The sequence below is a fragment of the Pelmatolapia mariae genome, linkage group LG7 (assembly GCF_036321145.2).
Source record: "Pelmatolapia mariae isolate MD_Pm_ZW linkage group LG7, Pm_UMD_F_2, whole genome shotgun sequence".
In the NCBI taxonomy this organism is placed as follows: Eukaryota; Metazoa; Chordata; class Actinopteri; order Cichliformes; family Cichlidae; genus Pelmatolapia; species Pelmatolapia mariae.
The window spans coordinates 44450784-44739141 of NC_086233.1; the positions used below are offsets into that span (position 1 = coordinate 44450784).

General features: G+C 39.9%; 5 protein-coding genes and 2 long non-coding RNA genes across 11 annotated transcripts; 6 read left to right on the forward strand and 1 right to left on the reverse strand.

Annotated features, from left to right (window-relative positions):
- The first annotated feature begins 32241 nt into the window (after positions 1 to 32241).
- hmg20a (high mobility group 20A) lies at positions 32242 to 41107 on the forward strand. 2 transcript variants are annotated; one of them, XM_063479235.1, is made up of 9 exons: positions 32242 to 32323; positions 34301 to 34390; positions 34554 to 34763; positions 35890 to 36022; positions 37302 to 37339; positions 38391 to 38466; positions 38742 to 38957; positions 40275 to 40407; positions 40594 to 41107. In XM_063479235.1, the coding sequence occupies exons 2-9, from the start codon at positions 34325 to 34327 to the stop codon at positions 40595 to 40597; spliced, it is 876 nt and encodes a 291-aa protein (XP_063335305.1). In that variant the 5' UTR covers positions 32242 to 32323; positions 34301 to 34324; the 3' UTR covers positions 40598 to 41107. The 2 variants fall into 2 exon arrangements, with proteins under 2 accessions (XP_063335305.1, XP_063335306.1); XM_063479236.1 differs by lacking the exon at positions 40594 to 41107 and having other exon boundaries at positions 40275 to 40411.
- Positions 41108 to 46498: 5391 nt separating this feature from the next.
- On the forward strand, positions 46499 to 153199 carry peak1 (pseudopodium-enriched atypical kinase 1). 3 transcript variants are annotated; one of them, XM_063479237.1, is made up of 7 exons: positions 46499 to 46846; positions 65244 to 65342; positions 98632 to 98708; positions 122680 to 126211; positions 137181 to 137425; positions 144404 to 145221; positions 148376 to 153199. In XM_063479237.1, exons 4-7 carry the CDS (start codon positions 122808 to 122810, stop codon positions 149729 to 149731), a joined length of 5823 nt encoding a protein of 1940 aa, XP_063335307.1. In that variant the 5' UTR covers positions 46499 to 46846; positions 65244 to 65342; positions 98632 to 98708; positions 122680 to 122807; the 3' UTR covers positions 149732 to 153199. The 3 variants fall into 3 exon arrangements, with proteins under 3 accessions (XP_063335307.1, XP_063335308.1, XP_063335309.1); XM_063479238.1 differs by lacking the exon at positions 46499 to 46846 and adding an exon at positions 48609 to 48705; XM_063479239.1 differs by lacking the exons at positions 46499 to 46846; positions 65244 to 65342 and adding an exon at positions 91723 to 91790.
- Positions 153200 to 157896: 4697 nt separating this feature from the next.
- On the forward strand, positions 157897 to 188513 carry syt12 (synaptotagmin XII). Its single transcript, XM_063480988.1, has 8 exons — positions 157897 to 158420; positions 171091 to 171151; positions 171702 to 171895; positions 173301 to 173705; positions 178498 to 178713; positions 180795 to 180915; positions 181441 to 181574; positions 186775 to 188513. Exons 2-8 carry the CDS (start codon positions 171106 to 171108, stop codon positions 186946 to 186948), a joined length of 1290 nt encoding a protein of 429 aa, XP_063337058.1. The 5' UTR covers positions 157897 to 158420; positions 171091 to 171105; the 3' UTR covers positions 186949 to 188513.
- A 9450-nt stretch (positions 188514 to 197963) lies between these two features.
- LOC134631177 (catalase-like) lies at positions 197964 to 207966 on the forward strand. The gene is made up of 13 exons (XM_063479240.1): positions 197964 to 198127; positions 198769 to 198940; positions 199871 to 199981; positions 201078 to 201208; positions 201590 to 201694; positions 201921 to 202046; positions 202131 to 202322; positions 202509 to 202661; positions 202750 to 202888; positions 203363 to 203493; positions 205136 to 205243; positions 205429 to 205512; positions 207418 to 207966. Exons 1-13 carry the CDS (start codon positions 198062 to 198064, stop codon positions 207481 to 207483), a joined length of 1584 nt encoding a protein of 527 aa, XP_063335310.1. The 5' UTR covers positions 197964 to 198061; the 3' UTR covers positions 207484 to 207966.
- A 9581-nt stretch (positions 207967 to 217547) lies between these two features.
- On the forward strand, positions 217548 to 249555 carry LOC134631178 (catalase). Of its 2 annotated transcripts, XM_063479242.1 has the most exons (14): positions 217548 to 217705; positions 218604 to 218775; positions 220086 to 220196; positions 222783 to 222913; positions 223228 to 223332; positions 223559 to 223684; positions 223778 to 223969; positions 224148 to 224300; positions 224389 to 224527; positions 239245 to 239280; positions 247283 to 247413; positions 247829 to 247936; positions 248165 to 248248; positions 248666 to 249555. In XM_063479242.1, the coding sequence occupies exons 1-14, from the start codon at positions 217640 to 217642 to the stop codon at positions 248729 to 248731; spliced, it is 1620 nt and encodes a 539-aa protein (XP_063335312.1). In that variant the 5' UTR covers positions 217548 to 217639; the 3' UTR covers positions 248732 to 249555. The 2 variants fall into 2 exon arrangements, with proteins under 2 accessions (XP_063335312.1, XP_063335313.1); XM_063479243.1 differs by lacking the exon at positions 239245 to 239280.
- A 4439-nt stretch (positions 249556 to 253994) lies between these two features.
- LOC135933259 (uncharacterized) lies at positions 253995 to 255522 on the forward strand. Its single transcript, XR_010573710.1, has 2 exons — positions 253995 to 254369; positions 255187 to 255522. It is a non-coding gene; the product is annotated as an uncharacterized LOC135933259 (long non-coding RNA).
- A 108-nt stretch (positions 255523 to 255630) lies between these two features.
- Positions 255631 to 257743, reverse strand: LOC134631181 (uncharacterized). Its single transcript, XR_010094373.1, has 3 exons — positions 257484 to 257743; positions 256515 to 256677; positions 255631 to 256173 (listed from the first exon to the last, which is right to left on the reverse strand). It is a non-coding gene; the product is annotated as an uncharacterized LOC134631181 (long non-coding RNA).
- Between the last annotated feature and the right edge of the window lie 30615 nt (positions 257744 to 288358).

Here is a 288358-nt window from a genome sequence, read left to right on the forward strand (position 1 = left end):
TTTTGTTTGACAGCTATGTTCTGTTGTTCCAGGCGGCAGCGTTACGGTTGCCATGGTTACAGGGTGACATGCGCGCTCTCTCTGCAACTGTGTGTTTCCTGGGTGAGAGAGCGCCTCTTTCTTGTTGTTGTTGTGCTAAGCTAATAGGCAGAATGCTACAGGCATAGCCCTAAAGAATGTAGCCTCATGGGCAGTGTAGTCCGTGCTGCAGGGAGAATGGACTGCCATACCCGTTATGTGTCTGTGAGCGGGAGGAGGGAGAAAAAGGACAGTGGAAAAGTACGAGTTGTCATTGAGCAGAAACGGGAGCTGGAAGCATGTAAATATAATAATAACCACTGCAGCCAAGAAGAGTGCCTGACGAGCCCAGTTGTAAGTAAGCTATTAAGACTCGACTGTACACCATGTTCGTGTTTTCCTCAGAAACAATAAGTTCCGTTGGAGCAGCCTTTCAACGCCTCTCCCTGTCTCTCGCTAGCAAACTTGACCCAGACAACAAAGTAAAGCTATTTTTCGGCTACGAGCCCGACACGGAACCCGACGTATTAGCCAGAGGTCCCTTTACTACGGTTCGGAGCCGCGGACCTTCAGTAATAGTAATAAATCACATTCATGTAGTTGTAAAAAGCATGATAATATATTAAGTAATCCAAAGTATTCAGAATACGTTACTCTCATTGAGTAACGTAACGGAATACGTTACAAAATACATTTTGGGGCATGTATTCTGTAATCTATAGTGGAATACATTTTAAAAGTAACCTTCCCAACACTGACTATAAACAGTAAGTAGCTTGCTAACACAGTAGCAATACATTTCATTACAATTTCAGAGTGTGGCGTGTGGTTAACTGCTGTGTTCTCTGGTGTGTGTATTGTGGTGTTATTTGGTCCTAGAGCACAAAGAGTATTTCTGTTGGTTTTTGTGCTCTAGGACGCAACTTCCAGGTCTAAAAAAGCGAAGCTAAAGTCTTTAAACTTCATTTTTTTTAATAACCAGCAGGGGGCGACTCCTTTGATTACAAGACTTTAAGTTCCATAGAAGTCTCCTTTTGGCTCCCACACTCTGTGACCTCAGTCAACACTTTCCTAAAGACTGTATGGTCTCACTTAAAGGTCTTAATAAATAACACGATGCTCATTTTATAAACTATTACAAAGGAAAATTATTATTATTATTATTATTAGTTATTCTCATTGACTTGACTTACGATCGCTGAAGCTGTTAATCAGTGAGCGTGTGGCGTCCTCAGCGTCAAAACACTGACATGACCAAGGGTCTCACCAAGGAGGCTGTGGCCTTTTCAAATATACGGTCTACTGGCTCTTATTAAATCATATTATATTTATGGTGCAATTTTATTTTCAGAAAATAAGTTTGTCTGCAGATAATATTGCATAAAATTGCTTTTTCCCTCAACTTTATCCAAAATATACCAAAAAATATCTTTTAGTTTAGAAGTTTTGCGAGCTGAAAGAAACCATATATATGTAAAGGTTTAACAGCTTTGCAAAGGGTTAAATGTTATTAGAAGAGGGAGAAGAAAAAAAGAGGAATTAGAGTGTTGTGAAGGAAAAGAGCAATCTGATTTTGGTCAGAATGCTGCAGTCAGATATTAATGTCAGGTCCAAGGGTAATCTGGATAAATCACATCCAGACACAATCAAGATAAGGGATGCATGGTAATGCCAGGTATATAGGGAGACGCACCGGTCTCCCTGACAACCGTGGCAGATGGTGTGTTGGGATCAACCGTGTGAGTAGCTGAACAACTGTAACAGCATGATGAGTAAGCCATGCTGAGCGTTGGAAATTTTGTTTAGCATTCAGTAACCTTCAGTGGATATCACCCCCATTCAGTAATATGTCAGCCTGACATTCAGACGCACCCTGTTGCTGAAAGAATCTCATTACCACAGTTGGATTATGCTGCCGTCTACATAATATTGTATGAAGGAGTGTGGTATTTTCTCTTATTGTCTCACGCAGCTGAACTCCTGAATTCCATATTCTTAATGTAAGACTTTTAGGTCATCTAACAGTTTTTTTCCAATATTGGAGCCCAGCTTAATTAAAGGTTCAACAATTCAACATTTCAGTCAGTAAACAGTATGTGCACAGGGACTCATGTCAAAACCTTTTAAACAACAGTAAAGAAGTCTTTATTCTCAAAGCTTGGTCGTGTTTAACATAAACATGATGGAGTTAACCAAATTTAATAGGGACAGTGGCTCCTATCCAGTGGGATTCCAGCATGCAAATGTCATGTTTCTGTTTTTCTAATTTTTCTTACCAGTATCTTTGTTTTCTATCTATCTGTGGTTTTTTTTAATGCAGGCTATAGATGACAAATGAGATTTTACCCTTGACCAAGTGATTTTTAGTAAACTTGTTTTGAAAAGACAAATCAATATGTCTTGTCCTGGTCTGCTCAAACTCCATTTACCTCCACTGGGTTGATGTGTATGTTGTGAGCCTTTGCACAGATGGACCTACCCAGAAAGCTGATAAAGGGAGGCTTTATTAGAGTCCCAAATCACCTTGGTTTGTTCCTTTTAACACACAAGTGCAAAGGTTTTAGTCTGAGGTAGCATGTCAAAGATAATCAGGATGTTTTTAAGGTTGAGCCTGAGCAAAGTAAGAAAGATTCACACAGGTCCCTCAGACTAGACAAAATGTGCTCTAAAAGAGCAAACAGAAACCTTGTGTGATTTGACGCAACCTTCAAGAAGAAGGTGTTGCTTCTCTGCGCTTCCAAAAGTGTTATAACCATTTTATAATCTGACAACATTCTGAATAAGCTTTGACTGGTATAGGCACAAACAGAACTTTATTTGTTTCACATATTAAGAATATCTGGTCATCTTTCTAGATATTTCTAAGGACTTCCTTATCATATTATAATACTACCCTACAGTCCCAGCAGGTCAGCTGAATCTCTTCTCTACTGATTTTACAATCTTAATAGTACATTTTAAAGCATTAGATGGCTTTGCTTCAATGTGCATCAACAACTTAGTAATATTTTATTTGCCTTGGCATTTATTTAGACTGGTAAATGTTAATCTGTTGGCTATTCAAGGGTCTCAACTACTAAATGAAGTGCTGAGTTTTTGCCTTCAGAGCTCCCAAACTGTAGAACAGTCTGCACATTGAGATCAGAACAGCAACTTCCAACTTCAATTTCAGAACAGTTGGGATTCTGTGTATAATGTAAATAAAAGTAGAATGCAATGGTTTCCAAATCCTAAAGATTTTTAAATATCAAATATTCAAACTGAAGCATTTTCATAATGTGGGATGGGGTGACTAAAGGCTGGGGAAGGAAACGGTACTAAAAAAAGAAAGGTTGGAGGAATATTTAGCAACTAATTAGATTAAATAGCAACAGGTCAGTAACATGATTGAGTATAAAAAGAATATCTCAGTGCGTCAGAGTTTCTCAGAGGTAAAGAATAATGTTCATCAGTGCAAAATTGTGACAATTCTGAACATCTCATCGTCTTTAATAGTATCGTCAAACAGTTCTGAGAATTTATGGAAATCTCTGTATCCATGGGACCAGGATGAAAATCACTATCAGATGTCAGTGTTAAAAGAATAGTGATAAACACAGCTGTCTCTGGACCAAAGGCCACCAAAAGTCTCCAGTTTTGGTGAGTGAAATTTTGATGTCTTAATGAGCTGGGCTTCTATTTAGGTCTTTTTGTGTTCTTGTGTTAGATTTTTTCTTTCATTCTTATATTTTACAGGTTTGATTCCTGTTGTAATGCAATTCCATTCTCGTAATGAAATACTGATGAGTTTAGATGGTCTACTGTTCTAGTCTGTTTTGGGTCCTCTGTCTTTATCCAGTTCCAGCTTCTATTTTGATTTAGTTATTTCCTGTGTGATTAATTCCCTCCGTATTACCCCATCTGTTCCTTCCTGTCTCATTTTTCTGTGTTTATGCTGTCGTCATCAAGTGTACCTCTCTCTTTGTCGTTTCTACTGAGAGTCTTGTCTGTGGTTACTGGTTGTCTGTAGGTTGTTTCCTGTTTTAAATTGAAGGCTGTTTTTCTGTCATGACTTCTTTCATTTTTACATCCTTATTTGTGATCGTCCTGATTTTTTTCACCTGTGTGTTGCTGCCTTCCCTAATCAGCCCTCTGTGTATAAATATTCATGTCTTCCTCTTTGTCGTTATGAGTCCATCTGTTATACTCCATAGTCATCCTCTGTGTCTGTGCTTCTCATGTCTGTTTGTGCTTTGGTCTTGTTTTTGTCTTTTCCACTTTGGTAATGGTTCAGGTTTATCATCAGCTTTAAATAAAGGGCTCATTGTTTGTTACTCAGTCTGCTTGTGTCCGGTATTTGGGTCCTGACTGTTGTAACAACCCTTATTATGGTATAGCACCACTAGGGGTTGTTGTCCTAATATTGTAGTAGTTGGAGAGTCTCCTACTGTAAGTGCAGCAGCAGCCATTACAGCTGTGAATGCTGCTCACCGTGCATCTGTTTAGAGAGACCGTACCATTGTAACAGGCTGGTGCCGGCAACTACACTAACCCCGGAACATGTATGTACTAATAGGATAGAGCTTTGGAGACCTGGCTTGTATGATCTTGTTCTGTTAACGCTAAATAAACATCTGTTGTTCTATTTAACTGACTGGCCTCCGAGTTGTCTGGCTTACCTCCACACCACATGCCCGCTGGACCTACTGGCTGCTCCTTCCTCGCCAGACAGAGGGCCCGTTGTACACTGTACAAACTGTGGCATCAGCGTTTTAAACTATTTTTAGTATTTCTCTTTTTTTCTCTGGAATACGTTGTCATTTTGTTATCGAAGTCCTATTTAAATAAATGCTTGCGATAAATCTTTTTGCTTGTTTAGCTTAGCTGTGCCTAGCTAACTTAGCATAGCTAACACATTGAGTGAGGAAACTGGTTTTTTTTTTGTTTGTTTTTTTTGTTTTTTTGTGGGTAGTCTCCTTTAAAGGGTGAACATGTGGTAAAACTTGCAGTTCTCCTATGCCGCTGTACCGTGGGTGACTTTTTCCTTCCTAGACACAAATTATGCAGCTACTGTGACAACAAGGGCATTGTTTATTCTCCTTGCATGTGATAAAATTTTAAAAAATAAATAAATAAATTTTTAAAAAAGCTTCAATTTTCTTCCTTTGCTTGCCTCGTCTCGTCAGAGGTCAAACACAGCTGCACTCGTACGAAGGCTCTAATCTTTACCCACCACTAGACCTCATATATCATATTTTTATTTACTTTTTCTTTTATACAAAATAAAACAAAAAAAAGCAAAAACTAAAAGACAAACAAACACAATAAGCAGTCTGAGACATGTAAACAGAAAACCAATACAGTATATATAATTCGGTCTACCACTCCTTTACACATTTGTCCTGACAAACTCAACCCGCCATTGGAGTGGGGCTGCCCCTCTCACTATGGTTTTTTTCAGATCATCAGGTAAGTAATCCAATAGTGGGCGCCATATATCCAAAAAAATATCATCATTGCCACTTAATTTTGCACTCAGTCTTTCCATTGGTAAAACTCTAAAGATTTCTTTATACCACTGAGTTATTGTTGGTGGTTTTTCATTAATCCAATTGAAAAGAATACATTTTCTTGCCAAAAACAATAATTTACATAGTAGTATATATTTGTTTTTATCTGGAAATTTGTTCAGAGCTGGCAGCCCCAATAAATACTGAGCTGGATCTTTTTGTATTCTGCTTTTAAATATACCTTTTAATTCTTTTGTTACACAGAGCCAGAATTTTGAGATTTTTGAGCAAGTCCAAAGACAGTGCAAGTAGGACCCCGCCACAGATTTACATTTAATACATTGTGCAGACCTGCTCGGATCAATTTTATTCAGAAAAATAGGCGTTCTATACTGTCTATGTAAAATTTTATATTGTATTTCTTTAAATCTGTTACTAAGAAATAAAGAATGCACAGATTGTATGCACTCACTCTAGGCATGATCATCACAATGACACTGGAGGTCACCCTTCCAACTCCTAATCAGTTTTCCAATATTATGTTTGTTATAACCTTGTAGTGTATTGTAAAACTGTCTTATAGTACTATTATCTGCATTTAAGTGTAAAAAGAAATTTTCCGTGGGTCCTAGTTGCATTGTATTGTGCAAAGTATCAAAACTTGAAGTAATTAGGTGATGAGCCTGTAAAAATGCAAAAAAATCCATTTGATGTATTCCATATTTCTTTTGGACCTGCTCAAAATACATACAAACATTCCCATCAAACAGCTCACCCACCACACGTATTCCTGCACCAAACCATCTCTGAAATATTATGCTTTTCATTCCTGGTGTAAAGTGCCGATTATTTATAAAAGGTGTTAGATAACTCAGTATAGGATTACTTTCAGTGTATTTATTCATATCACGCCATGTTTTTAAGTAAGTATCAATCATTACTTTGTTATGTTTTTTAATATATTTACTCACTAGTTCGCTTAGGAGATTAAATGGCGAACATGTCCAGGCTTCAAGGGGATTCTCTGTCTCTTTTAGATATCCGTGGATCCATTCATGTATAACTTTACTATGGCATGACCAGTTATACAGCAAAATGTTAGGAAAGGCAAGACCCCCTTTATCTTTGGGCAGCTGTAACGTTTTCATACTTAATCTGGGTTTCTTACCCCTCCAAATAAACTTTGACAGATCTTTTTCAATTTCTTTTACAATTTTTTTGGTAAGAGTTATTGGAAGCATTTGTAAGTGATATAAAAGCCGTGCAACGCATTCATTTTAATTAAATTTATTCTTCCCATCCAGGATACCGGGAGATCCATCCATCTAGAAAGATCTTTTTTGACACTTTTATGAACTATGTCTATGTTCTGTTTCAATATACTTCTTATATTAGGTGAAATGTGTATCCCCAAGTACTTAAATCCCGAACCCGACCAGGTAAATGGGATATTGCATGTCATAGGCAGATTTCCCAGTGGCATAGCAATAGTTTTGTTCATATTAACCTTATACCCGGACAAATATCCAAAAGTTTCTATAATAGATAATACAGAGGGTATGGAATCCTGGGGATTGGTGACAAACAGCAGAACATCGTCTGCGTATAGTAAAATTTTAAATTCAAATCCTTGAATTTGGTATCCAGATATACTTTGATTATTTCTAATGGCCTCTGCCAGTGGTTCAATTACTAAAGCAAAAATTAATGGGGAAATCGGGTCCCCCTGTCTTGTTGATCTCTGTAAACAGAATTCTGATGATTTAATACCATTTACTAAAACACATGCTCTTGGGGTGACATATAACAATCTGATCATGTCTATAAAGCCCCTGCCCAAGCCAAATTTCTCCATCACAGCAAACATATAAGTCCACTCAACGCGGTCAAAAGCTTTTTCCGCATCAAGTGATACAATAAGTCCTTGTGTTTTGGTTACATTGGAGTGTTCTATAATATTCAGTAATTTTCTCATGTTTGTAATTGATTCTCTATTCTTGATAAAGCCTGTCTGATCTGCCTTAATAAGCTTAGGTATATAATTCTCTAGTCTGCTAGACAATATTTTGGACAAAATTTTGCTGTCAACATTTATTAAACTAATTGGGCGATAGGAAGCACATTGATCAGCTGGTTTGTCCTTCTTATGGAATAGCGATATGTTCGCAGAGTACAATGTATTGGGAAGACTTCCCCTTTTAATAGAGTGCAGATACATATTTAAGAGGGGTATAGCTACTTGATCCTGGAAAACTTTATAGAAGTCTGGACCAAAACCATCTGGGCCAGGGGCTGTCCCTCCTTGAAGAGATTTAATTGCTGTCAGCACCTCTTCTTGTGTTATTTGTTCACCAAGATGAGCTCAATCGCCTTCAGACAAAGTTGGTAAATTGAGTTTATGTAAAAAAAATTTGGGTATCACTTAATGTGGCTGTATTTTCACATGTGTATAATTGTTTGTAGAAATTTTCCATTAATTTAACCAGTTTATTATTTTCATATTGATTCTGTCCTCTTTCATCTTTTAGTGATGTTATAGCATGGGATTCTAGTTTCCCAGCAACCAAACGTGCCAATAACCACCCTGGTTTATCTGCCAACTCAAACAGCCTATGCTTAGCATAGAATATACTGGCCTCTGCTTTTTCAGTCAGAAATTGATTCAGAGCTGATCTAGTGGCTTCTATTTTTTTCAGTACGTCAGGTGAAAAATGTATTTTGAGGGAGTGTTCTAGATCGGCTAATTTTTTTTCCAGGTCCATTTGATGTTTTAAAGATTTCTTTTTCGCTATACTGTATGAAATTATAGCACCACGTAAGTATGCCTTCATTGTCTCCCAAAGGACAGAAGGATTTGTGTTTTCATTATCATTTGTCCGTAAAAAAAGATCAACTTGTTCTTTTATATAACTCCGAGACATAGAATTATTTAAAATTGATGGATTTAATCGCCAACTACGTAGAATTGGGTGAGCTTCAGGAGGTGAAATATTTAAATGAACATCTGCATGATCAGAGAGTATGCGCGTGCCAATATCACAAATACTAACTCTGTTGAGGACTTCCCTCGAGACAAGGAAATAATCAATACGGGAAAGACTCTTATGTGGATTAGAATAAAAAGTATAATCTTTTTCACCTGGATGAAGAGTTCTCCAAACGTCTATCAGCTGCAAGTCAGAACACAGTCCCTTGATAGCTTCTCGCTTTTTGGATACTGAATTGTTGGGTGGTGGATTTTGATCCATTTCTGGTTCTATGCTACAATTAAAATCTCCTGCCAGAACAGTAAATGTTGTCAAATTGACAGATATTTCTTTTATAAGTTCTGAGTAAAAGTTTTCCAGATATACATTCGGGGCATAAATACAGCCTATCAGAACAGATTCCCCATATAAACTTGCAACCCCTCTCTTACTTGATGAAAAGGAAGAAAAGTACACCTGCCCCACCCATTCTCTCTTTAGTTTTAGGTGTTCCACATCTAAGAGGTGAGTTTCTTGCAGGAGAGCAATGTTAGTTTTCTCCTTCTTAAACCAAGTCAAAATTTTCTTACGTTTAATAACATTGTTTATCCCTTTAACATTCAGGGAAACATACTTTAGATCACTCATTGCAGGATCAGGTTATTTAGATTATGTATTGTGGTAGCGACAACAGAAGTATCAGCCTCGTAGTTTAACTTATAAAACAGATTATGCTCAGATCTGCTCAAACAGCAACAAAATATAGACAAAAACAAGAATCTGGGTACTGAAAAATAATATTCCTGCAATAAACATTTATATCGTCCCAAAAACAGGGTTAGACCAGTCCCAGAAAATGTTCCTTGCTCCTGAAGATTGGGAGGAAACTTCACCCGTTGCGGGCGCACCTTGAAGAGAGATGATACACCTCGCATCCACGTATGCGTCTAGCAAACCACCAACAAGACTTCCAATGTACCACTAGGTGTTGCCACATTTCTTCTACTTCTTTTCTTCCCAGAATATCATAATACAACATAGTCACTGAGTGTAATGGTCAACTGTTCGTCAAACCACTTGAAACAAAGGACAGTTATTATTTTCTGGGTAGACCACATGATTACTCACGTAATGCTCCTGTTGCTGATGCCACTTTCAATGCCTCTTCTGCAGAGTCAAAGGAAAATCTTCTGTTTTCATATGTGAAACGCAGGGTTGCAGGAAACAGCATCCTAAATCGTATTCCTTTGGTAATCAGCATCTGGCAGACCTCGTTAAAGCTTCTCCTCTGCTGTCGCACATTTTGTGGAACATCCTGACGAATGGTTATCAGTGCTCCTTCAAAGAAAATCTGTTTGTTCTTGCCACTTAAGGCTAACACCTCCCTTTTATCGGTCGGGTAATGGAGTTTCATTATAACAGCTCTTGGGGAACCTGATGTTGGTTCCCCTAAGCTTCTGTGGCAGCGGTCCAGTCGGATCCTCCCGTTCTTTGTCTTCATATTAAGAAGAGAGGGAAGCCACCAAAATATGTAATAGCATTCGCCCCTTCCACACCTTCCTTGACACCAAATATGCGGAGATTATCTCTTCTACTCCGAGCTTCTTGGTCATCTAGCCGGTTCGTGAACGTGCACATCTTACTTTCTACACGAGTCAGCCTGGCTTCCATGTCGGCGATTATATCCTCTGCCTTCGATATGCGTGTCTCAGCTTCATCAAGGTGTCTTGTGTTGCCATCAAGGGTTGCCTGAATAGCATCAAGTTTATTGTTAATAACATCCATCTTCCCTTCTACAATCGCACCAACCACGTCTGTTATTTTTGCAGTTAACATATCATAGTCGAAGGGATAGCTTGGGTTAGCTTCAGCCATATTTCCGTCATTAGCTTCAAGGTTAGCCTCCGGGCTGACCTGACTTCGGAGTTGCAAATTAGACTTCGGAGATCTCTTATCGGCGTTCTCTGTTTTATCTTTTTTATTTGGCATAATTTCCGTTAGTCAGTCACCTGTTTTATGCGCAATGGCAACACAATTTATAAGCAAAATATTAAAGTTCTGAAAAGTCTTATCGGGAGCTCACGAGCCTCTGATCCTCTTAGTGTGACATCATCCCGGAAGTGCGGAAACTGTTTAACCTCCTTTAGCTTGTCCAATGTTTCTCTGCAAGTGCAAACCACTTTGCAACCCGCCTCTTCCCCGACTCCACTGTTGTCAGAGATGCCTGTTCTCTGACCTGTAATGTGGTCTTGCCATATCTAATCTAATTTAATCTAATCTAAATCACATACACATATGAAATGGTGGCGAAGTCCCAGCAGAGCATACCTAATTGGAGATTAAACAAAGCTAGAAATAATAATCTTCTGTTGATTATAGTGGTTCAGAGTGAACTTAAGGCATCATTTTCTTATTTTAGAGGAGAAAATGAAAAAAACATGATTAATTTAATTAAACTAGATTTCTCTGAAATGAGCTGAATATGACTGAGTTCTTCATTTAAGAACATCTTAATTGCAAGGCGTATTTAAAAACATCTTGTGATGAAATGCCAAGAAAGTTCTGCCATAATTTTTTAAGTATTTAAATATTTTAACTACTTTGGATGGCTGCTCGTGAGATTTCTACTACATGCTAAATAGTTGTTTTCTGTCTAGTATTGCAAATCTGCCATTTTTGCATCAAACAAGTTTACTTCCTGATGGATACTGCCAATATGGTTCATCCTGCTCTGAAGGACAAAAGTGACAACCACAAACAGTCATTTCAGACGCCACAGTACGCCAAGAAACAATGCAACTTCACCCAGTACTAGGAGCAATCAGTTAGTAATATCCCCACTGTTTAGAGGTATGTGTATATAATGTTGGACGTGAGGGAGAAGTTGATATAACACTCTATCAAAGATAAATAAAAGAGCCCTGGGCAAATATGCTAATGCCATTAGAAGGCAGGTTAGGGAAAGGTCTGTCTGTGCTCCCCCTTTCATCTGCATAAAAATCAGCATTCCCTTCTCATCGTCTCGTGTAGAAAACATGTTGTTGCCTCCAGCCATGCCCAGAGATGAGGTGTAACATTAACGCGCGAGGAGGCCAATCTTAGTCCCATGTTCTTCCTTACTCATGCTGGGAGAGAAGACTCAAAGGTGATTTGATTGCTACATAAAGAGGATGAAGCAACACAAAGGCTCAGAGCAGAATTTTATCGATGTATATCACAGTGAACCGGAACCAGCTGAACAGCAGTAATCACTGTATGCCACAGTTGTGCATCCACTTCCAGTATAATTAGAATATGCGTGACTTTGACTTTACTTTTTCTTGTCACCTTTGAGGAGGTTGTTATAACTCCTACTGAGAAGAAATAAACACTTGTGTGTATTATTGCATAAGAAAAAGTAAGGAGTGAGTGAGTCAGGCTCTGGTTTGTGACACGAGAACAGTGTTTATCCTAATTACTCATCGGCTAGGTTGCTCGATCCCTTCGCAAACAACTGCAAACATATGCTGAATTGTTCCGTTTAATACTTTTTAAAAATGTATAATCCTGAGCCCAAAAATATATAAAACATGAATTAATACAGAGTTTTAGAAGCACTGAGAGTGCACTGAGTTTCATTTCTGCTTTGGAAGCATAAATATTCTTTTTTAGATGTGTCCGCACACACACACACTTTTTCCGCTTGCTGTTTGGTTTAAAGTGCTGAGAGCAGATGATGACAGTTGGGTGCATTACACCGTGGGATGATTGTGGAAAAAAAAAAGGACAAAAAAAAAAAGTGACAAGGCAACAGCCGACAGTAACATTTGTCCTCTGCAAATGTTATACTCCCCCACTGAAGAAATCAGCAGCAAATAAGTCACTTTCTTTTGACCTGTAATTGCAGCACCAGTTGTTGGTCAAGAAGTGTAATTTTGGAACTGCCTGAAAAGTCCACAAAGTTTTGTCAAATAGCAGTCAGTGAGGCCTGAGATACTGCATCTAAAGGATAAAGAGAGGACAAAATTCACATGTATATATGTGCCAGAAAATAAACTGGACACATGATTTAATGAAGAAGATGAAATGTAATCAGTGCAACTGTAGTGAGTTTGGATAATTAGTCTCCACTAGCATGTAGTATCTCTCTACTAGGGTTGAGATGCTGTAACAGAAAGACAGAGGATGGAAAAATCTATAAGTCTCATTTATTGAAAAATCATTCAACAGATTATTCAGTAGCCGTGTAATACATCTGCTATGGAGGTTCTGTTCTTGGTAGGGTTTTTGTGCATTTGTGCGTGTCATTCAGTCTGCAAACACAACAGATGAAAATTTTTTAAATGTATCCCTCAAAGTTTTCAAGGTCAACTTAATGATTTATTTCTCAAAAACTGACAAAAAAAAAAAAGTATTTTAACTTAGAAACCATGATTCTTCCAAATGTATTGTGTATAGTCAACATACAGAAAGTACCATAAAAAGATTTAAATTGCATCACATCTGACCTCTAAATTCTCCTTTAAAGTCAATCTGAGTGTTAAAGTACTAATAATGCTATACAGAGCCATTTAAAACTATGCTTCCTACTGCCATTGCTTGTATAGACAACATATAGGCACATAAGGAATGATATACAGAGATTCTCAATATCACATTACATTGAACCCCTGACCTCTTCTTCAAGGTTAAATGAGGTCAAAGTTTCATAAAACGCCAGTGGAACCAGCTCCCAAACTGGGAGCTGGTTCCACTGGCTGATTTGGGAGACAGACACCCTCTGTACTATTATTAGGCTCAAAACTTTCCTTGTTGGCAAAGCTTATAGCTGGATGAGGTGACCCTGAACCTGCACATAGTTACCCTGCATTAGACTTAGGCTGCTGGAGGCTTCAAATGACGCATTGCGTATTTCTTCTTCATTCTGCTTTTTTACACTGTCTCTGTGTTTATGAACCACTCTGCATTTCCACAGTGTCTCTTTTGTCTCCTCATCACCAACCAGTCGTGGCAGATGACCGCCCCTCTCTGAGTCTGGTTCTGCCTGAGATCTTCTTCCTGTTAAAAGGGAGTTTTTCCTTTCCGCTCTCACCAAAGGCTTGGTTATGGGGGGTCATCTGATTGTTGGGGTTTTCTCAGTATTATTGTAGAGTCTAGGGTGGAACAGTGCAATGGTAGTGTGGTGGTTGACACTGTTGCAAGAAGGTCCCATTTGGCCAGGGCCTTTCTATGTGGAGTTTGCATGCTCTACCCATATTTGCAACTGAGAACTGTGTTCTCTTGAGGTACTCTGGGTTCCTCCCACAGTCCAAAGGCTTGTAGTTAATAGCATTATGTTAACAGGTGATTCTAAATTGCCCATAGATGATGTGGATGTGAATGTCTCACTCTGTTAGCACTGGATCGATGGATGGATGGATGGATGGATGGATGGATATACCATGTGCAAAAGGGCAAAAAGTAGCAGAAATGAAATGTATAATTCTGACAGCTCGGTTTGTTTGGTGCAGTTGATCTCAGCGTCAGTTCATTCTCTCAGTTTCTATTCTTTGTTTGTTCACTTCCAAACAAATGTGTGAAAAAGAGGAAGCCACACGTGTCCCAAAAAAACTAATATTAATAATAATCTGAGCTAGAATAAATGGCAGTGTCATCCCTGCAAGGTCCAGTTTTGATGTCAGTTTGTAATCCTCTGGACCAACTGTCACACCCTTTTCCCACAGAGTGCACAAACAATGCATTAAAAGGAGACGGGCCGCATGCATCTCTCTCCACAGAGGCAGTAGACATGAGTGATATTAATGGAAGCCATTAAAGAAATCTTACACAGAAACACGACCCTTGGACAAGACACTGCGACTCGCACCGAGCAACCAAGCAGTTTTGTCTGTCGGGGAGAGAGAGGGTGGGGGAATGAGCACAACAAATTCTTGTGCCACACTAAATGTCGCCTCTCGGCTTTGCCAGGATGACCTCTGTGGCCAATTATAGGGGAGGCTAATGCTTTGGCTGACATATCTATTTGAATGGATGAGATGTTTTTCTCATTCGCTGACACAGGAGATCACATGCTTATTATCATCACAATGGTCGTATACACAAGCTTATGTAAATGCCTCCACGCGCTGTAGTGACTGTCAGGCCCGCCTCATATTAGCTTTGTGCTCGGAAGAATGGTGAGTGCCGAGAAAATAGAAGGGATAAATTCAGGGTTGCGTGGATATCAATGCCTGAGCTGTGAAGGCCACTCACCCAGATAACAAAGCCTTTTTTTCAGTATGTGTGCAATTTATTTTTTTTAATTAGGTCATCCAAAATGATTTTGAGGTCGCGCTGAGGTGCAAAGGACATTCCAGCTCTAAGGGGAGTCAACAAAGCTATCGCTTTCACATTTGTTGCTCGAGCATCAAAAGACAGCAAAGCCCTGAACTGACAATGAACTGCTGCTAATGCATTCAATTCTACTATAATAAAATCAATTCCCAAAGTCCAAAATGCTAAATTCGAACACGCTCCCAATGTCATGCGGAAGGAGAGTCTCCCTGTCCCTCTCCCAGCTCGTGTCCTCCAGGCTTGCCCATCCACTTTAACCAGACTGGGAGCACCTTGTGGAGTGAAGTAGGGCAAGCACGTAGGCCCGAGGCACAGAAAGGAATGGAAATGAAGCCGCCTGGCTGCATGTTGAACTGGGTAAAGAATAAAACTGACTCGCCCACCCCCACACAATCACCAGCCCCCCCTGCAGGAAATGACCCTTAATTAGAGCCCTTCATGTTCATCTGTGCCAGCACCTGAAGAAAAGGCTCCTGTGGGGTTTCAGAGGCTCTGGCGGAGATTTCATCTGTAGGGCCATTCTTTGACTCCGTTTGTGTTGGCTGGCGGTATCCTCAGCTGCCGATTCATTGTTTCCTCAGATGAAGTGGGCTTCTTCATCGGGCCCCAATTAGCCGCACGGTGCACGGAAATGCGCATGTCACTCTGTGCGTCTGCCCCGGCGTGGTCCTTCATTGTGAGTGTTTTGCATGGAGGCTGTGAGCTGCTGTCACTAGTCATCCCGTCTGGGGGGGTAGGGTGGGTGGTGTATGGGGAGGGAGAAGTCAACTGATTTGCCTCCTGCTCTCCTCTGTTTGATCCCACTGCTTGCTCAGCCGTGAGCTTGTTTGGTAACCTTTGACATGCAGATGATGAGACCGTATTGACGGGAGCGCACGCCATGGCAGGTGTTTACCGAGTTTGAATGTAAACAGAACACCCACACACGCACTCACAAAAAAAAGCCTCATTTATATCCATATAATTATATACAGAAGGCTGCGGTGCTTATTTGTGTGTTATTATTTTTTTCTTCCTTGCTTATAGTGGAAGCTCAGGCTGTTCCTGCTTTTGCAGAGACCTGAACACAGTGTCCTTGTGTCCAAATAATCCAAATACTCCTCTGCAGGCCGCCACTTTGATTAAAGCACAATCCAAGAGCCTGCAGAGAGGCTGGAGAGAAGGGGGGTGGGGGGCAGCACAGGGTTGTCAAAAGACTCGCTGCTATGCTTGCATACTCAGGCATCTATCTGTCTCTCTCTCCCACTCTTCTTGTGTGCCACTAAAGAGCCCTCAATGTCCAGCGTGCACGAGCCCGTTCCTGTTTGCCACCTTTCATTCTGTCAAGTGGCGGCCCCTCTTTTTAATGACCCTCACGCTGTGTCTCTACTTCTTTGAAAAGTTCAATCCGGCTCCCCTCATACAGTGTCAGCCAGTCTCTAACTGTGATAATTGAAGCCCCTCATCTTTGGAGATGGGCTAATTTGCTGTCTTTGTACCGTTTTGTTCTCTTCCCCTTTCATTGTATTATTCGCTCCACCTGCCATACTTCAGAATTCCTTGATGTTTCACAGCCCTCGCTGCCCTTCAGCTGGACAGCGCTGACAGTCAATTGCCACCACCACCACCACTGTCACCTACTGTCCCCCACTGGACTCACAAAGTACTGCATCAGCTCGCAGCCCCACTGGTATGGAGCACTTTCAATGAGAAGGAGATTAAACGTAATGGTTGATTAAGCAGTAATAGTTTGGCTTTCACTTGGTTGTAATCTTTCATGCAGTCATCTCATAAGTTTGTCAGTACTTCCCGACTGACTACCCCGTGAGCAATTTGACTTCTCAAGGGTCCAATGCCCTCGCCGTGTAACAGGTGTCATTCTCGCAACGCTTGTGATGTGTCCTAGCATCCTGGATCAACATATTCGTATGTACTCAGCAGTTTTTGCGAGTCACGGTGGACGAGGAAGAACGCTAAATATTGAACGAGTTTGCCTTTTCACCCTTAAAAAAAAGAAATCTCTGCAGTGACTACAAAGCAGAGCTGAGATTTGTGGCCGTTTTCAGTTTTTTTTTATGCTCTCCAAAATTTCAGATCACAATGCACTCATTTGAATGTAACAATCTGCAGATGGCTGTGTTTGAGTTACCCACAACCACAGCGGTAATTTCTGTGTCACCACATTGAAAACGAGTGGCTCAAAATAGCTCTGACTATTTTGGATTCGGTTACCGTCAGTGAAGGGGAGGATGTGCTGCAGCTGGCAAAAAGGTTTCCGACAGTGACTACTGAGCCTCCCCGGATACGTGTTTGCACACATACACACTTGTACCGCAACACACGTACACAGACACACTTATCCTCACAACTTGGCAGGCCTGCCCACAGAGCCGGCCAGGGAACGCAGGCCAGAGAATGACTTTGCTTCTCTGTGTCAGCAGCGCCCCCCTCCTCCACCCGCAGAACAGAGGTGGGGGATGAAGGAGGGTCTGCTACAATCCTTTCCTTGAGTGTTGCTAATAAGAACAGGAAGCCCAGATAAAGGGCTCTCTTTCATGGTGTACCCACAGCCATAATGAGCCCTGGCATCTGATGGATTACCCAGACTTATTTCGTAAAGGCTGCCTCATTTTTCCAGTCGCCCTCCGCTACCCTCAGCTCTCCCACTCTGTTGAACAAAGCCCAGTCTTTTTAGTGCCTTATTTCTTTCATCGCGCAGCCGTCACGTGTGCCTGGACGCTGTATCTCCCGCTCATTAATTGTTCAGCGATAAGTCTGACATGATTTCCTCGGAGCTACAGAAGAAAGTGTGAGAACACCGGTCATGATACTCGACATAATGGCGGCCCTTTAGTCAAACTCATAATGACTGGCTATATTTTCCGCAAATCTCCATCTAAAGCAAATGCTCGCAATTGGGAGATGATTTAAATAGCTACTGGCCATATATGAGATGACAGATGTTGAGTCTTAAGGCCTCCATTCAATACAGCATTGTGAAGCACTACAGAGCGCTAAAGTGCTGATCTCAGTTCTGTGTTGGCTCTTCTCCTGCGTTCTTTGACTTTGTGTAAGCACCAAGGAGTCCTTTTAGAAAAATGTTTATTTGATTTTGTGTTCAAAATCAGTGATATGCCTCCCACTATAACGCTTCATTACAATTAGAGGTCGGATCTCTGTAGTTAACAATTAATTACAATAATAGTACCGTTCCCGTGAAACTTTACCATCTCTTGTCTTAACTTAGAGTCCGGTGAAAAAATTAAGTAAGTAAACCTTTACTGCATTCCTTAGATAGAGGTGCTCACACTTGCATGGCTAATTGAATACACAATCTATAAGCAGAAGCTTGGATGTTTTCAGGAGTTTTCAGGTGTGTGTTGGCACAATGCCACAATTTTCCAAGGACAGGACAGCCCAACAATGTCACCCCAAGGTCAGATCACACAATGCTCAGGCAAACTGCAAACTCTTTGAGCTATATCTCAAACTCTACAGGCCTCAGTTAGCATGTTAAAAGTTAAGTTTGTGACAGTACAATTAGAAAAAGACTGAACAAGTAGAACTTGTTTGGAAGGGCTGCCTGAAGAAAACTTCTTCTTCTTTCTAAAAAGAACATGGCAGCACAGCTTAGATTTTCAAAGTTACATCTGAACAAACCACACAATTGGGATTGGGATATTTGGGGATAATGCACAACCAGACATAGCATATTAGGACAAAGACACATATAAGCCATTAAGCACAGTGTTGGAGACTTCTAGATTCAAATGGCCGTCTGTCTGACAGCTACAGCTTGGCCAAAACTATGCAAATCTACAGCAGAATGGCTGAAAAAGACAAGAGGCAAGGTGGTCCAGCGAAAGGCCAGAGCTCTACTTGATTAAAAGGCTGTAGTGGTACCTTAAAAGAGACTTGCATAAACAAATGCTCCCCAAACCTCAATGATCAGAAAGAAGGCTAGCACAAAATTCCTCCAAAACATCTGAAAAATGACAAATTCATACAGAAAACACTTACGTCATGTTATTTCTGTATGAAGGTGATTCTGCAAGCTACTCAATCATAGGGTGTACTTAGTTAATCTAAGGACTGCATCATGTGAAAAGACTGACTTTTCCAAAACTGCGATATCCAGCAACACTCTAATGTAATCTCAAGTCTCACAACTATGAACATTTCGTTTTACCCATCTGTCTGAAATAACTACTCATTTCATAGGGATTGCTTTACCATAATGCTGATGTTCAGCTTGTGGTTATCCTGGGCTCATGAGATAATAAACTGTATTTTCTTTACTACGCTGACCTTTTTATGGATTTGATTAAAGATGCTATTGGTAGTAAGTACTTTTCTTCCTCAACAACTTACAAGAAAAAATAAATACCATTCAAATGTGCAGACCTATAATGCTGAAGGCAAGTCTAACTTGCTTTTTTTCTTACAGTATACAGTACAGTATACTAACATTTAAAGATGTAGAAATCACTCAGTACTTAAAATTACTTTTATTTTAAAGATTTGTTACCCCTTAGTGTAGTGTACTCACCTTTAAGTATTTGTAGGTAAATATAATTACTTTGTGGTTTCAAATACAATACACTGAAATTCCTTTGTATTATAGGGGAGATATATCCTTAATCACAAACTGTATTTTAAAGTGTTACGGCCTTAAAAAAGACATTAAAATTTAATTATGCACTGCTGTCCAGAAAAAATGCTTCAAGAATAACATAATGACATCAGAGGATTGGCAAAAAGAAGTATTAGTAGTGTAGTAAATGAAAATCAAGGAATTCATCCATCAGCCGAATAAAACTGAAGGGAATTTACTAGAATTTACTAGATGTTTTGCATATGGCTAAGACTATTCCAGGGCTGGATTTCGTTTTGTTATTGAACCCATTAATCAACTTAAGCCTTCCTTCCTGTCTAGTCCTGACAGTTTGGTTCGTTGGTTAAAAAGAGCAACAAGTTATTAGCCAGCGGTTATCTTTTCGGTCGGGTGGGAGAAACAGAAATAAGTTGACAAGAAAATATTACCATGTCATGACCTTTTAAGTTAGTCTGACAAACTTCTTGGAAAACGGTCACATATTTAAACATCCAGCAATTATTTAGTCAAGTCAGCGGCCACCTGACATGGCTTCAGCCCAGCTTTCATTTTTCCCCCGAGCTCTCTTTTTTGGTCTGTGCCAACTCCTGAGTGAAATAGCTGGCTCTTTAGTTTCTGAATGCTACACTGTGTTCACCACTTTGTTACTGTCTGTGTCTGCTTGCCACTTAGTCCTGGACAGGTAGTCTACAGTGGCGTTTTTTGTTTTTTTGATGAAAACAGCACCTTGCTATGGTCCCAAATTACCTTACAAGAGAAGTGAAAGCCAAACAGAGCCGTACGGTGGCTGTCTGGACAGCTAAACAACAAGCTAAAACTGTTTAGGAAGCTCAGTAAAGCTGAGTGGGAGTGTCATGTTTGTGTGTTAACTCTCTGGGTTCAACAAATCTGACCCCGTTAACACCGACACTGGTTTTATATTGTCACTTGATACATCATTATAAAAATTAGAGCTTCTTTAAGCAGGTTCAATGACTGAATTAAGGAACCCTGGCATTGATCTCGGTGTTCATTAGTCATTTGTTGGATCTGTCTACACAGAGAACCTCTCAGTACCTGGCAGCTTTGAACTGACTAATCTTAAAGCAAACGTCTTTTAGTCTCTGCTGAGGTTTAGACAAAGGTACTTTGGTTTAAGAGAAGTATTAATGCAGTATTCATGAAGCAAATTTCACAGGAAATAATTCTATGTTTTGCAGTTGGTTTCAAAAGGAGTGCTTGGAGCATGAATCATCATCATTATTAATTCACAAGAAGCATTCTAAAAGAAACAATTGTTTGAGATCCACTCAGCAGTCTTCTCAAAGTACCTACTTCATAGACAAAAGGCCTGTGAAGAACTGTTGACCTTTGAAAGTCTTCTCTGATCAGCAGAAAGTAAAAGACCAAGGATCTTTGGACTGCTTTGCATCGATGTGTATTCTGTGAGTTTCTACATGAACATTTCTTTTGTGTGTGTGTGTGTGTGTGTGTGTGTGTGTGTGTGTGTGTGTGTGTGTGTGTGTGTGTGTGTGTGTGTGTGTGTGTGTGTGTGTGTGTGTGGGCTATTGAAGTCAACTCTGTGTTCTCTCCCTGGTGCTTCCTGGGCCTCAGCCAAAGCCAGGGCTCTGTAATACAAGATAAAGCTCGTCTGTTACCAAGACAGGAGGAAATGGAGCTTGGCTCTTTGGAGAAGGCCACTCACAACTGTATTTACATCATCTTGGAGAAGCGCTCGGCCACACTAAACCCGCGTGTGTGCTCATCAGTGAAGTGTCGTGTCTGCACACAGAGAGCCGTGGTTTGTTTAGAGAGCTCTCCCTATAGGCATAAACAAAAAAAGAGGGTCTGCCTTTTAATTGCAGAGGTAATTTATCGCCTGACTTGCTAATTAAATTGCATCTTCAACCAGCCAGCCTAACACGTAACTGCACAAAGCCTTGAGCGAGGCGTGGAGTGAAAGACTTTGCTGCAGGCAAGAGGAGACGGGGGAAAGAAAGAAGAGGGGATGATGCAGAGAAAGGTTGAGAAAGAGACAAAAGTGAGCCTGGTAGTGAGGTCAAAGAGATGGAGAGGGAAAAGAGAAAGAGATTAAAGCGGGGAAGAAACACATGCCCAGCCACACAGTGTTACTGATCCCACCCCCGTTGTAAATCCACAAGTTACAGAAGTTGAGTGTTCTCATGCACATGTAACATCCAATTAGTTTAACTGAAGTCATGTTCTCTGAAAAGAACTGAAACTGACTTTAGGTCAGACATTTCTGTGTGCATCTTTTATTTTTCTGATTTTAAGGTTTGTGTGCTCAAATGCCTTGCAAAGAATATGCATTTTTTTGGTAACACTTTATAACACAGCCGACAGCTAAGGACACAATTCACCTACAATAAAATGTAATTTATTTAAAATTATTATTTAATTATATTTACATATAAATACTCCAAGGTAGGTATAGTAGAATAAGGGGGTAACAACCCAGACTTTTACAGGAAACAAAGAAATATTTACACTTTAAGTGAATTTAAGTAGTCTGTAAGTCATTTTAAGTAGTGCACATAGTAGCAGTAGTAGTAACTAAGTGTTGCATAATGTCAGATATTTTAAAAGAAATTAGAGAAATTATTCTGTAAGTCATTTTAAGTACTATAAAAATCATTTTAATTGCTGCATAATTTCATGGTCATTTTTGCATGGTAAGTACACAGTGTGGGCTATATTGTGGAGTAGCTTAACTTTGGCTACGTCATTTTAAGGTCACTTATGCCTGGGCATTTTGATGGTATTTATCATACTTGTTATTAATCTCTGGCTCTCTTCCACAGCATGTCTTTTATCCTGTTTTCCTTCTCTCACCCTAACCGGTCGCGGCAGATGGCCGCCCCTCCCTGAGCCTGGTTCTGCTGTTAAAAAGTTTTTCCTTCCCACTGTCGCCGAAATGAATCTTTCGTGAAATTAAAAAAATTGGGCACTTGAATAATAAAACATCCAACATGTACATCAAAAAAAAAAAAAAGATGTGTGAAAGATCCACACCAGACCCAACTACATTTCAATGCTTTTCAGCACACTTTGTTTGGTTGCTGTTCTCACACTCACGGCTGTTGCTTTTAAGCAGTCACACACACTAACAGCAACAACTACAGCAGGACCCAGTACAGACTTTAAGCCGGCGAGGCGTGATTGCGGATGCCCCTCAGGTGGTTCTGCCTCCCCCGCAGCGGCACCGCAGACCACACCCTGCCACAAGATGCAAAAAGGCAAGATTAATCCACCTGATTACTTCACATGTCTCACACCCCAAAAAGTATACTTACAAAGTATGATGGGGAAATGTTGTTTGTTCTTCTCCAAAATTATATGCACATGCTTATTACTTACAATACTTAAATTTACTTGCGGTTTGATTATTTCTTTGTTTCTTGTAAACACTTGACTTGTCACCCCCGTATGCTAGTATTCTAGCTTACTTTGAGTATTAATATGTAAATATAATTACATTATAATCTCAAATAAAATACATTTAAATTCCTTAGAGGAATTGCACTCCTAGTTTGAGTGCCTAGTTGCTCCTATTATTGTTATGACATTATAATCATGAAATGAAGCATGAGGAATCCCTTACAGTAACTATAGACTCTATAAATATAAATAGTCAACATGATGCAAACTGGTGTTTGCCACAACCATAACTACAGTTTTGGCTGCCATCTTTTCTTTTCTTTTTTTCATTTTGATGAGCAGGTGGAGTGCTAATGCTAAGTTAGCAGCTATGCTGCAAACTGCAATCATAAATTCTATAGGTTCAACACAACCATGCTAATCAGTGCAAACTATTAGAGTAAGAAAATACTTCTACAAACGTTTGTAACTTGATTTAATGGAGTGGCATGACAGGAATCAGCTACTAGCTATACACCTGTGTATGCATACCACTGTCAGTCTAACTTGAAAAAATCACCCACCATACCGTTGTTAAGAAAGGCTAAAACCATTTTTGTACCAGGCCTTTAACATGCTTTTCAGTACTGTTAAGCTGGGCATTTTAACATGGAAATCTTTGGAGCCAGCCTTAAGTGGCCCTGCCAGGAAACTACAGTTTCTGGCTCTTTGCACTGGCTTCATTTTTGTTTTTCAGGACTGGAAGCTAGTACTTGTCATTCACACACAGAGACTCATTACCTGATTCTGCAGCTTTTTAAACAGCCACATTTTATCCCATGTTAAGGTGCTGTTTCAAACACACATTATTGTTACCTTGCGCATCACGATCCCCAAACGGACGAACTGTGCATTCATCCATGCAGACCTGATTCCATGTCAGTGCACTGGATGTACATCAAACACTGTCACAGGCATCTCAGCAGGAGTGTGTTTAGCCACGTCAGGTGCTAAGAAGACCTGTGTTCCATGTCCATCGTGTACATTAAAGGATGTGATGAATATGTGCAGCTGATCCCAAAAGACTCCAGTATGTTATGTCTGTGCTGTTTGAGTACAAATGCCTGTAACACAGCAAAGTGCAGGAACATGTATGACAAAAGTACACAGCTGCTGACCTTCCTCATCACAACCTGTCCATCACTGTCACACAAGGGAGGGAAGTGAGTGAGGGCCACACATTTTGGAACAGCTGTGTCAATAAAAACTGAACTATGAGAGTTCAGATTATGCAGCGAATGCAGAATGGTACACATACCAATGCTCTATGAATGTAATCATGTCTTTGATCCAATGTGACACCCGTGACTGGAAACTGTCACAGTCACAATACGCAGCTTGGTGCTGAACATATGGACAAAAAAAACCTGTTTCTCTAAGAATGTTACGCATTTATTGAACTAACACGTTTCACGCTAGTCCTTTTCAAAGGTCTCTCATATAATTAAGCTGAAAAACAATAATCAAAGGTAACGCGCTGACTGAATTTTAGTAGCGGTACTACTTCGTATTTTTTTCCAGCCTGCGTTCTTTTTTTAATGAAATGAATAAAACAAAGCACGGTGACGTGTCTTTTGCCAGTTCTTCGTTTCATGTACATTGTGTTCCAGGCAGAAGGAAAAAATAAATAAACGGTACCTCACCACCAAGCTTTTCTCTCTCTCGTACAAGATTGAAAAGCACTTCACCGTTACATGTCAGTCAGGGGAGCAGCAGTGTTCTTGTTGTAATTAAAGGCTAAGACTCTTGTTTGAATATAGTGCCTTTCACATTAACACTGCAAAAGCTTACTTGTAAAGAACGGCATGCCCTCTTTCAAAATGACAATCATACACTTAGCTTTTCACACCTTCTTTTATGTTTAAATGAAGATTTTGGGCAGTTTTTTCACATCTTGCACGAGAGGTTGTACATCTAAGTAAAGAGTATTGTATTCTTTTGTGCATAACATCCTTTTTTTCCTAATCCAATGAGCAGCAATGCATTTAATGTTGCACATGCTCTGTGAATAGGGCTGTGAAAAAGGCAAAAGACCCCCCCAAGGTCTCTACAGTATGTGTGAGAGCAAAATGCATTCATCAGTGTTCATTCAATAACATTTTTTTACTTATTGATTTTCTTTTGTCCATTATCTGCCAGGTGGCGCAACGAAAATGATAAACGCGACATGGCCGGGGAGAAGCATTGTGTATGAATTTAGATAAGACATTTAAAGCTCGCAGCAGAAGCGTCATACATCAAGTTATTATCCACTGTCACCTCTTCTCCCCTCTTTAGCTCTTTACAAAGGGCAGTCTAGTCGCTTTGAAGCCATCATTTGAATTCTGGGTTGCTTCGCAGCAAAGGTCTTATCTGGCTTATTTCATTTGCTTCTGTGTATTTCTATGAAATGCGTGGTGCTTGGAATGCACGCGATTAAGCGAGCTGGAATAAATTTCTTATAAGTAAAGTGCAGAGATCATCTTTGTGTTAATCATCAAGGCGTGATAATTTGACATGTGTGCGTTTCAAATTTGCATGCAGATGGTTTTTACAAGATAGGTTCTGTTTATATTTCCTTTATTGTGATTTTAAAAAAAGCCAATTAAATTCTCTCCAAGAAGCCCTTTTCCCCTTCCTTTCTCAGAAATGCGCTGAAGTATTGTACTGTAGCCCTTCTTATGTAGTATCTCTGCTGAACTTGTGCACTTGTTTGAAATGCAAATTGATTGCAGTGGTGATTTGCAGGGCAGCAGATTCAAATGTAAATGTTAAGAAGTGTTCTGAGCATTCAAAAGAAGATGCTAAATCATAATAAAAATGTGTGTTTCTATCAGGAATATCATCATAACGTCAGGTAGGTGTACAGTTAAGAAAGAGATTGGTGGATTCCAGTGTAAGACTTTTATTTAAGTGGAAAGTGAAGGGTTTTTTTAACTGCATGGACTTCTAGCTTTTTCTTTTTAAGCGGTATCCTCAAAACAGCTGAAAGATCTTATTATAAAAGAGAAAATGTAGAAGAGGTCAAAGTATAAGCTGACCTGTTGCTAAAAAGCTGTTTTTTAACGTAATAGTTTCACACTTTAAGGAATAAAAAAAGGTTGTGTGCTGAGTACAGAGGGTTAGTATAGCAAACGCTAACCTCACAGTCTCAAAGGTTAAAAACAGGTCTGTCTATCTAAAACTTACTGGTTAACATCTAATTTTTTTAAAGACAAGAAAATGATTATTTATGGCTTAATGTTAGAATTTATAAGCTGGAACTTTCTTCATAAACAGGACTAAATGGGTCCACAGGGTACTTCTGTGAAGTGTCTCCACTGGACTAAGCTAATCACTGTCAGCTTCAGTTGACACACGGCCATGAAAGTGGCATTGATCTCATCTCACTCTTGGGAAGAAAATAAATAAGCATCCCAAAAATGTTGAGCTCTTCCTATGAGAGCGACTGCCCACCACTCTATGAAAGCATACTACTGTGAAGTCCATCATTTGCATCCTTTTAATAACCTTCCTGGCTCAGGTAAAATTAGCATTCCTGTAAAATGTTTTCAGAAGTTGTGAAAATAGTTCCAAGGGGAGAAAGTAAACTTTTTCTACCTTCTCTTCACGAAGGCCAGGAAATACGTCCTGAAAGAGGAACAAACACGTTCTGATGAAGAGGGGTCTAGGGATGATGATAATGACAGTTTGGAGATACCTTTGTGATCATGATTGGTGCTCATGATTGCATATGATTTTTTCTTATAAGGATCTAGGCCTTTTTTCAGGTAGTTTCCCTGATTAGCTTAACGAGGGGGGAGGGATGGAGGTGCTAATCACTGATCACCCGGTGCACCCGTTCGGCTGCTATGAAATCCTGCCCAGCTCGCCAGCAGTGAAAGCGATAAGAAACCTCCCCATGCTCTGTTCTCAGAGTGAGGTCAACACGGGCCCACTCCCTTCCATATAAGCCATTCTTATTTTCAACATTATACCACTTTGATTCTTCAGGATAGCTACCTAAGGCTAATTAGACGGTTGCATAGCAACAGGACGATGCAACAGCCCCAATGTCCTTTGAGCACTTGGTTTCTTTCATATTAGCGATGCTCGCAGCTGTGCTTTGTGTTTGTGCATAAGAGGCAAGTGGCACTTGAGCTGCCCAATATCCTGCCACACTCGCCATCACACTGAAGCATAACCAGTTATGCTGATGAGGTCATTAACTAAGCTAATGAATGCATTACTTAGCATATGTTGGCACACTTGTTTTCAAACAACACACGGCAGCATCAATATTAACTGCATATCTTAAAGCGTGAAGGCATGAAGGAACCGCAGCACATTTATTCTCATTAATATCCAAATGTATGCAGCAAGTGGCTGAAAAATCGAAGCCAATTATCTGCCCGATGGGGCCGGCTGTGGTGCAGGGATCAACGTTATTCCGCGTGCTGTTTGTGTCCGTGTTCAAATCAATGCGCCACTCGCGCGTCTACATCTAGGCACACTTGACAGCACTGTGACTACACAGTGTTATCAGTCTGTAATGCTGGGTAACTTGCTGGGTTCCTTCATTTTATTATTCATTACCATTAAACATTAGGAAGCAAAATGCTTTTTTTTCAGTTTGGATGCTGTTTTTTTATTATTTCATTTAAGGCTGATTCAAAACAGAGATAAACAAAAGGAATTACACATTCTCTCCAGCATACAGACAGATGTCTTTTAATAGTACAGTGTCTCACGGTTTAGCGAGGACTCGTGTACTGGGGAAATTGCCATATGGGTTAAGTACACTGGTTACACTCATTGCAGATTAATGCGCTTTAGAATTGCGGCTATTTATGGCCTCGCTGTTTAGTCATGCATACATTTTTAGATGTTTGATCCATGGAGTTACCAGCTTGGCCAGTTATTTTCACATCACTGGCACATCATGTGTCACTACCATCCTTGACATCCTGAGGGTTAAGAGGGGCTTTGTTCATGCAATGTGGGCGCCAAAGCGTTGTCACTTTCCAGGCCGGCTGGGAAGAGCATATGACCGGCACACAGATGGGCCAGTGGCTGCCGGAAACCTTTCCTTTGCTTGAAATGTCTCAGGCTGGGACCAGATGATTCGGCATGGCATGACAAGTGAATAACAGCGCAGGGGACAGCTGTGATGTTGTGCCCCGAGGCCTGCTGGGATCTGAAGAGTCTTCACTTGAGAACTGATTGAACCTAGCTTGCCATTTCCCAAGCATTGTTTGCTGTGCCGCTGCCCACGATGCAGTGGCCGCAGATGTTTAATTATTTGAAAAAAGAAAGAAAAAAGAAAAGAAATGAAAGAAATGGAGAAAATAACACAACAATGAAGCAGACACTGCTTGGAGCCGAACAGTCAGAAAGCAACACTTTTGTGTTCCAAGTCAGCCAATTAGTGACAAACACGATTCTACATAGCAAGGCTACCTCTTATAAAATTCATGACTGTTAGAGACCTAGAATACGAAATATCTGCTGGTAGAGTTGCCATTTCTATTGCCGGATGCTTTTGCCAACCTCGCCAATATCAGGTTCTTTTTGTGTGCCCGTTGTCATTATTATTTTAAATCCCAGAGTGGACAGAAAAAAATACAGCCTCATATCGTAAACAACTTTTCTGGCCGTGTTGCATCGACCACTTTAGTGTAGCTTGTCAGAGTTTGGTTTGAGATGCATGGACTTTGAGTTTTTGCACTAGTGTTCAATATTTTCCTGCAGGGAAAAATTCCACTGCAGAAAAACCCAAAAATGTCAGTTTTGCCACAGGCAGCAGACTCTGAATGAGATGTACCCACAAGACACTTGACTTAGGGCTGTTACTCCCCTTTTTACCTGCCAGGACAAGCTCACTTCCTCAGTGTAACTGCTGCTACAGCACCTCTATGGGTACCAACAGGATAACCAACAGCTACACTACAAATCAAGGCAGCTCTGTTTAATATGAAAACTTCTTTTTGAAATAATACCAGCAAATAGATTCTAAACGTCATAGTGTTTAAATGTTAGAGATCTCATATTGCCTGGAATTTGAAATTGTGATTGTGTGAACAAGATATTGTAAAATAAATACATAAATAAATAAAGACTCTCTTTTCTAAACTCTAACGGGTGGCTTGATGCACCCAATCTGTGCCAAAGAACTGGGTTGGATTACCTCAGGATAATTGCAGTGAGATTACAATCAAAGTTTTAATTAGACTGCAGCTACAGTTGGTTTACTCCTGCCTGGGTGTCGATTTACGATCTGTTAATTAAGAATTAGCGCATTAGCCTTCCCTGTCTCGCTCTCCCTCTCGGAAACACACGCTTTTATCTTGCATCTTAGCGAAGGTTTTAGTTCTGTTTCTCACACCAAAACTGTTTGAACACCCCACATTAACCCACAGAGAGAGTTGTGATTTTATCTACACCTACGTGGATGTGTACTCAAATCCACCATTAGTTACAAAGAAGAAACACAACCTTGTTATGCTTTTCAAAGGTATTTTTAATAATCTTGAACAGGTATTTTTACATGATCTATACAGTAATTATATCAGCAGTTAGTGTAGTGTAATGTAACAACTTTACATGCAACTTTTTTCAAGTCTAAGACTCAAAAGTCAAAGTCACAATGCCATAAAACCTGAATAAACCCTCTAAATTTTGGAATCAGATAAAATTACTGTCATGTTGCCAGTTCTACTCCAGTCCTGCCTGAATATATATTAATTAACTGAGTTGAGATTAAGAGTAAAGCTGATATTGTTGGACATTTTAATGAACAGCTAGTTCTGTTTTTAATACAAATGTGACAAAGTGTCTGTGTTCTGATTTGAATGTCATCTTGCCTTTTCAAAGAACCTTTTTGTCTTTAGACCTGTTTTGACTGTGGTGACTTGCAAAGCTTTGAAATCCACTGATCCAAAAAAGGTTATCTAGACCTGACAGTCTAAATACTTATCTTTTCAAGCATGCAGCCTATTTTATTATTGAGCCTGTTACGGCTGTTTTTAATCTGAGTACCTAGAATAATATGATCCCTAATACCTGGATAGCAGCCTGTGTTTGCCCCTTATTAAAATTTGGGGGGCCTCGTGGATTTAAACAATTATCCCCCTGCATCCACACTTTCAATGTGGATCCAACTCTCAGTTGAAAGAGTGCTTGGTTGACAATAAGATTGTAGGTGAAACCCAGTCTGGCTTTAGACTAGGTCATAGTACCGTAACAACAAATAGGTCGGTGACAAATTATATTAATATCATTAATTCCTTGGACAGGAAGCATCTGTGCCACCTCGGTTGCTAATCTATCAAAGGCATTTGATTCTGTAGACCAAGCTGTTGTTAGGCTCAGTGATGTTGCTTTCAGTGACAGGGCTATTGCACAGCTCAGGAGCTACTTGAACCAGCCATCTGTATTAACACTATGTTTATACAGATGGATACATGTCAAAATTTTAAAAGGAATTCCCTAAAGTTCAGTTTTAGTTTGTTTTGATAATAGCTCTGTTTAATTTTCTGTTTTTTATTAATAACATTGGGAAGCTAAAGTGGAACTTTATGCAGGTGACACAATACTTTACTCAGCTGGCTTCAGTCTGGATCAGATGGTAAACGGAATGATTCTTATATTGCGCTTTTCTACTCTCTTGGAGTACTCAAAGCGCTCTATACAATATGTCACATTCACCCAATCACACAAGCACTTTCTTCTAAACTACATTCATACTTCGATGGATGAATCGGAGAGCAACGTGGGGTTAATATCTTGATAGTATCCTTCAGAACAAGGATAAAGCAAGGATACTTGACATCCAGGAGTCAGGAAACCACTAACCTTCCGATCAGTAGGTGACCTGTTCTACCTCATGAGCTACAGCCACCCACAGTTATCATTGCATCATTGCATAATGCTGCTTTCCAGAAAGCACGTCCAGATCTCTTACAAAATGTTTGTTTTTATTTGCTAGGCATAGACTTTATTGAAAGAGTATCAACCAACAAATATTTAGGTATTTATGCACCTAGTAAGAGAGCACCTAGTGCATTCTTAAATTCTCTTGATTATGCTCACCTTTACCTTTCACATATTTACATACATGCTGCCTTCTCTACAATTTACATTTCATAATAACATCATTTTATAATCTGGTTTCTTGTCCCTCATTAAGCTGTGCTGTTGTAAGGAGACAACAGCACTGGTATATTTGTACACCCTTTCTTATCTGTGTAAACTCCTAAAACAGCAGCTACTAATTTGCACTCCTCTGTAGGATTTCTTCTGAACTTGGTAGTGCAGACTTCTCTTTTTTTGAATGTGTTAGTCTCCCTTGGAGAGTTCAGAGCTATTATAAAGTCTTCTGCATTTGAAGAGTGCAAGTGTTATTCATAAGCTGGACTCTATGTATTTATTCATTCTATTTTTATATTATGTTCCTGTTATGTTAACTTTGACCTGCTTTGTCTGTGAAGGTTCTCAGTCATCCAGGTCATCGTAGTCAAAGGAGTTTGCAAAGAAAAGCGTCTGGACTTCTTAAAGTTGCTTGAAGACGTTTCACCTCTCATCCGAGAAGCCGAGAACTGAAGAAGCTTCTCGGATGAGAGGTGAAACGCCTTCAAGCAACTTTAAGAAGTCCAGACGCTTTTCTTTGCAAACTCCTTTGACTTTGACCTGCTTTATTTCCTCTTATGTGTACTGAGTTATAATTCATTTATAATTTGTAATTTTGCAATCTTGGACAGGCCTCCCTTGCAAAAGAGAGAATAATCTTGAGGGATTTCCCAGTTAAATAAAGGCTAAATAAAATAAATAACAGTGGTACTTGAATTAATGTGGATTGTCTTATAAATTACAAAAGGACTAAAGACTCCTAACTGAAACCCAAATCAGAAGAAAGATTTTCATCTCATCCATTAAATACTTCTAACAAGCTCTGGTTTGTAGCTTGTTCCCGTGTTTGATTAGTAAGGCTTAAGGCTTGAAATTTCTCAAGAGATTTGACTTTGAAAAACGTATCAATTTAAGACATGTAATGCTTATGCTCAACAGTAGGGGGAGGTAGCGCTCTAAATGAGGGTGGTCTGTTGGGTACACGAAGAAAAATGAGACCAAGAATTAGAAAGCATAGAGCAGTTCGCTGTATAGAATCAAAGAAAATCAGATTTTGTGGGTTTTAAAGACATCACGTAGAAAATATTTTCTAATTTTCGTTTCTTATGCTGTTTTTTTCTCGTGCTTGTTTTGCATGGGTGGAATCAGAGACCACCCAGTTACAGTCAAATTTATAAATGTATTGCCTATTATATATATATATTCAGAAAGGTCGCATTGCGCTATAAATACATTGCTTTTCTCATAACTGCCAAAAAAGCATTGATAATATGAAACATCAAATCATACGCGTAGGGAAAACCGTTTGTAGTAGGACTAAGTACATCAGGAGCCCCCATGCTTTCTGTCTATCCGGTGCGATTCTATCTGAGTGGACATTTTTATTGTTTTGATTAGGAAAATATTCTGGGCAGCTCCAGCTAGAGGGTGCGTTATCTAAGGTTAGTTTTCACACAGTGGCTTCCGTTATATCCATATAAAATATTTCGATTCCTGATGTATCAAATCACATGTCAAGGTTAAATGAAAACAAAGGCTTTCGATGACCCATCTTCATGCTAATGGATTGCTAACGCTAGCTAGGAGCACACTTCGCAATCAGCTAAGAAGTTTAATGTATTAGTGTTAGCTTTTTACTTCTGATAATTATCATTTGAATATGTCTCCCTTTTTTAAGTCGATTGATTGCCATTCAGCTGACACACAGCCCAAGAGTGCAGTTTGCCTGTCGCAGCTGTTGAAGCTAGCTTTGCTTAGCAAGTGTATGTTAGCATCATGTAGCAGCCAGTATAGTTCGCTATTCCTGCTGGCCAAATGGATTATTGTTTATTTATTTAATTTTAGCGATACATCAGTATAATAGCCCACATAAACATCTAGCTACAGTAAGTTAAATGTAAGTCTAATCACTATCTGGCCTAGCGTGTTACTGTTTAAACATACTGCTTCAGGGGTTAGGCCGCTAATGGCTAAACGCTAATGGTTGATTATCACACAGAGAAGATCCCACATACACATACATAAACGTCGTAACGACTGAAAGAGAGCTCCTAAACCTAACAGCATCCTGTAGTGTCTAATAATTTATAGCTGCTGCTGTGTAAAATATAGGAACATCAGTTGGCCTAGGTACCTCCTTGTACCAAGGTAAAGCTGTATACTATAATAAAGGACAAAGCGCACTCTGGTATATGCCTTATGGTGATCACATGCTGCTTGAATATGCCACCGTGTAAAAAGTGAAACTATTAAACATCATATTTTATCTCACAGATTGTGATAGTGGACCATTTTATCTAGAGAAAAGAGCTTTGAGTCATGCATCATGTGCTAAGGTCCAGCAGAGGGCACTGTGGCATAGCCTTTTTCTGCTACACAGAGCATCGTTTAGTCTTTTCTGTGCTCTTTTTTTCTTCTTTGTGAGATTTTTTTTTTCATAGTCAAACCCAGCGTCTTACAACCTAACCCAGAACTCCTAAAGTAAAATCAAATAAGCTTCCTTGGATGACAGATGGGGGATAAGTTTGCAGAATCACTGGATTTTATTATCACTTTTTCAGGGTCTTAAAAAAAAGTCTAAGAAAGAAAACCCTGGCTTACCCCTCTTTTCTTGGGGGGGCTTTCCATAAGAGCTTTTTGTGGTAGACTGACTAATTCCTCTGTGACTTTTCCCACAGTATTTAATGGCAGAGGGCAGAAACCACATCCAGGCTAAAGAGGTGTATTTCCCATGTTGTCAAAGGAGAGGTCAAAGGTTAAAATGCACAGTGTTGCTCCTATATTTAGAGCTCAACCTGGGCTGCAGCTGCCTGAATCAGCACAGGTTAATTCAGTGCTACCGCCATTCATTTGGTGTTTTTTTGCACCGATGCTTTGTAGTGTTTTCAAGTGGGTTAGAGGCTCCAAAAATATGGCGATTCCAAGTTAATCTCATTTTTTTAAGCACTGATATTCAGTGAGTGAGTGCGGTTTTATTGAGAGAGTGTTTTAGCACGTTCAGTGGTGTTCTCTTATCTCCAAGTTTAAGGCAATACTGCCACACTGCTGCTGTTAAAAATAGGCTGCGTTAGTGCTTGAGAAGTGAATGTGTTGTGTTTTTCTTTTTTCATTTACTTGCTCAATTGTGATTGATAGCAGCAAGACATTTCTATTAGAGGAAATGTGGCTGGCCAAGAGACTGTTTTGCTGCCACACCTGGGTGGAGTTTGGACAAGAAGCCGATCAGTCTCAAAATGCTTAACCCACCTTTGGGCAGCAATCTATGGCCTAGTTTTTCACCTGACTGCCATAGATGGCACAATCTTTAGGTTAACTAAACATTGGCCTTTTGAGATCGTATATTCATTTTTTAAAAATAGTTTATTGGCTGTTTCTGCTGTGAAATGTTTTTTGTTCTAACATCTAGTGTTTTCCTCCAGATCTAATCTTCCCTCGTAAGAGTCATGGATGAGCAGACAGGCTCACCTGGAGCCAATGCTGACAACAACAGCCAGAGAAACGGAGATGAGGTAAGAGGTGAACACACAGATATCGAATGACACGTTAAAAAAAAAATACATATATAAATTAATAAAAATTCCAGTTCACACTAAAAGAAAGTCTTGCCAGTACACGTCAGGGTAGAACCCCTACGTGAACCTTTAAAACATGTTTATTTTTGTTATCTGGCAGAAACCCCGACGTGGCAGCTGGACCAAGGGGAGGAAGAGGAAGAAGCCAATGAAGGACAGCAACGCTCCCAAGGCCCCCCTGACGGGCTACGTTCGCTTCATGAACGACAGACGGGAGCAGCTACGGGCAGAGCGTCCAGACGTGCCCTTTCCAGAGATTACAAGGATGCTGGGCAATGAGTGGAGCAAGCTGCCCCCCGAGGAGAAGCAGGTCAGCAGAGAAGTTCGAGACAGGATTACACAGTGAGCCCACAGTGGCGGAGAGACATGTGTCAAAACATTTCTGTTGCATTTCTTTCCAGTTGTATGCGAGTCTGTTTTAAGATTACCTGCAAAAGGATTAAAAACAAATCTCTATGTTTTCACTCACGTCCAACTATGGAGTGCAGCTTTTGAGAAAGCAGTGAAAGAAAATGAAGAGAGCAGAAGCAAGCAATATTCATCTGGAACATGCCAACACAGAATATCCCTTGCCAGATTTAACAATACCTCAAACCAGCAAAGCGTCATGTAATTTTTCACTTTGCACAAAAACGGCTTAGGGAAAAAGTTCCCTTAGAATCCATAGCAACCATGTGTTTGGAGCTGACAAAGAAACTCTGACGGCCTCTAACAGATTGTATTGTCGAAGCTTGATGCCCTCAGATGCAATACAAGAACAGCAGAAACGAGCATCGTCTTATGATTGAAGCATTTGGAGTTTTGTTCTAACAGATTAACTTTTTTATTCCAGTCCCAATCTATAGATGGACCACTGAGCTTAAGGTGCACATTTAAAGATCCAGCAGAACCGTAATCATTTTGGAGTCCCTTTAGCTCTCATGAACAGCTCACAAATACTAGCAAAAGAGAAGAAAAATCCTCATTCTTAATCAAGTATTTATACTATTCAGTGTGGGAGTTTTTCTTCTTGCTATTTTTACAGAGAATATTTGAAATGTCTGGACATGTTTTGTTTTCCAAAGTTGGCAAAGAGCATGTGCAACTTTGCTGACGATGTGTTTCACACAGAGTCGAAAGCTCAGCCTGATTAGGCGGTACGCTGGGACGAGACCTCTGAATGGAGATGGTTTAATAAGCTTTTCTACTAATTATATTACAAGATGCTTTTTCTCCCTTCTATGAATTGAGCGAATGTAGGTTATTAATATTGGAAAATTGCAGTTGTTTTTTTTTAGTTTGTTGAAAAGAATTCATACTGATTAGGAATAATTACTCCCACTCATCTCACAATCTAACCCACAATCCTCCTCCATCATATTTTGCACAAATCTTATTTCCAGCTTTTGCATCTAAGTCTCCCCGGCTTTTCTCACCTTTGTTTCTCGTCTCTGCAGCGATACTTGGATGAGGCAGAGCGCGATAAGGAGCGCTACATGCGAGAGCTGGAGAAGTACCAGAAGACGGAGGCCTACAAACATTTCACCAGGAAGGTCCAGGAGAAGCAGAAGGGCAAGAGGCACAGGGGAGGTGAGATCTGGTCAGAAAACAGCAGGGTGGCTGGTTGGCATTGAATGCTGAAAATAAAAAGTTTGGCTCGTGGCCCACCATCCATTAGGGTCTGCCGTTTGAAAGCTTTTGGCAAGTGAGTTACTTCCTTTGTCTGATGATATTTGGATAATCCAGCCTTTCTTTGGTGCGCAAATCCCTTCCAGACAGGATGACTCACATAAACGTGTATCTAATGAAAATCATACCGTACAGTGAGCAGTCAGTGTGTTCTTGTGGTTCCTGTTTGTCTTTTAAAATCATTATCACACAAAATGGAAGTTTGAAATCTCTCTTCAGGGGAGGAAAATGTTGAGTTTTGAAGGAGTCCTCGAACAGGGAACCAAATGATCATTTAGGGCTTTTCTTTGTAAAATTATATCTCATTAGAGTCGATATATATTTTTTGACCGATATAGGATTTATAAGACTGATATCAATACTGATTTTTGGCTGATATTTTTTCTTTTTTCCACACACATACAGAGGAAAATAAAAAGATTTTCCTAACACTCCCTAGCCAAAATACACAACATTAACACTCGTAACATGCTCCAAGTGTGTTTTTCCCGTCTCCTTTTTAAAAATTTAAATGTATTATATTTATTGGATGTTAAAAATACAAATGCAGATATACCAGTAAATTGCTAATATCAGTCGGACACTAATTCTCATCAATACTTTTGTGATTTTCTGCTTAAATGAATAAAAATACTAATAATGCATACACATTAAGTCGATTGTGACGAAACAAAACTATCAAATCTATTCTGATTAACAGAGACCACTAACATATTTCTGCTTACAGTTTAGTAATTGAACATATTTCAGTATTTAGTAAAAAATAAATCACAACAAATTCTTTGTTTTTTCCTCATTCAGCGGAAAAATCGAAAACGATACTTTGCAACTTCTTAGTTGAGCTCATGAGTAACAGTTCAAGTTAAGGCCAAGAGGCTGTTGCTTTGCTTGCTCGACATAAGGTCGGCATTACCTCTCCTTCAGCTCTCTCCTTTTAAATCCCAGAAATGTTAACGACACAAACAGCTGTGCTCTTGAAAAAAAATACGAGAACGTGATCTGAACTTGATGCCCTGCTTTGTTCCCGGTGATTCACAATACAAAGTGCAGTGAGGGGATTTTTTTTGTCCTTACTTGAACTACTTTTGTTCACTCTGTCAGTTTGTGTTGTGGTAAAGACACACCTCTCCAGATAAATGAATCATCGGCTGTCCTCTTTGCTTCTTTCCTTCCACTCCAGATGTCGGACACCAGGTAGCCAACGAGGCCCTTCACGAGGTCAGTGACTCTTTCCGTCCCCGTCCGTTCACACGTACTCTGACTCTGTCTTTTAAAACACTTCAAACACAAAGTTAATAACGAGATAAGATCACTCATTATGTTGAGGGGGATATCATTGTCGAGTAAAGAGGAAGACATGAGCACTTTATATACTTAGTCAGCATTTTAGCGGTTGTAAAGCAAACAGAAGAAATGTTGGGGTCATGGTGTATTTACAGAAAAACGAAGCAAATGTGGCATTTTGTGAATCACATTCTTTTTAGTTTTTCTATATTGGTGCTAATGTAATTTTTCCATCATGGTCTCTTTATTAGTATTTATGAGGAAGCTGTAATAGCATGAAATGAAAGAGAATTAGTCATTAGTTGAAAGTTTTCTTAATATGTGTGTGTTTTCTGGCTTTTGTCACCCAGGAAACTTCTTGGGTTGTTTGCCCTCATCTTGCTCTGTGTGTTAAGTGCCTATTGTTGCGTGACTAAAGCGGGCTTAATCCTCTTTGGTGCTGTGTTTTTTGATCCAAACGCTTGCCTTGTACTAACTGTGTAATTCGTTTTTATTAAGTTCTGCGTGTGTTTAAGAGGTTTCCTTTGTAAGTCTTTCAGCACACTCTGAAGGGTTATAGCCAAGGTGACTTGACTTGGAATCACAGATTCCTGAGGGAATACCAGTGTTTTGGATTTAATGAGGATTCAGCATTAATGTCATTATGTTAAGATATGAGGAAAGATGATGCATTCTTTTAGAGGAGGGGATTAAAGCTCTGCTGCGTCTTGCGCTTCTGTTTCAAAATGTATTTTATTGCAAATTTATTGCAAACCATTTCAGAGCCTTTGATATTGTAGAAGCACCGCTGATGAGATTACGTCTACCTCCTCATTTCTTATACTGTATCACTGTATTTCCCCGGTGGCTAGGTATAAAATCAATTACCCACCCACACACAGCCCAGCTAGATAAATGACCACCTCTTTGCTGTCAGTCTGCGTGGCCAAGTGTTTTCACAGTTGAGCTTATCTCCTTCTGTCTTGCTGTCTCCGGTTATAAACAGAAGGATGCAGAGGGAAAGGACAGAACTGTGTTTGACATACCGATCTTCACAGAGGAGTTTCTAAACCACAGCAAAGGTAAAAGAGCTCGATACCAACCTGCTGTCTTCTTAAAAATGATTATTTGTTTTTAAACTTTGTGTCCATTTGTCTAGTTTCTAAACACATTCTTCTGCTACTTTAAGGACCACCACACTTTATGGGCACTGTCCTAAAATAGCTCCGCTTGCAACTCACTGATGTCCTAAACTCTCAGAGCAAATGAAAAATTTATGTCTAGATGTGTCATCTGCCCCAGAGCTCCCCCTGTGATCTACCACTGTTCTTTCTTCTGCATACGTTTCCCTCAAAAGCACGTGAAGCTGAGCTGCGGCAGCTGCGTAAGACAAACATGGAGTATGAGGAGCGTAACGCAGCCCTGCAGAAGCACGTGGAGAGCATGCGCGGCGCTGTAGAGAGGCTGGAAGGGGACGTCATGCAGGAGAGGGGACGCAACGGGCTCCTTCACCAACACCTGGAGACCCTGCGCCAGGCTCTCAGCTCTAGCTTCTCCACTATACCCCTGCCTGGTGAGAGCACCCAGCAGTATTCTGTGGATCCTGCATTCACAAAGGTGTCAAACAAAGATCGCGTTAATAAAGCTCTTTTTCCATTAGTACCTACTTGGGTCGAGTCGCCACGGATTGACTTGGATCGGCTGGTTTTCCATCACAACCCAGTAGTACCTTGTTTGCATGCTTGTTGTCATAGCAGCGTAATTAAAATGCGACACGAACGCTACAACAAAGGTGGACGTCGAACCGAATATATACCTAGTATTTAGTACCTGTTTGGATTGCTTGGAACCCCGGCCGAGCAGGTAATAAAAAAGTACCTTGTACCTAATTGGAAAACCCTGCAAAAAAACAAGATAGAAATCCACTGCTTTTATTTCTTAAATTGTGCAATTGCACTTTTGGGCTCAGTGTGATGCTGATGAATGCACATCATAAACTGGTATCGACTTAAGATCCACTAACAGTATTTCATCCCTCGACACACACAAACCAGTGTAGTAAGATATTAGTTCTACAGTCACGGTTGAAGATGATGAACCATACATACACATAGACAAAGTATTTATTTATTCCTTGAGCTCCAGAATCTTCTATTAATCCACACATTTAAACACGGCTAACTCAATTTTTTTGTTTGTAGACTATTTTGTAATGAGCCTGGGAATCAGGGAATTCTTTATTTTAATGTAATTTATTGTTGAAATGGAATTTGCTCCCACTATCTTTACTCTTGTTTCATCTACATTTAAAGTCTATGCTGAGTTCACAGCTGTGATGTTTTCCTGGCAGTTTTCTCCCACACCTGTTTGAATGTCTTTCTCACAGCAGAGACAGCAGAGTCTGCAAACAGCAGAAATAGTCAGAACGCTCCTGGAATTATTTCCTAAGAGCTTCACACTGAAAGTTGATTGCAAAATGCTCTCAAGTCTAGTGTCTGAGAAGCTCAACAAAGACTGTAAGGTCTCTTGAACGAGAACTTGCTCAATTCATGTTTGTAGATTTTACTGTTGTATGTTGCACCTCTGCTAGTGGCAGTAGTTGGGACTCTGGTTGTAACAGAGCCAGATTTATGGTTTAGTATGAGGGTCGCTTTGGGGAATTGTAGGTTAGCATGTGTCTGGAAATGCAGGAATCCGTTCAGAAGCATTTTTGACATTACTTTGGAAAAGTCAACAGTGTCCAGCATGACCGTGTGGTATGAGTCGTCCTACTACAATGTGATAAATCTTGCTTGTGTTATCTATTCTTGCTTGAGAGCCGTATTTGGTCATATCTGTGCTTTTCTGTGAACATATTTGACCTGAAAAACACACGCTTGTGGGCCTACAGGCAGTGGAGAGACACCCACTCTTGAAACCATTGATTCCTACATGAAGAAGCTCCATAGCATCATTGTCAGTAACCCTCAAGAACACGAGAATCTCATCAGCACTGTGAGAGAGGTGGTCAACCGCTTGGACAGGTAAGAGATACCTCCATCCTCCATTCCAATTTAGATTTTTCTACATATTACTTGATGTAATTTTCACTTTACTCTCCTAGTTCATGTACAGGCCACTCTTGTGCTTCTGCTTCACCATAGTTGAATGTTTTTCCCGTTTCAGCTGTGAAGAATTTTAATCATGTGTTTTACTGCTGTTTGACTCAGATAATTGGATTCAAGTTCAGCTGATGCAATGGACTGACTCACAGGACATTAAACAGACGCTCCTTCCTGGTTTATGCCCTTCCTCTTTACGTCCAATCTTCTTGTTGATCTCTCATTTCAGCCGAGTTTAAAACAACTTTTGTTACTCTGCTAAAGTGATACAAGCGAGGGTAATGTAGCGTCTCATATTTATTTATAATTTTTTACTTCTGTTTTTTTTTTTGTAAACCTGTTCACACACTATTAACATAGCCATAGTTTGTTTTATAAAGTAATCAGAGAATATTTACAACACTTTTCTGTTGTTATTGCTCCTGTTCGGTCTTCACTGTCTGTTTATAGCAACCTCCAGAACAATATCTAAGTCATTATCAGATGTGTTGTCAGTGGATTTGTATTTACATACCCAGGACATACTGTTGAAGATACTGTCTTTCTTTCATGCTCTGTTGAGGTGAAAAATGTGCCATTCTTGTTTTCTTTTTTTTCTGTGTGAAAAGTGTTTGTGTTTTCAATAAATGTATTTACATCACGTAAGCCTTCAGTTTGTTTGGAGAGGTTCGTGATATGATGGGGAATACCATATGTTTGCTCTGAAATCAGAGCTAAATACACAAGACACCATTGCCCTAGATTTCCAGCTTCAAGCTTTTCAAGTATCTTTTAGCATTAGTGTAGTTTATACAGTGGATTTAGAAAATATTCAGACCACTTACTTTTTGTACACATTGTTTAGAAATGGGGCAATCTGTGTTTAATAAACCAACATGAAGAGTGAAAATGCATGTTTAGAAATATTTAAGATAAGAAAGAACTTTGTAAATCCTAATGCAAACACAAGTGTCACTGAAATCTTTCTCTTGTTTTCCAAAAATATGAAAATATTATTATAATAATATTAAGAGGATATAGCTGCTTAAATTTTAATGCAAGTCTTCAGGTGTTCCACAGTCGTTTTGTGGTTTTTAAACACTATCCTTTACCCACTGTGGCATTTTTTTGGTTGTATGTATCGAGTCATTGTTGTCTTCCCTTTGCTCTCTAGGTTCAAGAGCAGTTCATCTTCTTTCAGGGGCGTTTGCATTTTTGGCTGCATTCATTCTTCAGAAAGTTACAACCGGGAAATGCCACAATAGCATGATGCTACCACCACCATGCTTTACTGTTGGGGACTTTATTATCCAGGTAAAGAGCACTGCCTGGATTTTGCTAGACTCTGCTTGGAGTTCAGTTCGGTTGAGTTTTTGTCTCAGACCTGATAATTACTGAGGCCAGAGTGCTTCTGGGAATACTCTGTGCCTTATTTAATTATATCCAACCCATTAATTTGCTACAGTTGCACACTAATCAAGTTGTAGACACATCTGTGGGTAATTAGGCAAGCAGAATGCCTCTGATCACACTTGGAGTGCTCCATCAAGGACTGAATATGTCTCTCAGTTTTTGATTTTAGATTTAAAATAACAAATGCAGTATTTAGAAAAAAAACAACTTCTTTTTGTCCTTAAATTATGATTAGTGGGCAAGTGGAAAACAGACAACACATCAGAGTTCTGAATTATTTTTTTGTTTACCTGCTGCATAACAACCGACTCTGTCAGATGTGAAGACAGTCATTCTTTAGACGACTGTAGATGGTAAAGCAGCTGGTTTTATTACTCTGGATCTTTGACTTTGGCATTGTCTAAAGATTTTAGTAGGTGTACTGTACACATAAACCAAAAAGCTAATCTGCTGTAATCTACTTGGCTGGCACCTAAGCCTATTTACTTGCAGCTGATATGTGAAGTCAAAAAGATTTGGATTGCTGAAGCGAACTGAGCAGATCTGCTGTAATTTGCAGAGAGAGAGATACAATTACATTGCAATCTGCAGCACATTCACCGGCAATGGCTCACATCTGTATCGTGTTTGTGAATTTACCCTCTCATAATCATATTAAGCCGCAGGAGAAGGCTGTGCCATAAATCCTTTTTAGTAAAACACTTCTATATTGCGATTTTTATATAAATTGAACTCAAGTGTTTCTGTTCTCTGATGTGAAGCTGGCCTGGATATGAAGTCTAAAGTTGCTAAGATAGTACTATATTAGCTTTTGACTTTACATTGTGAGCCCTTCCTGTTTCCTTTCACTGATGCCCGTTTCCTTTTGTGCCAACTGACACTTCCTCTTCATAATGTGTCATGGCAGCACAGCCAACATTTTTCCTAACAGATGTCCTGTTCCCGGAGACAATATGTTATTTCATACAGTGAACTAGTAATGCACAGCTGCTGACCACTGCATTGCAAAAGTCCAGCTCCCAGCACCTGTACACTATACAGCACTGGTGAAGAGACCACTGGAAACAGGTCATTGTGAAAGTCGGACATTTTACAGCCCAGAAGCCGATCAAACGACAGCTTTTGAGGGTAATATTTACTGTTAAAGACCTTATGTTGTTTATGCACATAAGCAATCTGTACATTAACCTGACTATGACTAGAGCAATGTTAGAATAAACGTGTTCACAGTGACCGTGTTAAGGTACTGATGCTTAGCAGATTCTGTTTCCAGATAACATTTGCAAACTGGAAGATAACCTGATCCCAGCTGATTGCAGGTTTCTACAAGTGCTAGAGGAGAATTCAAGATCGCATAAGATAAAACAATGTTTACAAAATGTGAATCCTGAGATTTCCTCAGTTGTCAAGTGAAAAGCCTGAGCTGCTGGTCCCCAAAGTTGCCGTCTACCTATCCATCCATTTAACAGCAGGGTCTTCCTTTATGAGTTCTCCAGTATAGCTTTGGTCTTCTCTTCAGTCCTCTCCTTGCTGAAAAAACCCCGAAGAGATAACTCGGGAAACATCCACATTCCCACCTCACTGGCTTCAGCTTCAGCCCTCTTGACCCACGTGTACATTCACGCCTGTTAGCGTCAACAAACATGATCAACTGATTCGCAATGCCAAATACTACGGGTGAGAAACTTGATCTTGCAGAGCTGTGTTAACATTGAGATCTCATATGTTATTAGAGTTGCTTGCCTTTTTTGCTTCGAGGATCACCTTTCACCTTTCATGTACATGGCATCAGTGTGTGCAGTAGATCACAAAGCTCATTTGTATAATGGGCTTAACTACAGCTTTTTTTCTCCCTTTGATATTAGGCCAAAGCTGTAAAAGCAACAAGGAAAAGGAATACACTGCAGACGGTAGCGGCTCCTGTGATGCCTTGTTATCACATTTTCCCTTGAGGTTCACATGTTGCCCTCTTATTTCCAAGCAGCCAGTCTGCCTTGTGTGATAACCTCTGTTTTAGGACATGACAGAATTGTTGGGACAGATAAGCAGCACTTCGGTCCCTCGTGACGTCTCTTTTTGCCCTCTTCTTGCCACGCCGTCATCACACCCAGTCTTTTGTCTTAGAGAAACACCCGGTGGAATACAAAACAATTAAATAAAAAAAAAGTCTTCTTCCTCAGCGGGGCAGTGCCTGCATCGCTGGCCGGTATCCAGTCCGTAGAATGGTTGACATTAGCAGAGAGGAGCAGAGAGCCACTGATCCTGGACCAAAAGAAGGAGGGAGTGACTCAGAGGAGAGAGGATGAGTCAGGCGTCATGTGCTGAACTGGCACTTGATGCTCTCAGTGTCCTGAATGGCTTCTGTTCCCATAATAACATGCACTATTATGGTCAGATTGAGCCTACCTTTTGTCAGTCAGTCAGGCTTGAGCTAAGCTGGTGTTGGCTTAATTACATGAGCTGGTATGCATTTATGGAAATGCTTGTATGCACTGCCTTACTTCTAATACTACTCATTATCTTTAAATGGGCTCAGATGATCAAACCGGTTCATTGGCATCACTTTTATGTTCGGCTGCTGATTTCCCAGATTGGAGATTAAGATCTTTTATTATGGTCAGCTGCAGAGCAGCTTCTCTGCAGCTGTGGTCTCGGTCGTCTTGTGCCAAAAAAAGTTGAACCGACGCATTCTGTAAGGTCTGTTTCTGATCTGCTGATGCAGATTCTCATTATGTCTGGAAGTAAGAGGTTTACAGTAACGGGGGATGGATAACACCTCAAATTTCAAAAGAAAAGGTTTTTCTGGAGGCTTTACTTGAATAACACATTATAACGAGCAAACGTATGAGACAGAAATGTAGCAAGATAAATGGTGTCTGAGGTTCACAGCGATGATGGATGTTCTCCTGTGTGGTCTGTCAGCTTCTCTTAGTTCCATAATAGGGAAAAAAAGAAAAAAGTTGCATGTCATTTTTCTGCTGCTTTATTATCAGGGACAGTGCACTTACTTTCAATGAGTCAGTCCAAACTTCACCGCTTTTCTTTTGCCGGCCGACCCTGACTCACATCTCCCTGTCTCTGCCTCACTCTCTCATTGAACCCGGCTCCCACTGTGATGAAATGTTCTTCGCTTACAACATAAAAAGCTGTCCAAAAAATATAGAAGTGTCTTTTTTTTCTCTTGCATTTAGACACTTTTGAGCCGCATGTGACTGCGATACCAAAATATTTTTTGTAATTTTACAGGCTCATATTCTTCAAATTACTCAGACAAGCATGGCACTCATAGAGAAGGCCTGGGGCAACAAAGGATGAAACAATGCGCTTCATTGTATTTATTTAATTGGAGAAGGAGAAAGTGACTCTGCACATGCCAAAAGAAGAAAATCAGAGTCATCCTTCCGCTTCCTTTTATCCATCATTCATTCATACTCACTCTCCTCCAGCCCTGGAAAGTCCTTGGCCTCGGTGCCCAGGACCTGGGCAGTAAGGAGGAGGAAACAATGCCTGGAATGTGATGAGGAGAAAAAAAAAACTTGAGTCATTCCCACATGTCAACTTCTGGCTCAGTTCCTCCTCCTCCTTTTCCCAAGTATGTTGCCTTCAGGTTCTCCTCTTATTCCCAAATTCTCTGGTAGAATATGTGATCTGTACCATTAAACCAAGGTTGCTGCCACCCAGGATATTATTTATGTGTTATGTTAATTGACCGTTTTTCCTCCAAGGTGAAACCGAAGCCACAAATGTTACCCCCTGTCAAAACCCAGTATTGCCTTTCTGTTAGGCAAAAACCAAAACCCTTAATCTGTAATCTATCACACCAAATTTTGATACTCTAACCTAAACACACACACACTTGGTTGCCAAGTGTACAAACTGTTAGAAAAAAAATGACACATTCTTCCTTACATGTGTTTTCATATCTGTTTAGTTTTTAACACTCAGTTGGCTGTGGGGGCCTGAAGGCAGCAGGAGGAGGGGATTTCTTTTTTTCCATTGGTCACCATCCCTTAAGAGAAGCATGACGTCAACGAAAGACTCAATAACTGCACTCAACGCGTTTCAATAACTATTACACACAAACAGACATATGCACACACATATACATACACGCACGCACGCACGCACTCAGGGCGCCTTTGAATCCATCTGTTTGCCGCCTCCTTTCAAACTGTCCTTCCAAGACAGATGAGGTTTTGAATAATTAGTTTTTGATTATGAAGTATTGGAAATGAATTTGTGCTTTGAAGTGTAACGTCATAATTTACCGTCACCGATAATGACCGTGTTTGCCATTAACAGAAAGGACATGGCGCTGTACAAATGTCACAACAGCAGGACTACAAATAATGTATGAGAATAGACTCGCAGAGTGCATCGGGTTTTTTTTTATCGCTTTACTGAAAATAACTCTTTCAGTTCATATATAGTGAAGTCGCTCAGTATTCAGATAACCTTTATTTTAAATGCACGCAGTCGATATAGAAATGGCAAAAGTAAAGTCAGATTTCCTGAAGACTACATATGTGTTTGGGTTAAGCTAAACACAAACCGCAAGGGCAAGTAAAACCTTTACACAATCGCTAACACACTACACTGTGTGCATCTGTACTACCTTGTCACAGCGCACGGACCTGTCCATCTCTTAAGGCCACTTTTCCCACTTCGGCGTCTCTCCTGCAAACTGCGCGTTCACGCCCTTCTCAGGCCAGCCCAGTATCCCGGGCGCTCGCTCCCGCGCCAGGCTGGTGGAAAAAACTGCAGCGGCTGTTGCTGGAGCCACGCAGAGAGGAGCGGTGTGGGAGAAATCACGGGCACTGGCAAGAGTTGAGCGGCACACACTCACACAGTCGCACAAAACAGGCAGATTTTGTCGTTATTCCTGCCGAGGGCGACGCTGTCAGAAGCGGGGTTCATGGCTGCCAAGAAGTGATAGTATCGACGAGGAGCTCTTCGCCGTTCAAAAAAGGTATGGAAAAGTTAGCTGTGGGTTCATTTTTCGCCCCCCTTCGCAAAATTGAAAGTGTCTCAGCCACAAGTCTCGCTAGTTTCTTGCGGCTGCCCAAGTTCCAGGTTGTCAGCGAGGGTATGTCGTGTCTTTGAGGAGGGAAAAAAAAACCCAAAACTAGCGGTTCCTTGTTGTAATGTCAGATTTGTGCAGGATAGAGATGTGAGGAGAAGCCAGCGGAGAAGTTTGCTAGCCGTGCTCGGCTTCAGCGAACTGAGAGCTAATCAGTGACTGCGTGCTGACTTTGTAACATAGCTGCTGCTGCTGCTGTCATAAGTTGAGTGAGTGAAGGCTGAAGTGGAGGGCTACAGATCAGTTTGTTTAAGAACAAACGCACAAACAAAAAGATGCCACTCGTGTGTGGTTTTGCGTACACCTGGTGTGGAATCGAGCCCGTCCCAAAAACACAGCTTGCCCGTGTTTACAAAACGGGATAGGCAGAGCTTAACTTTAAACTGCTGACCAAACAGGGGTCCAGGGAACACCAGGGGTCTTTTAGTGGGGAGTGGGAGATGGGATCGTGTGTGTGTGTGCGTGAGAGAGAGAGCGAGGGAGAAAGAGAGAGAGAGAAGTCACCACCCTGAATGGGGATAACAAACACAGTGGAAAGAGGATGTTTCGCTATTCTCAGCACTGTTACTTTCCTCCCTGCCGAACACTCGTGCATTCATGTGCAGATTATATGCAACAAAACTAAAAAAAAAAAAAATCAACTTTCTGTCACATGCATGTAGTGCCTCTATAGATTGTACTGTTTTAATACATAAACTGCATGTATTTAAAGATCACCTCCTGGTTGTTTGGAGTGAGTGGGTTGCTAGAGTCCTCCTTGCAATACTGATAAACAGGTGTCGGTTCACCAGTTTGTGTGTCATTCTTCCCACTCAGAGATTCAACTGATTGTTAACACTGGGCTTCATGATCACATGATCATCTTACCAAAAAAAAAAAAAAAAAAAAACAACCCAAAAGAAAGAAAAGAGAACCCGATCCTCCTGTATCCCACTCAACTAGCCATTTAAATCAAACCCCACAGTGGGACCTGTGTTGCATAAAATAGATGCTGTTGTCCTGCATTTCACTGGGACTGATTTTCAAATGCATCTGTTTGTTGTGTCAGCTTGTTTTTTTTCTGTTTTGTTTTTTTAATATGGCCTAATCACAAGGCTGAAATTATAATCTACAGCTTTAAATATAATACAGAATTCACCACTAGTGTTGTGAAAACCTTCCTTAAATTGCTACCTAAAAACTGAGATCGAGCACCCTTTTTTAAAAAAAGTGATACTTTTGCCTTCCAGCTGTCGAGCCAGGTGTGCTATCTGTAGACTCAACTGTCTGTCCTGTTGTTTTTGAAGATCGTCATGGATTTTGCGTTACTTTTAAAGAGGAGGAAAAACAAGAATTGCCAGATTTCTTAAAATACCCTTTACTTTGGTCTAATTAAGTATTGTAAAAGTAAAACTTTCTTCTGTTTCAGTGTTACGAGTCACTGCCAGCAAAAGTTGACAGAAGCGGACGCTGAGCTCTTGATGAACGAGCTCTGCTTTGTGCGTTCATGTGGGATTGTGGTTGTCGGTCCTTGTTTTTACTTGCTCCTTTCTTTTGTTTTGATTACAGTGTCAACAAAGGTGGGCATCTGGGATTGTTACCTCCACCAGTGGAGGCAGACGAGAGGGAGGCCAAGTTGCCGATCTCAGATTTCCCTTCTGATAAGTGCCCCGTGGATGCTTATCCCCCGTCCTGAAGTGTGCGAACACAAAAATTGTTGGATTGTTTGCAGTATCTCAGAGTTGCAAACATACCTGACATTCTTTGTGGTGAGAAACAAGAAGATAGTGTTTTCTCTGGTTGACAGAGCTGCAAGAGGTTTTGTGATTCACTGTTTGAATGATGGAGGTGCAGTCTGGCAGTAGGGCTATATGCTGAGGTGATTGGAGCAAGATATAATAGCATTTTCTTTCTTTCTTTTTTTTTGCCTTTGACCTTTCTGTTTGCCCATCACAGATTGTCAGGTGTGGTGCTGATCTATGCTACCAAACTGTAAATGATATAAATGGGATCTAAATGACCTTTTACGTTACACTGGGCTCCTTTTTGTAAATGCCTTGGATGATGCGTTGGCTCGGAGGTGTGTCTCAGAATCTTTTTGTGTTATGAACTGGAATGAAAGTTGTCTTTGTTAGCTGGTTAGTTCAGTGACCCAGAGTTTTGCCTGAACTGGGCGTCATTCCTATTTGTTTGTCAAATACTATTTGTTTGTTTTTTTAAACTGGATTCTGGTACAGTTTTTTTCTCAATAAATAAAACAGCCTGTGGATTTGCAAAAAAAAGTTGTAGTATGAAAACTTAACAGTGCAAACTTTAGTCAGGTGTAACCAAGAATATGGCTCAGAATGGCTGAAGAATCTTCATCAGTAGATTATGTGTTGCCTTATTGTTCATTTCACAGGGTCAGTAATATTATCCCTCTGGATAGGAAGTTTACAGTGTTGTCTTTTGAATGTTTTATGAAATTGAAAACATACAAACACGATTTCGCTCTCCATAAATTACTGCAGTTTGAGCTAATGAGCTTTGTGTTTAAACATCGTTACTCTGGTACAGAGCAGCGTGACAGCGCTGAACACATTAAAGTAAAATATGTTATGGATTAATCTGAGTCTCAGTATATTGATGAAGCTTTATTGATGTCAGTGCCATTATCTGCTCTGCCTGGTGCCTAATGTTGGATGTTATTCAAAAAAAGTGAGTTTATTACACATTACTTGTTACTTACACAGGTGCTACATTACTCTGGTGTTACTTCGTAGCACGTCCTGAGATACACTGCGGCATAATTGCAATATTACCTATACCATAATGAGGTTTTTCATATTTAAGTGAAAACACAAAGTCGAACAGCAAATCAACATAGGAGTGCCTATGTTGTGTCCAGTTGGAGCATAGGGGTTTAGGACTGGAATTTTTGGAACTCAATTAGCTGTGTGCACAAAATTTAGATGTCTGACTTAGCAGTAAGAAAATAACTTGCTCACAGTCCCACAGCTTTCTTATTCTTCCTGCTGATCGCTCATTTCTTTCTGCCTCTGTCTACCTCGAGGTACTATACGATTTTGTTAGTGCATCCCACTCTGCTGGAGCTTTTAGGCATTTATCAGCCAGAATTGACACAGAGGCACATTTATGCAATACAAAGTCGTTTTCCTCCGGTGTGGGTGGGACTTAATTGAGCTCAAGTATTTTCTGGCAACTTGATCTTTTAGTGCTGCTGTTACGTTATTGAAGTGCGTTATGTGGGACTGCATGGTTAAGTCTGTGTTAGAGATTTGCAGTATGCATCATCCTTGCTTAACTGCAGAAAACCCGTCATGAATTGAAAGTTATTCTCACACCCTTAGTCTGTCATTTCATTAGAACCTGTGTTTGTTTTTGTTTCAGTTTACAAGAAATAATGCTGATAATTGGTGTTATTATAAAGGTGTTTGCTTTGCAGAAAATTCAGCAACCTAAAAAAAAAGGTCATTTCTCAGATGGTAGAAGGTATAAGTATGACTGGACTCTGAAACAAATCTGTCAAGGAAGTGTCATGTGACACCATGACCTTTGATCCTTGACCCCTGAGCTTGCTCTGGGACAAAGGTTTAGCAAGGTAACAGGTGTGACCCAGGGGTTAAGAGATGTACACACATACGACTGCTCAAAGGCATTCCTGTTGTATAAAAGTAGCAGTGGTACCAGATTCAGATCTTATTACTGCAGCTTTTAACCTGGACTTGACGTCAAAGTGAGGTTTATATTTTATGTCTTTCACTTTTTATCAGGTTCATCTTTGCATTCCTGATATACGTTGAGGTTGGGGGCAGTAGACTTTTAACTTAAGTACTTTAAACTCCTTGTGGTTCATGTGAATATTTACTTTATTGCCATTTTGTACTTCAGTGCCACTACAGTTACTTTGGACTGATGATGAGCAGTTAGTGCAGTCCAGCACAAATATAGCTACAACGGTGAAAGATTTACTCATGTATCAGTATTAATAATGATACAGTCTATCAGTGATTGGGACTATTTTCCTGCATTGATTATCTTTATACAGATTACCATAAGGATGTAAATTTTTTTTTTTCATAAGTAATTTTGCTTAGTACTTTCTTGTAGACAGGCACACCATGAAGGAGTAGTTGTTATACTATTTCTGAGCCTGCTTACAAGATCCACATGTGCTTTGCAGTGACTGTGCTCTGTGGTCACATGGATGGCACATGGATGCCCCCACAGTGCCTCTGTGACCAAAGATGAGCCTCACACAATGGATCTGGAAACCCCCACCACTGTCGTTAACATTTATTTCAATATTCCACACTCAGTTGTCCATGCATACACAAATAAAGGCCTAGCTGTACTTAACTTGCTATTTGAAGCACACAGAATTTATGGGAAAAACATCAGTATCAGTATCAGAATGAGAATCAGTGACATTCTCAGGATTTCATACTGGTAACATTTTAGTATACAATGTGTGTAGTTCATCTAATTCCTGGAAAAAACCAAAAAGCAAATTTGAAACAACTAATGTAATTCTTCTCTATGCTGCTAACTTAGAAGTCCAACACACATTACAGGCAGCTGTGGTGAAGTTAGCCTGGCAACAGTCGAATAATGGAGCCATGAAGCAGTCACGCTTCCTGTGACCGGGCATGTGTAGTGTTTGTTGTGGACACAATCAAGAAAACTAGTTGAAAGTACATGTTGCTACCAGGATTGCATGAACTGAAGTTTAGCTGTCAAGACTTCTACCAGTTGGCAGAAACAATCTAGTTTTATATCTTTGTTTTTTTGGTCAAAATGTATTATTTCAGTATAAGTAGCAAACTTGTTAAAAATTCACACGTACCTCTTTTTTTATTTATTTTTTTATTAAATGTCACAGTCCTTGTTCACCTTGTTACAGTGTGAGGCATTTGGCCATGTTGCTGTTTCACCTCAAAAACACTCCTGATTTTAGAAGGTCATTGGAGCCTGATAAAGTGCAGTGTGGGCTAGAAGCCATCTCCAAATCTTCAGCTCTGTCTATGATCGAGGCAAAGCTGGAGCCCGATTGTGTTTTGTTTGGGAAGTCTGGTCTCGGTGTAATTCATGCTGGCAGCTCCAGGTCGTGACTTCTTCTGAGTACATTTTGCAGCTATCAGGCAATAACACTGCGCTTACCAAAAGTCAGTGTAATGTCATCCGAGTCATCCAGGTAGGAAAATGTCAGAAGAAGTTCAAATTAATTTACTGGATGAACGGCAGAGCTATTGTTATTGTTGGCTATTGTTATTTTTTTAGTCATTCGTGAAATAAGAGATATTTCATGTATTCAGTAATACAGTGTTAGTAACTGGAAATACAACTGACATTTTTCAGTTTTTTTTCTCTGATTTCTGTGACCTGACATGTCATCACTCCAGTTGGCTCAAGTGTCACCACTTTTTGAGTCAGTGCTTGGAAGACTGTGGATTATTAAGATCACAGCAGCATTTGGATCGTATGTCAGCCACAAGGCTTCTACTTCTGCCTGGGTGTTGGATCATTTAGAAATGGGACATTCAAGTCTTACCCACAGCCAATTCGTGTGGGTCTGTGTGAAAGTTGGTGTCCTCATACACATGTTATTTATGTGCTCAAACATGCATTAAAGCAGTGGGACAAAGCCTTAAATAAGCTAATAAGATTTGTTTCTGTGTTGGGCCTCAATCCAAATACCTAGCAAAATCTACTCCAGGATTTATTATTCAGACGATAATTCGCAGTGTTAATGTTGCTAATCTTTACTGCACTGGCTTTGTTTTCTATTTTGAGGTCCCATTCACTCACTGTTGAAATGTTTCGTTTAACCTTTAGAAGAATGTTGACTTTGCAAACATTTGTGATTATCTGGGAAACTCAAGGCTGTGGCTTTGTTGATAAGCTGTTAGCTCAAGTGCTGACCTTGAGAATGTAAGTCTAACGAGCTATCAGCCGAGCTTGTGTTATTATAAAGCGGTGGTGCATATAAAATAGATTTCACCGACATCGATGTTTGCTTGTTGTACAGTCGCACATTACTTGCATTTTTTTAATTCATCCATTAGACGAGTAATATGAGACAGGTGCAGTCAGACAAAGAGTTTACTGTAGATTTTCCTATTATATTAAGTTATGACCCATATAACTTTGGCCTAAAACGTAATGCTGCTGCTCGCCCCGTGTCAAATTTTGATCTTTCACTAAAGTGTGTGATTCAAAAGTGTGTCTCCTCTTCACAGAGCAGCAAATGTTTGGCCTTTTAGCACATCCCAAACTGGCTTATTGGGCTAAAGCTGCTCCACCAGTGATTTAATGGTGTCAGATATTCTGCTTTTGATCTCACTAGTGAGCGTGAGATAGACTATTCCTGTCGTCATCATCATCATCATCATCATAATCATTATTGTCCTGTTGGGTCCATAAAACCAGGGCTAGTGGTGACGTAAAGCCCCTTTTATTATTGACGTCTTCCAGACCTTTCACCGGTTTGACTGCTTGTAAAAACTAATGCAGGGCCTCATTAATGTCTAGTTAACAGCTGATTGATGTGCGTCATGTCAAATATTACATTAGCTATTGCTTTTGGTGGTTAGTGGAAAGTCTAATGGATGATAATTGAGCAGTATGGAGGCTGAAAGCTATACCCGTTTTGATTTTAAATTCACTCCTGTGTGTCAGATAGCTCTAGGCTGGAGGGTAGTGCCATTGGCAAGAAGTTTGTGAACCCTTTGGAATTACCACGTATTTCTGCAGTGATTATGGGATTATATGGACCAGCAACCATGTCTTGATACTGGTGACTGGTTGACCACGTTCATCTTTGTGTTATATACAAACTGGGCTATATTAAGTCAGAGAAATGTGCAGGATGTCACATGCACTTTTTGTTTAAATTGTAATAATAAAGGAAATGCTAAAAAACAAACCAGGAAGCTCAATAAAGTATTCTTTAAACTTCTTTGCTGTCTTAGCTCCTTATACCTCCCTCACTGTGAGAACTAACACAAATTGCTGCCTAAGGCTGGGACGGAAGATGGCCAAATAAAAGCTAACAATATGTAGTGGGAGATCAAAATCTCAGGGCGAATCTGGTTTCCAATTTCATTTAGAAGCTGAGCGCCTCCAGGCTCGGTCCCACAGTTCTGCATTTCTGGTGATTAAATCTGAGATGAATTATAGCGCTGGCTTTGGCAATCTCACAATTCAGTTCAGGTTCTCTGTGTGACGATTAAATCCAGAAATGTAAATTTATTCTCCCTCCAGTTCTCATGATGTCGAATCATTCCTCTTCTTTGCCCACTGAGCTACAGGTTGCACTTAACTGACATTCAAGATTAGGGGTGGCAGGGTGAAGGAAAGACACTCTGCCATATTCAGGTACTCTTTGATCATTGATCGAAGATCTTGATTAGGACATGTTTGTTTGTTTTTTTGGACACAGACTAATAGAGTAAGGGCTTTTTTTCTTCACCTCGCTAGAGTTCCTTGAATCTCTTTGTGTCACATATTTATTGTGCCAATAAATCAAAAATGCAGTCTGGCATTTGGCTTGTTTGAATGTGATCTATAAGATAGAAGATTGCTGGTGTTACTGCAAATATATCATTTTCCTCTTTCTGTCACCTACCTATAATAGGAAGGGTAATAAGGGGTAATGCAAATAACTGAAGTAAAGATGTTTTAAATGTAAACCTGACGTTCCTAACTATACAGACGTGCTCATACATCTGAGGCCACCCTGCTCATGTGTGCTGTACACCTGCACGTGCACACATTCCCGGCACAGTCATCATACATCTCTGGAGCAGGTGAACAATATCCCCTGCATCACCAGTGTTTCTCAGCGCTGGCTTTTGATCTAGGACAGTGTTGGCACCAGGCTGGCCTAGTGACTGCTTTAGGGGATTTGCTCTGACAGATACTCTGAGTTTTACACTGGACCAGCGTTACCGAACAGGGAAACAGAAAGCCCCCTGACAAAGCCTGTCTAAGAGGAGGGGAAAAATGCTCTCTCTGTCTCCATGTCTGTAGTTTTCCTTTTTTAAATGTTTTTTTTTTCTTTTTTTTTTCATGTTGAATTTTGGAGAATAGCTCCAAGTAGTGTAGATTTAAAGGAAGTGTTACATGAGCTGTATTGAACTCCATATATGGCAGGATAATCTCCTCTTCGGGCATCAATCTGCGGTGATGTATCTGCACAAGTATTTGTTTGAGTTAGGACAAAGCCTCGGTGAGGGGTTGTAGCTGCAGCGATGCCAAAATAATTCTGGCCTGCTGGAATGTGTTGAGAGCGCTTTTGGCCAGCCTTTAACCTCAGTAACTCTTGTGGACTCACCTTGCATCTTAAAATAACTTGCTCCACGTCGTGCTAAAATCTCTCAGACATAACTCGAGGCTGTTGGACTCGTTTACCATAGCAGTGAACCTGAAAGTTAACTTTTCAGGGTGAACTGCAGTTGGTTTTGTTGGATATCAAAAAGGTTGTCAGTGATACAGCTTTGCCTGTAGAAAGAAATGTCTTATAAACGGTGCTTTTTGATGTAGGGTTTTGCAGAGTTTCATAGTTGCTTTAAGGTGCTTCCCATTATTTAGTCTCATAAATGACAGATGAGACGAACTGGGGCGTTGAGTGTGGTTCTTTACAAATCCACGCTATGTAATGGTTTCTTTTTCTAACATTGCAAATGCATTAAACCTGCTTTCAGCGTTCTAAATGCTTAACTAGGTCATCATGACTCAATTGTTCCCATTCAAATGTGAAATGTAGAAATTGTGTGTTTTTTATCTTTTGCTCTTACAGTCAGATGGGCTGTTTCTAATCTTGTTCTAATTCACTAATGAATCCGACTGACTTTAATATTTGTCTTCAGTTGCTTCAGCTTTAGCTGATTTGGGCTTTGGGAACATTGTGTTAAGTGCTGTCTTGAACTGTAGCGGGTGACCGAAATGTATGCTGGCAGTGTCGCGTTTCTACGATCTAATCACTGTTTTATTACTATTTTGTTCAGCATAGACCATCAAGGAGACTTAATGTCAGCGAACCCAATTTTCACATCATAAAGTGAATAGTGTAGAGTTGGCACATAAATTACTGGCAAAAATAGAGACCTATTTGGGTGTGGACGGTGTAGTAAAATTTATAGCTGGGCAGTTAATATGCCCAATATTACAGTATTGATGAGATTTCAGTAACATGAAAATCACATTTGCTATCACATGAAATCGTAGAGTGAAGGTGGATAAACAGACACAGCCGCCTTATTAGGAGTATATGAAATATAAAGCACTTTAGTTACATCATAAAACAGAAATAAAAGAACAACAATATGAAACCACAGAACCAAAACAATAAAAACGATCTGTTCTGTGGTTTTGATAAAAGATTAAAAAAAAAATAAAAAAAAGATTTTCATTATTTGGCATCCCACTGCTGTTTTTACGTGTAGTGATCATATAGCTTGTTGGCATTGATGTCTGCACTTATAGTGGCATAAATGATTCTGTGGGCAGGAGGAAAAACAAATGAAAGACATACAGCCTTGAATTAGAGCTGGGCGATAGAACGATAACGATATGTATTGCGAAATAACTTTTTCTCGATAGAAAAATTTAAACTATTGCGATAGACCTCATCTCTCTTGTCCTCTTAAAAAAAAAAAAAAAGAAGAACAGCCAATCCAAATTAAGTAGCGCAGAGCCGAACTAATCACAGCCGCAGCGTCGCGTCACGTTACGTACAGCACAAGTGCCAAGCTGCACATGTGTATTTGTTTGGGAAGCAGCCAGCCGCCGTGCCGCCCGGGTAATGGAGGAAATGAGTGTGCCGACTAGAGAAAAATCAACCGAGAGCGTGACCGAAGGTTACCGAAGAGAAAACAGATGATGGTTCCAATTCCGGAGAGATTGTCGAACGGAAGGGCCATAGAAGTTCCGTAGTGTGAAGGTATTTCGGCTATTTCAAGTCTGACAAAAAACAGAGTAGCGCGCACTGTAAATTGTGCCGAAAGCAAGTCTGGAAATACAATAAAACGGTGCATGCTCAATCTCTGACTGAAAGCGCTAATTCGTCATTCGGGTTTTGTCAGACTAAAGTAACTGTTAAAACTGTTTGAAAAGCTAAGCTATACAACAAGGAGAGATTGAGAATTTCCTTTTAGTTCTCAGTTTATTTGATATTGACAAAAGTTAGTCAATTTTGTCTGTTCTTCTGTAAAACAAACTAAGATTTATTTTTAGAATTAATATTTTGTTTCTAAGTGGAATTGACAATTTAGTAGTCTGTTTTGTTTGTTCTATTTTGAAACTTAAACGCTTTAGCGGCTGCCTTTTGTGTAGTTTGCAATATTTGCCTTTATTTATCTGAAAAAGTCTCATGTTCCTTAAGTACATCTACCCTGTTGAACTTATTATGGGAAATAAATACTTAAATCAAAACAAGCTGCTGATTATTTCACATTTTACTTGTGAGCAACGGCACATTTAAATCTTACAAACTTAGTTATTTGGCTTATATCGTGATATATATCGTTATCGCCTGAAATGAAAAAATCAAATATCGCCCAGCTCTACCTTGAATTAATTATCTTTATTGTAATTCGTGAACACAAGTGGACACGTTGTTAAATGTGTAAGATTACTTACTTGTCTCTCTTCTGCTGTTCTTGGAGTTTTTCACAGTGGATGGGGGCAAAAATAAGGAGATGTGATCAAGGAGCACAGTCGCATTAGTCAAAAATATCCTTCTGTTTTCTGTCATTTAATGTTGTCCATCAATCAGTATAGCCGCTCTACACAAAACATTAATTTTAAAGTGTCCTGAAGTCTGGGACGTGAACTTCTGTTGCAGCACAGATATATTTAGGGGTGTGTGGGCGCGCAAGTTCAGAAGCGAGATAAAAGGAAGGCACAATTTATTATGATTGTCATAATAATGATAATGTCTGTTTAATGCATCAGTGTGGAGTTGAGCTAAACATCGCCTTGACTGGCGAGCTGTTACTGCGCACTTTGACCATCATCGATCAACGGCATCATCGTCCATCAGCACAACCCTAACATCCTGCATGTATTATACCGCAGTGCAGTAAATGTGAAATAAGCACCACAATCCACATCTAGAAGAATCATCATCATAGAGTTGAAGCAGCATTGGATTTATAGCAGGACTTTTGCAATGAATGGTACTGTTTTTGACTCGGTAAACCTCGTAAAGTGGCGAGTGACCGCTCCCTCACAGATCTGAGAACTAGAAATTTTCAAATTAAGGACAAGCTCGGTAGTAAAAGTTGGCTTTGGCCCATAAATGATTCATCTTTTGTCCTTCCTTAGTCCTGTGAGTTAAATCTACATTTGGACTGAACAGAATAGCATTTCAAAAGCTGTGCGCTTTACAGCGAGAAGAGCAATCGTACCTTATTCTGTCACCTGGCATTTTGTCGACATTACACAACATTCACAAAAAAGCCTCCCAGCATTCACCACCTCCCCACTTGTAAACAAACATCTCCTGCCTGACCTTGCCTGACACAGCAAGACTCTTTCCCACAAATAATCCTGTTGGTGCTGCTCAAATTAAATTTGCAGACTCACCCCTTTTTTAAGTCGCCCAGCAGAGCGAGGGCACATCTCAAATTACATTTTTAACTCATCGAAGCCTCCCCGCTTCATTCTCTGTCACACTGAGTACACACACACACACACACACACGCACACACACAGCCTATCCACACTGTGATCTCATTAGCAATAACAGTGCATGTCATATCTCTGTAATTCCTTCCTGGTGGTGCAAGGGCTTGATGAAGATCATGGAGCGCGACATGATCTTGATCGCATGAAGATCGAATGGGAAGAAAACAAACACTCCCATTCCTTCAGACTCTGGCCCACACCCCAGCCCATACCACAGCTATATCAGGCTAGCAGCTCATCGGGGACCCCTGGCAAAATGTCTGCAGGGGATGAGACGAGTGTGACGTGTCTGTCTGAGAATGTTGGGAAAGAATAAGTGGTGGATGAGAGAAACAAGTTTTCAGATTTTGTGTTTGAACTGACTCGTTGCTTGTGAAATTTCATGGTGATCATGATAGCAGGTAGGTGTCCAGCCCAGGTTTTGGCATTCAGCCACTAGATTTGGGCCAGGAACAGAAGAAGAAGAAGGAGGAGGAGCTGGGAATGCTATGATCCAGAGGACTGTTGACTGACAGGAACAGAGGTTGTGCACAAACTGGCCAATGAGCACGTGGCTGGCAAACAGGATACAGCAGCACAAGCTCCATTATGCAGTTAATTTTTTATGTCTGGATTCAGTCCTGGGATGGCATATTGTGAGATCAAAGTAAAAATATGATGCTCAGACATAAGGGTTCATTCCTCCCTCGGGTTTTCTTTGGCATATTAAGGAGGAGTTTCATTAGAAATGTTGAGTGTTTGTTTTCTTCGCTTCGCTGAAGAGGAAATAAGATGTAAAGATGTAAAAATAGAGCATACACGCGTATCTGCCTTGCAAATTTCTCTTTTTTTGCCAGCGCATCTTTTTCTCTCCAAATACAAGAGTAGAGCACCTGCACCAACATGTGACAGAGTCTCTGCTGATGGTAGCATAGGAGATCAGAGATAAAAGGAAAGTCTGTTTCATTTGCGATGAGTAATGATGTGGGACACAAGTTGTTATTAGGCAATAATGTTATTAATAGTAGATATAAATCAAAATCTTTATTTAAATCTCATTTAAAATAAACATGACTTCAATACATTTAGAAATCAAGAATTATTTTACTGACACAGTCATACCAACTTATTCATATTTATTCATACTACTTTATTCAAAAAGTGCTAAAGTTAGTCACCAAATGTACTTTGACAATAGATATTTCCAGCCAGCTCACTCAAGTTAAGTCTGTGCATGAAAAAATATGCTTCATCTTCCATATAGTATCCAGCTTAGTTAGAAATCAGACTAATTTTCTTGATTAAGAGCTCAACAAACAAATTTCCAGAATCCAAATGAATGGATGAAAACACTTAAAAGCAACTGTTTCACCTTCCAGGGCTCATCATAGACGTGATCAAAGATTTGGATAGAACAAAGAAGACTTTCAGATTTTTGTTTACAATTTTTAAAAAAGGCTGAAGTTAGTTTCATTTGAAACAAGGGAAACTAACTAGCACTATGCTTAGGGGAGTGTAACATACTTGAGTGTTTAATTGCAAAGCAGTGAGCTACTCTGTTTGGATAAAGCATTCCTCTGCAGTGTACATTTCGAAGGGACTGTCTGCGGGATTTTACTCAGCGCTCAGTTTGATTTGCTAATTTCCTACTCTGACTCCCGATACCTTTCTTGTCAGCTCAAACAAACAGCTGTGTTCAACAATTGTATTTCTTTCTTTGAAGTTTTTATTCTGACTTAATATAAGCTGTACCTTTAAATTATTATGTCTGGACTTTATGCTATTTTTAAACTTGCTCACCTTTTGGGGCCTAATTGGCTATTAGCTTGTAAGTCAAGTCTTTGAAAGGAAAAGAAAATATGTTCACACAGTTAACAAGATGCTGTATGCTGTTAAAGTGTTGGTGCAGGAGACAAATTGTCGCTGGTGAATTTTGGGCAGAAAACCATATTTAGTGAGAAAGATGAAGACATCTTTGGAGAGCTCTTTAAAGGCAGGTGTCTTTGAAAAAAGGAGGAATTCATCTCCTATTGGATGAGGTACTTAGTCTCATATATGTATCAGCGTGGCTGATATATCAACCGCAGTTGGCTATTTGGTATCTGCATCCATAAATGAGAATCTAAAAAGCAGATATGGGAGAAAGTTGACAACAAAACAAGATTATTTTTAAACTGCGTTGTCATATTATGTTTTTATTGAGTCATAACTACACATAGCAAAAGTCGTCTGAAACAAAGTATCAGTCAGGCTCTGATTAGCAACACCTTATAGTCTGAATTCAACTTCTCACGTGCATGCTCTTTACATAACGGTAGCAATAATGTAAAAACACTGTGCTCATGCAGAAGGGAACGTTTCCCTTGGAGTTTCAATTCGATCCTGAGTGATGCCTTTCAGCCATCCTAATGAGTTTACATCACTCCATGTTTTATCTGGCTTGCTGCAAGGGGAGACAGTCTTAATGGTTACCCTGTGTTTTTTCTTGTCAAAGCGTGTTTTCTCTTTTCTTTGTGCCAACTGAAGTTTCTAGAGCTTGGTGAGTCTCCCAATCTGTAATTAGTGCCAACCATAAACAACTGGAATCCTGCTGAGCACTGCCACGGGTGGCTGCCCTCACCACGGCAATCTGGAGTTTCCCTTTTGTCCTTGGATGTGTCAGATGTAGAGCCAGCTGCCCACCCTGGGAGTTGAACAGTGGGCCCACTGTATTTAGAGAAAGGGAAAAGAAAGCCGGGGAGTTTAGAAGGAACATAGATTGAGAAAAATGTATAAATACTACGAAAGCAAGACAATTGAAACATCTCACATTGGGCCTGTGATAACAGGATTTTATTAAGCAGCATGGAAGACGTCAGGCTCCCTTTCTGTCCTCCTGCAGAATCGCATTTAAATATAGTGACCGATGCCATCTAAATACAATGCAAGGCCCTGACTCTTGGATCGGATCTGGTGCTTTTTCTGCCCTGGCTCTAAGATGCCCATTAATGACATCATGGTTAATGTACTACTTGGTAGCACTCCATTCCAGCTCATTGTTTAGCATTGCATGGTTATTCTTTCACACATATTATATCTACTCAGTCACTTGTCACAGTCTGCTTAGGTTACAAGATGCTTGAGTCATGACATAATCCATTTACCAGAGAGACGGAGTGGCTGGCTGATGCTGAATGAGGTTGGAGTGGAGGGTTTTTTTGTTTTGTTTTTGTTTTTTATTCCTGGTGAATGCATTTAGCACTATCCAGTGACTGGATTTGAGCTCCTTTTTGCTTAAATATTTCCTCTGAGGGTCATGGTAAAGTTGTTATCTTATGAACAGGGTCTTGGCCTGAAGACATGCTCTGTGGACCATAGCAGTCAGCTGCCCCTCCTGTGACTTCCTCGCCTATTTACCCTGGACATACAGCTAATGGAAACACATGCAAGAAAGGGACAAACATCTGCACATCCCATGAAGACAACAGAACCTTATTTTGAATGTTAAACACCTCCTTAAAAATGAAATCAAAGCTTTAACATGTCCTTTGGTGTTTTATTTGTATGATATTTGAGTCCACCCTGTTCCTGTTACGACCCGGCTCAAAAGCCGCAACATAAAAAAGGAGACGAATAGCAGAGTGTAGGTGAGAAGAGGTTTTAACTTAAAATCGAATACCAGGTTGGTTAAAATGGCTGGTGCCACCAAGGCAAAGACAAGTGAGCTCCCCGAAAGCTTGCCTCAGGTATGGTTTTATCCACACCTGACTAGGTGTGGCCGATTAGCACCAGCTGAACACATTAAGATGATTAGGGGCTGCAGAGGGACGTAACACCTCCTCCCTCAAAAGGGTTCCTCTAGGACCCCTAAATTTATTAAAAGCCCCTCTGAAGCCTTCAGGTCCTTGACCCACAAACCTGAAATAAAAGTAAAAGCTAACAGAAGCACAGTGTTCACATTATAGTTGGCATCTGTAAGCATGGATGGGCATGAGGATTTGAAGTTGCCACACTGAACACACACAAAAAGTAACATGTGACCAACACAAAGGAGCACAACAGTCAAACCCAAAATGATTACCTGACCTGCTACAACACAAAACCAAAAGTAGCAACAGGATAGGCGTTTTGTGAGGGGTGACAATGCGCACAAGGTTCTTTGTTCAGCATAAAGTGAAGGGTAATTAATATCTGTTAAACACAGATAAAGAAGGCAGGGTTTTTATGTATGACAAACCTTGGGATGCATGAGTTTCTCACAGAAACAGCAAGCTGAGCAGAGCAGAGGAGCCTCATGATGATAAAATCCTTTTGAAGTTTCTCAAGTTTCCCACCACAATTTACACAATGAAAGTTGTCTTTTTTCTAACTGTGAGTACATTCTGTGAATTCTGTGACTGTCACCTTGCGGTTTAGGAATTAAGCACTGGGGTTTCCTCTTATACTACAAAAAACCAAACCCAACTCCCTTCAGCCTTGTTTATTCTTCTAGCAGTAAACCTAAGAGTGGGGACGAGCTAAACTTGGGAAAAATAGGCAAAGTCATTGAAAATTAACAAGTCGACTTTTTCGAGATGTGACTTCATCATTACTTCTGTTGTTGCAGGGTGGGATCAAAATCTTCCCCGTGGTACTGAAAATGGTTTTTAGTATTTTCCTGCGTATCGGTATTTTAGCATCATGACAACCCTCATAGCTTTACACCCCGTGTCTCTGTAAATCAAATACTTTTGCAGTGATCCTGTTCACAGGATTTTTGTAAGCTATCATGCATGTGTCTTTAAAACTTTGCATTTCTGTTCAGAGACCATAATGTCATGTGTGATATGGGGGGGGTAGTAACACGCTAAGCCCTTGATTCGGGTTCTGTTGAGTTTGGCATGTTTCGTTCCCATAGAGATTTCTTTTGATCAAACGGGCTGCTGAACATGCGAGTTGTCATGTCGGAACCTGTTAAAAATCCTACTCTCGACACAGCAGGTCGATTCAGCCTTTCGGTTTTGATCTCAGAGTAACGATTTCCCAAACGTTATGCATGAAAGATGTCCGTAGCGGAATCAGCCGCTAGTAATTCATCAAAGTTTGCAGAGCCATTACAATATAGGCACAGAACAAGCAGTGGGTGCAGTAGTGCTGTTGGGATGCAATAAAACACTTTGCAGTGGCAGTAGCCTAGTGTGCTCAGCTCTGTATCTTGCCTCATTACCATTGCTTAACTGCCATAAAGAGTTGTGCAGCTCCTTGTGTCTGTCTGCCTTGTAGAAACACTGTAGTGCCCTGCCGATTAGAGCCAGAGGAAAGAAGTGTTCGAGCATAAACCCGGGGAGAACTGACCTTTTTAAATTCATATGTGGAGCACTTCACCCTGACTTCTTATGCAACTTGTCACGCTTATTGAGACTTGTGGCATCTCAGACTCAGTTTCTCCTTTGTCCCTCTCATACCTGTTACAGTTTAAAAATACTGTAAAGAGTAATGACTATTAAAAAAAAAGTGGCTTAATTCCTACTATAAATGTTCACCAAATACTTGTGGGTACTCCCCAATATTGACACATTCCCAGTACTCACACCTGCATGTGCTCTCACAGGCCGACCTCCCCCACCCTCTGCCAATATTAGTGTTGGATTATACATTAAGGGCCTAGTCATGTTTAGCAAGTTGACCCTCTTAAAACAAAACAAAACAAACAAAAAAAGCTTTCAGTGTAGACTCCCCAGCCCCCGACTCTAACAGTTTAGAGCCACTAGCAGAGGTCTGCCCTAACAATTCCTTATATAGCTTGGTTTCTTGCCTGAGCAGACTACATTATAAGTGGGCAAATCCAGAATGCCATGCCTACAGGGATGAATTTAGGGCAGGGGAGTGGTTCATGTCTAATTTCTGTTGAGTCATGGCTTTTAAAGAGAAATCAGGACGTGATGTGTTGTGGAGAATGGGTTTGGATTGGCTTAGTCTGTTGGCATAATTAATGCAAGCTGAGGTTTGTGACTGGTTGATATGAATGCGTATGGAGATTATGACACACCAAGAGGGAGCGGTGTTTTGCCAGCCTCATTCCAAGCTTGGTGCTTTGTGGACAGGCGCTGACCACAAAGCACAAAGAAGATATTTTATTACTATGTCTGATTGCTCCTACTATTGCTGTTATTAATTATTATTTGCTCCTGTTGAGTAGAGCATTTCTTTATTTCTTGTTTTAGACCGTGTGTTGGTGCTTTTAGTGAAAAAGCAGGATAGCGGCAAGAGTCCTGCCTCCTCTTAAGAGATTGCAGATTTTTTAGGTTAGTTTTATCTGTAATTAAGATGATGGAGCAGCTCGCGCGCCGCGTTCCCTCCCCCAGCATTATTAACCATGCCATCGCTCTGCGCCATACCGTTCTCTTGAAGAGAAAAAATTGTCTGTGAACTCTTGATTTCCAAACTTTTCAAACTGCACAATTGTCGTTTCTTTCTAGTTGGAACTCAGACTTTATCAAAATAAAGTTTTTGTTGTCAACTTGTGTTTTTTTTCCTCAGTTTTTTGTCATTTTGAAACAGAAATCCATTTCACAAGCCTATATACGGGATCTGACTTGTCAAAGGAGCTTACTGGGCTGCGTGATGATGACATTAAGCTGACACCTGTCTTCTTTTCTCTTGCTTTTCTTTTGTGCAGGAAAATTGCTTCCAGACGACCTTTGGCTTTTTCTGAAACACCAGTGCTTTTGTCAGCCTCAGAACACTTCAGCCCACGTGGAGCCACATAGCCGGGCAGGTAAGCTAAGTCTTAAGTTGTTTTTTTTTTTACTTACTGTCATCTGCTCGACTCCATTATTGATTATATTGGAACTGCATTTTCAGTTTGTTTTAGTCTTTTTTCTTGGACACTCTGTACTCTTCTACTGAAGTGTCCATTTTGGGTTGTTGGAAAATATTGCTGATCCTGGCAAGTAAATACCATTTGTACATGCATTATGTTGGGCTGTACAAATAAATTGTAGCAGATCAATGTAGCAAGAGTAGAGCTTAAATATCACCAAGTCTGGTAAGAATTCCTTATTGACTTAGAATTATCATCTCCAGCCCACCTGGAGAGAGTTGTATTGATGTAATAATCTTTCTGATAGCTCTGATTCAACACTGTATCTAGAGCAGGGGGGTCAAACATAAGGCCTCAGAATCGGCCTGAAACAGACACCAATCCAGCCCACTGGATGGCTTTGGGAAAATAAAAACAAAAGCTTCCTGTTTTACAATTGAAGGACAGTCTGGGCAATAGCATGCCAGGACTTTTCTCTGTAGTCGTGCTAACAGATTTCTTTCATTTACTACAACAGCATTTCTTTATCATGTTCAAAAACTGAGACATAATGTTGAAACTGTAACTCTTTTGCTTATATTAGGGTATCTCACGGTTTAAATGTGTAGTTAAACTTCCTTATGCTGACAGAAAGGGGAGTTTCACTGGTCCGACCCACTTAAGATCAAAGTAGACTGTGTGTAGCCCACAATATCAAATGGGTTTGACATCCCTGATCTCGAGCAAACGTGGTTCATTATAAGTGGGGTTAGACGTGCTCAAACAGGTACGCCATATTGTGTGCTTCAGTTTTTGCGCTCAGTGCCTGGGTTGATGTTTAATAGTGTCTTTGTGTGTGGCCCCACCATAAAACTTCTCTTCTGTGGCCAGTATTCTCATGCTGACACAGAAGTGCCACAGAAACACAAATAAGGCAAATTCTTCAAACTGTGTAACATTCTGACCCTGGTAACTCGGCTCCTATGAGTATGGGTGTGCTTATGTGTAGCTTAGTGTAAGTCTATCCACAACACAGCTGTATTTGAGTGAAACACGCCCATCCCAAGTCTTACTGAGAGGCCCGGCATGCATCACACTGTGATTGTACACATGACCAAGGGAAGAGGTCAAGAACATGTCCGGGCATATTTCTTTTTTTTCCCACCGATTCCCAGAGCTACACTGAAAATCAATGTTATTTTGAGTGTGACAGTGAGGAAGTTTTCAAGTTCAAGAAGTTTTGGAAAATTTTTATTAGTAGTTGACCTGTGTGTTAAAGATTGTCTCCCTTGGAGTTTAATTCAAGCTGTGTCCAAGTTATTCAATTGATATACAGCCATTCCTTTCAGCATTGGCTCATTTTCCTTTTTCTGGGAAGTGATTTCATCCTTCCTGACTTCATGACTTCATGAGTGTTGGTATTTCAAAATTGTAGCTTCACATCATCAACAAAGCACTGGCAGCTATTTTTGGACATTGTGTTTTTGTTCTTTGGTACCTATTGCCATCTCTACTTTGACAACTTGGACTATTGTTGTGTTGTCATAATAAGGCTCTTACTTGTTATTTCTGTTTTGGATTTCCACATTAGCCATATATATTTTTCCATGTCCTTTTTTTCTGAGCTTTGTGATTTGATACAAATTGTCTAGTGTGTCTTACAAACATAAATTCTTCCGTTAACTGCAACAGCAGTTCAGGTTTCTCTTTGCACCATTATTTTTGAAACAGAGTATTTCATTGTTTAATGGTGGCAGATTTTAGAAAATCAGGGTACTTTTTGTTCAGCTGTTATAGTAAATGAATCTAAAATGTCCTGCCATAGTGCCAGGTCTTAATGGATGCCTTAGCAAAATTCTACATTTGTTTTGAATTTTGTTTTTTTTTTTTGCAGAAGATTAGTGTGCATTTTGAAATGTCTTGACAGTCCTTTGTCTCTGTCTAGGCTAGTCACGACTCACAGCTCTGTGTTCACAGGATCTCATCAGTAGATCCCAAATCATCTAGTCTTACAGAGGATCAGAGAATCTTTAGGGAGGGGAAAGTTGAGAGGCTTGGATTTTACATAATTATCTTCTAAACGCTGATTCGCTGATAATGTGGCCATTAATCTGAATGAAGTATCTAAATGAGGCACACACACTTGACTTCCTGTGGGGAACTTCATTAGTAGTTTTTGAGGAAAATGGGGGGTTGTGTACGATAATGATTATCCATGAATATATAGCAACAGATAAGTCTGCTGGATATTACAACTTTATAGTAGAGACAGGAATTATGCATGTCTGAATCGCCACTTGGTCATTTCGCTGGGAAAAATAGAAGCAGTGATTTATTGAAAGATGTGCAAACATGCATGGAAATACAGTATATAATGAGATGTATCTCTCAGGTCTGTGTTAGGTCTGCATCTGCTGTAAATGGCTTTTTAGGCCTCTCACTTCTTTTTGTCCATATTTTTAAGGACACACTCCACACAATTCAACATTTTTGGCTAATAGCTCAACAAGGATCACCTTGTCAGTGCTATTTCTGTCAAACAAATTTATCTTTTATATTTTTAATGCATTCAACTAAAGATGGGGGGTAAATGTGTTTTTTGCAACAGGCTGCTAGTAATAAGGTGCCTAAAGAGACAATTGGTTCTTTACTCAGTTGTCTCTTATGTGTAGACACAACACTGGTTCATCTATTGAGATAAATGCCTTTTTTATGCTTGAACAATTCATAGGACAGTGTTAAGTAATACAACAAATTAAAAAAAAAAACCCATTCCTTTGAAAATAGCCAGGTACAAGGTATACTCTTGTAGATTCAGAACTTCAACATTTAGTGAAAAATCAACTACACAACACCCTCAATCTGACTTTGACTCCATCCTGCTGGCTTACTTGCCTCAATTTCTCATCTCCAAGAGCTTTGTGTGTGCCACAAGTACAATTAAAAAGCTATAATATTCCTTATGACGTTTTGTTAGTTTCCCAAAGAGTGAAAGCTTTTCCTAGTCTAGCTATAGCAGAGGAGTTAACTGGGAATTGCACGCTAACGTGATTTTTCTGGGGTTCTACAGATTCGTTATTCTCTGAGCATTAGCAGAGCTGCTGGAGATGGTGTTTATTTCCAATTAATAAAGCGTGCTCAGTAGTAGGAACTGGGCATGAAAAATCTAAAAATGTTCAACTTTTTAAAGTTTAAAAGTTTAAAGAAATGAAAACTAGTATACACAACTATAAAGTATGGTCTCAGAGGATGTGAACACAGGTGAATTATAATACAGATTTTGTAATGGCATCTTGATACAAACCCTCCATAGATGTAATCTTTGAAATTCTTTAGTTTGGCTGTATTTTGACTTGCTATCCAGAGGTTAGGTATTTTGTTTTTATGCCTATCCTGGCAGCAGTTAAAAATTAGTTAATTAAAAAGATATTAAAGCTTTAAAAACCAAATTGTAAACCCAAATCAAGCAAATATATAAATAAGACGGCTACAAATTAAAAGAAGCTAGATCCCGTTTTTAGTTGGAAAGTCAATTAACTATGTGAGATTAATTTTAGCTCTATCTGTTGCATAACGCTTATGAAATTGCATACAGTATCTCCATCTGAAGACATGACTGGTATCAGTGCTGACCTGAAAAAAAAAAAAGATTTGGGTTCATGCTAACACTTTTGAATGTTCTATTATCCTGTAGTGAACAGAGGCCAAGTGTAGTTTTGAGTCCCTGAGGAGTTTCTGAGCTCTCTGAAAGTAAATCTACATTGGCTTGGAGTACACATGTATAGATCCAATTGCTGAGTCGTGGATGCTCTCAAGTTCCTCGCCTTATTGATTGTTGCATTTCCGCACTGAGGTTTCTTGATAAATGGATTAGAATGTATTCTGCACTTTTTTACTCTGGATTTACCACTCAACAATATTCACTAAAGTGCCCTTCCACCATCTTTCAAAGTAAACAATGTCAAGTTTTCCCATTAGGTCTTCCTTGATAAGGTTTAAATCCATTAAGCCACCAAAATGATCTAACTTCCAGGAAATGTATTGAGGAAGCAGAGGCGAAGAAGCTAAAGCTATTCTGTCCTTTAAGTCCACCATGTCACTGGAGTCGAGGTCAACAGAGATCAATAAATTAATAGGCCTCTAGAACATTTATTCCCATCACACTCCTCCCTGCCTCTCTTTCAGTCCCTCACTCTACCTCACTAAGTAGACCTTGGAAGCAGGCAGCTATTGGAGTTCCCATCAGTGCACAAAAGGGAGCACGAATGAATTTTACAAAGGGGATTCACAGATGTCTGAAACATTAATATTAAATGATCTGTGGGTCAGCTCTCTACTCCATTTCTTTATCTATTATTAAGTGAGTATGAAAGTCTTTGAGGGCCAATATTAAGAATGTAAAGTAAACTTGAAAATGCAGATATAATTCTACCACACAGCATTTTAACTCCATTTGTTTGGACATTTGAGTAAGAAATAAATCACATACTCAAAGTTAAAAGCTGTTTCACATTTATATTAAAACAGTATAACAGTATTGTCCGTTGTAAAGTGGGATCGAATTTTTTGTCAAACAATTTCATTGTCGAGTTTATGTCATCTAATAATAATCTGTAAAAACTGATAACAAAGGGATAACCAAATCCAAAACCATTTTTTCTTTTTCTTTTGAGTCACTCATTATTGTCTTTTTTTTGCTTGTTTTTGGGGGTTTTGTTTTTTTTTTTGTTTTTTTTAGTAGTTATTGGGATCTTGAAATTGTCAACCGGAGTTAAATTCATACAGTAATAAAGCACAAAATATAGTGATCTCTCAGCTAATAAATCAGTCCATTAATTGGCATTCCAACTAAACTTGCCACGTGTTGTGAAATTTTTCTTCCTCACCTTGAAATGACGTCAGATTGGCTTTTGAACCTTTAAGTCCCAGTGACACTTTGATTCATTTAGATGGACTGGGCTGGTCAAAGAGGAGTGGGTTGTAGGTTCCCATAAATTCCACTAAGCTGTTACTCCAAGCTGCCTGCTATAGTTATCCCAGGCCTGTTCCAGCTTAGTTATGGCAGGAATGTGCCATTGCATGAGAACAGGTCATCATTCCTCACGGCCTGCCACGGCTCTCCGCAGTTCTTAGTCAAGGTTGCCAAGATCTTAAACAGATTTTCCCACACACAGAATCACATTCCCTTTCATCAATGAAAAACTTAAATAATTCTTATCTAGTGATCTTAACTTTGCTCTGTCCAGATACTGGTGCTTATTAATATCCTCAAAGTTCTACTTGCAAGTTCAGTCCAATTTCTGAATCAATCTCTACATCAGTTTAGAAGTGGCCAGTTTGGCCAGAAGTGAAGACTTGTATCTCATTGCTTCAACGCTTGTTTTGGGTTCTTAGTCTGCTCCCCACTTTTCTTTGTCTGCAGAAAGTGTTACTTGATCTCCTAACCATTTCACAATCAAACATGTCTTTTCTTAGATATTCTGTAATAGAATAGTAATAGAATAGTTTAAATGGTAAATGGTAAATGGCCTGCATTTGTATAGTTTAGTACACACAAGTCAAAAATGAACATATTGGGTGCTAAGCCTTCACAAATATGAAACAAATTGAATAGCATGATTCACTCAGGATTTCAAACCTGGATCATGTGCAGACACAATGAAACTACTAATCACGTTTTTTTTAGATATCATAAATAAACTTGTTTCATTTCTATGAGCCATACTGTTATTAGTTTACCCTTAACAAGTCACATTTTTTCCCAGATACATTGATTTGTCCACATCTTAACCAGTAAATAGGTTGCTGTCAAATGTTTGGCTGCCACGATGTAAAATCAAAGAGTAGGTGGAATCAAAGCAGTTTAAAGACTGACGCGTGACCTTTTATGCGTCTTTTTAATGGAAAGAGTAAGTTATGCTAATGCATAAAGAGGCAGTAGGGTATACCCACAAAGATAATGTTATTTTGGCTACTCTGCGTTTCTGTTTGTATTACATGCTAATTTTTGCACCTGAAAGTAAACCAAAGAAAGTGATTAATAAATCCATATATTTAATGCTGTTTAAATATAGTGAATCTTATTTTTGGTCTGCCAATATTCACCAGTTACCCCAGGCTAAATTTTTTATTGCTAATCAACATTCATATTCATTAACAGTCATGTTTTCATTTTATGTTGGCATTGGAAAGTAAACTCATCTTATAAACTGTCGCCTTGCTGCACTATCACCATCAGCTGAAGTAGCGGGAACTAGACAGTGTTCATTCTGTTATTCCATCTGTGCCACACAGTATGACCACCTCATTGCATGGCTCCAACATTTCTGCTGGAAACTCTGAAAAGCCAAAGTACAGGGTCAGCTAGAAAACCTCAGCTCTACACGTGACTTGTTTTTATACTCACAGTTAAGGGACTTCAAATGCCAACTCTCCAGTTGACAGCTTATTTCTCTAATTATTACAACAAGCTGTACGGTTAGATTTATTGATCATGTTTACAGGGTCGGATAAAATATACTCACAAAGTAACATTCAAATTATTAGAATTAACATTGAAAACTCATCTGCCATGAAAATTGCTTTATAAACTAAGGAAGCCCCTGACTATTGAATACATATCTAGTTACTGCACGTGTTGTTATGGCATCTATATTTCAGATTTATTATCCTCTAATCTACCCAAAGACTTTTAACTTGATCTGTTTGAAGGCTTTAGTCTGGCCACCTATTGTTTCACTGTTTAGTCAAGCTTGTCTCACATGGCTTTTTACGTAGGCTGAGGTTTCAGCTGTTCGTCCTCTTTCTCTGCGTATGTGGTTTGTGTTTTCAAGATGGATGGGGAAACTGTACTCTGGACTGACAAGTTCATACCAAACGTAAAGTAGAAAAAGATAAAATAATAATCACTGTTCTCAAAATCCCTTCCTATCAAATACCAGCATTGAATTTTTCTTGGAGTCTTACTGCTTATAAACGAAAACATAACCTTTGAGTGTACCTGAGCAGCATTTCATTGTATGACTATATAAGGTGGTATATCAATTTCTCAGAATTAATCAAAAAACACTGCACTGCACTACTTGAAATTTGTAGAGATTTTAACACATTCAGACTTTCAACATGAGGGCATTTTGACATTTTGTAAAGGCCTGCTTAACCTTGTTTTCAACACTTTAGATGTGTTCTTGCTGTGCAACCTGCCCAAGTGTTAAATCTGTTGGATTCAAGCTAACATCTCTTTCTTACTCCTGGGCCTTTGAGACTCACACATTTTATTTGCCTTTGGCAAAGTTTAGAAAGACTGCCAATAAAAGCAAACTTTGAAGCATGCAGTGCAGAACAACTTTAAAAGTTTTGCCTTTTGAATTTTTCAGCATGCACTTTTCAAATTATTTCCCCCAGCTATTATTCAAAGACATGTTAACAGAATCTTAATTTTACCATAGGACTGGTGTGCACACGTAAACTTATACATGATTGATATTTACTCTGTACTGGGATTGATGTGCAAGGCTAGATAAGGAAATGGCAACAGCACTGCCTTTAAGGGTGTTCTATCATCCTGTCACTGAAGGGATTTAGCAGCTATTAGTAACACAGTATTTCTCTAAGTAGGACCTAAACGCATGTTATGGCACACAAAGTTTGACAACCAAGAGTTATGCAATCAAGTTAAATTGCTAAAAGCATATAATCTTGTTTTCCGGGAACATTGTTCTGAGATGCTAGCGGCTTTGCTAAATTGGTCTATGAGACGTAAACCTGGCAAACGAGAACTCGCATGGATTTTCAGAAAAAGGAAGAGGCAGGCTCGCTCACACTTTATAGTCATTTCTTTTCTATAAAGACTAAAATACTGGTTCATATCAGCGACTGTAACTTCTGACCGTTATTGTCATGGGCAGTGCTGAGAGTGAAGAAACAGGACTTTCTCTATATTTGCTTGTGTTGCTGCAGTTGCCCTACAGGCAGCCAGATCCTAGTGATCCCATTCTCTGTCACATGTTTTTTCAGCTGTGATTACATGACAGTACTGTGAAAATTGAAAGTGAGGGGTGAATGCCTTTCTCTGTACATGACTTTTTGCATATGTCCTGACTTCAGAATCAACCTCACACAGCTTCTACATAGTCTGGCGGCAATGTCCATCTAAGCCGATGTATTCAAGATGGCTAGGCAACATGGCAGCTTCCACAGACCAGCACCAGCTCCCAAGTACTTTTAATCGTTTAAATCTTTTGTTTATGAGAATGCTTCAGTTTATTGGGAGACAATTTTTCTCTCTTCATACTCAAAAAAAAAACCTGACAGTACCTTTATGTGTGTATGGGTTGAAATGTAAATTTTGCCTCAGTATAATTTTTTTTCTGTCACACTGCTCACTGTATAATTTAATTACTACTTATATTGTTTGTCAATAAAAGTAGCAGACTGTTGCAGAGATTCAATAGGCATTTAGTCACTGTAGTTTCATTTAGATTGAAATTTCAGCTCTGCGTGGAGTAATGCAGTCATTGAGGAGCTGTTCTGAATATTAATTGGATGTACTGCAATGCATTAGTAATTCAATAAGCTAGAGGCAGTGTTTAAAGGAAGCTAATGGAATACGTAGAGTGATTAGCTTGGGTGGAAGAACTGATAAAAGAATATCACATCAGGTAAATTCTGTTCATCAATCATAGTTTAATACAGCCATTTCGATTAAGCAAGTATGACATGGCCAGTTATTTGTATAATAAAGAGGGACAGTTGTGAAAAATGAGTGTCGCTGATGTCGCTGACAAAGACGGGGACCAGATGGGTAATGTAGTCATCAAGATGTTAGCAGTCAAGCTGTGTCACTGGGAAACAATGAAAGATGATTGAGACAGGAGGATTAGCGAAATTGATTTTTTTTTTTTACAAGTCTACATATTTTGCTTCTGTACCACTTTTTTTGTTTTGATTTTTTTGTTTTAAGACACCTGTTTTACCCAGATAACATAATCATCCCTCAATAATATGGTTCAATAGTGTGTTGGTCCACCTTTTTGCGGCCAAAACAGCCGTAACACGTTGTGGCATGCTATGCACTAGATGCTAGACCTCTGAAGTTGCGCTGTGGTATCTGGCACCAAGAGTTTAGCAATAGATCCTTTAAGTTGTGAGGTGGGGCCTCCATGAATGAGACTTGTTTGTCCAGCACATCCCACAGATGCTCGATTGGATTGAGATCTGGGGAATTTGGGGGCCAAGTCAACACCTCAAAGTTCTTGTTGTGGTTCTCAAACCACTAATGAATAGCTTTTGCTGTGTGGCAGGGTCCATTGTCCACAGCCATCAGGGAATACAGTTTCCCATGGTCTGCAAGATTCTTTGGTAGGTGTTATGTGTAACATCCACATGGATGGCAGAACCAAAGGTTTCCCAGCAGAACATTCCCCAAAGCATCTCACTACCTGGTGCCAGGTGCCATCCATGTGATGTAAAAGAAAATGAGATTCATCAGACCAAGCCATCTTCTTCTGTTGTTCCATGGTTTAGCACTAATACTCACCTCCCATTGTTGGTGGTTTCAGCGGTACACAGGGGTCAACATGGGAACCCCGACTGGTCTGCGGCCCCACACACAACAAAACGTGATGCTCTGTGAATTCTGACACCTTTCTGTCAGAACCAGCATGAACTTTTTCATCAATTTGAGCTACAGTAGCTCGTTTTTTTGGATCGGACCACATGGGCCAGCCTTTACTCCCAAAATGTGTCTGTTTTTCTTGCCTGCCCATGACCCTGTCCCTGGTTCAACACTATTCCTTCCTTAGAGCACTTTTGATAGATACTAACCACTACAGACTAGGAACACCTCACAAGAGCTGCAGCTTTGAAGATGCTCTGACCCAGTCAACTAGCCATCACAGTTTGACTCTTTTTAAACTTGAACAAATCCTTCATATGTCCATTTTTCCTCCTTCTAACACATCAACTATGAGAACAAAATGTTTATTTGCTCCCTGATGTATCAGTGTTATTCACTTCACTGTCAATGATCATGATTTTATCCCTGATCTGTGAGAAAAAATATAAACGGCTTGATATCAAATACATACAGTGTGTTTTATATTTTGAGATGCAGCTTAGGCATGAAGTCAGTTTAAATGATGGAAAATATAGGCCTGTCTCTTTAAGATCAATAACTGCAAACTTCTTTGATCTCCAACTGAAGAGGGAAAGCAACATCGTTGTCATAATAATGATTGCCATCGAAATAATATTGACTGAGGGTCGACCTCCACCATTAATGCTTCCAGTCGAAAAATCTTTATTAAAGAGATTTACACAAAGCAGTTAGTTTGGAGTTCATTGATTCTCTCTGCAAAGTTAACTGTCAGTGTTAAGATTTGTAACTGCAGGCCACGCTGGCAATTTAAGTGAATAGCCAGAGGCAAACTAAAGTATTTAAATGAATATGAAACTTTTGTCAGAGTGATAAAAGCTGCTGCATTGATCACAAATTCTCGTTGATCGCGAAAGAAGGTTCCACGTCTGCTGTGAAAGAAGTAAATTCCTCTGTTGCACCTCATAAATGCTAATATTATGATTGTTTCCTTCGCGTGTCACAAGGTAATAACTTTCCCTCCATGGATTGATAGTCTGTCCCCTTTCTTTAGAAATGGTGTGTGTTACCTCTTGCCAGAAGGCCCACAGAGCCAAATCTGTCTTCTCATGCCAAATGGCCAAAGTGAAATTAGATTTTAGAGCTTGGCAGGGATACGGGGGAGAAACTATTTTAGAAGAGAAAAGTGGTACAGGGTTAAAAAAAAAATTGACCAGAAATATAATATCTCATTCAGTATCCCATCAAGGTGAAAAAAATAACTATAACTTTGATATAAATATAAATAACTTTGAGTGAAATAAGATATAGTCTAGAGTAAGCATTACAAAAAAGTGAAAGTGATTTCAGAACTATGAGCAGAGCAGGAATGATTGCAGTTGTATTCATGGAGAGCGCTTTCATGAAGGAAGATGAGGCATAAAGAAAAGTAGCTTACACAGATGATACTGTCATAGATTGTGTCTATGATATATATTAATGCAAGTCTGATTTTGATGGTGATATTACATCTAGTAAGTAGAACAGTAAATAAGCATGACTGTGACTCCCCTATTTACCAACTTTTTCTTCACCCTGTCCTAGTTTAATAGAAATACCCCCTACTCCCACTTCGTTTACCCACCTGCTACTGTTTGGATAGCCCAGGTTGAACTTGTCAAGAACACCATACCGTAAGGATCAGTATTTTGAGGGTTTAACAAGGAAGACTAAATGGAAAACTAACATCAAAAATAGCGGCGAGCTTATATTTGAGAGATATCGTGGTGCATGGGGCATGCCTAATTTCCTCATTAATTCAGTTCAAGGATCATTAGTCGCAGTTCTGTGCTAAATGTAGAAGCAGCAGCTCACTCGCCAGCTTTGTTTTCTTCATGCAGATACGCATTTGACTTAGTATCTGTGGCTTGTAGCGCTTTGCTGTATTTTCTCACATTTTTGTCAGGAGTAAAGTGCCAATGCGGCATCTAGAAGTGTGACTCACCTATTAAAGAGTCAATTTCAAACGATTATGGTCACATGACAGCTCTTAAGCTCATCATGACTTTTAAATGGGTAAAAATTTACCGCAGTCCACGGCGGCGTTGTTATGAATCCCCCCACCAAAAACCTGTCAGGTTGCAATGTGATCTGGCTTTTAAAGCCTTCATCGCCTGATCCGTGGTTCAGGCTGTGGCGTCCTGTTGCTGCATGTTTCTTACAAGCTCAGCTGTTGATGGAATGCAAGGCTGGTAGAGTTGAAATATTTTCTCTGCAGACTGGCATTCATGTGTGAGCAGCATCAGAGTGCATCACTCCAGGCTCAGAATGAGCATATACAGGGGCTTTAGCAATGTTCTCACAAACGTAGTGGTATAAGTTGTTTGCATCTTATCCAACTTTAGACTTATAAGTTGGATAATATAATGATCTGAGGCAGTATTTTTAAAGTGCTTATCCTTTGTATACTAATGTAATACTAAAAATGAATGAGAAGACAGCGTTCTTAGCTAGCCTGTCTACCGTCTTGACGTAAACACATGTAATGCGATTTTCTTTTACTCTGTTTGCCTACAGCACGGCTCAAATTCATGATCCTGCTCTTGCTGATCAGCAGCATAACTACTACTTACTTGTCTCGTTATTTGGTACCTTGTGAGTGTTACGAATTACACTTCAAAGAGCTAATTTGGGCCTGACATCCTAAAAATAGAAGTGAGCAGCACAGGGCTATAAAAACACAGCAGGGCTTGCCTTTGCTCACTCTTATAATGACTTTATTTCTATGCATTGGAAGCAGCACTGATGGATTTTGATGTCTTGCTGCTTCTTGTGAGGGCTCAGTCATCACATTTCTAGCGCTCATCATAAGGGTGAAGTATTCTGCTTGAAGGCAGCCATGTGACTTTTTAATGAGCATTCAGAAAGTGACATAATGACGCGCCTTCTCAGTGCTTTTCACCTCAGCTGTCGTCCTTCTCCCTTTTATGGAATAAATATCCATTCCTGTTTAAATGTCACAGGCAGACCGAGTTTTTATGGCATGAAGAATTCAGAGTGAAAGCAGAGATTATGCATTACTCCATTTATTGAATTCACACTGCAAACTTGGCACTTTTCAGCAAGATTAGTTTGAGTTTGTTTGTGCTTTGGAACATTTGCATCTCCACAATTACCTCTCTGTTTTAGCAGACCCGCTCTAATCTTAACCATTTATTTTTGTGATTCATTATTTGACTGTTGTGGAACCGGTGATTCTAAATCGCCCATAGGTGTGAATGTGAGTGCAAATGGTTGTCTGAGCCTCTGTGTTAGCCCTACGTCAGATTGGCTACCTCTCCAGGCTGCATCCTGCCCTCCTGCCCAATGGTAGCTGGGATAGGCTCCCGCGCGCGCACCCCCCCCCCCCCCCCCCCTCCCCCCACGACCCTGATAAGCATAAGCGGAAGAGAATGGATGGATGGATGAATATTTGACTATTGTGAAAGTGTTGTCTCAAACCCACATTTCCAGACACTCAGAGGAGGAAGTCTGGCCAAATGATGACATGAGGGAAGTCTGGCTTACCTTTCTCCAGTTATGAAACTTAAATGTCCCGAATCATTTTTGATCAAATAAAAGCTGATACTGTGATGTTAGTCAATCTGTGTCAGTTTCTTAAGAGTAATAAATAATAGTCGTTAGTGGTAACTTTCGTGAATATGAATATTTCTCTCACTGTAATTTGGAGTCGTTTTTAGAAGAACTTTTGACAGAACATGGCATTTTCCAGAGGCTACAGGTGTGTTGTGGTGTCTCTGCCTTTTCTAGCCACCTAAAAGTGAAACACCATTACACTGCATGGTGGAATTAAAGTGGAATTTTCTTTTCTCCTACTGGGAAAATATGCACTCCAGCACTTCTGAGGAGTTTGAATTGAGCATTTACAGTCAGTTGTGCAGGTGTGCCGGGTACAATTTGCTAAACCATCACAAAATTTGCATTGAGTAGTTTATTGATGCAGATTTCATTTCATTTTCTTTTTGCCATGTGTTACTTTAATATGGATCCTACAACCAGTTTTATAATAGAGGCCGAAGATCTGCACATCTAGGACAATATGTCTTTTATGGCACATATAACAGTTCCACTTTCAGTACATCTGTTCAACTGCCTGTTAACTCAAGTAAAAAATTAGCCAATCACATGACTGTAGCTCAGTGCATTTAGGCATGGTCAAGATGATCTGCTGAAGTTTAAACCGAGCATCAGAATGGGCAAGAAAAGTGATTTAGGGGACATTTTTAGGTTTGGGGTTTTTTTGTTTTCTGTTTTTTTCATTGTTGGTTCCAGACGGGCTGGTCTAAGTATTTCAGAAACTGCTGATCTTCTGGGATTTTCCCACAGACCCATCTCTAGGGTTCACAGAGAATGGTCAGAAACAAAAAAAAAAAAATATCCAGGATGTGGTGGAACGGGAGATTCGCCTGATGGACGTGCAGCCAGGAAATCTGCAGCAACTGTGTGATGCTATCGTGTCAAATGGTATCAAAATCTCTGAGGAATGCTTCCAGCATGTTGTTGAGTCTGTGCCGCAAAGAATTAAGACACTTCTGAAATAGCTCAGAAGCAGCAAGGTGTACCTAACAAAGCCTTGCAGTGAAACTATGGAGGTTCACTGCCACCCATCCTCAAGTTCCAGAGGGAAGACTGTGTGTAATTAGGAAATTGAAGAAGACACATGGTGCAATACAGGCTAAATAATATGAAACAAGGCTCTTGTTCTTAAATGTCTGCACTGTACTGTGCTATGTTTTACTATTCCCCCCTTGTTTCTTCATTCCCCCGTTTGCCATTTCTTTGTATTTTTCTAATCTTTATGTCGATTAGCTTTCTGCCCTATGTCTGTCTGCCTTTTTTGCGTCTCTTGCTCCATGTGTGCGTTTGTCTATCTTAGTGGGCCCTTCAGAAGTTCTTATCACGTATTTGGTCTAACACAGGTCCTCAGAGACCTGCTGCAATCAGCTAGAGCAGGAAGCCAACATGAGCCTGCTCTGCAGAGAGCATTATTCTGCACTTAACAATCATGACCTATTCTTCCCCTTTCCTGTTATCCCTCCCTCCCCTCTTCCTCTCATTCACCTCTCCCGACTGTTGTTGCTTTGAGTGTTAGTATCAGTGTGAAATGTGCCCTTGTTGTGGAAGTTGAGAAGAAGGATGCATTTCCACTGACTGATTTCTCTGAAAAGTAACGGCATGTAGGAAAACAAAGTGTTTTACTAATGCGCAGAAATGAGAAATTCTGTGGAAGGGAGAAGATCTAAACAAATCAGGAGGGTTTGACTTCAGATAATGACAGCTCGTTTACACTTTTCTGTTCTGAAGTTTTTTGTGAATAACAATACTCTGTGCATGTGCATCTTTAGCATGGGCTTGTCAGCAAGTACAGACAACAAAGCATGTGCTGTTTTTTTTGTGACAGCATGTTGCTGGCTTTTTGTAACACTGAATAATGTCACATGACTATGATGATAACATGGGTTTCAAAGCCTCTGTTATTGTCACAACAATAGGCCTACCATCCTTGTATTTTATAGGTCCCTCTCTGTCTCTCTTTGTCCATTATCTTGTACCAAGTCATTAGCAACAGATGCTACAAGTCCTGAAGTTTGCAAGGTGGATTCTGCATGGATCTGACTTGTTATTCAAACCTATCCCGCAGATGTCAATGATCAGGGGAATTTTAAGGTGAAGTCAACACTTTGCACTTTTTGTCATGCTCCTCCAGCCCTTCGTGAACAGTTTTTATGGTGTGACGGGGTGTATTATCTTGCTAAAAGAGGTTGCTGCTGCAATCAGGTAATGCTGGTGCCATAAAAGGAGTGTACTGTATGTGATGTCCAAAAATGTAAGATCCTGCATGGTAAAGTAAAATCCACATGAATGCCATGAACTAAGGTAAAAAAATATTGCTAAGCGTGTCACCAACTTGCCTTTTTCCCCACAGTGAATAACGATGTGATCTTTTCCCAGCCTAAGCTATGCAAATGTTTCCCACCTTCCACATAGTGCTTTTTCAGACCAGGCCACTTGCTTCCATTTTCCTGGGTGCCTACTTCTCCGTCACTTTTTCAGTTTGTTTTTTCATGAGTCAGTCTTGATAGGTAGACTTGTATCTAGTACCTGACTATAATTGTCTTGGTCCAAGATGATTCGCTTTCTCACAGCCGGTCCAGATATCGCAATTACTGTTGAGAGATACACCGAAAAAAAAAGGCTCTGGTCACTGATCAGAGTGACTTTGATTGAAAGATATTACTTCTGTCTTTAAGATATAAGGCTGTGGAAGTTTAGTGAACGTTGTCACCTGTGGAAGAAATTGATTCTACATGTAAATACTTTATGCAACATTGTTATTTATTGTTATTTATTTTATGTAATTGAATTGCATTGGATTGTACGGATTCTGCACTTTTTAAATGCATATTAAATCAGATTGGGAGATCAGTGCTAATATCCATTTCTAATGCTATTCTGTTTCTAGCAGTGGAGCTGACTCTTTGATTGAGAGTCAGCTCTAACACACTTCACAAATTTCTCTCCACACAGAATAGATGAGATCTTGAATAGCAAACAGACAGACTTCACCTCGCAGATTTGGAAAATGTTTTATCCTGCACTATTTTGGAAAGTGAATTATAACCAGACATGGAGATAAAAATAATACTAAATAAAATTTGAATAAACCTTCACTCAAGACTTACTTTTGGGTGTTTTGCAGAATGTGCAGTGACATGATAGACTGTTTCCATGTTTATTGGATTGCATTTGGCAGATTCTGTATTGTATTCCATGAGAGAGGAGGGTATAGATTTTTTCTAACCAGATAATTGATCAAATTCCAGTAAACAATGGTAATATGACAGAGGAGACTAGCTTCACAAAATGCTTAATATTCAATTTACCAAAAAGTTGATTCTGGTCATCTGGACGTAGCGTTTTCAGTGGGAGAAGTTTTTCATCACTCATCCAAGACTTCAGAAATTGTCTTACCTTTTCACGTAAATGGCCTCCTTGACTCCGCGCTCAAACCAGCGTTCCTCCCTGTCCAGGATGTGTACATCCTCATCATTGAAAGAGTGTCCACTGGCCTGTAGGTGTAAATAGACTGCAGAGTCCTGGCCTGACGAGTTAGCTCTTCTGAGTTGTGCCATCCAATTACCCAAGGTTGTTTAGTTTCGCCAATGTATAAATCACGCCAATCCTTCTTGAACTTAACAGCGTACAGAGACCAGCTCTGAATTGCAGAGAGGGCCTAAGTTTAAATCTTTCACCATCTTATAGTGCTGTTATTGTAGCTATTTCCCATCTCTCTGTTAATGCTACTCATGGCCAATGGTCAAAGGTCTATGAACAGTGGTTGTTGATCAATGCATTGACATTTAGCATATTTAATGATCAAGAAACTGACCTCACAGCATGTTGTTCGTCAGTGGTGCTAGTTTCAGTAATTGTGTCAAGGTACTGTTCATAAGGATGGGGAAACCTGCAGTCAGCTGAGACTGAAGAAGTCACTTGGATGAGTGACGAAACGTTTCTCCCACTGAAAACGCTGCGTCCAGATGAACAGAATCAACTTTTGGGGATTTCCTTACCTGGATGATTGAGCATGCATTAAGACAATATTGAATTTATATTTTTGAAACAATCTCTCCTCTAGCTTAATCTTTTCAAAGTTACTCTGTACCCTTTGGATTCCCCCTCATTTTCTCATAGGCTCTCATTGTTTCCTTGAAAGATAATGGGGTTTTAAGCTGTTTCCCATTTATGCATACTTAAACTCTGGCTTTATGGTCACAGATTGGTATTGCACCATTTAATCACTCTTAGAGCTTTATGTTCTGTACTCAGGTTAGGCTATCAAATATCCCCCTGTCTTGAATATTTTATGACACGATGCCTTCCTCTTGCTCAGGGAAATGTGTCATCTGAGCTAATCTGTAGTCGTTGCCTTCTAACACTGTCCTTCCCCCTTAAAGCACGAGGGATTTGGTGGGTTTTGTCGCCAATGGCTATGTGAAATATTCATTTCAATTAATTTTCAGTACTCTTACTACTTTTCAGTACTACTGTACAGTGGCTTGTGTGGAGTTGAATTACCTCAAAAATGATGTACTAGTGGCATATATGAAATGTAATGCAATATAATAATTTTCTCAGTTCAGGAAAAAAAAATTCCTCTTCCCTAAGATTATCAGATAATTTTATATGAGACATGGTGTGGTAAATCAAATTATGAGAATCAAAGCACAAGTAGGAATTGATTTTCCTTAGAAAAATTTAAACCATTTCTGACTTAAACAAGTATTAATGAAATCTTTCAGGGTTGCATATAGTGGCAAAAACAATTCAGTACTTTGCTACTATCGCTTTTAGTCGCCCAGCTCCCCAAGCTCAACCTCTCTGATGCAGAAGCCCTTTCATATGCTTTGATCTTGTTAATAATTATTTGCCATGGAGCTGAAGAAGAAAAGCAGAATGGAAAAGCAAAGAATGTTGCAAACTGATAGGCACATACGGGGGTTTGGGGAGGGGGTGGGTAAGGCTGGGAATGTTTTCAGGGATCGGAGTTTCAGCCCTGCGTTTTCCTTTCGCAGACATTTTCAGCGATTATGAAAAAGCAGAGAATGGCTCAAAGACGTCATCTGACGTGATCCTATGCCAAAGGGTGACATTCCTGCCACAGATAAACAGCTGTGGAACTTGAAACATATTTTTCCTGTTTTCACATACAGTGTAGAAAAAAGAATACTGTTGCTGATGCTTAAATACGCCCTCTGTACCATACATATTCTCCTATTGCTCATGTTGTTTTTGGATGAATTCTTAGTGGCCTTGCTTTATCTCATCCATGCCGTCCATCATTGTTGGAAGATGTTTGCCTCCTGGGCTGGTTCCCTATCTGGAGTGGCTCTGGATGGGCTCAGAACAGAACTGGAATGAAGATCCCTACTGGCCTACTGGCAGCAGTGAGAAAGGAAAGCACGGGGGGTGAGAGCAAGCCAAGAAGCTCAACTGTTTCTTCGTCCTTCTCGCTCTACTGGGGTTGGAACATTTTTCCATTCCTCCATAGTTACTGCAATTCATACCAGACTGTTGATATTCATTTGTACCTTATAACATCACTTCAGCGTGTAGTTCCTGTGCCATATCATGCTCAGTGCAAGGATACAGTACAATTAATCTGATACTTTAAATAATAATAAAAAAGATGGTTAAAATACTATAAACTACAAGACTGCTGGGCTTTTTTTTTAGTCTATAGTACTACAAGAAAGTAGTGCTATTTCTGTCCTGATGTTATATTATAAAATCCCCCCCTACAGAAATTGGAGGGATTATAGAGCCTGTTAGCCACAGGGAGAAAACATCTCCTGTAGTGTTAGGGTGATGAGTCTTTTTCCTCGTGTTCATTGTGTCTTACCAGGGAGCCATGAATAGGATGAGAGGAACTGTGCCTGATGCTGAGAAGTCTCTTGAGTATGCTCCCCTCAGACACATCCACCAGAGTCTCTAGTTAAGCTCCAAGAAAAGAACCAGCCTTCCTGATGTGTTAAAGTCTGTTGGCATCAAATACTTACGCCCCCCTGTCTGAGCACACAGCTGCATGAAAGACCACATTCGTCTCCACGGAGTAATACATCATATGCAACATGATCCTGCTGGGGTTGAAGGTTCTAGCCTTCTCAGTAGAGGAAGTCGACTCTGGCCCCCCTTTTTTTTTATTTTTTTAGTATTCCTCAAACCTTTACTGGGGCCATGATTGAAAAAAAAACTAAAGGTCTTCATGTTTTTACTGAGACAGAATTATTTTATACAGGAATTCTTTGGTGAAATACACCACAATAAGACAAAGAGCTGAACCTGTTATTCACAGAGTGGGCACCCCCACAGATTCCTCTTGCTGCCACTGTTGATTGACGAGACTGTAATGCAGTGGGACACACTAATCTATAACAGCATCTCACACTCCATTGGATGGAGATGTGAATTTTCAGCAGACCTGGGAATACATCACTGCCTCACCAAATCCCATCAAATCATGACTCTGGAATGTCAGAAATTGCCAAAAAAAATAAATAAGAGAGATTATGAGATTCAGTCCACCCTTCCTTCTATACTCTCAAGAGAAACTTGTACACATAACTAACAGAGACGAGCCAAGCGTTAGCCCCTCCCTCTCTTTTTTCCCTGAAATTATTGATTGATAGCTAAACCTTGTTATTCACTGTGCCGTTAAAATAGACTTCATGATCCAACAACTCAATAAAAAAAACTGATTTATTCAGGTGATGGGTAAGTTGCCATTGAGAAAAAAAGAATGGGTCATGGCTCACATCCATCACCTCTTTTATTGCTGCAACACAACATGTAAAAATGAAGTCATTATAGTGACAAATCTGTGATCGCTTGAGTCTTTCTGTCTGGAAACTGGGCAGCTGATGGTGAAGGACAGAGCGATGGATGATCCAGTTTTGCCCCCCCCCCCTTCAGTCTCTCTGATAAACGCACACAAACACGAAGATATATGAGGATGACGAAGCGGGAGATGTGCAAACTTGCGAGGGTGGTGATGAAAAACAGCTGTTAGGGGAGGACGGTGTTTGCGTGTGAATACACACATGACAGCAATATTTATGCAAGTAGCAGCTCCTCACATACAAACACAATGTTCGCAGATGAAAGGCGGTAAACCTTAATGGCAGGTTGGCCATACATATAATGGTGTCTAACCACAGGCATTTTTCTTGGAAACCGTTTAACATCAAGTATGCTCACAGGCTGGTTTACAGGACTTTGCAAAAGTTTTGAACCTCTCCTTCTTTCTTAATATTTCAACTTGAAAGTAGGATTTACTGAAACGTGCAAACAAAAATGGAAATGCAACATATAAGGTGAAACAGACTTTGTACAATTCAAACACACTTGAAAAATCAATATTTGGTAGAACCACCCTTATTCTTCAATACACTCCAAACTCTCTTAGACAAGCTTTCTTGTAGTTTCTAAAGGTAGTCTTCAGGAAAAGTTTTTCAGACTTCTTGAAGGATATCCCAGAGCTCTTCTTTGGATGTTGGCTTCCGTTTGTACGGCTCCCTGTCAAGATGATCCCACAATGCTAGTAACTAGGGATGGGTATCGTTTAAGTTTTATCCGATACCAGTACCAAACCGGTACTTTTGAAACGGTGCCGGTGCTTAAACGGTGCTCAAACCGGTGCTTAAAGAATGGAGAACACAAAATTGGTCCTAAAACCTCTCATGTTCAGCTGTTTTTTTGTAAAAAGATAACAATGTTAGCCTTTTCTGCAGCTATAGGGCATATATGGTATCACTCTTGGCTGGAAGCAGTGCTTAAACAATGGAAAAAACACAAACTTTGTCCAAAAACCTCTCATGTTTAACTGTTTTCCAATTTTTCTTTGGTCATTTTAGCCTTTTTGGCCCGAGTGAAGGCAGTATCTGCCATCAAACAAGAAGACAGCCGCATGTAACTACGACGGTGTTTGCTAGTTCACCTTACATGCATTAATTTAATAACGTGGTTAGCGTACTCAACGTAAATTACACACGAACAACATTAAGCTACTCACGCAGAGAAGAACGGCTGCTGCTGCCATCATCATCCGTCATCATTTCTACTACACTGGCAGGGCTAGGGGCCAGGACTCTAGTCTTCGGGTTTTGGGGGATGTTGCTAACTCCAGGTCCGATAACAGGCACCACACCCGCAGTAGATGTGCACAGTGTGAGGTCTCGCAGCAAGCTATCAAATACGGCGCATTTCTCGGCTTTTAAAAAAAAGCCAGGTATTTCATCAGATTCGAGGTGTTACCTCATTTGCACAGTATCACCTTAAAGCACTTGTTGCAGGCTGCTAGGTTTGCATCTTTTGCTGTGAAGTACAGTCAGACTTTTGACCGCTTCGCCTTGGGCATTTTTAATCTGTAGCTCTGCTCTAAAGGAACGTACGTACCTGGGCCCGCCTACTATCCATGGAAACGTAAAATGATTGGCTAGAATCTAAAGTGTATCACATCTCAGGGGAAAAAAAGCACCGAAATAAAGCACCGAAATGTGCGCTGCTTTTCGGTCTGGTTACTACCGTTTATGTCAGAAACCGGTACCCATCCCTACTAGTAACTGCTACTTGCTAGAAACAAAGTGCCTAAAGATACCATTTAAAAATGGTTCATTACCGAATTGCCTGTTATACATAGAGACAACACTGGTTTCATCCCGAGAATAAGGTGCCTTTTTTATGTTTGAATGATTCATAGGGTAAAGTTAAGTTGCTCAAAATATTTAAAAAAAAAACATGGAAAAATAGAGAAGAAGCAGTCAATGTCCAAAGAAAAACAGACTTTCAGAAAGCCTCGAGAACTATTGCTCAGAAGCACTTTAGCAAATGACAAAATCTGGCTCCTCGGAAGGAAAATGTAAAGAAATGAGGTGTTCCTTAAAACTTATTCTATAAAGTATTTTAGAGTATAACAGTTAAATTCAAGAGTCACTTGATATTCTGAACTTGGGAGTACATCTGCTTTAAAATATAGAAACAAAAAAATCCAGCATATTAGAACTTTGTTGTTTTAGTTTCTGTAACATTTGAAAGAAAAGAAAAAAAGGAGGTCATTGGAAGCTTTATAAAGTAAATGTAAAGGCAGTTCAGATTCCCTTACAAGTATTAATCGAACAAGCATTCGTCAGGATGACATTTGATGACCTCCCTTGTACCTATAATGATGAAATGGCCAAAGACAACTTCTGATGGAAACTCAGTCATTTTATTTAATAAACAGGCCTGAAATGTGATAGAAGCACTCGGTGTTTGAACACTCGGTTCAGAAAAAACCTTCAAAAGTTACTCCTAGTAGGCTTTCAAGGGATAATGAGTGACGTTATCGGCTACAATGAAGAGCAATTGAAAAAAAAAAAATCACCCAGTGTTTTCTTAGCCATTTTAGTTCTTAGATCAGCAATACTTTCTTAGAGATATCTTTAATCTAATGCATGAGATAGAGGAGCATCAGTGACCTTAAAGGCTTCAAAGGCCTCCTGCTCGATTCAGATTTTTTTCTTTTTTCCTTTTTTTCTCTTTTTCTTCTTTTTTTGTGAGAGTGGCTAATTACTGACAACTCTGTGGCTCAATTTCATTTATAATCTTCTGTCCTACTGGTTCCATTCGTGGCTTTATCATTTTGTTTTTTTATTTGCTTTCTCTGCACACCATTACTTCAGCGATCAACCTTTGAAATAAAGCCTAAGAATTGCCAAGGCTGAGTTTCACTTGGGTTTCCTCCTTTCCACTTTCAGTTTTAATATTTACGGATTATTAATCTCATGATTAAGTGCCATGCCATAAAGTACATATTTCAGTGACAGCTTAAATCCCATCCACACTGTAACCCATTGTAAAAATGTCTACAGCTGCTCTAATTTCATAAAATACGTTCCAGTTTTTGTCTCTCTTTACAAACAATGCCCTTGTTGGTCCTTAGATTGATCTAAAAATTCACCCTGGCCCTTGAATATAAAAGGCATAAGGTCCAGATGTGAGCACAGATGATGGGTCCCTGTAGACCTCGCCACATCAGCTGCCAACTGCACTGACATCTGCATGCAGAGTACCTTTTGTGGTCAATAGGAAATGGCCTCTTTAAGCTAAATTAGTAGCGCTGTGCCATTGAGACTAAACACTGGAAAAAGCTGGTAGGAAACTGTCTCTCTTACAAACATCATATAAATGGTGAGGAACGTTCAGTCAGAATTCTCAGCTGTTTTTGCTTTTAAAACAGTCATAGCGTCCATTTTATTTAAACTGTCTTGCAAGTCTCACAAAAATGAGTTACTGTAGAGGCAGCACTGCAAACAAGGGATTTGGGCGATGGAATATACTGATGGGTTGGGACTCTTGAGTCGCTGACGTGTTGATGGCCGTGCTGAAGACTTCCCATTCTTTTGACAATATTTGACTTGGCAAGGAATGTTGAAGTAAAAGCAACTGGTTACCTTGTCACAAACCTTAAAGAGAAACCAGTGGTAACATGGTCTTAGCGTGGGTGTTTGCTTTTTGCTGATTGAGTAGACATTTTGTGTATTACTTGAAGATTGAGGGGAGTTCACTGCGCTGAGGCGGTGTCAGTGGTCAGTGGTTATGGCCTTGCAAAGTTGAATAATTGGAGAAAATTGAGGCATAATTTTTTTTACTTTTCGCTGAATTTTGCAGTGGGTGCATTGGTTAATTTCATCAGCCAGAGGTCTGACACATGTTCAGTTTTACAGTTTTCCATTACTAAAGGCATGCCATGGTACTTCGGAGGAACGTTGTTAGGCCGAGGAGCCATGCTGATGCATTTCTTTGAGTTATGACAGATTTTCTTTATTATGATTGAATGTGAGAAAAACTGAAACATGTTCTTAGCATTTATTTTTTCTTAAAGCTTCTCAGACTGTTTATCACCTGTTTTATACACTATAAAGAGAGTTTCTTTAAAAATATAGATATTATTTTTAAATGTTATGCAATGGTGTGCTGCTTTAACCCACTTGAAATTGAATTGCACTGTATGTAGCCTGTAAACTAAAATGAGTTTGACACCCCTGTCATAGCTGTCGGGTGGATAATCGCCTTTCTGGACCTAGAAATGAATTTTCTAATAAAAGCATGCAGATATTGTATGTCATGTATATATCAAGTTTGAGGTCTTGGCCAAAGGGCCTGATGTACTTAAGGCTACTGCTTGTGAGGAAATGGGTTTCAAGTTTGACTTTGAATAATTATCCATAGCTTTGCTGAATCATCAGAAGTTATTTTATTTTTAGTCAATGTAAGGAAGACAGTTTGCTATAGTTTTACTGCAAGTAATGTAAAAAAAAAAAAAAAAAGTTACTCATACTTTGGCAGAACATTTTTAGTAGGCTCCTGAAACCTTGGGACACAGTTGCTGTCCTACCTCTGTACTCTAATCCACCGATGAAATATAAACTTGGTAAGAAAATAAATCTTATCCTGTTGCAAAGCCTGTTTTTCCCCTTAAATTGTGCCATATTTGGAACGAAAATGCATTTGTGGGTTGAGCAGCAGAGTTGAGTATGTGGGTAGCACTCATGAAAAACTTGCCAAATCTTCTCTGCCAATCCCAAACAGCTTATTATGCGACCGACTCTTGTTCTGAGCTCCTGGTGCCCCAGGTGCTGCTAATCAGGTGCCTGTGAGCATGGGCCGTACTACAGCTGTCAGTTGGTGTCTGCTCCAGGCATGTCATGCTATGATCTAGACAGGGCCTGTGCCACAGGAAAACTTCAAGCTGATTATCTGCAAAACCAAGTTGGGTTGTTGGAGTAAGTCCTAGTACCGTCTCCTAGTTCCATATAGGATCCTGTCAGACAACGTGCGTGTCCTAAGAATGAGACATCAGAAAAGGACAGTTTCCTCACCCTGTCAGCATGTAGGAATCTGCCACAACTGCCCTTCACTGTCAGTCCCATTTGCGGTGGTGTCGGCAAACTGAAAACATGAAGGAAAGTTATGCTCAGCAATGAGTTCAGATTCTGCCTACAGCAGCCGGATCATAGGATCAAAGTGTAGAGAAGACGCAGAGACCATTATACTCATTCCTGCACTGATAGGGTAACAGTTTTTGGTGGAGGCAGCGTGATCGTGTGTTGACCAAGCTGGTGACCAACATGAGGAGGTGGTGCCAGGCTGTTGTGGCTATGTATGGTTCTTCCACATGCTGCTGAGGCTTGCGTTTGTTAAATACATAAACTATAAATTGCCAGTGTTTCTTCAGGCTCCAATCTAATAAACACTAAAGAAATAGTCAAACACCGATTCCCTCACTTTTTGTCCTAAGTTCTTTTTGTTCGTTGTTATTTTGTTTCAATATGGCTTATTTAACTGACCTATTAATACATTTTATAGAAACTGAGGCGACTGGAGGTTGCCAAATTCTCAGGAAACTGAAAAGTCGTACTCTTCTGCGTTACTGATTTCCTTCACTGGTTCATCCCTTTTAATATTTTATAGTACTTGTTTAGAGTGGGGAGATCACGTTCACAGTCTAGACTCATTCACTTTACAAACCGTTTGGCTACTGAAACATCTGTTACATTTGTAAAACAGACCAGAGGTTGCCTATGAAGGAATCAATATCAATGTGTGTGGGGGGGGGGGGGATGACAGCTGCTCGACTCTGTCCCTGCCTGCAAAATGTAAAGGTTAAGAGGCATCATGAATTTGATAGGCCTCTTTGGGAATTCAATTCTGCTGGGAGGATCCAGCTCAGCCTCATTCTCTAATTTCTTCCCTTTTTTTATCATCTTCCTGAACAACATGAGGAGTTCTTTGCTGGCCTGGAAAACGGGACCGTTGGGGACTGAATATGAATTACTTCTTCAAAGAAAAGGGGGAAAGGCCAAGTCTATCTTGCCTCTAGCTGTCATCCTCTTCATTTTTTTTACCCTACACATTTTTTCTATTTTCCACCTTCTCTTCTTTAAATGTAAAAAGCCAAGCTGATTACATTCTCACTGTCATATATGTGTCCTCTCTTTTTCCTCTACCAGTCTCCTTTTCTCTGCCTCTCTTCTGTTCTGTTTTGGCTCCCACATCATAACCCCCCACCCCCCATACCTCTTCCCTCCCTCGCTCCTCACATTACGCTCCAGCTTTTCCTCTCTGCGTCCCTCCCTTCTCTCTCATTCATACACTGGCTTCATCTCTGCTCCATTAGTTATGCAGCGCTCTCTCTCTCTCTCCCTCTCACTCGTCTGCCCATCCACTGACCGGATAAACACCACTCCTTTGTAAGTAGTTCTCAGTTTTTCTTGTTGTTGGTGTTGTTCACTCCCAACTCTCTCCTCTTCACATCCTCCAAGGCTTCAGCAACTGTTGCTGTCTGCTCAGCATGGCAGAGGCTTGCTAGCATGCTGATGTGCTCAGAAACACAGATGGACAGGGTGATCCACAGAGGAGGGCGAGCAAAGGGACAGATCAGATGAAGTAAAGGCAGGGAGCCAGAGTGCGCATCATTACCGTCTCCCGTCTTGAGTGTCAAGCTTTTGGAAAAAAAGAGAGTTTGGATGCTTGACGGGACACCCTCTAATTAAGCAAGGAAGTGTGGCTTTGGACAAGCTGGGTCACATTTTAATGAGAGCTCTTTATACACTGGAATAGCTGCAGCCTTCTTAGTTGCACAATGAGATACAGTTTCAGTGTCTCATTGCTGTTCTGCTTTACATTTTTCTGTTCATGTAACGTAAGCTTTACAAGTCAAAAATTAAGGTTAATGTTCTGCTTCCTGATATTCTTTTTTTCTGATCCGTATGAGTGTTGAATTTATCTTGTAAAATTGATTTTAATATTAGTGCCAATATACTGATTGAAAACAAATTTCAGTAATTAATTAAATAACTCAAATTAAAGTTTGATCTTTTTGATCCTTGGGTCCCCTCCTCTTTATTTATCAGAGTGCTCTACTGTCTGCTTGGGAGTGGCATCTGTAGTAAAAGTTTTGTTTTTTTTCTTTAGCATGAATGAAGTTTTAATGAAACTTTAAATAGAAAGCCAACATTCTGTTGAAGTGGAGAAATGACTGATTCAATAACCGTTTGCTCAAATGTGAAGAATAAAAGTACTTGCTCAGCTGTGTTTGGAGGAGAGTCATGATGCTAATTCTGTCTGATTGATGTTTGTTTGGTGGTTTATTGCTCTATGTGTATTGGATAATCGCAGTCCTCCACTAGCAGATTTCTTTCTATTAAGAAAGAAATCTGTGTCTTAGCTGATTTTGCACAGCCTGACCCCAAAGAAATGTAATTTTGTTTATAATTCAGTCCACATCCCTGTGCACAGTTCTAGACTCTTTATATCTTTACATATATTTTAATGGGCAGTGACTCTGCATTACAAGTTATTCAGCCCCAAAATTTTCATCTGGCTCGCAGGTGAATTAAAGGCTAATGTTTTACCTGATGTGACTGTCAAGATTGAGCAGAGGAAGCTTCCTTTATTTTATAACATGAAAGCACCTTATCTGCACAAGATGGAAATTTACTGTCAAACTCCTTTTGTCACCAGTAAAAGGACGAATCAAAAAGAACAGAAGTATTGCAAATTGAAGCCAGTATAATAAGAACATTAAACACTGCTCATAATAATACTGCATGTGTGCTTAAGGTTATTATTAAGGATTATTAAGGAACATGATTAATATTCCTTAATAATCAAGAGGTGTTTTAAAAGGTGCTGAAATGTGCATTTCTTCATATCATGTATTGCATTGCATGCACAGTGTCAGATTAGTTTGGAGTGTGGAGCTAACCTTAGCAGTGCTAGCACCAGCAGCCCTTCTTTCTTCTTGCATAACTGTCATCTGCATACTTTTCCATCGAAGTCATTTACAGCTTCCTGCCAGAGAAAAGTTCAGTTGTTTGTCGTGGCTGGGTTACTGTCTGGTGGCATTGTAATATTTTTAAAATAACCTCCAATTGTTGCACTTTAATTTTTCTAATTTTATTAATCAACTAAGAATTCTTGTGCCAACTAGCCAGGGCAGCAATGTTTCTCACAAGTCCCTAATCAGTACAGAAATGCCTGACTTAATGGCCACTGACTGGAATCGGATGATTTCCAGCGTTCTCCAGCCACACGTTAACATGTTGTCAGTGTGTGTGGGGGGTTTACTTTAGCCTCTAACAACAGACCTAAACCGACACCTAAATAACTCATTTTAAAGAGGCTAACAAAGGCAAAGTGGCTAAAACTAAAGCTATCCAGAGCTCAGGGCCAGCCACAGCCATGGTTTGAGCAAAGGATCTCAGACGTTAGGAGGAAAATTATAGAGACGAGTGAAAAGCAGAAAAGGGTCCAATGTCCTGTTATCTGGTGAATTTATAAACATTAAAGAAACAGAAAAAAAATGTGGTGATGGTGATGTTGACGTGTTGACTTTGGCTGGTGGTAAAGTGAGAAATATGTATGAGATTAAATTGACCTCAAACACCAAAAAGCATTTTGTAATACACTCCCATGTCCTTTGGTTGGAGCTTACATCAGGACTGTGGCCCACAGCGTGTCTTTAAACTGTACACAAACTGTTCAGAGAAGAAACAGTTAGCTGGTATTATGCCTGTAATAAAATTGCTAGCACTGACCTGTAGTTTGACGTTAGCTGAGCTGCTGTGGGAACAGCTCTATGCTATGGTACATTAGAACAGCCCATCCAACCAATCCAACTGGCTGGAGGCGCTGCAGGAAGTGTAGGAGAAACTTTCTCAGGGGTGAATTGACAGCTGGAATGCCAAAGGTCTGCAGGCCTGTAATTGCTCCAAATGAGCAATTTGGGGACACCAAAGCTTAAAGGAGAAAATCAGTCATGAACTTTGCTTTGTATTAACTATATTTTCTATTCAATTTGTAGCCATAGCCATTCAAGTCATTTGATGAATAAAACTACAGAAGACAAAGTTTACTTGGGGGAACAAAGAGTAGTGAAATGTTCCGGATGACCCTTTTCTGAGTGTGGAGATTTCCACAAATACTCAAGTTGCGTTTTGATAGTTATGTGCTAAAACACTGCATGTATAATCGACGTGAGTAATGGTTTGCACATGGACTGCTACAATATTGAGAAATTGATGACATATTCTCCTGCTTGCTGGATCTGGACTGTGAAATAAATCTAGTAGTCTTTGACCTGATAAGCCTTCCAGTTTTGAGGTCATCTTAATATACGCACATCCAGGGCAAAAACAGTCTAAATACTTATTTTTATTTGTAAAAAAATCATACAGAATGATTTTAGACTCAAAAAAACCAAACTTCAGTGATTTTAACTCCCACCCAAAGTCTTGCCTTGAGCCATCTCGAGCTGTGCCAGTGCTTTTCAGTGAGCGCTAGCCAACAAGGAGGGTTTTTTTTCTTTCTTTCTGCTGTATCAAATGCTGCCATGCTCTTTAAGAAGACCAGATCAGAAATTCTTTGAGCATCAGCTGATGGCAGAAAATCAGTCATTATCTTCAGGAGAACAGCTCAGCTGCATAATGGCCTCTAAACACTGAGGTTTTATTCATAAAATCCACATGTTTATCTTGAGCAATTCTTTTTAGACAACTTTTGAAAGGGAGCCAGTCAGAAAAGATTAGGATTTTTCACAGAAACGGTCATATTGAGAGTTTCAGACCTTTCTTTCTTCAAGCTGCAGTCTTGAGAAATACTTTTTGTTACTTATTCAACAGTTAAAGGCCAGTCAGTAGCAGACATCTTACAAGAAAGATCTGTGAATGTAACCAAAAACTGTTCTGACAGGTTTCAGTAATTGCTTGTACACTGGTTGCACTAATTATTTGGTGTGTCTTTGACATTGTAATAAAATCTGTGAAAACATTTGAGGAAAAACACAAATACCGTTGGGTTTTCTTACATGATTGATATGAGAACTCTTAATTTTTTTCAGCTCTAGCTCACTTACTATGTTACCATTCACTTAAATAGGGAATAGCACTGGCTGTTCACTGTGGGGATCTGCTCAAGACCAGTCAGCCCTGTCGCTCAAGATGCAGAGTAACTTGTGGATAGTTGTTATGGAAATATAGGCAACATAGAGCCGGATGACAGAACGAAAGAGTAAAGATGATACCGGGGACCATACAATGCTTTATACTGACTGTTCACATGACTGAATCTGTTAGCCAGACTGACCTGCGTGTTTAGTGTCAGTTGCAAATTTCTCAGCCTGTGTGGCGTCAACTGTGCCGCTAAGCTCAGGATTTAAGTGGCGATTTGTCTGTGGTGTTCCACTGAGCCATGTTGTTGTGTAAAAGCTTCCTGTGTTTCTTTGTACTCAACCACAGACTTATACTATATTGAACACACCATATTTAAGAAAAACACAGGCCTTACATTTTAATGCAGGCTTATGTCGCAATCCCTTAAATTAAGTGGAGCATAACCATCAAACCTAGCAGTTTTGTACTTTAGTTTCTAGTGTTGTTGTTTGGGATATTTTCTTAACAAAATGAGTGCGCTGGTTCATAAGGCTCTGTTGAAATGTGATTGAGCAAGACAGAAGAGTTGACAGTTGACTTCATGGCACAGTTGAGATTAAATAACTTAAGCACTATATTGTTTACTCGAGATTTTTTTTTTAATCTTGCTGCTAATATATATTGTTGTCCTGCTGATTTTTAGTGGTTCAGATGGGAGCTGTAGCCCAGCCTCGCTGCAGACAGTGTTAATGAGAGTGAGTCAGCAAACTGTGCTTTCAGAACTTGATTGTAGGCTCAAAAAGGTGAAGGGGATCTGGGCGGTCAGGTAAAAAAACACTATGTTCTGTGCCAGATATATCCGAGTCTGATTACCTGAGAATCTTTTGACCTGTCAGCAAATAATTTGTTGATGCCTTTGTTCAGTGGTGACGCAGGAGAAGTTTAACAGCATGTTGGATATAAAAACAAGCAAGGGTCATATGAGCATATGAGATGGTTAATATGTACTACTATGCAAAAGTCTTGAGTCACCCCTGTTTTCTTTATATTTTGCTTTCAATTAATTAACCAGACTTCATGTAATTTTTAAGGTGGTCTTGAGCAGTAGTTCTCCAGAGCCATCTTCCGCCACTTTCCTGTGAGTCATTGAAATATAAAAGAGACCCAGACTTCAAGGTATCAACCAATGTTGTATGTTTAGACACTTTGTTACCGACTGCCTGTTACAAAAACCAACAATTTGTTCCCGTTTCTTTTGTTAAAATGACAAAAATTACTAAATGAATTCCCAAACAGATGAATTCCCAAGCAGCTATTAACTATAAACTTGGCATATCTTGACAAGCCAAACACGCTGCCAATGCAGTAAAACACTATCTGGATAGAAAAACTCACAGTGGAACACTATCAGTCATGGATTGGCCTCCCCAGAGCCCGGACGTCAATGTTATTGAAGACGTGCGGGATCGTGTGGACAGAGAACAGAACAAAAGGCAGCCAACATCCAAAGAAGAGCTTTAAATGTCTTTCAGGAAGCCTGGAGATTTATTGAAATTTCTTCTTTTACTGGACTGTCTCTAGCTGTTTTACATGCAGACATGACATAACTGATTAGCTGCTGGCTGACCCAAAATTCATGGGATTGACTGAAAGTTGAATCCCTGCAAATTTCATCTGTTTTTTTTTTTCTGTTATTTTACTTACCAGACTAATTGCAGTCATCTGGTCTATCTCCAGTAATGCAGTCAGTACCAGAGACAGCGTAACACAAGGGAGCAAAAGACCACAAAAGTAGTAAACAAGCATGCAGTTTGACCAATGAGACCAAGTCTTTTCTAAAACCATAGAAATGAGTCTGCTGGATTATTTAATTTGACATCCTGACTCTGGTAATGGGTAGAAATATGTGAACCACATTTCAACTCCCAGACTTATGCAGCAGTTTGGGTCGTAACTTTTGGGCTTTTTTTTCTAACAAGTGAGTATACTTAAGTTTGCCAGTGTCTTTTGTTGTACTGGACCTCATAGTAGAAACAATTCAGAGGTTTCTGGAGTTATGATTCTGGAAAAACATCTAAGTTCAAAGTAGTGTGACCTCAAAGGTTCGCCTCTGATACCAAACATGCATGCTAGCCCTTTTTTCACAGCATAACATCTGATGATATTTTCTCCACCTTGTCTCCTCATTCAATTTTTGACAGATCTTTTTTTTCCGTTGTAAAGTGAATAAATGAACAAAAAAAGCGGAGCCCCTGAGATGACTGCTGTTATTTTTATCCTCCTAAAGGAGACGCATTGTCCTCGGATGCATTGCTGCGGAGCGGTTTATAGTGATTGAATTCTTAATACGGGGGATGCTTTTGCATTATTTTCCTAAATTTTCCTTAGTCGCATAGCAACAAATAGTACAGCCACATATATTGCACCTAATACAACACCTTGAACAGATTGTACAGTTAAATAGGGGCGATAGAATGAAGAAATGGAGGTATCATATTCAGTTTAAGGTGCGTGGAGAAAGGAAAAAGTATGTAAGAGCTTTATTGTAAGCTACATAAATAATCATAACAGAAAAAAACAGTGAAATGATTCCACAGTTTTAATATTTTGATTAACTTGTACATGCATGTTGAAGCGCTTACAAAGTCAAGTACATACAGTATATCTGTAAAACCTCAGTAAAACAGGTTAGCTTAATGCCAACAGCATACTTTTTTGTACTGTCTAACAAGAAGATTAATTAAAAAGTGTTTGTCCAACTGTAGGATGAACACGAGAGACTGATGCTAAGAACAAGCCATCGGGGCGACTTGAAACTCAAATGAGTTGATATTCACTGTGTTTTCTTCATTTGTTTAATAGATTGTCGTCTATGGCTTTTGGATGACTTTGCCTGGGTGATCAGTGTACCAGTAAATCTGATATCTGCTCTGTAACACTGTGCCAGAACAATGACTTGCTCTGAAAATGAGCCTCAATGTTTAGAGATCTGCTTTAGGCAAAGCAACAAAATGCTCTCTCCCCTTCTTTTCCTCCATCTTTGTTTGACTTTGTCTGTCTTCCCTTCCCGTCGCCCACCCCTTATTATTCCCTTCGTCACACTGTCGTGCATTTTGTTTATCTTGTCCTTCTCTGCCTTCTGTGTCTCTGTCATCTGCAGGTTCCAGCAGTAGCTGTTCTCTGCTTCACCAACTGGGACTCCATGGCTGGCAGTGGTGCTGCTTGATTCATTGCACTGTGAGTTTGCTTCTGGTTTGTCTGAGAATGACTGCGTGTGTTGGTCTGTTTGTCTCTCTGTGTTTTTCTCATGCACTTTTCTTGGTTGTTAGGTGAGCCCATACAGAATAATACACTTTAACTCATCAAAAGCCAAAGTCTCGACTTGTCCTTTGTAGTGTGTGCCTCTCCAGTGTTTTATTTGCGGTTCTGTTTTGTCACTTCTTCAAGTCGATACCCAAGGAGTCTGATTTTTCCCCACGGATTGAAGTCTTTCTGTGATTAGTCTCTTATTTTTCTTTCACTGTTTTGCTATTTCTGTTCCCTGTGCTGCTTTTGTACTGAAATACTGTCTCTCTTCAAAGCAGAAACTGTATACACGCTGCCACTGTTCACAACTTGATGACTTACTGGTTGTCATATTACAGCTCCTAGCATTGCAGTTTGCCTATTAGTGCAATACTCTATCCATATTATGGCATGTAAGATATCTATAACAGCTACTGTAGCACTTTTTCCTTTCATAACTGGCTTTGTGCAAACTGACCTGAATAACTGAAGTAGCAGCCAATGCGCGCAGTGGAATATTAGATTATTGGTACCATGTATAGGAAGTGAAGGCATATAGATCGTCTCTGGGCATACTTGAAGATGCAAATACTCTGCTTTAATAACTCATGTATGCTGTTTTTCCCCCCTGTGGTAAATTAAATCTCCTAGTAAAAAGTACTTAAAATATAGCCATCACCTCCTCCGCCTATATAAATTCAGAAGCCATGAATGCAGCAGTATTTTTTTATCTTTGGCTTTAGTGCTAGACACACTTTTTGAATTAATCCGGTGTTGGATGGGAGATGAGCTTACTTTTTCCTTTCAGTACCACTCGTTTTTGCATTCATGCATCCGATTACCTTTTAAATGGAGGAACATTGTGATAGTTTTGAATTGATTTGATAGTAAATGGATTGTATTTAATGTGTATATTGTTTAGGATGAGTTTGATACTTGCAGTAAAAATTAAATAGTGATTATCCAACAGCTCTGTGACATTATGTTTTGCACATATGTTTTGAAAAAGAACAATGAAAACTAGATTTCCTACAAAGTAAACATTAGATTTTATAGGGGTTATATATGTTAAATGTTAATTCCTGATTCACCCTGTCTTTCATTCATTCATTTGGTCTCAACATATTTTTCACAGCTGTATCTTTGCCAACACATGGGTATGTATTTCTTGTGCTTGGCACTAGAGCTCATCCGATAGATCCGCCAATTTTAGCTATTTGCTGACAAATGCCAGTACAGCTGATGAATGAACACCTAAAAAGAAAAATTAGGAGCTCATGTTGCTACTGTTGATGTTGTGTATTTTGCCCACCAGAGAGAACTCTGCAACTTCCCTGCAACATGTGTTTGGAAAGCCATAAAACACGACAACCAGGTGATCAGAGTCAGAGTAACTGAGTAATCTATGACTTGTGGCAATAAATATATTATCTTACTAAGGTCTCATAAAAATCTATTCATAATAACTGTTACGTGAGCTTAACCCTGGAGAACCCATGGGGTCAGAGCCGACCCCATTGGTTTTCTAGGGAACCCATGGGGTCAAATTTGACCCCATGGGTTCTCCAGGGTTAAAGATGGTAAAACACACAGTCTTTTGACCAACTGCAAATATCAAAGGGAAGGGACTGATCAGGGAAGTGCTTAAATTCAGAAACAGTGTTTTTCTTAATAATCCATGCTGATCCAATTTTTTCTGCTAGTTAAAAGCCTTTTGTTGATGACTAACTTACCTTTGCTAACACTGTCATGCACTTATTACCTCACTAATGATCTCTGTTTCCATATGTCTCAGTGCCAGCTGGATAAAAAGCAGCCATCTGTGCTGCTGTGTCTCAGCAGGTTTAGGTCCTGGTCTGTTTGCATGTGCCTCCATCTCCACAGCTCCCACCACAGATGTTACTGTTTGTGTGGATAATGACAATAGATACTTCATGTGCTGTACTTGACCTTTCACAAAGAACCACTAGTCTTATCTTCTCTGCAACACTTGCTTTTATTTGGTGCATTGTACTGAGACCTTAAGGCTACATGCGCCTGTGTTGGGTCACTTTTTTTGAAATGAGGCGTGGGCTTGAAGCCAAGTAAAATAACAAATATCCTCCCCATGTTTTAGCAGAAAAAGAAATCACAGTAAAAAAAAAATTCTCATAATTTTTGCTGTTGACCTTAATTCCTAAATCTGCTTAGAAAAAGTGAATCATGTGGCAAATGCAAAAATTCCAGTATTGCTGCTGAAATGACACTTTTTCCAAATCTCAGCTATGCCAAGGGGGAAAAAATACTGACTGGCTTTTGTTAATGAGACCCGTCAGGCTTAATTTCACACACTGCACCAATTCAAACTATTCGTGGCTGGTTGGAGGAAGCAAGGGGGAGGAAATGCTTGTTCAGGCGAAGGCAAAGGTGTTGTACAAAGCAAACACAGACTGTCTCTTTCAAAACTTTCCACCCATAGGGATCTTCTTGTCTTTTTCCTGTGTGCATTTTACCTGGACAAGCTAGTGGCGCCGGATGGCATTAGCCCTCTCTTGATGCCTCCGCCTTCTCCAGCGTCCATTAGTTTCTGCTGCTGTTAGTTTGTTTTGCACTTGGCAGTTGAGAGCAGGGATGGTGTTATGTTCAGTTTAATTGGATGATGTGGTATTCTCTTCCAAGCTCTAGATGCCAGCATCATTTCTTGGCCCGTGCCTTATCACCATCCTCAAAGCTACAGAAAGAGATTATTGCTCATATTGCAAAAAACGAAGGTCTTTGTCCCTCAAAAGCTAGAAAATGTTGAAAATGATAAAATTGATCAGAGATATATTTTCTCTTTTCTTTCTCTAACTTTTACTTTCCTGATTTTTTTAAAAAATTTATTTATTTTCTGCACCAATGTCTGTCACCTTTTCAAAAATACTCCCGGATTTCACACAACACATGAAAACAGCTGTGAGTGCTTTCTAAACTGAAGCCAGATTTTTGGATTAGCATAGCCGTTCTCCAGAGGACACAGTTAGCAGGCAGAGAAACAGACAAAGGCATGGTTAAATCATTAGTGAAATAAGCCTGGCCCCCATTACCATCAGCCTAACACAGTCCAAAACCACCATGGGAAGAGAGAGGGAGAATTTCTTCACTCAAAGAAACACAGTTTCTTTTTATTGATGGTAATTGGGAGCTGTTATCAAATCTGTCCCCCACTTCTCATTTCTCCCAGAGTTGAGCGCTGTAGAAGAAACAGGCGATTGTTCTTTGAAGAAAGTAGGACACATTTTTTCCAGGAGCTTCAGTTCTGTCTTGAGGCTGTTTCTGTCTCTTGGAGCTTCCTATATATTCAGCCTATACATGGAAATGCTTGTCCTCCAGAAAGACTAAAGCCTGGATAGGAAAGTTGTGCAAGAGTAACCATTTTTAATCAGTGCTGTATTTTACATACATGTAATGTATATGTACTTTATGTAAGCTTTTTTATATCTTCCTCCTTTTTTGTTAGTATTTTACTGTATATACATTATTTGTCTCACAATTGTATCACCAGAATATTTAGTAGTTATTATTAATTACTGTTTTTTAATGGGGACCCCACAGAAAGAGTTTAACAGATGTATTGCGTATAACATCTAGCTGCTTTTGAAAGCAGTTGAAAAGGACATACAGTACTCTCTAGAAGCTTTGATGGCATCCGTTTTTATAATTTTTTGAAAGTGGTCTTGAGCAATAGCACCTGACTGTTCAGTGTTTTGTCTACACATAACAGGCAACTTCAGAAAGAACCAGTTTGTATCCTTTGTTACTACCAGCCTGTCACTAAAATAAATTGATTCCCATTCCTGCTGTTTAATCTATGAAAAATGTCAGAGAACACAGTTTGACAGGTATAACACAGCATTTTTATGCCAACAAGGTGCCAAAGATTTACTGAAACTATCGAAAACTTGGTATATCTCAGCATACTGTGCAGTGTTTTGTTTTGTTTTGTTTTTAAACTTAGGAAACTGGACAAGTGGAGAGCAGAAGAAGTGCCAGGCCTAAAAAAGCCAGCTGCTGTTCAATGCAGCCTCAGAAGTGGAAGGGTGGCTGTCAAAAAGCCATTTTTAAGAAAGGGAAACTGGTAGAAAAGGCTGAGAACTGGACTGAAAATCAGGAGAGAGGTACAACAGTGAGTTAGCAGGACTGATGAGATTTGTTACCTATAGTGCCCACATTAACGCTGCCTTTTTATTATTAGCCTATAGTTGCTATCTTATTGATAACTTAGATGGTTATTTCTAATGGCTAATTGCTAATACTTACACAGCTAATGTTAATGTGTGCAGGCCCAGTTAACATTTATGATAACTGTTTAATGCTTCAGTGTTGTTGAAATGAAAGTTTTACTGACTCAAAATTTCTTACTAGTTTCAGAATTTTGTAACAGAGTAATAGGACAGGAGGGTAGAGGCTGCATAACTTGGCTTCGAATCCTCAAGATTTTTGCAGCACCAAGGTAATCCAGTGATAGTTGCTATGTAGCAGTGGTAATATCTGATGATAGTTATTTTGGCAGATTCTTATACAGGTTAAAATAGCACTGAATTTACTTCCACAGTGTAACTTGGTTTAACACTGTAAATTGAACCTGTCAATCACAGAACTTGCAGTGTCACTGCTTTGAAAGCCACCAATCACATTAAGCCCTTCTTCCTTTGGACTCTGCCCTCCAAGCTACCAAAAGTCAGATTTAGTCGAGCAAGCAGAATTCATCTTTGAGATTAGAGCCGCCTGCGTGAGTGTGAATCTGCCACAGCACCCCCTCGAATGTGTGATGCGTCTTTGTGCTGAGCTGTGCTGAGTTGTACGCGTGCAAGTTGTTGAATTTGAATACCTGCAGCTGTGAAATGATTTGCTCATTATTGTGTTTTGTCTCCTGCGCCTATTTTGACACAAATAAAACTCCATAGTTGTGCTACTGCAAATGAGTTCACCTGCTAGCCAGGGAGGGGCTGTGTGGCTGCCTGTCTGCCTCTCACTACTCGCCTTGCCACAAAATACTGCAACTATTGAAGGCATTTTTAGCAAGCATGTGTAAGTGTGATGTTACAGTCTTGAAGCCAAAAGAATTTGCTGTGATCCCAACAGATTGCTGTTCACACCCCCCCCCCCCCCCCCCCCCCCCCCCCACTAGCACCCGAGGGATATCCAGCTCTCAGCACGATACTACCCTCACTGCTTGCTGGTGCCAACAAGCCTCTGTTTCACACGGTGGAGGTAGTAGAAGCAGGCGGGGCATGTTAGTCAAAGGGGGAAAGAAAGCCTTCATGAGCTCTCCACAGTTATCACCAGCCTGCCCCTGGCTAATAACTGTATCAGTTTTACACCAGAGTGTGGAGAGTGTGAGTGAGTATGAGAGAATATGTGCGTGTTGGTGTGGCAGTGTGGGTGAAACGGAGAAATCATCCAATGCGACGCTTGTTATTTATAGACCTACAGCGGATTTTTGTGTTAATAGAAATCAGCTGCAGTGTTACGCTTGTGTGCAACTGATTCAGGCTTTAAATTTTTGTGTATTTTTTGTAGAAGCACTATGTGAAATGTAAGTTTAAATATTTGTACCTTTTCAGTCTCAGCTGGCCCTTAGACATTGATTAAACAAAGATAAATATAAAAACATATCTAATTGTTGATGAGCACAAGTGAAAAGTCAATGAGACAAACTTATTTTTCATTGTTCTCTATAGTTTTGCCTCCACTGGGATTATACAGAGAAATGCAATAGTATGAATCTCATATGGAACTTGCATACAAAATTCATACTGCTGAATTTTTCCATAAGCTAAGAAGAATTTTTCCAATTCAGAATTCATGTGATCAGGTAGAAGTTCTGGAAGTACAACTATGTGAAAGCAGTCAATTAGTGATACAGAAGCAGCCGTATCTATATTAAAAAACCATGTTTAATGACTTATTGAAGTTATTGCTATTAGTTTTAGATGGTTTGGTAGATGGTTAGGGACGTGTATCCATTCTGTATTCTACTTAAAGCACATAACATGAACACATAATGTTTAACAACATTAATTAATATTTATTTGGCCCTAGTGCATTAGAGTAAAACAGTTACAGTGCATCTTCTATGTAAGCTTCATGTGCTGTATATACATAGCAGCTTCCTGCTGGTCTGGCTGTTCTGAGTCAATTTTTGTTTTTTCACAGCTTTTATGATAATCAGCAGCTTTCTTGCACAATTAATTTTACTTCTGTTTAACAATTTCCAAATAGCTAATCATCGTCATATTTTTTTTATGATTCCCTTTTTTATTTTAAAAGAAAAAAAACCCCTCAGCTTTATTTATTTACAATAGAATTTAGTGGACGTGGGTGTATATTTGTGTGTGTGTGCATGCCATTAAATGCATGTGTTCTTTTTGTTTGTATTGTGCATTCCCACACATCTGGCTATGTCTGCTCTGCCACTCCACTGGTGTTTGTCTGGAGGCCAGCGGGTTGGTCTCCCAAGGGGACCTGCAGTGGCTCTTTCCCAGGCCAGACTGCAGTTACTCTCCCAGAGCTTGCACAATACCAAACACTGCACTGGAATGTTGTTGGCTTCATTTGTTGTCTTCTCCCCTTTTGTTTTTTTGTCTCCTTTTCTGTGTTTTTGTCTTGTGCTTTTGCTTTTTTGGCCTGTTTGCTTGTTTTTTTTTAATATTGCTTTTCTCTCCTCAATTTATTGTTTGTTTCAGTTTTCTACAGATTTCAATTGACTAATATTCCAGTGTAATTAATGCACTGATTTACAATTTTCATTGTCAGTGTTTTGACTTTTTTCCATAGGAACCAAAAAAAATACAAAAAAATAATTAGTAGTTATAAATTAAAAATATAAAAATAGTTATACAAGAATCAGAAAAATTGTGCTTTATTTGGGGGGAACACTCAAACGGTTGTTATAGAAAAGCAACCTGCTGACATTGACAGCTAACTTGGAATACTTTAGTCCTGTCACCAGTGGCTATATTGAAGGTAAACAACAGCAGCTGAGACTTGAGACAGTTGGAACTGCTAAGAGATAATGACTGAGCCTTGCTACTTGCAGTGAGGACTTTGTTTTGACACTGTCATTTCGTTTTGCATCGACTGTTCCTAGTCAAATCTGTCACTAAGTAAGCAATGGGAGGTGAGCTCATAATGAGGTGAACTTGTCACACTGCTCATATCTATTTGTCAGCACCTACCACTAAAGGGCTCATGTGGCCCATGTTTACTGTCTGGTGAAGACTTTAGACTTGAAGAAACTCCTGAGTAAATTTTCAAATTAAATGTGTGCTCACGTTGCAAGTAAATCATGTTCTTAGAGATTGAGTTTTCACAATTAATGATTTGAAAGTGCAGTTCTTGTTGCAGTTTTTCTCCTGCTTGCATTATGGTTTATTATGTCAAAGAACACACGAAAATACCTGATTGTGTCCTACCATTTATTTAAAGCTCAGATACATCTGTGAAACATGGACACAACTGTCTGTTTTTCCAGCATAAAACAAAAAAATCCCAGTGGAAGCTTGAATCTCGCTGATTGTTGCCGATGCCACAACTCATTAGACTAGAGGCATGGCACTGTCGCAGTCTAGTCTAGGATCACACACAGACTGTATCTAGAAGCTGAACGTAAAGCCAATGTTTGAATCAAAGTGTGGAGTGCTAAGGCAGCGGTCCCCAACCTTTTTTGCGCCACGGTCCGGTTTATGCCCGACAATATTTTCACGGACCGGTCTTTAAGGTGTCGCGGATAAATACAACAAAATAAAACTAGTACCGGTACCGAAAAAAAGAAGATTTATTCATAACACACGTGAAAAGACCCAGGAAAACCGAGTTAACGATAAAAACGATAACAAAATAACGCTGAAAACCGATAAAACCCTGAAAACCATACATTTCACACCTGAGCCTCAACTCTCGCGGCCCGGTACCAAAAGACTCATGGACCGGTACCGGTCCGAGGCCCGGGGGTTGGGGACCGCTGTGCTAAGGTATCAAAACTAACAAGCTAACCACTCACAGATAGTTGCTAATAAGAGATTGTGGGTGAAATAATACTAGTACACTAAATCCACAGCTTTGCTACTTCATGGATGAGCTCGTAAATTGTCAGCCGTCACTCAAAGTAGCCACGCCCCTAATTTTAGGTCTTAACGGTAACCAGGTGGATGAGTTATGGCTTTGGATGAGTTGTTATGGAGTTATTATTGGCTGTAAAGACCAAAACAGTTTTCTGTACAAGGCAGTAAACATGTTATTTTACATTGTTGAAGTTGGTCATTCACCTTCAAGTGGCCATTAGAGAAACTGGAATTTCTTTTTTTACATTTTTATTATTATCATCCTCCCCACACACACATACACATCCCTGGAGGTTGCAGCTTCAGGATCAGTATCTGTGTTATTTATACACATTGTTATTGTCACTCTTTCAAAGCTGTGTGAGTGCCTCACCAACTCGACTTGTCTTCATGCGAGCAGACCAGCTGCAGCAGACAGTTTCACACAAACACAGAGTAGCAGCTGCAAAACTCACAGAGAGAGTGAGCCGTCTGGCCGCTTAGTACATTACAAGTGGACTCAGTCCATTACACTCAGTCCATCTTGAGTTACAGCCACATGAATGGGGCCTTGATGCATCGTGAATCCCATAAAGGAGATGCACAGTAAAAGCCATTCATTTCCCTTTAAACCTTAATCATTGCACCGTACACAATAATTTTACGTAGAGTTCAGTACGGTTGTTTGTCAGCCAGTGAGTCTTAGTGTTTTACCTATGTTTTGCCTGTTTAAGTGTTTTTGCAGTTGACACATGTAAAAACAGGGTTTTCATATATTCAACAATGCATTAATGCTGTTAGACGTAAATCCCCTGTTTTTTGCGTCTTCCGTTGGCGTCTTCCTGTTTGTGATCTTTTCCATGTTGCTGTTTCGTTCTCTCTCTCATGCGAGGGTTGGATGAAAGGCAATATCAGCCTTTTTTCATGCAAGGTTTTTTTTTTAAAATGTTTTATGTTATGATTTATGTTATCACTTCCATTGTCTGCAGTTAGCTAGAATAATGTTATTTCTTGACTGTCAAATGTATATTTACATTCATTAACGTTCATCTTCAATGCTGCAGTAAATCGTAAAGGATGAAAGGCAGTCACGGGATGTTAAATTTGCTGGTATTCCAGATCAGTTGTGATAAAGCTGCGGTTGAAATTATGTGGATAAACTGAGGCCTGTGCTTCCTCTCTGCTCCTTTCTGTTGTCTGGCTTCCTTGGTGGTCTGCATATTGTTGGCTCTGTAACTTGTTTGGATTGTGAAAGTGACTATTGAACATTCTGTAGGTTACATACCATGTCTCTCAGTACTGCTCATTTGTTGGAACATAACTCTTATAGTTAAGCCTGTAATTGAGCTTTGTTTTTACTTAGCTGTGTCTGAGTTGTATTTTCTTAGTGGCTGTTTTCTCCCTGTTGCCTGCTCTGCAGGTCATGTCAACATCAGTTGAATGATTTATCTCTTACTGGTGTGTAACCAAATTAGTGCACTTAAGACACATAAATCTTTTTAGCTAATAAATCCTAAACTGGTTGCTTTTAATGTTCGGCCATTCATCCTTTTATGTGAAACTTGTGTCTTTTTAATGGGATTCACCAGTCGCTGTGAAAATCCATCTTTTTGTTCGACCTGCCTTGTTGAAGTCAGTACTTGTGAACATAAACATCCCTCATAAAGACACTGTAAGATCCAGCTAGTGAATTGCTGATGCTCCTTTGGAACTCCTCCATTTCCAATGAGATCATTAATGTTTATTTCAGCTCATTAATGCCAGAGGAGATGTAATGGGGACTGAAGCTGATTTTTAAGTTAACAAAGAGAGGTGAAAAATTGCATCTCAGTTGTGCAGTAAAATGAATGGTTGACTGTACTTAGGACACAAGTTCAATTGGGCAGCTAATGAGAGGCATGCTTCTGGGAAAAACTCCTTGAAACTGGAGATACGGACTGTGAAGTCATTTTGGCAGCATCGCATTGCTGAAAACGAGCTGAAATTTGGTCAGAACTGGGGAGCGAGTCAGCCATAACTTGGAGTGGGCTTGCTTGAGAAATTGAAACAAGGCTGTCGTGTACCAACACTTGTGTGCACGCACATCTACAGGACACGGTTTAAACCACTGTTGCCACAGAAGTAACATGAGTCCATATTAGTGTGCCTGCAATGTAATTTTTTTGTTCTATTTTTTTAACCAAAGATAATTGTAGAGAAAGAGACTCATTACATAGCAGCAGGACCCTTGACTAAGTGAATAAATTAGTCTTGGATACTACTGTTATTTAAGGAGCCAGTACTTAGATAACTCTGAGAAATGCTTGAAGGGCATCACTTTAAATCCCTGGATGAGCAGAGAAAATCTGAGGAAAGGAGGCAGTAAGTGAAGCCCGAACTTCATTTGCTGCTATTTGAAAGCCCTTCATCAATGTGCTGAAACTGCTGCTCAGAACCATTACTTTCACTATCTGTACACCAAACGGACATGTTTAATATAGCTTATGATACGCTGTCAAAATTATTTATACAAGAACCAACCAATAAAGTTTCCCATTTGCAGGACTGTAGGACTGAATATGTCAGTTTATATGTTAGCTGCCTAATAATAGCAGATTTCAGTACAATACAGCAAAACGTTTTAGGCAGGTTAGCTTTACACTGGTTGAAACAAAGACTGAAACAAAGAGAATGGATGTGTACGCTTGTCAGAGAGAAAAAATAATATTGGTACAGCTCCAACAGTCTAGCAGTTGCCAGGCTAGTGCAATTAAAGCGTCATGAAAAACCAACTTGTTTTGAACTCATAAACGTAAAAACTTCAACATCTGGCAAAAGGCAACCGAAGAGCCAACTACTAATGTTGGAGAAGTGATTATCCGTCCAGTAGAGTTCCAGGGACTCATCTCCGATGGATCTCGAAGAAAAGGAAAATCAATATAAAGTGTTGATCCATCAAGTTCTGCTTCAGTGATCCTTAGTGATGACTCCTTAATTCTCTAGAGCTCTAAGGGAGTGATTAAACACCATTCCTCCAAAAGAAATATTCTTTTATTTGATCATTTATGTTGTGAGAGAGGTGTCTAACATGGTGGCCTAAAATTTCCCATAGACATGCAGTTGTGTTTTGGCTCATCATTTCCTCAAAACATAACGTATGATGTCATTTTCATCGTCAATTCTTATCAAAACATTCAGTGACTCTGTGCCCTGTGAATGAACAAACCACTCCCAGCAGGAGACAAACACGGCAAAACTGAGTCACCTGATTCCCACAAGTTTCACATTTTTTCTTTCATTTGTCAGCCATCTCTGGCCTCAAGAAATAAGTCATATTATAAAGCTTTTTGTCCTTGCAGCTGACTGGTTGATGGGCCCTCGAAAACATGAAGCCTGGTAAAAACTGACATTGGCTAACTGCAGCATCACTAACAGTAATGCTCTGTGTGCTTCATGGCCTATTTTCCTTCCCTCCAAAATAACATCTTGAAAGCTTTTGATGTTGCACTCAAAGAATATATGACAGTGGTTTTCTTCTCTAATGAACTTGTGGTAGAAGACGACGACTTTTTCTCGGCTTAACAAACAACAGCGTGCCCTGCTTTCTCACACTTCCTGGCATCGAGCTCTGCAGTTCCATCCCTATTTCATATCTATTCTGCTCTTGTCTATCCCACTGCTACGGCTGTCTTATCATTCAAGCCCTCTGCCATAAAGCAGCAGAAAATCCCATATCCCATCTCCTCATGGCTTCAGCTTTCAGCCTTGGTTATTCTGCTATTATGTACCAGGCTCAGCGAGCTCCCACTCCCTCTCAATAAACGTGCTCTGGGTGGGAAATGAGCTCCTGTCCTCAGTATTCTGACTTTTCTCAAGGGGAAAACATTGCCTCTCTGTGGAGAGGTAAGTGTAGCAGAATCTGATTTAGAAATTTAACACGAGTTTCCTGCTTGTGGTTTTGGTGCCTTGCTTCTCTACATCTCAAGCGCTCCGTCTCTTATTCCATTCAGTGGTCACAGTTTCACATCTTTGACTGGTTTGTCTGTTTTTTAACAGTCTCACTACTATGCAGTGTGTCTGTGTCTCCATATCCCCAAATTAAGCCCTTTTTTTTTTTTTTTTTTTGACTCAACAGATTGCCCTATCTGTACATGATATTCTTTAAATGTGTGAAGACTTTTCATGTGAACGATATAACAATATGAGGTAGATCTTTACATTTGTGTAGGTGGTAAGTTCTTGTGTCTTGTTTTCAGTCATATTGTTTCTTAGTAACGTAAAAATGTGACCCTAAAGTAAAACGTCTACTGTGTGATCTTTTAGTAAGCATAGGAGACGCGCTGGCTCATGTGAGGGAGTTTAACTATTTTGGGATCTTATTCATGAGTGATGGGAATGGCAAAGCGTGATTTTGACTTGGCAGATTGATGTAGTGTCAGCATTAATGCAGACATCGCATCCACTCTTGTGATGAAGAAAGAACCAAGCTGAAAGGCATGAAAAACTTGATTTGCCAATGCATCTATGTACCAGCTTTTACCCCTGGTCGTGAGATCTGGGTAATGACTGAGACAGCAAGGGCACAAATACATGGGACTGAAATGAGTTTCCTCCACAACGTGGCTAGGCTCTGCCTTAGAGATAGGGTGAGGAGCTCAGATATCCAAAGGGATATTGGAGTAGAGCCGCTCCTCAGTGTTGAAAGGTCTCAGTCGTCCAACTGGAAGGAGACCCCAGGGTACACCCAGAACTCGCTGGAGAGATTATATATCTCATCTGGCCTTCGAACGCCTCAGGATCCCCCAGGAGGAAGTGGAAAGTGTTACTGGGAAGAAAGATGTCTGGAATGCCTTGCTCAGCCTTTGAATGGGTGGATTCTGTTTTTGTTTTTATAAATCATCTACCCTTAGTTTGATATTTGGTCGTCATCCCAGGTATGAACAGATGTCGGAATTCCTCAAACCTCTGTTTGAGGAATAAAAAGCAACAGCATTATTGCCTCCAGTACAGGATGATGTAATGTGTTATCAAAAGCATATATTGAATTAGCAGTGAAGAAAATGGCAAGAAAAACATTTTAAATTGAGGCAAAATATCTTTAAGAAAATGGATTCTCTACATTCTCTACCCACAAGGGTTTTTGTTGAAAGACCTCTGGCAGTATTTTATCTTGTCATGAATCAAACAAATCACCGATTCTAACCAGAGCCCAGAGCCTATGTACTTTTGTCTACAGACTGCATTCAAACTTGCTGATATATCATTTGTTATATTTTAGTTCAACAGAAATGTTATCGAACTAAACTGTTCTTCTAACAAACAGTAGGTTTTCTAACTTATTGCCTCACATTCAGACAGACAGAATTGTTGCATCCGCTTCTCTTCAGCTAGCCCAGCCACACAGCTAGACACCAGTGTCTACCTGAGTCAGTCTCAAGCAGGTGGTAACAGGAAGAGCGATGAGGTTGGGCCGGTTGGGCTCCACTCTGGTTTAGATGTACTGGTTGCTAAACACATAGTGACATCCTTGCAGGCTGCCTCCGACAGGTCCCACATGCTTTATCTTCTTTAGAATGAGTATATCTCTGGTGCGTCAGTTCACTCAGCTGTGACTGATGGAGGGCAATGATGAGGGAAGCCTCTGGTGTATTGGGTGAATAAAAAAAAAATATGGGGAGATGTGGTGAGATAGGAGTTTAAAAAATGGGCTTTCAAGTGTAAGAAGTAGGAGTCCGAGAGAGAGGTTTTCTTTCTAATCAATTTTCATCTTTTTGCTAACATCTGTGTTGGTTTGCTGCATATTTAACTGACTCCTTGAACTATTGTTTTTTTTTTTTTCTCTCTTTTAAAGGCCGCACATTGAGATGAATGTTTTAGGCATTCCTAGAGTAGATTTCAGTAAATAAAGTTCTATCCCACCAGACCCTCTAGAGAAGTTATTCTTATCCCAGTACAAATCTGGGTCTCACTTGGCAGTCCCACGGGGGCTTGTGACTTGGTGGTAGTGGCACCAAGCAGCAGGTGCTGTGTGATATCTCGCCTGGCACAAAACCAGACAGTGTTTGCTGCTATCAAATGAGGAGCAGATGGTCACAGATCATTGGTCAGCACTGCATCTCATATGAACGACTACCTTGCACTGATTTGATTGGGGGAAAAAAATTTAAAAAATGAAGGGTAAAGCAGAAACCTGCCCTCAAAGTCCTCATCTTATTTGACTGTCTTTGTTTTTAATGAGACAAAGCTTTGTTGGTTTGTGTGATGTTTATCATTGGTATGTGTAGTATGAGTAGTTTGTTGTTTTCAGATTTTTGTCATTGAGAGAAAGCCACAAGTGGCACCACCAAAGTTTCTACATTTTTGTGGGTATATGGGATTGAATTATGCATTTAGGCATGGGAGTGTGTGTGTGCATGTGTGCTTTTTGTCTTGTGAATGCTCATTATGACAGCAGCCACGGTTGTCTTCATAGAGCTGTCAGATTTCGATATACTGTCTTGCGGCCTACTCGCTGACAGGAATCACTGACAGCACAAGTCCCTTTGAGATGAAGTCAACTTTATATGGTGGACAAAATAATAACAATTAAAAGAAACACACACGAGTCTTAATTAGGCTAAGATTTGGATTGTGTACCACAAAAAACTTAACAAAAAGCCCCACAATGCATTTCCTTATATAGCGTTTACATTTTCTGACAGACTGTATAAAAACATTTCTTTTATAAATAAACTAAAATTGCTGGGACCTTGGATCATATTTGCTTACATTTTTTGGCAGCTGTCCCTCTACTCCTTTTTGATTGTTTGTGGGGGTGTTTGTGAATCCCTGTCTTATCCTTCAGAGTGTGTGTAGGTGAGCTGATGCAAGTGAATCCTTGTTCATCCTAGTTGCTTCTGCATTGGACCATTTTTTTTTTGTTGTTTTTGTTTTTGTTTTTCAGAAATCCAGCTGACTTCTACATTGTGTGTTGTCTTCAGAGATCTGCATAGTGTAGAGTAAGCTGTGTGTTTTTCAGTAAGCTGAAATTTTAAATCTTCATTGTTGTGAACTAATACTCTTAAATATCATTTGTTTGTTTGGCGTTATTTTCACTGGACAATAGGCTTGATAATTAGGCTTTTGTTTGTCGTTTATCTGTTGCTCTTAGCCATGATTCACACTGTGCAACCTTTTTTTTGAGCAAGAAGAATGGGGGAGTCGCATCATGTTACAGTACTGTGAAAAAAGTCTTGAGCCTCCCCTGTTTCTTTATATTTTGTTAGAAAATGTGAAATGGCTGCAGTAATTTATTGAGTCGTTTGCAAACATATTTATTGTTGATATAGTATATAAGGCAAACACACAGTTTGTACAATTCTAATGACCTTGAAAGTCAATATTTGGTTTGACCACCTTTAGTATTCAACACGGCCTGAGAACTCTCTCAGGCAAGATTTCTTATCATTTCTTTAATCTTCAGGAATAGTTCTCCAGGCTTCTTGAAGGACATTTAAAGCTTTTCTTTGGATGTTGGCTGCCATTCGTTCCACTCAAGATGAGCCCACACTACCTGAATAACGTTGAGGTCCGGGTTCTGGAGAGGCCAATCCATGACTGGTAGTGTTTCATTGTGTGTTGGAGGCAGTCTTGTTTTTTTTGCATTGGCAGTGTGGTTGAGATCACTTTACCAGACACTTTGCAGATGGTATTGCATGGTGGGTCCAAATCAGACTGTGTTTTTCTGTCTTCATAATTCTATCAATTTTGCTGAGATCCCCAACACCACTGGCTGAAATACATCCCTAAGCCTTGACACATCCTGTTTTACTGATGATTGTAGATACTCACTATTGCAGCTCTCTCCTACCCTTGCATTAACAACAATTTGAACTAGAAATTTCTAGTTTGGATTTGTCACTCCATAAAACCTGTCACCACTGATTTTCAGTCCTGTTCATAAGTAATTTGGGATACCTTGTATTTCCCTTCTTTAAGAATGGCTTCTTGACAGCCACCCTTCCATGGGGACAATTTTTGATGAGGCTTCAGAAGACGGTGGATTCATCTGCAGAGCCAGATGCATCTATGTCTGAAAATTGTTAGGTACAAGGAGTGGACTGAAAGTGAGTGAAAAAGCAGCCAATGCCCAAACAAAAACTTTGAAAGGCTTTCAGAAAGACCACTTTAAAACAAAGACCCAAAAGTCAAAATGTAAAGAAATCAGGGGTAGCTCAACATGTTTTTTGTTGTTGTTGTTGTTGTTGTTGTTGTTTTTTTACAGTACTTTATGTTCACGTTTCTCCTAAACCACAGATGTCAGTCAATATTGAAAATAATCATTAGTCCCTCAGTAAATCACTCAGTGTGGAACTGATCTATGGATTGCAATAGTTTTGGTTGAAAATAAAACAAATGTAAATAAAAAGGCTCGTAGTTGGACAGGACTGCTTGTTTCTGGCTCTTGAGTTTGACACACATTAACACATAGGTTCAAAAGCTCATGTCAGCTCTCTAGCAAGTTGGTGGCCTTCCCAGTTGGAGTAATTTGGTGTTCAGCATCTTGTTCCAGACATGTGGACAGGTGGAGTCGAGGATCAAAACATGTTATGTATTCACAGATGTAGTTTACCAAGTGAATGCATAATCATTTTGTCACTTGTCACAGATTTGGGGTTCACATGCAAGTCATGGTATGTTGTTGGTGTTCACAGTAAAAGTGTAAAGGTGTCTTTGTTGGCAATGGGATGTATGGTGTGATTGCGTGTGGGACACCTTGTAGCTCTGGTGTTTGGTGGTGGTGGTTTGCATAATTTAAGTCTCACAGCTTCTGCTTGAAGTGCTGTTTGAAATAAAGCGGGGCAGGAGAGAGACAGATTTACATATCTCAGAAGACAAAGCAACAGTGGGGAAAAAAAGAAAGCCTTCAGTAAATGGCCTGAATAAGAAGAGAGTGGGTAGGGAGAAAGAGTGGGAAAATTTTGAGCCACAGGGAAAAAGACAAAACAACAAAGAAAAAAAACTTCGCGAGGAAAAAGAATGGAGGAGGAAGAAATGCAGATGAGACAGAAGAGCTTTTGGAAATGAGTGGAGAGGAGACTTTGGGGCAGCTGCTCGTACACAACAAACATTATAATTCTTATGAGATGCAACATAATTATAAGATAATTATAAGACACAAAGAGCATTATCTGAGTTTGATTTGGGGATTTGGCTCAAACACATATTTCCCTATGTAATTATGTAATAATCTATTCTTTATTTACATGTAACACAACCTCAAATCCTTTCCAGAAAATTTGGGACACTGTGAAATGTAGATAAAAAGTGAATTCATATATTTTTGCTAAAACAATAAAAAAAAAACAGTTTCAACATGTGATGTTGCATCTGTGCAATTTAGAAGTGGAAATAAGATTTAAGGGATTTCCAAATCATTGCAATCTAAGCTGATGTGCAGTTCACAGTGAATCCTAAATTCTTTGAAAAGGTGACCCGAGTGCGCTTCTGAGTTTCATTGGAAGTGGCAGGCAACTGGTAGATTACAGTCATAGCAATAGTGGCTGCAATATGTGGTGCCAACAGATAATTTGTGAAGCAGGGAACAGTAGGCTGACACATGTAAGTGACCGTTTCCAAAACAAAATAACAGTCGTACAGCAGACAAAGTTTTCTGCTGAGCTGAGACAGCACATAACACCCGGCGTTAGCTTGTTCCCACCCACACCGTGCTCCAATTCCAGTTTGAGTTGCTGGTTTAAAATTCCTAATGAAATGCTTGGTTCTGTTTGATAACTATGCTAATGAAAATAGTCATGAAGCCATCCTATAGATTAGCCAGATTTCCTTCATTCATTGCTACTTTATTAAATGGCAACATTTTCGTCATGCTGTAACCTAATTTCGAACAAGCAGTGAGGGATGTCCCATGTCCTTGTGGCAATTTGTTAGAGATAGAAGATGTCTCAACTTTATGTTGATTATGCACTTATCTTTCTAGGCACAAAAAAATCAAATTTTCTAGGATGCCATTACAATTTTGATGAAGAGCATTTCATTACCTGTATTATCTGTCTTTACTGACATAAAGGGATCCGTTTAAATTGTCACTAATGCCTTGGCCTCATCAAATATGCATGAAAGGATAGTCGGTGATAAACAAAAACACAAGATGGGGGAGAATAACTGAGTAGACAGCAGTAGACTGTAGATAAATTATGCGTTTATTAATCAGTATTTATGTTTGGTAGAAAAGGTGATTATTTCCTTTATTCTGGATAAATGGAAAAGCAGCTTCTAAGAAAGAGAAAATACGACAGTCCACACTAATGGAAATGCAGACAGTAGAAACGCACAAAGATGGGATCAATAAAGCAATGTCTATGATAAAATAATCCCAAACAAAGCGAGGGGGAAAAAGCATTCCTGTGTTAGTGAGCAAAATGTCTGTTTATCATTGTTTTTATTAGTATTGAATCCAATTTGCTGTATTGTTATTCATCACATTTCCGCTGTGTTGCATAATATCTGTTACATAACGAAAGCAACACAAAAATAGATGTCTATAATTTGGCTGATGGCCATAAGTAGGAACACTTTTATTGCAAAAAAAAGGAGAACTGCATTTAGGATCATGTTAATGTTGAAACAAAGTCGATTGCATAAGCCAGAGGGATTTCTTGTATCACAATGGCTTTCTCTTTCTTTCTGCATCAAGTCGGCTGTATTATAGTTTAATGACTGTGTCCCTCACGTTGAGCTATGTGAGCTGCTTTTCGTGGTTTACGGAAAGATTAATTGGTATAAGAGAAGTCATCCAGGGCTTCATTTGTCCTGGGTTGTCCTAGATTGTCCTGGTACCTACATATTTGATTATTTCATCCCCTATTCTCAAATATCTGCGAAGACTTGTTAATACTTATTATGTATTCTTGATGTTATCTGTCCAGTCTTTCTTTTTTTCCCAGTGTTAATTCTAAAAGCAAATTTTAAATTTGACTTTTGACTAAAATGTCATTTAGTTTTGGCATATAGGTTCTTTTGGTTTTAGTCAACTAAACATTATAGAATATAAGATTGTTGTCGGCCAAACCTAAAGTTGATTCGGTTGACTAAAATATAACTTGTATAAATTTTCTCCTGTTTTTACTGGAGAACGTTGCTCTAATGGGTTTAAGTATTATTTTCCCTTGACTCTTCTTTTCTTCCTAAGTGTTAACATGTTACGTATTCATGAGAAACAAGTGTGGGAGCTAGCTGTACTGTTCCCCGAGGGCTGCTGAAATGTGTTCCTCCAACATTACTGAACAAGGAGATTAATTCTGATTGGATCAAACTCTTCCCGCCTTTCTACAAAACTTATTCAGTTCTGATTGGATCTCATCTCTCTAGAATATTTTCATCTCGTTTTTACTGGTTGATGAAGGAGTCAATACTTTTCATTATAATTTTTGTCCTTGTGCATCAGCTTTTATTTATGATGAAAATGAGCGACGGTTTAGAGAAAGGCTTCTTTCCAAGCAGTTTGATTTATTATTCCACATGTTCTGATCAGTAAATGTAAATAATCCGTGATTGTTAGTGTTACATTTATAGTAAATTTTAAGGGTTTTGACCAAAAGTGTTGCAGTGTGCTGCAGTCATGCAAGAACAGGTGGTGGGAGGTCTTGTAAGTTACATCATGGAACTAGTTTTGCTTAGAAAAAATCTATAATATACAAATATGTTTTACTTGTTGCTGGGTGCAGTGTCATATTAGCTCCCACTGTGACAGGATTTGAAAATAAAATCAAACAGCAGCAGAATTTTAATGAGGGAGAAGAGAAAAGTAAAATATGTTGTCACATCCATCACGAGTGGTTTCTACTGTGACGCATTAAATATCTGATATTTCCCAATTCTCACAAGTGTGATCAGAATTATGGCAACAATGAAAAGTGAAGTATCTTATTAGAAAGCACCCTGGTAGCTGCTGCTCATAATTCCATCAAGCTGATTTGGAGTCAATAAACACAATAAGGAGACTTTTTTTCCTGATTTCCACAGAAAACTGCTCGCTTCCTCCCCTCCATCTGCTGTCTGTCAGGGAAGAAATAATGCACTTACAAAGTCTGCCAGGTCTACATCTTATTAAAAATAGCTGCATTTTCTTGGTGTGCAAAGCATTGTTGAAAAAAGTGAGATCCTTAAGTCTCAGGATCTCGTGGATGCTCATGGAGCAATGACCTACAGTTTGCACTGGGGCAGTTTGCAGCCAGTTGTAAAGCAGCTAGGATGAGAAGTGGCACCTCTGAGTCTGAGGCCATGGTTCTGAGTCTGAAAAGAGTGGCATGCTAAATCAGGGTTGGGAATGAGTTGCTGGAGGATCTCAAGTGCCTCAGGGTTTTGTTCACAAGTGAGGGAAGAAGGGAGTGGAAGAGTGGCAGGCGGATTGGTGCAGTATCTGCAGTGTTGCGGATGCTGTACTGGTCTAAGTATGAAAGTGAAGCTGTTGATTTACTGATCGATCTACATTCCCACCCTCATGTATGGCAACAACCTGCGGGTATTGAATGCCAGTGCCATGAATTACCTTCCTGTGAGGGGTGTTTGGGCTCTCCTTTAAAGATAAGGCGGGCGTCCTTTCGATTTTTAAAAGCACATGTGAAAAAACAAAGTCCTAATAATGTTGTCCTTTAGGTAGTGTAAGGATCAGGATTGGACTAAACAATGATACGTGCCGTCGCTGTAAACGAGCAGAAATACTATTATGGTCCTTTCACAGACACACTGGGCTTTCTTGGGCTTTAGAAAGTTACTTTTTGAAAGTCTGCCACAGTGCCTACGTGTCACACTGTGACAGCTTTGGAATAATATTGTGTGAATTACAGCCACTGTTTCCTGTGTGGATGCAGCCTGTTCAGTGTAACAGGATAAATCTTCTCCCGCCCAATGTGACTCGGTCAGCAGAGTTTGATTCAGGAGTTCCTCTTTTATTGTGTCTGGCCCTGGGCGGGGTGTTGTCATTGTAACATCCTTCCGTACGGGACCTGACGTCCATGATTCACCTAACCCTGCTGATATCAGCTCTGCTATGAGTCATCCCACAGCTTTATTTGGTTAACTGCTAAGTTCAGTCATAAAAGTGCAAAATACTCAAAGATTTAATTAGGTAAATATTAATTTGCTATTGCTTTTGTGATAAACTGTCAGAAGAGAAGAAAAGCCAGTGTTCTCTTAACATTGTTCTGTTAATATTGCATTTTAAGTTGCACAGGTGGTCATTGTAGAATGTCTGCATGATTGTTATTTGGTTGCCTTAAAAAAACATTCTGTCCCAAAAAAAAAGGCATCTGAAAATCTGTGTTTGGATGTCTTTTTACCTATAAAGCATATTCACTTGTGAGACCAGCCCAAGTGTTTTAAAATAGTCCATTGGTGGACCCTATATGTCAAGCAAAGCTGAATAAGCTCTTAAATCCCAGCCAAAGACATAATATTGGTTTAGAAAACAACACTTAATCAGGTGTTGCTGGCTGAGGGGGCTTCAAACTATATTGATTGATTTCCATGGTTAAAAATACAAAAGGTTCCCCATTAATCATCATCATTATTATCATCATCAAGGACTGTAGTGAAGACCAGTTGAAAATCTGCGTGTTATTTCCTGCAAAAAAAATTGCAAAGACACACAATCCTGTTTATATCAGCAGTGCTAAGGTGAAGCAGGCTGTGGAACTAAACCTTCATCCATAGCATTAGTAATAGCTATATTTTAAACACAAATGTACATCAATATGGATATGAAAGCCAAAACCCAAATAGTTTTTTCTTAGATCATGCTCAGGTGTGTCTTAATAGCATATTTTTTTAAGGTTTCACACTGTCAACTTGCAGACCATGTCAGATAAATCATGCTACCTACTTACACTGTTAAGTAAGGGTAGTAAGTTCAAAAGTTCAAAACTAAATTCATTGCCTTTTATTGAATTTTTTTTTATGCACCTTCTCTTGTAGTTAACTGTTTTATTGTATTTTATTTTATTTTTTCCTTGAAAATAATCTGTTGATGGCAGGCTAGTTTTAGAAATGGTGCATAAACTGTGTCAGATTATGTAACCTACCATTCCTGTGTAATATTTAAACATGGACTGAGCTTGAATTTAATTGGCTATTTGAGTTACACTTCACTTATCATCCATGGATTTGATGTTAATGTGGTATTTCAGAGCTTGTTATAATTGGCTGTGAGAAACTGGACTGGTCAATCAGGATAAAGCACATCTAAATGCTAATGGCTTTTTCTTTGTCTTTCTTCCTCCATTAGATTCATGATTTGCATTGAAGTGGGGCTTAACCGAATATAACAAGGGTTCCAGAAAAATGTTTAATCCCATCTTTCCTTCTTTGAATGTATTTAGTAAACAACTAGGGTAGGGCCTTTATCACTCTGGTACTTTTTGTTAGCACTGTATAATTACAAAAGTATATAAATATGACCGGATAATTGGACTGGTGCTGATAACCAGAGTTTTAAATGTCAGCCTTTGTCATTTTACAGATTGAATGGTGTGGATTTTTCACCACTGATCTTTTTTTTTTTAAGTGGGTTGTTTTTTTAATAGGTGCCATTGTTTTTAGAGTTTATTTTACTTAAAAGAGTAACTGTGTGGTTGGGTGCCAGTTTTCAGGTCTTTGGTTGTTTGCATTCAGTCCAGCATGAAGAGAATATTAAATGACCCAATTTCAACAGGTGATTTAATATTGAACAGACTGAGGTGTCTTATTGAATGCTTATTTTGAAAATAGTTTCAGTCACACCCCAAAGTCTGTGAACTATGTATGTTCTTGGGTTTCTTGTATATTTTTATTTTTACTTGGTTTTGCCTTGAGGCTTTACAGTTTCATATTTTGTGGATTTCAGTCTAATTTCCAGCAGTGAAACATCAAATGTTGACAGTTAAGAGCAAATCACTCACTGGCCTGATAACGCATTTTCCATAGCCTTCAGTCTTCCCTCACTGTCATCAAATTTTATGTGAATATGTATCGGAAGAAGCCCTGCACATAGTAAAGTGGTTAGAACTGTTCCCTCACAGCAAAAAGGTCCTGGTAAAGTCCAGTCTGGGTCTTTTCTGTGTGGAGTTTGCATGTTTTCCCCGTTTTTCCTGCTTGGGTTCTTTCTGCACACTCGGACTTCATCCCAGAGTCCAAAAACATGCATGAGGTTCAGTTAGTTGGTAAACCTAAATTGTGAATAGGTGTGAATGTGAGAGTGAATGGTTGTCTGTCTCTTGTGTTGGCCCCATGACAGATAGGCAACCTCTCCAGGGTGTACTCTACCACTCGCCTTGTGAAGCTGGGATAGGCCCCACCCCCCCTTGCACCCCTGAATTGGATAAGCAGAAGAAAATGGAAGGATGGATGTATCACAAGAGCCACTGGTCACACTGATCATGTGTGAACTCTGCTGAATCACATTTTCCATCTGAGTAAAAGTTCACAGGATTTTGGATTTTGATTCAGTAACAACATCAGTGACTTCATTTTACTTAAGCTTGACTCAAACAGTCCATAATAATACAGAAATAACCTGTTTCAGTTCCCACTGCTTCTGCCCCTTGCCTTTCTGAGTCTTCTAGGACCATTTTGGGTTAGAAAACAGATCAGCTCCGTGTAGGATGGACTGACATAGTAGAGAAAGTTTGCCACCTAATGGAGAAATTGAAATACTGCCTTTCTGAATCATTCTCTCCCTCCCACAGATGATTACTTTTTGTTTTGTTTTTGCTTCTGCCTTTCTGCCTCATCCTACTCTTTACCTTAGTTAAGTCAATGTTACCAGTGTTGCATGAATAAATCTAAATGTACAACTAACTGAACTAAGTTTAATGTATTCTTTTCTCTCCTGTTGTGTTTTTCAGGTCTGAAGTCCTCCACGTTTGAGTTGTTTCAATCATTATTCATCTACAGATACTCACTGTAGTTTGGAGCTTCATGGAGGGATTTCCTGTCCACTGACCTAAAGGGCTGACTTACTGGACCCGCAGCCATGTCGGCCTGCAGCACCTTCACAGAGCACGTGTGGAAACCAGGCGAGTGCAAGAACTGCTTTAAACCAAAGAGTTTGCACTGTCTAGCTCAGAGTAGTGGAGGGAAGCCTCCTTCTGAGCAAAGACCTCAAACATCCCAGCAACAGAACCTTCCAGCTGCTGATGCCAGAGCCAATCCTAACCATACCACCACCAACTCCCAGCGGACTGGCAGTGGATCTGCTCGCTCAGGACACTTCCGTCCACCTGTGGCCAAGAAGCCAACCATCGCTGTTAAGCCCACTATGATGCTGCCCTGCTCCTCTGCGGGGCTTGATTCAGATGGCAATCTCCAGCAACCACCAAATGTAATAGAGCAGGGGAAAACATCAGCCTTCACAGTCTGGAATCGCAATGGACTGAACCGCAAAAGACCTGGTGGGCCCAGCAACAACAATGAAGGAGAGGATGACAATGATGAGATTGAGGGTTATGGACCACTTAGCCCGAGGACACCTAGTGGAAATAACAACAACAGTGGATTGACAGATGTACTTAAAGAGATTGCTGGTTTGGGCCCTGGTTCTAGTCCCACGCAACTTTCTGGCTCAAAGGACTTGTTTTGGGGTCGGATCAGTAGTTCATACCGACGATCCTTAGAAAGAGGCATACCAGCTTCAAGCTGTCTGGCTATGGGAAGTAGTAGTGGTGGTGGTGGTGGGGTTGGGAGCACTGCTCAAAAACGGGTATCCCTGAGCGATAGCACCAAGATCATCAGCACAGAAGGTGGTCGCTTTTGTTATCCGGACTTTACAAGTGAAAGTGAAGATGAGGAGGATGAAGATGATGATGATGAGGAAGACACTGAAAGGGATGATGATGAAGAGCATGAGAGCTGGGATGAAAGCGATGAAGAGTTGCTGGCCATGGAAATCCGTATGCGAGGACAACCACGATTTGCTAATTTCCGTGCTGCCACGTTGTCTCCTGTTCCTTTTGCTGCGGGGAAAAAGTGGAATACTGTGCCGCTTCGCAACCGCTCACTACAGCGAATTTGTGCGGTGGACTATGATGATAGCTATGATGAGATCTTAAATGGCTATCCTTCCGTGGATTCCAATGGAGGGCTGATTTCCTACGGACCTCACGATATGCTAGGCAGCGGCTTCCTGTCAAATTCTGAGTCTGCCACTTCTCCTGAATCATCGTCATCAATACCGGAGGATTCTCGAACAACATCCAGCAGTGGTAGCAGCGCTAACTGTGTCCTTCGAAATGGCTTGCATTCTCCCACATTTTGTAAGCCACCTATCACCTGCACTTCTCCTCCTAAGAAGGAATCTGTCAACAGGGCACTGAGTCCACTAAAGGTAGCTGAAACACACAAGGCTGTCCTGGCTATCAGATTAGAGGATCAGGATGGCAGAGAAGGGATGCCAATGCCCCAAGCGCTTCCTGGTCAGCCAGTCACTATAAGTTTTAGTCCCACAGAGGAGCAAGCTAAACCATACCGTGTAGTAAATTTGGAAAAGTCATTGATCTGTAAGCCTTACACTGTAGTAGATGTCTCAGCATCCATGGCCAATAAAGATGAACAGATTCCAGATTCTCAAAAACCCAAAAACCAATCGATGCCTTCAAGCCCTACGACATCTAGTAGCACTCCTTCAGCCCAGGCCATAGCTCCAACGTCCCCAATATCTGTGTCTTCTCCTGTGATGCCAACATCACCTACTTCTTTTGCTCTGTCAGGTTCATCCCAAAAGAAGATTGGCAGCATACGTTACCATGAAGTGTGGACATCAAGCACAAGCCCTCGCCAAAAAATACCTAAAATAGATTCAGGGGTTGGGAATAATCCTGTCCCTGCCCTGACCACTCAGCACTGCAGTCACAAGTCAGCTCCCACTTCTCCCATTGCTGGGCTGTCTTCTTCTCGAACTGTACCTGTGAAATCCCCCAATTTATCAGAGATCAAATTTAACAGTTTCAATAATGCAGGCATGCCTCCTTTTCCCATTATTATCCGAGATGAGCCTGCTTATGCCCGCAGTGCCAAGAATGCTGTCAAGGTACCTATTGTTATTAATCCAAGTGCATATGATAACCTAGCTGTGTATAAGAGCTTTCTGGGACTCAGTGGGGAGCTACCACAGACAAAAGGGATGGGTAATAGGGTAGCCAGCCATACTTATGAAGAGATTGGATCCTCTGAGAGTGTCCAGTCCGCCTCAACAGAGAAAACTCTCTCTGGTAGAGGAACATCAGAGCGAGCCTCCTTTGAAGAGACAAAGGTTCCACTTGAAGCAGTGTCAAAAGCACCAAATCTACAACCTAGAACCACTACAGACTCTTGCACTGTGACAAGCACTGCAATGGGCTCCACAAGTGGGGCATTCTCACCCACTACATCAACAAATTCTCCTGCCAATCCTGCCATTACTGCAAATGCAAACTTACCTGCAGCCAGCACTACTGCCAGTATTGTTACACACACTTATAAGACAGGTGGAGATGCTGCTTGCAATAAAGATGATAATACAAGCTTAGCTTTATCTTCTGGGACAGCTGTAAGCCATAGGGAGGAAGCCAGTGCTGTGCTTTCACAGATTGTGGCCTCCATCCAGCCTCCTCAATCTCCTCCGGAGTCCCCATCAGCACAAGCCAAAACTTTTAATTCCGAGGAGCTATATGCCCTCCCACCTGATGCCATTAAGGAGACCCTTCTTCGGCCCAAGTCTCTCTTTTCCCCAACTGATGGCTGTCTTTCCAAGTCAAAGAAAGACACACCCTCAAAAGTTTTGTCTAAGTCTCAGAGTGCCTCTGCTGCTGCCCCACTCTCAAGCCCCCAACCTGAGCCCACTGCCCCCTTCCCTCCTCCAAGATCTACATCCTCTCCTTATCATGCTTCTAACATACTCCAGAGACATTTTGGAAACTGGACCAAGAGCTCTGCCTCCAGTTCACCAGTGCGACCTGGCGAAGGTGAAGCGAGTCCTGGAGGGGAAGGGAGACGTATTTTAGCAGAAAGCTCCAAACCTAAACGCTGGATCTCCTTCAAGAGCTTTTTTCGTAGGCGGAAAGACGATGATGAGCAGAAGGAGAAGCTGGAGAGAGAGAAGGAGAAGGGCAAGCTTGTCGGGCTTGATGGAACAGTCATTCACATGCTTCCACCACCACCAGCTCAAAATCAGCACTGGTTCACCGAGGCAAAAGCAGAAGATCCCACCCAGAAACCAACCATTATCTTCACCTATAAACCAGACACTGGCAGTAGCCACGGTGATGAAGGAGAACTACGGGTAGAGGAGTGCAGAGAAACTACACTACTGAAACCTGACGAAAACAAAGATCCTAGGCCCTTGAGTCCAGGCAAAACAACATCCTCACCCATGGCTGGAGGAGAAAATTGCAAGGATTTAAGGTATTTTAAAATTTTTGTTTAGTCTTCTGAAACCAGCAAATGCCCTAAAAAATGCAGTTATTTAATTGTGGTTTCAGTTTTCAATAAAAATACTGAGATTTCTGTCAGAACATGAAACATGTTCTATAAAATCTCACCACTAGATTTCAGTAGGTTTGCAGGTAACTGAGTTCTACGGTGCGTGCTGACAAACAGCTCTGGCTGCCGTTCATCTGTAGTGATCATAGGCTGTCAGTCCACTGTTTACCTCAGCTGACAATATGTATCCAGGTGTAGTTACTCTGGAAGAGGCTTTAAAACTTTGTCAAATGAGTCCAATACATGTTGATATGAGTCAGTGAAGCTCACTTCTGGCCGATGACAGCATTACTGAGGTGAGTTGTGATGAATATCCTGACCCTTTCTGCTGTTAGCCGGTGTTAGTGAAACTTTCTTTGAAGTGGATCTAACATTGTTGGACCTTTACACATAGCAAATAATTGCATTTTCACATGGTATGAGAGTTTAAACTGTCAGAGGGAATGTGAATTTTTTAGGGCACTCAAGCTTGGATAATGTTAGCTATGCTGTCGTTGTTTAGCTGGCTTGTTGTCAGCTGTCTGGAAACGGGATGATCACGTCTAATCTGCTGTCATTGAGTAACTGTGACAATATCAGGAATAAATAATCATGTTTATCGACAAGGATGATGTTTTATTCAGATGCTGGTGGTGTTGTCATTTCCCTTCATGTTTTCACTTCTTTGATGAAGGAGACCCCTTTTCCGATGATAAACCATATGTGTGATCCTGCATATCTTTAATCTGAAGGTGCAGACAGAAATAAAAATTTGCCTGCAAGCTCTCTACTCCTCCACCTTTAGCTTACTACATATGTGGCTGATCTCTAACCACATACATAAAACGCAATTAGGCAAAACGACAATGTCCATCTACGCTACTGTATTTGAAATAGCAGGTCAACATGACATTTTCCGCTCCTGTGTGTTTTTAATGGAGTAATTTATAAGTTTATGGGAATGCATCAGTTTGTTGGAGGATGTAATTACACACTAATCAATGTATATTTATGAGTGCAATATCCTTTTTTTGTATTAAATAACCCTAAAAAACTACTGATTGTACCTTTTTAACTTTAAGCTAAACTAAACCTTGAGTTGAATTGTGTTGCTAACAGCTGCTATAAAATATGTGATAATTTCAAAACCAAAAACTAATACAGTTGTGGTGTACAGTATATTCTTTACTTAAAGTACAAAAACAGAAATAATACCAGTACTGTGGGGGTTATGACAGAATGTGGGATTTTTTAATACAGGATAACAATATAGGATAAATTGTTCCACTAGAAAACTAGGGGTGCAACGATACACAAAATTCACGGTTCGGTTCGATACTTTGGTGTTCGATATTTTTTCGATACAAAAAAATGTTCATGCCTTTTTAATTTGTCATTTATTAAAATTATAAATATATATTTTAACTCAAAAGTACAGTTTTTAAATCTAATGTTGCTGAAACAACAAAGTAATAAAAAAATAAATATCCGATGGAGAAATCCGTCATCTTTGGAAAAAGAGAGTTTATTACAGAGAAATGGCTCTTTCTCTTTTTCTCTTCTTCTGGGGTATACTCTCAGCAGCATATTAAACATATCAGGTCCCCATAAGGAGAATCATGTGCTAACAGCTGTCTAAATGACTCGGGTAAAGTCTGTAGCATGCGTGCTTGTTGTTTTTGTCTGCTTCCACTTGTCTTTGCACTAAGATGATGTCGGAGTAAATGTGCAGTTATATTCATTGTGTTCCCACTAGTGCTGTCAGCGTTAATCTGAAATGACGTTAACGCCACAACACGGCAAATCTCCGTTAACGAGCTACCGCGGATCGCCCCGTGCGTGGGGGCAACACGTTAACGAGCAAACTGCGCTAACGCAGTAGTTCCCACCCATGTAATTGAGCATTGCGTGGCACATCCCACATACTGTTTTACTTTTGTCCATGACGCGCTTACCTTCAGGGTCATACTTCACATGAAAACCAAGATAGTTCCAAACGCAAGATCTGAATGAGGGTGGGGGAGGTTCAATTTGCCATGTTGCAACGATTAGCTTCTGTCTTGCTAGCTTGCACTGCGCTCAGTGGATCTGCGCTCGACAGTGCAGCCTAGGCGGAGTAGTCTAACGCAGATCCACTGAGCTCTCAACACAGACAGCATCGTCAGAAGAAAAGTTGATAAAATAAATTAAAAATTTTGTATTGTTCGATACACATGCGTACCGAACCGAAAGCACTGTATCGAACAGTTCAATATCGATACGAGTATTGTTGCACCCCTATAGAAAACAAACAGATTTCAACTCTTGGGACATATTAAAAGCAAAATTAATATTTTTTACCCAATTAGTTGTAGATGTCCATTTTTGTGTAAGACTCAGAGTAGAACTACTAGGAATCTATCACTCATGTCCACACGTTTTTCCTCTGTTACCTCCAGTGAATTAATGAATGATTTTGCAGTGCTATGCCAGTATTACCATTACCTACACAGGTTTCCTTCATTGTACTCATGGGAGCCAGCTTAATATGAACATGCTCAGCCTTTATCAGCTGCTGCTTCAAGTGTCATAGTTGCTACTCTCCCCGTCATACATATCAGTCATCACAGATTTGACAGGTATTTGATCTCAGTCGGGCATGTCTACTTTCCTACTTACCCAGCCCACTGTGGTGTGATCTCTACTGTAATATCCTCTATTACCTGCACAGTAGGCTTTGCGCTCAGTGCATTCTTTAAGAGTAGCTCCGTTTGCTACAAGTCGTTCAATAACACATTTATTAAACCCAACTTTAGACTGAGTTTTCCCTGCAGCTAGTCAAAGCTGCGGCTGTATCAAAGCTTCAACCACATTCATATGCACTCTTTCACACTAATTAGCCCTCGCAGTGTAGGTGCTGTGTTCTTGTATTCTAATTTCACGATTTTTCTTTGACCTGCCATTGCTCTCAGTACGTCTTGAGGCAATTTTCCTGCAGTGTGACTAATGGTGCTGGAAAATGATAACCTAGATGGTATCAGATGCATCGTATGTTCTGCACTAAACTGTGAGCTTGTTTGTGACTCAGGATTGAAGCATTGTATAATTTTACATTTAATGTAGGGATGATAAATAGTCAAATCAGCTAAATGTGGCTTGTACTTTGGAGATATTAAAAAAGCAATTATCTCAAAGTTTCATATTTCTTTACTATTTGTTGACAGACAGAAAATGAAAATGCTTTTGAGCTTGAAGTTCACCAGCTACAATGATTTGACTATGATTTGTTTTTCTTTCTTTTTTTCAACCTATCAAACACCATATATTAGAAAATATTTTATAAAAATGTTTTGTAATATATTAGAAAATACTCTTGACTTGATTTGAATGACCTCCTTGCTTCCCAAGGTTGCTTTCTTCTGTGTTTAAATACTGAGTAAAAAAAGCACATTCAAAATTATTTTGCATAATTGGACCTGCTACCATAGGGTCCATAGGCCTCTATGGTGGCTGGGATAGGGTCCAGAGAATGGATGGATAATTGGATTGGACCTGTTACTGGAGACTTACTGACAACAGCACTGTTCCCTCTCCTGTTTACTGTACTTTCTGAGCATTTTGATATGTTTCATGTACTGTAACCCACAGCTACCCACATTATTAGGAATAACTTTACATAAGTGTTACTGAAGATGCATCACATCTAGACACAGTTTATATCTTTTCTCACCTTATCTCTCAGACCTTCGCCTCCTGCTTAGTCCCTTTATATCTATGCCACCCTCATATTGTCCACGTCCTGTTTTGTTTTTCTTTTCCTCCAAGAAAAGAAAATGTTTTCCCACCATTCTTTTCTCTGTTTAGTGTAATTTTTCCTCTCCTCTTCCATGCTTTCCTTTCAAAAATCTTCTCTTTCGAGCCCGAAGCACTGTGAACTCCTAAATATTTCACTCCTCCATCTTGTCAAAAGCTCAGCCCCATTCTGTCTCTTTTCTTTCTGCTGCTCAAGCTCCTATCTCGCGTCTAACCTTATAACAACATGCACAAGAATCAAATGTGCGCTGCTTCTGATAATATTATTGCACGTCTGCTGAGTGCTTTACAGCAGTGGGCTATATTGGGGTGTGCTCTATATACCCACTGAGAGCACCCAGTACATGTTGCCAATACCTACTAGTAATTAGTCCAAGCAAAGCTTGCACAGAGCACAAAGGATTACTCAAATGAAGTGAGAAGGCTTTCCACTCCTGCTCCTTACAATGAGTGTCCAGATAATAAGTCCAGAAATCCAGACGATATACTTATTATTACAGTACAGTGCAAAGGTTTTGAGCTATCCCCCATTTCTTTATATTAGTAGGAAAATGGAAAATAACTGCAGTGTTTTATTGAAACTGTCATGGCAATACAGTATATAAGGCAAAAATAATTCTAACAAGTCTGAAAGTCAGTATTTGGTCTGCTCACCTCTATTCTTTAACACAGCCAGAACTCCCTTTGGCAAGCTTTCTCGTTATTTCCTGAAGTAGTTCTCAGGAATAGTTCTCCAGGGTTCTTGACGGACATCCTAATGCTCTTTCTTTGGTGTTGGCTAGTGTTGTTCCTATTTCCATCAAGATGATCCCACACTGCTTCAATAATTGGTTCTCGGCTAAGTTGTGTGTAGACACAACACAACCTAGGTCAGCATTTAATGGTTCAATAAACATGGGTAAAAATAAATGAGAAAATACAGCCAATGTCCAAAGAAAACCTTTAAAATGCCTTCAGAAATCCTGGATAGCTTTTGCTCAAGACCACTTTAAAAATTACAAGAAAGTCTTGCTGCTTGTAAGCAAGCAAATAAAGAAATAAATGGTGACAAAAGCCTTTTGCACAGCACTACATATATTCTCCATTTATTGTAAGAATAACAAAGGTTTTTCCCCATTTCTTGCAATGCCTTTCCAAATTAATAAGCAATGATTTTAAATACTTATTTAAGTGGTGTAATGCACACACCTTGTAAAACACACTCATATACCCTCGACTCAGAGTTCCTGTAAAAGCATATGTGTTAAGCTAGCATGATATAAATCCTAACACTAACTATCCTAACTTTCAGAAGCTTCTCACCTTTGGTCTAACCGTTCTTCACATCTGACATTGATAAGCAGTTGTTTGGGACCTCGCTTTTAAGTTGTCAATTAGTAACTAAACTACTACATTTCTTCACTTGGTGTGTTGGTGGTAGGGTGCTATGTTTTTCAAGGAAAAAGCAGCTAAATATTTTTCCATAGTGCCTGAGATTACTTTCATGTTGTGAAAATGTGTAAAAAAAGAAAATGTGTCACCGTGTTTTAGTGACTGATACTAAAAGGATGGGAAGTATTCATAAAGATCCCAGTTCAATTTTATTGTTTAAATGATTGCTTCTGCTGGGTAATAGATTTAAAAGTCTTGTATACAGACACCAAACACCAAATTATTTGGTTTTAAAAACAGCAACCTTTGCGACTAATCACTTACTAATTACTTACCTAGAAATGGTAACTTCCTGTGTCTGTATATGAAACACAAGACCCATTCGACAGAAAAGGTGTAACATGTTTTTGTAGTCTTCTTATAAACCTATACAACACATACACAACCAAACTCACATATTATGAACCAGTTCCAGAGTTCATTTTAACAGCTTTCATATTGCTTGGCAGATGAGGGGTTAAGCCTGCAAGGGTTTTGAATCAGTTTTATTGGTGAACAGTGGGTGTGCTCTTCAGCTTTGGCAAACACACATTACCTTAGACAGGTAACAGCATTCAAAGAGGAAGCAGCAGGAGAGAGAACGAGGAAAGAACACATGCAGAAAAAGACTTTCTTTATTCTTAACAGCGCGGTTTGCTGTACCTAGAATGTGATTCCATCTACACGTTTGTGTTCAGGGTTTCTAGATGGGAAGCTGTGTAAGCCAGTACAGCGGGTAAGAACTTTAAACTGTCTTCTGCCGCACACCTTTGTAACCTTTGTGACCAGCCTGGTCATTTGAAGTCACATTGACACAGCGGGAAGAGAGGTTTGAATTTAATTTGATTTGCATTTTGGATGAGGCGTTATTCTTCTCTCGCAGCAGAGGAGTGAAAATGCACCGAGGCAGCTTTGCTTTGTCTAAACAAGTCAGGTCCTGACCACTGGAACATGTAGCAGCCATAAAGGTATTTGTATCAAGGCCTCTCAAAGTTTACATACCCTGGATGTTTTGTTCATACGGGATTTTGAAGTGGAGATTGGGCTCTTTGTGATTTAGTGCTCTTTTGAGCAGCATTATGGCTAGTTGTTAGCTAATAATAGACCGGATCTGAGTAAAATCAGTGTCAGCTTTGTGCAAAGCAAAAAACAGGGAAGAATAAGAATACGCTGGCGTGTACAGGCAGAACAGAAGATTTTTTGCCTCGACAATGTTCTACATGCTGTCTTGGTTTACTCAGTTTTCAGGGTGCAGTTTTGATTGCTTCATCTATTCACAGTTTACTTACTTTTTGATTCCTTGTTAGCCGACAACATTGTGTTATGTTTTTATTTTAACTGTCAGCCACTGGTAAGTGTGGAAGTAATGCACGATAGTACCTTGGGAACTATCGATCAACTCTTAAAGGAGACATGGACGGTTTATAGCCTAAAGAGACAGCTGAGACAGATCATAAATGTGTCACGTCTGATGTTTTCCTCAAACACAGTGCTCCAGGGTGGAGACAGACACGCGAGCCGCTAGGTGTTGTCTTGATGAATCTTTTCTTTCATGTAACAGTCAGATATTGCAATAGTTTTCCAAATGAATAGTGAGTCTGCACCAAAACACAAGGGGAATGGCAATTAGAAAGAAACAGATTAACTTCCAGTGCATTTGGCTGTAGTGAGATGCAAGATAACACAGCATGCCATTCTGTTAGGAAATCATGTAATAGTTTAACTCTTTTTTTCCCCTCAAAATAGCAAATATTTTTAATGTTAAGACGATAAACAAGGCATCAGTTGACCTTAGACTGCCATGACAATTTTGTTTTATATGTTTTTTTTAGACCTAAAATTTAATTGATCAGCCCGGTGAAAAGTGTGTCAGACTTTGAAATTGCTTTTTTTGTTCTTCTTACCCATTTCATGAAAGCATTTAACTTTTACAATTGTTACTGTCTTCTTTGAAATGAAACCTATTGTTTTTATCTTGATTTTTTTTTTTTTACATTTGTTAAATAAAAAACTACATAGTGTGGTTTCGTGTAATTTAAAGCTCATTTATTATTCCTGCCACACATGGGCCTTAAGTCATGCTATACTTTTGGCACACACAAAGAATATGAGTAACTGTGAGCAGCTGTGAGTAAGTCGTGGCTAGATGTTGACAGAACAATTTCAACTTGTTCTCTTGAAGTTTGTTTTAGTTTCAGGAAAAAGTGTCCTACAGTGTATCAAGCAGCTCAAATCCCTTGATGAGCTTTGTCCCTTGAGCTGTACTTTAGGGACTTTTGCTCATGATCACACAAATCATTAGTCATGCCAGTGTGCAATCAACATTACAGTTAAAGGAAATGACACATCTGATTTAGCATAATACAAACATTACTGCCAGCCGGTCCCACCCATGACATTGCCTGCGGCTGTGAAAACAAGTGTGAACTTTTCGTGACCTTTAAAGTTTTATTTTAAGTGATTTTTTTTTTACATTGAATCTTTTTCATGCATTAAATTTAAACTCAAGATAAAATATGACATATGCAAAGTATTGTACAAGCCTTGTTTTGTGCATGGTTATTGCAGTTGTTCTCCTACTGCTTTTGACAGGGGCACGAAAAAGTGTCATAAACTTCCTTTTTGGGTTGCGTGCTGATCTATTTTATAGATATAGCTAACGTACTGATTTTGGCTGTAGTGAAACTAATTATTTCAGTGTGCACTACTACCCTGCCCCCCCCCCCCCCCCCCCCCCCAAAAAAAAAGCCGTTATTCTTCTTCCTCTCTTGTAAAGTAATAAATATGATGATAGTATGTCAAGCAGCTGTAAATATTTGACACTGTAATTTAAAATCAGAAGAAGGAAAACTATTGCTACTCATTAATCTATTAACTGGTTAGTAATAAAACTCCTTTTAACTCTAGAGTTCATGAAGTTTAAATAAAACATTTTAATTCATTCAATTGGTTTCTGGTTTCTGTCTGCTATGCCAGAAAAGGCAATACTGTCCGTAGTACCCAGGACTATGTTGCTATTTACTTAAGAAGACACATACACGGCACATTGCCTGTACAACTTTCATCTTTGTCAACAACATGCACTAGTATGCTTCCAAATATGCCTTGGTGAGTGGAGTTATCACAGTTATTACACAATATGGGTGAATTTCAGATGTGGCCCAGAATTCTCACACCCGCAATTCAATGGGGTTAGCACATGATGAAGTCATTGTCTGGTGTTGTAATGAAGACTATTACATATTCACCTACTGTAAGTCATCCTGAAAAGCAGTGTTAAAGCACACAGCAACACACCATTACAAGGAAAGCCATTGTGCTCAAAGATACAGTAATTTCTTTTGAATGAATAAAAAAAAATGTTGTGCCAAGAAATATACATTGATTAGTGTGTAAATAAGCCTTCCAACAAATTCATACATTGTTATAAACTTAAAATTAATCCATTAAAAGTACAAGTGTGATAGATGGACATCGTTGTTAAACCTGATCGTGTTTTGTGTACGTGGCAAGAGCCCAGCCACTTCCCTAGTAAGGGATAATAAGTGAATTTTCATTTACAGATTGCAGAAAGCTCTTTCAAACTATGTAGGACCATTTAACATTTGAACAGGTACATTTTCATCATCTCTTTCTCATTATGTCACCACTGCTCTCTTTTCCCTCATTTCCACCTCATTCTCTTCTTCCCTCAAGCTTCATATGCTTCAGTCTGAGTACTACGATGTTAGATCCACTTCAAAGACAGTAACACAGTTTCACTAACAGCAGCAGGAACAGCAGTGAACACTGACAGAAAAGTTCAGGATATCCTCAGCAGCTCACCTCAGTATCACTGTGATCGGTCAGAAGTGAGCTTCACTGACTCATCCACTCACATCTGAATTTTACAGCCTCCTTGAGAGTAAATAGACGAGGATACATATTGACAGCTGAGGTAAACAGCAAACTGACAGCCTATACTCACTGGAGATGAACGGCACTCAGAGTTGTTTTTCCTGTAACTGCCCTATAACAAAACTCAGTTGACTGCAAACTGCAATCTACTGACATTTAGTGGTGAGAGTTTGCACACCGTATCTTTAAAGTTCTTGAGCTTGAGCGTTACTTTTTTTGTAATTCTTTAGTCTTACCTTTTTTACCTTAACTCCAAACTTTGTGAAATTTGCATGTTTTTCCTGTGCCTGCGTGAGTTTCCTTCGACAGGTTAATTGGTGTTAAATTAGCTGTAAGTGTTGATGTGAGAGTGCGTACTTGTCTGTCCCTGTGTGCCTGATGAACCAAAGGCCTGTCCAGGGTATAACTCACTTCTAGCTCCATGTCAGCTGGGATATGTTCCAGACAGTTTTTTTTTTTTTAAATTGAAGGATGGATTCATTAGCTTATTTTTCAACACATTAGAATGTTATAGTCCTAGTGTAGACATGTAAATGGTAATAAAAAAGGTTAATAATGGCATTTATATCTGCGAAATATTCTGATCTCACCTCCTTAAACACCTCAAATCAGAGCCACCTACTGATGAAGGGCTCTTCAAAACATGTCATCATACTGTGCTGTGACTTGCTTTGCCTTTTTCTTACACCTTCCCTTAGGCGCCGTATGTGTAGTTGCATATAAAACGCATCAAGCTTCAAAAGCCTCCCACTGACAGCTGCACTGGCTCCAATTTATCACTTGCTGAGGAAGATGAAGTGTGCTGATAGAGTGAGGCACATACTGATATCAGAGATGGAAAAAAAGACTGACCAGATAAAACCAATGTCGTATGTGTTTTTGTTTATATCCTGAGATGTTAGATACAGTTTCATAGACGGAATAAATGACAGATTAAAGTCTCTATCATAAGCAACTCATTCATCATTCTGCAGCACTAGTGTCTTTCCAATATGAACCTTCTATTATTATATTGCTTCTTTTATGAGTTGTTTTGCAGATATTTCTTTGAAGAGCAAAAGCTTGTCATGAAAAGATTAATAAAAGTCGAGGCAGTCTGGCAATAGGATCAGATCAGCCGCCACACCCATCAACATATTGATGTCTCAAGCCCTTTAGTACTCAGTAGGAGTTAATACATTCATGCTATCGGTACTCTGTAATACAGCTTTGACGATGAGTTAGTGCAGCCAATATCTCGCCTGATTTAAGCTATTTGCTGATATATTGTTACTGTATTGATATAATTATTTATAACTGTCGATAAATCAAAATGTAAGAAGTAAGGAAGCAATAGGGAGAAACGCCCTTCAGCCAGTGTTAATGTTGCTTTGCTCGTCCTCCAGAGGGCGCTCTGTAGCTTCCCTGTTGGCAACATGTGTGTTCGGAACACCCCAAACACAACCAGCTGATTCGAACAGAGTGATCCTGCACTTGTTGTGACAGTAAAACTAATTTTAAGATTTTTTTTTAAACTTCATCATCGTATTTATTCTGGTATTTTTATAACACAGTCATAACTAACTACACCTCCATCTCAGGACTTTGGGCTCCATTTTGATCTGCTGTTACAGCATAATGTGAAAGAACCAGAATATGCCATGAGCTCACACAAAAGCACTTACAGACTTACAAGGTTAAAACAATACCAGCTACTCTGTCGAGTCTGGCAATGGAAGCACTGGGAAAAATACTGTCAGCAAGTGCAGTCACATGTAGGCAGACCAGTAGATGAAGAAACTAAATGAGCCATGCCTCTCTCTGTCATGTGCAGCCAGGTACCAGTCAGTGCCAGCGCCAGGGATCGGGAGCTGCCCAGCGCCACCTCCTTGCCTGCCAAAGTGAATCTGGGGCTGGTGCTTGGGGAGGCCGCGGAGAGCCATGCCAACCAGGTTGCTTGTACAGCCGCGGCCAGCGAGGGCAGCGCCAGCCTGGGAGAGCCTGAGGACGACGGGATTCACTCTCATTATTCTCACTCTCCTGCCTCCAGCCAGTGCAGTGCCACCTACAGCAATCTGGGTAAGAGTGAGATATGAAAGATGGATAGAGAAGGATTTTTGTTTTGTTTTTTGTTGTTTATATTAGTGCTGGAGAAACCTGAAATTTAAAATGATGCCTTCTGTGGTGCGTAGGTTTAGTCAGGATGATTGAATTGTCTACATAAGTAGGTTTTGACTGTGTGTGACAGATTTTTCTGCCTGATGTCTTAAGACACATCCATCTATTGCATTCTTCAACTGATTTTTATTCTGGATTTGTCCCATCACAATGCTCACAAAAACTGAAGATAACGTAATGAGGAAAGATAATCTGCAAATAAAATATGGATTATACACCAAAATTATTGAATTCAACATTGTTTGCGCTTGGCCTAATTAGTATATATATAAAAAAAATACAAAAACAGGAAAGTATGACATGTAAGTGTATAAGACCCTCCTTTGCTGTCGCTGTAAGCTTGCCTAACCGGTGAAGTTGGGGTTTTTTGGGCAGTTTTGGCAGTTCTTTTCCTGAGTGGCTGATTTTACTTTCTTCCTGTATCAGCACACTTTCTCATGTGACAGGGCATAATTTATTCTCTGCAAAAACAGCTGGAGCCTGAAATCTCGACACATCTTTTCACACACAGCCTGCAGCTCGGTGCCTAAAATAACATATTACAAAAAAAAAGATGTTTTGGGTTTTTTTTTTTTGGAGGTGGGAGAATCTTTGCCCTGGGGTTATTGATCCTACTCATGAAGCTGGTTCAGTTCCTGATGGTGATCAAAACTGAGAACCCTGAGGACTTGCATAAATCCCATTTTAATCACAATCCTCCTCTTTGTTTTCTTTTCTCATATCCTGTGTCTCTGTCTTGAAACTATATCATGAGTGACTGATAAGATTGTAATAGGGCTACCTACCTTGCTGCTTTCACACAGTATAAGAGCATAGACTGCATGGCTAACCACAGTACTGTTAATAGGATAAATATTGTGGGGAGTTTTTTTGTTTTCTTTTTTAAATCACATTTCTTGTAGCCAAGAAACGGCATAAAAATATCTCTGGATATTTTTTCTCTGAAAATTGTCCCATTTCCTAGAAACAGCAAGACATTGGTAAACAATTGGGAGGCACAAGAACAAATTCTTTGAGGCCTTGATGTTCTTTTCACAGAAAAAAAATTCAGCCAGCACATTGCAGATTTGCTCCCCGATACTTAAAAAAATAAATAAAGTTATTCTGCGTGAACAAGACAACATACATTCACTTAGGTACTCCTTTCTAGTACTGTTTTGGACCCCCTTTTACCTCCAGAACTGCTTTAATCCTTGGTAGCATAGATTCCATTTTTAAATCCATATTGACTTGAAAGCATCACACAGTTGCTGCAGACTGCCTGTGGACGCCACAGTGTAATGAGTGTAATGAACTCACTGTGATATTCAAGAAAGCAGTTTGAGATTTGTGACATGGAGCATTATCCTGCTGGAAGAAGCCATCAGAGGATGGGCACACTGTGGGCATAAACCCTTTAATGCCCAAACCATGAAACAAGTGCCAGAAAATTAAAAAAAAATGAAATGTTAAAAGAAAAAAATATTAAATACTAATTCTTTATTTTTTATTTTGACATATTAGATACATACACTCTGTGCATCAGAAATGGTCGTTCTTGATCAGCAGCAGCAATTCTCAGGTCGGCTGTGGCGTTTAAACGATGCTGTTGGTATTAAGGACTAGAGCAGGGCGATATGACCAAAAATATTTATCACGATATACATTTGAAAATTTGCAATAACATTATAACTGACGATATAATTGACACTAGACAAAATACTTTACAACTCCACAACTTTATTAGTGCAAAAAAAAAAATCAATGTATTTTCACTTAAACAAGCAGCTGTTTTTTTATGTGCATTAAAGTTATATAAAAATTTAACAGTGCAAATGCAAATTCCTTGCTGACAGTTTAACCAAAAGGCATTTCCAGTGGAAACTGGCCGACATATCCTCAGCATAACCATGTATAATATCCACAAAACTTAAAAAGAGGTTATACACACACAATACGGTAATATTATGTTGAAGCACAGTACGTATCACTCTGTGAGGCTCCTGCCTACGATAGCCGTAATGCTCCGACAATCCATCAAGCGGTGCGGCTTCGTAGCTTAGCAAAGTCGTACTATAACATTTGACAGATTTTCGAGCGCTGTGTACCACATAAAATCGTTTAGAGGTCAGTAAACACAACCAGAATTCATACATAAGGCACACGGGATTATAAGGGGCACTGTCGATTTTCAGAAAAATCAAAGGATTGATTTTAAGTGTGCCGTATTTTCCAAAAAACACGGTAATAACGACGGCCCGCTAGCATGCTCTACCAAAAATAGTGCTTTGTTGTGTATCTGACGGACAAAAGCTAAACCAGTTCCACACCACTGAAGTTGCAGCATTTTTACAAACCAGTTCTGGTTCATCCGTTTCATTCAACGTTCTGCTTTCACCCTTCTCATTCTCTGTCACCGCCATGCTTTTTCTGCCATGTGCGTATGAAAACAAAGGCACTGCGCATGCGGGTTTTACCCATATTCTATCGCGATATTTCATTTTCTTATCGTTGCCCAACATTATACCGGTATTGCCGTGAACGGTATGATATGGCCCAGCCCTATTAAGGACCCCAAAATCTTCCAAGGAAAAATATCCCCCAGCCTGAGCTATTGTATCAGTGATTCAGACTGAATCCCTGCTTTCATGTTGTAATGTTTCAGAATTTTGACCATCTGAATGCTGCAGTAGAAATTCAGACCATGCAACACTTTTCCAATCTTCTGTTGCTCAATTTTGGTGAGCCTGTGTGAATTGTAGCCTCAGTTTCCTGTTCTTGGCAGACAGGAGTGGCACTCGGTGTGGTCTTCTGCTGCTGTGCATTCAGAGATGCTCTTCTGCATAGCTTGGTTGTAACAAGCAGCTGTTTGAGTTACTTTTGCCTTCCTATCACCTCAAAGCAGCCTGGCCATTCTTCTGTGACCTCAGAAGGTTCTCTGTAAACCTCAGAGATGCTTGTGTGGGAAAATCCCACGACATCAACCATCTCTGAGGTTCTCAGGCCTGTTTTCTCCATTCTGTTGCTTAGTTTAAACTTCACCAGGTAATCTTGACCCTGTCTGCATGCCTAAATGTACTGAGTTGTTGCTCTGTGATTGGCTGATATCTGTGTTAACAGGAAGTTGAATACATTCTTTGTCCATCACATTCCTGTAACTCCATGATAATAAAGTGTCTTGCTGATGGACAGGTTTCATTTCAACTTTGCTAGCTGCTCCACTTTACAGGTTTTCTCTCACTTTGATAATAAGCGCATACTACCAGGCTTCTATAGCAGAGAGGTAGGCACAGCTGTCGAGCACTGTCGGGGCACTTAACACACGAAGCTCTCTGTGTGTGGGAAACGGATCTCTCCGTGATCAAGTGGCATGTGAGAGAACAAGAAATAGAAACACAAAGCGAAAGGGTTAGAGAGTGTGGGTTTGCAGAGCAGCTGTGCAACTGCCTCGCTGCATTGTCGCACATGTGGATGTGTGATGTTTAAGAGAATTACGGGTCTTCCTGTTTAAGGATTCAGCAATGACAAAATATTTGTGTTGCTCTGGCACTGTTGTACTAATTAGGCCTTTTTTTCCTCTCTTTTCTGAAGGCATGTGCAAACTGGGAATGCAGCATTTGCACGCGTTTGTTTGTGAAGCTTGAAATGCACACGGGCCCTGTGGATGGGTTGTGTTAAAAGCTCCCTGGATGACGCACGCAGCGAGCTGCCTGCAGCCTAATTTAACTTTGCTGCATACTGCTAATGAGGGGCTAGATAGAAGTTTGTGTATCCGTGTTGTCAAACATCGCACAGAACAGCGTGTCATTTCTGTTTGGGAGGAGGAGGTGTGTGGCCTTCCACACACTCAGACACACACAAACAAGTGTTGACCTAAGACACACAGCTGCTCAGTGTAACGCCTGCTTTGAGTTTCCTGTCTTTCCTGCTGTTACCGTAGCATCGCTTTGCTTTTCACTACTGTGGGCTACATTTGCTGTTCACACCTTTCGTTTTTTTTGTGAGGAATCAGGTTCACTTTTTAAATGAAAGTGTCTCTCTCTCGCGTGGTCTTGCTCTCTCACTCACTCACTGTCATGTAGTATAGTCTCGCTCAGGTTTTAATCAGAGCATCAGGCGGTAGGAGGCAGAGTGCTCGCTGCCTTTAAGTGAGAAATCTCCATTATTGGTGGGAGCGCTGAGCCTGTCTGTTGGCACCGGCGACTCCTCACAGACTCTCAGGGATGGAAGCAGAGAACAGCGTTTCATTCTGCCTCCGGGCGCTGCTGCTGCTGCTGCAACTGCACCACGTTTCTCTAAAAACTTTGAGGTGTTAGTGGAATTGAGGTAAGCTTATTTCGCTCGTTTTCCTCAGTGTTCATCTCTGTCATATATTTATTTTTCTCTGTTCATCAGCCCCCTCGCCTATTTGTATTATTTATTTATTTATTTATTTTGAAATTCTCCCCCCACCCCACCCGCCACTTCTACCACCTCTAACCGCCTACTCCACCGCTCTCACTCCATTCCACCCCCCCGGTCCTCTTTATTCTACTTTATTCTACCCACCTCCTCCATCCATCGCTTGCCTCTTGTTAACGTGTCAGAGTTAGTTCGGAGGCAGCTGAGCTGCAATCGCTCTGCTATGGCAACAAGTTCCCTCAACCAGTCAGAATAAAATGTTGACGAATGCTGTTCCCTGGAAATTTGACTGTACGGCTCTGATATGATATTTTAAGAACAACGGTTGGATCAGTCGCTGCATTTGTGAGTTTTCACATTATATTACAAATATTAACAGTTAACTTTATTGCTCTAATTTGTGTGTATATATTGATCACTTGTTGAGCTGTTTTCAGACTGATTGTTGACAGTGTGATGTGATGCAGCAGAGACTCTGAACTGGCATCTGCTGGTACTCAGATTTGGACTGAGAGCAGTAACAGAGCAGTTGGCTCAGACACATCAGGTTCTTCGTGTTACTGTAAAAGAAAATGCAGTTGTTGTTTGTTTTTTTTAATCCTCAACTGATTTTCACTTGGTCATCTTTTACAGATAGACACATGTCATAGAGAGTTTAGTTTAACAGCTGTGGACTTGAAATGATTAAAAATCAACTTTGTAGTCATGTTTGTGCACAGCTTTTTTCTTTTTTCTCCCTTATTTTCAAATTGTGGTTTTGCTTCAAGCATGCTGTTGAGCACTGTCACAGGCCTTGGTTTAATTGAATTGCAATGCACAAATAACTATTTACCCTGTTCCTTTACAGTAGGTGTAGGACATTCTGGGATTTAGAGTTGCTACTTTGCTAATAGCTGCAAACATTAACTCTGTCATAACAGTGTGTTTTTTATTGTTTTTATGTAGTTTTAAAGATTTATTTGCTTAATCATACACATGCAAAAAAAAATATCCCAGTCTTATGTAATTGAGTTAAGTCACAGCCACACTGCAATAAAAGATCCCTACGACTGGAAGTGGGAGACGGCTGCTTTCTTGGATGGATTACTGCAGATTGGTGGAGGAACACATTTAATATATTCGTTCCACGGAGGATTACCAAGACTCATTTACTTTATCCTGACTGCTCTATCTTAAGGCTTTTCCTGCATTCTTAGGATGATGTCAGCATGACTTGCACATGGGGAGTCGCCCATACATTTTAACGATGTATAATCAGTAGTATTTTTGCTGCACAAAGAGGAATGATTTGTTCACAAACATGCATTTGCCTCAGGGATGGTCAAAGTAATTTGGTAGAAGGAGGTGACTTTGAAAGACATGAACTCAGATCTCCCTGGTGAGTTAAAGCCGCGACGTTGAGTTATCCGTAACCTTACGTGCACACTTTGTTAGCACAACCAGGGAGCTTTGTTCCCATCATGCAAACAGCACGACCCCTGCCGCCTTTTCCTTTTATCACACTTGCCTCTGACCCATGTGCCTCTGTGGTCATTAACCCCACAGAACGTTGAGGGAATCCAATCAGCCTCCCAACCCTCTGGTTTCTTCCTTCCACCATCCAAGCAAAAAAAATAAGGTCACATCAAGCCACTTCTAAATTTGCTCTCCATGCTGCCTCTTTAAGCCTCACTACAGAACAGGACTGCAGATTGAGTCGGGCAGCTGGATGGTTGGAGAAACAGCTTGTGGCCTCAGGGCCACCAGCTCTATCACGTGCTGTTGCACACATCATCATGTCATCCTTTTGTCCTCAAGAGAAGCAACAAGCTAGTGGTTCTCTGGAAATGCCGGAGAGCAAAGGGCAAGCCCTAGCTGTAAGGGTGTGTCGTTGTTTTTTTGGTGAGGGATTTTTCGTCAGTTTTATCGAATTGCAGCTTTTGTGTCATTTTATTTTTTTCATGTATCCTTTACTGATATCTGGGTCTTTAAGTTATTTGTTTTTTTTCCACGGCAAAGATTCCCGACCTCCCTTCCAAACCAAAACAACTTCAGACCGATGTTTCTGTTGGTGTTCAATTTGTTTTAACTGATCAGAGTGTGGAGTTAAAAAAACAACAACACAGAAATGGTGTTGACAAACTATCGAAAGTATTTGGATGAGTATTTAAAGGTATACATGGATGTGAAATATTGAATCTGTGCAAATGCTTTAATTGACTGTGATTAGGTTTTGGTTATAAAATTTCGAACTGCAGGTTATTTAAGGTAAGAACTGTGCTGTCAGATCATTGTTGTGGAGTTAACGGGCTAATTTTTTCATATAAAGGCTGTTGTATACTAACATTAGATTATTGTGTGAATTTAATTCAAGGAAATTGAAGGAGCTGTTCTTCCTGCTTATTGAACTGGATATCATTACACCCTCCGTTCAATTTGAAGGGTCCCAACAGTCTTTAATTTTAGTTTCACTGGATCTTTTTTATGCAGTGTGAATGTTTTCTGTTTTCTTTCCTTCAGGTAAATCTCGAGCCAGCATGATTCCACTTAAACAGCCAAGAAACATGAAAGCATCCAATGACACACTGGCCTCCATTGAAATCGAAGGCCTCGCTGAGCAGCCAGCCCTTAAAGCCACACCGCCGCCATTACCCAAAAAAGCAGTTCCTCGTTCCAGTACTGAACCCATCCTGGGAGGCAAAGAGCCAGTGGGAGGCCTTAGGCCTCGAGCTGAAGCTAAACCGGGGGGCACCAACCTTAGTGTAGCCAACCCTCTTTATGACTTGGACTCCACCTGGGAAACAGCTAGTCAGAGCTCCTCTCTGAGCTCCGAACCGCATCGAGGTCACGACCATGAGAGCGGTGACTCCTTAGAGAGGTCATCAGCTGCCACAGCTACCAACAAGGCCCGCATGACCAATAGCGTGTCCTCTCTGGTCCCTCAGCCTTCACCTGCTGTACCCAGCGCAACCCCCGGCAAAGAGAAGAGAGTCTACCCAAGTTCAGAATCCATGGCTGGAAGGGGTCGGACAGCGGGTCGCGGAGCTGCCGGAGGCGGCGCAGCCTCCAAACCCCAGAGACCTGCCCTTTACAGGGGGTTAGACAGCTGGGATGAGGTGGTGGGGAGGATCCGCGGGCTCCACACAGACACTCTACGGAAACTGGCAGCAAAATGCGAGGACCGTTTCATGGCTGGCCAGAAAGATCATTTGAGGTTTGGCACTGAAAGCTGGTCCCACTTCAGGCTGACCACTGGGAAACCCTGCTGTGAGGCGGGGGACGCCGTTTACTACACTGCATCTTATGCCAAGGACCCACTGGTCAATTATGCCATCAAGGTGAGATTCTTTCTTTTAGTTTGGTGTTAAATGAATACAGCTTCTTTTGTGTCACATATTCTGTTGAATATTTAAATCCTAAAACCTTGAAAGAACCTTAAACATTGACTTGTGGGAAAAAAGAGAAAAACAAGGTTTGTCCTATTTTACAGTCAAAGCTGTTTCCCCCCCAAAAGAAGTGATTTTTTTCTGATCTCAGTAAAATATTTCAGCATCTCTTTGTTCAGCTTGTTCTTAGTTTTCTCTTAATTAGTGTGTTTATTTGTTGTGGGGGATTGGTTTGAATTCTTGCTACATCAAAAGTATTGTAGATATTTTTCTCTGGTAGCTGCTGCCTTTGCAGTAGATTCATAAAATCCTTGTGTTTATGCCGACGAATCTCCTCCCCTCTTTTCCTGAAGTGCTGTGAAATATTGGCACTTAAACTTTGATCCCTTAGGGCATGACCTTGTGCAATAAAAACCAGAGCGTTGTTGTGTTTCTTTTTTTTCTTCCCCTCTGTGCGATTGTGCGAGAGGAGCAGCTTTGTCTTCAGTGTGTATGGAGATGCATGTGGTGGTTTGAGGGCACAGCTTGCCGGAAGAGTTCTGACGCTAAACACAAAGCAGATATGGATGAAGGTTAAATTATTCACAGGATATGAAACACTGTGCACCACACCACTTCAAAGCTTTGCCTTCGTATTAGCAGCAGGCTTAAGAGAAACTCTTGTTTTTTTAAAGACGCTCATCTATAAATAAGGCAACCAGAAGCAGTAGAAACAAGCCCCAACTTCCCAATTAAACCTTCCCCAACTCTGTTTGAATGCAGCCCAGCTATGCCCCTGCCTTCCTTTAGCTCTTTATGTGCAGATGACGCATTTGAACTTTCATATTTTACTTCTGTGCTAATTACTCACTTTAGCTCTCCAAAGAATTCAGTGAGCGCCTCACTGTGCTTTAAAGCTCTACCATATCACTGAAGAGTCGACATTAAGGAGACAAGAGGTGGTAATAAAAGCAGTGAGCTTCTGCTAACTTGCAGGATTGTGTAACAACCAGAAACACGAGTACGGTGTCAGAGTTTTGCAAATCTGCAGATGTCTTCAAAGAAGGTGAAGTAGGCAGGTCTAGTCATCATGAGCCATCATGCTCAAACAAACATCAAGTGAAGCTGCACATTCCTGAAGAATTACAGGGTGCGTCTGAAAGGAGTGCACTGATGCGGTTATTCATGCTGTATGAGAGTTTAATCAAATCTACATAAATCACAACAAACACTTTAAGGATTAAACTTTTAATAGAAGTAATAAAGTGAAATGACTGAGGTTGTTGTTGTATTATAAAAACATGTTCAGGTTTTAATTCATAATCCATGTCTTGATTTATATCAAGGGTGACTCAGTTGCTAAGTACTATAATTATTAGCTACTTTGCAGCTATATACAGTTAATAAAAGGCTGCAATATTTTTACGTATTCATTATCAAGATGAAAAACTTTTCAAGACTTATCTTACAGCAACTTTAGAGTGTTACTATTTGGCCACTTTGAGAAATCAGCATGTCGTCTTTACATGTAGATTTTTATTGTTTAAAACATACATTTAAAGTGACACGGGAAACAAACACAAACAAAGAACTTATGTCACAATCACAGGGGATGATGAAATTTGCATAATATATAGGAGGAAAATGAAAACAATTGGGATTTATAGTATATATTTTTAAAGATATTAATATATATATGTTAATCGCTGTATGTCTGATGGTGTTCATACAAAGTCTCATCCAGACATATATATCCATACATACACTAAAATCAGATTCTACAATAGTAAACAACAATTCATAATGTTAGACACCTGCCAGAGGTTTCTCATTACAGCATGTTTACGACTCACTGTTTAGTCTTATGCATTACAGCAAACTCACTTTGCGATTTTTGTCCTCACAACATCTCTGAGTCATTTTGTATTTTGGGGACATTTATTAAATTTCTGACAGTAATTTCTGCAAACGTTGCACATCAGTGAAGACAAATAGGTTAAATTCGATCATTATTAATGAAACCACACTATTCATTTTCAAGGGGACAGAATGTTGTTCAACCCCAGACATCTAATACATCATGCTTTCTGCACAGACTGATTCTGTCTCTGACTCGGCTTCACCTCTCACTGTGCTGTGATCAAAGATTGAGAATGAGAGCTATGGAGGCTGTAACCGCTTTAGGAGACAGAGACACACTCTCAGTGCTGTCTGTAACAGCCTCAGCTCGGCTTTCTGCCCCTTCAGCTGTGTATCATTAGCTGCATTGTTTGAGAGAAACCGAGCAGGACAGAGAGTTTCGAAAGAAACAGAAAATGTTTTTGCGTTCTCCACTGAAATGTTCTGTGTTTTTTCCTGGTGTTGCAGAAGGTCGCTGTTTGTTTGGAGGTCGCCCACAGCAGCCAAAAGGCGAATTCTACTGCCAGTAGATCCCGTTTTATTTCATTGAGATTAATCTAATTTAGTTACCAGGGACCATATGAAAACACAGTATATAGGAATTACAGGAAGATAGGTAAAAGGTCAGGTATTGACGGATTTACTCTAAAAATAAATCCCAGTAAAACCATTGTTTATGATCATATTGTGAACAGATCTCATGAAAAGACTGAAACCAACTAAGTGTTTGTTCTTAAAATATACAACCCTGTCCCCGCCTGTGACAGGTTTCATGTTTAAAACCTCGAAGTTATTTCCTAAAGCAGCTAAGCATCTTGTTTTGTTTTTTTTAACCAAACTGTGCACTGACAGGGGTAAGGGGTGCATTTCGAGGTGTATTTTTAGCCATGGATCGATACACATCCGATGCTTCTGTAAGCGTTTCTGACAGCAGGACAGTGTATGTGACAGAGACTCAAAATAAAGGAACGATGTCGACGTTTTTGCCGACACTAAGGGTAACAGTGTGGCTCATTTGTGTCGTTTCTGCTGTGTGTCACAGAATCGTCGGGTTATTTCGTGACAGTAAGAAAACTAGAATATCATTAAAGTTTCCCCCATGTTTCATTGCTGGTAAATGGACAAATAAGTTAAGAAAATGGCTTTAGGGTGATTGAATTCTCATCTTCAATTCAAGACATTGCACTGACGGTGATTTTTTCTCTGACATTTATTTGTACTTCTTCAGATCTGTCGGAGCCAGGTGAAGGAAACCCAGCAGCAGTTTTTCCACAGCCTCGCAGTGAGGCAGAGCCTGCCAGTGCACTTCAACATCCAGCAGGACTGTGGCCACTTCCTCGCTGATGTTCCTGCCCGCCTGCTGCCCTGGGAAGAGGAAGAAGAGGCGGAAGAAGCAGATAAGGAGGGAGGGGGGCCGACAGTAAAGGACAAAGAGGCTAAGATGGCAGATTCAAAATCGCCTTCTCCAAATGGGAAGCTAGATGAAGTCCCGGCTGCGGGTCACATGAACACAGCTGGCCGCTTGAGGAGCCGAGTGGTGGTGATCACACGTGAGGTGCCCTTCCAGACAGTGGCCGACTTTGTCAGGGAAGGCATGAGCAGGCACACTCAAAACCCGGAGCTGTATGAGCGTCAGGTCTGTCTGCTGCTGCTGCAGCTTTGCTCCGGGCTGGAGCACATGAAACCTTTCCACGTGACCCACTGTGACCTGCGACTCGAAAACCTGCTGCTGGTCCAATGCCAACCTGGCAACCCCTGGAATCTGGACTTACTTGAGCCCAACAATAACAGCAACGGCAGCAGCTTGGGGGCAAGCGCCGCAGCCACCGCTGCAGCCAACTCCACCTGCCCCGCACGCCTCATCATCAGCAACTTCTCCCAAGCGAAACAAAAGACTACTCTCATGGCCACTGACCCCGGCACGCTGCGCGACCAGTCGAGGCTGGCACCCGAAATCATCACAGCCACCCAGTACCGTAAGTGTGATGAGTTCCAGACCGGGATTCTGATCTATGAGATGCTGCACAGACCCAACCCCTTTGAGGAGATGCCGGAGTTGAAGGAGCGGGAGTACACCTGGGCCGACCTTCCGCCGTTGCCCGTGAGATCGCTTTACTCACAGGGGCTGCAGCAGCTGGCGCGCTTGCTGCTCACCGTTAACCCCTCCGAAAGAATCCGGATGGCCGAGGCGCGGGCCTGCCTCCAGTGCCTCCTCTGGGGACCTCGGGAGGACTTGTTTCAGGCGCTGGGTTGCAGCAGCACCGGACCTATGTCGGGGGCCACTTCGAGCCAGCGCGAGGCCACCCTGCAGAACTGGCTGGACCTCAAGCGAACACTGATGATGATCAAGTTTGCGGAGCGCTCGCTGGACAACGCCTGTGGCGTGAGCCTGGAGGACTGGCTGTGCTGCCAGTACCTGGCGTTCGCCACCACAGAGACCCTCGGCCGGGTGGTGCACATCCTGCAGCAGCCCCAACAGCATCCCCCATCTCCGAATGAGAACCAGCCAGTGCACCCAGCACAGAACCAAACTCAAATACATCCAGCACACACCTTCCACTTGACTCCTTCGCAGCCACTCTGAGTTTCTCTGCCAAACTGTTACTATGGCAACAGAGCCAACATATCCCCCCCTGTGTGGTCCCTCTGCTGATGTTAAAAGTGTGATGTAAGCTAATAGTCAGCTCCACAGTGCTCACCTAAAACAAAACAGCTGCTTGTGCTGTGTCTGTGTTTTCTTCTTGGACTGAATCGGCCGTGCGAGACGCTCATTCCCCTCAAACACCCGGGCGTCATGATCAGGGTTATCAAAAGCAGAAAAACGTGGCTTTCAGACACTGTGTTCTCAAAACAAGTCCAAATAACAGCCCTAAAACATTCAAGTTAATTGAAATCATTTTGGCTCTCGTCATCAATGCCCCGCGTCTTCACATATCATGAGTTTTATCACTCCACCAGTACTAAACTGAGGATTTTACCAAACGTGTGAGGAATTATTTTAAGATTTTGTGTTTCTGAGACAAGTCTCCAGACTTGGAGAGTTGTGAGTACTCTGTGTTAAATATCATTTTCACGCCATCTGTCTACAGGGTTTGAGGGAGTGTGAAATGAAATAACTAAGCTTCTACGGTGATGCATATTGATATTCTGCAAGTTTTGTCTGACATCTAAAGGGACACCACGGTCAGAATTTTAGAAAAAGGAAACTTTGATAATTTGGAGAGTTTCATCCCAATAATTTGACTCTTTGTTACGCAGTGTTGTATTATAAGCAAGTTTTATTTGAATCAGAAAAAAAGGGAATGTAGGGAGGATTTGAAATGAAGGGAGTGGAGGAAAAACAAGCTTTTGCCAGACATGAGGACGTGGCTAAACATTGAATTTAATATATTTTAGTCTTGACATTTGCACAGCTGAGACTTCTTCATTTACTCATTGTGCTTTTAGAAATTCAAAAGCCAGTATGAAGTTGAAATTAACAAAAAAAAAAATTAAAAAATAAATAATACTCTATCATAACACATTTCTGCACAGAGCTTTGTAGAGGTGGGTGACGAACACTGAGCTAAACTTGGCTTTTCATTTAATGTTTTTTTTTACGCTTCGAAGTTGGAAAAGGCTCGACCGCCCTGGCTGCTGGTTTGGGTTCTTGTCGGCGTATGTGCAATTAATACCTGTCTTTTGTTATTTCTTTTTGAGGTAACAGCATTATGCAGTCTTTTACTAATACTCTCTTCCTTTTTTGTTTTTGTTTTGTTTTTTTTGTTTTGTGGCACATAAACTGATCAGTTTCATTTCAATCCTGCAACTTAAGAAGCAAGGTAAAGTTCAGTGGAAAGTACTTCTTATAGTGGATGGGATATTTCAGGGACTGCAAAAAAGTTATTCTTTGTCAATCGTTTTATCTTTTTGTCGAGTTGTTTTTGAACGGTTCTGCGTTACGGATGACATTTGCACATTTACATTTGGAACGCTGGTGCCCCTCGGTGGAGCCCGGAGCACACGGTGAGACTGAATAAAGTTCCTGTGAATCTGAGGAGCTGGATCTGATGTGTTTTGCAGCGTGTGGAATGTAAACGTTTGCGTGGACTGAAACGGACATTTGTTCTCATCTGCTCTACAAATGTGCTTTTTTTAGTTCAACCACTTTGTTTCATATATAAATTCTATCTTGGAGAGAAACTAATTACACAACCACTGACACTTGCTTCCATTCCTCCTATCTTGTTTGTTTCCCCTCTTCTTTTTTCCCCCTTTACTCTACCAGTAGGAGAGTAAATCCTGTATTGATGCTTCCTGCTTGTCACTCTGAATTAAACGAGCTCTGTGTTATTGACTTTCCAGTCTGGAGTCAGTAAAACCAAGACATGCACAGAAGCTTCAGCTTCCCCAACCAGTAACACTTTATAACACAGTCCGTAACTAAGAGTGTAATTCTCCTGTAATTAAATGGAATTTTAACATATTGTATTTGAAATTGCAATGTAATTATATCCACATACAAATATTTAAAAGGTCGTATGACAGAATAACGGGATAAAAAGTTAGATTTTTACTGGAAACAAAGAAATATTCATACTGTAAGTAATTTTAAGTACTGCATGATTTCTATGAAATTTAGTGAGGAAAAACAAACAATATTTCCCTATCTCACACTGTAAGTACTCTGTACTTTTCAGGGCATGGCCCAATTATGGAGTGTCTTGACCTTGCCTAATTTCCAGATATTTTTACAGGACAGGAGACACAATTTTAAGTTAGAGGTAACTAATTTTAGGCAATATGTAATTAACTGTTAATTTTGCAGACAAACAATATTTTCCTTTTCTACTGAACCTTGCCTTTTACACCTTTATTTAATGTTCATTATGCTGACGTGCATGTTGATTGTCCAGTTATTCAGTTGTCCCACTTACATGTTTTACTGTAATTAATTTTATCTCCTTCGCTGTAAAATACCTAGAAGTTGGGCGTGGTTAAGCCACTCCCATGACCCAGAAAGTGCAGTGTACTTACAATGTAAGATAACGTTTTTCTATTAAAGTACCAAGAAAATATGCAGTACTAAGAGTGTAATTATTTCACCATTATTCCAGTGCACCTATCTTGAAGTATTTGTATCTAAATATAATTACATTGTCATTTCAAATAAATACATTAAAATTCCATTTAATTACAATGGAAGTATGCCCTCTGTCGGCGGCTGTATTATAAAGTGTTACCATTGAATTTAATGTGTCGAACAAAACACCCCGAATAATATCTTTATCCCAGAATTTAATACTTGGAGGACTGGTGCTGCAAATTTACTTTATTTCAGATGTGCAAAAACTTTGTGGTCCACGGAGCAAAAAATGAGACAAAGCAGGTTTAAATTTGTTACTGTGTTCAAGGGTTTGTGTACTGAGGAATGTGTGTGGGACAGCACTGGTGGCTGTCCTCGTATTCAGAGTTAAGCCTTTATATATTAAATATAGTATAAATATATATATATATATATATATATATATATATATAACCTTTATCTATTTTAATCCACACTCTATTTTGTGGCGTACGGAGCACTTCTATTTCTGTCACGAAAGTCTAATAATCATTTTATCTTTTAAAAGCTTTACTTGATTTTCTTCCACCTTGCATGTTTTGGAGGAAGAACAAGGTGAGTAGTTATCACTGTCCTACACAAAGAATCAATTGTAAAAGATCTCATTCATTCAGTTGCATCCATTCAAAGAACAATGTACAGTATTTTTACCCCTCTTGTAAAGTTACCTGCGTAGGAGAAAAACCACTTTGGCTGAAGGATGACTTTTTAACGCACCGCTGAACCCTAATATTCATCCGCCGTTTGGAATACGGCAGACATTGTTTTCTGTTCCTCTTTCTGCTCTGGTTTTCTCTTTTGCATTGTTAACTGCCACTGAATCTAAAAATGGAAGCTCTCCAGGGCTTTCTAAGTATGTGTACAGTATGTCTCCTGGCCTGCAGCCATTTATTGTTGTTCAATTTAACCAACAGTAACAGAACAATAAATATATGTTTTTTATATATACTCTTTGCGCTCTGTGTCATTTTTGCTTGATTTAACTGTTTAGAAAAGGAAGGATTTCAGTCTTTCAGTCCGTTTTGCCAAAGTTTTTATTACTTTTTTTTTCTTGGAAATCAGAATAGTTATTTCAGGTCATTGTTGACATGAATTGATACAGCCACATCAGCAAAATAAGAATTGCCCTCAAGCTCAATGCTGATAAGGAGCCTTTAAATTATTTACAGTGGGCATTATAAAACTAGAAACAGTTCTGCAAAGAAGTCAGCAGTTTGTGTTTAAATTAGGTTTTTGTTACTTAAAAACATCAGTGAAAGTGGTTTTAAGGAATAAACACATTTCTTTTTAAACAAGTTTCTGTTTATCCCAAATGGCTGTATTGGTACTGTCTGCTTGCCTCCGTGATAGCTTTCAGAATTCATTAAAGCAAAATCCCCTCCAATTTTTGCTTTTATTGTACAAACCGGATTCCAAAAAAGTTGGGACACTAAACAAATCGTGCATAAAAACTGAATGCAATGATGTGGAGATGGCAAATGTCAATATTTTATTCAGAATAGAACATAAATCACGGAACAAAAGTTGAAACTTAGAAAATTTATCATCTTAAGGGAAAAATATGGTGATTCAAAATGTCATGGTGTCAACAAATCCCAAAAAAGTTGGGACAAGGCCATTTTCACCACTGTGTGGCATCTCCCCTTCTTCTCACAACACTCAACAGACGTCTGGGGACCGAGGAGACCAGTTTCTCAAGTTTAGCAATAGGAATGCTCTCCCATTCGTGTCTAACACAGGCCTCTAACTGTTCAATCGTCTTGGGCCTTCTTTGTCGCACCTTCCTCTTTATGATGCGCCAAATGTTCTCTATAGGTGAAAGATCTGGACTGCAGACTGGCCATTTCAGTACCCGGATCCTTCTCCTACGCAGCCATGATGTTGTGATTGATGCAGAATGTGGTCTGGCATTATCTTGTTGAAAAATGCAGGGTCTTCCCTGAAAGAGATGACGTCTGGATGGGAGCATATGTTGTTCTAGAACCTGAATATATTTTTCTGCATTGATGGTGCCTTTCCAGACATGCAAGCTGCCCATGCCACACGCACTCATGCAACCCCATACCATCAGAGACGCAGGCTTCTGAACTGAGCATTGATAACAACTTTGGTTGTCCTTGTCCTCCTTGGTCCGGATGACATGGCGTCCCACATTTCCAAAAAGAACTTCGAATCGTGACTCGTCTGACCACAGAACAGTCTTCCATTTTGCCACACTCCATTTTACATGATCCCTGGCCCAGTGAAAACGCCTGAGCTAGTGGATATGCTTAGAAATGGCTTCTTCTTTGCACTGTAGAGTTTCAGCTGGCAACGGCGGATGGCACGGTGGATTGTGTTCACTGACAATGGTTTCTGGAAGTATTCCGGAGCCCATTCTGTGATTTCCTTTACAGTAGCATTCCTGTTTGTGGTGCAGTGATGTTTAAGGGCCCGGAGATCACGGGCATCCAGTATGGGTTTACGCCCTTGACCCTTACGCACAGAGATTGTTCCAGATTCTCTGAATCTTCGGATGATGTTATGCACAGTTGATGATGATAACTGCAAAGTCTTTGCAATTTTTCGCTGGGTAACACCTTTCTGATATTGCTCCACTATCTTTCTGCGCAACATTGTGGGAATTGGTGATCCTCTACCCATCTTGGCTTCTGAGAGACACTGCCACTCTGAGAAGCTCTTTTTATACCCAATCATGTTGCCAATTAACCTAATTAGTGTTAATTGGTCTTCCAGCTCTTCGTTATGCTCAAATTTACTTTTTCCAGCCTCTTATTGCTACTTGTCCCAACTTTTTTGAGATTTGTTGAGACCGTGAAATTTTGAATCAACATATTTTTCCTTAAAAATGATACATTTTCTCGGATTAAACTTTTGATCTGTCATCTATGTTCTATTCTGAATAAAATATTGACATTTGCCATCTCCACATCATTGCATTCAGTTTTTATTCACAATTTGTTTAGTGTCCCAACTTTTTTGGAATCCGGTTTGTAATATGATATAGCAAAAGTGAAGGGGAAGGTGTGTAACATGGCAGTGAGACCTGCTATGATGTATAGTTTGAAGAATCTGAAACCGACAAACACAGACAGAAGGGCGAGCTCGAAGTTTCAGAGTTAAAGATGCTAAGTTTTTCCAATGGACATCAGAGAGACAACTGAGGTCGAGCAGCTTGGAGACAAAGTTAAAGAGGCAAGGCTGAGATTGTTGGACACATGAAGAGCAGGGATGGTGGATGTTTGGAAGGATGCAGGAGACTGAGCTACCAGGCAGGAGGTGAGGTGGAAGACCTCAGAGTAGATTGATGGATGGAGTGAAGATTGTATTGACATGCAGAGAGTTGGTGTGACGGAGGAAGATGATCTGCTATGGCGACCCCTGAAGGAACCAGCTGATAAGATGTAGTTCTCTGCCAATGTTCGCCACCAGATGGCGGCATGCTAAAGAAAAACAACATGCACCGCTCTCCTGTTTTCAAAATCTCTTTACTGGCTGACTCTGTTTAGTAGTGTGTACCACATTCAAGCCACTGTGAAACTGTGAAAAGGAGTAAATACCTGCAAGCACATGTATTTACATAACATAAACAAATTAAATCACCTCTTTGGGCCAAAATAACTTTTCAGTTCTTCATCAACACACAGCTGTGTGTCTGTGATGGCATCAGCCACACATGGGTAAATCAGTCCATTTGTTCACTTTATGAGTTTGGTTTGCAGTTTTCTTCATTAATATAATTCATTAATCATTTGGTTAAACCTAACACTGATATTATGAGGCGCGCACATAATAGCATTGTGTGGTTTTTCTAAAAATGTTTTGTTATATTAATTATTTTGTCATTTTTGAACTTTTTGAGGGTTAAAATAAAGAAAACCCTTTTTGAAGATATTTTTTTGCCTGTGTCCTCTATGCCTTGGCTGCTTGGTCCCTCACAGTGTCTAATCTGTATCAGCGAATAATCACAAAGCATCTGGGTGCATGTGTATGTGTGTCCTGTGGATGGTCAAATCAAAACATAACATTTCTGCCTGATTTTTGAGCCACAGTTTTGGCTCATTTGAATCAAGTTGAATGAGATCAAAGAGGTCAGTCTAGTGCTCAGAGGATCCTGCAGCGATGGCCTTTGGCATGCGTTTGGCCGATCATTCAGGTGAGCTATGACAACACCTCCAGAATTGAGAGTTATTATACGGTTGGGAAAGTTGATAAAGTGTAGTTGTCCAAACTGCTGAATAAACCCCTAAATTGTCCTTTATGGGTTTTGTTATTTATTTAAAGGTTTTATAGCTATTATTTTATATGATGTTAGCTGGAATTTGCACAGTTTTGCACAACTTTTTGCAAATTCAAAAGTGGATTTTGCAACTTTTTGCAAATAGAAGGTCCTCGAGGTGATTGTGTGTGCATTAAAAAGGATCTTTTATGCTATTCTCTTTTTGTCACGTGTGTTCCAGTGATGGATGTTCATATTAAACGTGGCCATGAGCATAATAACTCGCATAAGCTGGATGTCATGGCTTCAAGCTGCTTTAAACATAGTTTTCTAATTGTGGCACTCTATGATGTTAATTAGAACAGAGAGCCTTAATATCCCGCACTCTTAGAATCTTTAAAAAAAAATGAAAAGAATGTTTTGTTACACACTTTAACACATGTAAAACAAAAACATTTTAAAACAACACATATTGTGTTAAATCCTGCACATTTGTTATTTCAGAGCTGATGCAGAAAATTTCACACCTTATGTGTTGGTTTTAGCACGCACAGCTCTGGGCAACTGCTGTGAGGGGCAGCCAATCAGAATAAAGCTTGCTTAAAGGACTAAAATTAATTTTTTGGAGAGCTGACAGCAGCTTTGCCAAGGCCCAGTATGAGTAAAGTGTAGTCTGAACTGTGGAGCATGGGACTCAAGGATTTGGGATTGAGTGAAGCATGTCCCCTTTAAAATTCAGACTTTGATCTTATTTCATATTTCAAGCATTTTATATGCAAAACTGTTGTCAACAGTATGCGCTCCTGAGATGGATGAAAACTATTACCAGCAAGAACTGTCTGTGTTAGTTTTCAGCTCAGTTATTAAAATTACAACATTATTAGACACAAATAAAAGTAAAGACCAGCTGATGGTTTGTAATTACAATGTTGGGCTTGTAAAAGTGGTGAAACATATTCTGATCATACTGATTAAAACGTTTTTTAAAAAAATCACATATAATATGAGCTGTGTCTTTGCAGCATTTCACTCATTAAAACCGACTGCAGCATGTAGTGTGTGCACACTAGTTAGAAATAGTTTAATTAGAATTATTTGGGGGAAATGAGGACTGAAGTATGTTTTTCTTATCAGAGGTTTCATTACTGCACCATGCCAGCCTCCAGAACAGACAGTTATGCAATTTCACACTGAATCATCCCTAACAGCTCAAATCTCAGATGAATCAGGGTGGTGGTGGAGGAGGTGGAGGTTTGTTCAGCAGACAGATTTTGATCATTTGAGGTGGGGGGGGCGGGCGCAGGAGAGTTTTCATAGGCGTCAGATTTGTGGAGGGATGCTGAGGGTGACTTCTAAAGTTTGGGTGTACCTGTGTACCTCTCTCTCTCACTCTCACTCAAACACACACACACCTCCTCCCCGTGCGCGGGGTTGTGTAACAACAGTGTGTGCACGTAGAGCAGGCAGGTCCTCCCCACTGCTGCTGTTGTGAAGCTTTGAAGGAGGAGGAGGCGGTGGTCGCGTCTATCGAGCGGCCTGAAGGTAGAAGTTGCGCTGCAGGGGTGGGACTTTATTTGTGCAGTCGGTCGGAGGTTCATCTGCGGCTCTGGCTGCAGCTTTCTGCAGACCTCAGTGACGGAAACACACGGACCCCTCCGAGTTAAACATCAAACCCTCCTCCTCTTCTTCTTCTCCCTCTTCTTCCTCCTCCGGTTGGCCGTGTCTGAACGCTTCCGGATGCGCTGACCCAGCAGTAGCTTCTCCACCATCAGCACCATCATCAGCGTGAACGCCGTGTCCCTCCCTCCACCTCCCCGGGGTAGATAAACCCGACAGGCACCGCTGTCATCGGATGGAGAGAGCCGCCTGAAGAAGGGAGAGCGGTGGAGTTGGTCTACCCCCCACCTCCCCTTCCTCCTTCCTCCCCACTGCGCCAAAAGAAAACTCCCGGTAAGAAATGCGTGCTAACTCCGGCCGGCTGGCTCGGTCGACCACCTGCCAGCAGCTCCGTGCGCTCCCGCTGAGCATAAACATGTAACCCAGACCCGGGACCTTGCTCCCGGGCTTCCTTGCTGGCATGAGGGGATTCATTTAAATTCATTAGAGACGCCTGTGAATACATTCCAGCAGACGGGATGGCGGGATATGCTTCGCTTATATCTCTCTCTCCGTCTGTGTGTGTGTGTATGTATATGTCTCTCTGCCTGGCTTTTTGATCCGAGTACTGATTTGCGTTGCAAGTCGACTGAAGTGCAGGTGCAGGGCACGTGAGACTGGTTAGATGCTCACGGCTGCACAGGTTAAAATTAATATGAAACGGCACTGCGAGAAGCGGGAGCTGTCCGTGCAGCACCACTTTTTTCCGAACTCCATCTGAGTCAAAAAAAAAAACAAACAAAAAAAACCAAAAACTTGGTGCAGGTCTGAAGGGCAGCAGTGAGGATGCTGTGCAAATATGGAGACTGCTAAAAGTTGCTTTAAGACAGACGTTTGTTGTTAAGGATTTAAAGCAGGGGTAAAAACGTTGGCATCGTTGGAAAGTTCGGGATACTTTGGAGTTGAGTATTGTTGTAAAACCTTCTAGCTCACTTTCACAGAGGTGGATTAAAGTTATTAACCTAGTAAGTAACCTTTTTACTTAGTAGGCAGTTTGTGTTTAATTTTACTACTCTATAGCAGGGGTGTCAAATATAAGGTTCAGGGTCCAGAATCGCCCGCCCAGGACTCCAATATGGCCCACTGGAAAATGTGAAGAAACAAGAGTTTATTGTAGTTTTGAATTTTCATATTAGTTTTAAATTTGTATTTCATTTTGGCTTTTTAAAAAATTCAGTTTCGTTTCCAAGGTAGATTTTCTTATGTTGGTTTATTTTTTTATTAGTTTGTGTTTTAGTCCTTTTATTGTTATTGTATGGGGCCATATGTAAGAGGCAGGACTCACAGTTTTGTAGGCATTCAGAGTCCCAATACAGCACTTCACACATACATCAGTGACTCATTACGTAAGCTAAGGATATTTATTATCTTCTTTTAGTTCATTTTCCAAGTTCAAAAAATAGTTTTCAGTTCAGTTTTATTTTTTCACGTCTAGTTTTTAGTTTAGTTAACTACAATAACCTTTGAAGGAAAACATAGATTTTGGGCTTCTAATTGTATTTTCTATGATATTAGCTTTTCCTACTAAGGAAAATCTTCCCCATGGTCACTCATATTGCACTAAATTAACTAAGTGTTACATAAACATTTAAATCAAAGAAAATGGCCTTTTTTTCACTATTTCCTATGAATTTTTATTTATTGTTTTTCAGTTTAGAACATTTTGTAATACAACTGTCTGACAAAGAACGCATATAAGACATCTTAGCTTCCATTTTTGGTGAGTGAAATTTTGTAATTTTATTTGTGTTCATTAAATTTATTCATGAAAGTCATTAGCAGGTACCTGTTTGTGATGCAGCCATACTGTATGGATGCTAAGATGCCAAGTGTTAGCTGATAACCTTGCACTGCACCATCTCATGCTAATAGAGTCACTTTTGGCCCAAAAAACAATAACATGGAAACAGCTAAAGCTGAAACCAAGAATTCAAACAAGGACTTTACAAACCAGTGGGTGATGTCGTAGTGGCCATGTCCATCTTCTATATACAGTTTATGCAAACTTAGATAATTGTTGTGTAGTGTAGGATAGAAATATGAAAGAACTTTCTGTACTGTGGTCATGAAATTCCTACCTCTGTTTGTAGCAAAAGATATAAATTAGGGTTCAGCCAAGTCTCGTGAGATAAATCTTTAATGAGTGTTTTTAAAAGGGGCAAACAAGCTGAGATGGTGAATGACATGGAGCAAGAGGATGGCGTTAATTCAGTGATTGTTAGCGGCACTTTGGTTAGTTAGTTCTTTAATCTTTCAGGTTTTCCTCCAAATGTTTTTTTTTTAAATTATTATCATGAAAAAACAGATAGTGTAGTTCAAATGAAACATGATGTCACCACTTGGCTAAAGTGCCAGCAGCTTAAACATTACCCATCCTGAGGGAAACAAGGCAGTAACAGATACACACTAAAGGCTGGGAAACAATGTCTCACAGAGAGGAAAATTATACAAGTTGAGCTTTAAATTTGAATGTTTTCCACCATAACGCTATTAAATGATGTAGATAATTATGCCTTAAAGATAGTAATTTAGTTAATGCTCCTTCCTGCTTGGTGTTTTCTGCAGTGATATTTGTGACTTTAGGGGCCTCGCTTTTACTCTTAAGAGGGCTGTTTGTACCGACTCCCTGGGAACCTTTTTGTATCAGTCAAAAGATGTGTAGGAGCAGACTCTCTGTACTTCAGAGGTGTTTTTAGTAAAGACAAAATGAACTTAACATCTAAAGAGGATTTAAAATACCTGTTTTCTTTCTTACTTTTATTTTGACATTTGAAATGAGGGGATTCATCTCGTTAGTCTGGCTTCCTCCATGAGTGTTTTCCTGCACTTTTCTAATCATGCCGAAGGTCTGTGCGAAGCGACGTGTGTGTCGCTGCGAGTTTTGCCCCATCACTGAGTTGAAATACGAGCGCCTCAGAATTTGATTCCTCCACCAGCACTCGCAATCATCTCAGCCATTCGTTTAACACCTACTCCTCTTTCTCCCTCTCTGTCATGGGCTTTCCCTGTCTCTCTCTCTCACACACACACACTCTCTCTCTCTTTCAGCCTTAACACACTCTCTTCACCTCCCGTTGTCCGTGTTGAACTCCTCGGGAAAAAAGTGTTATTACATTAAGAAAACTGAGAGCACTCAGACGAACACCGGCTCTGCGAGGCTACCGTAACACCCGAGGCCCACAGCCATTATCAAAATGGTATTTCTCAACAACAAGGACTGGGTTTCCCTTAATGTATCACATCTAATATTTTCAGACCAGACCGTGTAATGGATTGCCTCGTTTTTTATGGCAAATGCCTGTGGTCAGAGCAGTTTTGCTGCCAAATGTAACTAGAGCTCACCTCTCCCAGAGATGCCTCAAAAGGCAGCAAGGCTACAGAGAGAAAAATAAAGTGTCCCGAGATTAATCACATTTAGGAGGCTTCAGCTCTAAGAGCAGTGAGCAGTGTTGACACAGTATAAAAGTGGCTGCTTAACTTCACTGTTATCTTGAAGCGATACAACATTGATTCTAATAAACAGGAAGTCCAGCATTGGGCTATTCTTTAGGTTTAAAGCTAAAGGTGTTCAAAGTAAGTACCTACTTCTGCCCAAATAATTTTGCACTTGAGTGCAGTTCCTTAAGAGTTAATCAATAAATCTGTGCTCAAAGCCTTTAACCTCTTTGGAGAATTTAGGCTTCCACCCACTTTGACATTACTGAAATGGAGCAAACCTTTATCTGAGACATTAAGGCAGGTCCAGCAGACACTTTCCCAGCACTAAGTGCTTTCCCTGTCCTTATTAGTCAAATTGTGAAGTGGTTAATCTCATAAGTAGTGGGTATAATTAATTACAGGGACAGAGAGCAAAACATCACACATAAGCACATTAGCTTTTCTGTTTTAATCTGAGGGCAGCAGGTTTGGTTACAAAACTGATGAAAAACTGTTGGCATGGAAAAACTCATTTCAGGTGCAGGAATAAATGCAAACAGTCAGCAAATTCTAACAGTCTATAATTTTAAGGGCCGTGGTTATGTTGTGATGCGTCCATGATTGAGCTGATTCTGTAATAACAGCATGTTCTGTCGTCCTGTGACAGAAGGCAAAATCCTAACAACGTTACTCCATCATTAACTCAACCAAACAGGAGTAGTGCTTCTGTTTATCCACTCTGTGCTGTATATCGGCCTTTTGGACATTTGACTGCAGGATTTTTCTTCATCACAAAACACCCACAGCTTTTTCTCTCTCTGGCAAAGAATGAGAGAAAATATTTAACCTCCAAATTTCTGGGGACAAATCAAATTTCGGTTGTGAGAGTTGTTTAAGCAGCTCTCTGCTGGGTAATCACATTAGATGAAAAGCAAACAGCTCTCTGCATTCTACTTTTGCGAAAATACTTTTTCTTCTCCCCCCCCCCATCAAGTCTACTTTGGATTAAAATTGATTTGCAGACATCTTGACACTCTCTCGATCAGTCACTGGGACATCATGGCACACAGCATACTCATTTGACAGATTGCCAGTCCATCTCAAGCCCAGCACAGAAGAGACATCCATTCATTCATGCTTGAATTTGTGAATTTAGAATCCCCAAATAACCTAACATGATTAACTTTGGATTGTTGGAGGAAGTCTGAGTACCTGGAGAGAATACAAGCAGGCAAACTGTTAGTAGTGCTTGCTGCAGGGTCTGTTAGAGTGAGCCCCAAGTTTGCACCTGAAGCACAACAATGACCACTGTCACCAGTTACAGTCCAAGACAATGGAGTCTGAATATGTCTAACTGGATGACAATAGACAGAAAAAAGGGGCGTGTCAAGAAGGGGGGCATGGGCTGACACCAGCCCCATCTAAAATAGGATTGACCCCCATTCCTGGTGCCACCTCACAAAAGTCATTGGACTAGAGATACATCAATGTTTTAATTCACAAGAGTACTTGTACAAGTACTACGTTGCTTTTTGATTTCACTCTACTACATGTATATTCTGAATGCCATTATTGCACTTCATAATTATATATATAAAGATTTAGTTAATTTACTGTGGACTCACTAACTGTAGAAAAATAAGAACTTTCCTGTCAATCGTTTATCTATGAGTTAATGATTTTGATGTAGTATAAATGATAATATACTACCGGCCGTCTTTATCAATAGGAAAAGCTGTACAAATTATGAAAGTACAGTTAAAAGTTCAAAATCTATGCACTCCTTCACATTTTCTAATAATGGTAAATGGCCTGTATTTATATAGCGCTTTTCTAGTCCCTAAGGACCCCAAAGCGCTTTACATATCCAGTCATTCACCCATTCACACACACATTCACATACTGGTGATGGCAAGCTACGTTGTAGCCACAGCCACCCTGGGGCGCACTGACAGAGGCGAGGCTGCCGGACACTGGCGCCACCAGTAGGCAACGGGTGAAGTGTCTTGCCCAAGGACACAATGACCGAGACTGTCCGAGCCGGGGCTCGAACCTGCAACCTTCCGATTACAAGGCGAACTCCCAACTCTTGAGCCACGATCGCCACAATCCGGCCTATAATGTCCAATAGGCCGGATTGGAGTCTTTGCTGGGCCAATTCTGGCCCCTGGGCCTTATGTTTGATGTACCTCCAATAATATGTATATGATTCTGAAGCATAATTACACATGAGTACATTGAGTTTGGATACTTTTATATATTTGACTATACAACTTGTGACCTATTAAGCTACTTAAGTAGCATTATCATTTTTAAAAAAGCTACTTTGGGGATAAAAAGAAGTATCCCTCACAAGATCAAGTTTAAATTCCTATGCAGCTCCACTTTTCACATAATAAATCTGCAATACGATGACCATGACCTCCTGTGCTTTTGTACTATAAAAGTTTTGAGTTTGAGGTTTTGTTCTTTATACTCAGTGAGTGATTGAGTTGATTGGCTCCAACATGCAGAGTCTTCTTGCCTCCACTGGCACCGGCCAGTGCTGACTTTTTAAAAAGTGGCGCCGGCTACTTTTACTTTACTGTGCTGTCCAAACTAGAAAGTCAAAGTGCAGCCAGCTTGGAAGCAGACTGATGCGAGGAGGCAGGACAGAAGGAACTGAATGGATAAATATTACTTTGCTGACTCCACACAGCCTGCTGTGTTGGGTTACATCACACTGTTTCACAGAAAGCGGCAGGGAGGCAGTTAATTTGATTATGAGCCACTGGGCAAGATTAAAAGCAGAACTGATTGATCAGTTATTGGGAGAGCCAAGGAGTGAGAGAGTACTGGAGAGTCTGAGAGGCCTGCGATCCCTTCCCCCTTCTTCTTTTATCCCTTCCAATGCTCATCTGTTTCCTATTGCGTTCTCAAAACAGACATTCATTCGTTATGTTGAAGCATCACCTCTTCTGTTATCTCATTGTTTTACCCAGTTATCTTACTTCACTGTTTATCTATACTCTCGCCTCTTCTTTTTTTGTATTCTTCTGTGTGTGTGTTCCTGTGTGGGAGACCATAAATCCATGTTCTTATTGATCACGCCTGTTTTAATATGCGTCTAAGAGAAGCCATCATTTCCTTTCTTCCTCGTTGTTTGCAGCAGCAGCAGCAGCAGCAGCAGCTGTGCCGTAGTTATATCCAGTGTGTAGAATCTTCATCTCTGTGAGCAGGTGTGTTACTTCTTTGTGTCTGAGCTGAATTTGTGGGTCAGATGCAGATATAGAAGAGGCTGCCTGGTTTGTATGCAGCAGCTACAGTGTGTGTTTCTGGCTCGAGGTCAGACTGCAAAGAAACTAAAATAACAAAGTGAGGTTTTCATGCTTTCAAAGTATGGGCACTCTTATGGAAATTATTCACAACTGAGTATTTTTCTTATTGTAGGTAAGCTTCACGATATCGGTTCATGTATGTTTTACAGATTCTAGGATGTGCTATAATTTCTTTTCTGTTTTGAGGACCGTAATTGTGTGTTTTTCAAACCCCAAAAAATGTAAATCACAAACTACATAGTGATTTTGTCACGGTGGGACACACAGGTGTATTTATGGAATGGACCCAAAAGAAGAGATGGGTGAGCATGAACCTGAGCAGAAGCAGAACCTGACGAGACTTGACATGAAGACAACAGACGACCCAACAGAGAACAGTAAGAGACAGAGGACTTAAATACACAGGAGGGTAATGAGGGAAGTGGAAACACCTGGGGAAACACAACTGACACAAATGAACATGATGCCACAAAGGGAAGTAAAACAAAACACACTGAACATGGAAACACTAGACTCTTCAAAATAAAGCAGGAAACATGGAGAGATGCAGACATGACAACACAAGCTTGACTATTAAAACATGGAATGGGGGAGAGACTAACGCACAGGCAGAACTGAAAGTAAAACACTGAGGACAAGACAGATGACATAGAGGGCAGGAAAAGACATGACTCAGGAGACATGGGAAACAAAACTAGAATAAAACTCAACCAAATCCTAACACAAGAACCTAAAATACTTCCAATATAACATAAGAAATCAAAAATTTTTATCATTATTTTTATTTTATTATTATTAACACTATGTTACTACAATGGTCGTAGCATATCTATATATCTTTGTTTCCTAGCTCTTCCTAGATGCATTTATTAACTTGGATGAAACTTACTATATAAAGTACTTAGGGTACCAGGATTATTAACATCTATATCGCTTTTGGGAATAAGTTTTATAACACTAAAATCCTTCAAATTATATATATTATGTGTAATAGCTGATCTGAAGACAAATGGCAACATTACATCTAAGTTACATGCACGTGTACATTGTTGACATTACGTCTAAATTATTTGTACGTTTATGTTGTTAACATAGCGTCTACACTAGGTGTACATGTGTGATGTTGATGTTTTGTGTACATTGTTTTTTGTGAATATGTTTTAGTGCAGCGGCACTTCAGGGGTCACTGGAAGGCACTGTCATGCATATCTGTAATTAAGTGTTTTCATTACTGAAGCTAACAAGCACCATTGACCTGTAGGCCTAGTTTTTATTAAATATAATTCAATTCAATTCAGTTTTATTTATATAGCACCAAATCACAACAAGAGTTGCCTTAAGGCGCTTTATACTGTAAAGTAAATATCATACAATAATGCAAAGAAAACAGAGAAAACCCCAACAATCATACGAACCACTATGAAAAAGCACTTTAGTGACAGTGAGAAGGAAAAACTCAATTTTAACAGGAAGAAATGGATAGATACCATATTTCTAAGACTTTTAGGAGAGAGTACAATAACCTCATTTTTAAGTGAATTTAGAAGCAGAATATTAGAGGTCATCCACGTCTTTATGTCTTTAGACATTCCTTCAGTTTAACTAATAGGTGTGAGTTACCTTAATGAACAAATAAAGTTGGGTGTCATCTGCATAGGAGTGAAAATATATCTGTGGAACTCCATAATTAACTTTAGTTTGCAAAGAGGACTCTGTATTTATTTAAACAAACTGCTATGATACAAACCACTGCACTGAAACCTGACTGGAAGTCTCCAAATTACTACTGCCAGCTGGACGGCCTGTGGTATGTAACTGATTAACAGAGATAGGTTGATCAAATTTAAGATTGAAGCTTTAATTAATGGTAGGACGTCTTTGAACAGTCTTGTAGGAGTGTGGTCTAAAAGACATGTTAATGATTTGGATGATGTAATTACTTACGTTAACTCAGAAAGATCAATCAAGAAAAAGAATTCACCTGGCACTGAATCTTCATCAATGCCAGATGCCGACACAGTGCAGAGCAGCTGCCTGAATGCTACTCCCACAGAGGTCGATTATCTTGTCAATAATTTTACATCTCCACTGTGTACAACTCTGGAAACAGTAGCTCCACTGGAAAAGAAAGCCTCAAATCAGAAGTTGACTCCCTGGTATAACTCTCAAATGTGCACCTTAAAGCAAATAACTCGCAAGCTAGGGAGGAAATGGCATCTCACCAATTTAGAAGGTCATCATTTAGCCTGGTTTGCTGCTTTATAAAAAAGCCTTTCATCACTGATTGAGGAAAATAAGAGTAACCCTATGTTTTTCTTAAGCACTGTAACCAGGCTGACAAAAAGCTGTTATACTGCTGTGAGTTTCAATCACATACAGCCTGAGCAATAATATGTGGGTGACAAGACCATGTGCACAAATTCTCTTGTCACAAATGATAAGGGTCCGATCAGGACTGCAGTCTTAGTGCCTGGAGGAAAATCAAATCTTCACTCTTTCCTAACAAATCCAAACACAGTGAGATATGAAGCTTAAGAAGAATATGTTGTTATAGTGACAAGCATACATTATGCTTAACTCCCAACTTCTGCTTGTTTTAATTCTTCTCGTTACAACTTCATTACTGTTTCGGTAAATTATATTTCACAATTTTTCACGAGCACTGTTCCATCGCGTTAGTCTCGTGCCGCTTAACAATCATTTTTTTGCAAGCTGACATTATGACAAGAATACTCATTCCGTGCCTTTGTAGTAATTAAAGTCCTCTCAGCAGAGCAGAGCAGCTGTGCTCTGTGTGCAGTGAAGAAAGAGAATATGGTTTTTGGCTGTTTGAGGAAAGTTATGAGATTGCAAAATCTCTGCAGCAGTGGTGAAATAAATCTTAACAAGTGGGAGAATCGAGATTATGTGGGCATGAAGATGACACATTGGCGGGAAAGCTGTAATGCAGACTTTCACCTTTCCCTTCACAGCCGTGTGCTAATAAGCTGTCAGCTCAAATCGAAAAGAGGAAACAGAAGCACATCTGATAACGAGAAGAAGACATCGTGGTTCAGGCTGCAATTTTGAAATATGCTGCCATCTCTTTTTCTGTTTTCCTCTTTCTAGCTACTCAGCTTTATCGCATAGATTCCTTCCTCATCAGACCCTCTTCCTTGATTTTATGTGCTGGAACAGAGACAAGGAAACTGGGAATGAGTGGTTTTAAAAGCAATAAATGTCGCAAGCCAGTATATATTCTCTTCTGTTGAGGACGATGCATGTGAATTCCACCTTTGAGCTGAAGACTGCTTCTTTGGTAGACACGTATCAATGAATGCGCATGGGCACAGATTATTTCTTTCATGCTTTTTAGGACATGGGTACAAACCTACCTTCCAGCAAGATATAGTATCAGACATATAGACATATATAGACTCCTCTGTGGTCCCCCTTGATCTATTGCTACTCATAACTCAGTCCCATCTGTGCACATCTGAGGAAGCACAATTCAAAGACTTGAACTGCCAGGTGCAGGAACATTTGGTGATCAGTGCAATACTATTTGTGTTGTACTTATTGCAGAAACACATTGGCTCAGTTTAAAACCTTTTTTTTCTCTTTTAGCTTCCATCCATCTTTCCGTTCATCCACACATCAATTTTTGCAGGGAAGCAGCCCAAGCAAGATGACCCTCTCCCCAGCTATCTCCTCCAGCTTAATCTCTCCAGCATATCCTGGGTCTACCACGGGGATTCCTCCCGGTGGGACATGCTTCAAACACCTCACCCAGGTGACCGCCGCTGGCTCCTTTTGATGTGGAGGAGTAGCAATTCTACTCTGAGCCCCTCTCAAATGACTGAACTCCTCATCCTATCTCTAAGGGAAACAGGACATGGAAACATCTGATGGCAACTTTTAAGTTGACAACATGAACTTGTCAGCAAAGAATGGATTCAGGGAGCGGCTATACTTGTATTAATTCTAATAATTCATCTGTTATGGTCTTTTAGCTCTGTTATTGGTCTCTCTAAACTCATTTCCACCCTTGTATCCGCAGTGTCATTCTTTCGGTCACTACCAAGAGCTTATCACCATAATAGGGTGAAGTGGCGGGAATGAAAATCAGCACCTCAAAGTCTGAGGCTTGGTCCTCAGTTAGGAAAGCGTGGAGTGCCTACTCCAGGGTCAGGGAGAAGCTGCTTCCCCGAGTGGAGAAGTTTAAGTACATTACGGTGTTGTTCATGAATGAGGGCAGAGATGAGAGGGAGATTGACAGATGGATTGGGGTCCTGGATGCAGTGATGCGGATACTGCATCTGTTTGTTGTGGTGCCTTTATACACTCAGTAGTCTTTCCTCCTGAAAGACTACTGAGTGTATAAAGGCTAGAAACAACCTTGAGCCATTGTGTTGGATGATAATTGGACTTTATCCTGTGAACGTACACCACCGAAATGCATTGAGCATGTTTTGTAGTCTATTTCTGTTCACAGGAAGCTGGACATTATTCTTGGTATTCTGCCGCCTTAAGCCCACTGAGGCGTCGGAACGCCAACGCTGCCTTATTGTTATTTACTAAATCTGTCTGAGACCTTGTCTTGCTCTCGCTCTTATTCCCTTCCGCACTCTCTGATCCTCTTCTTCCTCTTTTATGCTGCTTCTGGACCTCCTCTACACTCACACGTTACCTTAAGCAGAGCTGAGCTGATCTGAATCATGCTGGGCCCTGATAGGGAGGTGGTGCTTGGAGCTTCCTTCTCAGCCAGAGATTCCCTGTGCTTTGCTAATGGCACATCAGCAGCTGTCAGTGGACCCTGCACTGCGTCAGCCAGCATGACTGTGGTCTGCAAAGCGCTCAGCAGAACTGACACACACACACACACACACACACACACACACACACACACACACACACACACACACACACACACACACACACACACACACACACACACATCCTGCAGCCCCACCCCCTCCAAGCCTTTTTTCTATATCATTAGTGTAATGCTCCCATTTCCCCAGTGCTGCTCAGATATGGGGGAGATTCCAACAAACTCGGAAGGAGGAGGGGGGAGGAATGAGTCACGCACCAGTGACAATGTTGGGTTTTTTTTTCAGTTTGCAGAGGAAGAGAGGGGTGCAAGAAAATGTTGTTTTGTCCTTTGACAACAACGCCTACTGCTATTTAGAGGAAAAACAAAAGCATTTAAATGTAATATATTTTTATTGTTAACTGGACAAAGGATTTTACCTCCTGCCGGGCAGGAGGAAAATTGGAAGATCTCAGAGAAGATTCATAGACGTAGTGAAGGAGGACATGCAGAGGGTTGGCATGAGAGAAAATAATGTCTAAATGGTGCACCAGAAAGCAGAACAAGAAGAGTTAAAGAAACTTCCCTGTGTGCACATACAGTTATAGTGCAATAACATTCAGAAGTCTGAGCCCTGAGGTTTTTGCCATTTCATTTGAAAAGAACTTGTGTTTATTTTTTGAAATTCCCACATTTTACACAACCACAAAAGTCACAGATTTATGTCTCATAGTTCAAGCATTTTCATTCTGATTACTGCAAATATTAATATATATGTGAATATTTTTATACAAAGGTTTTCCTGTGTTGTGAGAGGAGTGTCAAGTGCTGTAATTTCAGGGAGCATTTAAACCTGATAACAGGCTGAAAAAAAATCCAGGTCTGGAAATGTTGATTGAAATAGATATAAAATGACCAGACCTCTGCAGCCTACCATCTTCTCTCCTTGAGGCTAGTGGCTTAAAGCTAACCACTAATAGCACGAGATGTCCCATACTCCAACCAAACTGTAACCAAGTCACTTCAGCTCATCAGAAAATGAGCCCCTTTGATCTTTTTTTTTTGTTTGTTTTGTTATTGTGTTGGATCCGGAAGGCACTCGTGAAGGGATGTTTTCCTGCTGATGACCAGATGAGAAAACACTGTAGAATTTTTGCAATATATCATTGGTCATGAACCCCAAACCTAGTTATGCACCAGTATTACCAAGCATGCATCCTGTTTATGCATTTTGAAATGGCAGCGGACGTCAAGAGTTATTAAGGATAAATAGTGTAGTTTGTCTTGTGGCACAAATCAGGTTTATGTAACCACATTTGCTCGACGGTTATTGCCAGCACGGTAAAAAGGTCATTTAAGTTACAGTTTGCAAAATCATATTAGATGTAAAAAAGAGAAAGAAAAAAAAGGAACTTATTATTTGGTTGGGTTCTTGCAGGCTGGCTGCAGCACCATGTCCTCGGCTCAGAGTGGAGATATATCAGGCTACCATCTGAGTGGTGAGTAACTGTTTCTATACTTTGTTTGAATACCTTTGTGTGGATTAGTGTTTGACAACCGCACTGTTATATTTACACAGACCTCATCTCACATGGAGGTAGTGCTGTTAGAAAGCAGTTTACATTGTTCTGTAACTGGCTTATCACAAGTAGAGATAAAGCTGGCAAAGTCCTCAAGAAGTTTCAATTCAATTTTTAGGAGTCCAGCTCTGTGCAGGCTTCCAATGCCTTTATAGATGCTGTAGCATTTAATTCAAACCGGCATTTCAATTTGTCTGTCACATTTTTGTCAGATTTGGTTCCCAACCATCTGATTTACATAAAACTTTGTGTGCTCTGACTGACTCCCAAAGCCAGCGCTTGGCATTAAATGACAAGACCTGTAACAGTGGTGACTGTGCTCAGTCACTGGGAGCTGTTCGAGATTCCTACTCAACCTGGTGTTCTCCCAGTCTGTTTGCCATGATCAAACTATGACTTTATGTAACTACAGATGAAACAGAAGTTTATAAGGACTTCTTTAAGCATTTGTTTTGTGTATCTGTTTTAGTGGTGCGTAACCCGCCGGGCTGGGAGGTTGGGATCTACCTGGTGGGCTTTTTCGTACTGCTGGGCCTGGCTGGGCTTAATATCTGGAAGCTGTGGAAATCTGGAACTTTTCCAACGCCGTCTCCTTTCCCCAATTTTGATTATCGATATCTGCAAGAAAAATATGGAACCTCCTTCTCGGAAGTCAGACAAAAGGTACCCGCATGTTATGGCCCGTCTAGGCGCGGCCAGACCATAACATAAGGGGTGATCCATCCCCGTCCAACCCCAAGCAGCACATCACGCAATTAATACTTTTTTGACAGTAATTTATTTACAATGAGTGAATTTAGAAACAAAGGAAGGGAGTGAATTATAACTTCGGGGTGAACCCAAGGCCAAAACAACAAACAAAAGGGAGACTATCTCAGGAGTAAATCAAACTTACCTATTCAAAAGAACTAAACCAAACGACAATTACTTACCTCCCTACCTAACAAAAACAGGAGAAAACTGTAATCAAACAAACTGTAAACCAACATAGTTAAACAGTGAACACACGGTCTGCCGGTTGGGTTGGGCCGAGGATGAATGACCTGGCAGTCCCTGGCGGTATCTTCTTATGCGCTGACTCCCGGTCATTAGCCATTCGGTACGATCCGTCCACCCTGGATGCACCAATCATGGAGAAGCACCTGCACACTCAGATTTACATATTAAAATGTAAACTAGAAAAAATACCTGCAGATTCACGCCTAAGCAGAGGCAACTTTGGTGTCGATTACAAGTAAGAATCTGATTTTTTGAGATTACTTATATAACTGAGCATAAAAAATGCTGAATGTCAGTTTCTATTACAAGTACATTCTGCAGTGATTATTAAAGATAAATTATTTCACTTGACAAAACTAAGAATAATACACTAATAATATTAGTTTTATCAATAGTAACAGACACATATTTCTGTGCTACAACCTTTTGCAGTTGTTTCTTAGCATTATAGTGTAAATCTGTGAAAATGAATGCAATTTGAACTCATTTGCCCAGTCTCAGTCTACTTTTTATTTTAACTTTACCTTGTTTTTTATTTTCTTTGTTTTTCATCACTTTTTTAAAATCAGGACCACTACTATGTATCTAACTAGCTAGAACAAAGTTTTTTTTAGATAGCTAGCTAGCTATATAGCTATCTCACAAATAAACTTTGTCCTTCTGTAGCAGCTGATGTCAACAAAGCTTATGTCCAATACTTGTTTGTTTTTTTTCTTAAACGCTCAGTTTTGTGGAAAAACTGTTTTTTTTTAACAGTGACAGGGGTATAATTTGTCATGATGCATATGTAACAACTAGCATACAAACAAAGTGCATTAAAGTTGCTAAACAGCGAACTATTCCTCTGAAGAGTTGGTAGAGACCAATAACAGAGCTAAAAGACCATAACAGATGAATTATTAGAATTAATACAAGTATAGCCGCTCCCTGAATCCATTCTTTGCTGACAAGTTCATGTTGTCAACTTAAAAGTTGCCATCAGATGTTTCCATGTCCTGTTTCTCAAGTGAAAAAAATCCTTGAGGTGTTAAAATGTTGTTTTGTCATATTTTTTATCCCCTACTCAAAGAGAGTGGCAGCCAACAACCACCGGCGAACCTCCACCACGTCCAGCCGTAAGCCTAGTCTGGCCCTTGGCGACACCCCAGATGGCTTCAGGGACCTGGGCCATTTGGAGCTAATGAGTAGAGAGTTGGACCCCTCAGGCATAGCTCAGCTCAACCGATCCATCTCTACCGACTCACTCAGCTCAATCTCCTCTATTGCCAACAACTTCGGTAATGACTTCACTGTTGGCCAGCTGGAGGTGACCCTGGAGTTTGAACCATCCAAGCACCCGGGCCAGGGGATGGGATTGCTCCACATCACCCTGCACCAGGGCAAAGACCTGCTGGAGAAGGAGGAAGGCGACTTCCCTGGCTGCTTCATCAGAGTCTCATTGGGGCCAGAGGAGATTAATGTGGGAGTGACAAGGGTAAGGAAACCTTTATCTTCTGGTATTTTCATACTATGGGAGACCTCATGGAATCTGTGTGATAGAAAGATAACACTTTAGAATTTCTTATGTTTAAATAAACAAAATGTAAATTTCATTTCAAGGTAATTTGAGGTAAGTTTGAGGAGAGATACGACAGACCTCAAAATTCTGTTTAATTAATCTAGAATGTAAAATGTCAAAAAAGACAGTAAAGGTCTGCACAGTACTTGTTTTATATAATAAATAATAATGGCTTTCAATGGATTTTCACTTGTAGAAGGTACTAATGGTTATTTTTGTTCTTCAGTATCTCATAATTATACTTAAAGTGGGACTCTGTTTTTTAAGGGGAATGGCTTTCCCTGTTTTGTTTTTTTTTATGTTTTCTAAATGCTTGCTTTTTTGCATTTGCTAATTAGCATTAAACAGAAAGTAGTAGTTAAGGATGATCTCCATTTCCCTTGTTTTGGGACTATAGTATTTAGTCGTCACTCAAACACAGGACAAAAACCAACCTTCATGATTAACCCCATCAATACTCATGGTGGGTTTTTGCAGTTTTTAAGGCAACACGAATGTCTAAACTCCTAATACTTAAGAAACATAACACAAAAATGCAGCATCTAAAATTTAAAATAAGTTTAAATCAGGCAAGTCAGGAAAATCAGGAAAAATCAGGAAGAGTTTTCCTACAAAGGAACAAGGCAAGCAAACAAAGCAAAAGGAAGCAGACAAAAACAGAATTCAGGTTTTTGTGCAGAATACAAACAGGCAAAAAGGCTCCAAAGCTCAAAGTGAAAATCTGTCAAGTTGTTCATGGTGGAGCAGGAGTACTGAAGAACTAATGAGCAGAGTGGGAACAGGGATGTGGAACATCAGGTGATGCGGCAGGTGGGAAGGCAGGACAGATGTGAGGACCTTGTGTGACGACAGAGTTACAGCAGAGGAGGCAGATGACCCACAGATGATATAAGTAAAACCATGACTCACTGGTGAGATATTTTACACGGTGGCAAAGTTTATGAAGATCCTTAGAACAAACCAGCTGCCATGGCTAAAAATGATCATTACAAGTAATATAATGTTTCACAGATATAAAAAAGGACAAAAACAGCCAAACCTTAAAAATGAGATAAAAACATTATTTAATAACAAGTCAATCAAAGTGTAAAAGCAAGCATTATACATAACTGTGTTAACGTAGTGTAGCGAACACATGTTTTTTTTTGTTTGTTTGTTTTTTTGCTGTATCATGAAAGTTGTGGTGTTTCTTGTTAGCTGGCTATAAAGTGTAAAAATGTGGTGGGGGCCTTTTTTTATTCAATTTTGATTGCTAAAAGAGCGAGTTAGCTGGAGGACTGAAACTAAACGAAACATGAAAGCACAGCTAGTCGGATGGCTAATTAGCACTTAGTGCTGAGATGACTGAACTTAAGATAAAAGTTGCTTCTCATAAATTTGTGGAGGAATAACGTGGCATCGGAAACCTTCCTGCTCAGTGAGGGCAGGTTTGGGCTCCCTTGAAATGTGTTTACGATTTCAGACCTGGCTGAATTTTAGACAGAGACAGTGATACGTCCCTCAGGAGGAGATGTTCAATCCTGCAGCTTGACAAACCAGTTCTTTCCTGTCCGTCGGAAGAGCCCATTTCATTTGCTTGAGTGGACAATCCCCCGAGAGCTGCAGGAAGGTTGATTTCACATCTTTTACTGGATCAAGGATGTCTTTAATGTCTCCAATGGGGAAGTCTTTTTACAACGAGCAGTAACCAGAACAATTATAAATGTACATTAATTATCTCACTCTTAAGAATAGTGCTTTACACTGTAATTTGATGAGCAAGATAATACGATGACACATTCTGCAGTGTTTTCTTTTTTCTCAATTAACTTTTCATTTTGTTATTTAATGGAGGACATAATGACTTCTATTGGAGTGTAACACTTACCAGCCAGTTTAAACAGTAGATGTTTAACTGTATCTAATCAGCCAATCAGTGCATTTAGACAAGACAAGATGACCTGCTGAAGTTCAAACTGAGCATCAGAATGGGGAAGAAAGGTGATTTAAGTGACTCTGAACGTGGCATGCTTGTTGAGCCAGAAGCACTGGTCTGCTGATCTACTGACATTTCCCAGCACAACCATCTGTACGCTTTACAGTTGTTCTATCCTGTGAGCAGCTGTTGTCTGGGTGAAAATGCCTCATTGATGTCAGAGGTCAGACGAGAATGGCCAGGCTGCTTTGAGCTGATAGAAAGCCAACAGTGGTGCAAATAACCAGTCGCTACACCCAAGTTATGCAGAAGAGCATCTCTGAATGGACAACACTCTGAACCTTGAAGCAGATGGGCTACAGAAGCAGAAAACCAGACCAGGTGCAAATCCTGACAGCTAAGAACAGAAAACTGAGTTTTCAGTTTGCACATTCACAGCCAAATTAGACAACAGAGGGTTAGAAAAACGTTGCCTGGTCTGATAAGTCTCGATTGCTGCTGCAGCATTCAGATGGTAGAGTCAGAAGTCGGCATAAACAAGAGGAAAGCATGAATCCGTCCTGTCTTGTATCAGTGTTTCAGGCTGCTGTTGGTGGTTTAATGATGTGGGGGATATTTTTTGGCACACTTTGGACTTCTTAGTACCAACTGAGTATCATCTAAACACCACAGCCACAGTTTACCCATCATGTGATAGCTGCTTTCATAAAGATAGTGTGCCATGTTACAAAGAATCATCTCAAATTGGTTTGTAGAACATGACAGTGAGCTCGCTGTAGTCAAATAGCCTCCACAGCCACGAGATCTCAATCCAAAACAGTCTGAGTAAATCAAATTAAATCATTTCAGCTGCTCACTTGCTTCATTAACAGCATTAACAAAACAACATTTACTTGTACTGCATTCCATTATAGCTTTTGTGGTGCATTTGCTTGCTGATAATCTACTTCATTTTTAGCTTTCCTTTAAATTCACCACTAGAACAATTTCATCACGCGCTTTGTATGAAGCAACTGTTCTGACAAGAGAAGAAGCAAGGCGTTGTTCCCGCCATCTGCTACACCTGGCGCTCGCCTTCTGCTCTTAGCACTAGCGCTGCCAGCAAATTCACAGACTTCTTCCTCGCTGTGAGTCATCGCTCCATTGTGGGGCTGTGGTTTTGTGCAGGCTTACACGGGATGCCGCGGGGACTTGTCGGTGCCCCAGTTTTAGTTGCCATGCCGTTCGGAGGGGTTTGATCTAACGGTAAACATAACGGGAGCAGCCGCCGATGCAGCAGCTTTAGTGTCTCCCTCTTTAATGTCAAGGGAAGACCAAAGGAAATGGTGACATCAGCTTTACTCGCTCCGATGGACACACAGGCCTCCCCCCACCCCTTGTAGCTATGCTTCCTCTTGCTTTTCTTTTTTTCTCCAGCGCCTCCAGCTGTTACTGCTTTTGTTTTGCTTTCTGTCAAAACCCCAAAACCCCAAAACCCCACCCAAATACCCTTTTCCCCCCCTTTCCCCCCTCTTTTCCTCTCATTTGTTTGCTGTCACTTCTTCTTGCCTGTCGTTGTGTCTTGTAACAATGTGCACATGCTTATCTTCTTCCACATGTCTCTCTTTCTTTCTGTTTTTATTCCCCCCCTCCCCCCTGGTGAGGGCTTACGTCTCCATTGTAAGCCCCCAAAAGTGATAAAGCTAATATTGCAAGCAGGCGGTCTCACACGGTGGTGGAAGGCTGCTGGAGATGCTTTGTATGTTGTATGTTGCTACTTTTTTCTCTGGATCCCGCAGGTGCTGAGCGGTTATGATGCTATTCAGTTGATTGATATGAAGCACAATCAAAGGTTAAGCTGCACAAGCTGATTTGTAGACCCTTTGCTCTGCTCTAAATTCACATCTTCTTCGCAACACAGCGCGTTGTCGTTTTGCTGTTCATCACTGGAAACCCCAGGTGACCTCGCGATCTCGGTTATGATGTGTTTGTGAGAAAGCTGCAGTGTTTGTATTTCATATACATTTAGCAAAAATATTCATGCTGGATTTCATACTTCAAGAATAAACACTGGTGTGAAAAAGAAAGGGGGGGGGGTGGGGGGGCTATTATTAAATCTGCTATGTTACTAGTTGCCTGGTAACTTCTGACCACATCGGTTTCCACACATCCCCTCAAGACCTGATGACTTGAAATTAACATTACAACTGTAGCTCTGGCAGCCTCTGTCTTTGATCTTATTTAGTCACGGTGTGCTTTGCTTTTCAGATGCTGTTTTCCACTTTAAAATGAGCTCTGGATGACAAGAAAGGGCAATGAATAGTGGTTTTATAGCATTTTTTTTTCAGGTATATGAACAAAAAGGAGACCTTGTGCTCTTATCATGTAAGCTTCTTCAACAGAAACACAACAGATGGCTGTAGCTCAGGTGGTAGAGCACATCTTCTGCCTAATTGCAAGGTTGCTGGTTTGAGTCCTGCCTGCTCCAGTTTGCATGTCATCAGATCCTTGGGCCAGACACTGAACTTCAAGTTGCTCCCTGATGTGTCTATCCAAGTGTGAATATTAGAGAGAAAGCACTTAGGGTAGAAAAAACTGCTTGTTTGAATGAGGCACGAAGTTGTAGAAAGCACATTGAGTGCTCAAGTAGATTACAGAAGTCCTATTTAAGACTAGTCCAACATATTACACATTCCTCTGAGAAGTATGGTGCATTTGCCCATTCTATTTGGTTTATTTTCCAGTGTTGTTGCATCATTTTGTGTTTTGAGATTAGAATATACAATCCAGCAAATCGTCCACTGCCTCCTACAGGTCCAGACAAATGCATTCACCGTGATCTTCGATGAGCGCTTCTCCATCCCCATGGATTCTTCCAGTCTGGAGGAGTACAGCCTTCGCTTTGCCGCTTTTGGTATCGATGCTGACGAGAGAAATATCAGCGCAGGCGTAGCAGAGCTCAAGCTGTCAGACCTGGACCTGACCATCAGACCATTCAACGCCTGGCTCTATCTTCAGGATGTCAATAAGGTGTGTTGATACATTTAAAGAGGGAGACAGAAAAATAATGCTGAAACTGAAACATCTAAGTTCTGTCTTTGCAATGTTTCAGAAAGCACAGCGGTGTCTGACACCCTCTGCTGGACATTTAACAAAACTACATGTCAGACCTAAATCGGGATTCAAGCTTAGGTCAGTGAGGGTACTTCCTAAATGGAGGAATTCTACAGATAACGAGATATTAGTAACACTATTGAAAGCATTTACTCATAATGAATTTTTTTTTTAATTCCTCCTGCTTTAACATATAATATATTTCTTATTGGCAAGCAGCTCTAAAATTGCAAATTTGGGTTCCAGTTGACTTATAATTATTGTAATTATTCAGTAGGTAGTAGGTATATCAGACTGGATGGTAGCAATGTTTGTTTTAAGCTACTTTAGCTGTAAAATTTTTATCAGTTAAATCTATGATCGTGCAAAAATAGTTAACTGTGATATGCCCCGAAAAAGAAAAAAATGCCTTCATCAAAGAAAAAAAACGTTATTTGCCCTCAGTTCAACTTTATTTTTTTATCCTATTGTGAGAACTAAATGACAATATCTACATAAAATGAATAGATATAATTAACCATAATAGGTATAGTTGTGACAGAAGAATCGTTGTTGCCTCAATGCTTTTTGTCTAAAACTAAATCTAACAAGATTATTTTTTATTTAGAATTCAACCTGTGTAATATTTTTCAATAAAATGTAAACACAAATATGATGTAAAGGACATATTACAGAAAAACTGTGTCCTCAATGAGATGATCAGAGAAACCTCATGTTGTGGAAAAAAAACATGAACAGTATCCACAGAGCCTGGAGTGAGGCGCTGCAATAATCACATATATTAAAGATATTTAATTATGAATAATTAATATTCAGTTGAGTACACTTTATTTCTGTTTTATTTATAAAACTATTCGTTACAGCAGTCACCTCCAGTTGCTTCGCATTGCAAGATAAAGAACGTACAATATTTGATAGATAATCCCAACAATGCAATGATTTGCTATGAGCAAGCACTTGGCGACTGCGGGAACGACAAACTCCTCTTTAAAGGAAGAGGCATGCAGCAGAACCAGGTTCAGGGAGGGGCAGCCAATCTACTACCAGTACTAGGGCAGTGAGGGGAAAAACAGGAGATAAAAATGAGAGCTTAGAGAGACAAGGACAAAACAAACTATTGGAGGGAGAAGTTAACGACATATGGCAGCGATATATGAACACATGGGGAGTAAAAAGAGGGATGAGGAGGAGTGCTTAGTGCATCATGGGAAGTCCCCCTGGGCAGCCTGAGCTTGTAGCAACACCACAAAATCCTTTATCAAAAAGGAAAGTTTGGAACCTAAGCTTTAGAGTAGAGAGGGTGTCTCTCTCCCAAAGTTAAAGTGGGAGTGGATTTCACGGGAGAGGAGTTGAAGTCTCTGCCTCCTATTCTACGTTTGGAAACTCTAGGAACCACAAGTAAGCCTGCAATCTGACAGCGAAGGGCTCTGTTAGGATAATATGACACTTTAGGGTCATTAAGATGGGATCCGGTTGATTATTCAAGGCTTTTTATTTGAGGAGAAAGATTTTAAATTCAATTCAGCCAACAGAGAGAAGTCAGCATGAGAGAAATATGATCTCTCTTTCTAGTCAGCACTATCTCGGGGTGTTTTGGATCAAATGAAAGGTTTTCAGGAAACCTTTACAGCAACCCGATTACACAGAAATTACAATAGTTCAGCTTAGAAGGAATAAATGCATGACTGTTAAATGCGATTTACTCATTTTGACAAAATGATGAATTAAAAATTAAATGTTTCAAAACTCTATACATTATGCACTAACACTATACATGCATGCAATAAATATATCATTTTAGTAATTTTGACTTTCATTTTCATATATTTTTAATTGAACTAGAAATGAATTTAAAGACTCTGTGTAGCTCCTTAAAATTAAATAAAATTCACAGTAGTAGGAGTTCTGATTCGCCATACTCCAGTCAACACGTTACAGTCATTCAAATGTATGATGTTGTATTTAATGGCTACCATGCTCTGGTTTGACCCCCACAGGCAGTGGATGCAGTCGGGGAGATCTTGTTGTCTCTCAGCTATTTGCCAACAGCAGAGCGTCTCACTGTGGTTGTGGCTAAGTGCAAGAACCTGGTGTGGACCAATGGCAAGAACACCGCAGGTCAGGGATCCTTTTTGTCTGCAGTGTTGTGTTTCCTTTCCATCATTAGATGTTAACCTGAAATGTGTGCATGAGCGTTTTTTGGTTTTTTTGTGTGTGTGTGTCAGCTGTGCAGTGCATGTGTATTAATGCCATTAAATCTGTGCCGTTCTCAACATGCTAACATCTTGCGAATGAACAAAATGCTTATTGATTTAATAACAGCAGCCTGTCTTATCTTATTCAGTAAAAGGACTAGATGTTATAGTCCCTGATGATGCATTGCTTTAAATTGAGAAAATCTTGGGGGATGGCTGTTATGAGGAAAGGCAGCCCAGAAACTTTATGGAATTTCTTTAAATAGTGTGTCAACTGATAACGGTTACACTGCCTGAGACAGCGAACCACGCTGAAACACCGCCGTTATTACCTCTAGAGCTAATTCTGTGTACAGAGCTGTGAATCTACCTGATTAGTCATCAATGAGGAATTTAGTGGATGCTCTACAAACTATTTACTCTACCTTCACTCCTTCTCCTTCATCAGATCCATTTGTCAAAGTCTATCTGCTGCAAGATGGCAGGAAGATCAGTAAGAAGAAGACTTCCACCAAGAGGGATGACACAAACCCCATTTTCAACGAAGCCATGATCTTCTCTGTGCCGTCGATCGTTCTGCAGGTATGTTCCAGACCATGATTTAAACGTTTCCAGAATAAGAAAACGCTAATAGGAAACATTATAAATTAGTAGGAGGGAAAATTAAAAACAAAAACCCCACAAGTTTTGGAGGACTTAGATAATAGTGTAACGCCAAAAAGAAGCCTATCTCAATCTATGTTTTATGATCCTGTATGTGCCCTCTTGTAAAAGTGATAAGGGCTTTCAAGTAAATTTGCAATAAATTATAAGTATACAAATAAAATATAACAAAAATTAATATGTATATGCAAATGTGGTAGCAAGTCTAAAAAGGCTATTATTATTAGCTTACTAACATACTCACAAGGGAAATATTAGCATGCTAACTTGAGGCCGATGACTACGATGTTGACTTGTCTTGATGCATGCTCAGTCATTCACGTTAGTAAATCCCAAAAGTTGATTCTGTTCATCAGGACATAGTGTTTTCAGTGGGAGAAACGTTTCATCACTCATCCAAGTGATTTCTTCAGTATCAGCTGACTGCAGGTTTCCCCAACCTTACAATGATTCTAGATGAGAATACTCTTAAAAAGGTGTTTGAATTCACTGAGAAGACTCGTTCGTACAGCATGAGAAGTCTAAGGCCAGGCAACAAAGGAAGTTTGACTTACTTGTTGTGCATGGGAAACCACAGCAAAATACGGAGAGTGTCCTCAGCGGCCAGAAGAGAGAAGGATGCCACACCAGGGATGTGGACAAGTTGGTTAAAAATCTGCCTGACAGACAACTCGCCCAAGCAGAGAAAAACATCCTTTCAAAAAGGTTGAGCTTTTCTGTGATGCCGAGACGAATTCAGCTAGTGGAACTGATCACAGCCACAGAAACAGCAAATTGAAACAACAACATTGCAGACGTAGAAGCAGAACAGCTACGGACGAAAGTTTCGGCCTGTCTCAGCAATGCAAAGCCCCCAGCATCCAACATCAGCATGGAGGAGAGGAAGGCACTCACATCACTTATGTTCCAGTCAATGAAGCATTAGAGGTGGTTCATAAGAGATTACAGGATGACCCCAAACTCCGCAACAGGACCACTCTCAGCACACACCAAGTGTGTTTACTTTTGGAACTGTGTCTTAATTCCACCTATTCAGGTATGTGGATGACACCTGGGTGAAAATGTAATCTCAAGATGTACCACAATTCACGGATCACATTTCCTTGGTGGACCAACACATCAATTTCACCAGGGAGCATATGAAAAGTGGCAGGTTAGCCTTCTTAGACTGTGAGATTTCCATCGGTAATGGTGGGCATTTAAAAGTTGATGTGTACCGTAAACCTACCCATACGATCAGTATTTAAGGTTTGACTAGGGTGAGGGAAGCAGAAGAACATCACATCAAGAAGCCCCTGAGTAAATATAGTTATCCCAGCTGGACATTTGTGAAAGCTGGGAAGGCGCCTAAAGAAAGCTCCAGCTGATCCAGGAGAGAAGGAAAACTGCTGCTTAAGCGAAAACCTGTAGTGATCATGTATGTGTTAGGAGTCTCAAAACAGTTGAGACATATTTTTCGTAAACACTGCGCCTGCATGGCTTTTAAACCCCAAAACACACTGCACCAAAAATTGGTTCACCCAAGGATCGCGTCCCCCAGACACAAATACAGTAATATAGTGTACGCTGTTAAGTGCCAGGAGGATTGCCAGGATTCATACATCGGGGAAACCAAACAACCTCTGGCGAAGCGGAGGCGCAACACAGAAGAGCTACCTCGTCAGGACAGGACTCTGCAGTCTATTTACACCTACAGGCCAGTGGACACTCTTTCAAGGATGAGGATGTACACATCCTGGACAGGGAGGAACACTGGTTTACGTGAAAAGGGAAAGACCATCTCTGAATCGAGGAGGGGGCCTAAGGGTACATCTTTCGCCATCTTACAGTGCTGTGATTGCAGCCATTCCCCAACTCTCTGTGAATGGTATTCATGGCCATTGATCAGTGGGCTTTGATCATGTTTTGATCAGTCATGGCAATTTGAATATTAATGATCAAGGAAAGACCTCACAGCCCATTCTTCATTCAATGGGCTAGTTTTAGTCATTGTGAAAATGTACTATTTATAAGTTTGGGGAAACCTGCAGTCCGCTGAGACTGAAGAAGTCACTTGGAAGAGTGATAAAACGTTTCTCCCACTGAAAATGCTACATCCAGATTAACAGAATCAACCTTTTGGGATACCATGTTGACCATTTTGCTGTACCATAAACCTGTTATTGTCTTTCAGTGCTGTGCAGAAGTCTCGAGTCACCCTTTTCTAAATATTTTGCTTTCAAGAAGCCAGATGTGTGTGTTTTTTTTGTTTTTGTTTTTTAACTATTTTTAAAGTGGCCTTATGCAATAGATCCCCAGGCTTTATGAAGGTCTTTATATTTTTAAAGATCTGTTGGTCCACCAGTACTGTTAGGGAAACACATCAGTGTGTCTTTGTGTATATGGCCTACGGCAATACTATATACTATATATATTGAGCATTTACTAGAGATCTAATAATGCTCAGTATTAATTAATGTTGCATTTGTGGTCTATGGGAAACCTAAACATTGCAAACCAAATTGCAAAATGCTTAGCCGTGTCTCTAATAAAACCTCTGTAACTTTGCTCTGCTTCACTTCAGCAGCATCAGGTAATGTTCATATGTTGATTCATGTTTTTTTCCCCCAGTTTTTAATCTACTGCAGAATATTTTTAAGGCGGTTATCTGCTATAAAAAGTAAGGAAAGGAAAATCTCCTTCATGTTTTTCTGTTTTATCCTCAGTTACTTTGACACAAAAGCATCTGCTGAGATGCTTACACCTCTGATGAAGTCTCTCAAGTGTCAGCTTTGTTTTATACATAGATATAAAAATATGGATATTTAATGAGAAATGATCAGAATTATAATATTTTTGACTGAGTCAAAATTGAATCGAATCGAATCGGGACCTTGAGAATCAGAATTGAATTGATTATAGAAATTTGTGATGATACTACTGTTTAGTGATGTGCGATACCACTGATTTCCTTTCCGATCCGATACCAAGTAAAATTCAGAGTGGTATCGACGATACTGATCCGATAGCGATACTCTGTAAAAAAAAACTTAATGTTTCATTGTATTTCATAATACAATATATAATTGTATTATGTAGTTATAATAATATAGCTTCATAATGATTACAGGACATCAGACTACTTGTTCTTATTGCTTAATAATGTAGAATTATCATATAGAAATAAAAAATCTGAAGTTGTGCACTGTTTGAACACGTTGCCTGCCTGCAGCACTAAAGGACTCCGCGAGAGACATCTGTCTCGCCCTAGCAGCACCTGTCACTCTCCTCCTCTTCACTTCGCCTCAACATAAGCTCATCATATTCTGTGATATGATTTACTCTGAGGTGTTTGACAAGGTTAGTGGTGTTGCCACAACACCTCAATGTCTTGCCACATGTATCGCAAACCATTTCTCGGCCGTTTGTGGAGGTAAAATACGTCCACACATGACTCCGTTTACGCTCAGCCATTGTTGTGAGTGCACGCCAGGGGCCGCGAGACATTTACACAGCCGTATTTCGCATATGACTGTGAAAGGCGTAAGAGGAAGTAGTTCCTTCCAATTTCGACGATCCGAATGATATAGTTTCTTTCCACGGTGTTCCTGTTAATGAAAAACTACAAATTTACCCCAAAGTACTAAAATATCGATATTTTAATATGAGAATCGATTCTAGAAATTACTGGTATCGGAAGAATCGATATTTCAATATCGATCCGCACACCACTACTGTTAAGCCACTTTCCCTGACTGATCAGTCATTCTTGCATAAAATTCCAATGAACTGAAATAATGTGGCAGTGTTGTGTCTACACATAGCAGACAACTTGGCAGAGAACCAATTTAAAATTGCGTATATGCGCATGTTGCAAAAGCCCATCATTTTTTATTTCTGTATATGAAATCATAAGAAATATACACAGTGGGACAGGAATAAAACAGCATTTTTTAACCAAATTGAAATTCCAAACGAGCTGCCCCAAAACTTTGCATATCTTGGCATGGTGTGCAGTATGTCTTTCAAAACTTTAGAAGTGGGGGACACTGATGTGACAGACCTAAAAAGTATCTACAGCAGGGTGGCTGTTAAGAAGCCATTCTGAAGGAAGAGAAACAGAAATGAATGGCAAAATTACACAAGACCTGGACTGAAAATTTATGGCAACAGGACTAATGGAGTGATGAATAGAAATGTGAAATTTTTGGTCAGAATCATTGTCAGTATGTGTGGAGGGTCCCAGGTGTAGACAGTGACTGTCTACAGTCATCTGTAAAACATGGTGGAGGCTATGTCATCATTTATGGTTATATTGCATCCAGTAGTGCTTGAGAGCTTTTCAAAATTTGATGGATGTACAAATGCAGAAAAGTAGCGTCAGATTTTGATCCAACATTCAATGCCATCTAGAAAGTGTCTGATTGGCAGTGATCCCAAGCAGACTCCAACACCTGAAGACTCCTTAAATTAAAGGAAAGGTTGCCTAAGAGTGTTCAGAATGTTTTGAAGAATAAAGGTTGTTATACCAAATATTGTTGTTTGTATATGTTTTAATTAGTGCTGTCAGCGTTAATCTCATTAAAATGACGTTAACGCCATAACGCGTTGACACTGTGCAGCCCTACGCACGGGGCGATCGGCGCTAACTCGCTAACGGGGATTTGCGGCATTATTGCGGTTATGGCGTTAACGTCATTTTAACGAGATTAACGCTGACAGCACTAGTTTTAATAAATCTTTGCATCCATTTCCAATTTTACAATAAAACCATGAAGGGTGGCTTGAGACTTTTGCACAGTACTGTATGTTGGTGTGGTTCTGTAAATCTTTCAGTCGTTGGTTCTCAAGTGCTGGAATAACCAACAAACTGAAAGGTACATTGTTAAATGGTCTACATATATGATGGTGACATAATTGAAATCCTGTAGTGGAAACTATGCCTTTAAAATGCATGGATCATTCAACCCCCACAAAAATAATCTGCTAGAAAAAGTGCAAAAGTGTATCGAGATATATGGTCATAATTGTTGTTGTGACACATGTATTTCACTAATTCCATAAAGATTTAGATGAACTTAAAAACCCAGCTGAATCCTGCTTAGAGAGAAGGTTTTGTAACCACGTTTGTGCTCTGCAGGAGCTCTCCCTGAGGGTGACAGTGGCAGAGGCCACAGACGATGGCCGGGGTGAGAACCTTGGTCATGTTATCATCGGCCCTGAGGCCAGCGGGATGGGAATCACTCACTGGAACCAGATGCTGGCAACTCTGAGGAAGCCCGTGTCCATGTGGCACCCTCTGCGCAGGATCTAGTCACCTCAGCACATACCTGACCCGATTCGAGTACAACACTCACTTCTTCAAATTCCTTTGAACTCTCCCTTTGTTTGTTGCCATTTTTACATTGCATAAGTTATATGTCTCTGTAACAGAGACATTATCACCCTGGGTTGTGTATATTATAAATGAGGTTAGTCACCTCTCACTTTCATTACTTTGTCTTCATTCTCTCACCTCGAAAGGGAATTGGTCTGAAATCCGATTCTCCTCCAGTGAGAGGACTCGAGTATGTGGATGTATATATTTCTGCCTTAAAAGTCGTGATCAAATGTTTTATTTTCAAATTTGAAAAGGAGCCCGGCCTTGGCAGATGCACTCCCTCCCTCTGCATGGTGCGTGCGCTGGTAGAAGCCAATTGTAAATGTTTGGAGAATGAGCGACTGGATGAGAGGTGAAGCTGTTTCTCTTTCAGGAAAAGCACCCATTTGTCTTTTCCCATCGGTCACTGATTGTACCTTCTTAATTGAATCGGTTTTAGAATTGAGATGGGTTAGCGCTCTTGGATTTGATTATCTTATATTTGTTAATAGTGTGGTTGATTAACATTAGCGGTTTTGGTATGTTCTGTATTAATCATGCTTAAATCCAGGTACTCTTATCCAGGTGAAATAACTGTAATTTGTAGCAGTGGTTACAGGGTGGTAAAATCAGAGGTAATCAGCATATAAATATCATGCTACGTTGTTCTACTTTTACCACAATTAACGCAATACTAGTTGTATAAGCATATTAGGAGGTGTAAATACTGCAGTATAACATTGTTTTCATTTAAACTTTTTCTCTTCTGGGTGTAAAAGACATGTTTTTCATATTATGACTACTAATAAAATGCTGAACACCATTTGTACAACTCTATATTAAACACCCATGTCATTGGTGATTGATGAATTATTGTTATTAAAACACCTCTGGGAATTTAACCTTTGATGTGGAGTGTACTAACCCCCTGAAATGGGTTTAAAGTTTCTTTTACATTAGAGGAAACATCTTGATATCCTGCGTGGTTTTCACTGGCCACTTGTTACATTCATTTTAGCTGTTGTTGTTAAAACTGCCCAGAAACATCCCTGGTCAAAAGCAGGTGGTGGTGGTGGGCGGGGCTGGGTGTTAAGTGGAAATAATGCAAAACATTCAAATGAAGACAGCGTGACAAGAACCTCGTGAAGGTCAGGATGTCAAGATGGCTTTTGATCAGTCTCAGACATTCTCTACAACATTGTGCAACAGTGCTTCTGAATGTGAATTATCATGTGACATAGCTGCTAATAATCTTTTGGTTTTCTTTCTTTTTTCAGACACATTTCAGGTCAAATTATGATTTATAACCTCACTTTGAACATACCCGTGGTCATATAATGGGCAAAAGTTTCCTACTGTGCCAAATAATGAAGCAATATTTTCATTTACAGTCAACATTGGCATTCAGTTTGATGAAGCTGTAACTAACATTCAGCCATGCATGAAGTTATTTAGCACTTGATGTGAATGTGCCTCATTAATACAATGTATTGTGTGAATGCCGTTTGAAATAAAAAGTGATTCAACAGTTACTCATGAGCCACTTGACCACTTTATCATCATGACTTCAAATTGCAAATTTTTGTGAGAAACCTCTATAATGCATCTGTAGAAGTTGCATCTTAATATGCTCATCTTGGCTATAGAATTGTATCAGTATCCTGTTCTTCATCAGGAGATTGAGATGCCATTGCTGTTCTTGTGTTTTTCTGAGTACTTCCGAGAACAGGTTTAATGAGATTAAGAAAATACAATTTCTATTTGTTTTACTGGTTACAGTGATAATGTCACGGTTCGGCATGGCAGACCGTGGGGGGTGTAGGGAATGAGGACCCAGGCGCGGTGCTCTATGAGTAGACAGTGCGTTTATTTACAGTGTATGGTGCAAAACAACAGTAAATCCCCGTGTTTCCCAAGACTCCCGTGTCGTGTCCTCCTTGTGCTCTCTGCTCCCGTGTCTGCACTCCCGGTGCTCGCTGCCCTTCAGACCTTCCACGCTCCTCCTGCGGGAAACAATAGTGGCAGCTGTCAGGACACTAAACAATGGCAGGCATGCACTTTACAACTGGATTTAAACTGGGTGACTAACGTGGAGTCTCACGCAATGATCCCGCGTCGGTGGGAGCTCCAAGACTCTCCTAAGTAGCTCCCCCGACGAGCCCTGATCAGCGGCAGGTGTGTAGCTTCGGGTGTGGCCAGTCCCCTAGCAGGGCCACACCCCCCAGGCCTGAAGGCACCTGTAAACCAGTGTACATACACACCTGCACCCATACACACACACTTCGACAAGCATGGAAAAGAGCAGCAGCAACACCAAAAATACATATAACATCACCAGTCCATGACTGCCCAGGGATCCTGGGTCGCACAGCCCCAGGACCCTGACAGATAAGTTGATTGGTAAAAAGTGATCCCATTGGTGCATCTAAACAATCTATATCTAGACTGAATGCAAGAAACATGTCATCTAGGATATTCTAATTTGGTGATTTGAGAACCAATCAAAACCGGATTTTTAAATTCATACCACAGGTGCATCTAGTAGGATTCTGAGGCGCAAGATTGGCAGGCACCAATAGTTTTACACATATAATTTTTCACACATAATTTTTGTTTTGTTTATAGGGCAGCATGGTGTCATGGCGGTTAGCACTGTTGCCTCACAGCAAGAAGGCCCTGAGCTCAAATCCACCATCAGGCTGGGATCTTCCTGTTTGGAGTTTGCGTGGGTTCCCTCCGGGTACTCTGGTTTCCTACCATAGTCCAAAGACATGCAGTTAATAGGGTTAGGTTAACTCTAAATTGTGCAAAGGTGTGAGTGCGAATGGTTGTCTGTCTCTATGTGTTAGCCCTGCGACAGACTGGCGATCTGTCCAGGGTGTACCCTGCCTATCGCCCTAAGACAGCTGGAATATATATATATATATATATATATATATATATATATATGTTAGTAAAATGTTTGAGCATGAAAAGAGCATCTTGGAGAGACAGAGTTTCAAAGAAGTAAAGAGGGGAAGAGGTTCACCAATACTGTGGGAGGATTTTAGAACAATGTAAAGGTTTTGAATATGACATAATGTAAAGTACATCATATTATCAAAAGATTTATAAAATGTAGAGAAATCTCTGTGCATAAGGGACCAGGCTGAACATTAATATGTCCAATCCAATCCAATCCAGTTTTATTTATAAAGAGCTTTAAAATACCCAGCACAGGAACAAAGTGCTGTACAGAAAATACATTAAAACAATAAAATAACAGAAAACAGCAAAGATAAATAAATAAAACACATAATAAATAAAATTAAAACAGCCCTATATTAAAATAAAAACAAGATAAAACAGCATCAAATCACCTAAAAACAACTGAAATAAAAATAAAAACCAACATCTCACGTGGTGTCAAAGGCCAGGGTAAAGAGGTGGGTTTTCAAGAGTGACTTAAAAACAGGTAAAGAACTGGCCTGTCTAATCTCTAAAGGAAGCTCGTTCCACAGTTTTGGAGCTGCTACAGCAAAAGCACGATCTCCTCTGAGTTTACGCCCAGTCCTGGGTACATTCAGGAGCAACTGATCAGCTGACCTGAGAGAGCAGGTGGGTGTATAAGGCTGTAGCAGCTCAGAGAGATAAGATGGGGCGAGGCCATGAAGAGCTTTAAAAGCAAATAAAAGAATTTTAAAATGAATCCTAAAAGAAATAGGCAGCCAGTGAAGTGAAGCTAAAACAGGGGAAATGTGCTCAAACTTTCAAGTGCCAGTTAAAAGACGAGCACATTTCCCCTGTTTTAGCTTCACTTCACTGGCACATTTTGCACCCTCTGTAGATGACTAATATATGATGCACTGACCCCAATATAAAGTGCATTACAGTAATCCAGCCGAGTGCTAACAAAGGCGTGGATCACTGTCTCAAAGTGCTGCCGTGAAAGAATTGGCTTTATTTTTGCCAGCTGCCTGAGGTGAAAGAAGCTAGATTTTACCACTGCCTTAATCTGATTTTCAAACTTCAGATCACAGTCCACTTTGACCCCCAGGTTTGTGACAGTTGGCTTAACATACTGGGCCAAGGAATCTACATACACATTGGGGGTCTCAGTGGGGCTACCAAAGACCATTACCTCTGTCTTTTTATCATTGAATTTTAAAAAGTTAACAGACATCCAAGCCTTAATGTCGTCGAGACACTGAAGTAATGGCTGTGTAAGGTATCTGCCTTTTTTCTTTAGAGGGACATAGATCTGACAGTCATCAGCATAAAAGTGGAAAGCAATGCCGTGCTTTCTCAGTACAGAACCAAGAGGAAGCAGATATAAAGAGAAGAGGAGGGGGCCTAGAACTGAGCCCTGTGGGACACCACACAAGAGAGGAGCGGAGGACGACACATAGTCACCGAGACTGACACAAAAAGTTCGCCCCGCCAAGTAAGACCTGAACCACTCCAGTGCTGTGCCCCTAATGCCCACCCAGTGCTCCAAACGAGAGAATAAAATGGCATGATCCACAGTATCAAACGCAGCTGTCAAATCTAAAAGCACAAGAACAACACAGTCCCCAGCATCAGTTGCTAAAAATATGTCATTAAAAACTTTTAAAAGGGCTGATTCGGTGCTATGAAAGGGTTTAAAACCAGATTGGAAAACCTCTAACACATTTTGCTTTTCCAGGAAGGCCATTATTTGGCTGTAAACTACCTTTTTAAGAATTTTAGAAAGAAAAGGTAGTTTGGAGATAGGCCTGTAATTTGCAAGAACCGTAGGATCAAGAGCAGGTTTTTTAATCAGGGGTTTGACTACTGCATGCTTAAAATCTTTAGGGATAACGCCTGACATCAGACTATGGTTTACCAGCTCAAGAACCAAAGGACCAACTGTAGGTAACACCTCTTTTAAAAGTCGAGGAGGCACAGCATCATTTGGAGACCCTGCAGGCTTAAGACGACCAACAGTCTCCTTTAGAAAGGACAGAGTCACAGGCTCAAACCTGTCAAAGACAGCAGAGCAGGAAACAGAGACTGAGGGGTCATGAGCACAAGGACAGATTTGAGCCCTTGTGGAGGAGACCTTCTCAATAAAAAAGTGTAAAAAATTTTCACAGGCTTCTGATGAGGGCTCGATACAGTCAGCATATGGTGCACTAAGAACAGAGTTAATAGTTTTAAATAAAACACGCGAGTTGTGGCAGTTTGACAAAATAATGTCAGATAAGTGTTTTCTTTTGGCATCTTTTACAGTTCTTTGATATTGACGCCAACAGTCCTTCAGCATCTGGAACGACACTTGTAGTTTGTCCTTTTTCCACTTGCGCTCAGCTCGACGGCAGTCGCGTCTGACAGCTCGGGTCATGTCGTTCAGCCAGGGCTCATATTTAGTTTTAGGCAGCCTGGTTTTTAATGGAGCCACAGTGTCCAAAGCAGTCCGACAGGTGGAATAAAACCATGAGCTCAGTTCCTCAGTCTGGCTGCATAAAAAATCCAGGATCTTACAGATCTGGTCAAAGACTGTTGAAAAGTGTTCAGCAGTGGAGGAGTTAAAAACACGACAGCGCTGAGCAGCAGCGCGAGGTTTAACTGAGGCACAGGCAAGAGGAACTTCAAACATCACAGGACTGTGGTCAGAAAACACAGCATCACAAATCTCTATGTTAAAAACAGAAAAGCCATGAGATAAAACAAGATCAAGTGTGTGTCCACGTTCATGTGTGGGACCTGTCACACATTGCACCAGATTAAACGAATCAATAAGGTTTAAAAAGCCCTTCGCCATGGGCATATCAGGACAACACACGTGAATATTAAAATCCCCAACAATAAGAACACGATCATATTTTGGCATGAATTCAGCCAAGAAGTCAGCAAAATCACCCACAAAGTCCTTATTGTATTTTGGAGGCCAATAAACCACCGCACACAACACTGTGTGAGAGCAGCCCAACTCAAACACAGACAGTTCAAAGCTGGTGAACGACGGGGTTGATAGCTGCTTACATTTAAAATGACTTTTAAAGATCGTAACTATTCCTCCTCCTCGGCCCAACATACGCGGGGAATTAAAATAGCAGCAATCGCCAGGTAGAAGATCTGAGAAGATGCTGCACTCACCGGCGCTCAGCCACGTCTCGCACACACAGAGAAAATCCAGTCCTCGGGATGTGAAAAAATCCTTCAGAATAAACGTTTTATTCGCTAGGGACCTAGCATTTACCAGGCCAATCCTGGCGGTAAGCGGCGGATCCCCGTCGCTAGCCGTCCTAGAAGCCCGACACAGATGCCGCAGGTTCCGCAGATTCACACCACGCCGGCGGGGATGAGGAGAGCAGGGTTTTCGGGACTGGGATGTCCCATCCAGGCCGAGGACAGGTACCAGCCAGGCACAGACAGGATCCAACGATCGCCGAGAGAAACGGAGGTTTGGCACCGCTCCTTGTTTTCTGGATAAGGGCTTAAGAGAATACCTTAAAGAAGCTTTCAGCTTCACCAGGAAGCCAGCCCGGCGACCCCGGCGATGGCACTTATGCCGGAGTGGTGGATCTGGAACACGGCACAGGTGAGCCGGGATCTCCGATATTAGCGGGGGCAAAGTTTTATGTCCAGCTTGGTTCCACTTTGCCCAGCCTTTGGCAGAAGGTCGGAGATCCAATAGGGTTAGGCGATCATACACCAAGAGAGAGTTGGCATTTATTACAATAGTCAATAAAATCAAAACAAACAAACACTGGCAGTGACAGACGGCAAGCCACACACACCGGCGCCATCTTGCACACAAGATGTCAATGACCTTTGGACCCTCGTGTGGAATTGCATTAAACAGGAATGATTCTGTCATGGAAATCAATACATGAGCTCAGGAATAAATCCAAGAATCACTGTTTGTGAACTCAGATCCCCATGTCAGGTTAAAGGTATTTTACGCAACAAGAAGCCATAGAGTTAGGTCCACATTTATTTGGGCACTGACCCAAGTTTTGTTTTGTTACCTCTTTACTGAAACATATTCCAATTATAGTTATATAATGGGCATGGACATAATTTCTAGACTCTTTCATTTGAGGGTATAAAGATTCCAATTGTATGAAGGGTTTAGGAGTTTCAGCTCCTTAACATATGCCATCCTCTTTATGAAGCAGCAATTGGACAACTAACTCTTAGGCTTTTTCATGGCCAGGTGTGGGGAATTCCTTTGTTATGTCATTATCAATTAAGCAGATGAAAGTCCTGGAGTTTATTTGAGGTGTGGTGCTTGCAGTTGGAAGATTTTGCTGTAAACAGACAACATGCAGTCGATGGAGCTCTTCATGCAGGTGAAACAAGCCATCCTTAAGCTGAGAAAACAGAAAAAAACCCATCTGAGACATCGCTACAATATTAGGAGTGGCGGAATTTACAGTTTGGTACATCCTGTGAAAGAAAGAACTGGTGAATTCAGCAACGCAAAAAGACCCAGAAATCCACGGAAGACAAAAGTTGTGAATGGTCGCAGAATCATTTCCACAGTGGTGAGAAACCACTTCACAACAGCCAGTCAAATGAACAATACTCTCCAGGAAGTAGGCGTACATATATATATATATATATATATGTATATATATGTGTGTGTATATATATATATATATATATATATATATATATATATATATATATATATATATATATATATATATATATATGTATATGCATATATGTGTGTATATATATATATATGTATATATACATACATATATGTGTGTGTGTGTGTGTGTGTGTGTGTATACCCCTTCTCTCGCCAGCTGGGATAGGCTCCAGTGCCCCCCGCGACCCCTGAAAAGGCTAAGCGGTAGCGAATGGATGGATGGTATCGAAGGCTGCGCTAAGATCAAGCAAAATTATCACAGAACAATTTCCTGCATCAGAAGCCATTAACAGATCCTTATAGACCCTTAAGAGAGAGGTCTTAGTGGAGTGCTGCTTTTGAAAAGCAGACTGAAAAGGGTCAAAAATCTGTAATCTGCATAGTAAGGACCTGGTACACAGGTACCATGACCTAATGGAAAACCCTGAAAATGTTGGCGAAGATGGCAAAGTTGTCTATTGAAGGCTGTCCACAGTGGGACTCCTGATTAGGGAGGGAAAAGGAAGGTATCAAGAAATGAGTAGCGATGCTACTGACTATAACATTAGGTTTGATAGCAGTGTGGCAAATTTCTGAAATAAAGGACACAGGGTGGGATGCATTTGGACATCAGGCAATGACCCATTTTCATTCTTTCATTTAAAATACTATTCACTGACACAGCCTCTCCATCTGCACACCAAGCTAACACTCGAACACATAGCACAAACGTCACAAAAGTAATGACCTTAAACATAACTAATGCTGAAAAGACAGAGACACGATACAAAGGCTGCCACAAATTGTTATTTTGATAGTCGACTACTGACAGATTATTTTTGTGATTGTTCGACTAATCAGATCATGCATCCATTGGACGTAAAACGTACAGCTTATTGCACTAGCATGCATCTGCTCTTATATAACTATCATTAGCTTACAGCTTTAAGTGTTTAAGGTATGTGCTAACTAAAAATAAAGACAAGATTATTAAACTTTTAATGAAATTAGCAGATTATCTCGGTGGAGTTTAATAAACTCAGCCGTCTGCTCCTTGCTATCTAAAATATAACAGGACACTTGAGTAAATTCTTTACCATCTCACACTTTCGTTTAATCAGTTTTCTGTTTGACGTTTATTCAGCTGTGTGGAAACTATAACTTTATTCTCAGGCAAAATGATTTACTCACAAACAAATAAAATACTGAAAAAAGCCAAACAATAACATTTTTAAGTTATCTACGTGACTTATATATCATGTTTAACCTGAGTAGCGAAAGACCGCGGGGGTCTGAAAACGATGTGCCGGGAGTTCGCTGTTCTCACCTGCTCTAGTGAGCCTTGAACCGCCGACTAGCTTTCAAGCTGGTGGGTAACAGACATCTCCAAAAACGTCAGAGCACTTTTGCAAATATGGGACGTCTTGATAAATCGAGCAGATATTTTAAGGTTACACAGCTACATTCTCGCCTGAAAATATCTTAAAAGTTTATTTTGTTACCCAGAAAGAGTAAAATTAAAACTAAGTAGCTGCCGCCATTGTTGTAAACTGGAATTGGCTGGGTCGTGCTATGAATTCTGGATACACCCAACCTATCCTTCAAATCTAGGGAAAAGGAGGACACATTTGTCGGCCGCATTTGGAGGAGTCTACAAATTTGGACAGCCTGCGTTGCGTCGCTGTAACGTAATCTGCCTACAAATGCGACCTCCGAAGGATGTGGCCCCTAAATTTGGACACAGCTACGATACCTGAGATTGCTGCTGCTGCTTCTTCTTCTTCAGTCAGTGCGCCCCAGGGCAGCTGTGGCTACAATGTAGCTTGCCATCACCAGTGTGTGAATGTATGTGTGAATGGGTGAATGACTGAATGTAGTGTAAAGCGCTTTGGGGTCCTTAGGGACTAAGTAAAGTGCTATACAAATACAGGCCATTTACCATTCTTTGGCGTTTGACAGCAGCTGGCATCCTTGTACATGCATTACTGCCATCTTCTGTTTCAGTCCGTTATTACACCCTTAAATCCTACTACTTATTCCCGCGTCTTTCAGGACGCGTGGACTATTAAATTAGTCATCGACGATCTCGACGTAATTGTGACTAGTTGACTTATCGTGGCAGCCCTTGCGTTACAAAAATAAACTGTCAGATTGTGTGTTTTGGACTCTCTCCCAAGCTAATGTTTCTAGCTGTGTGGCATAGGCCTAAGCCAACTCGGGCCACATCACCATTTCAACTGACATCAGGTAAGCAGCTTAGCATGTATACTGAAGTTGTAGAAGCACTTCACTGCTCCTGCCCCTGATTTCTACTGATATTTGAGGCTAGTTCTAACAACACTGCACTGATGGCACTGTGATTCAAGCATTAAAGTAGCTCATCACCCTTGCTGACGAATTGGCCTAGCACTCAGGGACAAGTGATCCATTCAAACCTTTCATGGAACAGTGATTTGGTAGATGGAGTGGTAGTGTGTCTTTTCTTTTAATCATGTTGCAGTGGCCTTCCTGACTTTCTGTGGATGCTGCTTCATTGCGTGCGTGAGAAAATTTCTTACACTGAAAATTTTTACACTGCTCTGTCCAGGACCATCTATCTGTATCGCTAAATAGAGCAGAAAGAGAACACCTAACAAGACGACCTACAGCCCATGATGACTCTACGGACAGTACTTAAGTTAAATGTAATAATGACTATGTTGAAAACCTAGACAGGCGAGACATAAGCCTGATGTATTAAGAGAAAAACACAGTACACTATTTTTTTTGTAAATATTATATTAGAGTGTAGCATAAACACAAGGGATTTGATAGAAAAATTATTAAAGTTATGCAACACTCTTCACAGTAAGCTGAGGAAATGTATGTTCATTGTGTATGCTTTTCCCTCCTTGCAAATAAAATAAAGGCGTTGAAAGCTAGCTAAGTGAGACACTAGCTAATCAGAAAGACTATTTATCCCCAAGGGGCAATTAAGATACAAATTGCCCCTAAGGACGTTATTTACGGATTACCTTACAAACACACATCATCAACACACATCACAAATGCGGCAGGGCTTCGGGTCCTTATGTCGGGTAGTGTCGGCACTTTACAATCAGTTTGGTTTTGGAACGTAAACGCTGCATCTCCTCTCAGCGTCCGCCTCTTTTTGCCATTCCCGAACAGAGATGCGCAATTTCTCCTTGACTTCAGCTGAATTGTCAAAGCTGTTATGATGACGTGTAATTTAACTCTATTATGATAGTAATAAGAATCAAATTATGACATAGAGACGTTTTGGCTTTATTTTGGGGTCTCTGTTATGTCGTTTATGATTTCTACAGTGGTTGGTGGTAAACATACCGTGAGCAAATCAGAATAGAGGGGCGTAAGAGGGGCGGGACCATCGCAGGCAATGTCCAAGAAGAAATGTTCTTTTCTGGAGTCAGGATAAAGAGTTTTATTCCGAATAGTGTGTGGTCTAAACGCTGAGCTGTCGCGATGACTGACAACAGAGATAAAGCTACCGACCAAATGAAGACATGGAAGGCGAATAGAGGCTCTCAGGTCTATACATTCGATTTGATCGATTTTTTTTGGGGGGGGGGGTTGCGCGGTGATGTCGAATTGGAAATGGGCGATTTAAGCTAGCTTTTCGAGAGACCTATCGTTCAGTAGACGATTATATTTGGACATGTAACTTTGTTTTGTAAAGGGCTTACTTGCTAGCATTACTGTTTAATTGTTTTTAGCCAGCGTTCTTCAAAGAAATCGAGTAGGTGACTACACATCTGAGACCTTTTGGGCACTAAAAAACAAACAAACACGCGAACCAGCCGTGAAAGAGCTGTCGTCTGAACAGCGCATAGTAATTGTTACGATAGTAAGATAGACACATGCCAAACTGCACCGTTGTATACACGTGTTATTTTTTATGCTTAACACAGTTTGCATTTTTAACTCCTCATTCAAAATCGCCATCATGTGTTGTTAGTTTGATTAATTAAGTAATTAACCAACTGCACTGATTTTGTTTCTTTACTGGAATCATCAGGTTAAAGTAGCAGAAAAGGACAGTTGTTGCGTATTAGTGTTCTTGTAGTCTTTCTTCAAGATGTATATATTTAATGCTTTTTCTATTATTTTTGTATGTGTGTTGTGTTTTTTGTTTGTTTGTTTGTTTTTGTTTTTAATGTGTTTATTATTAGAAAGCAGATGTGCTGACTACAGGCGGTGGCCATCCAGTGGGAGACAAATTGAACTTGCAGACTGCAGGTCCAAGAGGGCCGCTGCTGGTTCAAGATGTGGTCTTCACAGATGAGATGGCCCACTTTGACCGTGAGCGAATCCCAGAGAGAGTGGTTCATGCCAAAGGGGCAGGTAAGGCATTATGCTGTAATCACGCACTCAACATTTTTTTTGCTTTGAGGTCAGTAAGACAGCAAGACATTTCATGCCCACACTTGGAACTAAGGATTATGGCCAGATATACAATCACAATATATTTATTTCATTTTGATCCAATAATAATACTCAAATATGGAAAACGGTGGAGTGCCCGCGTAAGGGCGTGTACCTGCCTCAAGTGGACGAGTTTAAGTATCTTGGGGGTCTTGTTCATGAGAGAGGGGAGCAAGAGCTCAGCAGATGGATTGGTGCTGCGGCTCCAGTAAAGTGGACACTGTATCCATTCGTCGTGGTGAAGAGAAAGCTGTGCGTACCCGTTGATCTACGTTGTCACCCGCACCTATGGTCACGAGTTTTTGGTATTTGGACATTTAACATGCACTAGAATGCCACAAATACAGAGTTACTAAGGTATGTATTCAGCTCCTGACACCAAAGACTGCCCATGTTTAAAAGGTATTAACAGCAGGCATGTGGTGCACTTATTTCTGAGATAAAGCAGTGGCCTGATCCTTAACACTGGAAAGTGTTCAAATTTATGTGCAAATTTAGTCAAGAATTATATTCTGGTGCAGGCAGATGGCTACAAATGACTGCATTAAATTACAAAGTTAAACAAGACAACCAAAAAAGAAGTATAAAAGGAAATGTGGATCCTGCTTATTTGTGGATTAACTCTGAACAATTGTTAATCTTTACAGGCTTTACAGATCAGGGCTTCAGACTTTGCACAGACATTGAACGGGTTATTTGTTGGCCTACGAGCCAACAAACAACTTGGGTCTTAGATTTGTCCTCATGATAAATAAAGTAAATACAAGAACTCGAAATTTGTGAAGCTGATATTAGCAGACATGTCTTTTAAAATCTGTATTTATTTTTATTTTTTTCTCCATTATTCAGGGGCATTTGGCTACTTTGAGGTCACTCATGACATCACTCGCTACTGCAAAGCCAAAGTGTTTGAGCATGTTGGCAAGACTACACCAATTGCTATCCGCTTCTCCACTGTGGGTAAGAACGCCTTGTTCGCCTTGGTTAAAGATTTGCTCGGGGTGGGGGGGGGGTGTTTATTCTTCCCTGTTTACACAGTTTTTGATGTGATAGTTTGGACTCTTGCTATTGAAATCTATAGTAGCACCACAGACTGCACTCTAGGTCCTTACACTCGTATGACTCATTGTTATTTGCAAGTAGCAGGAGAGGGACAGCTCAGCTTCGGCCAATACTGGGGTTTTATTTAGCAGCTTAAATTGATGTAACTAAGGACCATCAGTGGTTTTCAGGCGATTCTTAATGGGGAAACATGTTCCATATCCACAGAGCTCTGACATAAGTGGCCTAAAGATTGTGTTGCTTTCCATGATGTTTTTGTGGCCTGGGGATCACCAAGCATCTACTACATCACAAATGTACACCACTTCTTCACAGTCCTCCATCTGCTTTCAGCATATTTTATATTTCAATTAAAAAACAATGTATATTATTCAAAATTGCGCATGGGATGGAGTTTGCCTCAGAACTTTGACTATACTTATGTTTAAACTGTCAGGACAGTTTAAATATAAAACAGGAATATTTAAAAATATACTCCTGGATTATATGAGCCCTTACTCTTCTCACAACATGTTCATGTCTGCTGAAGACAGATAATTAGCTTGTGAAAATATGAGGAGAAAATGAACGTGTTCAACAGTTATGAAACGCTTTCATAGGAAAATAATATGGACAATTAAAACATTATACTGAATGTTTCAGAAAAATGCAACAATAGAAGATGATGATAATGATTTACTGCTGAAAATGTTTTTGGTATGAGTTGAAAACCAAACTTTTAAATGCAAAGTGTGAGTAAAAGTGGTTATTTGTTAAAGGAGTGTTCATTGTAAGAAGCTGGCCATGTGATGGTAAGTGGTGTACTTAACATCTTGATTTGTGTGACACCAGAAGGGCCATTAAAGGTAACTTTCAACAATGCTATTGGCTGTAAGTTGCAGATGGTACAAACTGCCTCCAAATTTAGTCTAAAATAGTTAACCATGTTACTTCATTGATTTTTGAGGAGTTGCTGTCTTTTGGTTTGTTTGTTTGTTTTTTTTTAATATCCCAGCTGGAGAGTCTGGGTCTGCAGACACTGTGCGTGACCCTCGAGGTTTTGCAGTCAAGTTTTACACTGAAGATGGCAACTGGGACCTGACGGGCAACAATACCCCAATTTTCTTCGTCAGGGATGCCATGCTGGTGAGTGGGTGTAGGGACACATGTGTCTGGGCAGACCATAATGGTTCAGATTTGTATAATTTTGTGTGACAGAGTTGTAGTGTTACAGCAGTATGTATTTTTTTTTATGTAAATAATTCCTCCAGGAACAGATTGTAGATCTAGTTTCATAAGTGGATGATTTTTCAGTTTTGTGTCTTGTTTTTTTTTTTTTGTTTTTACATTAAATATCTTACATGGGGTGTTTACACTCTTACTTTAACTCAAAGTTTATGAAAGCCAAGCTTGTTATTTCTAATGTAAGATATTTAAATCCAGAGACACATTCCTCACAACACTTGTGCTAATATCAGTCAAGTGTACATTGTCTTATATTAATGTCCCACCTTTAATCCTGTGCAGTTCCCATCCTTCGTCCATTCCCAGAAGCGCAATCCCCAAACCCACATGAAAGACCCTGACATGGTGTGGGACTTCTGGAGTTTGAGGCCCGAGAGTCTGCATCAGGTAGATGCTGCTGAGCCTGATACTGAAAAGTCTAGTATATTATGTCATTTCACTTGAGGTGTTTCTAAAATACACATTTAGGATAAAGAATATTTTCAAGTAATTGAGTCTTTCTGTGCACTGTTGCTCACTGTCTTTATACTTGTAGTCATCATCGACAGTGATTGGCACAGAAACTCTTGTAGTTTTTTTCATTGTCTTGTGTCTTCTCTTGTCTCCTGTGCAGGTGTCTTTCTTGTTCAGTGATCGAGGTTTGCCTGATGGCCACCGTCACATGAATGGCTACGGCTCTCACACCTTCAAACTGGTCAATGCCGATGGTGAACGTGTCTACTGCAAATTCCACTATAAGGTCTGCCTGAGGTCAGGTTTATTAGCTGTTATGGTGTGTGTTCTGTCATGTCTGACTTCATTTTTTTAAAAATTAATTTTGTAGACGGATCAAGGAATAAAGAATTTGACGGTGGAAGAGGCAGACCGCCTGGCAGCCACCAAACCAGATTATGGAATTGCAGACCTGTTCAATGCTATTGCTAATGGAAACTACCCATCCTGGACCTTTTACATCCAGGTCATGACCTTTGAGCAGGCTGAGAAGTTCCGGTTCAACCCGTTTGATCTTACAAAGGTACTGCAGTTCTGCACAACAGAAAACATCTGAGTTATAAAGTAATACGTGACATAAATGTGCAGTGACTTGGTAACTTGTTTTCCAAAAACGTCCATATTATCAGAGGATGTCTCTAAATAATGACGTGCTCATTTGAAAATCACAAATGACTTTTGTGATTTGTAAATTTTATTCGCGGTGCAGGTTTGGTCACATAAAGAATACCCACTGATCCCTGTGGGCAAACTGGTTCTGAACAGGAACCCAGTCAACTACTTTGCAGAGGTGGAGCAGCTGGCCTTTGACCCAAGCAACATGCCACCAGGCATCGAGCCCAGCCCTGACAAGATGCTGCAGGTGACATTATGGCAGATTTGACAAGCTAGGGGGGAATGAAGAAAAGCTAGGTTGGTATTGAGCTCTGTCCTCCATGTTCTTTGTCTAGGGTCGCCTCTTCTCCTACCCAGACACGCATCGTCACCGGCTGGGGGCAAACTACCTGCAGATCCCTGTCAACTGCCCCTTCAGGGCTCGTGTGGCCAACTACCAGCGTGATGGTCCGATGTGCATGCATGACAACCAAGGTGAGACGTGATCAGGTCTGGTACCTGTGGCTCAGAAATGAATCTTGAGTAATCGTGTAATTTTAATCCAGGTAGTGTTACAGTTTATTTATACTGAGTTCTTAACCGTTATTTTTAACTGTTATTATACATGTTACATATACACAAGTGCATATCACCTTTGAAGTAGACGATCAGTGATGGTGTTTTAACAAATCTTAGTCATCCAAAAACACCCTTATTATATAAAATAATTAGAAATAATTTTATAACATGCATAACCACAGTCATCTACATTGTGCACAAAATGTAAAAACTAGTAATAACACATTAATTTTATTGCTACATTTCATGCATTTTACAGTGGTAGATGTGTGAATAACGTATGTCATCACTATAACCACTGATTATGGTTTTTCCACAAACATCTCGTCTTTGTTCATTTTTAAATTTCTTTCCTTCACTGCCTCACCAGTGTTTTTGTTTGACCACCAGGTGGCGCTCCAAACTACTACCCTAACAGCTTCAGTGCCCCAGAGACCCAGCCTCAGTTTATTGAGTCCAAGTTCCAAGTGTCTGCAGATGTTGCTCGTTACAACAGCTCAGATGAAGACAATGTCACACAGGTAATGATGATTTAACACAGTGGTTCCCAAAGTCTTTTTGCTGGGCCCCCCTTTGTTTTACAAGAAAAAAGTTTGCCCCCCCCCCCCCTTTCTCGCGCGTGCACACGCACGCACAAACACATCCTCCAACCACACACAGCCATATTTTGCTCCATTGCGGTTTATTTCACACCTCAAACATTTAGTAAACAATTAAGCAAATACGAGTAATCTGCAATAAATTACAGGTAGTAATAAAATAAACCACAAACTCTTTTACTCTACGCCCACACCTACACGGGTATTTTTGAAAACGCAGCTGTTTCGTCCACACGTAAACAGCGTTTCGAATCACCGAAAACTGAGATTTTTTTTTAAAACTCCTTTTTTGCTTTTACGTGTGGACGAGGAATACACAATTCGTCACACAACGTCAAAGGTATGTGCCTTTTTTCACGTCACGCTGTGCGCCACGTTATTGTTTACATGAGATGAATTGCAGAATGGCAGATAGTCAGATTAACAGTATTTCGTCTCTATCTTCAGGTTTTACACACTTACATATACACACGCAGTTACTGTCCCTCCATTTAGAAAGGCAGAGGCGTCACGGTGTGATTATTTTACATGTAGTTGTTTTTTTCCTGTGTAATAATATTCAACATTGCTATCAATACATTTTTCAAAAAATGCCTCTCTGTGCAAAATGGGTTTAAAAACATAAACAGCTGTGGGATCCTGTTTGTCCGTGATTTAGACAGGGGGAACAAATCGTGGCAGGATGAGCCTGATATTATTTGTATCCCGCTGTAACTTTACTGTATAAAGAACTAACATCTCTAAAATGCCAGGAGTATTTAGTCATTACAAGAAGTGTTTGTGAACTAAAAATCAAGAATATGGGATACTGCTTGTCCGTGATTTGGAGAGCCCAGTGCGTGCTCCCGATGCAGGGAAAACCAATTCTGCAGGGGAGACCTACTTTGGCACTTGTGCAGGTGAAACCAAAGGGCAGATATGCTTCACCATATTTTCTAGTCTTTGGCTTAGAATGAAGTTGGTTTGGAAACATATTCAGCGATGCTTCATCTCCTGCTTTGCGTTTGTGTGGGCGCCCTGTGCAAGCAGTGTCCAAGCGTTGCTTGTTTTGTTTTTTTCACTTTTCATACCGCGCCCCCCCTGCAATGGCTCTGCGCCCCCCCTAGGGGGCGGGCCCCACACTTTGGGAAGGTCTGATTTAACAGGATCTGTAGGTGTGTGACACAGAGTGTCTGAGGCCCAGGCATTTTCAGATTTGCTAATATTAAAAAGCTGCATAAATCTGTATTTAATATGAACAGTGGATCGAATGATAAGATGAAATAGTTGCTCATTTTGTAAAGGGTAATGGAAATATCTAGATTTAGTTTTTAAGGCTTTTTCTTCCTGTTACTGCACTCGTTTGGTTTCTTCTGCCTTATCTTGTAAGGAACTATAGTCAAAGCTAATTCTTACTAGTAATAAACAGTAAGTGTAATGGGGGGGGGGGGGGGGGGGGGGGTGTTCTTTTTTTTTTTTTTTTTTTTTTTTTAAGTCTTCAAATCAAGTTGATGCTTCTGAGTCAAAATCTGTTTCTGATTAGTTCCTTTTTCCTCTGGAGAATAAACCTGTGTGTTTTTTGCAGGTTCGCACCTTCTACACTCAGGTCCTGAATGAAGAGGAGCGACAGAGACTTTGCCAGAACTTGGCAGGGTTTCTAAAAGAAGCCCAGCTCTTCATCCAGAAACGCATGGTGAGTCCAAGCACTACAGTGTTAGTTGTTGCTCATAGTTTGTGCTTTTTGGAATATGAGGTTTTAGGAAACATTTTGTGCTTATGGGTAAATGTAATCTAAAATGCTACAATAGCATTTACTGAATGTTTATTTTTCATGGCTTATGGGAGATGGAGAGAATATTTTTCTTGCATGACTTGCAGGTCGAGAATTTGAAGGCTGTCCATCCAGACTATGGAAACAGAGTTGAGACCCTTCTCAAGAAGTACAATGCGGAGGCCAAGAAGGTATGTGTGTATATGTTTGTCTATATGTGCTCCGATTACCACTGGGACCACTGTTATCTTCACCCTTCACATTTTCTCGAGCTCTTCTCTGAGCCCTTGGTATTTCTTGAGCTTCTCGTGTTCCTTCTTCCTGATGTTGCTGTCATTCTGTATGGCTACGTCTGTCACTACGGCAGTTTTCCTCTGCTTGTCTACAACCACTATGTCTGGTTGGTTAGCCCTCACCATTTTGCCTGACTGTATCTGGAAGTCCCACAGGATCTTAGCTCGGTCATTCTCCACCACCCTAGGGGCATCTTCCATTTTGACCTCGGGACTTCCAGGCCATATTCGGCACAGATGTTTCTGTATACTATGCCGGCCACTTGGTTATGGCGTTCCATGTATGCCCTGCCTGCTCCCATTTTACACCCTGCTGTTATGTGTTGGATTTTCTCAGGGGCATCTTAACACAGCCTGCACCTGGGGTCTTGCCTGGTGTGATAGACCCCAGCCTCTGTGGATCTTGTGCTCAGAGCTTGTTCCTGTGCTGCCATGATATTGCGTCTGTGCTGTCTTTCAGTCCAGCTTTGTCCAGCCACTGGTAGGATTTCTGGCTGTCAGCCACTTCCTTTATCTGCCGGTGGTACATACTGTGCAGAGGCCTATCCATCCATAATGGTTCCTCCTCTTTCTTGGGTTTCTGCTGCCTGAGGTATTCACTGAGCACGCGGTCGGTTGGGGCCATTTTCCTGACATATTTGTGGATGTTCGTTGTCTCATCCTGGACTATGGTGCTAACACTCACTAGTCCCCGGCCTCCTCCGATTAGCATACAGTATCAGGGTGCTGGACTTGGGGTGAAACCCTGCATGCATGGTCAGGAGCTTCCTGGTCTTGATGTCAGTGGCTTCTATCTCCTCCTTTGGCCAACTACTAGTATTTTTTTTTGTTTTGTTTTTTTACTTACTGTGCTAAGTGCCTTCTTTTTACTTTATATTTTATACTTTTACTACGTTTACTTGGTTATTATGTTACTATGCTTCTTCTTGTTTTATTGCTGCTGGCCTCTGTGAGCTACCAAACAAATTTCGTTGTATAACTACAATGACAATAAAGTTCTTTAAGTCTTATTATCCCAGCAGGGTACCTGATCACGGGCAGGGCATAGGTGTTGTTCTTACCGTTCAGCTGACTCCTCAGGACTTGCTTGACGCTCTGACCCATGTGCCTTTTCATGTTAGCTGCGGTGATGCCTGACAGGAGCTTCCATGTGGTACTGAGGCTGGTTATTAGTTAGTAGTTGTATGGGACTGTTACCTTCTGGAGGTCCTTGGGGATCAGCACTGTCCAGCCTTTGTTAGCTACTCTGGGTGTCTCTCGTTGACTAGTAACTGGTTCATTTGTGCTGCTAGACACTCACGTAGTCAGCTTCTTTAGCCATTAGGCATGAATCATGTCGGGGCTTGGTGCTGTCCAACTTTTCATACTGGAGTCCCTTTCTTGGATGTCTACCACTGTAATGAATACTGGACCCTGTTCAGGGAGGTTGCTGTGGTCTGCTCTTAGATACACTGGTTACTGAGCATTGTTTTTATGTGTTGTGTCCTTCTCCTGTTGTTTTTTTTTTAAATTTAATTTAATTTATTTTTGTTAAATTTCAAATACTATATAACACTACAAAACTGCGAATGGAAACACTTTTTTTTCTCACTCTTAACTAACTGGAGCCTTTCATTGAACTACCAAATAAAAAAATTGGTACTCTCTTTCGGACAAGACACATGGCAGCACTTCTGCCATAATGTTGTTTGCATTTTTATATTGTTAAATACAAACATAAGTGTGCACATTGCTGCTAGTGGAAAAATGTATCTGATCTCATTTGTGTTTTGTGTTTTGTTTTTTTACTCTGTCCCTTTTCAGGATGTCACTTTGCACGTTTACAGCCGTCCTGGAGCCTCAGCCATCACCGCCTCATCTAAGATGTGATGCCTTAAATTTCAAAAGATGCACCTGTGTGATAACTGTTAACTAAAATGGACCATTATTTGAACCATCAGAAAAGGTTCAGAATACTAGCAGTCAAGTTTTTAATGTTTTGGCTAATTGGTTTTTAATTCAGTTTTTCCAAGCAGTTTATTTCTAATAATTCTCAGCAGCACTTGCATTTTTCTTGTTATCTACAACACAACCAGGTTGAGATAAAGTTGCCATGATTCTTCTGCAGTGTGTTTGAGCTTTGAATATTTATTGTTGGATCACTCAAGTTTAACTTCCTCATATTTGGCTGAACCACTGGTGAATGTGATTGTGGTATGTAGCAATAAGCAACCAAGAAGTAATATTGACTAAGACAGTCTTCTGTGCCTTTCATATGCAAAGCCTACAACTAACAATGGAGTTGAACTTTATCTGAAATCTATTCTGTGCCTGTAGTAATGAATTTGTAATTAAACGTTTATCATTTGTCTACTTTTGTCTTCCGTTCTTTAAAGAAATGGCAAGTGATCAATTGATTTCCATGCTATGTACAACCTTTAGTTGGAAGCAGTTATGTTCAGAGTTTTAAATTGTCTGGTTGTGCATGAAAATAAAACATCCCTGGTAACAGCTGTAAGGTGGGGATGAGTTTTCTCACACAGGACAAGACCCCAGACTGGAGGTCAATGACCCTTGCCATTCAGGACCACAAGGAGAACAAATCAGGGAGCACTGAGTCTAAATCAAGGCCCCTACAATAGCCAATTACAAATATTTTCTGTTTCCATGTGTCTAATGTATGAGTCTGACCAACGACCCTTTGCTGCATGTCTTCCCATCTCTCTTCCGCTTTACTTTCAGTCTTCTCTTTATCTAATAAAGCCAGAAAACGTTTTAAAAAATATTTCTATACATGTAACAGCAGCACCAAACAATTAAAAGATCTAGTTTATTAAATACATTAAAAATTATAAAATTGTATGATGGTAGAGAAAGACAGGATACGCACTGCAGGGAATATATTTAATACCAACACTGTCACATGTTGAATGCACAGCAATTTACACTTCAACCCTTATGGGCAAAAATATATACAAGAAAATATTCAATGCCCGTCACCACTCGAGGCCACTGCGGTACATGAAAAAAGCAGTGAGAAAAAGCAGTTTCCACGCATCACCTTCACTATCTGCAACAATAACAACTGACAACAAAGCAGCAGCTTGGCAACCTGTAAATTAAAACAGGACGTCACTAAACTGAACAGATCACCTCAGAAGGAATAGCCCTCCCACTTCATGTCTGTCTTTGAGTTACCTGTCTCCAGGTTAGGGTTGCACCCTAAAAAGTATCGGTTAGCGGTGGCAGAGTCCACTACAAGTTTCCCCACAGGCATGAAACAATGTTTTTCCTAAAGGTGTCACGGTTCTGGGTCATTTTGATGCAGCATTATGAGTCTCCTATGTTTTGGTATGATTCTGTATTATGGGTTAGGTTCTGATTATTTCGCTGTGCTGTGTTGATTATTATTATTATTAGCCTGTGTTTTGGTTTCTGCTTGTATTTTCAGCCCCCTCTGTTCTGTGCCTACCCTGGTCCCACGTCTCTGTCAGGAGGTCAGGAGCTTCCTGGTCTTGATGTCAGTTGCTTCTATCTCCTCCTTTGGTCAGCTTATTATCCCAGCAGAGTACCGGGCAGGGCGTAGGTGTTGATAGCCTGAATCTTGTTCTTCTCATTCAGCTGACTTCTCAGGACTTGCCTGACCCTCTGCAGGTACTTGGTGGTTGCAGCTTCTTAGCGGCCTCTTCATGGTTCCCATTTGCCTGTGGGATCCCCAGGTACTTGTAACTGTCCTCAATCTCTGCAATGTTGCCTTCTCCACTCTTGGATTTGGGATACATGGTGAGGCTCTGTACTGAATCTGAATCTAGAGAATTTGTGTGAATCAAAAAACTTTAATAAAAAAGCAACTCTCTTACCAGTTTGCCTCATGTCAAGGGGTTATGGAGTGGATTGATTATTTTCTACTTTTTTTATTGAATAATTCAAATTCAAGTGTTTAATGATTTGGTCGACTGCCTCCATATGGTTAAGAAAAAATGCTGTGCAGGTTACTCCTTTCTCCTCTGAACTTGTTTTTTACTTTGAAAAATTCTGCCTCTGTCTCATTATCTTACATTATCTCACATGGAGGTTGTGATGTTAGAAGGTAGCTTACATTGTTCTGTACAGATAAAGCTGGAAAAGCCAATAAAAAACTCCAATTCTTCAATTAGACAGCTTAGTGCAGGCTTCCAATCCCTTTATTCAGTGCAGTGCATGAGATGCTGTAGCATTTAATCCAAACTGGCATTTCAATTTGGCTCTCATATCTTTGTCAGATTTGGTTACCACTGTCTCCCAAAGCCACCACTTGGTGTAAATTGACAAGACCTGTAAGCTGTTCGAGATTCCAACTTAAAACATTAGTGTGTGAGGGTGTGAAGTAGTAACTTAGGTGGAGTTAGTGGGAGCGACACACATGAGCCAGCTACTAGTTAGAAGAATCTCTGAATTTAAAAATGTGTGATTAAATAAAAGAATGCTATATTGAATGCATTGTGATTGACAAACATTGATGTTTAAAGACAAAGTAAAAGAAAGTAATCCCATATAACTGTATTAAAAGGCATTATGCTAAAATTAACGTTCTTGTGAGAAGGGACTAATAAAATGTCATTTAAGAAAGATTCCATAAACCGAATGAAACATGCAGTGAATGTTCATATGTAATGGACTATTCCATGTTAAGAATATTATAGAAAGGAAAAAAATGTAATGAAGTGTTTTAAAGTATAAAGTTGAAACTTGTTTTAAATCATGTATGTGAAAAAGTCAGAGGAAATGTCAAAATGGGTGAGGCCAGATATCATCTCAGAAGATGTGACAAGAAAGGGGGGGGGGAGAATGGGTGAATAGGTATAAAAGTTAGGTAAAGAAAACATACTGGGTTCTTCCCTTTTGTCTTCTGCAGGATGAGCAGTTCAGAAGATTGGACCTAAGATGTTCATAGTAGAAGATTCCAGCAGAGACACCAGAGGGATCAAGTGCCCTAACAGTGAACCAGCAAATGGTTTTTGTAATTTTTTTTGCCTTTTTCTCTGCTCATTTTTGCTATGTTAGATTCTGATTTCCACTCAGCAGGGAACACAGAGATAAGTCCATCTTGACACATCAAGACCATGACAAATCTTCAGGCCTGAGTGTGCCCTTTCTCTCTCCAACCTTTCTCCACACAAAGATTAGAACAAAGTCAACATTAGCTTGGAGTAAGTTAATTAGGTAAGTACAATTCAGGTGGTTCGATTATAATTTTGAGATTATTATTATTTGGTTTTGCGTTTGCAAATTTCTTTAATAAAATATTAATTAAAATACTAATTTAACCCAATTAGTTATTAAGTGCACCATTCTAGAGGGGAGCTGGCTTAACAGGTGTGGCCAGTGTATCAGAATTTGAATTGTTTTGTCCTTCTTTTATCCCCTACCCAAAGAGAGGGGCAGCCAAAAACCACCAACAAACCTCCACCACATCCAGTTGTGAAGTTGGAGGGTGACTTCCCAGGCTGCTTCATCAGAGTTTCACTTGGGCGAGAAGAGATTAATGTGGAAGTGACAAGGGTAACCTGTCATGTTATTCGTATTATTATGCACAAATACACCTGCATGTAAGTGGTACATACTGTTAACAGTTTCATACTATTCCACTAATCTACAGGTGCCAGTAGTGCAGAAGACAGGCTTGAAAATAAGCACTGCTAGTAAAAATGCACCCAACAGACCTCAGAATATTGTGTTTTAGTCATCTAGTGTGTAAAATATATGTACTTGTTTTTACCAGTAATAGAAATGAACCATGGCTTTCAATGGATTTCAACTCTCTTTAGGAGAGGAAGAAGCTATACTCCAATAGTTAATACTGCTTAAGGTAGAGCTCTGCTTTTCTTTCTTTTTTTTATTTAAAAAAAAGTGAATGGCTTTCTTTGTTTTTTGTTCTCTAACTGGTGATCTTACTTTTTTGCATTTGCTAATTAGCACTAAATGCAAACTACCACTAAGGCTGATGGCCATTTCTCTTGTTTTGCAACAACAGTATTTCAATCAAGCAAGAAAAGAAAACCTAATGATTAACCTCATCACTACTCATGCTGCCAGAAGAAAGATCTCACAAAGGCTTTTGCAGTTTTTATGGCGATGTGAATGTCTGAATTTCTAATACTTATATACACTGATACACATAAATTAAGCATCTAAAAGAGTTTTCCTAAAAAACGAATAAGGCAAACAAACAAAGCAAAAGGGAGCAGAATTCAGGTTTTTGTGAAAGGCCAAAAGCAGGCAGGAGGAAAACTGAAAAAAAAAATGCTCCAAAGCTCAAAGCAAAAATCTGGCTTGTTCAATAGTGGACAGTGGGATGTGAAACATCAGATGCAGAAATGACGCAGCAGTGGGAAGGCAGGGCAGATGTGAGGACCTTGTGTGTACTGACGACAAAGCAAGCAGCAGACATAGCTGTGTTAATGTAATGTAGAGAACACTTTTTTTTTTACTGTTAGCTGAGGTGTTCCTCATTAGCTGGCTATAAAGTGTAAACATGTGATGGGGTCTTTTTTGATTCATTCTTTTTGACTGCTAAAAGACCGAGTTAGCTGGAGGACTTAAACTAAACGAAACATGAAAGCACAGCTAGTCGGATGGCTAATTAGCACTTAGTGCTGAGATGACTGAACTTAAGATAAAATTTGCTTATTTTCAAGAAGGAATAACGTGGCATTGGAAGCCTTCCTGCTCAGTGAGGGCAAGTTTGGATTGCTTGAAATGTGTTTAAGATCTCAGACCTGTATGAATTTTAGACAGAGACAGTGATACGCCCCTCCAGAGGAGACACTCGATCCTGCAGCTTGACAAACCAGTTCTTTCCTGTCCGTCAGAAGAGCCCATTTCATTTGCTTAAATGGACAATCCCCCGAGAGCTGCAGTCGGAAGGTTGATTTCACGTCTTTTACTTGATCAAGGATGTCTTTAATGTCTCCAATGGGGAAGTCTTTTTAAATAAGCAGTTACCACAACAGATGTACAATCACTATCTCACTCTTAAGAATAGTGCTTTAAAGTCATCGTGTCATTTGATGAGCAAGATAATACAATGACACATTCTGCAGTGTTTTCTTTTTCTCAAATAACTTTTTTGTCATTTAATGGAGTACATAACTTCTGTTGGAGTGTAACATACACTTACCAGCCAGTTTAAACAGTAGATGTTCAACTGTATCTAATCAGCCAATCAGTGCATTTAGACACATAGACAAGATGTCCTGCTGAAGTTCAAACTGAGCATCAGAATGGGGAAGAAAGGTGATTCAAAGAACTCTGAACTCTGGTCTGTTTATTTTAGAAACTGCGGATCTATTGACATTTCCCAATACAACCATCTGTGGGGTGTACAGATGTTCTTAAAAAGGTAAAACATACTGTTAGCAACTGTTGTCTGGCTGAAACAGCCTTGTTCATGTCAGAGGTGAGAGGAGAATGGCCAAGACTGCTTTGAGCTGATAGAAAGGCAACAGTACGGTATTGCAAATAACCACCAGTTCAACCTGATATCATGGCAATAGACACTCTGGCCCACCCTTTCCATTTCATGCTTTGCCTCTCCAAACTGTGAAAGGAACACACATGCGAGGAGTTTCATTACCAGCAGGGGGAGATTTATTTATTTAAGTCAGTAGTGGCCCAAAAAAACCCAAAATGTATAAAGTACCTTTCAAGGTCCTTAGTACGGTAATCAGAAACGATTAAGCTGGGTTGCTAATATGCATATACATATAAATGTGTAAATAATCTCTCTTTAAAATGCTTTCCTGTGATTATTTTCATGTTGAATTGGGTATTGTTGCCACTGTAATTTTTGTGTGATAATGTGTTGTATTTAGAACAACAGTGCACCTCCCCTTGTCGGCTGGTATTATGGTGATGTTGTGGTCTTTGCTCAGGGATGTGACGGCCTTCTTTTCTTGTATTGTGAGTTTAGACGGAGGAACTTTTGCACTGGAGAGGGTGACTGAAGCCTTTGTCCTGATTTTCTCTGCTTCTGATTGCTTTACTTTATTAATCCCTTTGACGGTTTCCGTGGCTGTGTGCCACTATGGGCAAATGTTGAGGAGAAGGGGCGAACTCTTGGGAACAAGTCTGCTTTGTCTGCACCTTAGGTTGAAACGGACATGGTTCATATAATCCACAAGTTTCCTTGATTCCTTTTCATACTCCCGCACCAATTGTGGGTGTTCCTCCCAAAGTCTACGCAGTATGTCTGTGAAGGTTTGGTCATGTGATACTTGGCTCTGAGGTCAGCGCGATGGGAATCTCCCATTGGAACCAGATGCTGGCCACTCTGAGGAAACCTGTGTCTATGTGTCTGTGTCTGTGTCTTGCACATTACTTTTCTCAGCTTATATATACACAACTTATTGGAAGTTACATGTCTACTTTTTAATGCACAGGTACAATAAACAATCTGCACTTTTCTAATTATTCTAAATATTCTTAACTATTTAAACATCTTTCAGTATCCTGCTCCGTTTGCACACTATGTGTACGCTAATTTAAACAACTGTACAGTACTCTGCTCTGGTAACTATTGTCCATGATGTAAATATGTAAAAATTGTGCTTCTGTTCTGTGTCCTGCTCTGTTTGTATATGTGTGTTTTTGCTGCTGATACAACCAAATTTCCCCTTGTGGGACAATTAAAGGATTATTCTATTCTATTCTATTCTATGTGGCACCCTCTGCATATGATCTAGTCACCTCAGCACATGCCTGACCCGATTTGAGTACAACATTCACTTCTTCATGTTTGTCACTGGCTCTGTGTGGATATGGAGAATCGAGAACCCAAACACAGGACCCGCAGGCTGATTGAGGATGTGGAAGGTGTTTATTGTGATAGCAGGATGAACAGAACATGAGACTACTGACTGACTGACTGAAGAAAAGAAGGAAAATTTAAAATATATATTTTCTGTTGCCTACATTGTAGGCTGTGATGAGGTCCACTATGAGCAACTGTTGAGAAGGGGCAAATTCTTGGGAACAAGTCTGCTTTGTCTGCATCTTACGTTGAAACGGAGATAACTTTGCCTCTAGACAGGAAAAGGTGTACAGTCAGGAGTTAAAGTGGAATTCAGCAGGTCAAGGAACCCTAAACATTTCTGTAATGACTCGTTGTGGGGAAAAGAATCATAACTCACAATCATTTCTATTGAGCTGACCTGCTTCTCTTTGTAGATGTACACAACTTTACAGTCTCAGCAGCAGTTTCATGAGTTGTGCTCTATGATTTCCATCCTCTACACTGGCAGTATAGTATTTATACTGTCTTTCTTCTAGATGGTAGAAAGCTGGTTTGAAGGTGGAATTCAGTAAATGGATCTCAGCATCATCAGCTAAAATTAATTTGAATCTCTGCTACACTTGATGTAACCCAAGTCTTACCATGAAACCACACCTGCAATGCAACAGTGACACACTGTTCTTTACTTTAAATGTCATGATTTGCTGTGTGGCAGGCAGGAGGATGGACCCAAATGCAGGACCTGAACACAGACGCATAACTGAAAACGGCAGCTTTATTGCTGGAACAATACTCCGAAAAATAAACTTGTGAAAAATAAACAACCTGGAACATGGAAACTAAGAATTAACGCTGGGAAACTAGGAACCAAAACTACTAGGAAACACAGAGCATGGAGACAACACGCAGCATGGAGAGGGTACGACGTGACGACAAGCAGGGGAAGATTGAGAACTAAGATACACAGGCAGGAACACGAGAGGATGGGGAACAGGTGGAAACACAGCTGGAACTAGTCAGACATAATGAGACGAGGGAAAGCAAAACTAGATACACAAACATGGGACAAGGACTATCAAGATAAAACAGGAAACACACAGACAGAAACTCAGACTCAGGACACACAAGCTTAACACAGTAACTGGGGAGAATTGTTAATAAACATAAACTCATAATAACCCAAACTAGAGCCAGAACATGAGAAGTAGAAACAAAACACTGAAAACGAGAACTAAAACACAGAGAAACTAGAAAGGTGGAACTAACACTGAAAGCAGTAACACAGGGAGACTTACACACATGCTAAGAGAACTACAAAGGGGGAAAGGACTACAGTCACTAAGAACTAAAGAAAACCTAAACTATGAATGACAATAATCAAATAATATAATTACAGAGTCAGAAAGAGAAATACTGAGTCGCAGACCCAGTACAGTGATATTAAATCCCTCACAGTACAGCATTGTAACCTGTTTATCCATCAGCAAACTGCAGAGGATTTTCATGCAGCCTTTACATAGCATAGTTAGTCTACCTCAGTTTGATTTGCAGCAGGTTTCACAATATGAAAAAACATAATGTCACATGTAGAAACCAAATATCTAACTTAAAAACATGAGGACTCACATGTAAGTTTTAAATGAGCAGTCCTTACCTTTAACTCTAACCTCTCTTCTTCCTCTCCTGCCCTGTCTTTTTGCCCTGTTTTGCACAACAAAACATGACCTGTCCTTTCATTAATTGCACAAGTAGTGGTGGTAATTAGTCGGTAGATAACTGGGTAAAGATGTCATGTGTCTGTAGCATTGTCCACCACTTTAGGGAACAAATTTTGTTTTAAAGTGAGTAACAGGGCTTTTCCCTGCCTTTATAGGCGGCTTATATTTCACTAAAAACTATCTAATATGCATATCCACATAATTCTGGATTACGATATTCAAAAAACACACTTTGTTTTAAAGAAAATACATTTAAAAACAGATTGTATTAGATTTATATTTCAAATATGACAAAAACATATTCTAGCAAATTATGGCCAAATTATTCTGTTATATTTTTTGCGTTGTTGGATTCTTACCCGACCAGAACAACCACTGTCTTTTGCCTTACTAATATTTCAGTGTCACTTTATTTCCCACAGTTTTTTTTAATGTTGCCTTATGGTTCCAAGCGCTGTCATCAATCTTTGCATTTTATGATTATCTCATAACACTTGTTTAATCAGCCACCATCTCTCCTATGGACCTTTTAATGTCTACAGTCTCAGATCAACACAACCCTGCTCCCCAGCTCTATCAGCAGCGGGAGCAGCAGCAATTCATTCACAGCATTTTACCCCATCAGGTAAACATAGGCTACGTTTTGCATTGTCCCCACCTGATGACAGTGATACAGTATGACTCGATTCCACATTGGATTCTTGATGAACGTGGGTTGTTGTTATTAAGTCTGGTTCTATGTGCCCCTTTCTAACTTTTAGCACCCGCCCCTTCAAACATCTCTGCACGGCCCTATTATGGACTGTCGTTAAAAAAAAGGGGAAGCTACAGCGTGGAACATGGCCCTGCTCTAGCTTTGCTTGTTTGTTTCAGATGTGTTACATATATTTCTTAAAATGGCAAATATATATTTTTCTATGTGTGAATAAAATATGTGTTTAAGATTTGTAAATCATTGCAATAATTTCTTAACTGAGGTTGTGAGATGCTAAAAGCAAAAGTACTAACATGTAAACTACAATGAAAGTACAATAAACAGTACAGTGCAAGTGAACATTTCAATAATTTTGACAGTAATTCAAAGATCGGAAATTGTGTTTCTTGTTGCCATTTCCCACCCTTTTCTTCAACTCTTTTATATAAGTAGGCAATTTAGTTATGCTGCTGTCTTATTAACGGTAAACGTTAAGGCGTGTCCTCAGATAAGGTAACTATGCATGTTATTTTGTTTTTGTTTTACAAATAAAGGACAGCATTTTGAGTTTAAAAGTGAATGTTTAGTAAGTAGGTTTGAAAGGTAAAGGTTTTTCACACTTAAAAATTGCATAATGATTTATGTATGATCAGCAGCCTGTTTTTGGTTTGGTGCTTTCTCTTCAGTCTCATAAGTGGGTCAGGACTCGTACGTGAGCCAATCAGAATACAGGGGCGCAGGGGGGCGGGGCATCGTCGGGCACTGTCCAGGAAGAAATTCTGGCGTAGGTATAAAACGATAGCAGCGTTTTGCGCGCAACATATTCTGCACAGTGTCTGGTCTAAACCCCGAATTGTGAAGATGGCTGACAACAGAGATAAAGCTACTGACCAAATGAAGACGTGGAAGGCGAATCGAGGTTCTCAGGTCTGTATATGCATTGGGTTGCATCAAGTGATTTTTACTGCGCGGTGGCTACCACAGTTGGAAATGGGTGAAAGGTCGTCCAGGGGTAACAGGCTAACTAAGAGCTAGCTTGGAGAGTGAGCTCATGTCCTGTAGTCTCTACATTAATGTTTTTAGTGTAGTTTTAGTCTTAAGTATTTATCATACAGTCGTATTTAGTCCTTTATACTTTTTCACAGCCGTGAAAGAGACTTTAACCATGAAGATAAGAAGTGGGTCCAGAGGCATTTGTTTGAACTTCAACCCTCCTATCTGCTTATAACTAGGGCATATTAGAGCAAATTGCCGTTGTAAAGTAACCAAGTTCATGTCGCAGAATGGTTTTTATTCGTGCTGTTTTGAGCATGTTTGAGAGTCATGTAAAGACAAACAGCATGCCGTCTGAGCAGCTTCATGTTTCAGCGTTATTGTTATGATAGTACACCTGCGAAACTGCACCATTGTATACACGTGTCACTTTTTTATGCTTAACCCAGTCTGCTTTTTTTAACTGCTTGTGCAACATTGTCAATATCTTTGTTAGTTTCATAGATACTTGCTTTCAAAAGTGCCAGTTTTAAGGGCATTCATTTAAACTGTTATACTAACTCATTGTCTAAGGCTCATGCAGGAGGAATTTCAAACACTGAAGATGATTTCATTGATTAATATATTAAGCAACTTAGTATTTGGCACTGATTTTGTTTCTTCATTGTAATCATAAGGTTAAAATTTCATTAAAGAAAGACCAGCTGTATTGCATTAGTTTTTTTTATAGTCTTACATCAAGATATAGTTAATGCTTTCTGTTTTTTGTGGGGGTTTTTTGTTGTCGTTGTTGGGTTGTTTTTTTTTTAAATTATTATCCGTCTGTTATCAGAAACCAGATGTGCTGACCACAGGCGGTGGCCATCCAGTGGGAGACAAATTGAACTTGCAGACTGCAGGACCAAGAGGACCGCTGCTGGTTCAAGATGTAGTCTTCACAGATGAGATGGCCCACTTTGACCGTGAACGAATCCCAGAGAGAGTGGTTCATGCCAAAGGGGCAGGTAAGGCATTATGCTGTAATCATGATGCTCTTTTTATCTGATTTGCTGTCCCTTTGTTATAGCAGTGCAAAAGTGCACACAAACTACTGCTGGTCGTGTGTAAGAAAAGGTTAAAAAAATAATTGTTATTTGTATTCACTGACTAACAGGCTAACAAAAACGCTTTGCGTCCTTAAAGGAATATTTGTAATTAAGTAAAGAAAGCCAAACGTAAACATTGCTGCCATTCAGGTCAATAGGATGGCTAGAAATTTTATGCCAACACTTAGGGCTAAGCAGTATGGCCAGAAATAGTGTCCCACTATATCTATTTCATTTTGAGCCCCTCAATGTTTCTCGCACACAGTTTTGGTAAGTAACACTCTTTTAAGTCCTGCTGGCAGTAAAAAAAATTAAAGGCTTCAATTAATTTATTCATTATCTATGGTCAACATCATTCAAAATGTTTGTGTAATTTCTGACATCATTGTTTTTGTAGCAGCCATGCTTTTTGTTACACAATATTATTAGTCTTGTGCCTTTTGGTTATTTCCACCTACATCAGGTGTAACAGTCCACAAATACAATGTTAAAATGACTCACCGTGGGATTAGCTCTATATTTATAAAGTCTTCAGACATGAATCATTTCTTAGTTCTAATGCCTGAAGTAGTAGGTAAATCATAGCTTGAGCTCTAGACATCGACAATGCGTTATTCAAAATGATAAAGTTTAATGGATAGGACAACTTTTCAATATGTTGGTGACAACATTTTGTACACTATGCAGTATATTCTCAACACTGGCCATTTAACATGCACTAGAATGCCACAGATACAGAGTTACTAAGGTACATATTCAGCACCTGGCACTAAAGACTGCCCATGTTTAAAAGGTCTTAACAGCAGGCATGTGGTGCACTTATTTCTGAGATAAAGCAGTGGCCTGATCCTTAACATTGGAAAGTGTTCAAATTGATGTGCAAATTTAGTCAAGAATTGTATTCTGGTGCAGGCAGATGGCTACAAATGACTGCATTAAATTCCAAAGTTAAACAAGACAACCAAAAAAGAAGTATAAAAGGAAATGTGGATCCTGCTTATTTGTGGATTAACTCTGAACAATTGTTAATCTTTTCAGGCTTTACAGATCAGGGTTTCAGACTTTGGACAGACATTGAACAAGTTATTTGTTGGCCTACTTTCAAGAGTGTTAGATTTGTTCCCATGATAAATGCAGTAAAAACTAGAACTCGAAATTTGTGAAGCTAATATTAGCAGACATGTCTTTTAAAAACTGTCTTTATTTTTATTTTTTTCTCCATTATTCAGGGGCGTTTGGCTACTTTGAGGTCACTCATGACATCACTCGCTACTGCAAAGCCAAAGTGTTTGAGCATGTCGGCAAGACTACACCAATTGCTATCCGCTTCTCCACTGTGGGTAAGTACGACCATAAAGGATTTCATAGGTTCGCCTTGTTAATGGTTACAGATTTGCTTATTGGGGGGGCCGTCTTTTTTGGTGTGTGCGTGTGTGCGTGCGTGTGTGCGTGTGTGCGTGTGTGCGTGTGTGCGTGTGTGCGTGTGCGCGTGTGCGCGTGTGTGCGGGTTCGTACTATCCTGGTGGGGACCAAAATCTGACTTTTACTATCCTGGTGGGGACTTTCTGCACCGTGGGGACCAAAATCCAGGTCCCCTCGGGGTTGAAAGCAATTTTCACACTCAAAATGCGGTTTTACTGTCAGGGTTACAATTAGGTTATGGTTAGGTTTAGGGTAAGGGTTAGGGTTAGGCATTCATTTTTAATGGTTAGGGTTAGGGTAAGGGGCTAGGGAAAGCATTATGTCAATGGGATGTCCCCACGAGGATAGCAAACCAGTTGTGTGTGTGTGTGTGTGTGTGTGTGTGTGTGTGTGTGTGTGTGTGTGTGTGTGTGTGTATGTGTGGTTTTTTTTTTTTTTTTTTTTTTTTTTTTTTCTTCTTCCCATCTGCCTTTAGCATATTTCATATATATTTTTTTAAATAATAATAATAATTTGCACTTATTATTTTGAATTTTGCATAGGATGGAGTTTGCCTCAGAACTTGGACTAGACTTAAAAACATCCTGTTTATTTTTTATATTTTAACTGACAGGAATATATAAAAAAAAAAACTAAATTACCCCCTCGATTATATGAAGCCTTAATCTTCTCACAACATGTTCATGTCTGCTGAAGACAGATAACGAGCTTGTGAAAATATGGGGCGAAAATGCATGTGAGCTAAACAGTTTTGAAATGCTGTCATAGGAGAATAATATGGACAATTAAAACATTATATTGAGTGTTTCATGAAAGTGTGACTGTATTAGACATTCTGGTGCTTTTATGAGTCATAAACCATCCCTTGAAAATGGAAAGTGTGAGTAAAAGTGAGTATTTGGTAAAGGATTGATACCTATAAGTAGTGCTGGGCGATATGGAAAAAATATTTATCACAATATGAATTATATTATATCACGATAACGATATATATCACGATATACCACCTGACCTGTGGTCATCTGGAAAGTATGCAGTCTGTAAACAGCGAGTGGAGAGGGTGCAGTCTTTGTTTTGAGTTACCGTAAAGCATGTCGCAAATCCGGGTGCACGTAAAGCAGCACCATGTTGCAAAACCACAAGACAGAGTTTCTTTGCGAAAAATATCATTTTTTTAGACTTTATTTTCTCTTGCATAAAGTTCAGAGTATGTATAGTGAGAAGACGACACTAATATATTTGCCACAGGCTATTTAACCCTTTAAGACCTACCATAGAACCAAGTCCGCCAGAGCTTATCTTTACATTTTACATGCTGTAGTGCCATTTGTGGGAGCATTTCAAGTTGCTATACATCAATACAACCGTTATAGCCCAAATTTTAATAATATGTATGCATTACGTCCATAGAAACTACATAAATTGCAAAACAAAAGTGCAATAAACTACAAAAAAATTGAAAATCGTTTTTGTTTTGTTTTTTAGATATATTTCTAGTTAGAGAAATTTAAGAGGCTGATCCCTCAAAACTGTAAATACAAAAAAGTTGCACAAAATAGTTTCCAACCACAAGAAATATATTTTGAGTGTCTTCATAGTTTTATGTTTGAGATACACTAATTTTAATATACTACAGGAAAAATGAAAATAAATATTATAATGCAAATTTGCAAAAAAAAAAAAACAGCATGTGCATCAAAATAAACTATTTCCAACAGTGTAATTTGACTTCTAAGCATCCCAGAAACGATACAGAAAAGCATAAAGTCAAACATGACTTTTAAAAACACCAACATAGGCTTTAAAGGTAAAAAACTAAATTTTCCACGAAATGACGTCACTTCCGGTTTCGGACAGGTAATGGCGGACATGCGATAGTTCGTGCTGACTTATATTCCAACGTAGGAAGTGTTATGAACAGCTGATCGGATCTGCAAAGCCTGTTTCTGGAATATTATGTTTTTGTTGCTGGAAGTGCTTTTTATGCAATTTTTGCAAAGCTATATGTGGAAGAAAACCGTGACCAAGGGCAAGCTAATGGAATAAGATGCAAGTACAACTCCTCCGGTTTCATATGCAAAAACAATTATTGCGCTACCTTACGTGGTTCCAGTTCTACAGGGATTTAAAAATAGTTAGGTAAAACGGAATGTGCCTGCTCCGACCGGTTGTAAAGGGTTAATGATATATTTTATGTAATAATTTATAAAATTCGGGTTAGAAACGATAGAAGACAAATGGCACGATAGACACTTTTCTATCGTCCACACGATATATATCGTCATATCGCCCAGCACTACCTATAAGCAGGCTGGCCCTGTGTTGGCAAGTGGTGCTCTTAATATCTCGACTTGGGTGACATTAGAAAGGACATTAACGGTGAACTTTCAGTCGATTTGTATGCTGTAGATGCTGGACATTGTCTTTTAGACTAAGTTAGTAGATAATGATACTAATTCATGATTTGTCGGTGAAATATCAATTTAACTTTTTTATTTTCCCAGCTGGAGAGTCTGGGTCTGCAGACACTGTGCGTGACCCTCGAGGTTTTGCAGTCAAGTTTTACACTGAAGATGGCAACTGGGACCTGACGGGCAACAATACCCCCATTTTCTTCATCAGGGATGCCATGCTGGTGAGTGGGTGTAGGGACACATCTGTCTGGGCAGACCGTAATGTTACAGATTTGTATAAAATTTGCATCAGTTGCAGTATTACAGCAGTACATTTTTTTTCTAACATGGAAATAGTTAAGTGTGGATGCTTTTTCAATTTTGTCTCTTTTTTTTAACATTAAATATCTAACCTGAAGGGGTATGAAATAAACCAAGCTTATTATTCCTAATGTAAGATGATTAAGACGAGAGACACATTCCTCACAACACTTGTGCTAATATCGGTCAAGTGTACATTGTCTTATATTGATATCCCACATTTAATCTCGTGCAGTTCCCATCCTTCATCCATTCCCAGAAGCGCAATCCCCAAACCCACATGAAAGACCCTGACATGGTGTGGGACTTCTGGAGTTTGAGGCCCGAGAGTCTGCATCAGGTAGATGCTGCTGAGCCTGATACTGAAAAGTCTAGTATATTATGTCATTTCACCTGAGGTGTTTCTAAAATACACATTTAGGATAAAGAATATTTTCAAGTAATTGAGTCTTTCTGTGCACTGTTGCTCGCTGTCTTTATACTTGTAGTCATCATCGACAGTGATTGGCACAGAAACTCTTGTAGTTGTTTTCATTGTCTTGTGTCTTCTCTTGTCTCCTGTGCAGGTGTCTTTCTTGTTCAGTGATCGAGGTTTGCCTGATGGCCACCGTCACATGAATGGCTACGGCTCTCACACCTTCAAACTGGTCAATGCCGATGGTGAACGTGTCTACTGCAAATTCCACTATAAGGTCTGCCTGAGGTCAGGTTTATTAGCTGTTATGTTGTGTCTTCTGCCATCTCTGACTTTTTTTTTTTTTTTTTTTTTTAAATTAATTTTGTAGACTGATCAAGGAATAAAGAATTTGACGGTGGAAGAGGCAGACCGCCTGGCAGCCGCCAACCCAGATTATGGAATTGCAGACCTGTTCAATGCTATTGCTAATGGAAACTACCCATCCTGGACCTTTTACATCCAGGTCATGACCTTTGAGCAGGCTGAGAAGTTCCGGTTCAACCCGTTTGATCTTACAAAGGTACTGCAGTTCTGCACAACAGAAAACATCTGAGTAATACGTGACATAAATGTGCAGTGACTTGGTAACTTGTTTTCCAAAAACGTCCATATTATCAGAGGATGTCTCTAAATAATGACGTGCTCATTTGAAAATCACAAATGACTTTTGTGATTTGTAAATTTTATTCGCGGTGCAGGTTTGGTCACATAAAGAATACCCACTGATCCCTGTGGGCAAACTGGTTCTGAACAGGAACCCAGTCAACTACTTTGCAGAGGTGGAGCAGCTGGCCTTTGACCCAAGCAACATGCCACCAGGCATCGAGCCCAGCCCTGACAAGATGCTGCAGGTGACATTATGGCAGATTTGACAAGCTAGGGGGGAATGAAGAAAAGCTAGGTTGGTATTGAGCTCTGTCCTCCATGTTCTTTGTCTAGGGTCGCCTCTTCTCCTACCCGGACACGCATCGTCACCGGCTGGGGGCAAACTACCTGCAGATCCCTGTCAACTGCCCCTTCAGGGCTCGTGTGGCCAACTACCAGCGTGATGGTCCGATGTGCATGCATGACAACCAAGGTGAGACGTGATCAGGTCTGGTACCTGTGGCTCAGAAATGAATCTTGAGTAATCGTGTAATTTTAATCCAGGTAGTGTTACAGTTTATTTATACTGAGTTCTTAACCGTTATTTTTAACTGTTATTATACATGTTACATATACACAAGTGCATATCACCTTTGAAGTAGACGATCAGTGATGGTGTTTTAACAAATCTTAGTCATCCAAAAACACCCTTATTATATAAAATAATTGTGTGGATGCTGTTAAGCATCCACACTATTGAGTTCCTGTTTCTCTTTATTGTGTGGATGCTGTTAAGCATCCACACTATTGAGTTCCTGTTTCTCTTTATTCTTTATTATTGTGTGGATGCCCTCAAGGGCTTCCACACTATTGAGTTCCTGTTTCTCTTTATTCTTTATTCCACTATTTACTAGTTGCTTCCGTACACTTTTTGGCACTTAACTACTCCCTCAGTTTTCAGCCGATTTTCTCAGTTCAAACTCTAAACTGTTCTGCTCTTTCTGCTAATGCCGGCTATGACTTTTGGTGTTTATTACTATTATGCTTTTTAAAATATTACACTTTTTTCCTTTTTTTTTATCCCATTGAAATGAATGGAAAACTTCCGCAATTCTGCTAAAACTTGCTGGTTTTTGAAACTTAACTACTTCCTCATACTTTCACCTAGAAACTCCATTCAAACTTTAAAATGTTCTCAGATTATTGGGCTATTCCTGTATGATTCAGCTTTTTCAGATCTTCTACCGTTTAAATTTTATACCTCTTTAAGTTTTCAGTTGCAAAATTGTGATTTTTCAGAAAATACATTCGTTGTTATGGTTGCTATGCAATTAACTCAGAGTGGACAGTGGAAATTTCTGAATTTTCTCTTCATGTCTGAACAACTTCTTGCTACTCACTCACTTTCCACTCAACCCCCACAAATTATACATCAAAACGTAGGTATTTTTGCTGGCTTTCAGAAATTGTCACTATTATTGCTGTGGGAGTTACAGAATTTTGGCAAATCTCCTCAGAGCAACACAAAGTCTGTAAAAGTCTCCATAGAGAGTCAATGGAGAGTTTGTTCAAAATCAGCGCTGGATTTCTGTAATGAGAGGCATTTTCAAATCGTCATATCTCCTTAATGAAACAAAGTTGAGACATGACGCTTGTGCCAATATATCTTCAGACACCCCTGATGCTCACAATTCAAGAATTTTCTTCTCACCTATTACCGTTTGGCCATGAATTACATTTGTTTGAGGGTAGGAAATTCATGGCTTGCTCAGATCTCTTCAGATTTCAAACTCTGGAAATGAGCAACTTTTTTCTCTCGTCAGATCTTTTTGATGGATTTCCACAGAGACCTGAAAATTCCCATGACTGTTCACCAAAGCCTGCTGTTTCTTACGGTGAAAGAATCATTTTGATGCTCCATATAGATTTAGAGTTACAAAACGTTGTTTGAGGGCAAGTCAAGGCAGTTTTGCTTTGCCTCTACTCAGTTACAGTGTATTACAAGTCATATATCTTCAATAATTTATATTTTATCTCTGAATTATAAAGACCTGCAGATTCCCCCATCTCTTCTGAACAAAACGGTGTCAGAATGAGTGTTCTAGCCCCTACGGTTAGGAAATTATGGCCATTTGTTCGAGGGGAGTCCTGAATGTGAGAAATACACTGAAGAAGACTCATACTTCTCTGTGTCTGTGTGTGTAAGGCCTGATTACAGCAGGTGCAGCCAATTTAGCTGACCTAGTTAGGCTCTGTGTATGTGTGTGTGTATCAATATTTCTCCCAAGTTAAAGTATTACTCCTCCATAATATTATTACTTCTACTACATCTTAGTACTTCTGCTCAATCATAGTATTTCTGCTCAATCATAGTATTTCTGATAAATCATAGTATTTTTGAAAAATCATGGTGTCTGTGCCAAATCATGGTTTTGGGGCAAAACCATAATATTTATTTTATGTTATAGTATTACTACTAAGTGGAGGAATGTCTGTTATGTTATAGTACATTTGCTGAATACAGTATATCTGCCAAATCATAGTATTTATCCCAAATCATAGTATTTATGCAAAATTACTGAATTTCTGCTAAAAAGCAGAAATAGTACCTTTTAGCAGAAATTTCTGTCAAAAGATATTATTTATGTTAAAACATAGTATTTCTGCTAAATCAGAGTATTTGTGCCAAATCATAGTATTTGTACTAAGTCATAGTACTTGTGCCAAATCAAGGTATTTGTACCCAATCATAGTATTTCTGCCATATCATCGTATTTGTGCCAAATCATGGTATTTTTTTGCCAAATCATGGTATTTGTGCCAAATCATGTTATTTGTGCCCAATTAAAATTTCTGTTATGTTATAGTATTACTACTAAGTCGTAGACTTTCTGTTATGTTATATTATATCTGGTGATTATAGTATATGTGCCAAATCATAGCATTTATAGCAAATCATGGTATTTGTGCCCAAACATAGTATTTCTGCCAAATTGTAGTATTTGTGCAAAAACAAACTTACTAGTACTAAGGCATGGTATTTCTACCAAATCATAGTATTCCTTCAAAATCATAGTATTACTGCAATTTCATAGTATTTGAGCGAAATCATAGTATTCGTGCAAAAACATACTATGTCTGCAGAAATCAGATCATATCTGCTATGTTATAGTATTACTACTTAGACATAGTATTTCTACCAAATCATAGTATTCCTTCAAAATCATAGTATTACTTCAATTTCATAGTATTTGAGCGAAATCATAGTATTCGTGCAAAAACATACTATGTCTGCAGAAATCACATTATATCTGCTATGTTATAGTATTACTACTTAGGCATAGTATTTCTACCAAATCATAGTATTCCTTCAAAATCATAGTATTACTGCAATTTCATAGTATTTGAGCAAAATCGTAGTATTTGTGCAAAAACACACTATGTCTGCAAAATCACAGTATATCTGTTATGTTATAGTATTACTACTAAGGCATAGTATTTCTACCAAATCATAGTATTCCTTCAAAATCATAGTATTACTGCAATTTCATAGTATTTGAGCAAAATCGTAGTATTTGTGCAAAAACACACTATGTCTGCAAAATCACAGTATATCTGTTATGTTGTAGTATTACTACTAAGGCATAGTATTTCTACCAAATCATAGTATTCCTTCAAAATCATAGTATTACTGCAATTTCATAGTATTTGAGCGACATCGTAGTATTTGTGCAAAAACATACTATGTCTGCGAAATCACATTTTATCTGCTATGTTATAGTATTACTACTAATGCATAGTATTTCTACCAAATCATAGTATTCCTTCAAAATCATAGTATTACTGCAATTTCATAGTATTTCAGCGAAATCGTAGTATTTGTACTAAATCATGGTACTTGTGCCAAATCATAGTATTTTTTGCAAATCATATTATTTGAACCAAAACACTGTATTTGGGCGAAGTCATAGTATTTCTTCTAAATCATAGTATTTCACCCAAATCTCAGTAGTTGTGCTAAATTGTGTGTAAGTGCTGATTACAGCAGGTGCAGCCAATTTAGCTGACCTAGATATACCAAGCCCAGACTCTTAACAGCCACTGTTCCCTTTAGGCTCTGTGTATGTGTGTGTGTATCAATATTTCTCCCATGTTAAAGTATTACTCCTCCATAATAGTATTTCTGCTAAATCAAAGTACTTCTACTACATCTTAGTACTTCTGCTCAATCATAGTAATTCTGGGAAATCATAGTATTTGTGCCAAATCATAGTATTTGTACTAAGTCATAGTACTTGTGCCAAATCATAGTATTTGTACTAAGTCCTAGTACTTGTGTCAAATCATAGTATTTGTACCCAATCATAGTATTTCTGCCATATCATCGTATTTGTGCCAAAACATGGTATTTGTTTTGCCAAATCATGGTATTTGTGCCCAATTAAAATTTCTGTTATGTTATAGTATTACTACTAAGTCGTAGAATTTCTTTTCTGTTATAGTATATCCGCTGATATGTTCCAAATCATAGTATTTATAGCAAATTATAGTATTTGTGCCCAAACATAGTAATTCTGCCAAAGTGTAGTATTTGTGCAAAAACATAGAATGTCTGCAAAATCACAGTATATCTGTTATGTTATAGTATTACAACTAAGGCATAGCTTTTCAACCAAATCATAGTATTCCTTCAAAATCATAGTATCACTGCAATTTCATAGTATTTGAGCGAAATCGTAGTATTCGTGCAAAAACATATTGTCTGTTAAATCACAGTATATCTGTTATGTTAAAGTATTACTACTAAGTCACAGTACTTCTGCCAATTCGTAGTATTTGTACTAAATCATGGTACTTGTGCCAAATCATAGCATTTTTTGCAAATCATAGTATTCGAACCAAAACATAGTATTTGTACGAAGTCATAGTATTTCTTCTAAATCATAGTATTTCAATCAAATCTCAGTAGTTGTGCTGAAACGCAGTATTATTGCCAAATCATAGTATTTGTACTGAAACATAGTATTTCTGCCAATAAGAGTATTTCTACTAAATCATAGTACTTGTGCCAAATCATAGTATTTCTGCCACATTGTGCTAGTTGTGCAAAAACATAGACTGTCTGCAAAATCATAGTATATCTATTATGTTATAGTATTACTACTAAGTCGTAGACTCTCTATTTTGTTATAGTATCTCTGCTGAATACAGTATATGTGCCAAATCATAGTATTTATAGCAAATCATTGTGTTTGTGCTAAAACATAGTCATTCTGCCACATTATAGTATTTGTGTAAAACCAGAATGTCTGCAAAATCACACTATCTGTTATGTTATAGTATTACTACTAAGGCATAGTATTTCTGCCAAATCATAGTATTTGTACTAAATCATAGTACTTGTGCCAAATTATAGTATTTGTACCCAATTATAGTATTTGTGCCATATCATCGCATTTGTCAGTTCAACTTATTCAACTCTTCTCAACAGCCCAACACCTCTTCTTCACCCCGTTTCAGCATAATTTTGAATTTTTTCACCCCTTTTCAGCACAAATCCCAGATTTTTCAGGTGTTTTCAACAGAAATCTCTTTTTAGCAGACATTCTGCTGATTCACCTGTTTTCAGTGCCATGTTGTACTTCTTTACCTCTTTTCAGTAAAAATTCTGCTGATTCACCTATTTTAAGCAGAATTTTCAGTCTTTCACCTCTTATCAGTACAAATCTCAGTATCTTCTGCTAATTTCAGAAGAAACCTTTTCACCTCTCCTCTTTTCAGTACAAATTTGAACTTCTTTACCCCTTTTAAGCTGAATCTTTGCCTTTCCACCTCTTTTCAGCAAAGGTTTCTGTTTTTTCACCTGTTTTCAGCAGAATTTTTCAGTTTCTTTACTGCCATACAATTTTTGCAGCGTTTCAAAGTTTTCAGTCATTTTCAGCAGACAGCTTCAGCGTTAAGGCATCCACACTGCATTTTCGCAGGAAATGCAAATTTTTCTAGTTATTCTTCATCTTCAAGTTGCTTCCGTACGTTTTTTGGCCTTTAACTAGTTCCACAATTTTTGTGCTATTTTCACCGTTCAAATTTCACAATATTTTGCTATTTCTGCTCTTTCCGGCTATGACTTTTGGTATTTATTACTATTATACTTTTTGAAATATCAAGTTTTTTTCCTTTAATTTGTCCCATTGAAATGAATGGGAAACTTCCGCAATTCTGCTAAAACTTGCTTGTTTTTGAAACTTAACTACTTCCTTATACTTTCACATAGAAACTCCATTTAAACTTTAAAATGTTCACAAATTATTGGGCTATTCATGTTTGATTCAGCTTTTTCATATCTGTTACTGTTTTCATCTTATCCCTCTTTAAGTTTTGAGTTTCATCTTTGTGATTTTTCACAAAATACATGTGTTGTTATGGTTGCTATGCAGTTGGTTCTGTGTGAGCCACTGTACCTTTCGCAATTTTCTCTTTATGTCCGAACAGCTTCTTGCTACTTGCTCAATTTTCACTCAACCGCCACAAATTATACATCAAAACGTAGGTATTTTTGCTGGCTTTCAGAAAATGTCACTATCATTGTTGTGGGATTTATAGAATTTTGGCAAATCTCCTCAGAGCAACACAAAGTCTCAAAAATCCCCATAGAAAGTCAATGGAGAGTTCGTTTAAAATCACCGCTTGATTTCTGTAATGAGAGGCATTTTCGAACCGTCATATCTCCCGAACAAAGCAAAGTTAAGACATGAGGCTTGTGCCAATATATCTCCAGACACTCCTGACGCTCACAATTCAAGAATTTTTTTCTCAGCTATTACCATTTGGCCATGAATTGGGTTTGTTTGAGGGTAGGAAATTTGTCCCTCGCTCAGATTTCTTCAGATTTCAAACTCTGGAAATGAGGCACTTTTTTCTCTCGTCATATCTTTTTGATAGATTTCCACAGAGACCTGAAAATTTCCATGACTGTTCACCAAAGCCTGCTGTCTCTTACGGTGAAAGAATGATATCTATACTCCAAATAGATTTAGAGTTAGAAACCGTTGTTTGAGGGCAAGTCAAGGCAGTTTTCGCTTTGCCTCTACTCAGTTATGGTGCATTAGAAGTCAAATATCTTCAATAATTCATATTTTAATGATAAATTGTCAACACTGTAAGATTCCCCCATCTCTTCTGAACAAAACGGTGTAAGAATGACTGTTCTAGCCCCTACGGTTAGGAAATTATAGCCATTTGTTTGAGGGGAGTCCTCACTATGAAAAGTAGACAGCACAAATCCTGTCTCTGTGCTGCGTGTGTGCACCTGTTTTGGCGGGAAAAAGTACACAGCCTCTCTGATTGGTGGATTCAAATTTAGCAGCTCCCAGGCTGCTTGGCTGACCTAGAAACTTGATTTTCTCTCCCTGTGTGTGTGTGTGTGTGTGTGTGTGTGTGTGTGACAGAGAGAGAGAGAGAGAGAGAAAGAGAGGGCGAGAGAGAGTTTTTATAGGAGCATCTTATTGTATGATTTAAATTCAATATATTTAGACTGGTTGACTGAATTTGATCCTGTGTGTCTCTCTGTGTGTTTCCATATGTGTCCATATTTGTGATTGTGTGACTGTTATACTTTTTTTTGCTGATTTTTTTTTCATTGAACAATTACATTTGAGGGACCCTTAGCATGTTCAGCATTTTCTCAGCTGTTCATTTTGCTTTTCCAATTTTTCTATTTAAGTTATTACTATTGTGCTAAGTCACAGCATTTCTGCTGCTTTTCAGTATTTGTGCTAAATATAGCATTTCTGCTAAATCATACTATTTCTGCTATTTTATAGGATTTGTACTTAATATAGTATTTCTGCTTAATTATAGTATTTCTGCCATTTTATAGTATTTGTGCTAAAACATAGTATTTCTACTAAATGCAGTATTTCTGGGTAATCATTGTATTTCTATATATTTCTGCCAGGTCCCCAGGGAGTCAATCCTCTGTAAGGACTGTAATATTCAAATTTATATATCAGGACCTGCACGACTTCACAACTAGCCAATCACATCTGAGGGCTGGCACATTCAAATTTGCATATTGGGGCATTCATGGTTCCTAAGACAACCAATCATATCTGAGGGCTGGCACATTCAAATTTGCATATTGTTGCCTTCATGGCTTCCCAGCAAGCCAATCATATCTGAGGGCTGGCACATTAAAATTTGCATATTGTTGCCTTCATGGCTTCCCAGCCAGCCAATCATATCTGAGGGCTGGCACATTCAAATTTGCATATTAGGGCCTTCATAGCTTTCCAGCCAGCCAATCATCTATGTCATATATCTATAATATTTCATATTTTTATTTTAAATGGTCAACATTTCAAGATTCCCCCATGTCGTCTGAACAAAACGGTCTAAGAATGACCGTTTTAGCCCCTACGGTTAGGAATTTATGGCTGTTTGTTTGAGGGGAGTCCTGACTATGAGAAATAGACTGCAAAAATCCTGTCTCTCTCTTTGCTGCATGTGTAAAAGCCTGCACTTGGTGCACCAGTTTTGGCGGGAAAAAGCACACAGCCTCTCTGATTGGTGGATTCAAATTGAGAATCTCACAGCTGTTTGACTGACCTAGAAACATGCTGTTAACAGCCCCTGTTCACTTGCTGATGCTGATGCTGCTGCTGCTGTGTGTGTGTGTGTGTGTGTGTGTGTGTGTGTGTGTGTGACAGACAGAGAGAGCCTTTTTATGGGAGCATCTTATTGTATGATTTAAATTCAATATATTTAGACTGGTTGACTGAATTTGGTCCTGTGTGTGTCTCTCTGTGCATGTGTGTTTCCATATGTGTCCATATTTGTGATTGTGTGACGGTTATACTTTTTTTTGCTGATTTTTTTTCATTTAACAGTTACATTTGAGGGACCCTTAGCATGTTCAGCATTTGTTCAGCTGTCCATTTTGCTTTTCCAATTTTTCTATTTAAGTTATTAATATTGTGCTAAGTCATAGCATTTCTGCTGCTTTTCAGTATTTGTGCTAAATCTAGCATTTCTGCTAAATCATACTATTTCTGCTATTTCGTAAGATTTGTGCTAACTATAGTGTTTCTGCTAAAAAAGTGTATTTCTGCAAAATATAGTATTTTTTATTAATTATAGTTTTTGTACCAAATCATAGTACAGTTTTACTGCTTTGTATATGGCTTCTAAGACAACCAATCATATCTGAGGGCTTGCACATTCAAATTTGCTTATTATTGCCTTCCTGACTTCCCAGCCAGCCAATCATATCTGAGGGCTGGCACATTCAAATGTGCATATTGGGGCATTCATGGCTTCTAAGACAACCAATCATATATGAGGGCTGGCACATTCAAATTTGCATATTATTGCCTTCCTGACTTCCCAGCCAGCCACTCATATCTGAGGGCTGGCATATTCAAATGTGCATATTGGGGCATTCATGGCTTCTAAGACAACCAATCATATATGAGGGCTGGCACATTCAAATTTGCATATTGTTGCCTTCATGGCTTCCCAGCCAGCCAATCATCTATGTCATATATCTATAATATTTCATATTTTTATTTTAAATGGTCAACATTTCAAGATTCCCCCATGTCGTCTGAACAAAACGGTCTAAGAATGACCGTTTTAGCCCCTACGGTTAGGAATTTATGGCTGTTTGTTTGAGGGAAGTCCTGACTAACTTTCCAATATTTTCACTTAAGTTATTACTATTCTGCTCAATCATAGTATCTGTTCCAAATCATTGTTTTTAAGCTATATTGTAGGATTTCTGCTAAATCATAGTATTTCTACAATATTATATTTTTCTATCTAAATATAGCATTTCTGCTATAGAATAGTATTTCTGCTATGTTATAATATTTGTGCTAAACTGGAGTATTTTTGCTAAAACATAGTATTTATTTAAAATTACAATATTGATGGTATATTACAGTGTCTCTGGTAAATGACAGCGTTTCTGCTATGTTGTACTGTTTTTCTAAATCATAGTATTTCTGTAATGTTTAAGAATGTTTGGCTAAATATATTCTGTCTGTTATGTTATACTATTTCTCCTAAATTCTTGTATTTTTGAGAAGTTATCGTGTTTCTGGTAAGTTACATTTCTGCTAAGTTCTGCTATGCTATTGTATTTCTGCCAAGTATGATGTTTCCTCTAAGATATTGCAGTTCTGCTAAGTTACTACATTTTAGCAAAGTTCCTTTGCTTCTGCAAAGTTTTTACAATTTCTGCAAGTTTTCAGCTTTTTCAGCTATTTTTAGCAGACAGCTTCAGCATTACAGCATCCACACTGCATTTTCGCAGGAAATGCAAATTTTTCTAGTTCTTTATTATTGTGTGGATGCCCTCAAGGGCTTCCACACTATTGAGTTCCTGTTTCTCTTTATTGTGTGGATGCCCTCAAGGGCTTCCACACTATTGAGTTCCTGTTTCTCTTTATTCTTTATCTTTTCTTCATCTTCAAGTTGCTTCCGTACGTTTTTCGGCGCTTAACTACTTCCGCAGTTTTTGTCCGATTTTCTCCGTTCAAACTCTATACTGTTCTGCTCTTTCTGCTTATTGCAGCTATGACTTTTGGTGTTTATTACTATTATACTTTTTAAAATATTACACTTTTTTCCTTTAATTTGTCCCATTGAAATGAATGGAAAACTTCCGCAATTCTGCTAAAACTTGCTTGTTTTTGAAACTTAACTACTTCCTCATACTTTCACCTAGAAACTCCATTCAAACTTTAAAATGTTCTCAGATTATTGGGCTATTCCAGTATGATTCAGCTTTTTCAGATCTTCTACCGTTTTAATCTTATACCTCTTTAAGTTTTCAGTTGCAAAATTGTGATTTTTCAGAAAATACATGCGTTGTTATGGTTGCTATGCAATTAACTCAGACTGTGCACTTGTCCTTCTTGAATTTTCTCTTCATGTCTGAACAACTTCTTGCTACTCGCTCAATTTCCACTCAACCCCCACAAATTATACATCAAAACGTAGGTATTTTTGCTGGCTTTCAGAAAATGTCACTATCATTGTTGTGGGACTTACAGATTTTTTGCAAATCTCCTCACAGTAACATGAAGTTTGAAAACTCTCCATAGAAACTCAATGGAGAGTTTCTTCAAAATCAGTGCTGGAATTCTCTAATGAGAGGCATTTTCAAATCGTCATATCTCCTTAACGAAACAAAGTTGAGACATGACGCTTGTGCCAATATATCTTCAGGCATCCCTGATTCTCACAATTCAAGAATTTTTTCCTCACCTATTACCGTTTGGCCATGAATTACACTTGTTTGAGGGTAGGAAATTTGTCCCTCGCTCAGATTTCTTCAGATTTCAAACTCTGGAAATGAGGCACTTTTTTCTCTCGTCATATCTTTTTGATGGATTTCAACAGAGACCTGAAAATTTCCATGACTGTTCACCAAAGCCTGCTGTTTCTTACGGTGAAAGAATGATTTAGATGCTCCATATAGATTTAGAGTTACATAACGTTGTTTGAGGGCAAGTCAAGGCAGTTTTGCTTCGCCTCTACTCAGTTACAGTGTATTACAAGTCATATATCTTTAATAATTTATATTTTATCTCTGAATTAAGAAGGCCTGAAGTTTTCCCCATCTCTTCTGAACAGAACGGTGTCAGAATGAGCATTCTAGCCCCTACGGTTAGGAAATTATGGCCATTTGTTCGAGGGGAATCCTGAATGTGAGAAATACACTGAAGAAAACCCATAGCTCTCTCTGTGTCTGTGTGTGTAAGTGCTGATTACAGCAGGTGCAGCCAATTTAGCTGACCTAGATATACCAAGCCCAGACTCTTAACAGCCCCTGTACACTTTGCTCTCTGTGTATGTGTGTGTCTGTGTGTATCAATAATTCTCCCATGTTAAAGTATTACTCCTCCATAATAGTATTTCTGTTAAATCAAAGTACTTCTACTACATCTTAGTACTTCTGCTCAATCATAGTATTTCTGCTAAATCATAGTATTTTTGAAATATCATGGTATTTGTGCCAAATCATGGTTTTGGGGCCAAACCAATAATATTTATTTCATGTTATGAGATTACTACTTAGTGGGGGAATGTCTGTTATGTTATAGTATATGTGCTGAATATAGTATATCTGCCAAATCATAGTATTTATCTCAAATTATAGTATTTATGCAAAATTACAGTATTTCTGCTAAAAATCAGAAATAGTACCTTTTAGCAGAAATTTCTGTCAAAAGATATCATTTATATTAAAACATAGTATTTCTGCTAAATCATACTATTTGTGCCAAATCATAGTATTTGTACTAAGTCATAGTACTTGTGCCAAATCATAGTATTTGTACCCAATCATAGTATTTCTGCCATATCATTGTATTTGTGCCAAATCATGGTATTTTTTTGCCAAATCATGGTATTTGTGCCAAATCATGTTATTTGTGCCCAATTAAAATTTCTGTTAGGCTATAGTATTACTAATATATCGTAGAATTTCTGTTATGTTATAGTATATCTGCTGATTATAGTATATGTGCCAAATCATAGTATTTATAGCAAATCATAGTATTTATCCCAATTCATAATATTTATGCAAAATTACAGTATTTCTGCTAAAAGCAGAAATAGTACCTTTTAGCAGAAATTTATATCAAAAGATATTATTTATGTTAAAACATAGTGTTTCTGCTAAATCATAGTATTAGTGCCAAATCATATTATTTGTACTAAGCCATAGTACTTGTGCGAAATCATAATATTTGTACCCAATCATAGTATTTCTGCCAAATCATGGTATCTGTGCCAAATCATGGTATTTTTTTGCCAAATCATGGTATTTGTGCCAAATTAGAGTATTTGTGCCCAATTAAAATTTCTGTTATGTTATAGTATTACTACTAGGTCGTAGAATTTCTGTTATGTTATAGTATATCTCCTGATTATAGTATATGTGCCAAATCATAGTATTTATAGCAAATCATAGTATTTGTGCCCAAACATAGTATTTCTGCCAAATTGTAGTATTTGTGCAAAAACATATGTCTGCAAAATCACAGTATATCTGTTATGTTATAGTATTACTACTAAGGCATAGTATTTCTACCAAATCATAGTATTCCTTCAATATCATAGTATTACTGCAATTTCATAGTATTTGAGCGAAACTGTAGAATTTGTGCAAAAACATACTATGTCTGCAAAATCACAGTATATCTGTTATGTTATAGTATTACTACTAAGGTATGGTATTTCTACCAAATCATAGTGTTCCTTCAAAATCATAGTATTACTGCAATTTCATAGTATTTGAGCAAAACCGTAGTATTCGTGCAAAAACATACTATGTCTGCAAAATCACAGTATATCTGTTATGTTATAGTATTACTACTAAGGCATAGTATTTCTACCAAATCATAGTATTCCTTCAAAATCATAGTATTACTGCAATTTCATAGTATTTGAGCGAAATCGTAGTATTTGTGCAAAAACATACTATGTCTGCAAAATCACAGCATGTCTGTTATGTTATAGTATTACTACTAAGGCATGGTATTTCTACCAAATCATAGTGTTCCTTCAATATCATAGTATTACTGCAATTTCATAGTATTTGAGCAAAACCGTAGTATTTGTGCAAAAACATACTATGTCTGCAAAATCACAGTATATCTGTTATGTTATAGTATTACTACTAAGGCATAGTATTTCTACCAAATCATAGTATTCCTTCAAAATCATAGTATTACTGCAATTTCATAGTATTTGAGCGAAATCGTAGTATTCGTGCAAAAACATACTGTGTCTGCAAAATCACAGCATGTCTGTTATGTTATAGTTTTACTACTAAGGCATAGTATTTCTACCTAAACATAGTATTCCTTCAAAATCATAGTATTACTGCAATTTCATAGTATTTGAGCAAAATTGTAGTATTTGTGCAAAAACATACTATGTCTGCAAAATCACAGTATATCTGTTATGTTATAGTATTACTACTAAGGCATGGTATTTGTGCCAAATCATAGTATTCCTTCAATATCCTAGTATTACTGCAATTTCATAGTATTTGAGCGAAATCGTAGTATTTGTGCAAAAACATACTGTGTCTGCAAAATCACAGTTTATCAGTTATGTAATAGTATTACTACTAAGGCATAGTATTTCTACCTAATCATAGTATTCCTTCAAAATCATAGTATTACTGCAATTTCATAGTATTTGAGCAAAATCGTAGTATTTGTGCAAAAACATACTATGTCTGCAAAATCACAGTATATCTGTTATGTTATAGTATTACTAATAAGGCATAGTATTTCTACCAAATCATAATATTCCTTCTAAATCATAGTATTACTGCAATTTCATAGTATTTGAGCGAAATCGTAGTATTTGTACTAAATCATGGTATTTGTGCCAAATCATAGTGTTTTTTGCAAATCATATTATTAGAACCAAAACATTGTATTTGTACGAAGTCATAGTATTTCTTCTAAATCATAGTATTTCACCCAAATCTCAGTAGTTGTGCTAAAACCCAGTATTACTGCCAAATCGTAGTATTTGTACTGAAACATAGTATTTCTGCCAATAAGAGTATTTGTACTAAATCATAGTACTTGTCCCAAATCATAGTATTTCTGCCATATTGTGCTAGTTGTGCAAAAACATAGGCTGTCTGCAAAATTATAGTATATCTATTATGTTATAGTATTACTACTAAGTCGTAGACTTTCTGTTTTGTTATAGTATATCTGCTGAATATAGTATATGTGCCAAATCATAGTATTTATAGCAAATCATTGTATTTGTGCTAATACATAGTATTTCTGCCACATTATAGTATTTGTGTAAAACCAGAATGTCTGCAAAATCATCATATAACTGTGATGTTATGGTTTTTACTACTAATGCATAGTATTTCTGCAAAATCATAGTATTTTTGCAGAAACATAGTACTCCTGGTAAATCATAGTATTTCTACTAAATAATAGTATTTCTGCCAGATCATATTATTTGTTTCAAATCATAGCATTCGAACCAAATCATAGTATTTGTGCCAAAACATTGTATTTGTACAAAGTCATAATATTTCTTCTAAATCATAGTATTTCAATCAAATCTCAGTAGTTGTGCTAAAATGCAGTATTATTGCCAAATCATAGTATTTGTACCCAAACATATGAGTTCAACTTATTTAACTCTTCTCAACAGCCCAACACCTCTTCTTCACCCCGTTTCAGCAGAATTGTGAGTTTTTTCACCCCTTTTCAGCACAAATCCCAGCTTTTTCAGGTGTTTTCAACAGAAATCTCTTTTTTAGCAGAAATTCTGCTGATTCACCCTTTTTCAGTGCAATGTTCTACTTCTTTACCTCTTTTCAGTAGAAATTCTGCTGATTCACCTATTTTAAGCAGAATTTTCAGCCTTTCACCTCTTATCAGTACAAATCTCAGTATCTTCTGCTCTTTTCAGAAGGAAGCTTTTCACCTCTTTTCAGTACATATTTGAAATTCTTTACCCCTTTTAAGCAGAATGTTTGCCTTTTCACCTCTTTTCAGCAAATGATTCTGCTTCTTCACCTGTTTTCAGCAGAATTTTTCAGTTTCTTTACTGCCATACAATTTTTGCAGCTTTTCAAAATTTTCAGTGATTTTTAGCAGACAGCTTCAGCGTTCCGGCATCCACACAGCATTTTCGCAGGAAATGCAAATTTTTCTAGTTCTTTATCTTTTCTTCATCTTCAAGTTGCTTCCGTACGTTTTTCGGCGCTTAACTACTTCCGCAGTTTTTGTCCGATTTTCTCCGTTCAAACTCTATACTGTTCTGCTCTTTCTGCTTATTGCAGCTATGACTTTTGGTGTTTATTACTATTATACTTTTTAAAATATTACACTTTTTTCCTTTTTTTTGTCCCATTGAAATGAATGGAAAACTTCCACAATTCTGCTAAAACTTGCTTGGTTTTGAAACTTAACTACTTCCTCATACTTTCACCTAGAAACTCCATTCAAACTTTAAAATGTTCTCAGATTATTGGGCTATTCCAGTATGATTCAGCTTTTTCAGATCTTCTACCGTTTTAATCTTATACCTCTTTAAGTTTTCAGTTGCAAAATTGTGATTTTTCAGAAAATACATGCGTTGTTATGGTTGCTATGCAATTAACTCAGAGTGTGCACTTGTCCTTTCTGAATTTTCTCTTCATGTCTGAACAACTTCTTGCTACTCGCTCAATTTTCACTCAACCCCCAAAAATTATACATCAAAACGTAGGTATTTTTGCTGGCTTTCAGAAAATGTCACTATCATTGTTGTGGGACTTACAGATTTTTTGCAAATCTCCTCAGAGTAACATGAAGTTTGAAAACTCTCCATAGAAACTCAATGGAGAGTTTCTTCAAAATCAGTGCTGGAATTCTCTAATGACAGGCATTTTCAAATCGTCATATCTCCTTAACGAAACAAAGTTGAGACATGACGCTTGTGCCAATATATCTTCAGGCATCCCTGATGCTCACAATTCAAGAATTTTTTCCTCACCTATTACCGTTTGGCCATGAATTACACTTGTTTGAGGGTAGGAAATTTGTCCCTTGCTCAGATTTCTTCAGATTTCAAACTCTGGAAATGAGGCACTTTTTTCTCTCGTCATATCTTTTTGATGGATTTCAACAGAGACCTGAAAATTTCCATTACTGTTCACCAAAGCCTGCTGTTTCTTACGGTGAAAGAATGATTTAGATGCTCCATATAGATTTAGAGTTACATGACGTTGTTTCAGGGCAAGTCAAGGCAGTTTTGCTTCGCCTCTACTCAGTTACAGTGTATTACAAGTCATATATCTTTAATAATTTATATTTTATCTCTGAATTATGAAGGCCTGAAGTTTTCCCCATCTCTTCTGAACAGAACGGTGTCAGAATGAGCGTTCTAGCCCCTACGGTTAGGAAATTATGGCCATTTGTTCGAGGGGAATCCTGAATGTGAGAAATACACTGAAGAAAACCCATAGCTCTCTCTGTGTCTGTGTGTGTAAGGGCTGATTACAGCAGGTGCAGCCAATTTAGCTGACCTAGATATACCAAGCCCAGACTCTTAACAGCCCCTGTACACTTTGCTCTCTGTGTATGTGTGTGTCTGTGTGTATCAATAATTCTCCCATGTTAAAGTATTACTCCTCCATAATAGTATTTCTGTTAAATCAAAGTACTTCTACTACATCTTAGTACTTCTGCTCAATCATAGTATTTCTGCTAAATCATAGTATTTTTGAAAAATCATGGTGTTTGTTCCAAATCATGGTTTTGGGGCAAAACCATAATATTTATTTTATGTTATAGTTTTACTACTACGTGGCGGAATGTCTGTTATGTTATAGTATATTTGCTGAATACAGTATATCTGCCAAATCATAGTATTTATCCCAAATCATAGTATTTATGCAAAATTACAGTATTTCTGCTAAAAAGCAGAAACAGTACCTTTTAGCAGAAATTTCTGTCCAAAGATATTATTTATGTTAAAACATAGTATTTCTGCTAAATCATAGTATTTGTGCCAAATCATAGTATTTGTACCTAATCATAGTATTTGTACTAAATCATGGTACTTGTGCCAAATCATAGTATTTTTTGCAAATCATATTATTCAAACCAAAACATTGTATTTGTACGAAGTCATAGTATTTCTTCTAAATCATAGTATTTTAATCAATTCTCAGTAGTTGTGCCAAAACGCAGTATTATTGCCAAATCATAGTATTTGTGCTGAAACATAGTAATTCTGCCAATCATGGTATTTGTACTAAATCATAGTACTTGTGCCAAATCATAGTATTTGTACCCAATCATAGTATTTCTGCCATATCATCGTATTTTTTTGCCAAATCATGGTATTTGTGCCAAATTATAGTATTTGTGCCCAATTAAAATTTCTGTTATGTTATAGTATTACTACTAAGTCGTAGAATTTCTGTTATGTTATAGTATATCTGCTGATTATAGTATATGTGCCAAATCATAGTATTTATAGCAAATCATAGTATTTGTGCCCAAACATAGTAATTCTGCCAAATTGTAGTATTTGTGCAAAAACATAGAATGTCTGCAAAATCACAGTATATCTGTTATGTTATAGTATTACTACTAAGGCATAGTATTTCTACCTAATCATAGTATTCCTTCAAAATCATAGTATTACTGCAATTTCATAGTATTTGAGCAAAATCGTAGTATTTGTGCAAAAACATGCTATGTCTGCAAAATCACAGTATATCTGTTATGTTATAGTATTACTACTAAGGTATAGTATTTCTACCTAATCATAGTATTCCTTCAAAATCATAGTATTACTGCAATTTCGTAGTATTTGAGCAAAATCGTAGTATATGTGCAAAAACATACTATGTCTGCAAAATCACAGTATGTTATATTATAGTATTACTACTAAGTCACAGTATTTCTGCCAATTCGTAGTATTTGTACTAAGTCATGGTACTTGTGCCAAATCATAGTATTTTTTGCAAATCAAAGTATTCGAACCAAAACATAGTATTTGTATGAAGACATAGTATTTCTTCTAAATCATAGTATTTCACCCAAATCTCAGTAGTTGTGCTGAAATGCAGTATTATTGCCAAATCATCGTATTTGTACTAAATCATAGTACTTCTGCTAAATCATAGCATTTCTGCCATATTGTGCTAGTTGTGCAAAAACATAGACTCATGTATATCTATTATGTTATAGTATTACTACTAAGTCGTAGACTTTCTGTTTTGTTATAGTATATGTGCTGAATATAGTATATGTGCCAAATCATAGTATTTATAGCAAATCATAGTATTTGTGCTAAAACATAGTATACTGCCACATTATAGTATTTGTGTAAAACCAGAATGTCTGCAAAATCATCATATATCTGTTATGTTATAGTATTACTACTAAGGCATAGTATTTCTGGTAAATCATAGTATTTCGACTAAATAATAGTATTTCTGCCAAATCATAGTATTTCTTTCAAATCATAGCATTTGAACCAATTCATATTATTTGTGCCAAATTATAGTATTTCTACCCAATCATAGTATTTGTGCCATATCATCGCATTTGTCAGTTCAACTTATTTAACTCTTCTCAACAGCCCAACACCTCTTCTTCACCCCTTTTCAGCACAAATCCCAGATTTTTCAGGTGTTTTCAACAGAAATCTCTTTTTTACAGACATTCTGCTGACTCACCTGTTTTCAGTGCAACTACTTCTTTACCTCTTTTCAGTAGAAATTCTGCTGATTCACCTATTTTAAGCAGAATTTCCAGCCTTTCACCTCTTATCAATACAAATCTCAGTATCATCTGCTCATTTCAGAGGAAACCCTTTCACCTCTTTTCAGTACAAATTTGAACTTCTGTACCCCTTCGAAGCACAATCTTTGCCTTTTCACCTCTTTTCAGCAAAAGTTTCTGTTTTTTTTCACTTGTTTTCAGCATAATTTTTCAATTTCTTTACTGCCATACAATTTTTGCAGCTTTTCATCTTTTTCAGTCATTTTCAGCAGACAGCTTCAGCGTTCCGGCATCCACACAGCATTTTCGCAGGAAATGCAAATTTTTCTAGTTATTCTTCATCTTCAAGTTGCTTCCGTACGTTTTTTGGCCTTTAACTAGTTCCACAATTTTTGTGCTATTTTCACCGTTCGAATTTCACAATATTTTGCTATTTCTGCTCTTTCCGGCTATGACTTTTGGTATCTATTACTATTATACTTTTTGAAATATCAAGTTTTTTTCCTTTAATTTGTCCCATTGAAATGAATGGGAAACTTCCGCAATTCTGCTAAAACTTGCTTGTTTTTGAAACTTAACTACTTCCTTATACTTTCACATAGAAACTCCATTTAAACTTTAAAATGTTCACAAATTATTGGGCTATTCATGTTTGATTCAGCTTTTTCATATCTGTTACTGTTTTCATCTTATCCCTCTTTAAGTTTTGAGTTTCATCTTTGTGATTTTTCACAAAATACATGTGTTGTTATGGTTGCTATGCAGTTGGTTCTGTGTGAGCCACTGTACCTTTCGCAATTTTCTCTTTATGTCCGAACAACTTCTTGCTACTTGCTCAATTTTCACTCAACCGCCACAAATTATACATCAAAACGTAGGTATTTTTGCTGGCTTTCAGAAAATGTCACTATTATTGTTGTGGGATTTATAGAATTTTGGCAAATCTCCCCAGACCAACACAAAGTCTCAAAAATCCCCATAGAAAGTCAATGGAGAGTTCGTTTAAAATCACCGCTTGATTTCTGTAATGAGAGGCATTTTCGAATCGTCATATCTCCCGAACGAAGCGAAGTTAAGACATGAGGCTTGTGCCAATATATCTTCAGACACTCCTGATGCTCACAATTCAAGAAGTTTTTTCTCATCTATTACCATTTGGCCATGAATTGGGTTAGTTTGAGGGTAGGAAATTTGTCCCTCGCTCAGATTTCTTCAGATTTCAAACTCTGGAAATGAGGCACTTTTTTCTCTCGTCATATCTTTTTGACAGATTTCCACAGAGACCTGAAAATTTCCATGACTGTTCACCAAAGCCTGCTGTCTCTTACGGTGAAAGAATGATATCGATACTCCAAATAGATATTGAGTTAGAAAGCGTTGTTTGAGGGCAAGTCAAGGCAGTTTTCGCTTTGCCTCTACTCAGTTACAGTGCATTAGAAGTCAAATATCTTTAATAATTCATATTTTAATGATAAATTGTCAACACTTTACGATTCCCCCATATCTTCTGAACAAAACGGTGTAAGAATGACCATTCTAGCCCCTACGGTTAGGAAATTATGGCCATTTGTTTGAGGGGAATCCTCACTATGAGAAATACACTGCAAAAATCATGCCTCTCTGTGCAGCGTGTGTAAAAACGGCTGCACCTGTTTTGGCGGGAAAAAGTACACAGCCTCTCTGATTGGTGGATTCAAATTTAGCAGCTCCCAGGCTGCTTGACTGACCTAGAAACTTGATTTCTCTCTGAATTTGGTCCTGTGTGTGTCTCTCTGTGCATATGTGTTTCCATATGTGTACATATTTGTGATTGTGTGTGTGTGTGTGTGTGTGTGTGTGTGTGTGTGTGTGTGTGTAACAGAGAGAGAGAGAAAGAGAGGGCGAGAGAGAGTTTTTATGGGAGCATCTTAATGTATGATTTAAATTCAATATATTTAAACTGGTTGACTGAATTTGATCCTGTGTGTGTCTGTCTGTGCATGTGTGTTTCCATATGTGTACATATTTGTGATTGTGTGACTGTTATACTTTTTTTGCTGATTTTTTTCATTGAACAATTACATTTGAGGGACCCTTATCATATTCAGGATTTTTTCAGCTGTCCATTTTGCTTTTCTAATTTTTCTATTTAAGTTATTACTATTGTGCTAAATCATACTGTTTCTGCTATTTTATAAGATTTGTGCTAAATATAGTATATCTGCTAAATCATACTATTTCTGCTATTTTATGAGATTTGTGCTAAATACAGCATTTCTGCTAAATCATAATATTTCTGCTATTTTATAAGATTTGTGCTATATACAGCATTTCTGCCAAATCATACTATTTCTGCTCTTTTATAAGATTTGTGCTAAATATAGTATTTCTACTAAATGTCGTATTTGTGCTTAATCATAGTATTTCTATATATTTCTGCCAGGTCCCCAGGCAGCCAATCCTCTGTGAGGACTGAGACTTTTAAATTTACATATCAGGGCCTGCATGGCTTCCCAGCCAGCCAATCACATCTGAGGGCTGAGACATACAAATTTGCATACTTGAGGCCTTCATGGCTTCTAAGCCAGCCAATCATATCTGAGGTCTGAGACATTCAAATTTACAAATCAGGGCCTGCTCAGTTTCCCACCCAGCCAATCATGTGTGAGGGCTGAGGCATTCAAATTTGCATATTGGGGCCTACATGGCTTGTAAGCCAACCTTTCCGTCTATGTCATATATCTCTAAAAATTAATATTTTTATTTTAAATAGATAACACTTGACGATTCCCCCATCTCTTCTGAACAAAACGTTGTAAGAATGACCGCTCTAGCCCCTACGGTTTGGAAATTATGGTCATTGTTTGAGGGGAGTCCTCACTATGAGAAGTAGACTGCAAAAATTCAGTCTCCCTCTGTGTTCCTGCGTGTAGTGCACCTGTTTTGGCGGGAAAAAGTACACAGCCTCTCTGATTTTGTGGATTCAAATTTAGCAGCTCCAGGCTTTTTGACCCACCTAGAAACATACAGGAAACACTGTATGTACAGCCCCTGTTTGTTCACTTGCTGCTGCTGCTGCTGTGTGTCTCTGTGCATGTGTGTTTCCATATGTGTCCATATTTGTAATTGTGTAAGTTATTACTATTATGCTAAATTATAGTATTTCTGCTACTTTTCGGTATTTGTGCTAAATACAGTATTTCTGCTAAATCATACTATTTCTACTATTTTATAGGATTTGAGGTAAATATAGTATTTCTGCGTAATTACAGTATTTCTACCAAATCATAGTATTCCTGCCAAATATTGGTATTATTGCATGATCATGGTATTTGAGCAAAATCATAGTATTTGAGCATTTTCATTCTGTTTGTGCCATAGCATACTATATTTGCTGAATCACAGCATTTCTGCTATGTTGTAATATTTGTCCTAAATCACAATATTTCTGCAATGTTTAGGTATTTTTGTTAAAAAAAAAGTATCTGTAATCTTGTACCATGTTTGCTAAATTCCTGTATTTGTGAGAAGTTATCATGTTTCTGCTAAGTTACAATATTTCTGCTAAGTTCTGCTATGTTATTGTATTTCTGCCAAGTAATTAACATTTTTGCTAAGTTCTTATGCTTCTGCAAAGTTATTGCAATTTTTTGCTACTTTTCAGCTTTTTCAGCTATTTTTAGCAGACAGCTTCAGCGTTACAGCATCCACACTGCATTTTCGCAGGAAATGCAAATTTTTCTAGTTAGAAATAATTTTATAACATGCATAACCACAGTCATCTACATTGTGCACAAAATGTAAAAACTAGTGATAACACATTAATTTTATTGCTACATTTCATGCATTTTACAGTGGTAGATGTGTGAATAACGTATGTCATCACTATAACCACTGATTATGGTTTTTCCACAAACATCTCGTCTTTGTTCATTTTTAAATTTCTTTCCTTCACTGCCTCACCAGTGTTTTTGTTTGACCACCAGGTGGCGCTCCAAACTACTACCCTAACAGCTTCAGTGCCCCAGAGACCCAGCCTCAGTTTATGGAGTCCAAGTTCCAAGTGTCTGCAGATGTTGCTCGTTACAACAGCTCAGATGAAGACAATGTCACACAGGTAATGATGATTTAACAGGATTTGTAGGCGTATGACACAGAGTGTCTGAGGCCCAGGCATTTTCAGATTTGCTAATATTAAAAAGCTGCATAAATCTGTATTTAATATGAACAGTGGATCGAATGATAAGATGAAATAGTTGCTCATTTTGTAAAGGGTAATGGAAATATCTAGATTTAGTTTTTAAGGCTTTTTCTTCCTGTTACTGCACTCGTTTGGTTTCTTCGGCCTCATCTTGTAAGGAACACAACTGCAGCTAAGGCCAATTCTTATTAGTAACAAACGATAGCTGTATGATAAGAGGTTGTTTCAGAACTTGGAAATCCAGTTAAGGACTGAGTCAAAATCTGTGTCTGATTAGTTCCTTTTTCCTCTGGAGAATAAACCTGTGTGGTTTTTTTTTTTTTTTTTGCAGGTTCGCACCTTCTACACTCAGGTCCTGAATGAAGAGGAGCGACAGAGACTATGCCAGAACATGGCAGGGTCCCTGAAAGGAGCCCAGCTCTTCATCCAGAAACGCATGGTGAGACCAAGCACTACAGTCTCTCACTTTGCTGTCGCTCATAGTTTGTGCTTTTTGGAATATGAGGTTTCAGGAAACATGTTGTGCTTATTGGTAAATGTAATCTATTTACAGTATGTAATCTGTTTATTTTTTCATGGGGAGATGAAGAGGATGTGTGTTTTGTTTTGTTTTTAGAAGAACCTGCTATCCTCCAGGACTGTAATATTTTTCTTGCATGTCTTGCAGGTTGAGAATTTGAAGGCTGTCCATCCAGACTATGGAAACAGAGTTGAGACTCTTCTCAAGAAGTACAATGCGGAGGCCAAGAAGGTAAACGGGCCTTGTCTAGTTGTGTGTTTATGTACAGCATCCAGTGCAAGTTGTAATTTCATTCATTCATTAGCCACACTGGTTCACAGTTAAATATCTTTAGAGACTTTACCAAAAGGCGTTTTTTTTTTTTTTTTTTTTTTTTTTTTTTTTTTTTTTTTTTTAGAAAGGAGCATTTAACAATCAATAAGACTTTCATTAGATGATACAGATAATCAAAGGCATAGAAAAATGTCTGACCTTAAAGTAAGAGGACATGGTATGAAACTGAGGTGTTAAATAAGAAGAAACGTGTGGATGGATTTTTATCTGGTGTCAAAGTACTCATAGTAGTACATTGTAATTACAGTAATATTCTGCCCATTAAAGTGTCTGATCTCATTTTTGAGTTTCTCTTCTTCAATTTGTGTTTTTCAGGACGCCGCCTTGCATGTTTACAGCCGTCCAGGAGCCGCTGCCATTGCCGCATCCTCTAAGATGTGATGCCTTAAATTTCAAGCGAGCAAATGCACTTACGTCATAACTGACCACTACTGAAATAGAACAATATTAAATCCATCAGGAAAGGCTCAAAATACTAGTAATCTGGCTTTTACTGTTGTGGCTAATTGGTTTTTGATTCAGTTTTTCCAAGCAATTTATTTCTCTAAATTGTCAGCACTTGCATTTTTCTGAAAGGTTGTGAGCTCCACCACAACCAGGTTGCAATAAAGTCACCATAATACTGCAGTGTTTTAAAGCTTTGAGTAGTTACTGTTTGGTTAGACCACCTGAGTTTAACAGGCACTTAAGAGCATTTCATTTCATTTTGATTTAATTGCATTAAGCGAATTAACCAAACCAGCCTCCAGTAATTCCTCAAGTTGTATGTACTACTAAGCTATGATGCTTGAAATTTTTAAAAAAGCGTTGCAAGTTTGAAAGAAATCTGCATTAAGGATGATATTTGGTATCTGCTTTAATGAGCAGTCTCAATTTAAGCTGGTAAAACATCTGGATTTGTTATGAACCACAGGTTTGCTGCTTTGCTTTTTTTTTTCCCCCAGTATGAGCAATGATCTGTTGTGGGTTTGTCTGTTTGTTTGTCTTCTTTCCTCATGTTTGACTGAACCACTGGTGAGTGTTATCATTGTGGGTATGCGGTGATGAGCAAGTTAAAAGATGTAATATTAACTAAAACAGTCGTTTGTGCCTTTTTATATACAAAAACTTCCACTAACATGGATTTAACCTTCATCCTTAACAACCCAGGTTTGTTTCTGTTTAGTGTGGGGTTTATTTGATTTTTGATGGTTGTTGTTTTTTTTGGGGTTTTTTTTTTTTTTTTTTTTTTTTTTTTTTTTTTTGGGGGGGGGGGGGGGCGCGCATCTAATTGCTTTACCTTAAAGCTGTCTTTCAGCACATCTTTAGATTGGTACATAAGAATTCTGACATTCTTCAGTCAAGTGGGAAACTTAATAAAATAAATCTGACCTTTAAGAGTAATGCATCTTCAAGCATGAAATGATGAAAAGTAACTGTCTAAATTAAATCTCACTGTTCTGAGTTGTTTGAGTGAACTTTCTGCTGATCTGAATGTGACTGATTTCTTTTATTAATGTCTGTACTGGAAAATATTTCTCATCTGTTCTGTGCTTACATTAATGAGTTTGTAATTTAAAAGTTCATCCGTCTTCCTTTGTCTCCTGTACTTTTTCAAAGAAACGGTCATGATTGATTTTACGCTGAAAACAATCCTCAACTTGTCTGGACGTAGCATGTTTTCACTGGTTCCTTTATTTGCAGCATGTTTTAAAAGCAATAGAGGTTCTCTGCTCAAGCTGTACGTGTCATATCTGCAAGTTGTGGAAGAATGAAGCCCGGCTGTAAAGTTTCAGCGCAGGGCATGAGTGGAGGTAGGGCATGAGTTCACACAAATTCATCATTCACGCAAGGTTGAAGTTGAACTGATAATGAAGCAGTGCAGTTTAGTGCATGCATACGTATATTCACAAGAAGAACTTGCACAATTCTCTTTCAAGGCAGTTTGCTCTCTGGGCAGTATTTAAGGATCTAGTATTATAATTTGTATGTGAAAATTTAGATTTTTTATTTTTTTTATTAAGAGGACTTTAAGGTTATAGTACAGTAATAATCAGAAAAGGGTAGCATGACAATTGTTTACTTTGATTAAACAAACATTATGTAGCAGTCCATAATTGATAAGAGGTTAATTTTCAACCAGTAAGTCACTGGAGACCTTGATGGATTTAGGGGAAAGTTTCATGAATTGTTAAAATGAAAATTATCCTTTAACCTCCCTTTTTGCCATAACATGGTGAAGTTGCAAGAGTTCATGTAGCCTGTAAGTCAAACCCTCACGAATATGACATCACTGGAAAGCCCAGGATATCCTGTACTGACAGTACAGTAGGACTCATATGGATTGCATACATTGTGATTGATGTACAGATCTCCCACAAATGTCCCCCACATAGTACAAAAAATGAATTGCTGGATTTTAGGAGAGTGGTATACAATTATAAGTTTCAAAGTAAAACGTCTAATTACTTTTTTCTTTTCCCTGAAAAACAGTCATTCAACACAGAATTATATTTAAAATCTTGTGCGGTCGGAAATTCATGCCTAGTGTTTACCACTCCAGTTTCCTACACTAACTATATTTCTGACTGAATATTTTGATTGTGACAAGCTCACAAGTTCACTCTATTTGGACCACCGGAACCATAGAATTTAGCTCAAGTGACATCTGCTGTTCTGCTAACAATGACCATTGCATGCATTATTTGTGCTGAACGCTTATGGAGTTAAATCAGGGCCATAATGTTTGTTAGTTAAAAGAAAAATTTGAAAATTCTCGGCTAAAAAATATTAAAACGGTATTTGGTGACACACAAACAGGGTTTTTCAAAGTTCAGTTCTGTTAGTTTCAACATGCCGGTTGTTGTGTGCTAAAAACAATGGCCACCAGGCCAAAGCAATGGTTTTGACTCAATCAGTGTTAACCCCGCCCCCTGAGTTTGATGGGTGAGGCTGACAGATAAAATAAATTCATGGTGAGACCTGAAGGACTTAAGTGTGCCAAAAAGAATTAATTAAATACACTATTAAATAATTATTTAAATGTGGCAATAATTAATTAAAATGTGAAATAAATAATTAATTGTGTCAAAAATTAATTAATTAAATGTGTCAAAAATATTTATTTAATTAATTATTTTCAATTTTAATTAATTATTGCCACATTTAATTAATTATTTAATGGTGTATTTAATTAATTCATTATGGCAGAGACGGCAAACACAGCCTTGCGTTTGCGCCCCTCCCCCCTCTGCTCAGCGCTGAGCTGAGGGGGCGGGGGCGGTAGTTACACTCGCAACAGCAGTAGCACACAGCAAGAGCAAGAGGGAGAGGGAAAGAAAGAGAGCCGGGAGCAACAACAAGAGGCAACACCGTCACATTGGAAAGGTACAGTAAAGAAAATGAGTGACACCAAGAAAAGAAGCAAAGTCTGGAACCATTTCAATCTTACTGAGAAAACAAAGGCAGAGTGTAGAGTCTACAAGAAAAGGATATCAGCCGGCTCCACAAACAACATACACAGGCACCTAAGAACTGTCCACCCATAGGGGAAATGGGAAGATAAAACGCAGTCAGTTGAGTGTGATATTAATATTTCTAAATGCCAACCTTTCCCTTAATTAAAGATCTGGGCGTTCTTTTTCCCCCCTTTTTTTCCATATTTTAATTTATATTTTATTGTGTTGTGGTTTGCAGTGTTTTGTGTTGTTTCACTTTAAATTTGTGTAAAAGGAAAAAGCTGAAAATTTAAGTAGTTAAAATTTGAAATGTATGAAATGTAAATAGTTGTTTTTTGTATTTTATAATTTATTTATTACATTTTATGTGGAGTGAATAAATAAAAGCATATTTACAGTGGCCCCTAGAGACAAAGCACGTACAAACTCCGGAGCACGTACAAACTCCAAAACACAACGGAAATGCTCCAGGATGCTAGGGGCCGTTTTGAGCTTTTGTTACCTAGTGGCTACACAAACCAGGAAGTACCAACAATCGGACTGGGTGTGTGGTAGTAACAGGTAAATTATTATTTTTTTTTAATTATTTGAATATATATATATATATATGAGTGTTTGTGTATTAATACAAAAACAATACACATATGCATTCGATTGTGTAATTTAAGTGATCTAGGTAGCTCTGTTTTGGAAGTTCAGTTAACGCTAGAAATGTGTTTTGGAGTTTTTATCCCACAATTCATAGCGCGGCAGTGGGTGTGGATAATTTTGCCGAAAAAAATGGCGGACGGCTGAAGAGTAAACTTTTAAAAGTAAATACTGAATATTATGCCACTTATTTATGTGCAAATCTTTAATAACGAAGAACATTAAAACATGACTGTTGGCCACATGTCGGCAAAGTTATGTGACATTAGTGATGTTTGTACTTTCAGCGATGACCTGGTTTTAAAGCCTTTACTTTAAAATATACGCCGTTCAATAGTTGACCTTAATCTTACAGAGAATGTGATGATTTTATGGATAATTAAAGTCAGTAATATATCCACAAACACAACAAGCTGAAAGTCAGTGAATGCTGCTCGGTTTGCAGTCCTGAATATCACGGCACAAGTAGGATTCACTGCACTGTTAATGTTAGCTATGTTATATTGCTATGTTATATTTACCTCATTACGTAAGCTGTGTGGTTGCCACCCTTCACGGTGATGCTCTGAGCGTTAAGTTCATGACTGGAAGTAAGTTTCCTTAAATATGTTTATTTTCCGATCCTGATGTTTGCCGCGGCTTTAGTTACGTTCTACCGCATTGTAGCAGCGCATTTTTCATCTCGTGATTAGAGGCATGTGCTGCTGGCTGCCGCCATTATGTAGTAATTTTATTCGGCCACACGTTGGCAATAAGGTTCCTTTGTTCACATTTAGAGTGGATGTTTCTGCTATGTATGACATTCTCACTCTGTTTAATTGTGTCCTTTCTGTGTTTGAGATGTAAGATTGGCATAGTTCGAGTCATGTTATGTATATTCAGATGGATGTGTTGGTTTCTTTCACTGAATATTTTATGTTTATCTTAGTGAAGCTGTTGCTGTATATATTTATATACTTGTGGCAATTTGTTTGTTACTACATACTGCTGGCAACCCTGAACATCTAGGTGGCAATAAGACAGCTGGCGGTGACAATCCAGCAAAGTGGAAGCCTATTGACCTCCTTCCTGTATCCTGACCGATACACCATCTTGTTAGCTGCTGAACCTAAAAGAACTATATGGAGGACCACAAGAGCCACGCGCATCGAAATAAAAATTTCTGTGCTTTAATAATGAATTGTAGAATAAATTTTGCAATTGTAAATTCATTTTTGAATTCCAATTTAATAAACTGCATTTCAAAATCCTTTTTCCAATTACATTTCAAAATCCTTTTTCCAATTGCACTTTAATAAACTGCATTTTAAAATCCTTTTTTCAGTTGCACTTTAATAAACTGCAGTTCAAAATCCTTTTTCCACTTGCAATTTAATAAACTGCAGTTCAAAATCCTTTTTCCACTTGCAATTTAATAAACTGCAGGTTAAAATCCTTTTTCCACCTGCAATTTAATAAACTGCAGTTCAAAATCCTTTTTCCACTTGCAATTTAATAAACTGCAGGTTAAAATCCTTTTTCCACCTGCAATTTAATAAACTGCAGTTCAAAATCCTTTTTCCACTTGCAATTTAATAAACTGCAGTTCAAAATCCATTTCCCTTTCCTGTTCGCTCCGGGATTAGCTGCTGGATTAGCTCCTGGATTAGCTCTTCGATTAACAACTTGCTGGAGGCTATTCAAATTAGCCACACCGTGGGATGTAAGGAGCTCTCTGATTGGTTGGTCAGACACAGGCTGTCTGCCAGCCTGGATTTTTCTAGCTCATAGCTTCGCCCTGCTACGAAGCGTGTGTGCTTGTACAAAGGCCGTTCAGCCTCAGGATTTACACTCGGCTCGACACGGATATGTGAAGAATGAAGGGACCCTGCAGCGAAACGGAGAGCCAACCTCTGACTGAGTGCCTGTCTACACAGTCTGACCACCTGTTGAAGGTAAGGTGCTAACGTGGCTAACGCTAGCATCACCGCACGTAGCCCCGTTATTTTAAGGTCATCTTAGCTAATGAAAGTTTTACGGCGCAGCTGTACGAGCTCGCTACGTGTTTCCTAAGCTGCTGTGCTCTTCACAAATAAAGCTGGAAGCAGCTCAGACTGTTAGAACCAGCACTGAGGCCTGTTACATTTATACAGTGTTAGAGCAATGGCTGCAGCCTACAGCCTTTAAACTAGCGATTAAAATGCTGACAGTAAACTCGTCAGTCCAGATGTTACCGCATTACTTTATGGTACTTAGAGTTAAAACAACTGAGACAGGCTGATTAAAATAACAGCTGTCAGTTCTCTCATTCCTTATATCAAGACTGGAGATCACACTACTGATTTCAGTTCATTTAATATGTGAGAGCACAGATTCATTCTCAACTGGACATAAATGATGATCAAAGGTTGTATATATGATGAAGTCATCAAATCCCAGCCTCTAACACAGTGCGCTGAATCTTAGCTTTGAATGTCCAGTATGTTCTAATCAGTGCAATGTAAGCATTCACTGAACCTACAGTATCTACACCTGTGTGGCAAATGTGTGGTAAAGATACAGATAATGAAATTTAATTATTAATACAATATACATCATGAGAAACGAAAGCTGAAATTGATTCAGTTTAGTACTTTTCTCTGTATGCTCTGTGATTATAAAGGCCTTAAATTCTGTGATATATACTGTAAATGGTTTTCACAGAGGTCTTAAAGTACTTAAATCACTGCTGATAGTCTGGTTGTTTATATTTTCACGTTTTTGTGTCTGTAGGGCTGTTTGATGACGATTTGGACTCCTCTGGGAGATGAGGACACACCCACATCTGTTCCATACTGCAGCCATGGATGGTGTTACGGCTCTGAGTCAGCTTTGGGCCATCAGACGCACACACTGGAAAACCAGCACCTGGACTTCATGCAGGAGAGACGGCCTCAGTGATGGACTCTGCATCCTCTACTTTACCTCTAATCTCTTTCTTCTTTAACACACAATTAAAATCACTCCAAAAGAGTGTAAACTTACTGAGGAAGTCGCTAACTTGTACACATTTGTACTTTTACTTGTTTTCTGAGTTATTTTTAAGAAGAGTAAAGTTATTCACATGAAGTTGTTATTCTTCTGTATTTATTCTTTTGTATCATGTACCACAGTCATACTGAACTTTACAGACCTGGTGAATTGGAGAAAACACACACACACACTTTCAGCCTCAGGCAAAACTGAGCCCAAAGAAACAACAACAAAGTTTAGTTCCTCTGGATTTTCCATGGAAAATTGTTTTATCACTCATCCAGGTGACTTCTCCAGTGTCACGGATGAGTGATGAATGTATCTCCCACTGGAAACCATTGTGTCCAGTTAAAGTCAATCGACATTTTGAAGGAGAGTTGTTAGACAATGAGTTTTAACTTGCAGCACAACACAAAGCTGCCATATTGGATCAACGATCAAAACACTTAATTGAGCAGAATTAAGGCAAAATGTAATATCCTCATATGACACATCACACATGATCCAGCATTGTTCTAAGAATGCAAAGTTTCCACAGCTGCCAGAAAGGGACAGATTTCTGGCTGGTCTTTATGAGTGGTCGTTGCTTTCTCGTTTTCTCTGGAATTGCTGCACAGAGGATGTAACACCCATGATAAGCGCTGAGTTGTGTGTCCTTGTCAGAAATCAGCCATCCTCAGCTTCCAGGTAAGGAAAAGTGGAACCAGAAGATATTCAAATGCATCTCTCCACAGCTGCTGATGAATTCTACAAAAAACAAAGTTTGTTAAAAACATTTGCAGGTGAATCACCACTGATTTATCAGTGACATCCATTTACTCAAAAATTACTGACAAGTGGATAACTAGGATATATACACACACACACATATATATATATGTATATATATAAAATTTCAAAAGTGTCCTGTACAAAATTGAACTATATATGACAAATGTGGTGCTTGTGGAATTTTTAACAAAGGCCCTACAAAACTTTACAGTACTCATGCTGCCAAACTTTTGACAGCTAGGTGTGCAGTTCCTGCTTTAAATGCATTCAAAATCTAAGTGATAAGAGGCCAGAAATGTTTGAACTCGCTTATGAACCTGCATCACTGAGGCCGTCTCTCCTGCATGAAGTCCAGGTGCTGGTTTTCCAGTGTGTGCGTCTGATGGCCCAAAGCTGACTCAGAGCCGTAACACCATCCATGGCTGCAGTATGGAACAGATGTGGGTGTGTCCTCATCTCCCAAATCGTCATCAAACAGCCCTACACACACAAAAACGTGAAAATATAAACAACCAGACTATCAGCAGTGATTTAAGTACTTTAAGACCTCTGTGAAAACCATTTACAGTATATATCACAGAATTTAAGGCCTTTATAATCACAGAGCATACAGAGAAAAGTACTAAACTGAATCAATTTCAGCTTTTGTTTTTCATGATGTATATTGTATTAATAATTAAATTTCATTATCTGTGTCTTTGCCACACAGGTGTAGATACTGTAGGTTCAGTGAATGCTTACATTGCACTGATTAGAATATACTGGACATTCAAAGCTAAGATTCAGCGCACTGTGTTAGAGGCTGGGATTTGATGACTTCATCATATATACAACCTTTGATCATCATTTATGTCCAGTTGAGAATGAATCTGTGCACTCACATATTAAATGAACTGAAATCAGTAATGTGATCTCCAGTCTTGATATAAGGAATGAGAGAACTGACAGCTGTTATTTTAATCAGCCTGTCTCAGTTGCTTTAACTCTAAGTATCACAAAGTAATGTGGTAACATCTGGACTGACGAGTTTACTGTCAGCATTTTAATCGCTAGTTTAAAGGCTGTAGGTTGCAGCCATTGCTCTAACACTGTATAAATGTAACAGGCCTCAGTGCTGGTTCTAACAGTCTGAGCTGCTTCCAGCTTTATTTGTGAAGAGCACAGCAGCTTAGGAAACACGTAGCGAGCTCGTACAGCTGCGCCGTAAAACTTTCATTAGCTAAGATGACCTTAAAATAACGGGGCTACGTGCGGTGATGCTAGCGTTAGCCACGTTAGCACCTTACCTTCAACAGGTGGTCAGACTGTGTAGACAGGCACTCAGTCAGAGGTTGGCTCTCCGTTTCGCTGCAGGGTCCCTTCATTCTTCACATATCCGTGTCGAGCCGAGTGTAAATCCTGAGGCTGAACGGCCTTTGTACAAGCACACACGCTTCGTAGCAGGGCGAAGCTATGAGCTAGAAAAATCCAGGCTGGCAGACAGCCTGTGTCTGACCAACCAATCAGAGAGCTCCTTACATCCCACGGTGTGGCTAATTTGAATAGCCTCCAGCAAATTGTTAATCGAAGAGCTAATCCAGCAGCTAATCCAGCAGCTAATCCAGCAGCTAATCCCGGAGCGAACAGGAAAGGGAAATGGATTTTGAACTGCAGTTTATTAAATTGCAAGTGGAAAAAAGATTTTGAACTGCAGTTTATTAAATTGCAAGTGGAAAAAGGATTTTGAAATGCAGTTTATTAAATTGCAAGTGGAAAAAGGATTTTGAACTGCAGTTTATTAAATTGCAGGTGGAAAAAGGATTTTGAAATGCAGTTTATTAAATTGCAAGTGGAAAAAGGATTTTGAACTGCAGTTTATTAAATTGCAAGTGGAAAAAGGATTTTGAACTGCAGTTTATTAAATTGCAAGTGGTAAAAGGATTTTGAACTGCAGTTTATTAAAGTGCAACTGAAAAAAGGATTTTAAAATGCAGTTTATTAAAGTGCAATTGGAAAAAGGATTTTGAAATGTAATTGGAAAAAGGATTTTGAAATGCAGTTTATTAAATTGGAATTCAAAAATGAATTTACAATTGCAAAATTTATTCTACAATTCATTATTAAAGCACAGAAATTTTTATTTCGATGCACGTGGCTCTTGTGGTCCTCCATAGAACTAGCCCTCAACAATTACAGATGTGGAAAGGTGAAGTGTGCATTTTTAAAAGGAGCTTTTAACATTGGACAAGACTTCATTGAACAGCAGAAAACGTTTGGGGCATGTTTATCTTTTTATGCTCCTTCGAACCCCTAAGAGAATCTGTAATGATGCAAATACCTACCTGTCTGTAACATGCACAGGAACTGACTTACAGGAAATGTTAACCACGGCCACACATATCTCTATATCTACCCTGGGTTTTTTTTTTTTTACGTGGGCGTTATAGGCTGCCTGAAGTGATATCTCTTATTCTGTTAAAACCGTCCAAATGCATTGCCATTGCTGAGGCTCCTTCGGCTGTTGATGCTTCTTGAATCCAGATCTCATATAGATGAGAAAACACTGAGTGGACTTGCATTGACTGACAATTGCAACTGAAGGTGAGTCTGTTCTAGTAGAGTTTGTGGAGAAGCACAATTAACTTCAAAGTAAGAAAACAAAAGTAAGAAAACAGATATCCATTTCTTTGTGTGTGTGTGTGTAGTGGTGTTATCTTACTTTTCTTAAACTGTCTCTTCTTTAAACTGTTTTTAGATTGTCTAGATTCTAGATTGTCTCAGGGGCATCTTTGCACAGGCTGGGGTCTGAACTGGGTTCTTGAACGTTGTGGTAGACCCCAGCCTCTACGGATCTACATATCATACATGTGTAAATGTGTGTGTCTGTGTGTGTAGACACACACTATGTATATATATATAATATATATATAACAATATAATAATAATAGTTCCAGATTTTGCTCCACATCTTTGAAGCAAAATCTATAATATAATATAATATAAGACACTAACACAAAGGTTGTTTTGAACACAGCATAACACTGATAATTTGCATTGAACGCAAATGCAAAACTTGTCTCCAGCCAAGAACAGACACCGGTTTGTGGAAAATATAAACCTCGCCCACCCACATCTTCCCATTTTTTACGTGGACCTTTTGTGTTAAATTACGTGACGTCTGTTCTGCTAAAAACACCCTTATGCATGCAGTCTCATTTGGCTGTTGACTCCAGTCGAATCCAGATTGCATATAAAGACTGCGTGGACTTGCACTGACTGACAAGTGAAACTGAAGGTGAGTCTGTTTTAGTAGAAGCAGAATGAACTTCTAAGTAGAAAAACTTTATTTCTTTGTGTGTCTGTGTGTGTAGAAGTGTTGTCTTACTTTTCCTGTCTTTTTGTCTGTTTTTATGGTGATGCTTTTCCTAAATTGAAATTGTTTAAGACTTATTTTTGGTTTATCTGTGATATATATTGAAGTTGTGACATTAGGATCTTTAATGTGGCTCTTTGGTGGGGAGTGAATTTGAATTTTGTGGTTGTCGTGTTGTATTGGTAAGGTTAGCATAGTTTTTAGAAAATCTACATTTCTTCTGTGCTCACTTACAGTAAAGCAATCCAGGTAAGTAGGTTTCAGAATGGGGGGTGGGGAGTGTGCTCAAGCCTACTGGCATGCAGTATACTCATCCAGCAAGTCCAAACCTGTGTAACTGCTTCCTGTAAAAAGCTGGAGAGACATATTATCAGTATGTCTAAGCAGGCTTATGAAATGAGATTCTGCTCTCACAGTCGAGTCACCGACTGTGAGAGCAGAATCTCCTCAAAAACATATTTGCACTAGTTGCCATTGTGTGTTCTATCACAAAGCACTTTTTTCATATTCATATTATATTGTATTCATATCCACATAACTCCACTGCTGTCCCCAAAATGAAATCATTAATATCAATAACTCTTTTGAACACCTTTATTCTCTCCAAACTGCAGTTGAGCTCACAACAATGACAACAACGAATCCTCCACGTTACCTTCCATTTCAGGACAGCATGTATGATGGGAATGGGGATCAACAATCAATGGTTCAGCACACAACTGTGATCATCAGCACTGAGCCCCCAAAGGACCATATTATCTGGTCCCTCCTCTGCTTTTTCTACTCAAACCCCTGTTGTCTTGGACTTGCAGCTCTTATTTATTCTATCAAGGTGAGGTTAAATAAATTAGTTTTTTCAGGAACTAAGCATCTGTTATACTTCTGAGTGTATGTGTGTGTGTGTGTGTGTGTGTGTGTGCATAAATAAATATATTAATTTGTACCTGTCTACTTACTATGACCTACATTATATTGATTTGACCACATAGATCAAGTTACATGTCCATGAACTCCAACTACACTTTTACAATCTATATGTTTCTGTCCTTTTAGGCCAGAGACCGGAAGGTGGTTGGAGATTTGGAGGGTGCACGGCATTATGGGGCCACTGCTCGCCAGCTTAACATCACCTCCACAGTCCTGGTTGCCCTTGGACTCCTGATATTCATTATTACGATCATAGTTGTTTTTACACGGGTATCTCGTTAAGCCCTCAAAGTAACAAACCCTGACAAAACGCTTCCTTTTAACAGATTGCAGTGCATTGCTTGCTGCTGTGACTTATCATTAAAGAATTTGGATGAGAAATATTAACATCAGTTTTATTATCAGTCTTCATTATGTCTTTTGTTAGAAAGAGATTAAATTTTACATATATATATATATATATACATACATATATATATACATATATATATTTTACATATACATTTTTTTCATATTTCAGTGAAGGTAAATGTATATAAAGATGATTTCTGGCTAATTAAATTCATGTTTGTTCCTATCTATCTACACCCAGGTGAAAAATAAGCACACTGCATTTGGCGTTTGCGAAATTACATACGGAACAATGAATGACAGTATATGGAATTCTTCTTTGTTCACAAAACCTTTTTTCTGTAGCTGTGGATCATGCTGCATATTCACTGAAAGGAATCTCAGCTCTTTCATGGCAGGAAAATATGTGTTTATTGAAATGTTTCATGTTCCACTCACTAACATTCCACAGGAACATTGTGGACATTTCATCCCCTTAGAATTAGTCCGACTTAGAGAATCAAGAGTTGATTTGTATGCTATGTTGTAATAAATGTTATCTTTGAGATTTAAATGGTGTTGGACTGTAACTCATTAAAAATGTATTTACATTGGGTTTTTTGTTTGTCTTTTAGATTCCATCTATTTCTGGGAGCTCCTGTAGCCTCAGTAGCAATTCTTTCTTCCTTTTTTGAAATGTATGTTGTAGTATAATATCTTAGTATGGAAAGAGTCTACTTCTGAGGAATTGTTTTCAGGTTTATTTCCAGCTTTATTTCCAGTTGAGTAGATTGTTGTCGTTACACTAAACTGACCATCTTACTCTCAATAAATGTATCACTTTAGGAGTTGCAACCGCAGATCATCTTTCTCCATCTCACCCCATCCCTTGCATCCTCCTCTGTTACACCAATCCTCCTTCACTAGACCCTTGAATCCTTTCTGTGGTCTTCCTATTTTCCTATGAAGCCATACTACTACTCACTGATGGTCACCTCTCTCTCCCTAAACTATCTTCACCAACTCTTTCCCACAGCTTCATTATATGGCACACAAACTTTATTCTTGTGTAGTTACTACAGTTCTGCACACCAAGCCTGTACACCAAGTTAAATCTGCTGGAGGTGACAGTACAAATTCTTATGTGACTCAGGAAGAGTCCTCAGGAAGTACAAACTGGACTTCAACCTGCTGCTGAACTTTTACCGCTCGTCCATTGAGAGCTGCTAACATACTGCATCACAGTATGGTATGGCAGTATGGCAGCTGCACTGAGCCTACGTCTACACTAATCCGGATAAATCTGAAAACTGCGTTTTCGTCTAAAAACTCTCCGCGTCCACACTATCGTTTCTGAAGAGTTGTTCATCCACACTGAAAATGCTTACATTCCTGTGCTGTGCATTCATGAAACGTAAGATGATTCAACCTGCTAGTGATGGGTCGGTCGCGAACGAAATGGCTCTTAGAGCCGGATCTTTGAAGTGAACGACGGGAGCCGGCTACTTATTGGGAGCCGTGGGGTTTGTTTTCTTTCTCTTGCCCTCTCTCTAATTTTGTTTCGCTTCACGCCACAGGTGAGCCTTGTGTTTGTGCTGAGCAGAGGGGGGAGGGGCGCAAACACAGCCTTGCGTTTGTGCCCCTCCCCCCTCTGCTCAGCGCTGGGCAGAGGGGGGAGGGGCGGTAGTTACACTTGCAGCAGCAGTAGCACACAAACAGAGCAGGAGGGAGAGCGAGAAAGAGAGCAACAACAAGAGACAACATCGTCAATTTAGAAAGGTACAGTAAAGAAAATGAGTGAAGCAACCAAGAAAAGAAGCAAAATCTGGAACCATTTCAGTGTTATTGACAGAGTGTAGAGTTTGCAAGAAAAGAATTTCATATAGAGCCAGCTCCACAAACAACATGCATAGGCACCTGAGAACTGTCCACCCATCAGTGCAATGGGAAGATAAAACAGTCAGTTGAGGGTGATATAAATGAAGGTGCCAGTGTGTCTACTACAACTGTTGCTGCTTCTTCTTCTGCTGCAGTATCTGAAGCGTCCTGCAGTATACCACCTAAACCAACCTACAGCTCTATGAGACAGTTTTTGCAGAAGTCTGTGACCCCAGCAAGACAGAACACAATTGATGAAGAACTGGCAAAAATGATAGCACTTGATTTCCAACCATTTTCTGTTGTGGATGACAAAGGATTCAGGACTTTTATACATGCACTGAATCCCATTTATGTAATTCCGATCAGAATCAGAAAGACTTTATTTATCCCCAAGGGGCAATTAACATACAACAGAGCAGCATAATGTTGAAGATAAGAACAATAAGACCAGGCAATAAGAGTGAGATAATAAATACACAGAATATACAGTATATACAGTTTTAAAATTACACAGTTTAAAATTAAAGTGACTGAAAGGTGAATAAATAACTGTAAGTGACTAAAAGTGAATAAAGTGTCGGTAGTATAAAAAGAGTGTAGAGTAGTTTGTTTCTGGTGTGGGAAATGGTCTTATCTGCTGGAATTAAAAAGCAGAGTGGCTTTGGGGACAAAGGTGGCTCTCCTCTCAGTCCTGCAGGAAATGCAGCGGAGGCGTCGCCCAGAGGGGAACCATTGAAATGTGGGGTGAAGAATGTGAGAGGGGTCGTTGATGATTTTGGCTGCCTGTCTAAGGGCCTGTTGGCTGAAAACCTGTGCCAGAGTTCTGACAGGCAGGCCAATGATTTTAGAACACACTGATGCAGTGTGCTGCAGTCTGTTCCTGTTCTGAAGGCTGAGGGTGTGGAACCAGCAGGTAATGGAGAAGGTCATGATGCTTTCCAGGAAGGCATAGTAAAAAGTCATCATGATGGGTGTGCTGACTCCAAAGGAGTTGAGTTTCCTAAGGAGGTATAACCGTTGGTGGCACCTTCTGAGAATCTCCTCTGTGTCGGCAGAGAATTTCAGGACGTTGTCAAAGATGGTTCCCAAGTATTTGTACTCCTCAACTACCTCCACTGGCTTCCCGTGGATGGTGGTGGTGACTGAAGGAGCCAGATCCCTCTGCCTACTGGAGAAGGTCACCACCATCTCTTTGGTTTTGCTCACGTTCAGTTCAAGTTTGGAGCTGTCACACCACTCTACAAACTCCTGCAGAGCGGGCCCGTGGTGTTGTGAGGGGCCTGACAGCAGTGACAGGAGAACTGTGTTGTCAGCATATTTAACCAGGTGACAGCTGGGCTGTGTGGATCTGCAGTTATCAGTGTAGAGGATGAAGAGCAGGGGGGAGAGCACACAGCCCTGGGGGGAGCCAGTGGAGGTGGAACAGAGACCGGAACGAGAGTTGTTCACCCGAACTTTCTGAGTCCTGTTGGTCAAAAAGTCCAATATCCACAGGATTAGCTGATCATCCAGGTGTAATCGGGTGGAAAGTTTAGTAGCCAGGATATGAGGCTGCAGAGTGTTGAACGCTGATGAGAAATCAGCAAACAGAAGTCTGGCGGAGGAGTCAGGGAGCTCCAGATGTTTGTGGATGGAGTCCAAGATGAAGATTTTTGCATCATCGACACTTCTGCGTGCACGGTAAGCAAACTGGAGTGGGTCCATCAGGGGGTCAGTTGCTCTTACGATGTGCTGTTTTATAATCTTCTCCATGGCCTTCATCACCAGGGAGGCGAGGGCCACAGGACGAAGATCATTCAGAGACTTTGGGTTGTTTCTTTTGGGGAGTGTTTCCACAGCTGGGGGACGGTGTGACTGTCAATTGAGTGTTGAAATAGAGTCCGGAACACACTTCCTAGTTGCCCTGCACAGTGCCTCAGAACTCGACAGCTGATGTTGTCAGGGCCGGGTGAACTCCTCTCCCTAGTCCTCCTGAGGGCTCTCACCACGTCCTCAGTCCTGAAGGTGAGTGCAGAGCTGCCAGGTTTGAGTGAGGATCTGGACTCCTCAAGCTGGGTGACGCTGTCTGTCTCAAACCTGGTGTAGACAGTGTTGAGGTCATCAGGGAGGGAGGAGGGGTTGCTGCCCTCCACCTGGATGGTTCTGGGGGTGGTGACTGCAGTATTCACAGAGGCCAAGGATTTGAGGGCATGCCAGGCTGAGTGGAAGTCCCCTGTAGTGAATTTTTTTTGACAGTGTTTTTAATACTCCAGTTTAGCAGTTTTTATGGCCCTCTTGACCTCCCTGTTGACCTCCTTTTTATCCAGAGCAGAGCCAGTGAAGAAAATCCTTTTTTTTTTCTTTTTTTTTAAAATTTATTAAGGATTTCCTTGAGTTCCTTGGTGATCCAGGGTTTGCTGTTGGGGTACATGGAGACTGTTTTTGAGGGGATAATGTTGTCAACACAGAAGGAGATGTATGATGTCACCGTGTTGACTTGTTCGTCGATGTCATCAGAGGGAGAAAGAAGGCTGTCCCAGTCAGTGCCTTCGAAACATCCTTGTAGGGTGAGGATACTTTCCTCTGTCCACTGCTTGATGTTTTTGGTGACCTTTTTAATCCTCTTGATGACTAGGGTGTAAGCAGGGGCCAGCGGGATGGTGTGGTGGTCTGCTGAGCCGAGAGGGGGGAGGGGGAGGGCATTAAATGCATCTGGTACAGAGCCATAGCATTTATCCAGAGTCTTCCCCTGACGTGTGCTGCATGTAACATACTGTTGGTATCCTTTAAGCAACTTGTCAGGGGAACAGTGGTTGAAATCACCCAGGATGAACTTGGGAGAGTCCGGTGATAATTGTTCCAGTTTGTACAGAGTGTTGGTGAAGTACTCTGTGGCTTTAGCTGCATCAGCTCTGGGGTGGATGTAAACCAAGATGATGAAAAGCTGTGGGAATTCTCTGGGGAGGTAGTAGGGGTGCAGGGAAACAGCCAGAAGCTCGATGTCTGTAGTGCACAGCTTCTCCCTCACAGTGACTGTAGAGCACACGCTGTTGTTTACATACAGACACATGCCACCGCCATGTTGCTTCCCGGTGCATTTGCGGTCTCTGTCCAGACGAAGAGGTTGTGAAAAGCCATCAATGTGCAGCGGCCTGTTGTTGTCGCTGTTGTTTAACCACAATTCCGTGAATGCCAGAACGGAGGCAGTTCTGTACTCATGCAGATGGTTGACGCAGGCTTGCAGCTCGTCCAGCTTGGAGCGGAGAGACCGCACATTAGCAAGGATAATGGACGGGAGCGCTCGTTGTTTGTGTCTCCCTCTTTAGTCTGGCTCTCACCCCACTCTTCTTTAATCCCCTCCTGGTTACCTTGTTATTGTGAGTTTTTCGATTTCCGTGTCCACGGAGTATTTCCTTGGGAAAGTAGTCCGTGGAAGTGGAGCGGAAAAGCCAGAGGCCGGGCGGCAGCTGCAGCCGCAGCTGGATGAGGGAGTCCCTGGTGTAGGTGAGCCTTGGGGTCATGTCGAAGTGTCGGAAACAAGTCCGAAAAATCACAAAAATTAGGAAAAGGAAAATAATACAAATATACTGAGTAGATGGCGAAATGCAACAACGAAAAGAGCATTAAAGTTAGAAAAAGAACGCAAAACTGCTCAGCTGACTGGCCGGTCGACTGCACGAGCAGCTGCCCGGAACTGGAAAAAGCAGGAAGGTTCTCTCCCCCCCCCAAAAAAATCATCCCAGGCATATAACTACAGGAGGAAGATGGAAGAGCAGCTGCAACAGGACAACATCAGAGGGGTTTGGAACAGCCTGAAGACAATCTCAGGACAAAAGCCAACCAAGCTGCAGGAGACTTGGGGTGGGTGAATGACCTAAATAAATATTTTAATAGGTTTGATCAAACACCCACCCCTCCCACAGCATCGTCCCCCCTGCTGCAATCTCCTTCATCTTCATCTTCAGGGACTGCCTGTCCTTCATCTCAGGACTTCACACCTCTCAGCTTCACACCTCCCAGCTCCCAGTCATTACACCCACCCCCGGCTTCTGTGGACTCCAACATACACACCCCTCCCCCAAAATCCACTCTTTCTATCTCAGCACTTCAAGTGAGGAATGAGCTTCGCAAGATCAAGGTGCGGAAGGCTGCAGGTCCAGATGGCGTCAGCTCCAGGCTCCTGAGATGCTGCGCAGATGAACTGTGTGGCATCCTAGGTTATCTGTTCAACCTGAGCCTGTCACTGGGGAAAGTACCACAGCTGTGGAAGACCTCCTGTGTGGTACCGGTACCAAAGACCTCCCATCCCAAGGACCTCAGCAGCTACAGGCCGGTAGCCCTGACATCGCATCTGATGAAGACCCTCGAGAGGTTGGTTCTAAACCATCTGCGCCCCCCTGGTGAGGTCTTCATTGGATCCGCTGCAGTTTGCTTACCAGCCTGGCATTGGGGTGGAGGACGCCATCATCTACCTCCTGCACCGAGCTCTGACTCACCTGGAGAAGCCTGGAAGCACTGTGAGGATCATGTTCTTTGATTTCTCCAGTGCTTTCAACACCATCCAGCCACGACTTCTGAGAGACAAGCTGGAGCTATCGGGAGTGGACCACCACATGTCCCAGTGGATACTGGACTACCTCACAGAACGTCCACAGTATGTGAGGTCACAGGGCTGTGTCTCTGACACGGTGGTCTGCAGTACGGGGGCCCCACAGGGAACTGTGCTGTCACCGTTCGTCTTCAATCAATCAATCAATCAATCTTTATTTATAAAGCACTTTTCATACAAAACAAACTGTAGCACAAAGTGCTTTACATGGTTAAAAGCAGCCCACCCCACCCCACCCTCCCACTCATCCCCCGCACTCTCATTAACAGAAACTGTCATGGATACACCCCCCCCCCCACACACACACACACACATATACACACACACACACACTTAAAGAGTAAAATTGGGCTGGGTACGCATTAGCCAAGTGAGGAAACACTATCACAGGGAGCCGTCTGCACCGGGAGCCGGTCACAGACCGCAGCCTCCAGGCTGGGCACACAGCAGGAGGGCGGCAAAGAAGCCCCCCAGCCAGGCTGAGAGGATCCACAGAGCCCCAGCAGCCACGGTCGATCACAGCCCCGGTGCAGAGAGCCCCCTCCGAGGAAACACTGGAGATATAACCTAATAAGAATATAAACAGGATAAAAAGATAAAATAAATAAGAGTGGGATACAATATAAATATAAGTATAAACAGAGTAAGAAGATAAAAAATGAATAAGAATACAATCAATAGATATTAGGTAAAACTAAATTAATAATATAAATAGAATAACAGGATAGAATAAATAAGCATAAAATAAATAAGCGTTAGTTATAAGCTAAATTAAAAAGGTGGGTCTTGAGCCTGTTTTTAAAAACATGAACGTTCTCTGCGGCCCTGAGCTCCTCCGGCAGGCTGTTCCAAAGATGAGGACCATACCACTGAAAAGCTGCCTCTCCGTGAGTATGTGTCCTGACTTTAGGGACAATCAAAAGGCCAGTACCAGAGGACCTCAGGGTCCGTGAGGGTTCATATGGTAAAAGCAGATCTGAAAGATAAGAAGGCCCAAGACCATTAAGACATTTAAAAACCAATAAAAGAACTTTAAAATCGATCCTGAAACACACGGGGAGCCAATGCAGCGATTGTAAAACCGGTGTAATGTGGGCCCGCCCTCTGGTCTTCGTCAGCACACGAGCTGCAGAGTTTTGCAAAAGTTGCAAAGGTGAAATATTCTTTTTGGGGAGACCAGAGAGCAGGGCATTACAATAATCAATGCGACTGGTAATAAAAGCATGCATCAGCATCTCCGTGTTGGCCCGAGAGAGAATAGGGCGGACTCTGGCTATATTTTTTAGATGATAAAATCCAATTTTGGTTACATGTTTAATATGTGGGATAAAACCAAGCTCAGAGTCAAGAATAACACCCAGGTTTTTCACTTGTAGTGAAGGGCATAGTGAAAATGCCTGTAATTTAGACAGGAGTTTCTCTCTCTGAGCCTCAGGACCGAAGATTAAAACTTCAGTTTTGTCCTGGTTAAGCTGTAAAAAGTTTTCTGCCATCCAAGATTTTATATCTAGAATACAGTTAAAAAGGGCATCCATTGGTCTGGTGTCATCAGGAGACACGGAGATGTACAGCTGAGTGTCATCAGCGTAACTGTGGAAGTTCACTCCATGCCTCCTGATGACACCGCCAAGAGGGAGCATATACAAATTAAAAAGTACAGGGCCTAAAACCGACCCTTGAGGCACACCACATGTCATTTTATGGATCTTAGAGGAGCATGTATCCATACACACCATAAAAGTTCTGTCTGAGAGATAGGAAGTGAACCAGTTGTGTACAGCACCGGAGAGGCCCACCATGTGTTTCAATCTGTTTAAAAGTATAGCGTGGTCTACTGTATCAAAAGCTGCGCTTAGATCCAGTAGCACCAGGACTGTGAGCTTTTGGGAGTCCCAGTTACATCTAAGATCATTTAAAACCTTTAGGAGAGCAGTCTCTGTGCTGTGGTTCACCCTAAATCCAGACTGAAATATTTCTAGGATCTGTTTATCATTCAGAAAATCATTAATCTGAGTAAAAACAAGTTTTTCTAAAATTTTACTTAAAAATGGTAAGTTGGATACAGGTCTGTAGTTATTAAAATCATTGCAATCCAAATTGCTCTTCTTCAGAAGGGGCCTCACCACCGCCGTTTTAAAGTCAGCAGGGAAGACACCCAACTGAAGAGAGCAATTCATCATGTATCAAAGCTCAGCTTCAAAAAATCCATAAAGTGTTTTAAAAAGTGGAGAGGGGATTGGATCTAAAAGACATGTGGTGGGTCTCACTGTGGAGAAAACTTTCTTAAGGTTCTCAGCATTAACCAGGACAAAGCTGTCCAGTGTCTCCTCAGGTACAATCGAGCCTTCAGATGTGTTTAAAATCATAACACGAGAAGATAAAATATCACATCTGATGGAGGTGATTTTTCCCCTGAAGTGGTCTGCAAACTGCTCGCAGAGTGAGTCTGTGGGGGGTCTTTGGGAGCTGTTAAAATCAGGGTTAAATAAGTGATCTATGGTGGAGAAGAGGACCTTGGGATTATTTTTGTTATTACTGATTATTTTGGCGAAGTATGAATTTCTTGAATTCCTTAGTGTATTATTGTAAATTTTAAGTTGCTTGCAAAGTATTTGATGGTTGATTTCATTTTTATTTTTCCTCCATCTCCTTTCTGCTGCCCTGCAATTTCTTTTGAGTTTTTTGACTTCTTCGTTTCTCCAGGGTGATACATGTTTTACGTTAATCTTTTTGGTGGTGAGTGGAGCAACGGAGTCAAGGCTTTTCTTCAGTTTGAGGTTAAAATGATTAAAAATAAAATCACAGGGTGCAGGTAGAATCACAGGGGGGCATTCGTCTAAAACCCTGGTAAAATTTGCAGCCACTTCAGAGGTTAGATAGCGCCTCCTCACAGTTCGCACCGAGGTCTCCCGCTGAATAAAACCGGTGATGTTAAAAAACACACAGTAGTGGTCAGAGACAGCCAAGTCAACAACAGAGGACACACTGGTGGACAGCCCATGGGTGATGACCAGGTCCAGAGTGTGTCCTCTGTTGTGAGTCGGCTGCATGACGTGCTGGGTAAAATCCATACAATGAAGAATGTTTAAGAATTCTTTTGATGTAGGGTCAGAAGGATTATCTATGTGCAGATTAAAATCACCGGTTAGAATTATCATATTATATTTTGAATGTATGTTTGTTAAAAATTCTGAGAATTCCTTGATAAAAGCAGCACTGTCTTTAGGTGGTCTATAAACTGTGACAGATAAAACTGGAGGGCTGCTAAAAACAATAGCGTGGAATTCGAAAGTGGTAAAATGATCAAATAAAATTTGTTTGGTGGTGAGTGTGTTATTGGTTAAAGATGCAGTCCCACCACCTCTCTTACCACTTCTAAAGGAAAAAGAGAAATTAAAATTTGGTGGGGAGGCCTCAGTGAGAACAACTGGTGCATCCGAACCCAGCCATGTTTCAGTTAAAAATAAACAATCAAGTTTATTATCTAAAATTAAATCATTAATAATAAAAGACTTATTCAACAGAGAGCGGACATTTAAAAGTGCCATACTAATTGAGACTGGTGGATTTTTGACAGTAGAGTTCAATGAAGTCTGAGATTTTTGAAGAGGCCGGAGGTTATTAATGTTTTTGGAGTTACTGGATTTATGATAATTGTGTTGCTCTCTGTTTGTGATTATGACGGGTATTGTGTTGACTGTGGGAGAGAGAGGTCCGAGTCCAGAGTTTTGTGTATTACTGTTAAAAGTGGAACAAATATAGGAGCTGGGACCAGGGGGACATCAGTCAGTGGCGGACAGATCAGCGGGTAGTGTCGGTTTGGGGTAATGACAGGGCCGTGTGCGGGAGTGCTGTACGCCAAATACCAAATTGGCGGACAGCAAACGGCGTCCCCAGGCGTTGAGGTGGAGTCCGTCTGCCCCAAAAAGATGTCTCCTCTCCCAGAAGGCATCAAAATTGTTAATAAAACCCACGCCGTGGGAGACACAGGCGGAGGAAAGCCAGGTGTTAAGGCTGAGCAGCCGGCTGAAACGGCCTATCCCTCTGCCGCAGGTGGGGGTGGGCCCGGAGATAAAAGCACTCACCTGCAACTGACCAAGGAGGCTGAAGAGTTGGAGGAAGTCCAGCTTCAGCAGCTCAGATTGCTGTTTGGGAATGTCATTGGTGCCGATGTGGATGATGAGCCGGTTGGCCTGTGGGTGGGACGCCAGGATGTTGGGAATTCTGTCCACGATGTCGACAACGGTGGCTCCCGGGAACGACAGCGTGAGCGCCCCCCTCATCCGCACGTTCCTGACGATGGAATCTCCGAGGACCAGCGTGGAGAGAGGAGATGCCACCGGGGACTGCTGGCCATCAGAGACGCCTGCGCCACGGCACCGGGGGTGTTCAAATGGAGATGCACCAGCCGGACCGCGTGAGTGACTCCCAGGTAGCCGCGCCGTGGGTCCTCTTCTCCGAGGAGCCGGGGTGAAGAACAGTTCTCCGCGGCGAGTTTGCGCCACAGCGCCGGGCTGCCCGCCACGGCTCCGGGGACGTAGTGGTGGAGATGGTGCAGACTTCAGCGACACAGCGGGGTGGCGAGGGCTAGCAGCCAGAGGAGGAAAGTCCACAGGATCCAGGATACTGAATTTATTCTCCAGCACTACCGCACCGGAGGGGTGAGGGTGCGAGAGACGGATCCTCCTGGCCCCTCTGCAGCCACCGCGCGTCCCAACCATGGTCCATGGCGCTGGTTGGAGTGGAGTGGAGCTGACCAGAGCCTTGGGTCTGGCCCCTAGTTGAAACCAGCAGTTCTCGTCCGTGGCAGAAACACCAGCGACACAAGTTTGGAGCCTGGGTTGACTGTTGGCGGGATCTTGGGACACAACAGCTGAGTGGTGCACTGTGTCGGCTAGCTCAGCGCTAGTAGCGGTGGTTTGAGCTTTGCCAAGGAGGATCGTGTCAAGATCGCGTTCAGCCCCCTGGATTTGGTATAGCGTGGATATCCTTTGCTCCAGCTGGATCACTTTTTGGCTCAGGTTGACGCAGCTTTCACAACTGGATGTTGAGGTAAGTGGTGCCATTCCGAAATCTCGTAGCGGTGACAGCGTCAACAACGAAAAACTGCCACTTTAGCTTACGTTTAGCTAGTTGTGGCAGTTGCTTCACCCTCTACACTGCAGACTTCTCCATCAACTCCCCACGCTGCCACCTACAGAAGTTCTCTGACGACTCTGCCATAGTCGGCCTCATCACAGGTGAGGACGACTCAGAGTACAGACAGTGGACTCTGGACTTTGTTGACTGGTGTCAGCAGAACCACCTGCTGATCAACGCCGGGAAAACCAAGGAGCTGGTGGTGGACTTCCGGAGACGCAGACCCACCACACTGACACCGGTGAACATCCAGGGAGTGGACATTGAGATAGTGGACTCTTATAGGTACCTGGGTGTTCACCTGAATAATAAACTGGACTGGAGCCACAACACTGATGCTCTTTACAGGAAGGGTCAGAGCAGACTCTACCTGCTGAGGCGGCTGAGGTCATTTGGAGTACAGGGAGTGCTTTTAAAGACCTTCTATGACTCTGTGGTGGCATCTGTCATTTTTTACAGTGTTGTATGTTGGAGCAGCGGTTTATCGGCAGCTGAGAGGAAGAGGTTGGATAAACTCATCAGGAAGGCCAGCTCTGTTCTGGGATGCACCCTGGACCCAGTGCAGGTGGTGGGAGACAGAAGGACTCTGGCCAAAATAACATCTCTGATGGACAGAGTCTCCCACCCCATGCATGTAAGTGTTGCTGAACTGCAGAGCTCCTTCAGTGACAGACTGCTGCATCCTAGATGCATGACGGAGCGTTTCCACAGGTCCTTCCTCCCTGCAGCTGTCAGACTGTACAATCAGAACTGCTCCCAACAAACATAGATGTTTACATCAGCACTGTAACTGCAATAAGTTAATCAACCGATTCGCACTACAACCTGGTTTGCCACTTATCTGTAGTTATTTTTATTTAATTTAATAACTGTACAGTACTCTCTGTATATAGTAACCATTGTCCTTAATCTAAATATGTAAGAAAAATTGTGTATGTTTCTGTTCTGTGTCCTGTGTACTGTTTGTTTGTATATGTGTGTTTTTGGCTGCTGTTACAACCAAATTTCCCCTTGTGGGACAATTAAAGGATTATTCTATTGTATTCTATTCTATTCTATTCTATTCTATTCTATATATGAAAGAGAACGTGCATCACTGCAAGAGACGGTTAAAAAAGCCACAGGAGTCTGTCTAACAACTGACAGCTGGATATCCCAAACCACCACATCCTTCTTGTCAGTTACGTGTCACTTTATTGAAAATTATAAAATGGTATCCTGTCTTCTGGATTGTTTTGAGTTCAGCGACAGACACACTTCTGAGAACTTGGCAGAAGAGCTGCTCAAAGTGGCAAAAGAGTGGGATGTGGAAAACAAAGTGGTGTGCTGTGCTACTGACAATGCAGCTAACATAACAAAAGCAATTAAAATCCTGAACTGGACTCACCACCCATGTCTTGCATACACAGTTAACCTGGTTGTAAGAGATGCTTTGAAGGTGATGAAGCCAGCTGTGGACAAAGTGAAGGCGATAGTGGAATTTTTCCACAGGAGCACAACAGCCACACACAAGCTCAAATCTACCCAACAACAGATGGGCATGCCTGAGCTAAAGCTCAAACAAGAATGTATCACAAGATGGAACTCAACCTTTCATATGCTAAAACGGATTCTGGAGTCCAAGGATGCAGTCATCTCTACCCTGGCAGTTATCAATGCACCGGTTGACCCTCTGAGCCACGAGGAATGGGAGGTACTACAGGAGGCATGCACTGTTCTGGAGCCATTTGAGCAGGTCACCGTGGAGATCAGTGCAGACAGGTGAGTGTGCAAATGTTATTGCATTATTATTATTATTAGTAGTAGTAGTAAGTTGCATTGCTGGTATGAAAAGCAGATTAGACATGATCATAAATAATAATAATATACTGCTGAATTCTTTTTTTTAAAAAAAGCATAATTTTGAAACTTGTTATTTACTCTTTTTCAGCCATGTCACAGTCTGCAAAATGTTAATCCTGTGCAAGGGTCTGCAGAGAGTGACAGCTGAGCACCAAACCAGAGTAACTACAGGAAAAGTGAAAGTTGGTGGAGGCTCTCTGTGCATCCATGGACAGAAAATTCCACAGAATGGAATATAATGCTGTTCTCTCTGAAACCACCATTCTTGATCCAAGAATTCTTGCTCCATTGTCTTTAATGACAATGGAGCAGTGGATGAAGCTCTTCAGAGAATAACTGCAGCAGCAAGATCCAGCCAACCAACTCCCCTGCTAGGGGACCAAGAGGGAGAAGAGGCAGAAGAGGATGAACAAAAGGAGCAACAAGCATCTGCAGTTTGGAGGTTCTTTGAAGAACGAGCAACTAGAGACACTACCAGAAGGAATCCCTCAGCAGATGCAATAATGGAAGTGAGATCCTACATTGATGAGCCCCTGTGATGGACCGAGCAGCAAAGGAAACTTAGGCTCAGGTTAAAGTCCAAAAAAAATATTTTTTATTTAACCCCCAAACATAATTGGTTAAATCATGCAAAAAGAATCAAAATCTTGGGCCCATAAAAGAGGTCAAAATAACAGAACTCTACTCAAAGTTAACAAACCATACTAATAACTCAAACAAACTGACCTAACTAACCTAAGGGAAACATTTTGATCAACCCACAAAAACACAGAGGGGTAAAAACACACAAAACCTAACTGAAACTAACATAATGAACCCCATGGTCCAGAGTTATGGAATGAGCCAATTTGCAGTTTTCCATCAAGGCTTGCTCCGCCCCTTTTCCACCTCTTGGCTCCTCAATCAAGGGACTGGAGCAGCTGCAACTAAGGTAACTCAGAAAACAAAGATTAAATCATACATAACAGTGTAAACTAAAATGTGCGCACTTATTTTAGAATGCAGTGTTATCTGAATATGTGAATTAATTCTGAACCAAACCAGTTATTCATTGTCCTGTAAATTAATTCCTATATTTAAAGAAAGACAAATGTGAATGCAATGTTATGTGTAAGCCTCTACACTAACATGGTGGATATTACCACTGTGTGGCTGTACATGCAGCCAGCACAGCCCCTTTGCCAGAGAAGTGCAGATCCACTGAGCTGGTGGGAGACCAAGGCTTCAATTTATCCACGTCTTACCGAGGTGATGACATGGAGACTGTGCATTGTGACAACATCAGTCCCCTCTGAGAGAATCTTCTCCAAAACAGGACAGATAATTAATGACAGAAGAAACTGGATCAGCTCCTCAAAGCTAAGGCACTTGGTATTTCTTAATGCCAACCTTTCCCTTAATTAAAGATCTGGTTGTTCATTTTTTCTTTTTCTTTTTTTTGCATATTTCAATCGATATTTTATTGTATTGTGGTTTGCAGTGTTTTGTGTTGTTTCATTTTGAATTGGTTTAAAAGGGAAAAATCTGAAAATTTAAATAATTAAAAGCTGAATTGTAAATAGTCGTTTTTTGTACTTTATATATATATTTTTTTACATTTTGTGTGCTGTGAATAAATAAAAGAATATTTATATGATAAACATTTATAAATAACAAAACACACTTTTTACATTAGTAGTTCATTTTGTGCATAATTTTATATTGTTAATAATAAATTAATTAAAGCAACAAAACAACCTGAAGAGCCGAAAGAGCCGGCTCTTTTTAGTGAGCCGAGCTGAAAGAGCTCTCTCTAAAAAGCTGGAATTCCCATCACTACAACCTGCGCCATTTTCGTCTGCCGTTTATTTAGTTTCCAGCTCTTTGAAATGTTGTGGCAAAATGTCAAGGGAAGCACCAAGCTTTTTAAATGGACTGGCAATGAGGTGGAGTTGTTGCTGCGAGTAGCAAAAGAGTACAAAGTTGCAAAAGCTTAGGGCTGTCAAAATTGAGAGCAAACAAAACAACTGCTGTACAATGCCGTCCTTTGTTGAATTGGTCACATGACTGCATCATATAACTAAAATGCATAATTTTGGAAAGCCTCCCTTTTCGCAGTCCACACTGCGACGCAGAAACGGTGTTTTCAAATGGAGAGAAAAAGATGCATTTTCAAAGAAAATGCATTAGTGTGGACATGGCCTAAGGCAGATAGAGCGAGGCTTCAGAGTGTAGTCAAGGTAGCAGAGAAGATCATCGGCTGCCCTCTCTCCTCCCTGATGGACATTTATTCCTCTCGCTGCCTCAGCAGAGCAACGAACATCATCAAGGACAGCTCCCACCCTGGTTTTGACCTGTTCAACCTGCTCACACATGCACAGATAACGCAGTTCCACCCCGCATTCCAAGGACTTCCCTCTATAAACGACCGCTGTGCAATAACCAAAACTGTATATACATAACACTATTTATTTACGTATTTATTTCCTATTTTTCCAGATTTGTATATGTGTACATATTTGTACATTGGTCAGAGGATGATGCCATTTGGAGCCTACAAATACAGTGACAACATTAACCTTTTCTTTGTAGTTTCAAAGAAAGTTTCATGTTTCTCTCAGAAACAGTTCATAACTTCCCTTCAACTCATTCATGTCACCTAAAAGGTAAACCTGTTTCTCCATCACCTGTTCAGCTCTGATGATTCAGTAAGGACATCTCCTGGTTTCATCTTCATGTTTCCCTCTCACCAGATATCCAAACCGATATCATGACCAGCAGCTGTTACGGCTGTGGCTCCAGCAAACATCAGCTGATACTAGAAATTAATAATTAATCAATTCTAACAACAGCTGATCAAGCTGGTTTCCCCGTTCTGGCGCAAAGTGGGAGATAAACAAGCAAGAGAGAAAAGCCGATCATCTGATCATTGATCAGTTTCATGATTGAAGTAGCAACAGGAGAGGGAGGGGGAGAGAATGAGAGAACAAGAAACAGCTGCAGCGTAAAGACGCAGAATAACTCCAGCTTTGTGTCTTTTTCCATTCTAGCTGAAGTACGGGACAAACTGTTCCTTTTCAGCTCAATACGAAACGCGTAATATTTTCTCTGAATACGGGACGATTATGTTTTTTACGGGACGGTTGGCAACTCTAATAACTAACCTTATGAATAAAATAAAGTTCACTATCAGTAACATCATAGCACCCGCCCAGCTGTATAGAAACTCCGTCATGCTAGCTAGTACGCAGTAGGAGTTATTGTAACTGACTGTAAAAAGTCAGAACAACGAAAATAAACTCCACCTAAACTTGGTTTATATCTGACCCAGATAGACTGCAGGTCATAACTTCTTACCTGAAGTTCAGTTCACCTGACACTCGGACTGGTGGCCGCCTCAGGTCTCTCCTCCTCCTGCCTCCCCTTTCCCTCATCCACCTGCTGGCCTCAGTGGAAGCTCCGCCATTGCCACCACCAAACAACTGAGTTATTTTTACACATGGGCCAGCATCTGGCCAGTCCACCACCTTTCATTGTTTATACCGTTACAAAAAAAAAAAAAAATCATCGGCCCATAACAACGAAAAAAATCACCATTGGCACACTGGGCAAATGCCCGGTATGCCCGATGGCCAGTCCAGTTATGGTAGACAGACATTTTTGAAGTGGCACAAATAATGTGTGTGGCATCTTATTTAATGCAGAACACCTGATTGTTATGTAAATAGTTTGAAATGGTTATAGAAAAAAAAGGGTAAAAGGTAAATGGCTGCAAATAACTTTGTTGTTTGCAAAACCTGTGCGTATGATTTTAAAATTGACAATTTATATTTGCATTTAAAGTTATGAAATATGATTCAGTAAACATGTTTGTGGTTGTTACAGTAAAAAATATAACTTTTTTCTACTCGAATCTTATGTTTTTTTGTCTGATTTTAGATCAGTTGTGTTAATACAGTATGTCAAAATGAAAACATAACTGTGAATTCAGACATGTGAGGTTGTGCTGAAAAAGATGATACCAAACAAGGCAAAGTAAATAGTTTTTAAGGGTGAAATGTAGAGGAAACATCAAAAGTAGTTAAAAATGGCCAATTATAGCCTGGACCCCAGAGGGTTAAACATTTTTTTTTGAAGTAACGCAATAGTTACTTTTCAAGTAATTAATTACTTTAAGAATCTTGTAACTCACTTACTAACTCAGTTACTTTTTTGAAGAAGTAACTAGCAACTATAATTAATTACTTTTTCAAAGTAACTTGCCCAACACTGGTAACCAATTAAACTAAAATAGCATTACACAGCAGTTGTTTTGTTTGCTCTCAATTTTGACAGCCCTTTTAAAGATTAATATTAGTTTGTGCATGCTCCAAATAGCTTTTCTTCAAATTCTTTAATTCTCACTCGCTTTTGCAACGTTGTACTTTTGTGTTACTCGCAGCAACAACACCTCATTGTTAGTCCATTTAAAAAACTTGGTGCTTTTCCTCAACATTTTGCTGCGACGTTTCAAAGAGCCGGAAAGTAAATAGACGGCAGACAGAAATGAGGTAGGTCGAATCATCTTGCGTTTCATGCATGCACAGTACTGGAATGTAGGCGTTTTCGGCCGTTTCAATGTGGACGCACAATTCTGTGAAAATGACTGAAAACGGCAGTGTGGTCGCGGAGCGTTTTCAGACAAAAACGCTGTTTTAAAATTTTTCCGGGCTAGTATAGACGTAGCCTGAGAGCCATGCTAGGCTCCCTGAACAACGGTTCCGTGGACAGGCTGATCACCCCTGATGGAAAAGGTACCTTTGTTCTACCGGCTGTTGAAGCAAAGGAAATTGAGGAGTCACGGTCACCATGCTCTCAATGTAAAGGGAAGCTGGATCCAGTAAGGTGGCGGACCTTTCAATGGATCAGAAATCCCAGTTTGCAATTAATACAATACAAAATGCTACCTAGAGTGTACCATACTGGTCATCGTATGTTCAAGATGAGTTTTACATCTTCCAACAACTGCTCACACTGTCAAGGCAATACACCGCACAATTACATCCCTGCTCTTTGGTTCTGTCCACCAGTTCAGAAGTTTTGGCTCGGGATATGTGAAGACTTATCAAAATGTCTGAAATGTAACATTCCAGCCTCCTCTTTAGTGTGCTTGCTGAGCAACTTGGATAAGGTCACTACAGAAAGAACACAGCCTACATTGTTTTTACGGCCCTATGCATTGCCAAGAAAACGGTACTTATTAACTGGAAAAATAAAAATAATCTTAATTCTAACCAATATAAAAACAACCTAATAGATCACATTAGTCTTGATACAGCTGTTGCACACTTGGATTAAAATGAGTTGAAACCAGTGTGGCTTTGTGAGTTCGCCTTTACTGTATCTGCAAATATATATGTAGACATAGCACAAGGTTACACACTTTTGCAGTCTCACACAACTCTTATAGGCGCACTGCCTTATGGTTAGTCTTTAAACTCAAAACACTAATACTTCTTACAGTACAACAATGAAATAAACATAAACAAAAGATAGTGTGATCCACCAGTCTATATCTGCTGTGATCACAGCCCGGTACAGGTATAAATCGACAAAAGCGCCACGAAGTTTCCGTACAAACTAATGAATTATCTCTAGCTGCTAATCGTTAGCATCACGGCTAATTCACGTCGCTACCAATAACTTATATACTAATGACACATAATGGGGATTAACGGCCAACTTTCCCACATTCTCTGCAACCCAGTGGACTCATCTGTAGATACATTTTAAGTTATTTACCATCTTGTATCTGCTTACCTGCAAATATATATGTAGACATAGCACAAGGTTACACACTTTTGCAGTCTCACACAACTCTTATAGGCGCACTGCCTTATGGTTAGTGGCTGGGCTTATTTACTCCCGCTAGAGCTGCTCATTTTAGGGGATACTCCCTCTTGTGGTGTAACGGAGGAATAACTACCCTTCCTGAACTATGTCATTTTTGGAGACTGGGGCACACATTATTTTATAACAATCAAAGAAAATACATATTTGAACAATCAGAACATTTAACTGAATATAATATTGTAACTAAAGATTATGGGGGGTGTCCTGTTTTGTCCACAGTGTCTTTCTTGTCCTTACACTCTCCCCTCAAAAAGTTAATGGCGTCCCGACATTCTACCAATATCAGAGCGTCTGCTCTGTGTCTTTATTGTTCTCTTGTGCCTCTGTATCCTCATCATACTGGTTGTTTTGGTGTTCTATATTGTCCAAGCCCAGATTCTCTTCTTCGCAGTCCTCCTGGTGTTCCATGTCATTGTCATCACAGAGATCCTCCCTCCTGACTGCTCCACTCTCTGCATTGTACTCTGATGCTTCTGTCCACCAGGGCTGTCTACCACGTGCCCCTTGTTCTGTCGACAGTCCTCTGATTGCTCTCCATTCATCTTCATCCTCCGAACTGTGCTCGTGCTCATGCCGCTCATGTCTGTCCTTGTTGTTGTTTTTCTGTTTTTGCTTTCTCAGCTCTGCATGTGAGTTGACTTTTTCAACTGGCAAGAAGTCACACGGTAGCAGGAGGTTCCTGTGGACAACTCTGACACGTCCCTTGCCATTTTCTGGCTTAATCTCATACACTGGGCTCTCCTTATGTTTCCTTTGTGTCACCTGAAACACCTGGTCCTCCCAGAAGGATCTCAGTTTCCCTGGTCCTCCCTTTTCACCAAAATTCCGGACCAGTACTCTGCACCCCGGATACAGCTCTGCACCGTGTGTTTTTCTGTCATAGAGCACTTTCCCTCGCCGACTCTCCTTAAAGGCTGTCGCTGAGGCCAGTTTGTAAGCATCCTTCATGCGAATCTTCCACTTCTCGGCATAGTCTTGATGAGAAGGGCTTTGGTCATTAGCTGTGAGACCAAAAATCATATCAATGGGGAGTCTGGGGTTTCTCCCAAACAAGAGGAAATAAGGTGCATATCCAGTAGCATCGCTGCGCGTACAGTTATACGCATGGACCACCTTTGCCAGGGATGCCTTCCAATCTGCTTTTGCTCCCTCTGGGAGGTTCCGAAGCATGGCCAGCAGTGTCCTATTGAACCTTTCTACCTGGCCATTTCCCTGGGGGTGGTATGGTGTGGTTCTGGATCCCTTGACTCCACTGTATTCTTCCAGCTTGGCGAAGAGTTTGTTTTCGAACTCTCTTCCCTGGTCATGATGGAGCCGTGTGGGAAAACCAAACTTCAAGACGAAGTCTCCAAATATTTTCTCTGCCGCTGTTTTGGCACTTTTATCTCTGCAGGGATAAGCCTGAGCAAATCGTGTAAAGTGGTCCATGGCCACGAGGATATACTCATACCCTCCCTTACATTTCTCCAAATGCAAAAAAATCAATGGAGACCAGCTCAAACGGGTACGTTGTAGTGATATTGATCAGTGGAGCTCTGGTTGGCTTGTTGGGACGCTTGTTTTTTAGACAACTACAGACCTGCGTTATGTAGTGCTCCACGTCCTTCTGCATGTGAGGCCAGTAAAAGCGATCCCGAATGAGGGCCAAAACTCTCTCCACCCCCAAGTGACCCATGTCTTCATGTAGTTCTTTATAAACGAGCGAATGGAACTTCTTAGGCAGGAGTAGCTGTGTTCGGCTGGGTGTTTTCCTGTACAGTAAACCATCTTCATTAAGGTGCAGTTTCTGTTTTTCCCTTGCCAGGGCAGTGATCTCCTTGTTGCATGCCTGTTTTCTGCCTTTTGGCCACTGATTAGAGATGACATACTTCAGGACTTCTCCGATTACAGGATCCTCTTTTTGTGCATCTCTTAGGTTTGTCTTAGGGATTTCCATACCTGACATCCCTACCTCCTCACTTTGCTCTGCTACCACAGTTGAGATGTTTAACGGGCAGAGCCAGGGTTCACTTCCCTGCAGCTGAACAGCCAGAGCCTGAGTCACGCTGTTTAGGACCTCAGGTGTCACTGCTTCTGTACAAGTTTGTATGTAATGTTCCATATCCAAGGGCATTTGTGAGAGACCATCCGCATCTCTGTTAGCTTTGCCAGGTCGATAATTGATGGAGAACTGGAAGTCAGCGAGTTCAGCTACCCATCTGTGTGTGGTCGCATTCAGTTTTGCCGTTGTCAGCACATATGTGAGGGGGTTGTTGTCAGTATAGACAATGAAGGGTGGTGAATAGTAGAGATAATCTCTAAACCTCTCACATATGGCCCACTTCAGGGCAAGAAATTCCAACTTCCCTGAATGGAGGTGGTAGTTCTTCTCTGGGGCAGTAAGGGTCCTAGACCCATATGCGATAACCACTAGCTTCCCATTTTGTCTTTGGTAAAGCACAGCTCCAAGTCCCTCCTGCGATGCATCACAATGTAAGATGAAGGGTTGCTCGAAGTCGGGATAACCTAAAACTGGGGGCTGAATGAGGAAATTCACTAGCTGACAGACCACCTGATGATGCTCAGCTGACCATGCCACTGGGTGAGAGGACGGTAGCTGACCCCCTTGATTCTTTGTCTTTTTGTTGTGTTTTGACTTCCTGTCTCTCCTTTCCCCTGGCTTTTCTGAGGAGAGAAGGTCATAGAGTGGCTTTGCAATGCGTGAAAAGTTAGGAATATAGTTCCGATAGTATGAGATGAATCCCAACAACTTCCTCACTTCCCCAATGGTGGTGGGGTTCCTTTGTTTTAAGGCTTGGACAGGAGCAATGTCGGCGGGGTCCATGGTGTGACCATCTTGAGTTACCAACCTCCCCAGGAATCTCACCTGATTTTTGAACAGTTCACATTTCCTGGGTGTTAATTTCACTCCATGGCTCTGATAACGCTGCAGGACCTGCTTTAGATCATTTAAGTGGTCCTCAAATGTTTTTGAATGAACAAGGTTGTCATCCAAGTAAGGCAGACATATGTCGTCCCGCAGCCCTGCAAGGCATTCTTCCATCGACCTCTGAAACTCTGCCGGCGCAGACGACAGTCCAAAAGGGATTCTTACCCATTCATACAATCCCCATGGTGTGATGAATGCAGTGAGAGGGCGACTTGACTCCTCCAGGAAGCCCTGGTGATAAGCCTTCCCTTGGTCTAAGACCGAGAACCAGGAGCTTCCTTTCAATGTGTTGAGCATATCTTGTATGCATGGTATGGGATGGCGATCAGGGATTGACTTCATATTTAGCTCCCTATAGTCACAGCACAAGCGGAGGCTGCCATCTTTTTTTCGCACACATACGATAGGGCTGGAGTAGGAGGATTTTGATTTCTTTATCCACCCTCTATTCAGCAAGTCTTCCAGATATTCTTTTACTTCTTTATGAAGTGGCTTAGGCACTGATGTATATGTTCGGCGAACAGGTGTGGGGTCACTGAGGCGGATCTTAAGCTGCAGTGAGGGGATATTGCCAACATCCTGTTCATCACAAGCAAAGATATTACTCTCCTCCCTTAATAGCTGTTTGATCTTCAGCTGCTGTGCCAGAGAGAGGTGGTCAAGGGGAACTGGGGGGTCCCATACACCTTCACTGTTGCTTGTTGTTCTGTTTTCCTGTTCCCCCATTTGGCTAGCTGGAGGTGCAGCTGTTGCTTCTACAGTAGGTCTTGCTGTTTCCAACTGTTCTATTTCCACTGCCACTGTGTTAGCTGGGTAAATAGTTCGGACCCTCTGAGTTTGTCCCAAAACAGTTCTCGGAGGCAGTATGATCTCATAAGCTTTGGTATTAGTGACTGGGAGGCTAATACGGGACCAGCTGCCCTGCTGCAAATGGACAACGCTCTCTTGCACCTCCAACCCTTCTGGCATCTGTGGGTAGGGACTAGGCTCAAACAGGACATCCTGACCTGCTGGGAGTGGACCTGCTCTCACACTACACTTGACAACTCTTGTCTGACCAGGTGGGATGCTCATCAATTCTCTCCCAGTCTTCACTCTGCCCTCACCTAGCCCATCGTCTCCACTCTTCATCACCTTTATAAAGACCTCAGCTTTCTTACAGTCAATGGAGAATGCTGTGCTAACAGCTTCTGTTACAGCACGAGGTGGCTCTATTCCCCCCTCTAGCATGTGTTCAATCACGTTGAAGCCAATTATTGGCTCCTCCGCCACCCCATCTTCCTGAGCTACTAATACTGGCACGAGAAGCTCTAACTGCGCAGCCTCTTCTGTGGGCAACCTGAATTTGATTTCAACCCACCCGGAAAATGGGATTGGTGTCTGATTTACTGCCCTCCCATCTAATATACCAGGCCCAATGATTTCAGTTAAACTCCTAACTTTGATGTGTGGAATGTTCTGTTGTCTCCATTTTTCATTTATAAGACAAACCTGTGATCCTGTGTCCCAAAACGCTGTGGTTTTTACTCCCTCAAGCAGGCAGGTGATCATGTGCTTCCTCCCAATAAGATTGAGGAGCTGGGCTCTTCGCCTTGGGGAGAGGAGGTTGACGGAAACCGCTTCATTCCTCTTATCTTGTGTGGCGGCTGCTAATTTTGTCTCCAAATGTTTTATACTGTCTGTCAAGAGTTTGTGAACATCTTGTTGTTGCTCACCTTGGTTTAGTGGCTGAAAAGAGGGTGATGGGAGTGGGTTCACCGTGCTAGCTGACATACCAATCTGCTCTGCCCTGTCTGGAAGTTTTCTCTGGGTGCGGCATCCCCTTGACAAATGTCCACTTTGTCCACATTTGAAGCAGTGGTCGCAGTTTTCTCCTCTATTGCTGTCCTGACAATCCCTGCAGCCACGTTTGAGACTTGGGCGGTGTGAGGGAGAAGGTCGGTGCGACTCACAAATAACTCCTTTTATTTCAGCTATTTCCCCTTTTAGTTGATTGATGATTTCAAACAGCTCAATTTCCTTGTGAGTCACTGTTGCTGGTGCTTTAGCAGCTTTACCTTTTGTCGAGGTGGAGAATAGCTGGCCTTGCCCACCCACTGCACCAACTGCTGCCTCCTGCACCGACTGTGCCTCTGCTTTTATCTCTCTTACTTTCATTTCTCGGGTGGTCTTTCTGAATTTTTGTTGCCTCTCCCACTCAAGGCTGGCCGCTTCATTTGTCTTTGCAATCAGCACATCGTCAGTGACTGCTGGATCATCCAGGTAGGGTTTGATCTGGTATTTCACATTGTCGCTGATCAGACCTGTGCCAACGGCTCGCAGAAACTTTTTCTGAATCAGTTCGACACTGTATTGTTCGTCTGTCCCTGGCTCCCTTGATGATGCTAGGAGTCTTTCTTTCAGCTCTATTGCCCTAAATAGAAAGTTCTGTGGGGACTCATTACTTCCTTGAGTGAAATTTATCAGCCGATGATAGAGGTCAGTAGAGCTATCCTCCTTGTAGTGTCCCCTCAGTATGGTACGAAGCTGCATGAGGGTGAGGTCTGTTTTAATCTCCAACATATCGCGGAGACTTAGGCCTGGGCTTATGGCCCTAACCACAGCTTCAATAATTTCAGCTTCGCTGTGATTCTTTTTAAGTCCCATTTCGATTTGATGAATCAGGTTGGAGTATGACAGTTTGTCTTTCTGACCCCGTTCCCCAATTTGGCCACTGATTCTAAATTCCCTGCGTATCGTCACTTCAGGGGGCTGTGTTGCTGGTGAAGCAGGTAACGGTGATGGAAGAGTAGGTAACTGAGTAGCCAGACCCTGACTAGTTTCTTGGGAGGCCATTCTGTCTGTCAGTCTTGCCATTTCTTCCTCTAACCTTTTTGTCGAGGTTTGAAAACTTGGTTGCAATGCTGCATATTGTTCTTGTAGACTGGCCAATGCAACCGCATCCCTACTGATACTATCTTCACGTTCCTGTGCAGGGTCATCTCTTCCTTTTAGTTCTTTAACAGTTTTAATTAATCTGTCCAGGAATGTATGTGCTACTTCCTCTTCCTCCACTTCAATAATTGTTTCAACTGCTTCACTTATTGTTCTGATCAGCGTGTGCTTCTTTGTCTGTTTCCCGATTGAGATTTTAGCTTGTAAACACACTTCTTGTAGTTGGTCCGACCTTAACTGCAGCAAGCCCTCACTTAGCTGGTCTTGCAGTTGCTCCAACTCCATACTGTGTGTGATGACTCTGGAATCTCGCCCTGCTTCTCAGTAGCACCGCTGATCCCACCGCTGCCACCAAATTTTGTTGCACACTTGGATTAAAATGAGTTGAAACCAGTGTGGCTTTGTGAGTTCGCCTTTACTGTATCTGCAAATATATATGTAGACATAGCACAAGGTTACACACTTTTGCAGTCTCACACAACTCTTATAGGCGCACTGCCTTATGGTTAGTCTTTAAACTCAAAACACTAATACTTCTTACAGTACAACAATGAAATAAACATAAACAAAAGATAGTGTGATCCACCAGTCTATATCTGCTGTGATCACAGCCCGGTACAGGTATAAATCGACAAAAGCGCCACGAAGTTTCCGTACAAACTAATGAATTATCTCTAGCTGCTAATCGTTAGCATCACGGCTAATTCACGTCGCTACCAATAACTTATATACTAATGACACATAATGGGGATTAACGTAGTTTGGTCCTGCCTTCACTATTGTGGTTGTGGGGTAGGGACGGGCTTAGGGCGTCTGGGGATTCCCTAGTGACTTTTAAAAAAAATGAAAAAAAAAGTAATCCAATCCATTAAATATCACAATAGCATCTCACAAAACTTGCAACATGGCGTAACTCAGCTCATAACCTTAGCACGTCGGAGGAGTATGTGTCACGTGTTAGAGCGGCTGTGGCGTGCGAGACCTCTCGGCGGTCTGGTTGAGCATTTGGAGCCTCGCTACCAAACCAGCATTTGTGTAAGTTCATCTCTGAATGTTTGTAAAGCATTCCCAAGTTAAGTTTAACAACCGATATATGGAGCGACTGCTTCTTCTCTCTCCCTCCCTCTCCTGTTGCTACTTAAATCATGAAACTGATCAATGATCAGCTTTCCTGTCACGACTCCTGTCTCTATTGTTTGTTTTGGCCCACTGCATCAGAAAGAGGAAACCAGCGGCTAAACAACAGCTGTTGTTAGAATGTATTTAATATTACTTTCTACACCAGGATACTACGTAGCTGACGGCTGGTAACTGTGCAGGGGCGAGTCTAGCAAAGTTTTGCCAGGGGGCCAGATAGGGCATTAACAGGGAAAAGGGAGGTACAAAGAAATACTTTTCCTTCTTGTTCTTATTTAAAATGTCTAGCTTAATAAATAATTATCTGAATCTTACACCCAAAGTTTTAATCTGATGTAAAATGTATAGAAGTCAATTACTGTATATAGTAACTATTAAGTCTACTATATACCCTAGTAAGCTATAGTATTTTTTCCTTTGGGAAGGTACCATCTGTGCAGTCTGCAGTTCTGTTGAAGAAAGATGTTGAACCTATTTAAATATTATAGAAAAATAATTCATTTCTGTGCATTTCTTTTTTACAGGTACATTAAATTAAAGTTGATTGCGTCATCACGAGGCGGAGGGTGGGGGGTGGTTCACTATTTTTTTTGCTGGGAGTTGGCAACCCTATTAGTTAGGTTGTTTAATATTTCTGCTAAGTACTCTTTAAAATACCAGAATAGGGAGGATGGAGTAGGTTTAAGTTTATTAGATTGATCAGTATTGCTGAACTATGAAATATTTTGGGTGCAGTAGTTTTTGCATACAGGTATAACAGAATAGCTTCAGTGTTTTGTTTTTTAAAACTTGAGTATGAACATATACAAAATGCAGCAAGATATTACAAACCGTTTTATTGATTAAAAAATACACTATATCGGATTCATATCAGTATCGGCAGATATCCAAATTTATGATATCAGTATCGGACAGAAAAAAGTGGTATCGTACCATCTCTACCTTAAACCACAGTATTTAACATTGTCCCCTGAAAACTACAAACAAATCATTAATTTGAAAACTTAACATAACAACACACTGTATTAAGTGGCAGTTGTGTTTGTTAGGTAATTAATTATGTCATTATTGTATTTATTGATCAGACCTACCCTACTATGAGTGTTTTGTCTTGCAAAAGTCAGGCCTCAACAACTGTGTTTTCCTTCTTCTTCATCTCATTTGTATTTTATCTGTTTCACCACCAAGCGGCCAAACTCTCACTCTGAACAGTCTGGTCTAAAGATCCACT

Excerpts from the sequence above, each read along its gene's own strand:
- LOC134631177 (XM_063479240.1), top strand. The coding sequence starts at position 198,062 with ATGACTGACAACAGAGATAAAGCTACCGACCAAATGAAGACATGGAAG. Across the intron at positions 201,695-201,920 it reads GGCCCGAGAGTCTGCATCAG|GTGTCTTTCTTGTTCAGTGA; the intron begins GTAGATGCTGCT and ends TCTCCTGTGCAG. Across the intron at positions 202,662-202,749 it reads GCCCTGACAAGATGCTGCAG|GGTCGCCTCTTCTCCTACCC; the intron begins GTGACATTATGG and ends TTCTTTGTCTAG.
- hmg20a (XM_063479235.1), top strand. The coding sequence starts at position 34,325 with ATGGATGAGCAGACAGGCTCACCTGGAGCCAATGCTGACAACAACAGC. Across the intron at positions 37,340-38,390 it reads CCAACGAGGCCCTTCACGAG|AAGGATGCAGAGGGAAAGGA; the intron begins GTCAGTGACTCT and ends GGTTATAAACAG. Across the intron at positions 38,958-40,274 it reads CTCCACTATACCCCTGCCTG|GCAGTGGAGAGACACCCACT; the intron begins GTGAGAGCACCC and ends GTGGGCCTACAG.
- syt12 (XM_063480988.1), top strand. The coding sequence starts at position 171,106 with ATGTCCTCGGCTCAGAGTGGAGATATATCAGGCTACCATCTGAGTG. Across the intron at positions 171,152-171,701 it reads ATCAGGCTACCATCTGAGTG|TGGTGCGTAACCCGCCGGGC; the intron begins GTGAGTAACTGT and ends TATCTGTTTTAG. Across the intron at positions 178,714-180,794 it reads ATCTTCAGGATGTCAATAAG|GCAGTGGATGCAGTCGGGGA; the intron begins GTGTGTTGATAC and ends TGACCCCCACAG.
- peak1 (XM_063479237.1), top strand. The coding sequence starts at position 122,808 with ATGTCGGCCTGCAGCACCTTCACAGAGCACGTGTGGAAACCAGGCGAG. Across the intron at positions 126,212-137,180 it reads GAAAATTGCAAGGATTTAAG|CCAGGTACCAGTCAGTGCCA; the intron begins GTATTTTAAAAT and ends TGTCATGTGCAG. Across the intron at positions 145,222-148,375 it reads TGGTCAATTATGCCATCAAG|ATCTGTCGGAGCCAGGTGAA; the intron begins GTGAGATTCTTT and ends GTACTTCTTCAG.
- LOC134631178 (XM_063479242.1), top strand. The coding sequence starts at position 217,640 with ATGGCTGACAACAGAGATAAAGCTACTGACCAAATGAAGACGTGGAAG. Across the intron at positions 223,685-223,777 it reads ACTGCAAATTCCACTATAAG|ACTGATCAAGGAATAAAGAA; the intron begins GTCTGCCTGAGG and ends TTAATTTTGTAG. Across the intron at positions 223,970-224,147 it reads ACCCGTTTGATCTTACAAAG|GTTTGGTCACATAAAGAATA; the intron begins GTACTGCAGTTC and ends TTCGCGGTGCAG.